Source organism: Pristis pectinata, chromosome 27 (assembly GCF_009764475.1).
Source record: "Pristis pectinata isolate sPriPec2 chromosome 27, sPriPec2.1.pri, whole genome shotgun sequence".
Lineage (NCBI taxonomy): Eukaryota > Metazoa > Chordata > Chondrichthyes > Rhinopristiformes > Pristidae > Pristis > Pristis pectinata.
In genome coordinates this window covers 13130808-13402566 of record NC_067431.1, presented here as the reverse complement: position 1 = coordinate 13402566, position 271759 = coordinate 13130808, and the positions used below count along the sequence as shown (strand labels likewise).

General features: G+C 40.6%; 1 long non-coding RNA gene across 1 annotated transcript; it reads left to right on the top strand.

The window, feature by feature from the left end:
- The first annotated feature begins 28608 nt into the window (after positions 1-28608).
- On the top strand, positions 28609-228439 carry LOC127583759 (uncharacterized). Its single transcript, XR_007958295.1, has 3 exons — positions 28609-28703; positions 121042-121215; positions 227918-228439. It is a non-coding gene; the product is annotated as an uncharacterized LOC127583759 (long non-coding RNA).
- Positions 228440-271759: the final 43320 nt, after the last annotated feature.

Below are 271759 nucleotides of genomic sequence, written 5' to 3'. Positions count from 1 at the left end.
AGATGAAAAATACTATGATGCTGGAGGAACTCAGCAGGCCAGGCAGCATCCGTGGAGTCTGTGGAACATTCTTAGTGTATATGGTCCAGCTGGAATCTCCCTACCTGTCAATATAAAGGATTGGTAATTGGTTTCATATAGAACATAGAATATAGTACAGTACAGTACAGTACAGCACAGTACAGGCCCTTTGGCCCACAATGTTGTGCTGACCTAGGTATATTAACTTTATCCACATTCAATCTATCCCCCTCTCTACTTCACCTCCCATAACCCTCTATTTTTCTTTCATCCATGTGCCTAATAGTCTCTTAAATGACTCTATCTAAAGATACATGCAGTCACATGCACTCCAGACAGATCATTCCAACATCAGTACATTGATGTAGTACAAAAGGAAAAGCAATCACAGAATGCAGAATATAGTGTTACAGTTACAGAGAAATTTCAGTGCAGGTAAACAAATCAGGTGCAAGAGCCATGACGAGGTAGACTGAGAGATCAAGAGTTTATCTTTATCATACAAGAGGTCCGTTCAAGAGTATTATAACAGCGGGATTGTAAAATTTTTAAAAATGTGTCACATTTTGGGATCTGGAACAGGTTATGAATGACAGATCCATTAAAATCCAATCCTTCAGTGATGTTCACAACATGCCAAAATCTGAGTACACTATGCTAATATTTGGCAATGCATTCTACTCATTTTTCTACATGGAGCTCAACCTCTGCTTGCAAAATCAAATACTTCTCATGTGTTGTGAAACATAATAAACAGTCTTGTCCATACAGCTCTCCTTCATTCTGTTCTAATCCTTGTACCATGGGCAACCAAGCAGAAGCTGTGCCATCTTATGGTGTTAGCACTTGACTAGGGAATTAAATCCACACCTACTGAGAAGCTTGATGTTGAGTCTGTTTACCTGGCAACTTGGTTTGAGAATATACATTTGTGTTAAGTTTCAAAGGATGGAAACTGAAACCAATGCTCCAGAATTTTGTAAATTTGGCATTTCTATCAATTTATTTTTTACACTGATTTCCTGTCAAATCTCTGGATTTGTTGACAGATTGATGGGCTCCTCGGAGTCAATTACAAATCAATGTTTGATTGGTGTCAAGGTGCTAAGTTCAGAAAGGTTGTCACCTTCCACAAACTGTGTCAGATCAGGCACCTCCAGAGTGCTCCAGAAAGGGCAAAGCTCTTTATTCTGCTCAAATAGAAGGAATGCTTAATTATGCAGAATTCAACAAATGGTGAGATTGGTGTCAGAGGTCATTTGAATGACGGTATAAATCATTTAGAAAATCTAAACTGCCATAGATTCAGCATAACAGTGAATCTTTAATGTTGCTTTATAAAATGGATAATTTCAACCAATGACTCACTTGATTGGGTAATGCTACAAATTTTGCATCATGCAGTCAAGGTTAAAAACACCATGGCCATGAAATATAGCTCCATAACACTAGTTGCTTGGTGTGTTGGCTGTGATATATTGCTAATTTGTTGTGTGGTGTGATTCATTCTGTGCGAGCATTCAATTGTTGTGCTGGAATAGTAGAAATAGTAACATTTACAGGACCAGTTTTAAAGTTTGCTTCTTGGTCTACCCTCTGTGGTCCATATTTCAGTTGGAATATTAAAGAAATTGATCCTGTTTTTCACTGGGGGAACTATAATATTTACTTTCAGGCTGGGATTTGACGACATGAAAGAGTTGCTCATTTTATATCTTGTCCTTGTTTTCCTGCTGAAGTAGATGTCAATTTGTTTCTCTGCATGGCCCCCGGTAACCAAAGTTATAATTACCCTTTCAGTGTTAGGGTTGGATCTGAGATTCTGTGAAGTTACAACAATGAGGTTCAAGATCCTTTATTTTCTGCCGTATTCGGGAAGAGGTGACAATCCTTCACAAAGTGGCTTGTTATTTTTAGGATCAGTATGACCAAATTGCACAGAACAAAAAGGGAGCTATAAGCACTCAGGGAGGACATGGAAAGATGCTTTCTAATCTTCAAAGCAGAGGAAACTATTTTGTAATTAATCACGGCTGAACTACCGGGTAGATGCTGCACAATCACATTGACAAGGTCCGACATGGGAGAATGATCCAAAAGGTGAGAGCAACAAGAGATCAAAGGTAAGTTGATAAATTGGTTTATTATTGTCACCTGAAGAGGTACGGTGAACAAGTTTGCATGTCATCCATACAGATCACTTCATCACATCAGTGCTTTGAGTAGTACAAGGGAAAACAATAACAGAATGCAGAATAACGTGTTATAGTTACAGAGAAAGTGCAGTGCAGGCAGATAATAAGGTGCAAGGCCATAACAAGATAGATTGTGAGGTCAAGATTCCATTCTCATTTTACTAGGGACCATTCAATAGCCTTATAACAGCAGGATAGAAGCTGTTCTTGAGTCTGGTGGTACGTGCTTTCAGGCTTTTGTATCTTCTGCCCAATGGGAGGAGGAAGAAGAGATGATGTCTGGAGCGGGTGGGTCTTTGGTTACGTTGGCTGCTTTACCAAGGCAGTGAGAAGTGTATTGGATCCAAAATTGGCTTGGTAGAAGGAGTCAGAGCATATTGGTCAAGGGATGTTTTTGTGATTGGAAGCCTGTGACCAGTAGTGTACAATGGAGATCAGTGCTGGGAGCCTTATTGTTTGTGTATGTATTAATGATCTTGGATATGGATGTAAGGGGTTTGATTAGTAAGTTCACATATGGCATTGATGATGTTGTTGATGATGTAATCTTAGCTACAGAATGATAGTAATGGGTTAGTAAGATGGACAGAGCAAAGGTAGATGGAAGCTAATTCTAATAAGTGTGATGTGGTGAATTTTGGGAGGATTAATGAGGCTATAATATATCATAAATTGTAGGGCTCTCGGGAGCATTGAGGAGCAGGGGGATCTTAGTGCACAAATCCAAAGATTCCTGAAGGTGGCATCACAGGTGGACAAGTTGGTGAAGGAGGCATATGGGGTACTTGGGTTCATTACCCAGGGCATAGAATATGAGCAGGGAGGTTATGGTACAACTATATTAAACATTAGCTAGGCCACATCTCAAGTTTAAGTCCAAGTTACTTTATTGTCATTCACCCATATGCTATACAAACACATAGAGGAACAAAATGTCATTTCCCCCAGACTCACACAACAGAGGTCATACATAAAACAGAAAACATACAATAAACGCAGACAAAAAAATTGTGCAAGTACAAATAGTGCAAAAAATGGTATATATCGGAATACAAATTTAGTGCAGAGTTAGTGCAAAACCGAGTTGGATGAAGAAAATACAGAACAGTGTGTTACACTAAATTGTATAAACATGTTCAGCAGCAGCCAAAGTTCTTATGCGCCGTTGTACAAACCAGGGCTTTTGACACGGCATTTCTCTGAAACTGTCTCCAGGGTATTCAGGAGACTGACAGCCTGGGGAAAAAACTGTTGTAAATGCAATTTTGGTTTCCATGCTACAGGAAGGATGTGACTGCACTGGAGAGGGTGCAGAGGAGATTCACCAGGATGTTGACTGAAATGAGACATCTCAGTTATGAAGAGGGACTGGATTTGTTTCCATGGAGCACACAGGACGCTAAGGAGTGGGGTTGTGGGGGGGGGTGGGGTGGGGGGTTGGACCTGATTGAGGCATATAACATTTGAGGGGTATAGATAAGGCAGATAACGTTAAACTTGTCCCTATAGCAGAGGTGTCTAAAACCAGAAGGCATAGGTTTAAATATAAAGGACAGGAGGTTTAGAGGGAATCTGAGGAAGATTTCTTTCCACACGGGGTGACTGGAATCTTGAATGTACTGCCAAGAAAGTAGTTGAGGCAGAGACTGTCACAACAGCTAAGTATCTGGATGAGAACTTGAATCCCCTTGGCATGGAAGGCGATGGGCCAAGTGTTGGAAAATAATGTTAGTCTAGATGGGTCCTTGGTGGTTAGCATGACCATGATGTGCTGAAGGCCCCATTTCTGTGCTGTATGATTCTGACTCTAATACAAATATACACACTCGTAAAGTCAGTTTTATCATTCATTAGCAGAGTTAGATGCCATGTTAAAAGACTCCAAATGATTAACTTGAACGAGCAGGATTCATTCCACTTGAGTAGTAAAAGCTCATTAAAAGTTTAATGGACTTTTTAAATTATGAAGGATTTGGAATGAATGGAATTCTCTGATTGAAAATTTAGTGATAATTCAAAATGGCTATTAAAAGAGTAAAAAGATTAAGAGATTTCATTGATCATTATTAAGTACAGGGTGGCAACTATTAAGGCAAGAATAGATGAGCATTTTGAACATGGGAGTGTCATTTCCTCAAGCCCATTCCATAATTCATGTGGATAATAACAGACATGCACACAAACTCCAGTCTCTCTGTCGCCTCATTGACTCTCTACCCCTTCTACCTCCCGCTCAGAGGTCAAGCTATCAAAATGTATGATAATGAGTGGATTATTCAATCCCTTACATCTCCCTGGTTTGGATGAAACAGCAATGGAAGAGGCCACAGGACAGTAGTGAGATCCTCTCTAGATACTTGAAGGATGCAATCCTCTCTCACGGATAGAGGGGCAACAGAGATACAAACCACATCTCCGGCAGAGGCAACATTAACTTGGCAAAACTTATGAACAATATTTCATTATGATTACAACATCCCCTTTAAATTGATCTACTGCATGACCTCACTGCACTTTGCAGGAGGTGAGGAGACGCCCACTGTTTCCCCTTCCCCAGAACACTAGGAAACAGAGCAGGAGCAGTATGAGAAGATGAAGCAGCGGGAGGGCAAGGTGGAAGGAAGTGAGGAAGATGGTGATCATTGTATTTGACATCCCTTTGGAGACAGATACCATAAAGGATGAGCAAGATTGGTCAGGAGGAAACGAGTCATGGGGATAGGTGACAGGCAGTCACAGATTGGTTTAGAGAATATCGCCAGAGGAAGGTCCAGGCATCTGTAGTCCCAGACTCAGGTGAGGGCTATGATTGGGTCAACCAGATGCACAACAAGATGGCTAGCATGACATAGGGCTTACCTCACTAAATGCAAGAGATTCCAAGATACTCTTTACAGCAGATTGTATGGAGCAGAGGACCATGAGCTCCTCTGGAGGTAATACACACTTCTTCCAGGGGCTTGGCAACAGTTGCACAATCACTACTGGTTCAGATGACAGTTGCCATAGAGGTACATGTGGAAGCCACACATGCAGTTCCACCCAATCCAGCTGGAGGTCTGGACCTGGTCACATGGGAGCTGCTTGAAACTATGAAGGAATGACGATATACCACTTGGAGGCAGCCTGGTGTCCTCACTGAGTAGGGAGATGTCGTTCATGAGCAGATTGCAGCTCTCACTAGATACTCGCGAGACTACCTGTGAGCAGGTTAAGGTTTGTCAGGAGCAATGGGATGTAGCATGTGGACAGACAGCTGTTCTCCCACACAGCTGTGAAGCCGGGCAGTTTGCTGTCCTACATAACCAAAGGTAAACCACACATGAGGAGATCGTGCCTGTAAAAGGGCAAACACATGGGATGCATGAATTCACCTCTCCACTCGTGTACCTCTTTATCGTGACTAGACTGACTGGAGAACTAAGTCAGAGAAGAAAAATGAAGAATGAAAGGACCATAAACTTATTAAATTGGGTCCACCATTTACCTCCAAGTCTGTGAGTTGAAACAATCTGAGCAGCAGCATGTCATTGGACTGTTGTCTACTCAGTCCCCTGAGCAGTTACCTGGTATGCAGGTTAATGAGAGTTGATGTACCTTCCCCTAAAACCCCTTCCCACCACAAACTCCCAGGTATGTGCTTGGTCCTGTCCCACAGCTCCTTCAATTGTTTCTCCCACCGCTACATTACCAGCACTGTTTCACTGTGTGGCTTGTCATGGTCAAATGGTGCAATGGCTTACAAATAATTTCAACTGGAATTCCATGAGGAATTTTTTATTGGTGAATGAGTGTGGATTTCATTGGCATAAAATGCTAGTCCCTCAATGCATAACCCTACCCATGGCATGCCAGCCTGTTTACTATGTAGTTTTGTGCATTACTCTGCACTGTATTCAAAACTCACTGACCACCATTGATGTTGAGGAGTTCAAGACCTCGACCAGGATTTTCTCCATGAGTCTTTTTCACACTTGAAATGCCTCCTTCCCTATTGTTCTATACCCTCTATGATTTGATGTAACTCTCATTGAGCACCTCAAGTCAACTTGTAAGGACTTCTGTTCAACTAGCTGCTTTTTGACACAATTTAATGAATATTGGGAACAAGAGAAAAGGTTTCAGCCAGGAGATCCAGGCTAAAGACTGATAGTCAAAGGGCCTATGAAGGACGGAAGTGCTAAGGTTCTGCAAGGGAACAGGAGCTGAGCAGAAAAGGGTGGCAGCTTGAGAAGAACGGGTCCCCGGCCTTGGAACAGAATATGGGGAAATCTGGACCATTAAGTGTTGGGTTTGGAAATATTTTAATGAAATATCTTAATGATGAAGATTGATTGTTGCTCTACACATTGTCTGGTAGGATTAAAATCAGTTTTGATTTGCTTATATATTATTTGTCTCAACATCCATGTAGAGTAATGACTATGGGTGATTATATGACCAGGCCTATTTATGATCTTTGTATTTTCTTTGTAGAATCCCAGCTTTCTCAGAGTCATTCAGTATAGAAGCAGTCACTTGCACACTCCACGTCCATACCAATGTAGCTGTGATGGGCCAAAGAATTTCTCTAGACATTGTAAGATGGTAGATATTGGAACGCAGTCCATAAGGTCGGAATAGGAGTAGAATACTCAGTTACTAGCTTCCGTGTGGTGTAAACCAGCCAAGGACTGAAGAGAAAGCAGTAAAAACTATGTTCAGGATATCAGTTTATATCGAATGCATAAAATTCAGCATTACAATCAAAATCCTAAATGATCTTAAAAATGATGATCCACTCCAACTTTACTAACTTTTATTCCAGCCATGGAATTGCAGAGGATTAATGAGCCACATCTGAAACAGATGGATAAAAGAGATCAGGAATTAGGAGAGATCTAGGATTAGACCAAGCTGGTTGGGTAACTGGAAACACTGAGCTCCTGAAAGCAGGGAAACCGAGGATTTGGCAAGAAATCTTTCAGAATGGGATCTGGAACCCAGGGAAGTGGCCAGCCAGGAAGAAATCTGACGAAAAGATGCCTTAACATGTGTAGAAAAATACCTTCTCCTTGCAGATTCCATCAGATCAATCAGATTATTAAAAATGAGAGGTGTGTGATATTGTAGACTGCGAATGGCTCATCCAATCTCAATGGAAGTGCATAGCAGAAGTAGATGCAGTGGCAACGGATTCACTATGAAAAAAACGAAATATGAAAATCCAATAGTGAAGTCCAAAAGCGAGAAGGAGAATTTTTACAAATTTACAGTGAATATATGTACATCGTTTTCAAATCATTGAAAAATAATAATATTTAGTCTTTGCCTAGTACGAACAATTCAATAATGGAGTGTGTGTATTAAATAACAATTCGATGCCAGAAATGTAATTTTTGATATGGAATACAGCATTGAAAAAGTGCCACATTATAGGAGGATTATTATCATTATGTATCGTTATTACAATTCAGTCATTCAAATGTATATGAACATAAAAAGGAATTCAAATATTTTACTCAGGCAACGAAAAGCTGAATGATTCTACTCGAACCTTCAGTGAATAAAAAAAACATTATAATTCCAAGTATGAACATATCCATGTGGAAAATCTAGCACTTTGGCAATATGAAAATGTCATTAATACTTTATACTTGATTCAATTCCATTGATATTGCTTTACAATAGTATATTTGCATAATTTAGTGCATAATCCCAAAGTGTTATATGCCATTCTAAGACGAGGCATCGATCCATGAACTTAATCTGAGAAATTTCTGATTGCAAATCAAATAAGGAATAACTGGTATTAGCTTTGAATCAGTGGTTGCACTTTTGCCAATGAGTTAGAAATTCACTGGTTCTGGATCTATTCTCAAGATATGAGCACTTCATTCAGGCAGACACTGTATTACACTTTCCAAGATGCCTTGTACAGATGTTAAACTCCCAAGTGTGTGTGTGTGTGTGTGTGTGTGTGTGTGTGTGTGTGTGTGTGTGTGTGTAGATAAACATATTACATTATATATTTTATATATAAACATGGCAGTACTTGAAGAACAACAGGGAAATTCTAGTAATCTGTCCAATTCATAGCTTTCAATAACACTGCTCATTGACTTTATTGATGTTTGTGAGACCTTGCTGTGCACAAATTAGCTGCCCTGTTTCCTACCTCAAAAATGTAAGTTGCTTCAAAATTAACTTCATTAGCTGGAAAGCTCTTTGGGACAGAAAATTGCAATATAAACTGTTTTTGGACAAATTCTCCAGATTCCTGGCCAAGAACTTCATCACTAGTCCTTATCTGTAGATTGATGCCCTAAGTCACTGTTTTATAAATCCACACCCTGCAATAATAGTGATGTTGCTGATCCAGGTTCCTGGTTTATGGATCCACACCACCAGATAACTTCTATATTACTCATCTGCACTTTCAGGTTCCTGGCATTAATCTCTATATCCCTGATCCAGATCTCACAATTACTGATCTGTCTCCAGCTTACAGATGCACACCACCAGATCACTGACCCAGGCCTTCCTATCTGGGGACCAAGTCACTTGATTACTGATCTACATCTCTTCTTTTAAGATCCAACCTCCTAGATCCTAATCTCTTCATCAGTAATTGTGGTCTCTGGTTTACTACTCTAAATCTTGAGTTTACTGGGCCAAGGCTTCTAGGTCACTCTTCAAGGTCTCTGGTGTGCAGAAGCCCACTTCTACATTACTGACCTACACTTCCACCACCGAACCAGATTTCCACTGATCTAGATCTTCTGGTTGCAGTTGGGCATACCTCTATATTTCATTGATCCAGTTCTCTAGATTACTGAACAAGCCTCTTGTCTTACAGATCAACACTTTCAGATCACTGGCCTAGACACCCCTATCAGTGATCCAGGCTTCTCAATTACGACCAAGTCTCTGTTAAACCAAATTCACCTCTCCAGATTACTGATCCAGATCCTTAGAGAAGTGACTGGATTACTCATCCTACTCTCAAGTACTTCTCCAGGACTCTTGGTTACAAATCTAGGTATCTGACTAAAATGTTCACTTGAGTTATTGGCCCAGACTTCTACCACTGAGTGAGGATGTACTGAGCCATAACATAATGAACAATAACATTCAGACCTATAACAAACTAAATGATAAAGTACTAGCCATGCTAATCTTAGCAATAGTGTACTGAGTGATAACATACTGAGCTGAAACACATTCAGCTGTGAAGTATTGGGCAATAACATTCTAAGTGACAAAGTACTGACCAATAATGTACTGAAAGATAAAGTACTGAACTGCAATGTATTGAGATATAACACACTGAGCTATGACATGAGTTTATCTGGATTTATAATACAAACAGCATTGGGGAGTGGTGCTGAGTTTTGTGACTCTGGTGCCACATTCTCAATGATTGTTAACCAAAAGAGCCACATGATTACTGTATATACTGTACACCATCCCAGAAAATGCACAACCATACTAAATGTAACTATAGGTGAAGCCAAATCCTCTTCCTTAAAAAAAAGTTCCACCAAATAAATTTTCAGTGCAATAAAAACTAAACTTAGTTAAGATATTTATTGCATGTATTTAATTACTTGGCTGACAGTTTGATGGATGGCTCTCCCTCTGCAACACAAGCTTGGTGAAGTTGGATTCTATGCTTGAGACCAACAATTTAAAGGGATCTGCGCATTGAAGAGTAAATTGATTTTGCCTGTTGCCCTTATCTCTGATTTCTCTTTGAAATGGGCAATGAAATTGTCACATATTAGCAGTGCCTTACCTCTACTACTTGGCACAGAGGAGAAATCATACTCTAGCCTCTCTTCAAGGACTTGTATTTGTCTTTGTCCCTTTCATTCTTTTGAGGTTTGGTTTTCATGGCAGAAGGGAGAACTAACATCCACAAGAGGAATGAATGTGATTCTTCACAGAATTCTAACTGGTTTTTAACTAAAGTCTTAGTGTTAGCAGTGTATAGTGGGAAACCTATTACACTGATGTTTTGTATTGGTACCAACATTTCATATTATAATACAGAAATTAGAGGTCCCGTAGAGTCACAAACTGCATGGTAAGGGCCACTTGCAATTCAAGGGTTATAGTCTGAGTATTACTGACTGAAGGGATACTTGAATGGCATAAACTGGGGCACCTGGGGTATCGGCAGATACTGTCGATCCCCGACATACAGCAATTATGAAAGAGCTCTTTGAAAGTTCTTGCAAATTGAAATAATTATGTTGCTATAGGAAAGAAAATGAAATGTTGCCCCATCTCAAATTGCCTAAGTCAAATACTTGATTTGACACTGAACTGACTGCAGGATTTATCTTTATAGCCCAAAGAAGATCAAAGTGAAAGTTGAGTGATTGTCATATGCACTAGTACATGTGTGCACAGGTGTAATCAAAAACTTACTTGCAGCAGCATCACAGATGCATAGCATCATATAAGCAGCATTCATGAGAAAAAAACTAAATTAAACATAAGTCATACAGAACTTTTTCAAGAAAGACCACAATTACAACAAAAAAACACGAAGTCCATTTAGTGCAAAGTGATCAAAGTGGTTATAACGTTGCTAAACTGTAGTGATTAGGGTTGTGTAGGTTGGTTTAAGAACAGAATGGTTGAAGGGAAGTAGCTGTTCTTGAACCTGGTGGTGTGGGACTTCAGGCTTCTGTACCTTCTGCCCAATGGTAGCTGTGAGAAGATGGCATTGGCCTGGATGGTGGGGATCTATGATGATGGATGTTGCCTTCTTGAGGCAGTGCCTTGTGTAGATACGACATGGTGGGAAGGGATGTGTCTGTGATGGGAGCATTAAAACTGAGAGTAGTGAGCACCTTCACTGCCGACATCAGTTCTCTTCCCTGTGATGAAGTTACTGAACTATAACTTCTTTCCCATTAGTAAAAGCCTTCAGTGATAATAGTGCAGAAATTTTGTCCTTATCCACTTGAAACTAATATGCATAGTAACAGCTGTGTGATATAATCCACTGTTGAAACTTGGGTCTGTGGAAATTAATGGAGCCAAACTTCAGTTCCAATTTGATGTCCTTTCATCAGAAGAACATGGATATTTAAATTTTGTGAGAAAATGCAGATAAAGGAAGATGGGGGAGGGTGGGGATGGGGAGAGGGAGAGGAGGAAAGGATGAAAGGAAAGACCATAATCATTGGAAGGCAGGGCCTTGCTTTAGATCAAGTTTCATCTTAATGGAGGCTTATGTCCTCTGCTGATGTTGAACTCTGAGAATGCCTTCCCTTTCTAAAAATGCCTTCCCTTCTATACAACAATTCACTTTTCTGATGATTCCATGGACTTCCTGCAGTAAGGCTGATCTCGCAACCTTCTCTATCAGTGATGGAAGTATCATTGACTAAAAAGGATAAATTATCTGCCTTACAACATCTTCCATTTATATACCACCTTTTTGATGTAGTGCAAACATTCCAAGGCATTCAGCAGAAGTGAAAACTGACACTGAATCACATGATCTATTAGATATGTCAAAAGGTTGATGCTAGATGGGCTTTGACGGAGAAAGGAAGTGAAAGAAGTAGAGACAGACGAGGAGGAGGCTCCAGAGCCTGGTACTTAGCAGTCAAAGACTATGTGACACCCAACTAGAGAGGGAGGGACCAGACTGAGTGTGGTTTAAAAGCTCAAGAAACACAGGAATAGACAATGACTTTAAGTTATCCCATCCAGTATAAGCCACTCACTACTTGATGGTGAAACGCCCTCCTTAAAAATTGTGATTTATTTCTATTTACATTTTGAATTATCTTTACTTAGAGTGGAACATTAATACATAGTCACACAGTGGTAAACACACATCATTTGTTCTCTCAGACCTCTGCTGCAGTCTTTGTTGCTCTTAGCTGATGTGTTTTAATGTGATCACATTTACCAGACTCCCTGTGGAGCCCTGGGCACATCTGTTTGGTGGACTGAGCACACTGCAATGATCTGCAACAAAGGGAGTTCCAGCTCCTGTTTCTGATCACAAAATACATTGGACTTGATTTATTGCAAATACATATTCCTTAGATTCTGGATGATATGGAGTGCACTATGTTGGGGTGACTGAGAAAGGTGATAAGTGAGAGCATCAATAATTCAATAAGTGAAAAACTATCTAAAATGGAGAAACAAATCAGTGGACAATGCAAGGAAGTAATGTTTAATATCGTAGGATAGCTAGGGCTTAGTCTTTTTTCCTTGTATTGTAGATCTCATTCTGTTATTAAAACATTTTAAAACCCTAGTTCCACTGGTTTTACCTCTTAGTGTTTGCTGGCTTTACTCACAATTCATTTTTTGTTATTTCTCCTCACTAGGATAGTTTTCCCTAACTAAGAACTCACTGGTTTGTGCAGATGACAATTTTTTTTGGGGGGGGGGGCGGCAGTGGCATTGCATATTGATTTGCCAAAGTAAAGATCAGAGAAATAAATACGGCATCTCCCTCTTGATTACAACTCTCCAAGTACATCACCTCCTGCTTTTAATTTCTTTGCCAAGAGGGAGAACTAATGATGGGTGTTCAGGTAGAAAGGGTGTTATTTGGAACTCCATTTTACAGATTTAAAAAAAGGAACTTGATCATGAACATTGATATTTCAAAGCCTGTTCCACTGCTTAATGTGGCCATGTCAAAATTATTAGAGAAATTTTCCCAGCCACTACATGGTTGAAAATTACAGAAGCCACAAGTGGTGAGTCATATTAAAAAAAAAAGTTGTAGATGCTGGAAATCCTGAAATAAAACAAAACACTGGAAAAACTCAGCAAGTTGAGCAGTAGCTGTGGAAAGAGAAACAGAATTAATATTTCAAATGGAAAACCCTCCATTTGAATGGAAAACCCTCCATTTGAATGGGGAAGAAATAAACAAATTAGTTTTTAACTATGGGGAGGGTGGGGCAAATTGGAATCATATTATGCTGCTTTGTCTGTGTTATGAGTATCTACTGGACATGCCCAGCAGACCTGGCTATTCTAATAGAGAATCATATTGAGTCAGGATAACTGTATCTGATTTCACTGCAGTTTAGTTATTCAATCAATGAATTATGTTGTACTGTTGGTTATCAATATATTCCATTCACCACAATAAACCTCTCTATTTCCCTTTATCGCTGCACTCCATTTCCTACAATGACATTCTCTATCACCTAAACAGACTGACTTTTCCATCAACCTTACCTGCAATTTCATTGATTCTTGTTCTCTAACGACAGATGTGTTCTCTGCCAACAGGCTTTTCCTACGCAGCATCCTGAGCATTAATTGCCATTAGATCTACCTGCACAACTTTCTCACTGAACCCCTCTCTCACTATCACACTCACAGCATCTGTCTAATAACATGACTGCATACGTTTATCAAACGAGCCATAAGATATGTAAACCGTGCTCAAATTTATTTTTAAAATAAATGCTTAGATAATATAGCTGGAAAATCATTATTGCATTTAAAGATCCTTTCTTCCAAATGTTAGTTTGTAAATGTTAATAATAAAAGCAATTTTACATATTATTTTAACTGACATTTTTTGTGGTTTAGAATGAAGGGTGCATCTTGCAGCTTTTATCAATTTCCATCTGTGTATCATTTAAATATGTTGGAAAAATAAGTTGCACTTCCATGCATTCAAAGTTCACCTTACACAGTGTGCTGCTCTATCTCCATTACTGCATTTTGAAAGTAATTAATTGCATGAAGCACACAGGCACAGTTTGATGTGGTAATCTGACAAAAATACAAGAGTAGTCATAAATTGAGAGTATTTTCACTGATGCTGAAATAATTTGTTTTCCATTGCATTGTTATTTGATGTTGGCAACACAAATCATGGAGAAGTAATTTGAATTTGAATTTTGAAGTACTTTGTTTGATCCACCTTGTAGTGTGAGCTCTATTCCTTTACATACCAAAGCCAGAGTAGAGAGTGTCTTATGACAGGAGCAAATGTCATAGTTAAACATTAAGAAATATAGTTTTGTTGGATTCTGCAAGAAACTGCAAATTGAAGGAAGTGAAATAAGTTTGCACAAGTTCCTATGAATCCTGGGCGTGAAAAAGAATATAATTCTGGGTCATTCACCAGAAGCACTACAACAGTTCAAGGTGACAGTTCACCATTGGCTTCTCACAGGCAGTTGGGGCTGGTAATAAATGTTAGCCTTGCCAGTGGTGTCCATTTCCTGAAAAATGAACATGGAGGAAAAAGAAGGCCATGAAATGCTTTGGATATCACATTATTAAGTTCATGAACACATGTGCAATAAATGACTACCTGAACTGTGCAGAGCTGTTTATTTTCTTGGAGCACTGTTCTCCAGCTAGACCTCTCTTAAACAAACATGACAAAACAGAGCTTAAATGGTAATGAGCACCTCCCAGTCACATCATTGCTGTGGTTCTACAAGTGTTTCGTACCCACTAGTGCTGATTCAATCACAGAGCTGTTTTGGGGGCTGGGCAGGTGAGGGTTGAAGGACATTTTTTTTTATTGTCCACAATGCTTTTTCAACACCAGTTATTGCAAGTCATATGTGCAGTAGCAGATATTCCCACCTTAATGTAGCTTGAAATGAATGATAACCAGAAGCCATGCACATTAGGATGAGCTGCCGGGAGAGGAAGGATGGCAATCTAGAGAATGTCACAATGATTAGGGAAGCATTTCTTTATCCCAGCCAGGGACAATCTGAGATATCCATGCTTCACTGCTGTGACCCCCCCTGCTGCCTGCTGCAACTACAACTATGCCTCAGTGGGTCAAGGACTGCATTGCCGAAGGCTGTAGTAGTGACCGGGGAAATGAAATGGAACTGAAAGTATTGGCAATGTTCTGCAATTTACCATTCACCGTTGCTTAAGCAAGTTTGTCAAAGCTCTCCACTCAAATTTAATGACCTTTCATTCTCTTTTATTGGACTGCCAGATAGACAGAGCAGTTTTGCAATGTTTGTACTCCATAATGCAGGTGTATATGGACTATATAGACATTTCTCTTTATAGATTGCAGGTCGACATTGTCCTAACCCAGAATGAAGAGGAATTGCATTCCACCAGTGCCTAGCTGGCATTTAAGCATTGACAGGTCAGTGCTCAGTATTCTGTTACCGGTAATGTTGTCTTTGTTATATGGAAGTCTTTTGTGCCAGCTTCCCTGAGCAAACATGGCAAAACAAAGTGTGGTTAATGAGGGACAAGGGCTACCCACTTGTGACTTACCTCATGATTCCAATTTGCAACCTCTTGTACACTTGGATGAGCATATGGAGAACCATACTTCCACTCTGCTGATGACAGAGATGGCCTTTGGCATGCTGAATACTGTTTCCAGTACTTGGCCTATTGCTTGAGGAACATTGGATTCTTCAGTGGAGAATAAGAGAAGATTCACGGTACTCTTCCTCATGCTGCACAAACTTGCCATCATGAAGAGAATTGGAATTGGTTTACTATTGTCACTTGTATGGAGGTACAGTGAAAAACTTTTCTTGCATACCATTCATATAGATCAATTCATTACACAGTGCGTTGAAGTAGTGCAAGGTAAAACAATACAGAATGTGGAATAAAGTGCCACAGCTACGAAGAATGTGCAATGCAGGTAGACAATAAGATGCAAGGTCATAACAAGGGAGATTGTGAGGTCAAGTGTCCATCTTATTGTACTAGGGAACTGTTCAGTAGCCTTATAACAGCGGGATAGAAGCTGTCCTTGAGCCTGGTGGTATGTGCTTTCAGGCTTTTGTATCTTCTGCCTGATAGGAGAGGGGAGATGAGAGAATGTCGGGTGGGTGGGGTCTTTGATTATGCTGGCTGCTTTACCGAGGCAGCAAGAAATATAGACAGAGTCCATGAACACTGGCCAAGAAAGCTCACCAGTGCCTCTACTTCCTCAGGAGGTTAAAGAAATTTGGCATGTCCGCTTTGATATTCACCAACTTTTATCATTGCACCATAGAAAGCATCCTATCTGGATGCATCACAGCTTGGTATAACAACTGCTCTGCCCGGGACCGTAAGAAACTGCAGAGAGTTGTGGACATAGCTGAGCATATCATGGAAACCAACCTCCCTTGACACCAGCTACCAGCTGTATGCTGAAGAGTAGGAGCAGAATGAGGTAGAGGGAGGGGATCTAGAGAGAAAAGGAGTGAGCTGAGTTAAAGTAGTAACCACAATTGCAAATCCCTGTTTGACTATGCCCCTGCAATCTTCAACAATCTCGCCTGTCCTCTGTCACTGAATACTTGGCCACACTGCAGAAATAATGTCATTGCAAGGTAAACAATCAAATTTATGAACAAAATACCATATTCAGTATAAAAGTCCTTGTACAGTTCATCGATGCCTGACTTCCACGTGACTTTGCTGGTTCTTTTGCTCCTGTGCAATTGACTGAAGCAGGGTGGTGGAGGGTTGTTGACTTTCATTGGAGACATCATAGATGGCCTTTGAGGGTGATCTCAGGCAGCATTGATCCAAGGAATCCAACTGGCTCCTGTGATATCGAGGTATGGGAAGCAGCTATGTGGACCAGGTGGTTGAGAGGCAATGAAAACTGAAGGCCATAAACATGAGTAGGCCATTTGGCCCCTTGTGCCTACTCTGCTATTCAATTTTTATCTTGGTGCCATTTTCCTGCATTAATCTGCTTGATGTGCAAAAATCTATCAATCCTTTGTTTTGAATTTAAAAGGGCAGGGGCAATGATGGAGAGGCAGAGGTGGGAGGATGAGTAATCTTGGGAGACGACAGCAAGGTTGTGCCTCATGAAGTCATTCCACTCCCCCAGATAGTTCTGCAACAAGGCTGCTTTGTACAATGTAATCAACAGTCTTAACTTGCACTGATACACTTGAGGTTTGACTTTGACATTGGTGGCTATTGCTTGTGCAGTGGAAATTGTGGCATTGGTCTTGGATATCACGGGGATTGTATCTGCAGGTGGGTTAGAAAGCAAGTGGGCGGAGAGAGTAGGCTCGTACTTTCATGATGGTGCCAGACTACTCCACGCTCCTGGGCATGGAACATGGGCCTTTTGGCAGGCTTCCCAATGCACCAAGCATTTCTTCATCATATCCATTGAATTTCTGCTGTACCACTTCACTGAGCACCTTCATTCTATCTGCCGTGGCCATCTGGATCTCCTGGTTGCCAGACATTTTAATTCTCCTTCCTGCTCCCACACCCACATGTCTGTCCTTGGCCTCCTCCACTGCCAAGTGGAGGCTAAATGCAAATTAGAGCTACAGCACCTCATATTCCACCTGGATAGTCTGTAACCCCGTGGCATGAACAATGAATTCTCCAACTTCTGGTATGTGGTCCCCCTCTTTTCCCTCTCCTCCTGATCCTAATGGTTCCCATCACGTTATCTCTTCCCCTTCCCTCACCCTCTCGATCTGCCCATCACCCACACACTCCTCCCACTTGTTCCCCTCCCCATCTGCCTCCCTTCATTCCATGCTCGACCTTCCTCTCCTATCAGATTCGATTATCCTCTGTGCTTTGCCTCCTCCACCTATCACCTCCAAGCTTCTGACATCAGTCCCACTCTACCCCCTCCCTTATCTGTCTGTCACCCCCCCCCCCCCCTGAATCCACTTATCACCTGCCACCCCTTCCCTCCACCTTTTTATACTGGCTACCTTCCCTCTATCTTTCAGTCCAGATGAAGGGTCTCGACCCAAAAGGTCAACTATCCATTTCCCTCCATAGATGCTGCCTGACCTGCTGAGTTCCTCCAGCTTTTTGTGTGTTGCTCCAGATTCCAGCACCTGTGGGCTCTTGTGTCTTGGATTTCAATTGTAGTCTGCCCAATCAGAGACCTTGGTTCTCACAATACAGCCTGTGTGTAACAAGCAGGCAGAGTTAGCTTTTCTCTCTGTCCTTACCGTAAGCCACTTATCCCTATTGACTCACCACATCTAGACCCCTGCTTTATTCTTCCTCTGATCTACATGCAATGTTGGGGTCTTAATGGGCAGCTGTGAGTGATGAACCTTTTCTGCCTGGCCAGGTTTCAGCTCTTCAATATGTCACATGAAAGAGGCATATGGGTAGGGAATGGGAGAGAGACAAAGTAAAAGGTAGTTGTGTACTCCTTCTGCAGCAAGTAAATCAGAAGGGGGAATAAACCAAGGTTGTGAGAGGGATCATTGATGGGTTCATCTATGGACAGAAACAGTCTTAGAGGCTTCCCAGTGATGGCTATGACCTGAACATCTGGAGGGTTTAGGACATGCAGGTATGATTGTTCCTCATTGCTTAGTTGTTGCTACATCTGGCTCTTCACCATGGAGAGAGGTGTGTCAGTGCTGTGCAATCTATTTGGTTGATACTCCAATGCTTTCAGTACATGCTGTGCTGAATACATAAGGAAATCAGTGAGCTTATGATATCAGGTCAGAGTCCTGGTTGGTGGAAATGGTTGGTAGGTGAATGATGTGGATGTGAACTAACCAGTGCTTGAGGTCTTGATTTTGAAGTCATTAACCTTCCTAAGCCACTCCATCAAATTCTTTATTGACTATTGGAGCTCCTTGCTCCCACTTATGTTTGGTGGACCTTGTGTAGGATATCACTCCCTCTTTCCTCCATTAAAGCCCAAGCTTCCAGAACTATGTTTGAATAGTTTGGAACTTGCACTCACCCTGATGTGTCATCAGAATTTTGTGGAAAAGATTTGGTTGTGAAATGCCTACCAGCAACTTCTCCAGATCCCTTACACCATTCTGTTTAAGAGTACAGACTAGCTTTAACCAATGCAGGCTTGTTTTATGTGGTGCCAGCCACTCACAACATCTTTATTTAAACTTTAAACTTTATTTATGCAACACAGTAACAGGCCCTTCCGACCCAACGAGCCCGCACTGCCCAATTACACCCATGTTAACCTACCAACCTGTACGTCTTTGGAATGTGGGAGGAAACCGGAGCACCCGGAGGAAACCCACGCAGCCACGGGCAGGATGTACAAACACCTTAATTGAACCCCGATCGCTGGTGCTGTAATAGCGTTACGCTAACCGTTATGCTGCTGTGTTCACCTAATGAACAGATTGTTACTGAGGCATTTTTAGGTGCTCCCAAAACAACTTGAGTTAAAACTATAACACCAGGCTGGAGACCTACAAGATCAATAAATAATAGATCTACATCCTTGGGCTTTTCTTGGCCCTCAGTACAACACACCTTCAGAACTCCTCAGTATCTAGTTGTTGACCTGACCCCACCCACTGAGGTCTCTATCCACAAACCTATGGCTCCCTCCAACTTTGTCAGTCCTGAAGCGACTTCCAACAACCCAACAAACTCTGTCCCTGCCTGTTCTCCACCTATTTAACCACAACATTCTCCTGACTCGGATCCTGATCCCAAGCCTACAACAACATTCCAGTGTCTCCTCCAAGCCCTTACCCCACCACCTACAAATGCTGGGCTCTGATGTTATCCCCTCTGTCATCATCTGCCACAGGAACTGGAGAACATTGTAGTACAGCCTCAGAGGACTCCTGAGGGAGTGAGAAGAAACATTTTCACCTGTGAATCATTGAACCTCAGTTGCATACAATGTTTATTCTGGTGGGATAATGACCATAACAGACATTGGCCCACAACGGCTGCAAATACGGTTGAGGTTGAAATGTACAAGATCATGGGTGGCTTACAAAGGGTTAAATAGATCAAATTTTCTTCAATTAGTGAATGGTTCAAGCACTGGGCCACAGATTAAAAATTTGGGCAAAAGATACCAGAGGGATGTGAGGAAGTTTTCCTTGAGTAGAGAGAAGTGTCAATAAGGATAGTGAAAATGGAATTAGTTAGTGCCTTCAAAAGGAATTGGTTAGGCATTTGAGGGCTATGGGGGAATGGAACTGACAGGATTGCTTTACTAGGAGCTGACATGTACGCAATGGGCCGAATGGCTGCTTCTTGTGCCATAAGAATCCAATGTTTTAATCAATTAATGCAGCACACACGAATGGATAGACATGATTTTCTAGGCAATAATGCCTAAATAGCATTTCTGCATGATGTGTTCATTTATTTCTGGCTAATCCAAAGTATGGCAAGTATGAAACTGAACATCTTACAATCTTTGTCAAAGTTGGTGTCAGTGGGCAAGGTGTTTATCGGATTACTGAAAATCTTCATTATTAATCCTCAATGTTTTACTTTAGCACTGGATGCAAGCTCTAGTACCATCCTGTTGCAAATTGTACAAATCACTGCTGCACTGTTACTTATTCCTGATTATCCAAAGTCAGTGTATTTCGTAATTGCATGATAAGGGAAAATCATGTCACGATTACAAGGAGAAAAGATAGAACTTAATGCATCAGCTGATTTTAGGCTAATGTAAAAAAACATCAGATAGATTTAAAATAAAATAAGAATATGTTAACAGGATTCATTAAGCCAGATGACACTTGTGAAATTGGCTACAGTGAAATCTCATTTATTGTGAAAACCAGTACAGTTCATTTAAAACACAACCTAATGGAATGGCAGTTACTATAGTCAATGAACTTGTGGTCCATTTCTTATGAAGTCTGCAGTTTGCTAAGTAATTAGATTAGCTCCAGCAATCAGAGTCTTTATGTGTGAACTTTACAGGGACTCGACAATCTATCCAAACATGTTGCAGGCCCAGAAAAATAATTCCAGGGCAACAATTTGTAAATTCTGATGAGACTTCTGTTCCACTTATCTCATTGGGCTTGATCCAATTTCTCAGCCATTCCAAACACCACTTATTTAAAAGAAAAGATGAGTTTGCACCTGTTTCGATTACCAGAAAACCACTGTGCTATGTAAATGGAACAAGTTGCAGCTGGTAAATAAAGACTGAGCTGAATTGGTGAAAGCAAGACTACAGGTGGATGCAAATCAGGGTACCATAGGCCGTGAATAATTTCTATGCAATTTGATTCATTTATTGTACTTTAGTAACAATTCAATTAGCGGAGGGTTTCTACTCATCAGGCAAGTACTTGCAAACTCCACAACTCATTGACTACATTTACTTCTCAGCTCCATTTTAATCCTTCTCCGAGTTATCCTAAATCTTAAATTAAATTTTTAAATATTTTATTTACAGCGTGATAACAGGCCCTTCCAGCTCAACGAGTCCGGCCGCCCATTTTAAACCCAATTAACCTACCCATACCTGTCTCGTTGGATTTCACCACGAAATGATAAAGATCCTTCCTATTCACCCTGCCTAGTTTTTCGTTTTGTTCAGAAAAATTCTCTCCTGAGAATCAGCCTAGTGTTTGTATCCGTTGTTGTATCATTTCCACCATCTACTTTCATCTGCTCATCCAGCTCACCTTAATTACTCCCACAGGTGTGTATTTGAAGATCTATAACTGGCTCGATCAAAGCATCATGCTGGTTCCTGGAATGAGCCAGAGAGTCATACTGCACAAAAGCAGGTCCTTCAAAGTGCAGAGCTGCTGATGTAGCAGGTCTTTATTCAGCACAGTCACACAGAGGAGACCTCGTAGAAGAATCTTTCTGTAATCAAAAAGCATCAAGTTTTTATGCCCTTGAAATACAAAGAAAACAGTAGGTGATTAAATACAATTTCAACATTTAAAATTGCATAGTTCACTTCAATACGTTGGGTGTGAACAAGTTAAACATTTACAATTGGAGCACATTTGAACTAACAAGACCATCTCTGAACATTTAAAGAACCTTGTTGGGACAAGGTAGTTCATACAGAGTTCTCCCTGCTTCCTTCACAGACAACAGTATGTGTTTATGCATTTGTCCTTGTAATTTCAAAATGAATACAGGTCATAAGTTACATTTGAAGAAAGTTTGAAGACTGGTTCTTGTTTGTTTTAATGGCTACCATGACTGCTATTTCCTAACACTGGGGAAGAGAGAAAACAAGTTGCAGTTTTAAATTACAGAGGGGGTGGGGAAGGGCAGGACAGAACAAAGAGAATATGTCTGGTAAATTGAGGCCAGTGTTGCCATGGGGATGAGATCTTGTAATTCAGTTGGAAATACTGAAATCCCCCATGGAAATGGTCCCAGGGTTGTCTGTAAAGATACAGTTTGATTCTTCATTCTGGCAGATCAACCTACTGTGCAGGGAAAATAAAATCATATTTGCCATTGCTGGTCTTTATAACTTTCTTGCAACAGCAACGAATGAGCCGGCTAGGCTGATGAAGCCAAGACTGTTTGCATTTGCTGCTGAATTTGCAGACCAACTAACTAACTTTCCTCAGCATCACCTGAAGTATAAACTGGGCAGTTCAACAACAAAATGATAATGCCCAAAGACTGTGCAACATACTTGTTACTAAAATACTACCAGCACGTCTCCTATCCCAAGGGCCCAAACACCCTTGATCATTGCTATACCAACATCAAAGATGCCTTCCAAGCCACCCCTCTCCCTCACTTTGGGAAATTAGACCACCAGGCTGTGTTCCTTCTCCCTGCATACAAACAGAAGCTGAAACAGGAGGATCCAGTACAGAAAGTCACACAGTGCTGGTCTGAGGAAGTAGATGAGCTTCTACATGACTGCTTTGAGTCAGTGGACTGGTCCATGTTCAAAGACTAGGCTGCCAACCTAGAGGAGCATGTCACCACCATCATGGACTTTATCAGCAAGTTTGTTGAGGACTGTGTACCAAAGAGGGCAATCCGGGTGTTCCCAAACCGGAAACCATGGATGAACTGGGAGATCCACTCCCTAATGAAGTCTAGGACTGCAGCATACAAATCAGGTGATCCTGACCTTTACAAGAAATCGAGATACGACCTTCAGAAAGCTATCAGAGATGCAAAGAGACAATACCAGTTCAAAATCAAGTCCCAGACTGGCGTCAGTTGTGGCAGGGTTTACATGTTATAATGGGCTACTAAAGGAAGTCGGGCAGCATCACTGACAACAGCACATCCCTTCCTGATGAGCTTAACGCATTCTATGCACGTTTTGAACAGAAGGGGATTGGTTTGTCACCACCCACCCTGACAGCCTCCAATGCACCTGAACCCATGGTCACCATTGAGGACGTAAGATCAGTCTTCTGGAGTGTGAACCCATGGAAAGATAAGATATCTTTATTAGTCACGTGTATGTTGAAACATAGAGTGAAATATATCTTTTGTGTAGAGTGTTCTGGGGGCAGCCTGCAAGTGTCGTCACACTTCTGGCACCAACATAGCATGCCCACAACTTCCTAACCTGAATGTCTTTGGAATGTAGGAGGAAACCAGAGCACCCGGAGGAGACCCACGCAGACACGAGGAGAACGTACAAACTCCCTACAGATAGTGGCCAGAATTGAACCCTGGTCATTGGTGCTGTAAAGCGTACGCTAACCGCTACGCTACCATGCCTGCCAAAGCATCTAACACAGATGGTGTCCCTGGCCATGTCCTTAGATTCTGAGCAGATCAGCTGGCGGGGGTATTTGCAGACATATTTAACCTCTCCCTGCTTCAGTCTGAGGCTCCCACTTGTTTTAAGAAGATCACTATCATCCCGGTATCTAAGATAAAAATGGTAGCGTGCCTTAATGACTACCGCCCGGTGGCTCTGACATCTACCATCATGAAGTGCTTTGAGAGGCTGGTCAGGGCACGCATCAACTTCAGCCTCCCAGATAACTTTGACCCACTGCAGTTCATCTACTGCTGAAACAGGTCTACAGTGTACACCATCTCACTGGCCCTACACTCATCTCTGGAGCATCTGGACAGCAAAGGCACCTATTTTAGACTATTGTTTATTGACTACAGCTCCATCTTCAATACGATAATTCCAAGCAAACTCATCATCAAACTCCAAGACCTGGGACTCAACACCTCCCTCTGTAACTGGATCCCTGACTTTCTGACTAACAGACCGCAATCAGTGAGGATAGGCAGCAACACCTCCAGCACGACTATTCTCAACACTGGTGCCCCACAGGGCTGTGTCTTCACCCCTCTACTCTACTTTCTATACACTCATGACTTGTTGACCAGATTCTGCTCTAACTCCATCTACAAGTTTGCAGATCATACCACTGTAGTGGGCCGTATCTCAAATAACAATGAGCTGGAGTACAGGAAGGAGATAGAGAGCTTAGTGACATGGTGTCTTGACGACAACCTTTCCCTCAATGTCAGCCAAAGAAAAGAGCTGATCATTGACTTCAGGAAAGGGGCTGGTGCACATACTCCTGTTAACATCAACAGTGCTGAGGTTGAGAAGATTGAGAATTTCAAGTTCCTGGGAATGAACATCACCAATATCCTGTCCTGGTCCAACAATGTAGATGCCATGGCCAGGAAAATTCACCAGTGCCTCTACTTCCTCAGTAGGCCAAAGAGATTTGGCATGTCCCCTTTGACACTCACCAACTTTTCTCGATGCACCACAGAAAGCATCCTATCTGGATGCATCACAGCTTTGTATGGCAACTGCTCTGCCTGTGACCACAACAAACTGCAGAGTGTTGTGGACACAGCTCAGCACATCACAGAAATCAGCATCCCCTCCATGGAATCTGTCTATACTTCTGCTGTCTCGGTAAAGCAGCCAGCATAATCAAAGACCCTTCCACCTCGGACATTCTCTCCTTTCTCCTCTCCCATTGGGCAGAAGATACAAAAGCCTGAAAGCACATACCACCAAGGCTCAAGGACAGCTTCTATCCCCACTGTTATGAGGCTATTCAACAGTTCCCTAGTACATTAAGATGGACTCTTGACCTCACGATCTACCTTGTTGTGACCTTGCATCATAATGTCTACCTGCACTGCACTTTCTCTGTAGCTGTGACACTTTACTCTGAATTCTGTATTGTTTTATCTTGTACTACCTTAATGAACTGTGTAATCAATTGATCTGTATGAACAGTATGCATGACAAGCTTTTCAATGTACCTTGGTACAAGTGACAATAATAAACCAATTCCAATTGAGGTCTTATTTATGTTCAGTCCAGGTCCACATGTTAAGACACATTATATATTAAACATTTGTTTGCATTATCATGAAGAATTGCAATGTTATCAAGTGCAATCACCTCACATATACCCACATTGTACAGCAGCACCAGCCAAGACCCACTGACTCCAGAATCCTATTTCATATCCAAATTAAGGTGAGCTGGATGGACAGATAAAGGCAGAAAGTGGGAATGATGCAAGAATGGATACAAACACCAGCTTGAAATAACATTGATCAGCAAGGTCCGTAAATGTTGCAGCTGATGGCAGGAGTTGTTAGAAAGCAATGCATGCTTAGGCAGGTGATGCGAAAAGAAGTGGCAACTGTAGTTCACATTGTCTGTTCATCTGTGAAATTACAGGAGGGATCAGCTATATTGCATTGGCCTTCATATTCGTAATGCAATCATTAAGACTAATTCTTTTCTAAGGAAGACCATTACCCATGGCTACACAGGACCTCCACAATAATCACATTCTGCTGCACAAATTATACGGCAGCAGCAAACAGAATTTGACCAACTTAAAGTACTACAAACTCACTTGCCATCCCATTAATTATATATATCCTTATTGCGCACTTTCTGGTTTGGCAGCCACAAAAAAAAACACCAAGTCCTACATGAAAACTCAATGGATTGAATTGTGCAATTATAATGATGACAAGACTAAACTGGGGTAGTAACAGATATTGCTGTGGACCCATAGTTAATATGGCAAAGTTGAAGTTTCTGCTTCAGTCTTCCACCACAGGGTGCGCTGTCTGGGAGCCTTCACCACCTTAATCAAGGGACATCAGTTGAATTAATAGAAGTTTTGGTTATTTACGAACCAGTCACAAAAAAAATACCCTAAAAATTATGAAAATCAACAAAACCGCAGATATTGAAACCCCTAAATAAAAGAAGGAAACTGGAAATACTCAGCAGGTCAGGCAACATCTGTGGCTGACAGATGGAGCCAATGTTTCAGGTTGTTGACCATACAACAGGTTTAATATTCAAATGAATGAGGCTTAAATGGAATTGTCGGTAACAAACTAAGCTAAATATTACTCAACAATTCTTTGGACCTAAGATACAAATTATATATTAGTGGATTATGATTCCTCTACATGAATGTTTCAAAATGTTTGATTTTTTAAATGTTTAATTATGATATTTCAACTTCAATTTTATTTGTATGTCCCAATATATATTTAGTGCTCTATAGAATGTTTAAAGTGCTTTTTCCTTCCTGGTTCATTCTCTGAGAATTCTTTAATGTGTTTGGCTGCTCAGAAAGCTTGATGACCTGACCATTGGTAGGTGCCAGGGATCCTTTGTCAGTCTAATTGAATTCAATGTCAGGGAAGGAGAAATTCATGCCATAGGAGTACATGGGTAACTTTTTTTTGAGGTCAGCGGTGAACACTATTACCACAGCTGACAGCTAATGCTTGCAACTGGTATTTAAAAAATCTGACCTACATAAAGGTAAAGAAGGTAAGGTAAATGACAAGTGACCAAGGTAGGTGAATGCATCCCTTGAGGTATGTTCTTCCATGATAACAAGTGATAGAACAGATCTCTGCTGGCATGAGATTACCAACCTCCTGCCTATGGACTATAACATTTCATTCCTTGGCAATAAGGTTACAGTTTTAACATTCAATGACCAGTGCTGTTGGAGGTGTCCCTGCCAAAACTTTGGCTCAGAGGGAAAACTCTCCCTGATACTTAAAGATCCCTTGAAGCAGTTGAGTAAATGCCTTGGGTTTGCAGTCCAGTGGAGTGCCAAGGCAAATAGAGATTTGTTGTCTGTTAAGTGTGCTAACAAGTGACAGAGTGACACACACAAAATGCTGGAGGAACTCAGCAGGTCAGGCAGCATCTGTGGAGGGAAATAAACAAACAACTTTTCGGGTTGTCACCCTTCATTAGGACTCAGAAAATTAAATATGAGGACATGAGTTCAGTGGGGCAGGAGCAGGCAGAAACAATGGGCCTACCAGGGCAGTTAGGTTTGTGGATCTTGAGTAGGAGGTAGAAACGGGCAGTGTGAGGTGGGGGAACCATGGGTTGGAGGCTGTAGAGGGGAGATCTCCAGAGGTGATGAGGTCAGTGATAGTGCAGGAGACAATGGCCTGATCCTCCTTGGTGGGGTCCTGGTTGAAGGATAAGTAAGAGGAGGTGTCTGAGAGTTGATGTCTGGCCTCAGCAAGGTAAAGGTCAGTCCGCCAGACTACAACAGCACCATCCTTTTCTGCGGGTTTGATAGTAAGGTTAGGATTAGTACAGAGAGAGTGGAGGACAGGGGTGAGGTTGGAATAGGTAACAGGAGTGGTGAAGTTAATGTCCTGTCGGGAGTTAGAGATAAAGAGATCCAGAATGGGCAGAAGGCCAGGACAACGTGTCCAAGAGGAGGAAGGGGGCTTAAGGCGGGAGAAGGGGTCATCAGTAGGGGGTGGGGAATCCTTGCCAAAGAAGTAGGCCTGGAGACTGAGGTGACAAAGGAGAGCTTGGCGTCATGGCGGGCATGGAACTCATTGAGATGCGGGCACAGGGAGACAAAGGTAAGGCCCCTGCTAAGGACAGAACATTCCATCTCAGAGAGGATGTCGGAGGGGATAGTGAAGACACGGAAGGTGTTGGAGCTGGGGTCAGGGGAGGGTAGAGGGTTGGAGCTGGGGTCAGAGGAGAGTTAGACGGGTCAGGGGAAGTGTGGTGGGAGGAAGATGGAGGCTCAGAGGAGTGAAGGGGTGACGAGGGGTAGGGGAAGGTTTGAGAGACCAGGGGTGGTGGAAGCAGAGGAGCAGTAGGACCCAGCGCTGGTGTGAGAGGTCTCGGCCTGGAGGCAGACGGGACTGAGGTCAGAGCCGGAGGTGATGATGTAGTGAGGTATGTTTGTTGGATTTTGGTTTTGAAATTTTGTTCCATTGCAGGCCACAGAATTAAACTTTGGAATTGATGTGTGTACACTGTATTCCAGTGCAGGTAGAGGAAGATTGGTTCCCCTGCAGCATCTTCAATGTGAGTGACTTGCTTGCAAAATGACGTCGATAGTTGGTGAGGCCTCAGCTATAGCTATGACAGAAATTTAATGTCTGTGAATATCTTTGACTTCCACAAGCATTCAACAAAAACCCAGGAAAGTAATAAATAAAAACAAAAAAAATAAAATATATTCAAAGTTTTTTTAAAAAAACTAAAACAATACATGAACTTAAAGAAGAAAACAATTCAGCTAACTGAATTGCCATTCCTCTGGCAGCTGATTCTTCCCATTGATTTCAGTGCAGATACCATACATATGCCAGGTTTAACCTGGCACAGGTCCAACTTCCAGCCTGAGATCAAGGAAGTCTGGATGTCAGTGTCGTCCCATTGGACTGGATGAAGAGCCCACGAGTGCAGTGCAGAACAGCCAGCTGAACAGGTGGCAGAGTTGAAGATGTGCTCAGCAGCTTAAGCAAGTCACACACTGGAATGCAAGGCTACTGCAGGTAAATCTGACAGAAGCTCTGGTGCTGAGGGTGATAGGTCAACCCTAATAACCCTCTTTGACTAGTAGTGCATTTTAACACTATCAATGCAATATTATGATGTTATGTCCTATTAAAATCACCTGGTGTGTAAAATCCAATTTTCACTTTGATCTGTGGAGTTGAACCCAGGTTCTGACAACATCATTTTGAATGACATGCATAGTGAAGTTCTGGAGCGATGAGCACAAGGTAATTTACACATCTTTAAACATTTGTTAACATTTTGAATGTTGGCGTTATCCACAAACTACTGCACTTGGAGAATGATGATGATAAATGTAAAGCTACAATGCAACCTAGACTTCAGATATAATCAAAGATTTCAGCCAAGTTAGTCTTTGCCTCAGCGAATTCTAACTGATCTATTTGCTCTTTCAGCACTGTTTTTATTTTAGGAAGTCATTTCGGGTCATTGATTTTTTTTTAACCTGACAATTTTATGTTGTTTGCTGAAATGTAGCCACTTGCCTAACAATTTACGATATCATTTTCAAGCTGTTACTTTCTTTCTGATGTTGGTGCTGATGTAAGAAAGCATCTTGATGAATGGCAAAATGACTCCCGAGAATAACTTGCTGTGAGAGTAACAGCTGTTGCTGGACTGTGGTCTCTGCCTTAACTGACAGCATCACATTCGGGCTGTGGCTAGAGTGTATTTGTTTGTGATCTTAACTGATCGCACCACAGTTATTTATGCTGATTAAAGTGGAATAGGAAACATATTGGGCAGAGGTAATTCTGAATATCTCTTGTCAGTTTTTAATTGGATAGCTTGACTTACTAATAATGGCAAATTAAAGATACAATTTTGTTGGAATTGTTAGTTTTATGTTTGAACAGCAATTATAACTGGTTATTGATAGCTCTGTACATAAAGAGTATTTGGACCTGATTTTTGGTGGAAATCACTTCTTGGGCAGTACCGTGGGATTGAGGATGACTCATTTCCATTCCTGTTTTAAGACCATAAGATACAGGAGCAGAATTAGGCCATTTGGCCCATCAGATCTGCTCCGCCATTCAATCATGGCTGATTTATTTTTCAACCCCATTCTCCCACCTTTTTCTCGTAACCCTTAACACCTTTACCAATCAAGAGCCTATCAATCTCTGCCTAATACACCCAATGATTTGGCCTCCACAGCCCTCTGTGGCAACGAGTTTGCACAGATTTCACCACCCTCTGGCTGCAGAAATTCCTCCTCATCTCAGTTCTAAAGGGACGTTTCCCTTTATTCTGAGGCTGTGCCCCCAGATCCTTGGCTCTCCTACAAATAGAAACATCTGACCTGAAGTGATGGATGAGGCTCACATGGGAATAGTGAACTCTTCCGCAGATGGGGCAGGAGGTGCCTGATGGAGAAGGTGGATAGGTTTCAGGTGGTACATTCCCTTCACTGTTTATGCTGGGTTTCTATTTGCTCTTGATGCACAGACAAGTTCTCAATACCATCCCAAATGCATCTTTGCATCTTAGTGGTCATGGGCCAGTCAGTGGGGATGTTGTATTTGGTAATCTGTCTGGTAATCTCTTCCCATTGGCAGAGCTCAAAACTGTATCTGTCTTGGGAGTCTGGTGTTGGGACATACCCCATCTAACAGAGTCAACTGTGTGTAGCAGGCCCTCCATGGTTGGCCTTGGAAAGGACTCGAACAGAAAGATTACCATTTGAATCATGTTCCTCCATCATTCAACTTGTTTACTGTGAATTAATTTAAGTTGTATCTGTTTTCCTGTCAACATTTTCACAGGCATGGTTATGTGCACCTATGTCTCCTCAACCACACAATGCACAACTGAAATTAGGAAACAGGAAATGCACTATAAAGGAAGCGGGAGGTCTCATACTGCTGTCAGGATGAATCTGTTAATCAAGGGTCTTTACTGTCAAATTTCAGCAGGTGGGCTTTTCTTCAACCATCATGTACACAACTTTTCTTATGGCTGGTGTTTATGCACAGCATGTCGCTGTACCTTCCAAGATATCAAACATGGAAACTGCTTCCACTTTCTCAGCATGTCATGGCAAACATAAAATAAGTTTTCCTATTGGATGGGAAATATCTCAAATATTTTGTTTCACCTGAATAACTCAGTTGAATAAGAAGGATTATCCAACCAAGACAGCCTACAAAAACCAACACAGCTGTTTAATAACAGGTTCTCAGAACGCTGCTCTAATTAACTCCTGTCTCCAACAGTGTTGGAGCAAACACCTGCTTTTTTCAGAATAGAGCCTTTAACCTTCAGCACAATCATGTACTGGAAATAAATTCCTAGAAAACAAATGTGCAGTAAGATAGTTCTAATGCATCTCTACTGCTTTGTTTATATCAGTTACAGGCTACACTATAATCTAGTGCTTTATAAAGCTAGTTGTTTTGCCCACACTGGTTAATTGCAATCACTTAACTCACATTGTATTTTCTCACTCTCGTTTCCTGTAAGTAATCAGAAAGCCAAAACAGTTACTGAATGATCATACAAAGTCTGTCACATCGAGAGTATCACACCTACTTTGTAATGTGAGCTGTTATGCAGACACAATAATACAAAGAGCACATTACCCAATTTATTATGCCAAATGTTATACAAACGTCGAGAGCAACACATGCAGCTTATTGGGTAAGGATAACTCAAGGTCATCTGGGTAGCAGTGATCCCTGCCTTCCCATATTTTCCTGAGATCTGGGCTACCTACAGCAGGCAGCTAAACACATGAGAAAGATGCAAAGTCCCAAAAACATCTTCTGTCCAAGTTCTGCCACAGGAAGAGATTGCCAGGTAGTTAACAGAAAACATTCAAGGATGGGACTGAAAACCTGAAATCCATGCACTGGGGGTGGGGGTGGTGGTGTATGAAAAAGGTTCTTTTGGGATCTTAAAGATGGAGGACTCTGGACACAGACTTTGGATCTTAAAAATAGTTTCATCGCAAAGGTAAACACGGGAACAGAATGAATGGGAACGAATGTACACTTGCACACACACAGACAGGAGATCGTGAAAGTAAGGGAAATTGCAACGATGGTCACACACACACACACACACACACACACACACACACACACACACACACACACACACACAAACACACACTAAACAAGTTATAACTTATCAAGGGATAACACTTCAATGCCTGAACACCTGACCTAGACAAGCATTGGCTCTAACACTTCCTGGAATCTGATTAAGACACTCCCAACCTTGTGGTCGTGCACACTCTTACCAGTGGTCTCTGCAGCATTGTTTCACTATTCCTGGGGCAGTCGAGAGAGAGAGAGAGCCAGGAATGTGTAGCACTCTTTATAGTGCTGGAAAGTTGGGTCGAGCCAGACCAGGTAATTTAGACAGGCCAATGGTTTGGGGGTCAAGGACAAAGATGTTTACCAAGGCCAATGGTCAGACAGGCCCAGGAACAAAGGTGCTCTCCAAGGCCAATCCTATGCTTACACCTGATAGGTGGGGTGGAGCCAAACCTTGATTGACAGTGGTGTCACTTCCGATCCAGTAAGCAATGCTGTCCTTCGACCAGGGGGTCAGTGTTGTTACTGTCATGTGACAGCCATGTGGCTTTTCTACTACAGGTGGGTTGGGGGGGGAGTTGGTACACAGAGGCCTGACATAAAGGAACACACAAATTTGCAATCCACCCACCTCTCCACCCTGCTAACCATCTCCTGGCCCACCCGTGGAAGGGTCTGTGGGTCCACACTGGCCTCGTTAGCCACCTCAGAACTCACAGAACTGGAATGGAAGCAAGTCATCCTCAATCCCAAGGGATGGCCTTGGAAGATTGTTCAGTTTATTTGTGTGTTAAAAGACATGACAATTGTCAAACATCCTTGAATGTGTAGAAAGTAAAATTTTTGAGGAGATTATGAACAAAGCCATATAAACAGGAGCCTTTTTGAAATTCTACCATGGGGTAATGAATAGGTGATGTGTGAGGTGGCTGGAGAAATCCTCTGTTCTTTCAGTAATGCTGTGTGAGCTCCCTGTTTTTCTCCCAGGGCATCGCTCAACTTCACATCTCTTCTGAAAGTCTGCATCTCCAACAGGGCATCAGATCATTAAAACTGTCCTGAAGTATCAGTCTGTCTAGGAAGCTGTGAGACTTGTACTTGCAATCCTCTGATAGAGAGGCAAAAGTATTAACTGTTGGAATTTATTAGACTTCCAAATAATCCAAGGGAGACAGAAGACCACCCTTGTCGATATATTCCGTACACTTGGGAAATAATTCAATTATCTCAGTGTTAACCATGATACAGTAACTGTATAGGTTTAAAGGGTATTGCATTCAAGATAACATTTTTAGCCAATATGTACCAAGTCTAGTAAGAGTGGGGGCAATTGCAGGTAGAGTTAAAAGGAATAAAACTGGACAGCAGGAAGGACCATAATTGTGAGAGCAGTTTTTTTGTCGGTGTGATCATAATTACAGTCTCAAGATAAGGGGCCAGGCAGTCAGGACAAATGAGGAGGAATTTCTTGATCCTGAGAGTAATGAATGTTTGGAATTGTCTACCATCACGGGCTCTGGATGCCCATTTGCTGACTGTATTCAAGACAGAGACTTCAATGTTAAGGACATCAAAGGATAAGGGGGTGAGTGCAGGGAAGTGGCACTGAAGTAAAAGATCAACTGCGATATTATTAAACGGTGGAGAAAGCATGAGAGGCCAAATGGCCTACTCCTGACTTTGTTTCTTGCATTTTTATTTTCTTTTTACAGGCCCTCCCCAGATTATGGCAGGGGTCCGTTCCTATGACATGTCCGTAACCCGGACAGTTTGCAAGTGGGAAATGCGGCCATGAACTGAGTTGTCACCCAGCAGAAGATAAGATTTCTTTATTAGTCACATGTACATCGAAACACACAGTGAAATACATCTTTTACATAGAGTGTTCTGGGGGAAGCCCGCAAGTGTTGCCATGCTTCTGGTGCCAAAATAGCATGCCCCCAACTTCCTAACCTGTATGTCTTTGGAATGTGGGAGGAAACCGGAGCACCCGGAGGAAACCCACATAGACGCAGGGAAAACGTACAAACTCCTTACAGACAGCGGCCGGAATTGAACCCGGGTCACTGGCGCTGTAATAGCGTTATGCTAACCACTACACTACCATGCCTGCAGCCCCGCAGCAGCCAGCAGATCCACCCCGCCGGTCTCCCAAATGCCTGATCGTACATACGGGCTGGACATAAGTTGGGTGTTCGTAACCTGGGCAGAACCTGTAATAGCTTTACTCAAGATTTTTTTTTAACTTGAAGTCATTACATCTTAAAAGATTGCAGCAACAGAGTCATTTTAACAACCTTTTAGATTACATTCATAAGAATGCAACCTCAGGAAAATATATATCATCAAATATCCCCATCATCTAGGCTATGCCATCTTCTCGCAGCTACCATTGGGCAGGAGGTACAGAAACCTGAACTTTCAAATCATCAGGTTCAAGAACAGCTACTTCTCTTCAATCATTCGGTTCTTGAACCAGCCTGCACAACCCTAATCACTACCTCAGTATAGCAACACGATGACCATTTGCATTGGACTTTTTTCATTTTAATTGTGTTCCTTCTTGGCATAATTTTTTGTATAGTTATATATGACAATAAACTCGACTTTGATTTTGAAGACCTAATTTTAATTTGTTGACTAAAGTAACATGATTCAGATGTACACTATAGCTCATTTAATGGCTCTGCTCATCTTTTCAATAAGTAGACATCATATGCAGAACTGGAAATCCTTGAATTTGATCCCATTGTGTGGCAAGTTAACTAACCACATTAAACCAACAGTGGGAGTATCTTATCTAAATTTAGTGCCAGTAACTTGAATAAGCTAGTGAAGTTAGAGAAAACATCCCTGTGCAGTTGATTTGAAAACCCCTCAAACAATAGTCTCACAGTTATAAATTTTAAATATTGCAAAAGCATGAAATTTTGAAGTTTAACAATGATTAAAGTTGGATACAGAATATGATTTTTGTTCTAGTTTTATTTTACAATGCAAATTTACTGGTCACGAGAGCTGGTAAAAAATTTTATTGTAAAAATGCCATAAATCTGCACCAGTGTCATTTTTGTTAATATTTGCATTGTCTAAGTAGTTTATTGGAATGACAGACCTTTATTGTTATAAGTTTTCACTTGACAAATGCCATGGGATATTTTATTAAATCAAGCCTAAAGCTGTAGTCTGTCACTCCTCATTAAATACTGTCTTATTGAGGAGTTGATCTAACGATACTGATATGAGTTCAAGTGATGTTAAAGATAAATTCTGAAATTAGATTTCATCCTCAAAATCCTTGGCATCTCACATTATTTCAGACCACACAAAAAATGTTTAATTTCATCTGGAGGTCCTACTTGTATTGAGTAAATTCTTCTGCCAAATGCAATTATCAATATAACTGCAGACTGTTGTTGTAAAATATGTGACGTTAACAAAAGAACCACAATTCAGGATCAATGTCTGTAATGTGGTCATTCGAAAATAACCTGCAGTTGACTGATTCAGCTCTAATATATAAAACTCGATATGCATCAAAATCTCAGTTTCTTAAATATTTTCCTTTTAGAATGAAATTCTCATTTTCCCTTCTATCAGCTCGCTTGCTGTCCAATTGCATTCCAGTGGTTATATGGAAAGCTTGATTCACAGCACGTCAGCTTCTCAGTGAACAGTATTTATGTGATAAACAACGTGAGGGAACGTTGAGCATCTGTCACTGGTAGATTCCACCCATCTGTGGTCTGTCCGCCTATGTGTGTACGTACCTGTTGAGAAGTGCCTAGGGGGTTGGCGTGTGTGATGCGCAAGCCTGATCTCCAGTTGCCTTGGATCCCCTTGATACTAAATCAAGTCCTTACTCTGCCAAGTCCACGTGATAGCTATCCCACATTGAAAGAAGTTGTACGCAGGCAACTTCCACTCCACTGTATAAAGTTCATGACCTGGAATTTCAGGAACTTTATAGACAGTCCAACAGTGACGGGTCTGAATGTTGCTCCAATACTGTAGCCTTGGAACTTGGATGCTTTGATGTTGACATTGTTGCCCTGAGAGAAGATGGGCAGGGAATGGCAAGCTCAAAGAACAAAGCCATGGGTACATCTCCTGGAAACAAAAAATGCGTGAGTTTTGCCATCAAGAATGGGCTGGTTTAGCAGCTCAGCAACTCTGCCATGAGATAAGTGAATGGCTCCTGACTCGCCGACACACTAACATAGAACCAATCATCCACACATAACCCCAACCACCTGAAGCTGTGGATTGGCCCAGGAGGACTTCTAATCTGATCTTGGAAAAACCTGGGCCTATATCCCAAAAAACATCAGTGTTTATAGCTGATCATCTTACCTTGCTGAGTCTGTAAAGCATGAAAGTTACACCATTTGTAGTTATGGCTTTGAAGGGCGGCTCTATTATGGCAACTGAGCCTCTATTACTGTTAAGTATATTACTTTAGACAGTTGAAGCATTTTGTAAGAGTATGGATAGAGTCAGAGAGATGATGCTCAGAAAGAGTCAAGCAAAGGTTGGGGAAGATGAGATTATTAGATGGTCAATCAAAACCCGTTGCTGCTGGCTGGTGGTTTTACATTTCCACTTTTGTTGCATGGACGATACCAGAGGGATCTTCCTCAGCGGACGGCAGAAGTTCCTGCCATGGACAGGGTCACGTTGGTGTCCCTCTGGCACTGGTACATTGTGCAGAATACCACAGATGTCCCTAATTCAGGGTACATCCTGTGAGTTGTATTGCAAAAGAATCTATGATTAGCCCTGCATTTGAAACATTGCTCACATATTCCAAAGGTCTGTCCATTGTTGACTGTAGTGGTCCCTTTGCTCAGGTTGCACATACCATCAGCTGGCAATTTATGGATCTTGGAGGAGACTTGTAAACTAACAAGATATTCTTGTTCCTAAAGCAACCAACCTCTGAACAATTGAACTGGATCAACAAATGAGGAGATGGAGGACAGGCAGAATATGTAGACATCTAGTCAGCTATGAAAATAAGACAGTCTTGCTCAGCAGATGGAGCAACCTCTATTGCTTTTAGGGTGAAAGTGAGACCAAGTGTAGAACAGGCAACCTCCTTGCCAAGAACCTGCACTCTGTATGCTGTCGACATCTTGAGTTCCAGTTGCACGTCATTTCAACTGCCCTTCCTACTCCCACAGCGACCGGTCTGTCCTTGGCCTTCTCCACTGCCAGGGTGAGGCCAAATGCAAACTAGAAGAGTAGCACCTCGTATTCCACCTGGGTAGCCTACAAACCAATGGTATGAACAGTAAATGTTCAATTTCAGGTAGCTCATACCCCTGTGTTTCTCTCTCTCTCTCTCTTCTGATTCACATCCCTCCCTCCTCCCCATTACCCAGTCTCTTTCCCCTCCCCCACCTGGTTCCATCTGTCCACCATCCCTCCTTATCTGGTTCCACTTATCACTTTTCTTACTCATCAGGTTCCAGAATCTTTGTTATCTCCACTTCATACCTTCCAGCCTCTGTCTCTAACTCCACCATCCCCTCCCCTCACCAGGCTCCTTCTGTCCATCACCCCCCCCCACCACCACCTCCTCACCAGGTTCCACCCTTTCCCTGCCAGCTCCTGCCTCACCCCTCCCCCTCACCTCTTCACACAAGGCTATCTCCCCCTCAAACTCTCAGTCCTGATGCAGGATCTTGACCCGAAATGTCGACCATCCTTCTGCCTCCACAGATACTGCCTGACCAGCTGAGTTCCTCCAGCTGTTTGTTTTTTGTTTAAGCTGAAACATTAACTCTGTTTCTCTGTCCATGGATGCTGTCTGACCTGCCGAAAATTTCCAGCATTTTATTTCTAAAACTGATTGTGCATGTTTAATTTTTGTTTGAAGGAAGGAAAGAAACAAATTGCATTTTACTATGTGCTGGATGTCTGACAGATCAGTAAAAAAATTAAGTCCATGATAATAGTAACGTTTCACCTGGGAAGTCTCAGTTCTGGAGGCATTAATGATCTATCATTTGCTGTCACATTTCTTCCATCTAGATTGCAATGTGGCATTTACAGGCACTTTTGCAAGCAAGTTAAATAGACAGTACTAATGCAACCAAATAACTATAGTACTGACAAATTTTACTTGGCATCCGGCCCTGTCCAAATACTGGTACCACAGGGCCCAAGGTCATTGTGTCATGACCAAATGTGGCTGGTATCAAGATTTAAAAATTAATACTGATTTTGTTTTTAGCTGGCAGTATAGATATCAGCACATCTGGCAGCATGATGGATAAGTTGCCTTTGTTATTACCTTCTTCCACCTGAGAATCCATCATTGAAAATACACAACACTGTCTAAATGCTAATCTTTCTTGCTTATGCACATACCAGATGTTCAACTTGCGGGTTGGTTTAGAAAGGCTGTTTGTTTGCTTTAATGATTAACTAATCACCAAAATATATAGACACAAAAATAATATACACACAAGTGAGTATTAACATTACATAATTTACAAAATGGTGTTGTCCTTGGAACGAAGATGCAGTGAAGGGCACTTTCTGGGTTTTATTATTTCCCCAGAGATGAGTATTTTTGCTTCTAAGCACTAAAACAGATCAGCAGTCTTCAAATGCGGTAACAATATCCAAGCACTTGTTTATTCAGTTTATTCCTTGCCCATCATCTGCTTTGAGGAACAGTGACAATTATTTTCCCTTTTTATTTGTTTACTGGGTTTGGACGTCTCTGGCAAGGCCAGAGTCTGTTGACCATCCCTAATTTTCATCCACATTGAGGTCATTTCAGAAAGCTGTTATATATATGATAGGCAGGACTGAGTATAGAAGGCAATTTTCCCTCCAAGGACTTTTCTCTGGTCTACTATGGACTTGTCTCTGATTGTGTTTTTTTTTTGTCTTGTTTTGCAGTTTTTTTTTCTCTTTACTGTTTTGTATACTTTCTGTATAATTTATGTTTTGTGTGCTGAACCTGCAAGCTTTTCATTGTACCTGTACCTCACTGTACTTGTGCACATGACAATAAACTCAACTTGAATGGATAAAGGACAATAGTGAACCAGAAGGGATTTTAATAAAAATCCTCGATTTCATCATTATAGCCTCTTTATTTGCAGATTCATTTAATTACTTTATACATGAGCTGCCATTCTGGGATTTAAAGTTGCGTCTCTGAGATGAGGAATCTTGATTATGGTCCAATTACAACCAATATTCTGCCATTTTCTTATAATAGGATACAATGGGTAGACTATGACTTGTATTGAATGGGTGGCAGGGAATTGGCAGTCATGTATTTAACTATCCTCCTTTCTATTGAAGTGTGAAGAGGGACGAATGAAGGCAAGTTGCTGATTCACCCCTGCTCATTGCACTAATTCAAATTCTACCCAGATACAACATAACTGTAATTACATCTATAAAGGGAAATTCATCCGCTATTGTGTACACTAAACATGTGATGTGATGATGTCAGAATTTGGTTCAATGCACAAAAGCTACTACAGTACACATTTACTGCAAATAACAAGACCATTTTCAATGCATTTTATCATTCCGTTTATTGCGTTTCTTCTGCTGGCACTCAATCATTTAAAGATGGAAATCTTGGTGCTTTTTTTTAAGGCATGAAAGATTGTTTTATTCCATTCATGATATAATTTCCATGCATTTCTCTTCAAATGTTATGAAGAGAGCCTCATATCATGTTCTGATGATCTAACGAATTGAATTAACTTCCTTTTGAAAATCTGAAATTAATTTTCAAAGCATTATCATCATAAACCTGCATTTTACAATGGACTAATCAGCATGCACACTGCTTTCAAATGTACTGAAACTAATTTCCAGAATTTAAAATCAAGCTGCAGTTGATTATGGTAGGAGGGAGTGTCTGTGCTCTGATATCGAGAAGGCAGATGTTAACCCTCAGGAAGAAACTGCTTTCCATTTCAGCCATCTGCACAGTACTGTTCATTCAGACTGAAACTCCCTGTATTCTCCCCGACAGCAAGTCATCCCTCCAGCAGTAGGGTCAGGGCCTGAAGCCGATCTCCATCATTCACCTTCACTGCAAATTCAACCCCTTATGAGCTAATCCTGGGCATTTGGATCCAATAGTGATCAAGTTCTATTCAAAGTATATGCACAGAATAACCATCGCTGCAGCTTGGTATGTGTTACTCAGAGGCCTTCAAGCACACATGAGTTATGTCTAATGTTCATCAATGCATCTTGAATGACCTGATCTGGAACACACCCTTTATTTGAAGATCCAGCTATTCAAAGTGTGAACTTTACTTTGCAGCCACAATATTAAACTCAACAACAGATATACATTAGAGCAATTATTTCATATTCCATCCTGAAAATAAGTGGTGGCACCTCATCACCCAAGATGAATTTGGGAAATTTATCCTTTGTTTCAGAACCAGGTCAGCAAGAGTTAAGGAAAGGCACCCTAAAACGACCTGATCCGCAATGACCAGCCACATCCAGTTAGAAGCAGTGTCTCCTAGCAAAGTATAACTCCATTTTGGGAATAGTGAATTAGATGATAAGGACAACTTTAGTTTGTGAGTGAATGCACTATCCCAGAAACAAAAGGTACTGGTTACTCAAATATTGTTTTCCATATTGAGGAGAAGGTACTAGCATATTACAATTCTTACAGACCATGGAAGTCCCTGTGGAACGTTAGGGTCCTGGTTAGTGAGTAGAACCTTAACCATAGTTTTCTGTCAGAAGTGAGATAGTTAGCCACTGAGCAATATCTGACATTTCCTCCAGTCCTAAAATCCTTTAAGATATCCGTGTTCCTTAAATTGGATCTCTTGATTATTCTCATGCTTTAACATTCCCCTAGTGGTGAACATAATAAACAACACAAAAAAAAAGCAGGAGTAGGCAAATTAGCCCCTTCTACCTGCTTCATCAGTTAATGAGATCGTGGCTGATTTGCATCACAGAATCACCTTCCTGCATGAGTTATGTCTAATGTACCATGCCTCCCAAAGTCCCACACTGTACCTTTAAGCCACACCAGGCAGTCATTGCCTTCACCATTCCAGTCCAACTTTCTGGATTCTCTTCCCTTTTCATCCATTTTGCTCAACGTCCTTTGACTTCGCATCTGTTTCTGTCTGTGTAATTCTTTGATATATAGTTATAACTAATGGCACAATAGTTTTGTGGTTACAGGCAGTTTCAGTAGATTTTTATAAATGCCTTTCAAACATAATTACTGTTGAAATTATCATCTGCCAGAGGTTGAAATTCAAAACGATTTAATTTCAAAATTATCTTTTACTTTGGAGATATGAGAATTTTATGAAACCTAGTTATAAAACAATTAGAATAAATTATGTGCTAAAACCTACCATGATCTACTTTCTAAAAGCTCTGGTTTTATCAGTACAACACTTTGTTCAGCCTACGTCAAAGTTTGATGTTCTTTTTGGAAAATATATAACAAAGAAAAATAAAAACTTGACATGTGGCGCTTCTTTTCATTGGAATTCAAAGAACAGCTACATGTACACAACTACAACGTAAAAGCCTTGGGTGAATGATTGTCTAAGGCTAAGATATCATTTTCTGATGCCAGTCAATGAGCAGCCTACAAAATTCGAATAATTTGGAACAGGTTGATGTTCACGGTCATTGATTAATTTTACTCTCTGCAGGTTATAATAGAACAACTATTGATGTATGGGAGACTTTAGATACAAATTGCTCTTTTCTCTAGCTGAAGTGTGGTATATCTGAACTTTGATCAGTCAATACATGCAATCCAACAAATATAGTTACATGTAAGTGTAAAGTGCAGTCCACTTAAGGTACCTCACTAACTTCTTTCTTGGATCCTGCAGATTTTAGTTGTTATATTTGTGCTTGATTATACAGATTCACTGAGCATAATGTTTGCCATAACCCATGCTACTGGGCATTATCTATACACTATCCCCAAAGGAAATACCCACAATTGCTGAGAAATTGGATTGTACCTTGTTTTTGGTATGTTACCTAACGCCAAATTGAGTCCTCCACACAAATTGCACAATTGGCCAAAATGTGAAAAAACGTTAGGGTGGCTTACACCCAAACCCCCTCCCACCACCCCAACCCCACTAAATGAGACTGTGCCATTCCCCAGTGAGACCACACTCAATTCATATACAGCTGCTGATACTTTGCTGCACAGCAATTAGAGAAGGGAGTCGGTCGTTAAAGCCACATTCTCCATGGCATCAGACAGCAGCGACACATACCACAACTGCCCATGGAGGTGATCGAGGTAGCAGGCAGAGGGATAGAGGTCCTAAAATCATTGAAAGGACAATTGCCAACAGTTGTCTTCTTCAGAGTGATAATTCGATGCAATAGAACACTGATATGATACAACACAACAACAACAAAATTCAACCAAAAATTAGGTCTTTCCAAGATATATCATGATGATCTTCACACCACTGTTTACACTGGCAGAGTGAAGATCCTCACAGATAAATGTATTTTATGTAGAGGTCTGAGTTCTTTGACTAAGGTTTAATTCATCAGGAAACACAGATGTTGCAGCAAGCCCTCTCAGCAGTCTGATCAAAGATTCATTCATTTGTGGTAGTTAACAATTGGAGTGTGGAGAGAATCACTAGCTTGCATTGAAAACAATGATTTTGTTGGCTCCATAGGAGCCCTCACCTGGGTAGTGAGGCTGTGGAGGCTGAGCAGAGACACCCCTGGTTGCCTTGCTCCTTCTCCTCTTGCTTTTACTGCTGTTCAGGCTCTTAGACTCCTTGTTCTGACACCCAGCTGCTGATCTAGATTGATCACATTGGGCAGTGTACAGCACATGATGCTTCAGTCATCCACTTCTTCAGTATGTACTGCAAAGTGCCCTGGACTGATGCAGGAGACAACATCTCATCTTCAGGCAGATCCATATCACTTTCCATCTCTATCCTTTTATTGTCCCAATAGTTCTAATTGTACCCGCAGCCATCTGCTGTATTAGAGAGTGCATCGGTGTAAGCATAGAACGTAGAAAACCTACTAGCACAATACAGGCCCTTTCGGCCCACAAAGTTGTGCCGAACATGTCCCTACCTTAGAAATTACTAGGCTTACCCACAGCCCTCTATTTTTCTAAGCTCCATGTACCGATCTAAAAGTCTCTTAAAAGACCCTATCATATCCACCTCCACCATCGTTGCCGGCAGCCCATTCCACGCACTCACCACTCTGAGTAAAAAACTTACCCCTGACATCTCCTCTGTACCTACTCCCCAGCACAACTTAAAACTTGTGTCCTCTTGTGGCAACCATTTCAGCCCTGGGAAAAAGCCTCTGACTACCCACACAATCAATGCCTCTTATCATCTTATACACCTCTATCAGGTCACATCTCATCCTCCGTCACTCCAAGGAGAAAAGGCTGAGTTCACTCAACCTGTTTTCGTAAGGCATGCTCCCCAATCCAGGCAACATCCTTGTAAATCTCTTCTGCACCCTTTCTATGGCTTCCACATCCTTCCTGTAGTTAGGTGACCAGAACTGAATACAGCATTCCGAGTGGAGTCTGACCAGGGTCCTATATAGCTGCAACATTACCTCTCAGCTCCTAAATTCAATTCCACGATTGAAGAAGGATAATACACCATATGCCTTCTTCACCACAGAGTCAACCTGTCCAGCTGCTTTGAGTGGCCTATGGACTCAGACCCCAAGATCCCTCTCATCCTCCACACTGCCAAGAGTCTTACCATTAATATTATATTCTGCCATCATATTTGACCTACCAAAATGAACCACTTCACACTTATCTGGGTTGAACTCCATCTGCCACTTCTCAGCCCAGTTTTGCATCTATCTATGTCCCCCTGTAACCTCTGGCAGCCCTCCACACCTATCCACAACACCTCCAACCTTTGTGTCATCAGCAAAACTTACTAATCCATCCTCCACTTCCTCATCCAGGTCATTTATAAAAGTCACAAAGAGCAAAAGTCCCAGAACAGATCCCTGAGGCACACCATTGGTCACTGACCTCCATGCAGAATATGACCCGTCAACAACCACTCTTTGCCTTCTGTGGGCAAGCCAGTCTGGATCCACAAAGCAATGTCCCCCTTGGATCCCATGCCTCCTTACTTTCTCAATAAACCCTTGCATGGGGTACCTTATCAAATGCTTTGCTGAAATCCATATACACTACATCTACTGCTCTCCCTTCATCGATGTGTTTAGTCACACCCTCAAAAAATTCAATCAGGTTTGTAAGGCCGGACCTGCCCTTGACAAAGCCATGCTGACTATTTCTAATCATATTATACCCTCTCCAAAATGTTCATAAATCCTGCCTCTCAGGATCTTCTCCATCAACTTACCAAACCACTGAAGTAAAGACTCACTGGTCTATAATTTCCTGGGCTACCTCTAGTCCCTTTCTTGAATAAAGGAACAACATCCGCAACCCTCCAATCCTCCGGAACCTCTCCTGTCCCCATTGATGAATGTAAAGATCATCACCAGAGGCTCAGCAATCTCCTCCCTCGCCTCCCACAGTAGCTGGGATACATCTTATCCGGTTGCAGCGACTTATCCAACTTGATGCTTTCTAAAAGCTCCAGCACATCCTCTTTCTTAATATCTACATGCTCAAGCTTTTCAGTCTGCTGCAAATCACCAAGATCCTTTTCCATAGTGAATACTGAAGTAAAGTATTCATTACGTACTTCTGCTATTTCCTCCGGATCCATACACACTTTCCCCACTGTTTGCACTTGATAGATCCTATCTTTCATGTCTTATCCTCTTACTCTTCACATACTTGTAGAACCTTGGATTTCCTTAATCCTGCCGCACAAGGCCTTCTCATGTCCCCTTCTGGCTCTCCTAATTTCCCTTCTTAAGTTCCTTCCTATTAGCCTTATAATCTTCCAGATCCCTAAGCATTACCTAGCTCTCTGAAACCTTCTGTAAGCTTTTCTTTTCTTCTTGACTAGATTTATTACAGCCTTTTTACACCACGGTTCCTGTACCCTATCATAACTTCCCTGTTTCATTGGAACGTAACCTATGCAGAACTCCACACAAATATCCCCTGAACATTTGCCACATTTCTTTCGTACTTTTCCCTGAGAACATCTGTTCCCAATTTAAGCTTCCAAATTTCCTGCCTGAGAGCCTCATAATTCCCCTTACTCCAATTAAACACTTCCTAACTTGCCTGTTCCTATCGCTCTCCAATCCTATTGTAAGGGAGATAGAATTATTTTAAATTTTAAATTTAAATTTTATTTACAGTGTGGTAACAGGCCCTTCCGGCCCAACGAGGTCCACGCCCGCCCATTTTAAACCCAATTAACCAACCTGTACATCTTTGCAATGTGGGAGGAAACGGAGAGCACCCGGAGGAAACCCACACAGACACGGGAGAACGTACAAACTCCTTACAGATAGCGACGGGAATCGAACCCCAATTGCTGGGCACTGTAATAGTGTCACGCTGACTACTACGCTAATCAGTGCCGCTATCTCTAAAAATGTTATCCCACTGAGAGATCTGACACCTGACCATGTTCATTCCCAATACCAAATCAAGCACAGTACTCTCCTCTTGTAGGCTTATCTACATATTGTGTCAAGAAACCTTCCTGAACACACCTAACAAACTCCACCCCATCTAAACCCTTTGCTCTAGGGAGGATGCAAACAATATTTGGAAATTAAACAGCAGTCAGAGAAGTAGAGGTTATTCGGAATCCATCCTTCAGAGCAAAGTCAGCTCCTAAAAATATCCACCAGTGTGAATTTCTTCAGAATAAAAGAGTCAAGTGTGCCTTCTAGAAACATAGCATTCATGATCAGAAGATACGGCTTGTGATTCACAAGCAACAGAATACTGAAGGAGTGGAAACCTTCTCTGTTTGTGTAATGTCCGGGTTATTAATTGGAATCCTTTTGTGTATAGAAGGGCAGTCAATGACTGCTGTACTTGTGAGAATATGGCAATTCCAGTGCCGTGATACATCTACTCTTCACTGAAATCACACGGTAGCGTAGTGGTTAGCGTGACGCTATTACAGTGCCAGCGATCGGGTTCAATTCCATCGCTGTCTGTAAGGAGTTTGTATGTTCTCCTGTGTCTGCATGGGTTTCCAAAGACGTATGGGTAGGTTAATTTGGTTTAAAAACATGGGCGGCGCGGATTCGTTGGGCGGAAGGGCCTGTTACCATGCTGTAAATAAAATTTAAATTTAAATAATTTCTTCATGAATACAGTGAATGTATTGATGCAGCAACTGGTAGCAAATGGAAATGTGGCAGAGATCTCCTATGGTTGCTTGAATGACCTTGTGACAAGAAAATTCAGAGTCGACATGGACTTAACCTTCTGATAGAGAGCCACTCAGGCACAAATGTTTGAGCAAGATCTTCCTACAGACTGCTAAATATCACAGTGATGACAGCGTTGGAAAACTTGAATCTGCAAATGTCTTGTTCATTAGAGAGATATGGTGGGATATGTTGTCTCTGAGGATTCGGAGTTGGATATGTGCAAATGCATACATCATTGTCTTCTGCCAATGGGTATCCAGTTCACCCTGAGTGACCAGCCATTGGCTATAACACCTCCAGTAATGGAGTTCTACCAGTGGTGGTCACTACTGAGGTATCATTGAAGGTGTAGCGCCTCAGCGAAACTGCTGTAGAAACCAGTCCACATTAGTTCTAGCATTTGTTATAGTCTTTAGGAGGTGTTTGAGCAGACTGCAGTTAGTTCAGAAGCTTTCCAGTAAAGCGTTCCTTTAAATCCACAAGAAAGCAACAAAATAACATTATATTCTCCCTGTTGTGCTGAGACTGTTCCATAATGGTCATAGTATAGAGCTCCGAGCACTAATTAATGTTGGTTCAGGCAGAAGTTGGCGCTGCATGAATAATGACTCAATTTGGTGCATATCTAATGCTAGAGAAATGTTGGATATGGATGTGAGCAGAAGTACTCAGTCTAATTTTGGTAATTGGTGTAAGCTTATGTAGAAAAAGATAGCAAGTGAGATTTACTGCGGTAATTTGAAATTGGTCCATGTAATACTGATTTTTTTTTCCATGCTGGTGGTCCAGTTGTAGGTGAATGTTCTTAAAGGGAAATCCAAAACACAACATAGTATTAGAACAATACTAAAATGGCTATTGTTTTTTTTATTGCTATAGAAAATACAACATATATTACTCTAACCAACTCAACAGTCTACATTGGAGCTACCATTGCAGTGCATTACATTTGTGTTAGGACATTTATTGGACTTGTTATCACTCCAATAAAGATGTTTATTCCCTTATCTACTGATTTACCTCAACAGTAATGCTTTAGATATCCCCATGTCAATTTCATATACTTGTAAACCTGGTTTCATCCTGCCCTTCTTTCTCTCTCCTTATCTGTCTGCCACCCATCACTCACCAGCTGCTGTCTCCCAACTCCATTCCTCTCCCTTCCACCTGCCTCCATCTGCCCATCGTCTGCCTCCGTCACCTGGTTCCATCTATTGCTCACCAGCCACTGCCTTGCCCTCCCTCTCACCTCTACATGTTGGCTATCTCCCTCTACACTCTCAGTCCTGATGCAGGGTCTTGACCAAAAGGTTGATTGTTATTTTGCCTCCACAGATGCTCCCTGACCCGTTGAGTTCCTCCAGCAGTTTAACTATTCCTTTATATATTCATGTAGCAATATTGATCAAATTAATTGTTTGATTCAAATGAGAAAAACAGTAACATAAACAGCCATCAAAAATCTACCAAACGTTCGTCAACCATTTTGAAAACATTTGGACTTCCATTTTCTTTCACCATCAGACTAAGAACTCAATCCTGGAATAATGCAGCCACTTTATCTGGTTGTCATCCCAGGGACTGACACATTTTCCAGGAAAATGATCTGGTAAAAAGGATGGAATTCCATTTCACTGGAGAACCAGCACTGGGAACTTTAAGCATTACCTAGGAATGGTGGAGGGGCCTATGTAGGATATGATATGGGAGGAGCTGCTCCCAGCTGAACACCAGTGACTGAAGATAACATGGTAACTGCTAATAGTAACTGCCTCAGTAGGTGCAATATTCTGACAACATAGGAAAACAACCCCAGTTTTCCAGCTTAATGGCATCCAGATGTGGCATTGAATTCTGTATGGCAATAATGAATGCTATCCAGAGTGGAATTAAAGTGGTGCTAAATGGGTTTCTCCCTTGTACATCAAAGTCAGCTGCAATGCAACACTGCCACCTCCAAGTCAGAGGTTTCTCAGTTCAAGTCCCACTCCAAAACAATAAAGCAAGGATGCTGTTTGCTCGCTGATCTTTGTCCTTTAAATGAGATATTAAACTGAGACCATGCTTAATCTCTCAAGTGGCTGGAAAATATCCCATGGGGCTATTTTGACATATGGGCGTCATCCCTGTTTCTCTTCAATTTATGATTCTCTGCATATGATCGCATTCCTGTGTTGTGGGATTTGTCAGCAAATTTACTGCTGCATTTCCTTCATTACAACAGTGACTGCATAGCAAAGATCTTATTAGCTGTCAAGTGGTTTGGGGCGATCCCAAAAGTGCTGTATAACACTCTTTCTTTTCCCTTTTTCTTGTAACTGAAATCTGCAACCTCTCTCATCTCACCAAATCCTCCTCTCACCAGAACATTGTCATAGAATCCTACAGCATGGAAACAGGCCATGGTAGCTCACCACATCCACTTTGACCAGTCAGCGACCCATCTGTACTCATCCCATCTTCCAGCACTTGGCCCATAGCCTTCGATGCCCAGGCAATCCAAGTGCTCACCTGGACACTTGGCAGCAACTCTGCTTCCACCAGTCTCTTCTGCAGTGCATTCCAGGCACTTGCCGCTCTCTGAGTGAAAAAGCTCCCGCCTCAGGTCCCCTCTAAAGAGGATGCAGAAAAATACTCAGATTGTTTCCTGGACTGGGGGGCTTGAGTTATAAGGAAAGATTGGATGGTCTGGAACTGTTTTCTCTGCAGTGAAGGAGGCTGAGGGGTGACCTGATAAAATTGTGAGGCATAGACAGGGTAGACAGAGTCTTCTTCCGATGGCAGGGAAGTCTAACGTTAAAGGCCATATGTTTAAGGTGAGAGGGGAAAGACTTAAAGGAGATTTTGAGGGGTAATTTTTTCACACAGAGGCTGGTGGAGACGTGGAATGAGCTGTCAGAGGAGGTAGTAAAGGTGGGTACAATTACAACATTTAGAAGGCATGTGCACAGGTACATAATATGAAAGGTTTAGAGTAATATGGGCCAAATGCAGGCAAAGGGGATGAGTGCAGATAGCATCTTGGTAGGCATGGACGAGCTGGTACAGAGGGCATGTTTCTGTGCTGTATAACTCTATGAATCTATAAATCTATGTCATCTATGCCGTCAAAATTTTGGAGTTGTTATCAATGTGGAGGGAAGTCTTAGGCTACAAGGTGATATTGAAGTGTTGGGTAAATGGGCTGAGAAATAGCAAATGCAGTTTAACTTACATAAATGTGAGCTGATGCATTTTGGGAGTACTAATGAGGCAAGGATGTACACCATGCATGGTAAGGTCTGAGGGAGTACTGAGGAACAGAGGGACCTTGCCATGCAAGCCCAAAGATCCTTGAAGGTGGCAATGTATATCAATAACAACAGCTTCATTTTATTCAAATCTGATAAGGGAAAATGTTCGCAGTTTACGCTCTCTTTACTCATAATTATATATACCAAAAACATGTCCCCTCTTAATGTCCTCCACTCTGGGGAGAACAGACCCAACCTCTCCAGTCTCTCCTCATAACTAAAACACTCCATCCCAGGCAACATTCTGGTGAATCTTCTCTGCACCCTCTCCAGCTCTATCACACCTTTCCTTTATTGTGTGAACTGGAACTGCACTCAGTACTCCAGCTGAGGGCTGACCAATGTTTTAGAAAGTTGGAGCATAATCTCCCTGCTCTTGTATTCAACACCCCAACTAATGAAGGCCAGAAACCCATGCACTGTCTTAACCATGTTATTGATATACATTGCCACCTTCAAGGATCTTTGGACTTGCATGGCAAGTTCCCTCTGTTCCTCAATACACCCTAGGGCCTTACCATTCATGGTGTACATCCTTGCCTCATTAGTACTCCCAAAATGCATCAGTTCACATTTATGTAGGTTAAACTGCATTTGCTATTTCTCAGCCCATTTACCCAACACATCAATATCGCCTTGTAGCCTAAGACTTCTGTTAACAACTCCAAAATTTTGATGCAGGGTTTCAAGCCAAAACAACATCAACAATACCTTTCCTCTCACAGATGCTGCTCAACCCGCTGAGTTCCTCCAGCAGATTGTTTGTTGCTCCAAAATCTTTGTGTTATCTGTAAACTTACCTTTAAACTTCAAAATCTTTTAAAAACTTTTAAAATCTGTAAACTTACCACATCCACATCCAAATCATTCATGTATATTACAAACAGCAAGGGTCCAAACACGGATACCTGTGGAACACCACTAGTTCCAATCCCAAATAAGCCTCCTACCATCACCATTGTGTGGAGTTTGATGAGAGCTGAATTAAGATGAAGCGTTGATTATACTATTATTGGGAAGAGTAACACACAGAGGCAAGATTTAAAAAGTTAAAATTTTCCACCCCAAATATTTTTTATATGAAGATCTAACGCCAAGAGAAACATTGATGCAATGCTAATAAAAATAAAACTGATTAAAAACTGTTGTAACTTGAAAAGTTCTTGTGAAGGTCACTTTTGCTTGTCATTCCTCTGTCTTTGAGATCAGTAGTTACTCAATTACTGACCCAGCTGAGTCAATTGAACAAACTACCTCTGCTTGCCAATCAACACATTTCTTTATCTCCTCTTTGGCACATTGCATGCAAATAGCAGTTGTTGTCTTGACTGAGAGCTTCTGAATATGAATAGGCAGAGTTTTTTTATATTAAGTGATAGCTTGTGAAACTCATTAATCACAACTGTCAGTCGGTTTTGTCAGAAAGCATCGTAGCAAGATAAGGTAGTGTTTAATTAGGGAGCCCTTGATGAGAATTGTGGCTTTTTCATTAACATTATGGTATCAGTTTGCAAGGAACTGTGGCTTAGTTTGTCTTGACAGGCATTGCAAATTGGGGTCATGTTAATTTCATCATTAAGTAAAGGTTTTGCTGCAGTCTAATGGAAGTTAATGTATAGCTTAATTTTTAGGGAAAGCAAGTTCTTCTGAACGGGTGCTGAAGTTTAATTAAATTTAAGTTTATTGTCATGGGCATACATACACAGGGTATAAATGCCATGAAAGTTAGCTTTTGTAGCAGCAGCACAGTACATTACAAACATGATGAACGTATGTTAACATAGACTTAAACTACCATAAATTATACATAACTTACACAATAAGATAAACTAAAATAAACATAATGACATTAGCGAAAGTTGAGAGAAAAAAAGAAATGTAGTCTGAGGTAGTGTCAGGTCAGTTCAAGAACCTGATGGCAGTAGGGAAGAAGCTGTTGTTGAACCTTGAGAGGTGGGTCTTCAGGCTCCTGTACCTCCTGCCTGATAGCAGCATTGAGAAGAGGCCTATTATAGTCAGTGGAACAAAATGTTGGGAGTAGAGTGAAATGAAAGCTCAGGTACTTATTTAGCTTTAGCCTCCCAATAATGGACTTTTAATAAAAATGAAAAATGCTGGAAACATTCAGTGGGTCAGGCAGCATCTGTGAAAGAGAAACAGAGTTAAATTTTCAGGTCTGGGATTCTTCGGGTCCAAGAATATTTTTATTGCAAAATACATATTAAAAGTTTTATTAGGATAGAAACTCTTACGAAATTCAAATTCAGCAGGAGTATAGTCACAAGAAAAAATCAAGTGGGATTTAAAATGGGTGCTTGATCCACTAACCACATTTCTGTGCCTCTTTTATAATCAATTTAATAGTTTTGTTTTATCAGCAGATTGTTGTGATTATTTATATTAGGCCTTGAAAAGCTTTTCCTTGGTAGTTCCCTGGAACTTTCCTCACTTTTTCTTCTGCAATAAAATATTTTGTTTGCAGGGTAAAAGTTAAAAGTAAGAGAAAGTTATGATAAACCATCTGCCATTTCCATACCCTTTAAACATAATAAACAATTTCTTATTTTCTATCATCTGCCAAATTGTAATTAATACTGTTCATCCCCCAATTATTTTGCATAATGGACTCTGTAACATTATAAAAGAAATTGCAAGAATCCATGCATGAAGTCTCATGAAGAGTGAGGATGCGTCAGAGGTGACCAGAGCCATGATTTTGTACTCAGTGCTCACCCCTGTGCTGGGAATGAGGTCCGTACCACAGTTTTGTTTACATGGATGAATCACAATAATCAGTGTTTGACACTTGTCAAAGCTCACAGAGGTTTGAAGACTCCTGGTAATCAATTAGCTATTTGCTTGGTAATTATTAGTTGTTGATCCACGATTATTAAGTACTTGGAGGGCCAGAGTTAATCATTTATTCACAGCCAAACTCACTCATTTTTGAGTCATGCAGTTGTAGGATTGAACCTTGTATCAAGAATTTGAAGTTCTGGCCTGGCACTGAGAGTGTTGTCGGAGATGTCATACCTTCAAAGAACATGTTTAAAAATAAAATATGAAAATTTCTGTTAAAGGAATATGCGAGAAGGAATTGTGTTATTTAAAATGAGTGACCACCAATCATTCTTTAGGCTGAAGCAGCAGAAACAGATATATTGATCTTTCATGGAATCATGCTGCTTTTCCATGTGGACTGCCATGTTAGCCTAAGTAATGGTCTTGTATCTTATTACACGATGAATCCAGCACAATACATGTGCAAACATGTCTTTGTTATTCCAGGTGACCCCTGCGTAATGTGAAGGTTGCATTCCTAGAAATCGGTCTGTATTGCAATTTTCCACAATGAGAAGCCGCATCATGTGTGCATTCGTCAAGAGACGCGAGTGGAAGAAACTGTTTTTTTTTATTTTTCACACAGATTCCATGAGAGCAAATTTTATTCTGCATCTCAAATTTTTGGGTAATGAATTGTGAATTCTGTAAGGGCAAACCTCAGTTGCCTGAACGGCCATAATGTGGGGATCGCCTGTATTTCGTGCTGTAATTATTTCATGGTTTAATTCATACATGGGTTTCTACTACTACATCACAATATTGTGGGCAGCAGTGAAACATAACCATCTGTAAGTCTTTACTGTCAAATTTAAAGTGATAACATTCCTGTGAAGCATGCTGAGAAATTTTACTATGTTAAAGGTGATATATTAATTTGAATTGTTAAGTAATCTGAACAGATTCATTTGGATGTAATTGTTCTGCCTTAGTTCTGTCAGTGAGGTATTCCCAAGGTAATGCCCTTCCACTTAGAACGTAATTTAGATACCAGTTAGTAATCTGAGCTAAAAATGCACATATGAGAATTGGATGGTTTCATATATATCATTATAACAACGTATGGCAGATATAACTAAGAATTAATATAAACACAAAAGTAGTTGATATTACTGCCCCTCAAGTGAAAATTGTTACAAATATAGTTCTAATCTAAAGATCCAAATTCATTTGCTTGAAAATAATGCTGTGTTTTTGTTTTGAGCTGTTACATATTGGGCCGGATCATGCTTGTTCCAACTTTCTGCTTGTACTTCGGCTCCAAGCATTCACTCTCCTGCCCCTCATAACTGCTGAGGCATCCATGGGATGGGACATGCTGGAGGCCACAAATCCACAGCCCATCCAGAAGGGAGAAGTGCCAACCTGGCCTCAGGTGATGGAGCCAAAGGCCCAGCCCCCAGCACCACACTGCTGGCCTTTGAAAGTTTAAAATTGTTTTAGATGGCTCTGACAATCAAGGTATTTTGAAAGAGCTGAAATAATTAGAGGAATAAAATTGTTCAAAATCAATCAAAAATAAAAAGTTAAAACACATTACACTATCAAAATCAATTTTAAAAAATAACATTTAAGTATTTAAAGTATAAAAAAGTAACTCAATAAAGAAGAATAAACAAAAACTTAGCTGAACTTAACTTTGTATGAAAGTCCATAAACGAGCCTTCTCCTTTCCCCAGCCGAGGCAGGTGTAAAGCCTGGACACCAAATGTGAAGAGTAGCCGGCTCCTCGCCTCAGTATGTTCTGGGACTCCGAGTCCAGCAGAGGAGCGGGAGGTCAGATATGCCAGTGACAGATCTCCAGTACTATCTATGGTTGTGCACGCTGTCCTGCGAAGATGTGCTCAACATCAGGAGATGGACAGGCGATGGTTCCCCTTGGAAGTATCAGTTCACAATGAAGCACAGTCATCCCAATAACAGAGCTGTTTAAAGTTCAAACCACAGCCTACAATTACACAGTAGGATGTTCACTGCAGAACGTGTTAAAAGTCCTCTTGTCTGAGTAGTGAATTCTCAACTCATTTATTTTAATTGGGTACAACCCATAGTTAAGGAAGAATTTCAAACAATTGCAATGTGTCTGTCAGAGCTCTAAAGTGCAATTTCATAGACCCCAGTGTTATTTTAATGCAATTCCTACCGAGCACAGTACTCATTAATCATCCCACCATTACAAGCCTTCCCTTATATTACCTATTGCAAGAAAAATTGAAACGTCTCTAAAATATATTCATGCTGTTACTTCATACAATTCAAAATATCAGGAAAGCATTTTGTAAGATTAAAACCAACAACGTCTTGGAGTTACTCCTAATTTTCGGGAGAAAATTGAGGTATTTATTGTAACACACATCTGGGGCTATGGTTTTCAATTATAAGCTTCTTGTGGTTAAGCTTAAGCAAATGTTTTGGCCATTCCTCTTATATTTGGTGTAGGTGCAATATTGGGCCAGATTGCTCTGGACTTATCCACTGGCCTGACTTCCTCCTTGTGCTCATCAGCACCCCAGTTTCTCTAGATGCAAAGTCCAGATAGAGTCGTACAGCACAGAAACAGTCCCTTTGGCCCAACTGGTCCATGCTGACCAAGATTACCATCTGAGCTATTCCCATTTGCTCGCGTTTGGCCCATGTCCCCCTAAACTTTTCCTACAATATACCTGTCCAAGTACCTTTTAAATGTTGTTAATATACCTGCCTCAACTATTTCCTTTGGCAGCTCATTCCATATACTGACCACCCTCTGAGTGACAAAGTTGCCCCTCAGGTTCCTACTAAATCTCTCCCCTCTCACCTGAAACCTATGCCCTCTGGTTTTTGGTTCCCCACCCTTGGGGAAAAAGACCATGTGCATTCATCCCATCTTTGCCCCTCATAGTTTTATACACCTGATCTTGGCACATGACAGGCGTCTGGTAAACTGGAGCAGGTAACTTCCAGTGGTGAGCATATCACTGAAGCTTTTACTTATTTTCTGATTGTACTTGGAGACATTTAAAAAATAATTAAAATTAATCTGCATGAATAAAAAGAACTACAAACAAGTAAATTAAAAACCTTGATAGTTTAAATGATGATAGATACCTTTCTCCAAAGGTTGGTGAACTCTTCAAAGTGAATGGGACTGCTGTTCCATCACCAGTCCTCGCTAGAGTAGAGATATGGGCTCCATGTGAAGTGCATCCAGATCCTCTCTCTCCAGTGTCTCACTGCTCCACCTCTGACATCACTGTTGAGTCCAGCACTAAAAAGGATGGTCGGGTGTATCAGCATGTGAACACCAGAAAATGACTTTTCTATCCCTCTTCTGAAACACCATCAAGACTTCCTGAGATGCAAGCAACTGATAGCTGGCTGATCCCTTTAGAACCAAAGGTTAGCCTGTGTGATTAGTTTTAGGAGTTGGTTCAGCAAACTAAGAAATAAATTTCTAATATTTTTGTTAAACTGACAAATGTTTACATCATGGGCTCAGATCCTCTAAACCATTTTTGTTTCCTACATAGCTCAAATGGCCCTTTTTTCAGTTGAACAAGTGAATTAAAACAGTTGTTCCCTTTAAATTTTTAATTACACGTCAACCTGTTACTGATGATGTACGTTGCTAATACATAATGGTGCTACATTACAACAAACAATTAGTCATTATCATCACCATTATCATTATTTCCTAACATAATGGTACAGGGAGATCATTAAACCTAGGATGACATTCGTGTCTTTGCCAAATCATGCCATATCAAATGATTGTTTATGTATTTAAGCAGGAACTATCTGGAAAGTAAAGGATCTTTAAATGATTTACAATCTAATTAAAGGAATTGGACCATTTAGAACTGCTCTTAACATATACTGTACTATGTTTTGTTAATACTTATTTTTCCAATCTAGCTCATGGGCTCAGTATTAACCAGTTGCTATAGTATATCAAGATAAAGGGAATGTCAGGAATACAGATTAATGGTGCAGGCCTGAATGTATGTTATACCTTTAATGTCATTGTTATTTTGAATTACATAAAATACAAGTAGCTTACTAACCTCATTAATCTAATGTGTTAGCTTTGATGGGACAGTTCCAATTCATTTCAGTCTTGATCAAAATTCATGAGTACTCTGGTGGTCCAAATTTCAGCTGAATGCTTAACTCGTACAACACAAATTGCATGTTTGACCCTCAAAGCTATACTCTACCTCCCCTTGAAAGTTAAGTTTGATCAATTGTTAATCACCGGGTGGCAAGATGATGGAAGAGGAGGAGGTGTGAATAGAGGATTTTAAATTAAATTCCAATGGTTGGAAAAAAAATGATTGGTTGTGGTTTTTTACAAGAGATGCCAGTTAACAGAGAGAACAAGAGAAGTAATAAGTTAAGAGAAACAATGAGTCAATAGAACTAACAAACAAGGATTTTAACCCATTCCACCATGCTGGAACCAGGTGAAGAAGGGTTAAAACTGAGCAAATGTCTTTTCTATCCCTCTTCTACCTTTATGCAACTTTTAGGCAACTGTACCTTTGGCTTTCCAAAGGCAGCCAAGAACCTCACAAAGCAAGCTAGTGTCCAAGGATATGATGAGGACCTCACGAGGCTTTCAGGAGTAAAAGGAAGTTCAACCCATTGCCCCACCCATGAGGTTACACCTTGTCACATCAGATCGTCTTCAGAGAACTGTGGGCTCCATATGAAGTGCATCCAGATCCTCCCTTCAGTGTCTCACTGCTCCGCCCCTGGCATCAATGTTGAGTCCAGCAATAAAAAAGATGGTCTGGTGTATCAGCAGCTGAACACCATGATATCTGAGACCAAGATTTCCTGAGATGCAAGCAACTGATAGCTGGCTGATCCCTTTAGAATTAAAGGTTATCAGTCAGAATGGCTTAGCCTGTGTGATTAGTTTTGGGAATGGATGGTCAAGTGTATCAGCTTCTGATTTAAAAGGGATGGGATTTAAAAGTCTCAGGCATGTAGCACAGTGACGTCAGTGAGTATCTGAAGTCCTGCGGTGATGCGGCTTAAAAATTGCACTGTGTGATCCTTTTGGTGAGTGGCTTTCAATAAATGGTGAAGGTCTGATGGGTTTTTTAAAAAGTACTGGAAATACAAAACAGATCAGGTAGCATCTGTGGAAAGAGAGAATTAACCTTTCAGACTGGTAACCTTTCATCAGAAGAGGTTTTTGGAAACTCTGAGCACTTTTGGAAATTCCAGTAAGTGCTGCTGTACTGTAAGGTGATGGAGGAGGAGGAAGAGGATCAACACCAAAGTCTTGAATGGACAGGAGGAACTAAAGTTGATCCTTGCAGGTGACACCTGATCACCAAAGCCCATAACCAGGTCTACATTCATGAGGAATGGGTTGTTTCTAGCCTCTGATCTCCTGACTGGAGATCTGCTCCCAACAGTGCCAGGGGACCATGTCTGCTGGTGGCTGTAAATGTAAACGCCCTGAATATATTTGCCTTGTGATTGTTCCTGGATGCCTCTGGAAGCATCCCATGCATCTTTGGATTCATTAAGGAGGCAGCCAATTCTATTTTTGGCAGGGTGATCAAGTACGTATAGTCTGCTATTACTGGCACAAGCCAAAATGAGTGCAGCTTTAAAACTGCAGTAATGATTAGCTTCCCCTGAGCACAGGGCATTGTTAACTCTGATCAAAGTCCATCTTGTGCCTGAGGGACAGCAGAAAGCTTTCTCAACCACAATGGACTTCACTCTATTGATTTCAAGCTGTGAATGATCATAACAAATGGATCCTGTAAACTCTGTGCCAATTCCTAGTCACCCTACATGAGTCGATATTTTTTTCAGATGTAAATATTTCTCAACATTTCCCTTCCTTCATGGTTGAAAGGTCACTTTGCTGCATCTGTTTCATTCATTGTACTTCTGCTCTCACCCTCTCACCTCCTGCCCAGAGCAAGGACAAGGTTCCCCTTGTCTTCACCTTCCACCCATCAGCTTCCACGTTCAAAGTACGATCTCCCTAATTTCTGCCACCTTCAACATGATGTCATGTCTTCCCTTCTCCTGTTGTAACACCATTTCTGAAGGAACTATTCCCTCCCAACTCAGTGATTTACTCTTCCATCTCCACTCCCCTTCTTGGGTCACCTTCCAATGCAACCACAGGACATGCAACAATTGTCCTTTTACCTGCTGCCCATAATCCAGGCACACCATGTTACAACTGTACAAGACATTGGTGAGACCACACTTGGAGTACTATGTGCAGTTCTGGTCGCCTAGCTATAGGAAGGATACCATTAAGCTGGAAAGGGTGAAAAAAAGATTCACAAGGATGTTGCTGGGACTGGAAGGCTTGAGTTGTAAGGAGAGATTGGATAGGCTGGAGCTGTTTTCCCCGGACTGTACCTTATAGAGATATAAAAAATCATGAGGGTTATTTTGTCCAGGGTGGAGGGGTTTAAAACGGCATTGGTTTTAGGTGAAAGGGGAAAGGTTTAAAGGGGACCCGAGAAGCAGGTTTTTCACACAGAGGGCATGGGTATAAGGAATGAGCTGCCAGAGGAAGAGTTAGAAGTGGGTACAATTGCAATGTCTTTCAGCCAGGTACATGGATAGGAAATGTTTAAAGGGATAATGGCCTAATGCAGGCAAATGGGACTAGCTCAGGTAGACACTTTGGTCAGCATGGATGAGTTGGGCTGAAGAGCAGCTTTCCATGCTGTGTAAATCTACCACTATGACTAATATTACTGTGTAAGTCATATTGCTTCTTTGTAGCTTTGTGACCACTAAATTTAAATGGAATTATTAGTAGTTTTATCTCTCAAGAAGTAAACAACATGCATTAATGACTTATTGCCAATGGAAGGACACTGTTAATTATGTTAAAAGTTGCTTACACTCACAGTAATGTAGTGTGTAGTGTTCAAAAATGGTAATTTAGTTTTAGATGATGCCAAAATATACACAAGAAATGCTAAAATATTCATCTATTCAGTTAATTGTAAATTTTATAGTTCATACCAAGCCCTCTTGGGTTCATCAGCATAAGCCAATTAGTGCATGTGAGTGCTCAGCACCTGGTTTCATTTTGCAGATGAGTATAATAGATGTTTGCAGTTGTCATGATATATATTACACCAAGAAGCAGATTCTCCAGCTTTGCCATATTGAATCTTCCTTCGACACTATTCATCATTGTTATGGTTGTCATGGCAATATTTGCCATATTTACATGACCCAATTTTTTAAAAAAGTTGAATATATATAAGGTCTGTGAAATTGCTCTAAGAACTCGTAAAATTCAGATTCAAACTACTTTTTTCTGTAGTAATGTGAAAGTTGTGTTGATCAGAATTGGAAGTACAAAATGTTGGCTTATGGATCAGACAGGGTGTCATAATCTGACTTCTTGTTGATTGACCTGTTATGTAAAGTAAGAATTATCAAAGGAAATATTTATTTTATTTTCTCTGGAAGTGCAAAGGTCATTAGAAACTCAGCACAACTTGTATTTATCTACCACAGTAAACATGCTAAACCACTTTGAAGAAGTATCATCAAACAAAGTTTAATACCAGGCCACATAAGGACATCATTAGGGAAGATGGGTAATTTTAGGCCAATAGGAAGTAAAAGATATGGGGAGGTGGACAGCTCAAGACTTGACCATCAAAATGGGGGAAGGGGTTTCTCAAGTCTAGATGTAGAGAGACACAGCTTGCTTAGAGATCTATATGGCTGGAAGTGGTAACAGAGAAAGACAGCAGGGAAGTCATGCAGGACTGCAGACCAAGTAGGAGAGGAGGAGGGGTGGAGTTGGGAGACGATAGATGGAGGCAGGTTACAAAAAAGGAAGAAAATGGAGCCAGGAGTGGATGGGAGGGTAAAGGAGCAGACAGCTGCTGCACGGTGATAAGTGGGAACACAATGGCTACCAGTGCTGGATTCTGATTCGTAAGGAAGGTGATAATGTATAGGGGATTCTTTATGCAAGGAGATATGAAGGGGTGGCAGTGACATCCCAGAAGAGACAGCATGATGCGTTGAAATTGTAATAAAAATGACCGAGGTTGAGAGAGGAGAGCAGAATAAAATGATGGCAGCAGAAAATGAGTACTTAAAATGGGAGATGAGAGTGTTGGATCAGGATGAGATGAATAAAGGAGGAAGAAATGTCAGTAGATTAGGGGACACACCAAGATGTGACTGGTGGATGAGCTATATCTTCATCATGATGGTTGTGGATAAGGACAGGGGGAAAGTATAGTCAGTGCGCAAGCTTCATTTATGGGAGAGTGGCAGAGAGGACTGGCGATATCTGATCAACTGGGAGCCTTCATGGTGTTAACTCTGGGTGGGGCAGATTGGATAAAGTTAGATCCAGTGCATGGGAAAATCAGAACAAAAAAAAAGACACGTACGTGATAAAGTTTCCAAATGTTTGTGTTGGGAATTAGCCCTGCCCACAACAATGACCATGTCTTCAGATTGCATTAATCTCCATCTCAGTTAATGCAAATTGCATTGCTCACAAATCTCCAAAGAGGCTCTAACAATTAAAACCTTTTGTTTAGAGCAAAGCCTCTTAGTTTTTAAAAGAATGTGCAGACAGACTAGTGTACAACAATGAAATCAATAAAAGGTACAATACTGAAAAACAAAACACAATGTTGGGAGTAGTCAGCAGGTTTGGAATGAGAAACAGAGTCAACGTTTTAGGTCTTTCATCAGAACTGGGAGAAATTTTGAATTATATGTTATAAATTACAGAGAAAGGCGAGAGGTGAAGAGGGCAACGCTTGCAATAGCCTAGTTTCTGTTCCATCATAGGCTCTGAACTGTATTTGTTCCATTTTCCTCACTTTTGCTCTACCCTCTATCCTCCCACTCAGAGCAAGGATGGGGTTTCGCCTATCTTCATCTTCCATCCAGACAACCCATCAACAGATTATCCTCTGCAATCTCACCCACCTTCAATATGATGTCACTGTTAGATACATCTGCCAATTTTCCTCCCCTTTCAGCATTTTGATGGGAGCGTTCCCTTTGCAACCTTTATTTAGTTATCTATCTCCATCAACCTCCATTCCCCTTCACTCGGCACGCTTTCATGTGACTACAGAAGGGGCAACACTTGCCCTTTTACCTCTTCCCTTCCCACCATCCAGGGACCAGACACTCATTCCAGGTGAAGTAGTGAATGACTTGTATAATATTCTCTATTACATGCTCTTAATGTGACCTTCTCCACATTGGAGAAATCAAATGAAGATTGGGTGATGGCTTCATTTTTTATCCCACTCCTACTGTGGCCACTCTGTTGAGTTAATCTCTAACCTGCTGAGTTTTTCTAGCAATTTTGCATTTGTATCGTATTTCCAAAAACTGCAGTTTTTGTTTTGCTTTTGAAATGCCACTGTTTAATCAGAGATAATCTTTTTCATTTATGTAACATCTATTCACGGTAAATCTGACACCCTTTATTCAAAATATGTATTTATTTTTGAATGAACCCATCTTCAGCATCAACAATCACTAGGTTACCAATCTTAAATAAAACCAACAAATACCGGACTTTAAGAAAAGCATATTTAAAAGGCTGTCTGATCTCTCACGTTCAGAAAAGATTTAGTTTCAGGGTGCTGCAAATAAGTTTGAGTAAAGATAAAATTCTGAAAACCGGTGCAAATTTGAGAGCAAATTTGAATCACCAATTGCAGCCAGAGTGGAATTGTTACCCTGCCACCTGCGCACGATCCAATTGATTAAAGTTGGGATTTGAACTACACCTTTTATTGTCCGTTGACACCCTGAACAGTTCATGGAAGCATCATCCTTGCTTTATTAGGCTGGATTGTCCTGGATCCCACCCAATGCTTGGACTTCCTGTCACTCCACACTGACCAATTCTGGACATAGAGGGCCAGTGGAACTGACCCCAGTGCTTAACAGCAATGTCGTGAGGCCACACAGTGTCTAAGTGGCAAGTAGGCATTGTTCCTTGAAGCCCTACACATGAATGTGAACTAGGGGACATAACCTCAAGGTTCGGGGGAATAGATTTAGGACAGAGATGAGGAGAAACTGTTTTTGTCAGAGATTAGTGAATCTGTGGAATTCTCTGCCCAGAGAAGCAGTGGCGGCTACCTCATTAAATATACTTAAGACACAGTTAGATAGATTTTTGCATAGTAGGGGAATTAAGGGTTATGGGGAAAAGGCAGGTTGGTGGATCTGAGTCCACGGCCAGATCAGCCATGATCTTATTGAATGGCAGAGCAGGCTCAACAGGCCAGATGTCCTACTCCTGCTCCTATTTCTTATGTTCTTATGAATAGCTTTGATAGTTTCCAAAACCTTTGACACTGATGACCTATTTTTTAAATGCCTCTGACCAAGCTACTTAGAAACTGAAGTAGGTAGAGAGATAAAAATAAGTAAGAAAGGTTAAATTTAATTAAGGATATCTTAAAATAGTTGCAAGTAATTAAACATTAATATCAAATAAAATTAATAAACCACTTGCCATCTCTTTACTTTTATACAAAAAGCCAGTGACACCATTTAATTTTTTAAAATCATTTTCCAGATCTAGGCTTTGTTGGCAAAGCCAGCATTTATTGCCAATCACTAATTGACCTGGAAAATGTGGTGGTGAACTGAATCAAACCACTACTGTCCTTTTGGTGAAGGTGCTCCCATGATGCTGTTAGGAAGGGGGTTCTAGGGTTAAGACCAAAGGAAGATGAATGGCATCATGCGCTCTTAAGCTAGGCTGTCTTAAGGATGGACATGAAATGCATCAGACCCCTGAAGGAGGGCATCACTTCTCGGCCATGAGTTCAGCAGCAGAGCAGGAGGTCCAATGTGCTGGTTTCTGGGTTCCACCTTGCCTTGGGCTTCTGCATTTGTTCATGCATGCATGAGAAGTCCGAGAAAAGGTGAGGCATGGACAGTGGATGGCCAGTGGTTCTGTGCGGACCTGCTCACTACAACTTGGCTTGATCTGGCCCACAGAACTTTTAAATTCCTTTTATGACAATAAATTTGAAGTATAATATCAGCATTGAAACTCATTAAATTTCTTCCTGTACAGTCTTCAGTTCATTCCATGCAAATAATTAGTGCATTAGAATTATATCAAATTGAAAATATTAAATAATATTCATTATTTTCAGAGCTGCTGTGCTATGTTTCATATTTAATTTTCTTAATCAAGCTCTTTGCCAGGGGCATTATCATAATCCAAATAATTTGAAACACACAGTGATTTAAAATATAATAGATAACCTGATGAAATAAATTGATTTATAGTGTTTGTAACTAACCTTTCCGGTTCTCTGCTGAGGAAGTGAATGTTACACTTTGTTAGAGCTATAACATTTCTCTTCTGGGATTTGAGAGTTTATCAGAGAAAAACTGATATCATTTATCGGGTAAAATATTTATTTTCCAATTAAATTCAGTTTCCAGGCTGCTGAGTAATTAGGAAATGCCAGATTCACAATTTGCAGGAAATACAAGCCTGTGCATTAATGTTGCAACTTACATAAAAATAGAAAAAAACTTCAGATGCTGGAATCCTGAAACAAAAACAAAAAAAGCTGGAAACACTCAGCATCTGTGGAGAGAAAATTAGGTTGAAGATCTTCGACAGAGTTTTATTGTTGGTTTCTATAACGTTTATCAATCATGACTACTTTTGCAGATCTGGAAACTGTGCTCAATACATTCTGTGACTCTGGTCCACTTGTAGCTATAAACAGTGCCAAACCTTACTGAACTTTGTAATATTTGCATGCATTGTTATTTTCAATAATTTACAGGCACAGGGGGCTTAGTTCCAGAGCTGCGATATGTTGTATTGATGGCAGGAAAGTTGAAGAGCAATCACAACATAAACTTGCAACCATATGGCATATCAAACATTGCAAAACATGTTGAGACCTCCCCACAGGAGTCTTATGAGACAGGACATAAAGCTATGCTCCATCAATGAGTTATGGGTCTAGAAATAAAATCATGTATGATTTTAGTAAATCACAATATGCAATTGAGATTTTCTGGCAGCATAATGAATGACGTGCTTTGAAGTGCATGACACACCTACTCATGAAGGACACTGGGCTTGCAGCAGCAATGTCCATCAGCACTCTGGACTCATTTTGTCATCAGTGCTGCAGCACCAGAGTGCAATATAATAGTAGGAGGCAGTGTGGGGTTTGACCAGGAAAGAAGTCCCTGATGGTTGGAAGGGCTCCTTAAACTGATGGACCTTACTTGTACTGTGCTGGGGAGACTGCTGCAGGACCCAGCAATGGACTCAGCCCTGATGCAGAGGGGGTTCATATTCCTCAACATTTTGCAGGTGAGGCCTTCTCTTTTGCAGGTGGTGGGGGGTTGGGGAGTGGTAGAAATAAGGGGGTATCCATGTCAGTGCCAACTGTGCAGTACAATGGCATGTAAATTAATGCCACTGCCTCATATTCCAGGAAACCAGGTTCAATCCTGACCTCCAATGCTGTCTAGGTGGAGTTTGCAACTTTTCTCTGTGACTGCAGGTTTCCCTCAGGTGTTCTAGTTTTCTTCCATATTCCAAAGGCATGGAAAATGATAGGTTAATTGGCTACTGTAAATGACCTCTTGCTGTTGGATTAATGGCAAAAGGAATCAAAGGTGAGTTGACTGGTGTGTGTGAAAGAGAATAAATTGCAGGGGTTACAGGGAAACAGGGGGTGGGTCTAATGTGATTGCTCTCCAGGAGCCAGTGTGGAACCAATGAGCTGAATGGCCTCTTTCTCTCATTATAAGATAAGATATTCACTCTTAACTTCTCACCAAACGCCAATGTCATCCCTGTGTGAAGTTTAATCCAACTTCCAAAAGGCAGGGTGCTTGCTCCTGTGTCCATCCTCACACTATGTCAGGTCACCAAAGCTAGCTCTACTTTCAGCAGTGAGTTTAGAGTCTCCATATTAAGGCTTCTAGCGTGTAGGACATCACTGGGTAAGTTGTTCCACACACACCACTCCTGAAATTGCACAGGGTCAATATGTGCACTTGGATTAAAGACCTGTGGATCACATCCCCTGTGATGTCCTGTGTATTGTGTGCCCACGAATCCTATTCCACTCCTCCAACCACACACCACCATTGAATCACACACTTTCTCATAAGATAGAATTTCTAGCCCATGTCAGGGCCCAAGAGCTTGGACAACGGGAGAGGTTTTAAGGCATATGACCTGGAAAACGTGGATCATTTTCCATACCTTGGGAGACACCACCCAGCAAAGCCAAATCCACCAGCAGCACCAGTCCCTTTGGCCAACTGATAAAAATAATGGTCAAACCTGGCACCTAGTTTGTGGTCTAAAAAACCAATGGCTATGTCTTCAGAGACATGGAGAATGTACACTAGGCACCTCAAGACATTGGAAAAATACCATGGGAACCCTTGGCCTGTGACTGCTTAAAGTGGAGGAGGAGTATCTAGGAAGGATGTGAGTGTTTTGAGTCACTACAGTGGGAATACATGGAGTTAATTGTGAAGAGAGACAGCAGTACATGACATTGCAGCCTACGCACCCAACTGTCCCATTAAGTTGCTCGACTTGTTACAGAGTCTGTAGGTCCCTTATGGGACTTTACGGTCACCTTCTACTCTGAGGCACTGAGGAGGAGGAGGAGGTGAAGGGGAATATGTAGAAATTTTAAAAAATCCAGACCCACTGACCCATCTGGATTTTATTAAATGTATTCAGATTTAAACATTGTTATTTGAGTATTTTCCTGATGGTTTATTTATCTACTTGATCGTGAACTAATGTTGCATCATGTAGCTTGTGTTTAATCTGATATTCTGAGATGATTAAAGCAGTGTAGTGCAGTGTTAATCCAGTAAACAGATAACAATAAACCTTTGGGTCATTTAACTCTGAAAGCACAAATTAATGGAAATAGAACAGCTTGTGAACTCTGAGAGAGAAAATCTGCTGGCGGAACTGCTTCCAAATCAATGAGAAATCGGCCTGCAGTACTAAAAATTGTAGCCGCTGAAATAACATCAATTTCAGCTGCTAATTTCAAATGGAAATACAATGGAGAAGATCATTCTGGACCCAGATCATCCCCCTCAGTCCCCAATAGTCCACACTTGTTAACATGCCGTTGGTTGAAAAACTAACTCATCCCTTGAGGTGCAGTCATGAGTGGACGTCGGACACTTTGTACTCAGGAGTTGCACCTGGAACATATTGACAGCTTTTAGAACATAGAACAGTACAGCACAGGAACAGAACCTTCCACCCATGATGTTGTGCTGAACTAATTAAACTAATGACAACTAATTACACTAATCCCTTCTGCCTGCACATGGTCCATATCCCTCCATTCTCTGCATATTCATGTGCCAATCTAAGAGCCTCTGTTGACAGTTTGCAGGTTTTCAAAGGCATTTTAGCAACATTTAAATGTCCCTGATAATCAGAGACTTTAAACTGAACATTCAAATTGATTTAAGCAATGTTAAAATGAAAACTATTTTAAAAAATAAGCGCACAGTAAAATACCAAGAAATAATTAAAATCAGTAAAATAAGTAAAGGACTATCTTTGTCAATAACAACATTGTGAATGGGGTCACCATTCATGTGCTAGCCCTTTCGGATATGAAGCTGAGGGCTAGATATGAAATGATCTGTCCGTCTCCAGTGAACACTGTATTGTTACTGGGACTCAGTAGGGACTCCATTGGTGGGGTGGACAGTCAGCTGATCTTTAGTATATCTTTGCCTTCCACAATAAGATAAAAAAAACATGCAGATGCTGGAAATCTGAGATGAAAAAGAAGTGGAAAGACACAGGCAGGTCAGGCAGCATCTGTCGAAATCGATACAATTAACTTTTCAGCCCTTTGTCAGACCTGGCAAAGAGAGAGAATGGGAGGGGATGTGGGAAGGGATGTGTAGAACAAAGGGAGTGTCTGTGATAGGATGAGTTGAAATAGCTTAATGGGGAGTGTTATCAGCTCATTTAGCCGCTAGACCTGTGCAATGAATTCAAATAAAAAATGCAGAAAATGCTGGAAATGCTCAGCAGGTCAGGAGCTGCATTGTGGGAAAAGAAACAGAGCTAGCGTTCCAAGTTAAAGGTAGGTTCTGATGAAGGGTCTTAGACCTGAAACATGAGCTCTGTTTCTCTCCCCACAGAGGCACCCAGATGTGCTGAGTATTTCCAACATTTTCAGTTTTTATTTCACGTTCCCAGCATCTGCAGTTCTTTTGACTTTCAGACCCTGTGTAACGATATGTTAGTGGTATAGTGCTGGGATTTGCCCTGCAGGTTAAACTTATGCGTGTAGGATAAGAAAAAACATAAATGGAAAACGCTAGAAAAACTAAGCAGGTTGGGCAGCATCTATGGAAAGAGAAACAGATTACGTTTCAGATGAGGAACTCTTCATCAGACCTGAGAAAGAGAGAAATAAGTTAGCCTGGGTTGCAGAGAAATGTGGGTGAAACAAAAGGACTTTCTCTGATAAAAGGAACACATGGGAGATGAGATAAGATACTACAGTTGTGTAATTTGTTGCTGATGTGGTTCTGGCGTGCTGGGATATGATCAGCAGGCCTGACTGAATACGGAGAGGAAAAGAAGAAAAAGGGATGGCCGGTGGAAGTGATTCTGATATAGCCAGGACGAAAGAGTGCGTCATATAAAGAATTTGACGTTAAGTCTGGAAGGCTGCAATGTACCCAAACAGATGATTGAGGCATTGTCCCTTGTGCTTACTTTGGATCTCATTGTAACAATACAGGAGGCCATAGTCCAAAAACAGAAATAAAAAGAGAAATGCTGGATGAACTCAGCTGGTCAAGCAGCATCTGTAGAGAGAGACACCAGTCCATAAGACCATAAGATGTAGGAGCAGAATTCGGCCATATGGCCCATTGAGTCTGCTCCACCATTCAATCATGGCTGATTTTTTTTTTGGTCAGTAGATGTTTTGGTCAGTGACTCTTTCTCAGAACTGAGAAAGGGAGAAAGTAAGTTACTCCAAGTAACAGAGAGGGTGGGGAGGGCAGTGGGTGGAACAAAGGGAACGTCAGTGATAGGATACAATGTTGGACAGTTCCTTTGTCTGTGTAATTTGTTGCTAACATTATGAAGTCTCGGTGATGTTGTACTGCCTAGTTTACTGGGATGTGCTGTACAGGCTGGAATATACAAATGGAAAAAATAGGGTGGGGGGATGAGGAACAGCAAGCACAAATGTCTAATCCTGATACAAACAGAAAGAAACAGCCAGTCATCTGAAGATGGAGAGGATCAGCTTCTTCGACCTGAAACATTGACTGGTTTCTCTTTCCACAGATACTGCTTGACTGGCTGAGTTCTGTTTTTGTTTCAGATTCCAGAATCTGCAGTTTTATTTGTTTTCCATTAATGAGGCATTATGCTGAAACTCAGCATTTCCCTTCAGAATTATCAGCAATCAGTAAACATGATTCAGCTCAATGTTAATTAGTGTACAAATTTATAGGGCGACAGTTAGGTAAAGTCTATCAGTATGAATACCGTGAAATGACTCACTGCCATCTTCTCCAGAGGAATTAGCAATCCTTGGCAATGCTGCCCACATTCCATTAATGAATAAGCGGAACTAAGCAGGGGAATACTGTGAAGTTTTTTGATGATCTTTCCATTCATTTGCTCCAACTTTCTCGGAAGCAGTTAAGCCTGCAGTTGAAACCCTGCATACACTTGCACTACTGAGAGTTGTGGGTACTCCTCATAATAATAATGAGATCTGTTTGGGAAACTATCTCATGAAGTGACCAGGTAATTTAAGAATACAACTCACATTCCTTTATCTGTTGGAACAGGGTGACCTGTCTTGTCACATTCAATGATAATCTTTACAGTCCAAAGCAATATTTTACTAAATTCCTTCAATCATCCGTGAGTTCTGATAAAGGAATCTAAGCTGTTGCAGTGGCCTTGGTTGAATTACCATCTCCATTATAAATAGCAAAGGACATGTATGATGTGAAACAATTTCACATTTGTGCAATACATTTTCATAGGATTAACTTCCATGCTCATTAATTCACCAACTCTGTGGAGCTCTTTCTTGACTTTCCACTTATATTGATGAAAATAAATATTTGCAACTTGACAAGTGGATAGTAATAAAACCTAGCTCAAGTGAGATCAAGGACATTTAAAAAAATATAGTTAAGAAAATTTACTGAATAATTGTGCAATCTGTGTGAACATAATCACTCTCGGAGAGAGCTAATATGCAGGAATATGATAATATGAAAAGTGTAGCGGTTGCTAACGCGGAATAAAACAAGACTCTACTCGGAGGATTGCCAAACAGAACTGGTTTATTTTCCCGCCTTGCGCGGGCCCTTTAAGGGAGAATGTTCCCACCCAAAACAACCGGCAATGACGTAAGTCCTACGTCATCAGGACTTCCCCGCGCGCGGGTTCTCCCCGTCGCTCGGAAAGACGAGGCCCGCCGCCATCTTGGGCCTCGTCGCTCCGACGCCGCGCGACCCGACTGCCGAGCCGGTTCGCCCGACTAGACGGTGAGTCGCCACAAAAGCATCATTTGAGGACTGGGAGCAAACTGATGATTGTACAGAAGAGTAATGCGTTATAATCCCCAGTTTTCAACATTAAATGATTTACTTCGCATCCACAATGCCCCTGACATTTTTATTTTGTGTTACAATTAAATTCCATAAACGTTATTTACAGGAATGCATAATGTTAGCACCAAATTCTTCTGAATGAATACAGGAGAATTGTTTACATTTCTTGACTCCATATCATTTACCCTAAGTGCAAACCATTTGACTGGATGAAATCAGCATAAAGTTTGTATGGTTAAGAGTTCAAATACTATCAGCATGAGTTAAGCAGAAAAATATAACTGAGACTGGATATGGAGCTGTGCAAAATAAAAAATCACAGGGCAAGGCGATATATGGTATTCGTATTGGTTTATTATTGTCACTTGTACCGAGGTACAGTGAAAAACTTGTCTTGCATACTGATCGTACAGATCAATTCACTACACAGTACAGTTACATTGGGTTAGTACAGAGTGCATTGAGGTAGTACAGAGTGCATTGAGGTAGTACAGGTAAAAACAATAACAGTACAAAGTGTCACAGCTACAGAGAAAGTGCAGTGCAATAAGGTGCAAGGTCACAACAAGGTAGATCGTGAGGTCAGAGTCCATCTCATCATATAAGGGAACCATTCAATAGTCTTATCACAGTGGGGTACAAGATGTCCTTAAGTCTGGTGGTACGTACCTTCAGGCTCCTGTATCTTCTACCCGATGGAAGAGGAGTGAAGAGAGAATGACTCAGGTGGGTGGGGTCTTTGATTATGCTGGCTGCTTCACCAAGACAGCAAGAAGTAAAAACAGAGTCCAAGGAGGGGAGGCTGGTGCCCGTGATGTGCTGGTCTGTGTCCACAACTCACTGCAGTTTCCTGTGGTCCTGGGCAGAGCAGTTGCCGTACCAAGTCGTGATATATCCAGATAGGATGCTTTCTATGGTGCCTCGATAAAAGTTGGTGAGAGTCAATGGCTTTCCCACTGCCATCAGGTTCTTGAACCAACCTGAAAAACCCTAATTCCACCTTGAATTATATGTCCCTCAACTTGCACTAATATTGTTATGTTGATTTTTGTGCATTTTGTTGTGTAAGTTATGTATAATTTATGTGAATTTGTTTATGGAATTTATGTTTGTCATGTACTGCACTGTGGTGCTGCTGCAAGATGTTAATTTTCATGGCAGTTATACCCTGGCTATATGTGCCCATGATAATAAACTTGAACTTGAATTTGAATGTATGGATTTATGATGTAATTAAGCTCATAAATATAGAACTGCAGGATTACAGGTTATAGATATGGAAATTGGTGTGCATTAAGTAGACAGTTAAAGAACAACTTGTCCGTCAAGCTTTCGCCACATTCTAAAGGCTGGAATCATTTCATCCATCCACCTACCATGTCTCTCCCTCTGTTCCACTTATTTCCCCTCACTCTCACAGCCACATAATGTCCTGCAAGAGGCAAAAGTAAATAGGACTTCTGAGGAAAAAGGTGATAGAAAAATTGCCTCTCTGTGTCCCTTGGGTGATCCAAAGTAGTCCAGGAGCTTTGAGCCAGGCGCTAACTTTACCTTCCCGATATTGGATTTCCTGTTCCTGTGAAGAATTGCCCTAGTTCCTTGTCTCATCAAGTCTTCCCAATTTTGGATCTGTTATTTACTAAATGAGTAGATGATCTGGACAGGAAGAATATTGAAGTTTGGCATTGATATCAAACTGGGGCTTTGAATAGTTGACGAAACTGCCTTGCAGCACAGACCTGTTTGGTGGGTAATTGCAGTATGTTTAAAAAGATGGAACAAAACACAGGAAAACATCCATATTCACTGGACACTGGGCATTGGAAGAATTATGTGAATTAATAACACTTAACCTGGATTTTTGAGAATGAAAATCATAGTAAATATGACCAGACGAGTGAAATGATTGCACCTTTACAAAATATTATGTAAAATTGTTTAATACCTTTGGTACACTCATTTAAACAAGCAATAGATCTATAGTTAGTTTTGTAACTATCATTGTTAAATGCAGTCTGTCCACTGCAATTGAACGATTTAAGTGTGCAGAGTTAGTGATTAGGAAATTAACTACATCTGATGCCAAAGGATATTTCTTGTGAAATCTATCAGACTTGGGTTGTATAGTCAGGTATGTGCACGTGATGTCATTCTGTGTAGCCTGCATTGCAACAAAAGTAGTGCTTATTGAAAATAAAACCATCTTTGATAAATCCTTTTGTGTGCCACACTATTGCATAGATCATAAATTTAGCAAAATGTGATTGAGTTTTACATGCATTGCACCCCATAGTTTGTCATTCAGTCATTAGAAATATATTGAGAGGTCATGTAAACCTGGTGGGTTTAGTAATTTTGTTTTGGTGGTAGTTTAATATTTAGAAGTATAAAACTGGATGGATTGCTTTCTGATTGCAAGGCTGAGTTATAATGTTCATGCTTGAGTAATAACAACATGTGAGATGTAAAATCATACAAGCAGCTACACTCTATTTTCAATTGTAGCACTAACACTGTTTTACCTAGTGACTTTATAAAGGAAGAAAGTCTAATAAACAAATATTAAGCTTTGTGGAAGATACTTTGGTTAATATTAACGCTTTGACAAACTAAATGCTCTACTTGAGACTGATCGAACAGCTTTTTGAACATTGAATTAAACGTCAAGGATTGTCACCAGCAGATGTGAATTTTTGATTGCTTCAGATAATCTTCACACATCATATCACAAAAAGAAAAGAGATCTGTTAGATAATCGTGTTTACTGCAATAACCTTCAGTCAGTTTTATTTATTGATTTTCTAGAAATTCTTGCAAAGATTTTTTTTCAGATGTCTGCTGATTGAGAAACACTTTTTCGCCTGCTGATGATTTTGTTATTTAAAGATATTTTAGGTTTTGAGTTTTTGATTTATATAAGCAAAAGGTAGCTCTAAAAATATATATACTGTGCTAAGGCAAGGTGATTTTGTACACATTTCTGGGTTCATCTTATTTTATGCTGGGATTTCATTTTCCTGATGTCTTTTATTCCATAGTAAGATACTGCCAAATGATATCAACAGTTGCCTAACATACAACATTCACCTGCAGTGAAGTTTTCAAACCCACTGATCTAAAAAACAATTCTTATTTACTTGTAAAACAGTAAGTTTCTACTAACCCAGTTTCCCTTGAAATTTTGCTCTTTAAGGACAAATACTCAAATTGCATCCTTTGTCCACAGTGAGGTCTATGATCCTCAATGACTTCAAATACAATTTCATGTGTGCTTGAATTTCTTAGAGGTCAGGTTTACAGTCAGTCTTAGCTTCTTAATCTAAGGAAATTAAGGATCATTCCAATCTATTACTGCGATCTCTGCCATCTCACACAGATTGGACAATGATAATGCTATTCTGTGGAGACCACTATTGAGGTTCTTTTTCTTTTCTACAACTTTTACAAACAGTATTAGTGTGACTCACATTGCTGTTTAAACACCAAAAGAATGGCGTGGAATAATTTCTTGACAGGGAATTACTGAACTTCTCTATGGACTGAGAAGGAAACTGATCTTTTTCATCTTCAAGTAATTGTTTTTTTTTGGTTAAATAATAAAAGAAACCTAGAAATTATCTATTGCAGTTATTGCTATAATGTCGACATGAAGTGCTGCCTCAGGAAGGCAACATTATTCATCAAAGATCCCCACCATATGGGCTATGCCATCTTCTCAGAGCTACAGAAGCCTGAAGTCCAACAACACAGGTTCAAGAACAGCTACTTCCCTTCAACCATTCGGTTCTTGAACCAACCTGCAGAACCCTAATCACTACCCCAGTAGAGCAACAGTATGACACTTTGATCACTTTGCACTACAATGGACTTCATCTTATTTTGTTCTAATTATGTCCTTTCTTGTAAAAATTGTGTATAATTTATGTTTAGTTTATGTTTTTCTTGTGAATGATGCTTATCTGATACTATGTGCCTGTGAGGTTGCTGCAAGGAAGTTTTTCATCGCATTTGTGCATACATGTACTTGTGCTTATGACAGTAAACTCGACTTTGACTTTGAAAGCTAAAGTAGCGACTCAATGTTTTTTTTAATGCTTATATTTTGCATGTGATAGGCTACAAATAATGGTTCCTACTAGAACCATACAAAATCCAAAAACTTCACTGTAGCTTTGGGAATGAGCATTATCCTTAAATTCACAGCCATAGAAATTGCTCCAACCAGAAGTTCTGCACTTTGGAGAATCCTACAATGAAGGAAAATACCCCTGCCCACTGCCGGTTCCTGTGGGCTGAAGGAAATGTCAATGAAGTCTTCTCTCCACAAGAATAGAGTTTGGGTGGCCTCTCTGCTGCACCAGTAAGCAGCAGCCTGTGAGCTGTGGCAGAGATCCATAGCAGCAGCCTGAAATGATCCTGGAGCTAGGAAGCTGAGACTGAGCTGAGCTACATTGTCAAAGCAATGGGTGTGCTTGAGGTCAGAGGAGATCAGAGATCAGAGATCACGGTAGGGGTAAAGAATGCAGTTTAAGTGTTGGCCATTTAAAAAGGGAAACATGCAGATACATGAATGGTAAAACCTGGTTGGTTGTTCTGTTTGTAAATAAGAACCAAATCAGTGAAGTTGAAATACTATTGATGTCTTTGAAAAATGTTATGGTATAGGAAAAGTGGTAGGGAGAATGAAAATCTTTGCAAAAGATGAAGAAGAGTTTCCTGATGAGTTCTAAACCATGCAAAAATATCTGCAAAGATGTTCTACTCTGGTTGAGGCCAGTTTTCAACAGCACAATTTGGTTTTTTTTTAACAGAGTTGTGAAAATAGGTTTCTAGCCCATGATGTAAGAACATATACATTGTCTCCCAAAATTAGTTTTACTTGTTTCAAAGGAAAAAATTTTGGAACTGTAGATCATGCATGTAGCTTGCTACACACTGCACATTTAATACTCGCAATTGTGGATGAGCAAAGTTCTGGAATACATCACACTTCTACATCTTAGCTTGCTTCTCATGTGAATAAAATAGAAATTCAACAACATTTATGTAGCAGCTTTTAATCATACCAAAAGCTTCACAGGAGTATTTTCAAACAAGACTGATACTAAGCCATGTAAGGAGATGTTAGGGCAGCTGGGTAAAAGTCTTGGATAGAGAGGGGGATTTTTGAGGAGTGTTTTAAAGGAGGAAAGGGAGGCATGAAAGTTGACGGAAGCTCAGGCCTTCCCAGCTGATGTTGTGGCCATCTGTGGTGAAGAATTGCTGGAACTACAGGACTACAGAGAGCTGGAGGCCTCAAGCAAAGTCCTCAGATAGAAATAAAAATTGCCTGACCTGCTGAGTGTTTTCAGCACTTTTTGTTTTTAGTTCAGATTTCCTTCCTTCACTTACAGCTTCTTTGATTTTTATTTCCATAAGCAATCCAGTTGAGATTCAGGCAAAGGTTAGTTCTGAAGACTAGTTAATAGAGTTTGTGTTGGATTTGCAAAATTAACTATCTCTGCTATGTCTACAAGGCTAATTGTTCTGTGAGGTGGAACTATTTTTGTGTGCGTCTGTGATCTGTTGCTGTTTGAGTCCAATTTTGCTTTGTTATATCATCTAACATATAAAAGGAACATACTTATCCATTCAAGGAGCAGCAGCCAGCATAAAATCAGAACATAGTTTGAATGTCAACTGAAAAGTTTATAAACTTGAATAAAAATGACCTGGTTTGGTACTTGTATTCAGATTCCAGAGTGTTGCTGAAAAGTTAATAAGCAACTAGTTCTATGTCAGTACAGATGATTTAGCACTGCAGCAGTGATATCAAAGGCTGATTCTTAATTATGTTCCTCAAAGGCAATTCATGCTAAAAATGATAAGTTAAATAAGTCAAAGAGAAAATTGGTGAAATTATGGATGATGCATAATCAGGGAGCAATGAAAAAGTACAAAGAAACAGTCTCTGAAACAACCGGTGAAACACAGCAGGAAATGCAGCATGTGCAGAAAGAGAACCAGAGTTAACATTTCAGTCTGAAGACCCTTCATTCTGACCAATTCAGTGCTTCCAGCATTTTATGTCAGATTTCCAGCATCTGCAGTGAAAAATGATAGAAGTACATTTACACAAGGCTGGATTGTGCTCGATATGGCCTGCTGACCACATGCACACCCACATCTCTCACACCTATGTTGTTCCCATTGCACATTTAGCACATGCTTCTCTCCCTGACACTACAAACATTCCACAAGGGGGAGTAAACCATGTGCAGCAACTAGGACTCAGGTATCAGATCCTGAAGGCCATCCTCACTCACACCAGAATGCTCTTCAAAAGCCCTTATATCGTCTTTAAATGTCGCTGATAAGCACTTCAAAGTGATTTAAATATTTAAGGAATTTCAATTAAAAATGATGGTTAATTTATTTACGTAAAGAAACATAAACACTAGAAATGAATTACAAGTGTGCGTAAAGTAAAAAGAAAAACACACAGACAACTTAGCTGCACTTTGCTTTTTTTCATGGTTGGTGACTTATTTAAAGGAGTAGGTTGTGTTTCTTACAACATCTCTGGAATGAAAATGAGGGCTCCCCTCTTCAGTATGTCTGTACTCTTCTGTTGGGTTCAGTGATGCATTCAGTGGCGTATCTGGAGATCAGATGGACTGACACCTGGTCTCCTACATACCTCTGACTTCCATGTTGCGAAGTGCAGGCACAGAAATGGGAGAAGAGCTAGCTCACAAGGAGGACATTCTCAACAAAAGTGCCAGCCAGAAATAGATGTTTTGGCACATTCTTTACATGAAATTTTATGCTGCACGTTCTCAGGATATCCGATCATCTGACATCCAACAAATCCCTTCTGAGGTACAGTGACTTATTTATACAAAGTTGCAATTCATACACCAAATATTCCTCAAGCAATTCATCTGTTCTTTGTGATTGCTTTGCATAAAAGAAGAATGTCGGGCAAAATACCTGGGCAGTTCATGCTATTTTTTCAAATGTGACATTGGATTTTTATATAAGCAGAAAGATAGCAACCCTCTGCACTCAATGCTGCACTGAAAGGTCAGCCTGGATGTGGTCAGGCCCAGATTATGACTTGAAGACAAAGCCTTCGTTTTTCACTTGCCATTTTATCTCCATAGCCTTCTACAACTATTCAGCTTCTGTGAACTCCACAAATCTCTAATTCTATCCTCTTGCATATACCTGATTTTCTTTTCCCCTCTAATGATGGCTGGGTCTTCAGCTGCCTTGATCCTAAATTGTGGAATTCTCCCTTTAAATCAAAACTGACCTGCAAGCACTCTTGGATTGCCCCACTGAAAAAAAAACTACAAATTCAACTGTGCAAGAACCCCAGGACATCATTTACAGTAGAATGGGCTCTATTCTATGATCTCCCACCATTATGAGGAAGTTGGAGGATTGCACGAGGAGGTGGATTTGAATAAATAATGGGGAGCTGGCTGAGTTAATGAAGGCACCTATCAGGTGGAAGATGGCCTCTCAGAGAGTCCTTTAATGTCCATTTAATCCTCACTTTAGTTTGCTAAGTCGACTTTATGCATAGGCTGCATATTCATTGTAGAATTTTGCATGTGATGCCAACTGTAAGTAATGCCTCACAGTTCCTACCTAGTCCAACAGAGTTCTGAACCTATTGCCTCTTGGTGGAATTGGATCAACTGCATGATAACGCGACTACTTAGTTAACTCAAATCCAAGTTACAAGTTTTTTTTGGAGTGGGACATTTGAAAAGAGGTGATTCTCTGTGCCTGAGCTGGTGAGTTTCACCTTGCAAGAGTCTAAGCGAGGCACATTTGCAAATTGTTACCTGCTGATTGGCTTATCAACAGCAGCAAATAAAGGTAAGGCAAGTATAAGTGGAGTGGCTATTGTGTGAGTAGCCAGTGTTGGAGTGGGGAGCTGAGGCTTTGGTTCAAGAGGCTTTGGGGTGAAGGTAAGTCTCTGGCAAGTTTCTTTCTTTGGTTTGGTGTTCCCTGCAGTGTGGCATAGTGAGAATGGCTCTAGGGTCAGTGGTGTGTTTAGCTTGTGAGATGTGGGAGTTCTGGGAGACATCCAGTCTCCCTGATAACTACATCTGCAATGAGGTGCATCCAGCTGCAGCTCCTTACAGACTGTGTTAGGGAACTGGAGCTGCAGCTGGATGACCTTCAGCTCCTATGGGATACTGAGGAGTACATAGATGAGCTACAGGGAGGCAGTCACTTTGAAGCTGCAGGAGGCAGGTAGCTGGGTGACTGTCAAGAGAAGGAAGGAGAATAGGCAGATAGTGCAGAGTACCCCTGTGACTGTTCCCCTCAATAACAGGTACACTGCTTTGGATCCTGTTGGGGGGGGGTGGCCTACCAGAGGAAAGTCACAGTGACCAGGTCTCTGGCACTGAGCCTGGTCATGTGGTGCAGAAGGGAAGGGGGGAGAGGAGGACAGTGGTAGTGATAGGGGATTCTATAAGGGGCCAGACAGGAGATTCTGTGGATGTGAAAGAGACTCCAGGATGGTATGTTGCCTGCCTGGTGTCAGGATGTCTCAGATTGGGCCCACAGTATTCTGAAGGGGGATGGTGAACAGCCAGAGGTTATGGTACATATTGGTACCAATGACACAAGTAGCAAAAGAGATGAGGCCCTGAAGAGGGAATATAGGGAGCTAAGTAGGAAGTTAAAAAGCAGGACCTCAAAGGTAGTAATCTCTGGATTGCTGCCTGTGCCAGTGAGGGTAAGAATAGGATGATTTGGCAGATGAATGCATGGCTGAGAAAATGAGGCAGGGTTTCAGATTTGTTGATCATTGGGATCTCTTCTGGGGAAGGTATGACCTGTACAAAAGGGATGGGGTGCACCTGAACTGGAGGGGGACCAATGTTCTTGAGGGCAGGTTTGTTAGAACTGTTGTGGAGGGTTTAAACTAGTTTCCCAGGGGTATGGGAATCAGAATGATAGGTCAGAGGCCGGTGCATTTAGTGTACAAGTAGATGCAGAGTGTAGAAAGACTGAGGAAGGATAGGCAGTTGAAAGAGCAAAGTTGCAGTCAGTTGTATGGGCTGAAGTGTGTCTACTTTAATGTGAGAAGTATCAGGAACAAAGCTGATGAACCTAGACCATGGCTAAATATATGGAACTATGATGTTGTGGCCATTACGGACTTGGCTGTCACAAAGACAGGAATGGCTGCTGGATATTCTGGGGTTTAGATGTAAAAGAGGTGGGGGAGTGGCTTTGCTGATCAGGGACTGTCACAGCTGTAGAAGGGGAGGATGTCCTGGAGGAATTGTTCACTGAGTCAGTGTGGGTGGAAGTCAAACAGAAAGGGAGCAATCATTCTATTGGGAGTATTCTACAGACAGCACCACCCCCCACCCCTGCGCGCCCCCCCCCCCAAAAATAACAACAGATGCTGAGGGGCAGATTTTGGAGAGGTGCAAAAATAACAGGGTTGTTGTCATGGGTGATTTCAACTTCCCTAATATTGATTGGCACCTCCCTAGTGTAAAGGGGATAAATGGGGTGGAGTTTGTTAGGTGTGTCCAGCAAGGTTTCCTGACACAGTATGTGGCCAGGCCAACTAGAGGAGGCCATACTGGACCTGGTACTAGGCAATGAGCCTGATCAGGTTTCAGATCTCTTGGTGGGAGATCATTTGAGGTAGTGACCATAACTCCTTGACCTTTACCATAGCCTTGGAGAGGGATAGGAACAGATGATGTGGGAACATATTTAATTGGGAGAGAGGGAATTATGATGCTATTAGGCAAGAACTTGGGAGCATAAATTAAGAAAGATGTTCTTGGGGAAGGGCACAGCAGAAATGTGGAGGTTGTTTAAGGAATACTTGCATTGGGCTCTCAATAGGTTTGTCCCACTGAGGCAGGGTAAGGATGGTAGAGTGAAGGAACTGTGGTTGACATGAGATGTAGAATATCTCTTCAGGAGGAAGAAAGAAGCTTATCTAAGGTTTAGAAAGCATGGGTCAGACAGAGCTCAGTTCCAAGGTAGCCAGGAGGGAGCTTAAGAATGGACTTGGGAGCTAGAAGTGGGCATGAGAAGGCCTTGGTGAATAGGATCAAGGAAAATCTCAAGGTGTTCTACCTGTATGTGAAGAATAGGAAGATGACTAGAGTGAGGGTAGGACCAATCAGAGATAAAAGAAGAAACGTGCCTGAAGTCGGAAGAGGTAGGGGAGGTCCTTAATGAATACTTCGGTATTCACCAGAGAGACCTTAATGTTTGTGAGGATGGTGTATGACAGAATGATATGCTAGGACATGTTGATGTGCTGGAACTATTGAAAATATTAGGATAGATAAGTTACTAGGGCAGATGGATATATCCAAGGTTATTATGGGAAGCTAGGAAAGAGATTGCCGTGCCTTTGGTGACTATCTTTGTGTCCTCACTGGCCACGAGTAGTGACAGATGATTGGAGGGTAGCAAATGTTCTGTTCCTTAAAGAAAGTAGGGCTAACCCTGAGAATTACAGACCATTGAGTCTTACTTCGGTGGTGGGCAAATTACTGGAGAAGATTCTTAGAGACAGGATTTATGGGCATTTAGAGAAGCATAGGCTGATTAGGGACAGTCAGCATGGCTTTGAGGGGGAGGTCATGCCTCGCAAGCATGATTGAATTCTTTGAGGATGTGATAAAGCACATTGAAGGCAGAGCAGTGGATATGGTGTACATGGATTTTCGTAAGGCATTTGATAAGGTTCCTCATGGAAGGCTTATTCAGAAAGTCAGGAGGCATGGGATCCAGGGAAACTTGGCTGTGTGGATTTGGAATTAGCTCACCCATAGGAGACGGGGTGGTGGTAAATGGAGCATAATCTGCCTGAAAGTCAGTGACCAGTGTTGTTCCGCAGGGATCTGTTCTGGGACCCCTGCTCTTTGATTTTTGTAAACAACTTGGACAAGGATGTGGAAGGGTGGGTTAGTAAGTCTGCTGATAATACAAAGGCTGGTGGTGTTGTGGATGGTGTAGAAGGTTGCTGTCGATTACAACAGGATATTGATAGAATGCAGAGCTGGGTTGAGAAGTGGTAGATATAGTTCAACCCAGAGAAGTGTGAAGTAATAGACTTTGGGAGATTGAATTTGAAGACCAAATACAAGGTTAATGGCAGGACTCTTAGCAATGTGGAGGAACAGGGATCTTGGGGTCCATGTCCATAGATCCCTCAAGGCTGCCATGCAGGTTGATAGGGTTAAGAAGTTGTATGGAGTGTTGGCCTTCATTAGTCAGGGTATTGAGCTAAAAAGCTGAGAGGTGATGTTGCAGCTCTATAGAACTCTGGTCAGACCACACTTGGAGTATTGTGTTCAGTTCTGGTTGCCTCTTTATAGAATGGATGTGGAAGCTTTAGAGAGGGTGCAGAGGAGATTTACCAGGTTGTTGCCTGGATTGGAGACCATGTCTTATGAGGATAGGTTGAGTGAGCTAGGGCTTTTCTCTTTGGAGGGGAGGAGGATGAGAGTTGACTTGATAGAGATGTACAAGATAAGAGGCATAGATCGAGTGGACAGTCAGACTTCTCCTGGGATGACGATGGCTAACATGAGGGGACATAATTTTAAGGTGATTGGAGGAAGACGTAAGGGGGACATTAGGGGTAAGCTTTTTTACAGTGGTGGGTGTGTGGAATGCACTGCCAGTGGAGGTTGTGGGGGCAGATACATTAGGGACATTTAAGGGACTCTTGGATAGCCCCACTATTTATCTATCATTCATGCCTCTGGGAGGGAATGGTTAGATAGATCTTGAAGCAGGATCAAATATTGGCACAACATTGTGGACCGAAGGGCTTGTGGTGTTCTATATTCTTTGTACTATAGTAAGTTACAAACCTTGACAAACTTAAACTTGACTTATAAGATTGATTCTTGGGGTGGAGGGATTCAGAAAAGTTTAAGCAATCTAGCCCTACACTAAAGTTTAGTGAAATGAGAGGTGATCTCATTGAAATGTGCAGAACTCTTAGAGTTTGACAGGGCACATACAGGATTGATGTTTCCTCTGGTTAGGGTATTTAAATCTGGGGATCTCGGCCATTCTGGACTGAGATGTGAAGAAATCTCTTCACTAGGATGTAGTGAATTTTTGAAGTTCTCTGCTTGAGGTTGTGGATGCTCAGTGGTAGTTTTTTCAAAAATTGATGTATTTTGAATGTTAAAGGAATCAATAATATGGATTTAGTCCAGGAAAGTGTGGCTTGGGTCAATAATCTGAGCAATGATCTTATTGAATGGCATTGCAGGAATGAGAGGATAAATGGTCTGCTCCTGCTCCTCATTCTCATTCTTAGTTATAGATTTGTGGGGTGATAGATAGAGAGACAGCATGGAAATGGGCCCTTCAGCCCATTGAGTTTACCCCAATCATGGATCACACATTTACCCCAATCCTACATAGATCCCATTTGATTCTCCACACATTCTCTCCCAGATTACACCCCTTACTGTAGGTGTACACTAGGGGCAATATAGTACCCAATTAACCTACTAATCTGCATGTCTTTGGGATGTGGGAGGAAACTGGTGCACCTGGGGAATCCCAGGTGGACACAGGGAAAATGTGCAAACTCCACAAGACGGCAGGAGAGGACAGGATTGAACCCAGGTGTACTAGCTGTGCCAAGCCACTTGATTCCTAAAATACTATAGTTGTCAAATCTTGTGTCATTATGCAAGTATAAATTGACTTTATTCCCTCTTCCAGAGTGTAATGGCTGTGTAAATTTACTTTGTCCTTCACTACTTCATGCAAGAATTTCTTATCCTATCTGTTGGAAAACAGCATTAACGAAACAGTAAATGTCTTCAGGAATTCTTTAGCATTCACTTTGTTGTGTGGTTTATCCTAGTATTCTTAGAATTTGATCAACTTAGACAATTTTTACATACATCATAGAATCATACAACATGGAAACAGGCCCTTCAACTCATCAAATCTATGCTGACCAAGTACATATCCAGAATCCTTGTGTTTCAGTGGACTCCAAATCTCAAACTTGTGGCTTCCATTTTCATTAGTTACTTACCAAAGTATAATCTAATTCTTGAGTTCCTGGTTATGCAGCTGAGTATTGGTGTTCATTTGACAACTTGTAGAAAGCTTTTGGGAACAAGTGTATCTTGTGTATGGAAGTGCCAGCAACAAGTTCAGCATCTCATATTCCCTGAGCCCAAAGTCTTGGACCCCCAATTTTCCACTATAATTGCCTTGAAAGGTTTGATGAGAATAACTGATACTGCAAAAATAACCTTTGACTTTAAGTGACTTGTCACACATTTCATGTATGTTCTGCATCTACACTCAGTTTTTGTTTTAGTTAGCTATATAAAACTTATTTTTCTGCACTTTTTTGATTTATTTGTTTTAAAAGCAAGCACATGAGCTTTAAGCAAAATTTAGAATTTCTTTTCATAATGGCAATCTTGCTTTTGCAGATCACAGTATATCAACAGTGTTTAGTCTTCCCCTTTTTTTTGAAATGTAAATTGAAGTTTTTAAATGGTGATAAACTAAGGAGTCTGGTGCATTGGGAGAGAATACGCAAATCATTGAAAGTTGGCATTCAGGCACACAGACAATTTAAAAGTTCACTATCTTTATCTCAAAGGTTCTGGATTGCCAAGAGGATGAACTTATTGTTCAATTGCATTACAATGGTGACGCATGGGTTAGGTTATGGAGTAGTAATCTAGAGGTATTGACCAATATTTCAGTGATTCAAGTTTAATTCCCACATCGCAGCTATGGAACTTAAATTCAGTTATTAATCTGGAATTTAAAACTAACCATTTGTGAAGATGATAACAAAAAAGCTGTTAGGTTGTGAAGTTTTAAAAAAAAATCATCTGGTTCACTGTCCTTTACAGCAAGAACATTATCCTTGCTGAAATCTATAAGTGACTCCAAACCCACAAAATGCAGTTGACTCTGAAGTGGCCCAACAAGACACTCAGTTCAAGAACCATTACAGCATGGGCATATTGGTACTGTCAGTGATGCATTGATTGCAGGATGAGCAATATAGTGTATGTTGGCCTTGTCAGTGACATCAATCCTATAAATAAAATTATTTTGGGGCTTGGTCAGATCCCATCAAAAGTACTATTCTGTTTTTGGCCTTGGAGACACCACTGAACTTGCAGTACATACTTATCAGAATGATACTGGGCCTTGAAAGATTAAACAATGACAGTAGGATCCTTATACCTGAGTATTTTCCTGAATTTGAAGACTAAAGTGTGATCCAAATGTTTAAGATAATAAATTGATTTTATGGAATAAAATGGAGAGAAACTATTTCTTGTAGGAAAAGAGAACAAGAAACAATCTTATAAATAAATCCAGGGTATGAGGAACAAAATGAAAACAACACTTCATTGAAAATTTAGAACACTTTCTCCAAAAAGTTGATAGCTAGATTTTATAGATAAGAGCATCCAGGGATTTCAAGCCAAAGCAGGAAGTGTAATTTGAGTGTAATTTAGCCAAGATCTATTGGAGTTGGCTCAAGGGGATAAATGTTCTACTCAATGACCTATTCCCGGTCCTAAATTTTTAGCATAGGAGAAAAAAGTGAAACTGACACAGTGGCCTTTGTGGAGCTTGACTTGCTCTGCTGCACCAGTTGTTTTGAACCCTGATTAGTTTTTAAGAGAACTTGTAGCTTTGAGCAGTTTTACATTTATGTCCTGTGGACAAATTAGAGTTCTCACACAATATTCACGAGGAACCATTGCTTCAATGTCACTGAAATATTGACCAAAATTTAGATTGTTTGTGATTAATTGACTATAATTACATCCCCAATAGACAGTGAATGAAATATCCTCTATTTTTGAAAATTGAGTACTTTGCACACTTGAATTGGGAAGCAAGTTCAATACTTAATATTTTTTTCTATTATTCAATTATTGATTTGTTCTTTAAATAGCTCACTATGAAGTAAAATTAGACCATCTGAGATTCTCATCCCTACTGTGTATATCATTAGCTTTCACTTACTGATACTGTTGAAGGTTAAAACAAGTTTGGATTTCTTTCCAGTTTGCAATTAACCAGGGAAAACTATCACAAGAATGTAAATTAAGGATGATTCAGCAGTCTTGTCCTCCAATGGAGAGCTTGACTCTCCAGGGTCATTGATCAGAGTTGAAGTTACATGCCATTTTAGACTAAACCAGTCTAAATCAGTGTCATGCAGCACATAGTCTGAACCTTCCTGAGTAAAGATACACAGCAATAAACAGAACCTGGTAACATCATAAACAGTTTATGGGTGTTCAATGAGGTACTTTGGTGTCTGTGTGCCAGCTTGGCTTAAACTTTAATGGTTTGTGATTAGAGGCTGGAAAAGCAACCAGTCAGCAAGTCTGCCACCAGACTCTGCTGAGACCTGTGTTAATTACTGTCATGATTGTACCTTTCCCAGCTCTGGTGTTGAAGAAGATTGATTATCTGAGTTAGCAGCTGCTTTAAAGAGCATGCATTTATAAATGCCTGGAAATTCAATTGTATCACCTTTCTGCTTTTCAGCATTGTGCAAGAGCAAATTGAATTTATTTCTTCCCTCTTCCAGTGTGAGATGTAATAATGAATATTTCTGGGTAATTTTGCATTGCTCTGAAAATCCAGATAGGTGCTATCTGCCATGTCATGCTCCCACCATAATGGTGCACAAGGTGGTGTCATTTCATGCAGGGAACATAGACTATACTTTCACAGCACTGTATGGCATTGGGTGCTCCTATAGATTTTTCCATGGCTTTGGATGACAAGATCTGCATAGTAGCAACATCCTTCTCCACCAGTACCCAATCTCCAGCCAGTCCCCTGATCTGCCATACCCTATGACCTTGCAATCCACCCCCTGAGAATACCAGCCCCTCAATATCCCCTCAAATACTAATGCAGTCTCCTGATGCTTTTTCCCCTCAGCTACCCAACCATCTGCCATTTTTATCACCCAATTGCCTCTTTCTCTTTCCCTCTGATCTTCTTTCCTGCCAACACCCCCTTTCCCCAGCCACACTTCTATCAACCCTCTCTCCATTACAGATGTCATCCAACATCACTGTTCAGTTCCAGCTTGCATATTATTAGTTCTGTAAACATGCACAGCTAGATTACATACCCCAATCACCTTCACTATGTCCATTGAGTAACTTATTTTGGTTACACAAGAATATCCAGCAATGCAACCTCCACATCCTCAGTATTGCCACTGATCCCACTCTGTCTGCCTAATCTTCTCTAAGACCATTGAATCCATCTTGCTTTGCTTTTGCCATCAAACCTACTCCACTATACCAGCAATCAACAAATTACTAAATGGAAACAAATAGCCAACAAACACCTTCCACCCCCCCCCCCCCACAATAACTGCTCTCATTCAACAAATACATTAAGAATTTTTTTGACTCTGCTTTGACAATAATTTATGACTGATGATTCCACACCCCAAGGTGTCTAACTTGTAGCAGCCTTCCCTTTAACTTCAGAAATGCTTAGTCTTTGGTTTTTCAGTGCTGTGTTTCCTCTTGAGCAGCAATTTTGCACAAGAAATGGGCATAATTCCTCAAAGGTTACACTTGGTTAATCTAGAATTCTGAGGTAATGTCACATGTTCTGCTCTCCTGGTTTGTCAGGGTTGCATCTTGTAGGACAGTAGCAGTTAAATCCTAAAGGTTACCAAAATAACCAGATTTCCCAATTGGTGGGAATGCAGATGTTGGCATGAAGTAGATTCCCATTGTGTCCCACACTGATGATGGCTTCACGGAGCTCAGGGCCAAGAAGATGGAATCTCAGCATAACCTGGCATTTGTGCTTTAATGGTCCTTCAGTGAATAGTCAGAAGTTTAGCACAATACTAAAAATAAAGCAGGTTGGGAATGGGGTGTAGGCTAGAGAATTATCATTTTCAACCAGCTTTTCTAGCCACTTGTGTTTTATTCCTGCGCAAGTTGTAGAGGTATTTTGAAGAGCAAATGTAACAGTTGTAGAAATAAACCAACATTAAGTGGATAACTGTTTGAAATTGATATTTGTTATCTTCTCAACACTGTTTTGGATCAATTGTTACAATCTAATCTTATTTATTCTCCTTAAATCCTCTACTTTAACATTAAAACTGTTGGCTTGCGGTTGCCTCTTATAAACTGCCTTGTTCTGGGCAATGTGAGCCCTGTAGACAGAAGTTTAAAATAATAAAATAGGATGTAGTTTAAGTGAAAGAAAGATGACAGATTTAAACAAAACAGATGAAACTCAGAAGCAAAGGTCCAGTATGAGTGATAATAAGCAGAGTTTGATAGAAATAGCACATCAGTAAATAAAGTAGACTAACAAAACAATGATGAAATAATCACTTTGTATCTAAAACACAAGAAGCCCTTGTAAGAAAATATGCTAATTGACAGTGCAGAAAAAGTTAGTTTGGCTTATTAGCAATTACACAAAGGGTTGCAAGGTTGGAAATTCAATATTGTAGGGTATTTGATATTTAGGAAGAACAGGAAAAATGGAAGCATGGTGGTGTGGCAGTGTTGATGATAGAAAATGATGCAAAACCAATAATAAGGAATGATCTTGGCCCAGGAAAATGGTGTCCTGGTAATTATCTGCTCTAAAAATTGAAATTTTGGGAACAATAACTAACTGTATAAACAATAACTGAATATGAGATAATATGGGACAGAAACATTGGATGATTAAGTGGTTAACAGAAGCAACACACCAGGAGAAAGAAGTACCTGAAATAAGAAAAGCTTCTGACAAAATAACATAATTATCAGGCTGCTTTATAGGCTCAAATCTAATTGTTAAAAATAGTTTGAAGAACAAATTCATATAATGTATTTAGAGTGGCTTGCTGGTACAATGTCTTGGAACTAACAAATTACCAAAAAATTGGCAAAGACAGGGAGAATACAAGTCATGAAATTAGCATGAAATGTGCAAAAGACTGCAAGAAGATGTACAATTCTGTAAAAAGATTATAAAATAATCATGGGACTGAGAGACAATGACAGGAGAGATTATAATGGGGAAAGGAAGGCATCATAGACTGGTTTGTCTAACATCTGTTTTTGCCAAAATGCTGGAAACTATCATTAAGGACATAATAGTCATAACATGATTAGGCAGATCCAAAAAGATTCAATGCATCTGACAAATCCAAGAGTTTTTTGAGGATATAATAGAGTAGATGAAAAGGAACCAGTGGATAAAATAACTACTGATTTTCAATAATTCTTATCTTAGGAAAGACTATCAAGAATGGATATAATGTATTAGCAAGGACAGAACAGAAGTAATAAGGTCATTTACAAATTGGCAGACTGACTGAATGGGTGGTATGATGATTGGTCCTTGGCCTTCAGCTAATCTTAATTTATGTTAATGACATTGGAAACAAGGAAATGTAACATACCAAATTTGCTGATGGTAGGAAGGTGGGTAGGAAAGTGAGCTGTGAGGAGAATAGTCTGTAAACACTTACAGGAATGCTGAACAAGTGAGAGGAAAAGATGACAATAGTGAGGAAAAAGATGAAGAACAGTAAAAATAGAATATTAAATAGTGACAAATTGTAACTTGTGCATAGAAGGATCTTGATACACTGATTTTTCAGCTTCAAGATAACCTGCTCTTTCAGCAAATAATTAGGAAGGCATCATGTATATTAGCCATTGTTGCAAGGAATACAAAGTTAATGAAATCTTGCTATTGTAGAAGGCTTTTGAGAGACCACCTCATCTGAGGTTCTGGGTGCAGTTTTCTTCTGAGCCAAAAATGGGTATACCTGCCTTCATGTCCATATAGTATGGATTTGCTAAATTGTTTCTGGAATGAGGGGGCTTTTCCTAGGAGAAAATACCAAATATTTAATTTCTCTTTGTAGAGCAAGCCCCTCATTTGACTACACTCATGGAAGTTTAGAAGAATTAGGAGCAGTCTCATTGATAGAAATAAGATTCTCGCAGGATGAGTTTTTTGGATGGAGAAACTTGGAGACATTCTCGCATCCAACAGCAATTCTTTCCTGATATGTGCAACTCCTTGTCACAATAGTGAGTCATGCATTAAGATTTTTTCAGTGCCACTCAAGTCAACAAAGTAGTTATCTTCCATTTTGGCAGCACTCTGACATGGAAATGCTTTATGCACTGTGGTATTGCCATGATATGGTATATGCATAGTCTTAGGATAAGGTGTTGACCGTTTAGAATTGATGAGGAGAAATGTCTTTAAGTCATGGGAATTTAATACCTCAGAAGCCTGTGGATACTCAGTCATTGAGTATTCAAACACACGTTCAATACATCTTCGAACCCCGGGTATCAGAAGATACTGGGATCAGGTTGTAAAGTGGATCAGGCACAGGGCTATTGAATGGTAGGGCAGGCTCAAGGATTGTCTATTCTTTTTATTTCTTGTACTTACCACGGTGCATGTGAGTTACACCTAGTACAGATTGAGAAACTTTACTTAATCATACAGTTAGATGTGACTTATGACTTTATCTAAAATGAGAGGAAAAATAATTGCATTGTCTGATTTGGAGCTATTGGGATAAATAATGGCTAGAGATAATCACAATAACTCCATATTTTATGGAGCTAATTTAAATTCCTAGCTGCATATTTTCAGCACTGTAAATAGTGACCTTAAATACTTTTAAGGCATGCAACATTGTTAATAAGTGTGCACTAAGTGTCAATGTTTTCCTAAGCAGATAATTAACAATTTACAGTATCAATGAATTAGATAAAATTTAGAAGTCATGTGATGAATTGTTAAATTGAATTATATTTATCACCAGACAGATTCCTTTGGTACCATAAGAAAATAACCTTGTGTTGCATTCCCAAATAAATATGACAGAAGCACAACAACATTCAAAGGTCCTCACACAAAATGAATGATAGTTGGAGTGGTGGGGAGGCAATGGAGAGAGGGGGTGGTGGAAGGAACATGCCATTCAGTGTATATGGCACAGTGGAATCACTGACCAGAACAATGATGTCATGGATTGGAGCTTTAATGAAAAAATATACAGTCAAGAAATTCATTGGCATCTCAGTCAACTTTGAAATGCTAATTAGCTGGCTAAACCTCCAATATCTTACAAAGAAGGTCACTGTTATTGTAGGCAATTAAGGCAATAAGTGTTCATATGCCATGTCTGAATCAGGTGTTGGATCCTTTGCATGGTTATCAAGGTCTATTTGAGGCCATCTCTACAATATTGGTTTTTTGAGATTGCAAGCACAGGTTGTGCTCAGGAGAAATAGGGCATCACCAAACAGTCATTAGTTGCAAGAAGCTATCTCAAAGCAGTGAAATGATTACACTTGTGTTCATACTGACCTGTACATTAACTTCTGGCCTATGCTTCCATTCAAGACCTGGGCAATCCACTTTTCCACCAGTTTGCAGCAGTGAAACTTCCTCATGGTTCAAGGGTAATGTTAAACCAAACTCCAACTAGAATGGATACTGGTCTTTTGCTGGAGCAGTTGAAAACTATCTTTGAAAATTGACAGTGGAACTTTTGGGCATTTGGAAGAATGCTCAGAATATTAATATTCTCAAATTAACAGAACTTGGCAGTACTGTATTGGGTGACTCCATCACTTTTCCTTCTAAATAATGCACTTTCTCACATTCTGTGGCTTTTAGTGAGTCTTATTATAAGATTATTTCTGAACTATTTGTAGAAGGTACACACTGCAGTTATTAAACCAGATGTTTTTTCAATCTGTCCATAATTGCTGCTTGTAGTGCAAGGTTCATGTGGTAAAAATATGTCCAAGTGAATGTGTATGCTGAAATGGAAATAACAGTCCATCTGCATCTTCCAAAAGGATGAAAAATCCAATGGCACACAGATGTGTTTACAGAAATAATTAATTAAATGTTTTGAAGCTGTTTCCATATGGTATTACTGAACAAACTGACTTTAGGAAACATTGCTCATGTAATGTCACTTGACTTCATCATACTGTGTCCATATTAAATGGAGGGTGAAAAAGTGTATGAAGCTGTCAAATGTATCAGTGAAATCAAAATCTTTGGGAGGTTTGTGATTGCCTCTAAGTCAAAAAGGAATTTCCATAAAACAAAATATTGCAAATGCTTGAAATCCAAAATAAAAACAGAACATTCTGGAAATACTCAGCAGGTCAGGTAGCACCAATGGAGAGAGAAACTAAGTTAAGATTTCAGGCTTTTCATCAGAATTTGGAAAAGTTAGAAATGAAACTAGTTTAAAGATTCTCTGAAGTGAGAAACAGGAGGTGATAGAAGGGTGAAGAGACTGTAACATCAGATTCAACAATCTGCAGCAACTCGCCAAGACTCCTTAGACAGCACCTTCCAACCCCACCACCTCCCAGTTAGAAGGACAAGGACTGCAGATACATGGGAACACCATCACAGTAGTTCCCTCCAAGTAACACACCATCCTGACTTGGAAATATATCACTATTCCTTCGCTGTTGCTGGGTCTAATGAAAGATCATCCACTGATATTACCCCTGTTTTTATCTCCACCATTGCTGTCTATCCTGAGTATTTCAAGCATTTCTGTTTGTATTTTAGTTTCCAAAATCTACAGTATTGATTTAAGTTCTTGTTTTGAAAATCTTGGGCATAAACTGGACTAAGGGCAAATGGCAAGGCATAATGGATGGCGAAGAGGAAAAGATGTCTGGGAGAAATGATAATATTAAAATGATCTTTAATTTCCTTACAATCCACCTGCACTAATGGTCTAGTTTCTGGTCAGTTGCTACTGATTCCTGCTGACTTCACAGAAATCAAAAGGGTTACAGCAAGGATAGAGGCCATTCAGCCAGTTGAATTTGTACAGCTCTTTGGAGGAACAACCCAGCCAGGTATATTTCGCTGCTTTTTTCCATAGCCCTGCAGATTCTTTCAAACAATTTTCCAGCTCTATTTTAATGTATAGTTAAGTCTTCCTTCATCACTACCCTTGGCAGTGAATTCCAGACCATAGCCACTCATAATGCAAAAATATTTTTCTATATTCCATTCTTTTGCCTTTCACCTTCACTCTGTCCTCTGGTTCTTGCCCTTCCACCAAAAGGAAAAAGCTGAGTGTAGACAATCTGATTTTAAATACCTCTATTAGATTGCCCTGAAATCTCCCCTGTTCCAGAAAGAGGAATCTCATTTATTTGCAAAATTCCCTCATCCCTGGAAACTTTCTAAAATCTCTTCCATGCTCTCTTAAAGGCCTGCATAGTTTTGATTCTGCACACATGAACTTGACTACTTCTAAAAGGCAGGGTTGTGTGGAATAATGCCCTTTTTAATCTTTCCTTGACTTGAGTTGGTGTTCTTTCTCTTGACATGGTAATTTTACTTAGTAGACCTCACTCCCTTGAGTGATTTCAAGATTAAAAACTTATCTTAGGTCTCAGATGTTGGTTATTGCAAAACTATTCTGGCTTCTGTGTGATCACTTGAATTCCACATGATTACCACACTTTCCAGCTCACTGTTATTCTTGGTAGAGCCACTTTTGTAAATGTGTCCTCTTGATGAATCAGACATCTTCAAGAGGTGGTGCCTCAAAGCAGTATCCTTCATGGAGGACCCTCACCATCTGGGACATGCCCTCTTGTTACTACTGTCAGGGAGGAGGTACAGAGCTTGAAGACCCAAACTCAATGATTCGGGGACAGCTGCTTCCCCTCTGTCACCAGATTTCTGAACATCCATAAACACTACCTCATTATTCCTGTTTTTTGCATTATTTTGTAATTTATAGTAATTTTCCTTGTACTGTACTGCTGCCACAAAACAACAAACTTTACATATGTCAGTGATAATAAATCTGATTCTGATGTGCACCTTCCATTTTGATTATCATCGATGAGTTTGTTATATGGGATTTATCCTGTGGTTTGTTCACCCTCCATGTGTAGGAGTAACTCTTCCTTGATTTCCAGTGGGCTAGTAGCAGGTGGGTGACATGAGTGCATTTTGTTCCAGTCTGACCAAGTGAAAGTGTCATCACTAATATTAGCTGGACCCTGACAACTTGCACTCATTTCTCAATTGCACTATTTACTCGTACACAAGGAGAACAGTCTGGCCCCTATCACCAAACTGTTCTAAAGTTTCAACAAAGTTGTCTTTTCTAAACAGATATTGACCAATTAAAATCTTTGGGCACCTTGGAATCCCTCATTTGCATACATAAAATACCAATTGTGTTCTGTTAATAAGTGTTAATGACCAACAAACTACATGTTAATAGCCAATAATACCTTAGTAAAGTAATTGTCCAATAGTGAGTGCCTTGCAATCCTTCGTTTGCATCCTTGTCTTGGTGTGCCTGGTGACCTCTGCTCCCATGCTGTAGAAAGAGGAGCTGTGCTCTCAAGGACCTTGCTCAGCATGGGTGATTGTAGACTGTTTGCAAACCATCTCTGCCTACGCAGTATCTTGACCCTTGCCTTGCCACAGCATCCACACTTCCCTCTTGTCCAGTAAAGGACACAAATCTTACTGAGTTTCAATAGCACATGGTTTCTGGAACTCTGTAACAACTTCATCAGAAGTAGTTGGCTGGATCATGATGGAGGCAACTGCACAGTGGGCCATTACCCCACAGAGTGATCTCAAGCATGAGATTAAAACAAATGCCACAACCAGCAGCAATAAGGCTCCCAGTATCCATTGTACAATGGAGATGCCCCAACCTGCACCCCCCCCCCAAACAGGGAATGGAGCCAGCTAAAGGCTCCCCAAGGTGATGAAGGGTTTCTGTGTAACTCCTGCCTAATCTTTCTGACCTTGTCAGCCTCCTTCTGGCTGTGTGCAGCCAAATCATTGTTTTCTGGATGAGTCAGGAATGTTAGTACAACACTGCTGGCCAATAATGGCACAAGTATCGCCTTCCTTGGCCAGCAGGAAGTTTAACACTAATCATTTCTGGAGGGCCACAGTACGGATTGCTGCCATCTTAGCAGTAATGCCCTCAGTGGCCTGGCTCATGTCCTGTAATGCTAGGGCCGTCTCATTGGCCAATCTTTCCAACACAGGCCACCATGCACAGATTTTGTCAAATGCCCACTGTCCTTGCTCCAGCCTTCTCTGTCTTGTTTTTCCAGCTGCTTCTGTTTTTGCTCATGTGGTTGGGGGGGATGTTTCATTCACAATTGGTCCTGTTCCTCAGTGAGCAGGTAATGTGCTTACTGGAATTGGCTGGTTTCTGACAGCTAGCTCCTTCTCTTATATTTTACAATGCTCTGCTATTATGTAATGTAGTCAGTAAAGTACTTGTTCTGAGAGAGTAATTGATTCAGAACGACAGTAGAGAATAGTCCCTGAGCCCTTTTAATGAGACTTCAACTCACTTGGTGAAGGTGCTGTGCCAATTAACTCCAGCTAACTCCTTCCACCTCAGCTAAGGTTGATAGTGCAGCTATTAAATTGATTTAGAACTAACTCTTTTAAGGAATCTCCTTAGAGAGAAATGCTTGTCTTTACATAATGAAGGGAACAAAGTTATAAGCATATTTTAATTATAGTCCATCTTAAAAAAAAGTCAAATCTTTGTGTTGGGCAGTAATGCTAAATGGACAGAATGCTTTTGGGCACTTGTTAAATGCCCCCAAGATATTCAAAGAAACTGAGGAGTAACACAGGCAGCTTATTTGACTCCACCCCTTTACTGCTGCTGCTCAGGTCAAAGATCTACCCTGTATATTTTAATGTATTCTGATCCAAATGCAAGTAAGAAATGGAACATTTTTTCAAATCTGCAATGTGAAATCTAAGTGAAATCAGAAATCATTTGAGTTGGTTAAATGTATTGGAATGAGCACAGTAATCTACAAAACTCATTCAAAATCTTTAGTAAACAATGTGCTGTACCTATATTTCAATGGCCTCCAGTTCTCCAAGTTAAGACTCTCCTTAAAGATTACATCAATGAAGTTTTAGGTCATCAGTTCTAAAGTCTTATGTCATTCTGTCCCAAATTTTGTTTGATAACACTCCTGCAAAATGTCTTGGGATATTTTGCTACATCATAGTTGTTCTATAAATGCGTCACTACTAATTCCCTGACGGGGATTATAACATTGTGTTGATGGAAAATAATGTGCCTTCTGTTAGTCACTATTGAATGGTAGAAACATTGCAATTTCATCAAGGGGAATGGTAAAATTTGAATTTTGCATGGTAATTTTGCTCTTCTTGGCTTGTTGGACATTTTGATCTAAAAATGAAAACCTTAAAAGTTTCAATCTTGGGACTTCTTTTGCTTAAGACTACAATCATAACATTAATTGCCTGGATTTAACTGTTAGTAGTAAAGTTATACTTTTTTTAAAAAAAACAAATGCCTAAAAGGGCTCCATGGTATAAATTTCTCATGGCTTGATTATTAGTTGTAATCTAGTAACATCCATGAGGGATCAGTGCCAGCAACAGTGATGTGATCAAGTTGATTGAACTGCTGGTCAATTGAAAGATTCTGACTAACAAGCTAGGAAGTTAAACCCTCCAAGAAACTTCTTAAACATTTAAGAAAATAAAGGAGTTGGACAAGCACATGGATAGAGTTGAAATATAGCAAACAATCAAATGAGTATTATTTTAAAATCCATGTAATTTTGAATGATCATTTTCAAGGTATGATCCAAACACAAGATTACTGTTTTTCAGGGCCTGCAAATGTGCTCAGTAATTATGATTTAATACACTGTTTAAAACTCAGTTGCAGCTAACTCAAAGTATTATTTGCAATGTTTTTTTTACTGTAGGTTTAGACTGTTTAAAAAGTTGGTTCTCATCAATTCATTGATTTTATGCTGATTACATATGTGAAAACTTCAGTAACTCACTTTGACAATTCAGCATATTCTTGATGGCTATTTCTGAACTTAACTGTGCACTTTTATTTACTCCAGTAGTTGCTATCCATCATGGCGTACACTGATAGCCTAAACATTATCGTCAACGTAAATTTTGGCCCGATGTACCTATAACATAATCACGTCTTTGATTTTAATTAGTGTGAATTGAAAGAAAGTGATGCTTACAATAATTAAAATCAAATAGATGATTAGATTAAGTTTTATAAAGGGAGTGTTAAATAACAAATGAATTTATAATCCCCTTCAGTGTTACTTTTATACAAAGCATCATCTTTAGCCAGTTGACAAAGCCTCAGTGATTCTGAGTTTGCTAAATTCCCATAGAAGGAATAACTTCCTGATGTTCCTGCCCTTTGGGAAGACTCCAATTCATACAGTTCGGATGACAAAATGAGACACTGGGATGTGTGTGTAAATGAAACCAGACAACTTATTTATTCCAATGCTTTTGTTTTTTTTTTATTTCATCTTAGATTTTTGAATAACATTTGAATTTGTGATGATGGTTCCTGTAGAATGACCAGACTAGGGGAGACAAAGGACTGCAGATGCTGGAATCTAGATGATAAAAAAAAAATGCTGGAGGAACTCAGCAGGCCAGGCAGCATCCATGGAGAAAATCCAGGCAGTCAACATCTCAAGTTAGGACCCTTCTTCAGGACTGAAGATAGGAAAAGGGGAAGCCCAATATATTGGGGGGAGGGAGGGAAGAGGAGAGAGAAAGACAGCAGTGATAAGTGGACAAAGGAGGGCAGGTGGGGTGGGCACAAGGTGGTGATAAGTAGATGTGGGTAAGGGATCGTGAAAGGCAGATGTGGGAGAGGAGGGGAGAGCAGATCCTCTGAGGGGATGAATCAAAGATTAGATTGCAGAATAACAGATTTAAATAAGATTCATAAAACAATTAACCTTGCAGGCAATTAGAAAGTGTTCATGTACACCATAGCTTTTAAAAACATTCATTATGTTCTTGGATTTCACTGGGGATTGTATACAAGGCAGGTAAGAAATGAAAGCTTTACATTTGGCCAATGCAATTGTAGGCAATGTCCTACAGCTATCATGGTTGCTATAATTTTGTCAGTTAATCATTTCAAACACATTGTTAGTTTGCACAATATTTGGGTAAAGAAGGAAATCCTTTAAAAAAAACTGTTTGTGGACTCCCACTCTTCATGTGAGATCTCAACTGAACCTTCAGTCTGTTATCATCCCACATACAGAATCACATGCACACATCCTCCTCTTGCAGTTGTCACTGAGTGATGGGCAGGAGTGTAATCCAATGTTTTTAACTCTTGCTAACTGAGAGCCTCCACAATCTAATGTAACATGACTTTGCCAAATAAAATCAACTTGCATGTCACAAACCAGATCAATACTGGGGCTAAAAGGGTTGCATTATGAGCATTGGTTCATTGCTATTGAGATGCTTAAGATGAATTAAGAACTAGATAGAGGGTTTACCTCCCATGAGAGTCTAATACAAAGACTTTAAATTTAGAACAATGGTATTGTTAACATGGGTGATATCAGAAAACACTTCTTTACAGATGGAAATCTGGAATTCTCCCTCCAAACTCCTCTTGAGGATGGGTCAATGGTAAATTTCAAAATTGGGTTGGTTAGATTTTAGTTAGGAGTATTAAGGGTTATAGAACTAAGGTAGATAGTAATTAGCCATTATCCAAATGAGAGGCAGGACAGGTTGGAGGGGCTAGGTGACCTGCTTTTTTTATATTCCATTTAATTCATCAGCCAGCTACATTGGATGGTAGATTTTTTTAGAATACCTAAATTCTAATTAAGGAACTGGGGGGGGGGGGGAGTGGGTCACTCCTGGACATGTGTGAACTACAGTGATAGACATAATGAGCAGTAAAAAGCCTCTATTATTGCAACTATTCCCAGAACCAACAAGAAAAATCATGTTTTGGAATCTCTGGGTCATGATCATATTTCATCTGCATCTCAGAGAAGTGTTTAGTTCTTGTATTCAGCTGACACTGAGGATCAATTTCAGTAATGGGATTACAGCTATACTTCTTTCAACCAATTGAAAAGTGGGTTTTAAATGTGGCAGTGATGCAAGTAGTCCATTACAGTAAAGTCTCTGGTAATAGATTTGATTCTATTAGGGCTTTGAAAGATGTTCCCAAAATTGTGGTAATTTATATCCTGGCTCTTTAACACCATAAGCTAAACCCATGCGTTATTGAAGCCTGTGTAGATTTGTTTATGCTTGGTATGCACTGGGTTGAGGAAGCTAGTTTTCTTTTACTTTAGGGGAATAAATTCTGCCAGTGCCTAAATGAGTTTGCAGTGCTCCTGAATGAAGGTTGACAGCTAAAGTGCACATTCTGTCTCCACCTTCTACATGATTGACATTGGCACAACAAATGGTAATTGTGAGTGGGGGGGGGGGGGGGGAAATAATCAGCTCCCAGAGTATAGATTTTAACCCACTTTATGGAAAAATTGAAAAACACACAGAATATTATCTTGAAGTCTGTGGCTGATGAAATGGTGTACTCTTGTTACACAATATTCAACAATGATAAAGAAAAATCAATCCAAGGAATTCCTGTCATTAGCTTAGTTGTATTACTTGTTATCTCAATTAATTTTATGTAGAGTATTGAGATAGAACCCAGTAATGTTGGGGTTATTTTCAGTAGATCAAATTTGTATACATCTGTCACCAGAATTCAGTTAAACACAGGCCTGTTTTGTCAAGCATTAAGTGGTGACTCCTGCCTCCAGTAAGGAAGGCAGGATGTGCCAGTAATTACTGCTTTGGTAAGGGCCAAAATAATTGGTTGAGTGTTCATTCCCAAAATGCTCATCCAACTTGATTTCTCTTTCCACCTGTGCTAATTGAGAGCTAAAGTCGTATTCATTTTGCATATATTAATGATTCATCTTAGCTGAAACTGATACATTGCAAAGAGACAAACGGAAGGTTCCATTCTTGATATTGACTGACAAGATAAATACACAATGTATATAAAACACTTCAGATGCTGGAAATCTGAAATATAAAGAGAAAATTCTGGAAACACTCAGCTGGTCAGGCAGCACCTGTGGGGGGAAAAAAACAGTAAATATTTCAAGTTGGACACCCTTTGTCAGAAATAGAGAAGAATAGATGATTTAAATTGCAAAGAAGGTGGTGGGTGAGATGGACAAACTGAACCTGTGATAAGCTATGGCCAGATTGATCTGAATTGCCTTTTGTGGATCTGCTAGTGTTGATTTGCTGGTGCCACCATGATCCTAAATGCTGAGGTCCTGCTTGCCAGCTGTACCTTTCCCAGATAAGTAATGTATGGTCATAGAACTAGAACACATCCTTCACATTATAACTGAAAAAAACTTAGCGTGTCAGATAAGCAATGCCCCTGGCTTGGCCAGCTGTCAAAAAATATTGAATATTTCTTTATAGGATCATTTAAGACCTATTAACTATATCCAAGCAATTAACAATTTTTAAAAAGTATTAATATTGAAAAACTTTTTTAATTAAAACAAACCGCATGATATTAATCTTCCTCAGTCATTTCTATACAATGAAATGTATAGGCTTGCTGCTTCCATGCCAGGTCTAATTATGGCCCAGGTTCAGTGGGCTAACGTCCCAGTGTGACTGTTGGGAATTGTTGCAGGTTTGCAGTCTGCAACTGGACTTCATGAGGAACATAATATCAGTGTAGTTTGGCAACTCCCTGTGAGGAGTTCAGGACACCTGTATCTGTGCAGACTCCCAAGATTGGTGGCATGTGGAGAAATGCCAACATAGCCAAGCAAGTAGTGGCTCATCACTTGTGAGAGCAGGAGAACACTAGTCCATCAGCCTCAGTCCTTGAGTTATGCAGCTAAAGAATGAAAATTCCTGGTCCAAACATTGCATGCATTCATCTGCTTCCTCATTCTTTCTCTAGTTCAGCTGGTGTTCATTGACTACCCAAGTGCTCAGGGTAGTTGTTCCTCTGCAGGCAAAGCAGCAGGTAAATTGGGTGAGAGGTTTGCTGCTTCTACAACACTAAAAATGGTAGCTGCTTTCTGGATGACAGCTATGCAAGCTAAGGAAAACCATGTTTCAAAAGGCTATCAGTATGACTGCCATTTGCACAACACTTGTGTGACATAGTATCAGTCCTACCACAATAGCAGAAGGCATTGTTCACTGGTAGACTCTAACTTATTTTTGCCTGTGCAATTTCAGTTGTTTTAATTTTTATTCATTTTCTTCCTGTTTCAGTCTCTGGCCAAGAGGTAGAAAATTACTCCCAGATCTGTACTGATTTCTTGATGAGTCAAGGGAGTGCATATGATATCCTGGATAGAAAAGGAAGATTTGTATTAATGTGGAATCCTCTAGACTTAGAGTGCATTTTACAGCCAATGAGATACTTAATACTCTGAAGACCAAAGATTAGAAATCCATGCTATTGTGAATTGTTAATATAAAACTTTGACTGACCTTCCACACCATCTCTCCACACTCCTCCTCCCCCCACAACCCCTCCCTTCTCCTCCCTCTCCCCCCCCCCCCCCCCCCAACCACCACCAATATAACTGAGTTACTCCACCATGCCTTTGATTTAGGGAGACCAGACACTGCAGATGCTGAGATCTGGAGCAAAAAAATAAACTGCTGGAGCAAATCAGTAGGTCGGGCAACATCTGTGGAGGGAATGGGATGGTCAACATTTCGGGTTGAGACTCTGCATCAGGACTGAGAATGTAAGGAGGAGATGGCCAGTATAAATAGATGGGTAGGGATGAGGCAGGAGCTGGCGAATGATGGGTGGATCCAGGTGAGGAGGGTTTGATGGACAGATGGAGCCAGGTTTTGAGGGGTGGAGACAGTGACAGGGGCTGGGAGGTGGAGATGACACAAGGCTGCAGATTATAGTATCTGATAAGAATGGAAGGTGGTGAGAGGAACCAGACAAGGGAGGGATTCTGGGCAAAAGAGGGGAAAGGATAGGGAACTGAGTGGATGGAGTGACAGGCAGACCAAGTGGGGAAGGTGAAGGAAGCTGGGAAGCCAAGGGCTTGGGAGTAGGGGCTGTGGAAAGAAGGGGATGTGAGAGGAGCTGGGTGGATCAGGAGAGGGAAAGGAAAAGAGGGGGGTGAAAATGACCTGAAATTGGGGAATTCAATGTTCTTGCTATTGAGTTGTAGACTACCCAGATGGAGTATGAGGTGCTCTGCATTTGGCCTCACCCTGGCAGTGGAAGAGGCTGAAGACAGGCAGGCCAGTGTAGGAGTGAGGAGGGGAGTTCAAATGGCTTGAAATGGGAGCTCCAGATGGCCATTGCAGACAGCACAGGTGCTTGGCAAAGTAGCCCAGTACGCACTTGGTCTCACTGATGTAGAGGAGGCCACATCGCAAGCACTGAATGCAAAGAGATGAGGTTGGAGGAGGTGTACATGAATCTCTGCCTTACCTGGAAGGGCTGTTTTGGTCCCTGAATGGTGGTGAGGGAGGTGGTGTAGGGACAGGTGATACATCTCCTCTGGTTGAAAGGGAAAGTGCAGGGGACTGAGAGGAATGAATAAACCAGAGAGTGAAAGTAGAAAAGAATGGGGAGGGGAAGAAGTGACTGGTGGTGGGATCATGTTGCAGCTGGAGGAAATGACAGAATGATGTGCTGGATGTGGAGGCCGGTAGGGTGAAAGTTAAGGACCAAAGGAACTCTACCTCTGTTCCATCTTGGGGGCAGGTTCCATCAACCAGATCAGAGAGAAAGCCATGTTTCCTGAAGGACGACATTTCAGATGTCCTGGAACAGGAAGTCTTGTGTTGGGAACTGATGTAGTGGAGATGGAGAAACCTAGAGAAGGGATGGTGTCCTTACAAGAGACAGGGTCGGAGGAGGTATAGTCCAGGTAGCTGTGGGAGTCAGTGGGTTTATTAAACATCAGTCAATAGTTTGTCTCCTGAGATAGAGTTCCAGAAAGGGGAGCGAAGTGTCAGAAATAGTCCAAATAAATTTGAGGGTGGGGTGGAAGTTAGTAGCAAAGTTGATAAAAATTGAGTTCAACGCAAGTGCAGGAAGCAGCACCAATGCAGTCATTGATGTAGTGGAGAAAGAGTTGGGGAGCGGTGCCAGAGTAGGTTTGGAACAAGGATTGCTTCATGTAACCAAAGAAAGGCAGGTATAGCTGGGATCCATGCAAATGCCCATGGCTACACCTTTGATCTGTAGAAAATGGAAGGAATTAAAAGATGTCATTCAGGGTGAAATTTTCTCCAGGCAAAGAAGAGTTGGTTAAGGGGAACTGGTTGGAGCTATGTTCTAGAAGAAACTGAGGGCCCTAAGGCTGTCCTGATGGGGAGTGGAGGTGCATAGGGACTGGATGTCCATGGTGAAGATGAGGTGGTGGGATTTGGGAAATTGGAAGCTGTTAAAATGGTGGAGAGCAAGCCAGTGTCCTGAATGTAGGTGAGAAGGGACTGGACAAGATAGTCCAGGTATGAGGAGATAAGTGGGGCAGGAGCAGGCAGAAACAATGGGCCTACCAAGGCAGTCTTGTCTGTGGATCTTGGAGGAGATAGGAGTGGGCATTATGGGGTTGTGGCACCATCAGGTTGGAGGCTGTGGAAGGGAAATCTCCTGGTGCAATGAGATCTGTGAGGAAACGGGAGACGGTGACCTGGTGTTCGTTGGTGGGAACAAGTGGAGTGGAGCAAATGGAGAGCAGTGAGGTTGGAGTAGGTGAGGGGAGTGGCAAGATCAAGGCATTTGATGTCACATTGGCAACTGGAAATGAAAAGGTTGAGAGAGGGTGAAAGGCCAGTGGGCTTGTTGAAGAGTGTTGGAGATGGGTAAAAGGGTTATCAGTGGGGTAAGGACTCCTTGCCAAAGAAGTAGCATGGAGGAGGAGGTGACAGAAGAGAACATCATGCCGGGCTCAGAATTCATTGAGGTGTGGGCCTAGGGGCACAAAGGTGAGGACTCTGCTGAGGACAGACCACTCAGCATCAGAGTTGAGGAGATTGGGGGGAATGGTAAAGGCATGGCAGGGGTTGGAGCTGTGGCCAGGTGTGGCATCAGAAGAGGGGGCACTATAATGTGTTGGGTGAAAGGGGCTCAGGAGAGAAGGGGGGGAATAGGTTGAAGGGGGTGGGGTATGAGATTGGAGGGGGGGTGTGGTTGATGTGTGTGGTGGGATTGGCAATGGGGAAGAGCAGGAAGGCCTTGTGCAGTGTTGGGGGCCAGGAGGTGGGTAGGGGAGGGGGATGATTCCATTATCTGTGGCCCTTTGTTGCCTCCATTATCACCTCCCAGCCTCTGTTGCTATCTCCACCCAACCCTCCTCCACCTGGATCTATCTGCCCATCAAACCCTCTTCACCTGAATCCATCTATCTTTCACTGGCTCCTGCCTAATCCCTCCCCCTTGTGTCTATATACATGCTATTTCCTGTTCAAGTTAATTGTCATGGGCATACATACCTGGGGTATAAATGCAATGAAAATTAGCTTTTTGCAGCAGCACAGTACATTATAGACATGGCAAACATAAGTTCCATACGCTCCTAGTCTTGATGCAGGGTCTCAATCTGAAATGTCGACCATCCTTCTGCCTCCACAGTTGCTGCCTGACCTGCTGAGATCTTTCAGTAGTTCGTTCTATGGCTTTGTATTTTGGGACTAGAATGTGTGATCCATATTTGACATTTCAGTACGCTACAAGGCACACTGCATTGAGGGAGGTCTGTATTTTTAATAAAGAATTAAACTAAGGCCTAATGTATGTGCCGATGATCCTTTCTGATCACTTGCGAAGACCAGGGATTTCTCCCTAGATCTTAATCTATGTTGAAATATTCACCAACAGAAACAGATTAAGTGGTCAGTTAGCTGGTCAGTTATGTTTCTCAAGGATAAATATATTTTGGAGAGAAGTTTGAAGAAGATCAGTGAAAGATCTTATTAATTCTGAAGAGGTAGTGACAGCCCTTGATGGTCTAATAAAGTAAGACCCATATTGGGTGAGTTTTAAGACACTTTTCTTTTTCTCGTTAAAGAAATGCCTTCCTTTGGATGGCCTTCCTAATAGAAGTGAAACAAACTAAGAACAGAATTGGTAGATATCATTGTCAGCTGTTTCTAGGAATTGAGCCAATAGTCACAGCAGTATAAAGTAAGCAAAATATCTTCATACTCCTGTATTAAGTCACTTGTTTAATAGCTATCCCACTTAATTTCAACCCATTTTACATATGCTTATCTCTGAAGAATGTGCTTCTCAAGCAAATTGCAGGCTTGTCTACTAAGTTCAAGACATTAAAAGTTCTATTGCTGGTGAGTTATGTATTGGCCTCATTATGGCTCTGAGCTCTGCTTGTCTTTGGGGCATGTTCTGCCCTGACTTCCATTACTGAGTTCGTAGTCCAGTACAACATATTTGAAGCAACCTGAACAACATGTATAATAACTAAAGCTTTTCAGTGGGAGTTGCTCTGCCTTCATGTGCAGTGTGTTTTGCTTGATACAGATGAACAGTGATTGATAGTTTCCAATCTAAAGCATCATTGGAGGTTTTAAAACATCATATTCTCTTGGTATAGAAGAGTAGCTGTAGAAATGGAGACAATGAGAAGGAGACTGCTCATTTCTAAGATGCAGATAGTATTCAGAGAAAATCTAATTTTACCTTTATGAATTTCTTATCAAATTTCTCCATGTTAGTTTCCAAAATGTTTATTCTGCAAAGCTACATTTCCAAATGTTCACTGGACTGACAATAAGTAAAATAATCCAGATCATGCATAATACATGAATTTGCATCTCATCTTGTTGATTGGAATGTTTCATAGTGCTTCACTTTCTGATTTACTTTCAGGCACAGAGGCTTATTTATGGTAAAATGCAAATACAACTTCTCAGAACAACAGAAATGAGTGAACAGTTATTCTGTTCCTTCTGGCTGCTTTGGCTGCGAATGAAATATTAGGAAATTAATTTTGATGTGGATGAGCACAGTAATAGATTTTGGTTGGGGGAATAAGGAAGCACATACCTAATGGAAAAAAGAATCTAAATAGGATAATTATCAAATCATAGAAATTTGTGTCAGAAATGGAAACCATTCTGTGTCCATGCCAGCCAAATAAGAGCTATTTTAGCTCTTATTACATCCCAACTTTTGATTCATAAACATGAAAGTTATACATTTAAGGTGATCATCTAGGTCATTCCAGGTATTTGACAGAACAGACAGATTATAGCTACATGAACCATCAAAAAAAATAATGTGGGTTAATACCATTTAAAATAAAGAAACATTGGGATTCACCTCTAAAGAATCATAAAATAGAGGATATTTCAAATGAGTGAACATTGATTACAGTACTGAGCATCATTCCAAACATTTGTCTATAAAATGCAAGGAAGAAGACATGTAGAAAAGAAACTAAAATGAGACAGGAACTGAAATGTAATTTGGACGAAGCAATACTAAACAACTGCAGTAATGGCAGATGTATCCTTTGGATGAGAAGTTAACCCCAGGACTGACAAGATTGGGACCACTTTTCTGCATAAGTGTAAGAGGGAGGGGCGATTTGATAAATAGCATTATGATTCTGAAAAGGTTTGATAGAGCCAACTTTGAAGATGCCTCCACTTATGTATCCAGAATATATGATGGTCACTGGTAATTCATTGAAAAAAATTAAAATTAACATCTTTACTTGAAAACTGGTTAAAATGTGGAACACAGTTTTACAAAGCATTTCATGCATTTGAGGAAAAGAGGTAAACAAAGGAAAGAATAGAAAACTATGATGCTTGGGTTGGATGAAGAGGGGAGCAGAGATGTCATTGGGCTGACTGGCCTGTTCTTATTTTGTGTATTCTATGTAATTCTCTTTAGTACTGGCAAGACCACATGAACTTTTAATTGTGTTACAGATTTTCCAACTTTTGCCCCCACTACTGGTGTGGTCAAGTCAATCCTCAGATTAATTTCTCATCCAAAAGATATCAGATCTGATGAAGATGCAGTCCCTTAAATTTGCATGCTACCAATTTACATGATGACTACTTTTGAATCCAACTATATTACTCATTGATTGTTCCATGCCACTGACTGATAAAATGCCCATATACATGAACATAAGAACAAAAAAGCACTCCTCAGCCATGAGGAAAATGTATTTGACACCAACTATTCAAGCAAAGTTAAATAATTGACTTGTAGCATTATAGGACAGAAAATTGGCTCTTTAACATAAATTATTAGCTGTTTTGGTAAATTTTGGTAAATTATAGGTAATTAGTGTGGCCAATTTAGTTTTGGCATGCTAAAATCATTTTGGACAAAAATTTATATACAGAAATCACTGCTTTGAGTTAATATCCTCGCATGACTTGGCTCTTGAATTTCCAATCTTTCATTCTCCTGGGTTTCCCTAATCTTCCAACAGTTATGTCGGGAGAATGAAGATTCCCTATGGAAATTCCATTCTGGATGTTTGGGTAAAATGACTACTTTTTACAGTAGAAAGTAGAAAATATCAATCAAAATAAAGGAACAGTGGGTTGAACAATCTTGAATCAAGAAACCAGACAGTTTAATAATTGGCATCATTGTTTACCATGCTAAGTTTCCATTGAAATAATTTTGAAAGGGAAAGCTATAATTGACAATTCTAATTGGTAAGTTATGAAAATCAACATTTCTCACACATGGTAGACTTTATGCAGTATTTGGTATTGTCATTTCCTATATTTTTCTGCTTTTTCCAATATTGCATGGAAACAGTATTCTTGATCATTTTTTTAAAAAAAATATGAAAATAACATTGTTCCCCATTTGTTCTTTTCTCCAGCACAGTCACAACAACCTACCACTCTGATTCTTCATGTACAAAATCCCCACCCCCCCCCAGCTCAACTTCATAAACACAATCCTTCTGAATAGATCTATGAAATGTCTGACATGTAAATACACTGTAAAGCTTCAATACTCCACTATCTGATTCTTCAGAAATCCCAATTGTTCAGCATCTGGCTAACGGGGAACTGATTCCTATGCTCTGGGCCTTGGTTCTCACTCTCCCTTTAACTAACTGTGGCCCTGTTTCTATGAGCTTAGCTCCCATGCTTTCATGTAGCACACTAGAGCCCCACTTCCCTTTATGCATCTGTAATGGTTCCTGCATTCTCATTATCACATTGGGGCCAAAGTTTCTGTGCTCCCTTTGACACACCAGAGCCCTGGTTCCCACACTTCCATTAATCCAATCCAGTGCTATCTTTAACACACCACAGCTGCGGTTTCTGCACTCCCTTTAAACTCATTAAGATTCCAGTTCCTGTACTCTTTAATATTACTGGGTTCACTGGAAAATTTGTTATAGTACTGTTAACATCTTAAACAAAAAGTGAATTAAAAATATGTTGAAATATTAATTGGAATAATATCCAACAGTCCCAAAATCCACCAGTCCAGTACCACCAAAGTCCTGAACCTGCCCAATCAAGAGTTTTACTGTAATATTCTTCATGTTTCCTCTGGTTGAGGAAACTGTCCTTAAAAAAAAAACTTTACTGGTTGCAAAAATATTTTGGTTCCACTGAGACTTTGGCCTTGAACATAAGGTATAAAAGCAACAATCTAATATATTGAGATTTCTTCCTCAAATGTTGGATTGTTTCCTTACTTCCCATGTTGAAAATAAATCATTCATTGAGCAGGACCCTTTACTTATTCTACATAAGCACAGTTGGAGAAATGGCAGCTGAAGCTTTGTCATTACCAAGGATCCTGAATCAAGCTTCACAATCAGACATCTGTAAAAAAGGTGGCTTAAGGCAATAGATTTAGGCAGGAACCTTTTTGGTGCTTATCCCAAATATTCATGATGTTAGCCATCTATTCATGAGAAGCATTCCAAGGTAAAATACGGTGATTGTATTCTGACTGAATTCATCATCCCTTTATAATTTTAATTCAGTGACTTGTATTTAATTAAGAGGTGCACAGAGAAGAAAGCTAACGCATATGCCTGGAGTATTTTTAAAGCAAATGATCTGATATTTGCATGTTTATGTACAGCATAAGCAATCTGATAATTCTGACACAGTTGTAACTTGATCAAAGGCATACTTTAGGCTAGTTAGCCCATCAATTTCTGCAGATACTGGAGCTATTTAACTGATTTGATTAACATTTTATTTAATTTTTGCCAACAATACTGTGCTCAATCAACTTTAACTTGAAATAACTTCAGTGCAATCATTAGATAACTTTTACATTAACTTCACAAAGCTGAAGAGAGTACTAGCTCTTTGAAAATGGATGGAGGTTTGTCTGAGCTACATTAATTCAGGATATAGCAGGACCTCCACAGTCTATAGATGTCATCTATATATTATTGGTTAAACTATTGTAGATGAGAATGCAGATGCTGGAATCTGGAGCAAAAATAAACTGAAGAAACTTGGTAGGTCAGGCAGCATCTGTCTGAGGGATAGTAGACATTTCAGGTCGAGACCCTTCATCAATACTATATCTTTGCTTCTACACGTGCTGCCTGACCCACTGAGTTCCTCCAGCAGTTTGCTATTAGTAGATTGTAAATGTATCATTATGCTGTAACAATTCCAAATAAAACATTGGCTAGAAACTTAGTGCAATGGTACTCAAAAGATGAAAATGTACTTTTTCTTCAACTTGTCTATCTTCATTCTTGGGGTATGTTAGTGTCAAACATTCACAAAGTCAAAATAAAAACAAGATGCTGGAAATATTCAGGTCAGGGAGTATCTGTGGAGAGAGAATCAGTCTTAAGATTGGTCTTTGACCTGAAGTGTTAACTCTGTCTTCACAGATGCTCCCTGACCATCTGAACTGTTTCCTGCATATCCTATTTTAGATTGTCTTTATATTTTCGTTCAGTGTAGCCATTGGCTCCCAGAGCTAGCTTGTTGAAGGACTCCATTCCCTTCTATTAGTTTTTCTGTCTCCATTGCTGCTGATCTGCTTTCCCTTTTTACTCAACTGAGTGTTCCACCACCACCTCCCCACCCCCAAATTATAAGTGCCTTGGATGAACACTTGAGCATTATGGTTACCTTGGCTAACTGCCTCATGCTGATTCCTCTGAACTTACCTGGTCCTATTTACAACTCCTCTGCATTCAACACTTGTTTCTTGTAACATACTTTTTCACCATCCACTATCATCCCCATTGTCCATTAATTTCCCTGTCCTCCACCTTATTGCCCTGCCCCATGTTCTTACATGCTCTCCTCACAATTTCTGCATTTAAAACTTAATTTATCTCTAAATTTTTCCAGTTTTGATGATGGATCCTGGGCCTGGTATATGAATCCAAGTTCATTGTACAGATATAGCTTGACCTGTTGCATTTTTCCATTTTGTTTTGGTTTTATTTCAGATTTCCAGCATTTGTACCATTGAACCAAGACTTCCCTGGCTAACAATGGAATGATGTGTGAAATCTGTGGATCTAAGAGCTGAGATTGCACTCTCCTGTTTAGAATTCTGATTTGGACTAAGAAAATTTGTTGTCTTCTCCTATAAAATTGTAATCCAAATCTATCCATCCAATCTTGTGTAGCAAAACAAATAAAAGGAATGGACTGAACACCATAATAATCATTCTGCAACTACATAGCATTTATTCCCAGTTTCTACTTTATATCAGTGGTACAAACTGATTTTCTCTTTGAAGCCTCAGCCACAGCAAGCATAAAGTGTTGGCCTTTAAGGGACTATTATAACCTGAGGACACATTAGATGATGCTACAGTGCAAGTGAGGAGAGATTGCAAGTGAGGTTTGTTGAGCAGGGATGGGAGGATTAAAAGGCAATTGAAACACAAGTGTCTTGGTCAGATTTTTAAGTTTAAACTCTGCTAAAATGAATAAATCCCTGAGGCTTCAGGACTTTATTACAAACTGACACACAAACATAATTGGAGCATGGTGCTTGAAGGATCAGTGTTATTAATTTCTTTGCCAAATAGAATTCATTTCAAGTGTGGATAGTAATTTTGAGGAGGCCAGTTTTTATCCCTCTGCTAATAATGTCATATGCCAACGTACACTGTGAACTTGCTGTGTTGCTCAAGCATCAAATAATCTTTTGTCTCCTGTCACTTCTTTCTTTACTCAGTGAAAGCATTAGCAGTAGGGCTTCCAAGAAGTTGGAAGAGAGGCAATAAATTTATAAGGTTTGAGAAATGTACAAGTTTGGGTTCCCAGCAAAACATCATATGGATCAGTCAGAAAGGAGAACTAATGAATCCTTTGAGTATTGTCTTTCATTTGATCAGAAACAGCATAGTCTGGCAAGTAGATGTGGAGATCATAATGTGCAATTGAGTCATGGCTGTTTGCAATAACAGCAGTAGATAGGCTTTGTGTTGTCCATTCATTATGATGATTGCTGCTTTCAGCCAGTGTTAACTGTGTAGTTCATTGGCTGCACACATCCTCAGTGTCTCCATAATGTAAGGCACTAATTAAAACAAGTGTGCACCGTATAAGAGAGCTGCTCAGGCTGAGGTTCCTCTCCTCAGAGTTGAGGATGACTTGTTTCTCAAGTTCTGAGGATTCTATGTTGCATTTATCCTCCAGTAAATCTGCAGATTCTGCGTCAGATGGAACAGATTGAGCTTCCTTGTGCAAGTGGATGAGTTTTTTGTTTTGCTGAGCACTCCTTTGGAACTTGTGCTTGGCCTTCAAAGACACAAAGCACTTGGTGCTTTCCTGATGCTTCACCAGTTAGATCACTGTTGATCCAAGGATTCCCAAGCATTCTATGAAGGAAAGGGCACTGAGTGTCCTTTCTCTTAGCTATTGGCAGTGGGAATCCACAGCAATTATAGTAGGAGGTAGGATAGATATCCCTTAGCCAAAGGGAGTCAAGATGGCTCTAATGCATTCAAAAACATGCATGAGAGCAGAGTCAACACCAGGATTCCAGGGCAGAGGAGCTGGAAGAAGCCTTCAAAAAGAGTTAAAAGACCTCAGATGAGTGGTCATGGATATTTCTGAAAATACCATTTGCTACTGATCACAATGCAGATCTCAACCACTGCTAAATTCACCACATTCCTATCACTCGCCTTCAGCAGCTGTTTAAGACTCACACCTGACCACTTGTACTGCAGCTCATGCTCAAACAATGAGAACTGCAGCACACAGATCTCACAGCTTGGAGGTACTGCCAACTAATCAACTGTGACAGCTGTATCATCCAAACAGATTAATCAACTCTTTCTTGTAACAGTGCCCTGCAACTTGCCCAAGGCAGTATCTGAAGCCTAACTATCTTCAGCAGTTTCATTAATGAGTTTCTCTCCATTACAAAGTCAGAAGTAGGTGTGTTCACTTATTATTTCTCAATGTTATGAGTCCTATCAGTGTTTAAACACTCAACTTGATCAATGATGCTCATTTCAGGTTTAGCCATGACCATGCATCTCCAAGCCTCATTACCACCTCAGTCCAAGCATGGACCAAGGAACTGAATGGTGAGGAGAGTGTGATTGACCTTGATGTCGAGGCATCAGGACCCCTGATAAAACTGGAGCCAAAGGGGAAAAGCTCCAATGGTTAGAATCATACCTTATCAAAGGAAGATGGTTCTGATGGGAGCCAATTGACACAGCCCCAGGACAACATCACATGGTGCATCTGACTGCTTGCTCTGCCCTTAGACTCGCTGGAGGAGCGTGGGGGGTGGTTTCATAATGTCATGAGCTGAGAATGTGAATGCATGTTCTAAGCAGCCCCGTAGCTTTATTCTGGCCCTGGCAATATCTAGCACACTTCCATTCATGTGAATAAGGTTGCTGACCTTTGCCAAAAAGGTGAGTGAAAATCGCATGCAGATGTACAGGCAGAAGAGATTTAGTTCAGTTTGGCATCACGTTCAGCATAGACATCGTGGGCCGAAGGGTCTGTTCCTGTGCTGTACTGTTCTATGTTCTAAATGAATCAATCCCCTTCATTTGATTAATTATCAGGCAACACCTAGTCACAAACGAGCAATCACTTCTTAAATCTCCTCATTGATATCTTTCATTTTTAAAAGTAAAGATTCGTACAGTCAGCCCACAAAGTAAATACAAAGTAGAAAAAAGTATTTTAGTTAGTAATTTGTATTTAAATTGCATAGGTTTCATGTGATTTTAAGTGATTTCTTCTATTTTTGATTTTCCAATTTTTTTTATTTTGGTATTGGTTTATTATTGTCACTTGTACTGAGGTACAGTGAAAAACTTGTCTTGCATACCATTTGCATGGATCAATTCATTATACAGTGCATTGAGGTAGCACAGGGTAAAAACAATAACAGAATACAGAGTAAAGTGTAATACTTAGCAGCATAGAATTTAAATTTAAAAGGGTAGAACAATTATAGTAAAAGTAATGAGTCGATCTGCAGAGAGTAGCTTACAACGAGTCGCCACACTCCGGCACCATCTTGCAGAGGCTATATTTATGCTTTTTAATTATTATTTTTAAATATGTTTTTGCATTTTCTAAGTGTTCTTGATCATCAGAGACATTGAAGGCCAGTGGAAAAGGCCTTTGATGGTATTTCTGTCAGACGGCTATTAGTGTGGTCACTGGACAGGGCCTCAGGATCTGCCCCTGTGATCCTTTGGTTACTTGCACTCCACTCGGCCTCATGGAATGGCTGGGAGGATGGTAAGGGTCACAAGGTGGCCAGCACAATCCTATCCACAGCATTACTCTGTGCCTTTGCCATTGATGTCCCAAGGATTCACCAGCGAACAGAAGATCAACTAAACCTGTTGTGTAAATACTGTGTCCACAAGTGAACGACTTACCTCTGGCCTCATCAAAGCCTTTCTACCATCAACAAGGCACAAGTCAGGAGCACGGTGGAATGTCCTCCACTTGCTTGGATGAGTGTGGCTCCAACAACACAGAAGAAGCTTGACACCATCTCAGACAAAGCTGCCAGTTTGCTTGGTACCCCATCCACCACCCTGAACAGTTATTCCCTCCATTACTGGTGCACCATGGCTATTGTCTGCCACCAACAAAATGCACTGCAGTACTCCAACAGTAAACCAACAGCATCTAGCAGCCAAAAGAATAATGCAGCAGGACTATGAGAACACCAACAGCGCTACTTCAAGTCGTGCAGCATCTGGATAGAAATGTATCGCCTTTCCCTCATCGTCAGCTCAAAATCTTGGAATTCTATCCAGGTACATCAAAGGAGTTTGTTATCACATGAAGAGAAAGACTTGCATGATGTGGTATCTTTCATGGTACTTTAAAAGCACTTTATAACCAATGAAGGTTTTTGGAGTGGAACCATTATTGTAATGTCAGACAAATTGTGGACACCAAACTCCAGCAACCTGATGATTATTAGATAATCTGTTTTAGTAATGGTGATAGAGGAATGCATGTCATCTCAGGGTATGATTGAGAAGACCATATAGGAAGATACAAGATAGATATTTATTTGTTAGTCACATCTACATCAAAACACAGTGAAGTGCACCTTTTTGCGTTACTGAGAATGTTCTGGGGCAGCCCGCAAGTATCGCCATGCTTCCGGCACCAACATAGCATGCCCACAGTTCCTAACATGTATGTCTTTGGAATGTGGGAGGAAACCAGAGGACACTGAGGAAACCCACGCAGACATGGAGAGAACGTACAAATTCCTTATAGCAGTCGGAATTGAGCCCGGGTCGCTGGCACCGTAAAGCATTACGCTAACCACTACACTACCATGTTTTCACTTTGTTGGCTGATTGTCCTGAGTTTTTACTTTTTAAAAAATGAAGGAGATCAAATGGGAGATTTAAGAAGTGATTGCTCACTTCTGCCTCGATGTTACCTGGTAATTAATCAGATGAAGGGAATTGTTGCATCTGCTTTTCTACTGAAGTCCTCACTGTGAATTCTTGTGCTAACTCTAACTAAGCCAGAGATGGAATATTCTTGCTTTAACCACTGACCAAAAAAATAAGGAGTGCACCATTCTTTTCAGACCTTGCTTGGTTTCACCAGTTAATAATTTACTTAATATTAGCACCATTTTCTGAAGCCGGTTGGCAGCTTAAGAAAGGTTTTGTAAAATTTAAATCATCTGGCAATTGACATCCTCTGATATGATTAAGTGCCAGTAGTAAATTGTGTGTTCTTTTGCCAAATAGAATTTAGCCTGGATGATTGACAGGTTTGACCTTCAGTCATGCTTTTCAGTCCCAAAGCTCTAGGTTTTTGGAGGAATGTACACATGCATCTATTATTGTTTGATTAATTATACATGGAGGAAGGAAACAATAGTAATTTGTGATGAAGCAAAGGTTAAACTCTGCATCAAACTCATCAGATGTTCTGTGCAACAGCAGAAAGTGGTTTCATTTCCTAAACCAAGCTTCCTATGAATCAGTATTAATGCAACACTCCCAGTGTACAGGTACTGCCATCAGCATTCAGCCTCAGTGTTTGAATTTCAAAGGACAGTAAATTGGCATATAAAATTCTTTGTGGTATGGAATTAGTTGAATTTATCATGAACAACACTCTTAAATGCAAATGGCATGAAACATTCATCTTTCTTTCTCCTGGGAAAGAAAATGATTGTCCTTTTTCTATATTACTGAAAACTCAAGACAACCTGGAACCATTGAACTGACTGTAGCTATTGTGGCGACCAGCTCTGAAATCATGCTCTGATCATTGTATGATGACAGCAGATGAGAGAAACAGAACAAAAAGTGCAAGTTGCATTGTGTTGCTCGTGTCTCAGTAGATGGTGTTGTCGTTCAGATCAAGTGTTTCAGGTAGGCACACCACTACTTGCTTTCTCCTCTCTAAGTCACATGTGTCTGAAGTACATTGCTGAATCAAAATCCTGGACATCTGTATCCAACAATATTGTGGGAGTACTTTCATAGAATGCACTGTAACACTTTGAGAAAATGTGACTGCCACTTTCTCAAGACCAACTAGAGTTGGGCAATAGAGTCATGGAGAGAGACAGCATGGAACCAGGCCCTTCAGCCCACTGAGTCCACACTGACCATCAACCACCTATTTGCACCACTGTATGTTAATCCCATTTTTTATTCTCCCTACATTCTTATCAACTCACCTACACAACTGGGGAAATTTACACTGGTCAATTAACCTACCAACCCACACATCTTTGGACATGCAAGGAAACTGGACTACCAAGAGGAAACCCACATGGTCACAGGGAGAACATGCAAACTCCACACAGATAGAATGATGCTCATATCCCACAAATGAATGGGAGAAAATAATGTTCCCCCCACCCCCCATTCATATGGATCTAATTGGCTCTAGTTTGGAGGAGGCACCCTGACTAATGTTTATTTCATGACTGGCAGTACTAAAACTGATTACCTATGGATTATCACTTTGTTGTTTGTGGGACCTGGTTGCATGCCGTGTTTTCTATCTTACAACTTTTGACTTTCAAAGCACTAGTGATTGTAAAATGTTATGTGATGTCCTCATGACATCATATTATGTGTTACATTAATGCAAGTTTTCTTTCTTCATTCTTACAACAACTTGTCTGTTGTTGTCATCCAAACAATCGCTGCTCCAACTCTCAAACATGAAAATGATTTCTTTGCTATCCTTGCAGATTATTTACTCTACCCAAACCTTTTCCCCTAATTTATTTTATATACTTCTGAAACTGAAACAAAAACCCCACTAACTGATGTTTTCCTCCAGCTGTGATCTGCAGCTGGATACATATAATAACACAATTTTTAGTTGTAGTAGGTGTCACATTTTCAATTAACGGTGCAATCTATCAGTGCAAACTTGTAAATTTATATTTCTGCAAATATTGCAAGTTAGTCACATGAATAGATATGATCCCAAATAGCACAGACCACTTTGTACTCTGTGTTAATGGGAAAGAAATAAAGCTGGGCCTTTTTGAGGACTCCCTCTTTAATCTGCTTGGCCTTCTGGCAGCAAGAACCAGTGAAAGTTCAGGCAAACAGAAACAGGCCTCACATGCTATCTCTGAAAACATTTTTTTTCCAAAATTAAACTTCATTCATAATAAAAGAAATATATACAAAAGGAGGACACAGTGGAAAAACTCCTTACATTCTTAGTGTCACTTGGTCTGTGCATTCAGAGTTGCTGGTTCTATACATAGTAATATTAGCACAGTTTTTTATACATGACACCATTGCTACTTGTTGGCCCCCTGGAGTGATACACCCTTCTGTTGTTTGAGGGGCTTCTACACTGGACTCAGCCCCTCTATCCAATAGCAGAAGGACTTTAGACTGTGGTCCTTCCCCACAGAACCTTTGCATTGGCTGCACCAAGCTTCATTGCATCCCTCAGCATGTACTCCTGCAGTCTGAAATGTGTTGGTTGGCAGCATTCCCTTATGAACATCATGCTGTGCTGGAAGACCAACAAACTTTGGGCAGACCAAAGGGCATCTTTCACTGAATTCATGATCTTCCAACAGCACTTGATGTCCATGTGTGTGTCCCTGGGAACTGCCTGTAAATCAGAGTCCTCAGCTACTTAGGATGCACCATGACAAGGCACCTTTTATCCTTCACCAGACACCTTTAGTAAATCCACAGGCTGAAAAGAGGGATGACCATCCTGAAGGTAGTGAGCATTGAGAGTGATATACTGACCATACAGGAATGACCTGCCAGGGAGGGCTCCCCTCACTGCTAGCCAAGTGTGTTCTTGGTGCTATTGTTGAATGTTGGTGCTGTGTATTCTGCCAGATGATTTGGACAATCTGTTCAGGGAACTACGTCACAGTAGCCTTCGTTTCCTTATCCTGCAGCCTTTGTCCCAGTGTCTGCAGAACATTCCATGCTGACAACTTCCTGATGGACTTGTGGTCAAAAGTCTTTGTCTGGAAGAAGTTTTCCCATAAAGAACAGGTAGTGCAGCAAAGTCCAGCTAACTATCAGAAGCAAGACATTTCTCTAAGGAAATTAACATTTTGCTACCCACCATGGTGTGAATAGTATGTACACTGCTGGAAACTTCCATTTTGAACAATGCCATTCAAACTTGACGAAGGTTGTCATGTCCAACTCTAGGCAGTAAAGGCTTGCAGGAAGGTCAGTCAGTTGTGGCCAAATAACAAACAGTTTTATATTGCAAGAACATTTGAACATTTTCAATATAACAAGGAACATGAAGTCTGATTGGACATAAAAAGTATGAGGTATTCAGCCTTCAGGTTTTAGTTGTGGTGTGGAAAAGTTGAAGGCTTTAAGCCACAAGTAGTCAAAATCATTTGATATGTTTCTGGAGAGACAAAACAAATATCTATTATCAAATCAGCAGTGGTTGGTACAACAATGTATCCAAAGGTATAAATCATGATGCATGTTGTTGTTAAAGGTACATACATGATACCCAATCATCTAACATTTTACTTATAATGGCAGGAACTCTAGGTCTGTGCTGCTGTATCAAACATGTTTGTACACTGTCTGGTTAGCACCAACACTCCCTCACATCAGTGTTACTTACATTCAGGACTGTTCCATTGGTTTCCAACCCGGTCTCCCTCCATAACCTCTCGTTTGTCAAATCGCTTCACCAAGGGCCACCTTACCCACTGATTCTTTCCCAGTTGACAGAAAATCTTTTCCATCCTCAAATCCTTAGCCGAGGCTCTATTGGTAGTCAGAAAGTTGTGGGGACAAGGCCCACTGAGAGACTTGAACGCATAAGAGGAGCACTGCACTGTAGAAATTGTGCCACTAAAACAATATACTCAAGTGCATATAAAGGTCTCCTTGGAACTATTCACAGAAGAACAGAGGTCTACCATGTGATCTAGCTGATGCTTACCTTTAGCTAACATCTCTAAAACAGATTATCTGATTACTATCATATTCCTGTGTTGATTAATTCTATTATTTTTCCATGATACAACACTGACCATATTTCAAAAGTACTTTATTGGCTGTAAAGCACTTGGGAACATTACAAGGCCATGCAAGCATTTCTTTCCCAAATTTAAAATCTTCATCATTGTCTTCAAGTCTCCTCATTCCCTACCACCCTTGCCCCTTTTACCTCTATCCTCATTACACCCCCTAGATCAATTGGACTCCTGTATCTTGTGTATCCATCATTCCTTCATCAACTATCGTTCCTTAGCCCACTCTCTGGAACTCACTACTTCTTTTCTCTCGGTATCTCCCTTCTCTCAAACGTAATCAACAAAATCTCCATCATTGACCAAGCTTTTGGTCAAATGTCCCAATTTCTCTTTTGCCACCTCAGCAAAACATTTTTCATAAGCCATCCATGAAGAACAAAAGGTGCTCTGTTCCCATTTCATGATCATGTTTAAATATGGCTGGTGTGTATGTTTTCTCTTCTTGCCTATTCCCTCTGTTTATGAAGTTGCCAACTTGTGGTGACATCGGCTGCCTTCTGGTGTCACTGAAATGATCATCTTCACATGCTGGCTCAGTAATGAGTGGCCACTTTTTTATGTTAGGCAATGTTAATGAGCCTGATCCAGCTTTCAGTTGATGATGTGCATGTCTACCATGTGGATCTACTTTCTCACTGGTAAAATGGGAAACTTCCTTCTTTTTCAGGTTCTCCAGAAATCCTATTTCTTGGAACAAACTTTTGGCCATCAATCCCAATGTCAGATGGAGAGTTTTTTTTTAAAACTATGTCAAGAATATTAGATAAATGAAGAGTTATGAGATTAGATGGTGACAGAAGGGAGCTATGGATCAAAAATGCTGACACAGATTAGTTTGCTGAGTGGGATGTTTTACAGACACGAATACTTTTAACAACACTGAACTGTTTAGTTTCCTTTTTCACATTATACAATCATTTTTTTTTTCGGGTGATTGCACAGTGCTCTATTGTTTTTCTAAAAGCCCTTTAGATTAAAGTAACAAAGGTATTTTCTTGAATAAAGAAAGGATTGACTGGATAACTTTGCTACTCATGCTTAGTAACATAGATGCACTCCCAGCTCACATCCAAATAACTAAAACTGTACAAATAAAATGACAACAGACAGTAGGTCCATCTGTCAGTGCTTGTCTGATTATCACATGACTTCATTATAGTTCTGATTATCAAATGAAGCAATCATATTCCTGTAACCAAATACATTATAGGGAGAAATATCTAAAAATAATCTTCCTTTTTATAATTTGAATTTATTAAATTGGTATTCATTGTTATAGATAGGAACATGCAATATTTTGTCCACTTAATGGTCTGGATAAGTCTTAACTGAAGTAAATTATTATTTTGCATTAAATGTTTTAGTCTTAATCACAGGACATTTGTGATAATAACTAACAAAAAAAAATAAGAGCAATAAACTACCTAGGCAGGGATTAACTAGGAGGTAGAAGGCAGGGATCATTCATAAATATAGCAATATTTAAATATTGCCATGTTTATGAATAAATTAAACAAAAGAATCAAGTTGTACATCCAAGTTGCCTCTGACACTACGGCAAAGAATGCCGACAAGAATAAAAAAAGTTGGAAAGGTACAGTAAACGAGTGGCAAAAACTGTGTGAAATGGGTTTTAATGCAGGGAAGTGGCTCTAAGAAAGAGAACAGAGTATCTTCTAAAGGGTGAGAAGCTCAGAGGAATGATAGAGATAAGCCTGGGATAATAAACAGTAAGACACTTCTGAGTTATCTTTAAGCAATTGGAATTTCTCAAACTTCCACTGGTCTTCATATCACTCCTTTAAATTTTAATATTAAGGATGTTTCTTTAGCAGTGTTAAAATACAATTGTATATTTAGTGGAAAGTCTATTATTTAAATCCATGAATGATAAAATCAATGGTCCCAGAAGAATTCTTTTGCAGCCATTCTGTTCATTCCAGGAACTGGTTTTGACCCAGAGAGCCAGCTAATTTACCTCTTCTTCCTCCTGAAAAGACTGCAATAGGTTTAACTATCTCCTGAAATCTCAGCTTAACAGATGCAGTAAGTCATTTAAATAGCCATTTATTGGTTGCTGTGATTTGTTAGCATTTTTAGTTTGATTCAATATTTATTGATTGTCACATGTTTAACTGGACGAATAGTTTTCAAAATGTTGCTGCTTTTAAGGCCCCCCGTCTTTTAAAGAAAAAGAGCAGTTTGAATTGCTCTCATCGCATTAGTGATGCATTTAAATGGGAGATGTATTGTTCATTTGGAGCTAGTAAATAAATACTACAATCCATAAATTAAATAATGTCATCTAGTTCTGTGGATGTGTACGAGATGCTGTATTCAATTCTGGTTTTGACCAGAAATCAATTTTAAAACTTTCATTCATGACATGGTGATGTGAGTACTCAGGACAGCTAGAAAAAAATTCAGGTACAAAGTGACTACCAGATGGACAGACAAAAAGATTCAAGGATGTTCTCAAAGATGCCTGAAAAATGCAACGGTCTCCCTCATTCCTGAGAATTTCTGGCCCACGACCACTCAAAGTGTAGGAGCACTTGAGGTGGTATTGAGAGCCTCAAGGTAATGTATCAGAAGCACAGAGGGTCTGTGTAAGGGGTGGAAGGAGTACACCACCTCAAACTACCCACCTGCCCACTCTGTCAGTTAGCCCCTGCACCACCTGCAGAAGAGTGTATGGTTCTCACACTAGCTTCAATCATTTCTAAATCTACAAAACCAGAGTGGAATCAACATATCCTTGATTCTGGGGGAACTGCCTTAGATAAAGACTAAAACATAACTTTTGTGCAAACATTTGATCAAATAACCCAATTACTCTATGGTCAATGGTAAGTCAAATGTGGTTTTCCAGCTTTTTGTTACCCATCCACTTTCCATACAATTCCTATGGAGATTTTTCACTAGAAACTTACTCAACCATCCAGAGTTGGTAGTACTCCTGATGGGCAAGTAATTGGGTACTTCAATACCCTATCAAGTTAAAGTATTGTTAATGAGCAACACAGACCCTGATCCATGGAACTAGAATATTGAAGTATTTGTTATGTGGGTAAAGGATCAAAAGAAAAATTTTAAAAAGTATTAAATTTAAAATCTCCAAAGATATTTAAGATATAAACACGGTCTCATTGTTTAAAAAAATAATTTTCAGATTTGTTTTGTTGCGTTTAGTTAAAACTTACCTGCTCTTTAATAGGGTACTTACAGAGCAACGGAGAATTTGCAGCCTTTTCTGATGTGATTCGTTCCTATCTGTGAGGACAGCACAGTGATCTCAAACATTGGATGGTGTGTTCCTTAGTTTCCGATGGAGAAGGACATCGGAGACACCATCTTCCAGATCACTGCATTTTACTGATCAAATCCCAATGTAAGTAATGGTGACTACTCTAACTTCACCATTTTTGGGCTGTTTTAGCAGCAGAAATAAGCTTGCAACATGAATAGTAACTTCAGTCATCTGCAATAAAAAGGAACTTTGCATTTTAAATGTGCTAGAAATGGGAATAGATCATTCAAAAGATAAATGAGCAGAATATGGTGTTATTTGCATTTTCTCTTGTGATGGATAATTTTGATTTACTTTTCTCCCTCATGGGGATGGCTAAGGTAGGTACGAGTGATTCTGCTTTACCTTGTATTAAATGAAGCAAACATTTTTGTTTAGTAATACATTAAAATATAACCTATGCATCAAAAAAATATTTATTATAAAAAGATGCCAATGGTACACTTTACATAAAGTCAAGGTAGTCTGGACTAATGGGTTTCACTCCAGAGGAGATTAAGCTATGTTTATCCCCTTTCTAGGGTGCCACTGAAGTATGGCAACCTAACATAACGTACAGAAAATTGCTTTCAGCCAATGAGTGATGAATGGGCAAACCAGAAGCTTAGTCAATGCCACCCTCTTTGTGGCCAGGAGTAATTATATTTTTTCTAACTAATAAAGCAGTATTGAGAGAAATTCCCAAGGATTAATTGAGAATATAGATCTGTTAGAGTGCTGAAGATTCAGTTCTATAGCTTGCATCTACTCAAACATCCATCATCCAGTAAAATAAATCCTTCAATGTAATTTACCTGCAACATTTTGCACACCTTGAGTTAAACAGAATATATTACCATCACTAACAGCTTTTTTTGTGTCAAGTTACAATCCTGATTTGTACTGCAATGCTACAAAACATTCTGTTTCTGTTTCCTTTATAGTACATCTTTTGAGTCAAAGTACTAATGGTATTATTTCAAGGAAGAAGGTGAGAGAAACACCTTTTGATATTCTGGGGAGCAATATTTGATCCTCAGTCACTAAAATAGCTTCTCTGCACATTTTCTTGTTGCTGTTTATGGGAGATAATTTGTCTGCCACGTTCCCAACATTACAACAAGACCCTTGAAAAGTACTATATTTTTTGTAATGGACTTAGAATATCCAGAATTCACAATAGGTGCTATAAATGTGCAAGTGTGTCTTCTTCCTTTCAAATGATAGCAAAATTAAGTACATTAACACACAATGGACATCCTCCACTTTCACTGTCTCAATGTCACAAAATACTGTGAATATATTTAAATGTGGAACAGAATTGCAAAGATTGGTAATCATGATTACGGATTATGAATTAAATAGAGGTCCAGATTTCAATGTAAATTCCAAGAATATAGGTGTGATAGGATTATGCATGAATGAATGCACACAAGTGAATCTATATTACATTACAAATAGGAACTTGCGCTTAGAAGTATTTTCAAGGCTGGAGGAAACTCTTGGGGTTTGGTTCAAACTCAAGTTCTTTGAGTTAACCTTGAATGTGCTCCACATCATCAATTATTCTCTGTGGCACATCAGGAGGTTCAGAAATAAGCATAAAGCATTTGAGAAAAACTGAAATAAACCTATTAACAACACTTGCTGAACCTTTCCTACTACCTCTGCCTCAGGATAACAACATACCATGTTATGCATTTTCATTTGTATGAAGATAAGTTCTTTTAAGAGTCTTGTGTGTAAAACAGTCTGGTGGCCACCCAGTGAATTATGAATTCCAGCTTTGCTCATGTGTGATCCCTTGTAAGTATTATTAAAATATTGCAGGAAAAAAGGTGTCAAAATCACAAGACTATTTAAAGCATATAAAGGGTAGAAAAGATTGCAGTTTGTTGCTATGGTATATCATTGTAAGGCAATTATTAATTACACATTGTACTATGGAGCTAGGCAAGTATTGGTTAGATTATTTAGGGGCTGGATAACAATATTTAATCTTTGCCACTATCCCATTCTTCCTGCAATGGTTCAACAGTTGTAGCAATGCAGCACATTTATCCAAATAATATACCAGAATATCAACTCTGTGGGGGGGGGGGGGGGGTGGATATTGCTGTCTGGACTTGAAGACAGCTGTCTGGTCAGCTGCATTGAGCACTTCCTGGACACCATGCTAACCAGCATCAACTGCTTTGCACAGGAAAGAGGACATTGAGCTGCTTTGTATCCTGCTATCTGCTAGCCTTGAGAGACTTCTGAAGGTACTCCTGTGAGTGACTTAGAGCCAAATCAATTATTGAAGCCACTTTTTTGTTGACACATGAATCTGCTAACTGGCTTTGAATTTGTTAACGTGCATTGAAATCGCTGCTCTAGGTCCTATTCTACTGCCTGCATGTTAATAATGCATGCAGATATTTAGTTGGAAGCTTCTGTATAAATTAAAAGGCAAGCTTCATATTTCAGGTCTGGGATCCTTCATCAGAACTGAAAGAGAAAAACAAGTTAGTTTAGCAGCAGAGAATGTGGGGACAGGCAATGGGTGGAACAAAGGGAGAGAAGTAACAGGGAGAGGATTGAAATAATCATTTCATTCAGAGAGACTTTGTTCTACCTATTGCCCTCCCTCACTTTCTCTGCCTCCTAAACTAACTTTTCTCTTTTTCTCAGTCCTAGTGAAGGATCCCAAACCCCTTCCATGGATGCTGCCTGACCTGAGATTTTCCAGCATTTTCTGCTTTTATTTTAGATTTCCAGCACTTTATTTTTAATGTACAAATTAAAATCTGGTTAAAATCCATGAAAGAAAATGGTTCTGAAGGGAGTAAAGCTGGCCTTGTCAGAGACACTCAATGCAAGGCTTTTTAAATAGATGACTTTTAAAAAAAACAATTAATGATGATGTATCTGCAGTACTGACAGGAAGTTGTGCTCCCTGCCATGCACAAGGTATAGTGGCTGTGAAAGCAACTGCAACCCAAAATATTTTGCCTATTTTGCCTCTGAATTCTTCCAGAGTACTCCTGCAGACTCTTCTAGTCTTGTCCATATGTGCAAAAGGCAGTTTGCTGAATGCTTGCTCACCAGGGCTAACAACTAAAGATCTCCCTGCAGTGAGAATCACCTGAATGAGCAGACACAGTCACCTCTCTGGCCATATTTCCAAAGATACAGGGTACTCTCTTGCAAACCATGTGATGCACCGAAACCAATATACATATAAAGCACTGGGGGGCATTCATCCGTCAATGAGCAATTGGGATGCAATCACAAAAAGACCATCATGCAGGTTTGTGCCAGATTCATTGAGTTAAGTTATTAGTAAAGCATATGGGATCCTGGGATTCATAAATAGATACATAAGAGTACAAATTCAGGGAAGCTACTAAATCTTTAAAACATAACTGAGTAGGCCACAAATGGAGTATTGCATCTAATTCTACTCATGTAATTTTAGGAAGTATGTGAAGCTCCTGGAGAAGGAGAAGAAAACATTTCTGGCATGGAATGAGGGAATCAGATATTTCAAGCTTTGAGATTGCATGAGAAAAAACTATGATTGTTCTTGAAACAGTGAATTGAGAGAGGATGTGACAGTGTTCAGCATTGTGATGGATCCTGAGGCAAATAGAAGGAAGCTGTTTCCATTAGCTGATGATTCCATTACAATGGGACACAGGGTTAGGATTTGGGGCAAAAGATGCAAGGAGGATTTGAGAAAGTGCGTGCAGAGGGTTGCTGTGTCTGAACTCTCTGCCTCTAAGGATGGTGGAAGCATAATGAAACAAGTTTTTCAAGAGGGAATTAGAGAGGCACTTGATGAAATTCATTTGCAGGGCAATGAAGAAAAAACAGGAGTATGAGCCTGATGGAATTGTTTTGCTAGGGGCCCACATTGTCTTGATGGGTTGAATAATCTTCTGAGATGCAACAATTCTATGAGTGTATGAATACAGTTTCAAAATGGTCACATAAATTGTGAAGATCCCACCCACTGGGAGATGGAGGCACTTTTAAGAAGTTTAAGCATTCTAAATGGTGGGAGTCAGCAGAACTGTTGTAGTAGAGGGACCTTGCAGTCCTAATGCATGATTCACAAAAGGCCAGTGTGCAGGTAGTGCAAGTAGAAAAGCTAACAGAATGTTATTGTTTATTGCCAGGAGAATTGAATACAAAAGTAGGGAGGTTTATGCTTCAGTTATATAGGGTATAGGTAAGATTGCATTCAGAGTTTTGTGTACCTTATCCAAGAAAGGATGTTAATGCCTTGGAAGCAGTTTGTAGCAGGTTCACTAGGTTAGCTTGGAAAAGGTGTAGTCTCAGGGATGGGAAGCAAAGGAAAGTGATTCACTAAATATTGAAGTCAGAGACATTTTTGAAGATAGAAATAGAAGCTGAGAGATTTAAGGAGGGTATTCCAAATAGCGGGTCAAATCTTGAGAAGAAAGGTGAGGGTAAAGACATTGAGGCTGAAGTTGGAAAAAACAAAACATGAGGCTGTAGATGTTGTAGAAAAAGGGAGAAGGGAAGAATGGAAGGATTTGGAACAAGAATATAAGGATATGAGAAATGGAAGCAGGAGTAGGGCCTTCAGCCCCTTGTATTTATTTTGTCATTCAGTAAGATCATGGCTGATCTTTGATAGGCTAGGGTTGTTTCCACAGGAATTTAGAAGAGTGGGAAGGGACTTGATTGAATATATAACTTCCTGAAAGGCCTTGACAGAATGGATGTAGAGAGGATGTTTCCTCTTGTCTGACTCATTTAAGACAGACGAAGAGAAACTTTCTTGCTTCTAATTTGCAAGTAATTTGAATGAAAGCCAGCAAACTTTAGTGCTATGACTTAGATGCCTGAAAGCCCTAAGGGTTCCCTTCAGTAGGTGACAGCCAGAATTTCTGGAAAAGTAGTACTTAAGCAAATTGGCACAGATGCTGGAAATGCTGAAAATATCAGAGCATTATTATGCTTGAGGCATTTTGAAAGACACTTAAATAGGCAAGGTTCAGAAGGATATGGTTCTAGTGTGGGCAAATGGAATTAGTGTAGGTGGGATTGGATGTGGTGGGTTGAAGGGGTTCTTTCTGTGGAGGGAAGAAAAAAATAACATTTCAGGTCAATGATCAGGACAAGGAAAAGTTTGAGAAGTTTTAAGATACAGCAAAGGGGAGGGAGAAAGGTCAGTAATGGAAAGCAGGAGTGTTTGAGATCTTCAGTAGAGGGGATGGCAGGTGAGATGGATGAGGACTTACTCACTCTTTCAGTTTTCCAGGCACTAATGTGTTTCCTGAAAGCTTGTTGGCTTTCATTCAAATTGTTTACAAATTGGAAGGAGGAGGAAGAGGTAAAGGGGTCATGGGTATGCATCACCAGACCAAACATAAAACAAATTAGATCCTTTGTTGGACTCCCAGTACCAGAACCACTGTACCACCCACCCATTCCTTTGCACTAAATAGTCCCATAATTACTCACTCACACTTTGCTAATCCACTCAGTAAGGCACATGATGTAATTAACAGTCATCATTAAATAGGCAAAACACAAGTTGATAATCAAAGAGCAGCAATAAGCAAGATGTGGAGCTGTTGTTCACTCAATTTTATATGCCATTATTAAACAAAAAGCACCAAATTTCACCAAGTACTACATACATCTCTCTGGGGGTTTCTTGACCATTTCCTTCTCAATGCAGTATTTTCATGAGGTTTTAGCAAAGACCAGTGACTGAATATTAAGACTTAGTGAGGTGACTAATGATTGTGAGCCATGATTAAATAACATTCATTACATGAGGTTTCCAGGGTCTTCACAAATATACCAGTTGTCTGGAATAGTAGTATTAAAGTGAAATGTAACAGATGCTGGAAATGTTTAGTTTGCTCTGACTTGGGGAGACTTTTTGGTCTGTGCTCTTTGAATCTTGGCAGTCTCATGGACCCCACCAATGACCTGCACAGAAGCAGACAGTCATCTGGAACAAGGATGAGGCAGGAGAGCAGAGGGTGAGAAGTGGGGGCACCTTGAAGGGAGATCTCACTTCCATGACCACTTTACACATCATCTCCTCTGTTATTAACCAACTTGGTAGAGCTCAGTAAAACACAAAGGACAAGGAATTGTCAACGTGTTTAAAGTGGCTTTGAAGGATACAAGACACGAGTGATTGATGAGATAAACAATGAGAGTCCATCTCTATCTGCTGGTTGTCTCAGTTCTGTGCCAATCAAATTGGACTCTCAGCTATTCTAGAAAATGTGCCTGTCTCAATACGTGGCTAGGTTCTTAATGATCTTCTGGCATTCTCCTTCTCAACCAAGCTTCAACACTTGTGTGCAGCTGAGCAGAGTTGGTGTGGATAGTGCTGTCACTCACCACACCTGTCCCTCCCACTGGTGTCAGTTTGTACTGTTCTGTAAGATGTGAAAATTCTACTGTCCTCCTAGACCTAGTGTATCAGAAACATCTGCATCTACAAGTGGCTGCACAGGCAGTAACAGTTCACTGTCAGGAGTAGTGACCTGGGAAATTGTCGTCTTGGCTGTCAGTGGACAGCCTATGTGTGAAGAGCCTGCAGATTAAAAGGGATGTAATTTAGTTGTGGCAAGGTCACAATGACATCAGTCGACTAACTCTTCTCATTGTGCAAGACTATTTCAATGTGGAGGTTTAGTGAGGCATATAGTCTGCAGTTTTGGCTACCATAACTAAGGAAAGATAAACTTGCATTGGGATCAATGTGTAGATTCACTCAATTGATCAAGGAAAGATTGAGCTGCAGTCGTACCAGATATTGGTAAGGCTGCACTCGGAATATTGTGTTCAGTTTTGGTCACCCTCTTATAGGAAAGAAGCCATTAAACTGGAAAGGGTGCAGAGGAGATTTACAAGGATGTTACTGGGACTCAAGGGACTGAGATATGGAGAGGGGTTGAGCAGGTTAGGTAGCTTTTCACTGAAGTGTAGGTGATCCTATAGAGGTGTATATAAAATCATGAGGGACACAGGGTGAGTGTGCACAGTCTTTTCCCCAGGGTTAGAGAATCAAGAACTAGAGGATTTAGGTTTAAGATGAGAGGGGAGAAATTTAATAGGAACCTGAGGGGCAACTTTTTCACCAAGAGGGTGGTCAGTATATAGAATGAGCTGCCTAAGGAAGTGCTTGAGGCAGGTACTTTAACAACATTTAAAAGGTAATTGGACAGGTATATGGACAGGAAAGGTTTAGAGGAATGTGGATCAAACGCAGGCAAATGGGACTAGCTTAGATGGAACTCTTGGTTGGCATGGGCCAAAGGGCCTATTTCCATGCTGTATGACTCAATGACTATTGGTTAACATCATGAGGATTTAGAAGATGAGAATCTACCTCATTGGGGCATAACATTCTGTGAAGGATCAGCAGGGTGGATGACAAGTGTGTGTCTGTTTCCCAAGTCCATTACGAATGGGTGAAGTCTCAGGATAAAGGGCCATCTGCTTAGGAGTCAGAAGAGGCATGCAAAAGATGGAGCTCATGTCAACAAGCAAAATGCCCCCAAATGCAGAGTAATGCAGGAAGCACTACCATGACCTTAAGGCATGTGAAACCTCTACACCCTACACTTGCAGCCTTAGCCTAGCCACTTACCAATCAGGCTCAAGATCACACTTCCTCACATCGAAGGAGAGCTAGACAATAACACCCCTTCCCCTACACTTACTTTATTGACAGCTCATCAGTAATGACCTTCCCCACATTCATTGAGAACCAGTCTGTAACCCCTTCCCTCCCTCAGATGGAATCTCCCCTCCCTCCTTCCATGTCCTATTTATGTGTTAAATGTAAATAAGTCATCTGGCCACAGGATACAGTGACACCAGTACGTGGATGTATGTGGTGTAAGTGCCACGTGGAGAGTTCCTTGTTGAGAGACCAGAATAGTAATCACCTTTATTTGAAGCTCCTGTGTTTTGTAAGCAGAATTTCCCCAGCACAAGCAGTACGAGGTTGATGAGGCTGGGATTGGGATCAGCAGAAAATGTTGAAAAATATCAAAATGTTCCTTCAAAACAAGTGTGGTGATGTCATGGACTCTGGTTAGAAGCAGAAAATGGGCTCCTGACTTCAGGCTCAGTCAGTCCATTTTGAGGAGATCCCACAGGTCTGATCAAAGGGAGGCAGGGGGAACCAATGTTGTGAAACAACAGTATCTGTTCTTATAGCTTATGTCCTTACATATGTACAGTAGCATCTCGAGCTGATAATGTTAGTGAACACACCAGAGGTTTGAGAACTGTGTCACTGACTTGGCAGAAAACAAGATGATGGCTCAAGCAGGTTTCATGGGCAGCCTGGGGTGTACGACTGGTGAATTGTTGTGCACCCCCGATTGTGAGTGCTGGAGCAGCTGCAGAGGAGATCTACCAGGATGTTGCCTGGATTGGAGCATTTCACCTATAATGAGAGACTAGATAATTTGGGTTTGTTTTCCCTGGAGCAGAGGCAGCTGAGGGGTGACCTGATAGAGGTATTCAAAAGTCATGAAGGGGATAGATAGGGCACTTAGTAAGAATTTTAGTCTCATGTTGTGGGTGTCTAAAATGAGGACACCATTTTAAGGTGCAAGGTGAGAGGTGTAGAGGAGGACTAAAGGGGAGTTTTAGCGCAGAGTGATTAGAATCTGGAACATGCTGCCCGAGTAGGTGATGGTGGCAGGTACTCTCAACATTTTAGAAGCACCTCGACAAGTACTTGAAGGCATGGAAGTCTATGGACCAAATGCAGTAAATGGGAATAGAATAGATACGAACAATGGTTGGCATGGACACAGTGAGCTGAAGGGCCTGTTTCAGTGCTGTACCACTATGGCTTTATCTGTAACAAGGCTTGTGATTCATTCATAGCTTATATTGAAGAGGATGAAAATGCTTTGTTACCTTCATGAGCTGAAAGTGTGCTGACATTGAATTCTCTGGCAAAGGAAGGTTAGAAAACAATATAACTTATGGAAATTAACTCCAAAGTACATTGCACAATCACTGACTAATTCCCACTGCAGAAAGCCAAAGATATTTCATTTAAAGACCTAGTTCTCATGTAGGAAAAATATTTCAATCCATCTGAGAGTGAAGAGTAATAAATTCAGCATGTGCATTTGAAAGTTGGGAGAAACTGTGGCACTCAAAGGTCTGTCAAAGTACTCAAACTTTGGAGAGTTTTTGCATTGTATATTCATTGACAGATTTATTTCTGTCTGAGAGATGATGGGATCCAGACAAAACTGTCAGGATTATCACACTGCAACTTCCATGGAGATGCCAGCTAGAAATACCAGGGAATTCTGTCCTGTGGCAGTCACAAATGTAACAGGATCAGCTGTATTCAGAACTACTCCAAAAGATGCTCCAGAAACAGGACAACAAGTGGTATGTAGCACTGTTCAAGATGAGCTGCCAGTCATTCCCCATGAGTACATGTACCACTTGTGTCAGAAGAAAGCCTTTGGTAATAACTGACAAGGTGAGGCACAGGGTAGTGTATACAGAAACACGACAACATTGAAGTTTAGAACAAGTGGAAGCCATTCAGCCCTTTGAGATTGTGCCACCATTCCATACAATCATGGTTGATCAATCAAATTCAATAGCCTGCTCCTGCTTTCTCCATGCATTCCTTGATCTCTTTAGCCATAAGAATTAAATTTATCTCCTTCTTAAATATAGTTAATGATCTGGCCTCACCTGGCTTCTGTGGTAGAGAGTTCCACGGGTTCACCACTGAGTGAAGAAATCTGAATGCTGAATCTATTCCTGACATCGATACAGAGTCAATTACTGTTCAGGAGACACAAAACAGTGAGGCGAGTCAAGAGGTTGCAAGTTCCCCAGTACCAGGAACGAGAACAACGTCAGAAACAAGAACACAGTCGAGAAGGTCAAACTGACTCAGGAAGCCATTCAAGCTGAATCTGTAATGATGGTGCATGCCCGTGAAAATTGCTTACATACTAAAGAGGGGAAGCAGTGTGGAATATTTATGAACTACATGTAAATGAATCATGCAGTCAGAAGGCATAGTGGAGTCATTATGTGTGTGTATATGATGTAAGCACTACCTGTAGGGAATTCCTTGCTGTTAGTCTTGAATAAAGTGAACACCCTTGTTGAAGCTGCAGTGCCACTCCAGATCAGGCTATGGGACTGACTGGTCTGGAGGAGAGGCTTTCTGCTGGGCATTGGAACACCCAATCTTGTGCCTCAGGGCTAACAGAGCAAACTCAGAATTGCTATAATCTGCAAATATTTTCTGCTACTTCCACATTGCCAGCTGCTTTATTGCCTCTGTCTGAAATATGTGCTTGGACTCTCTCCAAAAAGATGCCAAGTTCAGAGAATGTTATTACTAGAGCCTCATTAATGCTACCTCATGGAGTGTTGAAGACTGCGGTGAGAAGCAGCATCTTCACTGGAAGGTAGTGACTCTTTCGCATTCTCTTTCCGGGAAGCTGTGGAAACAGGCAGTTAGCATAACACTATTACAGCGCCAGAGACCTGGGTTCAATTCTGGCTGCTGTCTGTAAGGAGTTTGTACGTTCTCCCCGTGTCTGCGTGGGTTTCCTCCAGTTTCCTCCCACATTCCAAAGCCATGTGGGTTAGGAAGTTTTGGGCATGCTATGTTGGCACCAGAAACATGGCAATGCTTGTGGGCTGCCCCCAGAACACTATGCAAAAAGATGCATTTCAGTGTGTTTCTCGATGTACTTGTGACTAAAGAAATCTTATCTGAATATATTCAACATAGATTGATAGATTTTTGGACATTTAAGAGAATAAAGGCAAGGGGATTAGGGTAGGAAGGCAGCAGTATTAGTCCTCCACAATCTTCCAGTGGTGCGCCAAGTGCCCTACTCCAGCTGTTCTTATTAGGAAATGACCTTTAATCAGCTTTAATGAGCACAAAGATCTTGTCATTTTCCTTGCCTGCCTTTCGTTCTCATTACTTCCAGTCGCTCCTCAGGTTCAAACATGCATATTGTGAAAATGAAGATCAGAGTTTCTGTAAACTTTAGGATCTTACCTCTAACTGTAAATGGTCCCAACTAGTTATTGAAATTACATTCTCAACTATCAAAAGGATCAGTATTTGCCTATCAGTCTAGCAGGGAACTGAATGTGCAATTACTAAAGATTTATTGGCTGCCATTATATTTGTGAATTTGACCTTGGTCGTACATCAATTGACCTCATTGACTGCAAAACTTGCAGTTGATCTCAATCTGCAAGACTTGTTAATGGAGGGAGCTGTTTATCATGAAGATTGATCATGCATGGAGAGTGGTACTGCAAACAGTAGATGCAATACACCCAGATGATATGAATGTAGCTTGACATTTAAAGCAGCAATCAGAGGCAAAACCATATTGAATTGATATCATGTGGGGCAAATGACACTCAGTGCATTGTTCTAATGTTTGAGTCTATCACTGTGTGACTGGGCACAGTTTCAGGCTCACTGGGAGAGTCTTCACACACCATGAAATATAAACATTGTTTTGGGTAACGAGCATTTCTACAATTATAAGAATGTCTTTCAATAGCTTCTGCTGATGTAGTCTACTGGTGGAGAATAGAAGAATGCTGTACATTCTTAGAAATGGGGTCAAAGTTGTTGCAAATAAAATGTTGCAAATATGTGCAATAGTCTAAAGGTTGGTTGGAAACCATTGTACTTTATGTATCAGGAACATCTAGAACATAGAACACAGAGCATTACAGCACAGTACAGGCCCTTTGGCCTACGATGTTGTGCTGATATTTTATCCTGCTCTAAGATCTAACCCTTCCCTCCCACATTGCCTTGCATTTTTCTATCATTGATGTGTCTATCCAAGAGTTTCTTAAGTGTCCCCAATGTATCTGCCTTCACCACTTCTGTCAGCAGTGTGTTCCACACACCTACCACTAAAAAAACTTCTGACATCCCCCTTATACCTTCCTCCAATCACCTTAAAATTATGCCCCCTCGTGTTAACCATTTTTGCCCTGGGAAAAAGTCTGACTGTCCATTTGATCTATGCCTCTTATCTTGTACACCTCTATCAAGTCACCTCTCATCCTCCTTTGCTCCAAAGAAAAGCCCTAGCTCGCTCAACCTATCCTCATAAGACATGCTCTCCAATCCAGGCAACATCCTGGTAAATCTCCTCTGCACCCTCTAAAGCTTCCACATCCCTCAGAGGCAACCAGAACTGAACACAATACTCCAAGTGAGGTCTAACCAGAGTTTAATAGAGCTGCAACATTATTTCACGGCTCTTGAACTCAATACCCCAACTAATGAAGGCCTTCTTAACAACCCTATCAACCTGCATGGCAACCTTGAGAGATCTATGGACATGGACCCCAAGATCCCTCTGTTCCTCCACACTGCTAAGAGTCCTGCCATTAACCTATTCTGCCTTCAAATTCCACCTTTCAAAGTGTATCATTTCACACTTTTCCAGGTTGAACTCCATCTGCCACTTCTCAGCCCAGCTCTGCATTCTATCAATGTCCTGTTGTAATCTACTGCAACCTTCTACACTATCCACACCACAAACCTTTGTCATCTGCGTACTTACTAACCCACCCTTCCACTTCCTCATCCAAGTCATTTATAAAAATCAAAGAGCAGGGGTCCCAGAACAGATCCCTGCACAACACCACTGGTCACTGAACTCCAGGCAGAATATGCTCCATCTACAACCACCCTCTATCTTCCATGGGCAAGCCAATATTGAATCCACACAGCTAAGTTTCCCTGGATCCCAGGCCACCTGAATTTCTGAATAAGCCTTCATGAGGAACCTTATTAAATGCCTTACTAAAATCCATGTACACCACATCCACTGCTCTACCTTCACTAATGTGCTTTGTCACATCCTCAAAGAGTTCAAATCAGGCTCGTGAGGCACGACCTGCCCCTCACAAAGCTATGCTGACTGTCCCTAATCAGCCTATGCTTCTCCAAATGCCCATAAATCCTGTCTATAAGAATCTTCTCCAGTAACATGCCCACCACTGAAGTAAGACTCACTGGCCTATAAGTCCCAGGGTTATTCTTACTCCATTTCTTGAACAAAGGAACAACATTTGCCTCCCTCCAATCATCCAGCACTACTCCTGTGCCAAGTGAGGATGCAAAGATTATCGCCAAGGGTGCAGCAATCTCTTCTCTTCCCGTAATAACCTTGGATATATCTCGTCTGGCCCCAGTGACTTGTCTATCCTAATTTTTTCAGAAGTTCCAGCACATCCTTTCCCCACGTCAACATGCCCTAGCATATCAGCCCATCATATGCCATCCTCACAAACATCAAGGCCTCATCTCACTGGTGAATACTGAAGCAAAGTATTCATTAAGGACCTCTCCTACCTCTTCCAACTCCAGGCATGTTTCCTCTTTTAGCCCTGATCGGTCCTACCCTCACTCTAGTCATCCTCCTATTCTTCACATGTGTAGAACTCCTTGGGATTTTCCTTGATCCTACTTGCCAAGGCCTTCTCATGCCCCCCTTCTAGCTCTAAGTCCATTCTTAAGCTCCCTCCTGGCTACCTTGTAACTCTCCAGAGCCCTGTCTGATCTGTGCTTTCTAAACCTTAAGCAAGCTTCTTTCTTCCTCTTGACAAGATATTCTATGTCTCTTGTCAACCATGGTTCCTTCATTCTACCATTCTTACCCTGCCTCAATGGGACAATCCTATCCAGAACCCCATGCAAATACTCCCTGAATAACCTCCACATCTGTTCTTAATTTACACTCCCAAGTTCCTGCCTAATAGCATCATAATTCCCCCTCCCCCAATTAAATATGTTCCCATATTGTTTGCTCCTATCCCCCTTCAAGGCTATGGTAAAGGTCAAGGAGTTATGATCACTGTCTCCAAAATGCACTCACCCCGAGAGATCCAAAACCTGATCAGGCTCATTTCCTAGTACAAAGTCCAGTATGGCCTCTCCTCAAGTCAGCCTGTCCACATACTGTGTCAGGAATCCTTCCTGGACACACCTAACAAACTCCACCCCATCTATCCCCTTTACACTAAGGAGGTGCCAATCAACATTAGGGAAGTTGAAATCACCCATTACAGCAACTGCCTCCTGATCTGCTCCTCAGCATCTCTGCTGCTATTGGGGGGGGGTCTTTAGAATACTCCCAATAGAATGATTGCTCCCTTCCTGTTTCTGATTTCCACCAACACTAACTCGGTAGACGATTCCTTCAGGACATCTTCCCCTTCTACAGCTGTGATACTCCCTGATCAGCAATGCCACTCCCTCACCTCTTACCTCCACCCCCATCCCTTTTGAAGCATCTAAACCCCAGAATATCCAGCAGCCATTCCTGCCCTTGTGACAGCCAAGTCTCTGTCAGGGTCACAACGTCATAGTTCCATGTATTTACCCATGCTCTAAGTTCATCAGCCTTGTTCCTGATACTTTGCATTAAAGTAGACACACTTCAGCTCATACAACTGACTGCAACTTTGCCCTTGCAACTTCCTATCCTTCCTCAATCTTTCTACGCTCTGCATCTACTTGTACACTAAATGCACCAACCTCTGACCTATCATTCTGGTTCCCATACCCCTGGGAAACTAGTTTAAACCCTCCACAACAGTGCTAGCAAACCTGCCTGCAAGAATATTGGTCCCCCTCCTGTTCAGGTGTAACCCATCCCTTTTGTACAAGTTGTACCTTCCCCAGAAGAGATCCCAATGATCAAATCTGAAACCCTGCCCACTGCACCAACTCCTCAGCCATGCATTTATCTGCCAAATCAACCTGTTCTTACCCTCACTGGTAGGTGGCACAGGCAGCAATCCAGAAGTTACTACCCTTGAGGTCCTGCTTGTCAGCTTCCTACCTAGCTCCCTATAGTCCCTCTTCAGGACCTCATCTCTTTTCCTACCTACGTCATTGGTACCAACATGTACCACAACCTCTGGATGTTCACCGTCCCCCTTCAGAATGTTGTGGGCCTGATCTGAGACATCCCTGACCCTGGCACCCAGGAGGCAACATACAATCCAGGAGTCTCTTTCATGCCCACAGAATCTGTGTGCCCCCCTTACTACTGAATCCCCTATCACTACTGCTCTCCTCTTCTCCCCCTTTCCCTTCTGTGCCACACAACCAGGCTCAGTGCCAGAGACCTGGTGACTGCTGCTTTCCCCAGTATCTAAGGTGGTATACCTGTTACTCAGGGGAACAACCACAAGGGTACTCTGCACTATTCTTCTTCCTTCTTTCTGACAGTCACCCAGCTACCTGCCTCCTGCAGCTTAGGAGTGACTACCTCCCTCCCTCCAGTTCCCTAGCATGGTCTGTAAGGAGCTGCAGCTGGATGCATTTCATGCAGATTTAGCCATCAGGGAAACAGGAGGTCTCCCAGAACTCCCACATCTCACAAGATGAACACACCACTGACCCTGGAGCCATTCTAACTACTCTATCCTGGCACTACAGGAAAAATCAGAGAAAGAAAGAGACTTGCCTCCGCCTCCTGAACCAAAGACTCAAATGATCTACTCCAACACTGGCCACTCCGCTTAGACCTACCTTCCTTTTATTCGGTGCTGTTAATTAGCCAATCAACCAGCAACAATTTGCAAATGTGCCTCTTTCTGTGGTCAATTAGATGATCTCTAACAGTATGGAGACACAAGAGACTGCAGATGCTGGAATTTGGAGTAACAAACAAACATCAGTCCTGATGCAGGGTTTCAACCTGAAGCGTCGACAATTCCTTTCCTTCCACAAATGCTGCTCAAACCGCTGAGTTCCTCCAGAAGATTGTTTGTATCTATAACAGTATGTTCAGACTGGGCCTTCCTTCAGTGCCACCCATCATTTGCTTCTGCTATTGCACCTGTTTTGGGTGTTGGTGGTGGTGACCCAACTCTTCATCCTTCTTCTATTACTCATTGTCTTCCTTCAGATGTGACTAATAATGATGTCTTGTCTTATCTTATCTTATCTTATCTTATCTTATCTTATCTTTTCTCTGCCTTTTTTGCTTCTCCTCCTCTTGGACATCCTCAGGTAAGGCTCCATATGTCTGCTTCATAAATTGGCTCGTAAACAGGAGTAGGAGACCCTATCTGTTGCATACTGGATGGTTTCAGGAGGCTAATAGCACTCTCCACTGAACTCACTCTGCTGCTGTAATTATAGCAATGCTTGGATGCAATGGCTGGATGACACAGGAGTGAGAAACTTGGAAAAGAGGAGCAGCTATTATCTCCCAGTTCCCATCTGTTGGGGCAGTATGCCTCTGAAAGATGTTAGACAGCTGTGACTGCCTTAGAATGAAGAAGACATATGGGGTCCTGGGATACCTTGCATCAGGTATGAGAGTCAACAATTTTTTTAGGGTATATAGTCTTGTGATTCATAAAAAAACTGGACCTATATAACATGGGTGGCACATGTAATATTACTCTGTATACTCTAAAAATTGTAGCATGCAATCAACTGCTCTTCATGTTGTTGACAGAAATGTCTTTGTGTAGAACACCTTGTTTTTGTCAGGACACCTTTACCTATCTAGAAGTAGGTGGTAGAATGGATGCTAACCCTCACCGTAAGCTTATCGGTTGTTTATTACAACACTCTCGTTGTAAACTTGAATCACTAACTATTTTCAAGTACCTCGGGGAGAACTGTTGAGCTGAACTAAATGTTAGGAGTGCGGTCTGTGACCATCTGAACTTAGGAGATGCCAGCAAAGCCAGCAATTAGAAGTTATGTGAGAAGCTGAGGGAATAGCCCAGTGATTGAGCGCAAGGATCAAAAACATAAAAACAGAAAATGCTAGAAACACTCAGCAGGTCAGGTAGCATCTGTGCAAAGACGAATAAAATTGATATTTTAGGTCGATGACCTTTTGCCAGAAGTGGGAAAGAGAGAAAACAAGTTAGTTTTAAGTTATAGAGAGGGGAGAAGAAGGATAAGGCCAAGTGAATATTTCTGATTGGCTGAGACCAGGGTTGCCATGGTGTCAAGTTTTGGATGAAACAATCTGGTTGATAGGTTAATGAGAACTGCTGGAAAGAGAACGCAAATGAAGGAACTTGTAAAAACCGTGAACTGCAGAGTTGTAAGGAAGCCCAGAATGTCAGGCCAGGTTAGTGGAGAAAGAATAACTCACTGACTTATCCTGATTGAATATTCCTTCCATCTCTTCTTTGCAACTTTTGTATGCTGCTTACATTTACACAATGAGCTATGTCTGTTCAATGCATGATGTAAAAGTTGAATGTGGTACACAGAATTTCCTACCTACTATAGGTCAAATGATTTATTTCCACACTAACTTTCAATGGTGTTTTATCTCCTCCTGCTATGAAGCTACTTTTCAAGAGTAGCCTTGTAGTTTGTAGCTAGCATCTGTACTTTCTGGACAGGAGCTATGTGCAATTCACAAACCTCATCAAAGCAAAAGGGTTGATTTCAAGATTGAAATAACCAGAGTTAGATGACATTTCTATCAAAGTATTCATAAGGAATCTGTTGTACCTATCTGCTATAAATGAACGCAAATTTAGTTTGATAATTAACTGGCTTGACAAGAAGCATTAAGTAGCGGTTGGGATTTGTATAAACAGCTTGTAAGAATATCAATTCACAAATCTTTGCAACAGAACTGATCTGACCTTAATTCAGGAGTTCAAACTAAAGAGTGGCAGAAAAAGCAATTTAAAAGTAACTCAGTATTATACTATTCTGCCAGTGAAATAGGTCAATGTAACAATAGTGACCTACTCATTCATTGTAAGAGAAAATCAGGTGCTGTGTAAAATAATGTTGGACAATGTGCTGATTAGGAGTTGGAGAATGTGTTGGTTTGGTATTGGAGGAAGTACCAATCAGGTACAGCGTAGATTTACGAGGTTAATTCTGGGGATGTCGGGACTGTCTTATGCTGAGAGGTTGGAGAGACTGGGATTGTACATACTGGAATTGAGAAGATTGAGAGGGGATCTGATTGAAACATACAGGATTATTAAGGGATTGGACAAGATAGAGACAGGAAATATGTTCCAGATGTTGGGGAAGTCCAGGACCAGGGGGCATGATTTAAGAATAAGGGCTTGGCCATTTAGGACAGAAGTGAGGAAAAACTTCTTCTCCCAGAGGGTTGTGAATTTGTGGAATGCACTGCCTCAGAGGGCAGTGGAGGTCAATTCTCTGGGCACTTTCAAGAAGGAGCTAGATAGGTTTCTTATAGATAGGGGAATCAAGGGATATGGAGACAAGGCAGGAACAGGATATTGATTGTTGAGGATCAGCCATGATCTCAAAATGGCGGTGCAGACTCGAAGGGCTGAATGGTCTACTTCTGCTCCTATTGTCTATTGTCTATCTATTGTCTATTGTATGGAAGATCACGTTGGTTTGGTGTTGGAGATGTCACCGGTTTGGTGTTGGAGAAAGGACAGATTGGATATCAGAGATCATACTGGTTAGATATTGGGAGATGCACTGGTTTGATGGTAAGGAATGCACAGATTGGATATTGGAGATCACACTGTTCTGCTGTTGGAGGATGCACTGGTTTGATGGTAGGAAATGCATAGATTGGATATTGGAGATCACACTGTTCTGCTGTTGGAGGATGCATTGGTTTGATGGTAGGAAATGCACAGATTGGATATTGGAGATCACACTGGGTTTTGTGTGGATATTGCATTGGTTTGACATTGGAGATCACACTATCGGGGAATGTACTTGCTTCAATAGAAACAACATGGAACATGTAATTTGATTTCATCTTTGAAATTATAAATGCATATTTTCTATAGATTCTTCTAGGTATATGTCCTTTGTTACTGTTTGTTGGAGTTTATTGTGTTTGAATGCTATCCTATGATCAAAATATTCTTCAATGAATTACCCACCATATTTTGGATATATGGTTAACAGCTCCCAGGTTTGACCTGATTTCTCCAGAAATTAAAAACTACTCCCTGAAAACTGCATCAAGCAACTTTAATCAAGAAAAACATCATTCAAAAAAACAAATAAACAATTTTCTATATGTTATAAAAATATAGTCACAAGGATTAAGGCTTTTTGTTTGGATGCAGCGGGGTACTTGGAGTTGGGAGTCATTTGTTGGAATTTGTGATAATTTCCAGCCAGGGATTGCAAACAAACATTGACTTGCTTTAGATTCTGTGGGGTTAATAAAAATAGGAGTCAAATAATCTCGAAGTTGGACTCCTCACAATAATCTTATCTTGATACAGAACACAAAGCTATTGAGCATACATCACTTGGTGAATGGCAAGAACAGCTTTCAACATTGGCACTAATCAGTTGAATGTATCTCAACTGCTGCCTCTTTCTGCTGATGAATCTGTAAAAGATAAGCTGTGCTATGCAGAATGATAAACCAAGGAAAGCTTTATAACCTGTATATTAAAAATGCGTATTCTAGAATGTAATTTTCAAGAAGTCTAATGGATTTGATGGTGTTTCCTGTTTATTGTAGACACTTAATTGATAAGTTAGAGATGGCACTGTCTGATTTTAATTCTGTTTGATTTCATGCTATGGAATAACTGAGTGCAGGAGATATTGTAACATTGTTGAGCTTTTCATGAGTTAATCTAGGGCACCTGTCGACTAATAGCATACAGCCTGTCGGGATGACCTGTTATTAAGAGGACTGAGTGACTTGGTGCTGGGTCATCTTGAACAGAATGCTCTCAGTTTGGATCCCAGTCTGCATCAAATAAACTAGATTTCTAGGCCAGCATTAGGTGAGCCGCACTCAACATTTAGTTTGGTCACAACTTTCCTCAGGAAACACATTAAGACAACTGTAACTGGAAGAGAATTGACTTTGTAAATTAAGGCCCTGTATGCAGTCTCAACCTGAAAGCTGTTAACATTCCAGGTGAGGGGGGGTGTACTTGTTGCCATCTGACACAATGTGTGGTCCAAGATGCACAGTGCTGCAGAACGCACTGAACTGAGGGAAGGTCTACACAGAGGACCTTCCCTCAGGATAGCACGTAAGATGTCCCACTAAACCTTAACCCCTCCCCTTCTTCACCCCCAGGTTCTCATGTGTACAACACATTAATGGACGTAACTTGGATCTTTTATTGTCAAAGTTCAGGAAATGTATTGATTTGAAACTATTTTGCCTTTTCAGTTTTATTGGTGTGTGTATAAATGTATACATAAAATAAATCATTGGGTACCACTTATATTACATAAAAGAGGAATATCACCCAGGTTCCACTCACTATCCTATATTTACCATATTCCGTTCTGATGTAGGAAGCTATTTTGGCCCATCAAGTTCATGCCAGCTCACAAAGCAAATCCATTCCCCACTAATTTTCCCTGTAATATTCCCATCAACTCCCTCCAGAACCTATCATTTAATTCCACACCAGTGGCAATTTACCAGTAGCCAATCAATGTCTTTAGGATGTGGGTCAGAACTGGAGTATCCAGGGGTAATCCATACAGTTGCAGAGAGAACATGCAAACTCCACACAGACAGCACTAGAGGTCAGGATTGAACCTGAGTTGCTGGAGCTGTGAGGCAGCAGCTCTACTACTTGCACCACTCTGCTACCGATGAATCCAGCTGGAAAAGTAATTACTTTTGTATGCTTCACTGCACATGGGCTGATCTAAGATTATTTGTGATGCCTTATACAGCTTGTCGGCACTCACAATTTGCTGCCTTGTTGAAGAAGACCATCAGCTGAGGTACTGTAACATGAACAGAACCATTAAACTGTGCCACAGTTCAAGTCAGTCCTTTTTGGAGAGAAGAGAAAATTGAATGAAAATGGAAGTATGCAGGCCTGTCAATTGCTGGTTGCAAAAATCTACTGCGTGACACTGACAACTCACTTCTAGCTACCATAGCAACTGTATCCCAGAGGCCTATGAATATATTCCTTCCTCTCTTAGTTCAGAGAAGCATTAATTCTCTGTAGTATGTTGGTTACCTGAAAATAAAATCCAAGCATGAAAACAAACAGCACTTTTTCAGAAATAGTATAACTGAAATATTAAAAATTCATGAATGTTCTAAATTATCAGCCTCTTTAGCAAAAACAAATAGCGATATTGAACAGTAAAGAGTAATACACTCGAGTTAAAGAAAATGATTAATTATATCATAAGTCAACTGATTGGAAAAGTGAGTGAATTCCTTGAAATTCAATCATTCAGGAAACGATGTATTGGAATTGTAATTCACAAGGAACTGGAGCCAGAATGGAGGTCACACCTGAGATTTGTGCACACACCTTAACAACATAATTGCAGCCTCCAGTCAGTCCCAATCAAGCTGCTTAGTGCACTAACTTATACTCAGAGGGTACAATTTGGCAGTTGTTGAACCTAGATGATGCTATCTGTGAGGTGCCCATTGTTGACCAACACCACTGCTGGAAGTCACTGCACAGTTTTGGAACACTCAATGCACTCTTTGGGGAGTGAGCACCACAATTCATTGAGAGTAAAGCATTTGAGGAGAGAGATCCTTATCAGAGCTGCAGGAAACCCCATGAATAAGGGAGTGTGGCCAAGGAGTTCAATGCCAGGAGCAAGGTGCAAAACTGGTGAAGTCCTGTGAAAAGTTTAATGATATTTAGTGAAGTTAAGGCCAGTGAACACATAAACAAGTCCCAGTAACATCACATCTAAACATTCCATATTCTTTGAGGAACAAAAAAGGGCAGTGTGCCACATCCTTCAACACACATGCACACAGATCTTCAGCCTAGTTGAGCTTCCCCCTACAAAGCTACAAGTAATTTGGGATCATTTTACATAGCACCAGTGAGTGGTGGGAGATCTCCCTGTGGTCAAACCTGATTATCCGCATGAACCAGTACACATTTGTGGCCCAATCTGACATGCCATGGGTCAAATTATTGTTACCGAAGGATTGTCACTAAATACGTACTCTTCATTCTAAAAGTGTCTAAGTGCTAGACACTTTCTTTAGAAAAGTGGTACCTTGACAGTGAACAAGGCTTTGGTTTAATGACCTCACTGAAAGATGATGTTTGTGACAAAGCGGCATTCCTACATTGCCACAAATGAAATAATTTAACAAAAGAAAATCAACAATCTGAAAGAATATTTGTAAGAGAGACAAATTAATTGGAGACACTCTTATCTGAAGAAGTCATTTTGGCATTTCTGGACTACCATAAAAAATAAAAGCTAAAAATTAGCATGTGTGTGATCATATATTGGACAAAAACTGAGCACCAGGCAAAACAATTTATCACTAATCTGTGCAGCAGTTGTCTGATTACAGAAGTTATGGGGCTCACTTTTATTCACTGCTCAAGAGCTTGCTTAATAAAGGAGCTAAATCTTATTCCTGTGGGGTGTAGCAGACACGAGGCTACATTGCCCAAGATTCTTCAGCGATCTTTGTGGACCCTGGCTACAGCTGCATTTTGTTTTTTAAAAACTCTTCCCATGGACTAGGAAGAAGAGGAGCATTCCCCCTGAAATTTGCTGACTGCCACCCCATCCTCTTCTTTCACCAGTGCGCTAAGCTAACAGATCTGCCCATGAGGTAGGCTGGATAAATAGAAGAAAAAACAGACACTGGAAATCTGAAAACAGAAAATGCTGGAAATAGTCATCAGACCAGGCAGCATCTGTGCAGAAAGAAACAGAGTCGATGTTTCAGGCTGATGACTGAAAACAGGTGAATAATCATTTTCTATATTTTGATTAATTCTCAGACCTCTTGGCTTGGTCTGCAGACGGGCATGGTTTCATTACCATGGACGCAAGTTGAATCTTCCTGTGCACAAGCAGCGTGACACATACTCTATATCCATGTAAGAATGACTGCCTGTAAAATGGTCATTGATCTGAATACGTACTGAGCTCTCTTCTCAGGTGCTGCCTGACTTGTTGAGTATCCTGAGCATTTTTTGTTTTTATCTTCCAAAGTAATTGATTAGTTGTGGAGTGTTTTGGGGTATTGTAAGGCGACATGGCAAGAATGCAAGTTGGTACATTCCTGCACTCTCTTGTATTTCTTTCACATTGTTTGGGTTAGGAACTTGTGCTTTCTGAGCTTTGCGCATTCTAAACTTTTGGGTGCCAAGTTTTGTGCTTTCAGTCAGCCTCATGTTCGACATGTGGACTTTTCAATGATTCTCAATGGTGCATCTTATGGCAATCTGCGTTGATATTAAGTGAAGACACAAGAGACTGCAGATGCTGGAAACTTGAGCAGAAAACGATCTGCTGGAGGAACTCAGGGTCAGGCAGCATCTATAGAGGGAAATGGACAGTCAACGTTTTGGGTTGTGACCCTTCGTATCGACTGACTGAAGAGTCTCGACCTGAAGTATTGATTGTCCATTACCCTCTGCAGATGTTGCCTGACTTGCTGAGTTTCTCTAACTGCTTGTTTTTTTATATATTGAGTGAAATTTGCTAGCTTAACACTGAAATATGAAGCAATTCGATTTAGAAGATTGTGAAGAGCTTATGTTTTGATAGGAAGCCCTCCCAACTATTCTTTTCTGGTTTTGCTGAGCCAAATGAACATAGTAATTTTAATCATTTTGGTTTATTGTTAGCACATCACAATGATAGGAAACATAACAAAGGAGTACATGTGCATTCCTCGGGGCACTGCCAGGTGTAGCAGAATTATTATTCAAGTGTTATAAAACTCTGTGCCAGGAGAATAATGGCATGGTTTGGCAAAGTCCAAAATAACATTGTGTCAAAATGAATCAAAACCGCAGTTCTAAAATAGAGTTTTCATATCTCATTATCTCAAAAGTCTGGCAGCTTTATGCTGGAGGCAAAAAGAGTTGGAGGTAAAAAGGATATCAGAATCTAGGTCAGAACCCAGACTCAGTGTAAGTAACAGAACTGGAAGCAGGGATGAAGCTTTGAGCTGGTATTCGAAGGAATATCATTGCAAGAATTAGACCTGACAAAGGAAGTTTCATGAGAAATAGATGAGGTGTGCGATTGGTTGATGCAGTGCAAAATAGATCTAAAAACGCTTGACTGAAAATTAAAGCAAATGTGTTGATCCTGCCAGTTGACAGGTAAAATTGTAAGGCATTGTTTTTTCTCATGCTCTGTTCACCTGTTAATTTATCTTCTTGTGCATAGTGCGGATTGCACTGTGACATCTGCAGAAAGATGTGGCACTGCGAAGAATGTTTATGGAGTTAAGGAAACATTAGCAGTGCTCTGCTGAAGATCATTCAGCTGGTACAGTACCTATACTGCAATAAGTTCAAGGCTCACTATTCAAACATAAAGAAGTGGGAGCAGGAGACAGCCAATTTGGCTCTTTAAACCTGCTCCACTATTCATCAAGATCAGGTCATCGGCAATTCAGATCAGTGCAGTAAAATACGTTGCTCCTGATCGTCACATGATCAAGAGTGAAGTAGAACATACACTGTCTACTTTTGTTGATTAATTTTATTTTTCACTTTTTAGTTTAGGTTTCACAGTGATGTGCTTTTCTGAGGTACAGTATGCAGGAAATGAAGTTTGTTTATTCCAGGGTGTTTTTTTTTAATTCACGCAAAGGAACGGCAGTGTAGCAGTTAGAATAACGCTATTACAGGGCCAGTGATCTGGGTTCAATTCCGGCTGCTGCCTGTAAGGAGTTTGTACATTCTCCCTGTGTCTGCGTGGGTTTCCTCCGGGTGCTCCGGTTTCCTCCCACATTCCAAAAGACGTACGGGTTAGGAAGTTGTGGGCATGCTATGTTGGCACCGGAAGCGTGGCGACACTTGTGGGCTGCCCCCAGAATACTCTATGCAAAGATGCATTTCATTGTGTGTTTCGATGTACATGTGACTAATAAACAAATCTATCTAGGATGTGGACAACACCGGCAATGTTATTGTCCACCTCTTATTGCCCTTGAAATGAGGAGCCACTTAAAAAGTCATTCATACCAGTAAGTCTGGAGGCACATAAAGGTCAAGTAAGGATGGTAGACTTCATTCCTGAATGGGGATTAGTTTTTAAACAATAATTCAGTAGTTTAATGGTAACCATTACCAAAACTACATTTAATTTGATGTTAATTTTGTTTACTTGAATTGAAATTGCCATTCAGTTGCCATGGAGAGACTCAAGCTCTTGTCATTGGATTGAATACCAACTCAGTAACTTAACCACTGTACCATCATATCCCACAGATAGGTAATCTACCACAACCCAATGGAAACAGTTTTTCTGCTAACTGTGAAAGGCCTAAGCATAACTGATTGTGCAGCTGTTGCAGGGGGCAAATCCTTAGAATGAAATTTAAATATAGTTCCGAGTTCAGAGAGTGAGTGGATGATGCGGGAGATGGTGACATCACACAGATCCCACAAATGGTACTGTACTCTGGCTGAAACAAGCTCAAGGTTCACTTTTCTAAACATAAGAAATAGAAGCAGGATTAGGCCACTTGGCCCTTCAGGTCTGTTCTGTCATTCGTCAAGGTCATGGCTGATGTTTTATGACAATGCACAGCTGTTCTGGAGCATCAGCCTGGATACTTTTGCTGAAAATCTGGAGTAAGACCACACAACCATCTGACCCAGAGTCCTACCCACCAAGCTGTGACTAACATACAAGAAGTATGACAAATAGAGCAAGACGACAGCAATCAGTAGCAACCAGAAGAACCTAACAGGCCATATTGAGCTGGAAACAACACATGCCTAGCAGTCTCTCCCCACATCCCCCTGCACAGCCCATCCCCACACTAGTCCCACAGTCACATGGTTCCCATCACACTGTTGTAGCTGTACTATGAGCTAGAGCAGTCTACAATCAGAGACTAGGTTGAAGGCAACAGACAGTGGTCTGATGGCCTTTTGACAACTCATGCCATCAGCAGACCGTTTCACTACTTTCACGTGTCTCTGATGGTCAAAGACATCTAGAACCATTTGAAAAATAATGTAAATAATTAAATAAAACACATTCATTTAAAAATTAATTCAACAAGTAAATTAATTAAAAATCAATAATGTTAATTAAAATAAAGTAGAAGAGCAAATCATTTATCTCTACACACAAAACACAAGAAAATAGGAGTTGGCCACTGGCTCCTCAAGCCTGCCCTGTCATTCAAAATGGTCATGGCTGATCTACCGCAGGCCTCAATCCCTCCTCTATGCCAGATCCCTTAATTCTCTGATCTTTGAAAAAATTATCTACCTCCACTTTAAATACTTCTTATGGTCTAGCCCCCACTACTTGCTGGGTAGAGAATTCTAGAGAGTCACTACCTGGCATTCTCTAACCTCTGCAAGCAGAATCTTCTATAGTCCTCAGTTTAGTCCCTTTATCTTGAAACTATGTCCTCTTGTTCAAGACTTTGCCACTAGTGAAAGCATCTCGGCACCTACCCTATCATTCCCCCTTAGGATCTTATATGTTTCAAGAAGATCACCCAACATTCTTCTAAACGCTAAAGAATACAGACACAACTTGTTCCTGGGATGAGAGGATTGTTCTATTAATTGAACTGTCCTCTCATCACAGGAGTCAGCCTGATGAGCCTCTTTCAGACTGCCTCCAAATCTACTGTCTCTTCTGAGGTCAGGGGATCAAAGCTGTGTGCAATATGCCAGGTGTGGCCTCCCCAACATCCTGTTGAATTGCAACAAAACTTCCCTATTTCTAAATTCTAACCCCTTTTCATTAAATGCTAATATGTCATTTGCTTTCTTAATTACTTGCTGCACTTAAAACAGAACAGTACAACACAGGGACAGGTTCTGTGGCCCACAATGTCTGCACCGAACATGATGCTGAAATAAACTACATCCCTTCTGCCTGTACATGATCCATATCCCTCCATTACCTGCATATTCATGCGTTTATCTAACAGCCTACTAAATACTACCATTGCATCCGCTTTCTTGCTCACTTTTTGTGATTCATGCACAGGAACACCTAGATCCCTCTATAGTTCACTCATTTTCATTCTCTTTCCATTTGGATAATAATCTGCCTTTTGATTCCTCTTACCAAAGTACATAACATGACACTTTCCCACATTAAACTCCATTTGCAAGGTTTACCCCCACTCACTCCATCTACCTACATCTCCTTATATCTATCTGTACTTGTATCCCATTGCAGAGTCACAATATCCTCGTCACAACTTGCCCTTCCACCTGTTACATTTTTAATAAAGCAATGGATGGTGTAGAGGATGGGGTCAGATGTACTTGGCCCTTTGGTTCAGGAAGTTACCATATTCTCTGGACCCAGTGATAAACCCAGGGGTGGAGTAAGAAGTCAAATGAGCTTGCATCTGACTTGTTAAATGGAGGAAAGCCATTGTCATGTAGGGAAGCATAGCAGCTAATTTGAACTCAACAAGTTCCCATAAACAGCAACAAGTTAAATGTCTCTTTCTCACCTGAGATTGTATCAGCTTAATGTCTCACAAAGTGACGTTGTAACAGACAAACCGCTGCATGGTATATCTGGACTTCAAAAAGCTGGAACAACATTGGATGATCTGTATTTTAATGAAGGCTGAATATGGTAATATTTCTGTTCCAAGACAGATTAAAGACTGTGAAATTCCACTGTCAATTAAATCTGGTGATTACATTTTGGAGATTGAAGATCTCAGCTACATGTGAGATTGAATTAAAGCACATAATTTGCATGGAATTATCCTCCATTTACTGCACTTTTCTTGCTTTTATTGGGGGACATTGCTCTAGTTCTTGTTAAAAGGTTTATATCATACACACTTTAAATGTGCTATGTTTACTGAATAAATTGACTTTGTTGCATCATCAACTGCTGAGAGCGCAGATAAACACCCCATCCCATCTCCAGCAGTGTTGTCAATAGAGACTGCTTGAAGAATGTATTCACTTAAAGCTTTAAAAAGGGAAATTAAAATCAAAAGGGATTAGTTATTGACAGCATAGCATCAGCCAGTGAACTGGAAGAGAGAAGGATATGTGTCTGTGTTCACAGGAAACAGTTAATTACAGTAAACAAATTAAATTTACTTCAAAAATAATGTTTGTTTTAAGAAAATATAGCAACTTCACAATTTAAAAAAATTCTCCAGAATAAAATGGAGTGAATGAAGTATAGTTATGTTTGAACTATGTGAATAAAAAAAATCTCAGTCACTTATAACAGATGAATAGGCAATCATCTGCACTCTGCCTAGCTATATAGCATTATCACTCTATGTAGCTATAAAATAGCACATAACTCTGCAGATGCAACAAGCAGAAATGAGAGTAGAAATTTCAGGTTTGTTTCTACTTAGAAAGTATGAGACACATTTGGGTTATAATTTAATCTATTGTTTTTGATAATACTAAAAATCTTCTAACAATGAACTTAAGTCTACTAGAGGTGTTAGCAAATTTATATAAAACAATTGAAGGAGATGAGCTATTGAAAAATATGTGTCTTTAGTTATCAGAATCAGATTTATTATCATTGACTTACATGATGTGAAATTTGTTGTTTTGTCGCAGCAGTACAGTGTAAAGACATAAAATTAATATAAATTATAAAAATAAATAGCATGACAAAGAAGGAATAATGAGGTAGTGTTCATGAGGTCATGGACCGTTCAGAAATCTGATGGCAGAGGGGAAGAAGCTGTTCCTGAATCAAGTGTGGGTCTTCAGGCTCCTGTACCGCCTTCCCAATGGTAGTAACAAGCAGAGGGCATGTCCCAGATGGTGAGGGTGCTTCATGATAGACACCACCTTCTTGAGGCACTGCCTCTTGAAGATGTTCTCAATTGTGGGGAGGGTTGTGCCGGTGATGGAGCTGGAGTCAACAAGGTAGAAAGTAATAGGACAATGCTGTAAAAATATGGAAGCATGTAAAGAGTAGAAAATTCATTATTACAGCATAATTTTTTTAAAAATTTAAAAAATTTATTTTTAATTTAACATTTTATTTACAGCGTGGTAACAGGCCCTTCCAGCCCAACGAATCCGCGCCGCCCATTTTAAACCCAATTAACCTACCCTTACATCTTTGCAATGTGGGAGGAAACCGGAGCACCCAGAGGAAACCCACCTGCATATAAGTGACAATCTTGTTCGTTATTTACAACTCCACCAACTTTAACATCATCTGCAGGCTTCCTGATCATACCTGCTACATTTTCATCATGCTGTGGTACTTCCTACCCCAGAACCTGACCTAATGCCCCAAGAATCTGAAGACCTTTCTCCTTCTCTGTGCTTCAGGCCATGCATTAACCTCTCTTATCTACTATTTCTATAATTTATTTATTATTTATTTGCTTATCTATGTATTATTTATCTATCTATTTATCTATGTATTTATTTATCTATCTTTATCTTTTGTCTATTTATTTATTACATATTTCTAGTCTCACCACTGCACAGATCTGGGACTAATTCAGATTACTGCCTTGCAGCTAAAAGTCTGACCAGGAGAATTCAATGTCCATCTGTACTGTTACCTCTGGCTCACTCCCGTGCTCCTGCACCGTCTCTCTGATGACCTTTACCCTGGCACCATTGCAGAATACATGATGGTGACACAAATATCTGTCAGCCCCCAGCTACAGAATTTCTTAATGTTGAATGTCTACTCTTTGCTCTTCCCTCCACTGCAGTCCTTTGCCAACTGCTGTCACGTACCATCTTCCCCAGCAGTCTCTAGTGAGGTGTAGTGGTTTGAGAGAGCAAGTACACATGAACACACACAAAAAAATAGGAGCAGGAGTTGGCCAGCAGGCCCTTCAAGCTTGAACATTATTCAATATGATCATGGCTGGTCTATGCTAGCCTCAACTCCTCTTCTGTGCCATTTCTCCATACCCCTCTATTTCTCGATCTATCAAATATTTATCCACCTCCACTTTAAATACTTCTTATGATCCAGCTTCCACCAGTCACCAGAGAATTCCAGAGTTTCACCTCCCTCTGCAAGGAGAAATTTCTATGTACCTCAGTTTTAAACGACTGGCCCCTTATCTTGTAGTTATGTTCTCCTGTTTGAGACTCTCCCACTAGTAAAAACAACACAACATCTACTCTGTCAAGCTTCCTTAGGATTTTATATGTTTGAATAAGGTCACCTCTCATTCTAACCTCCAAGGAATACCAACCCAAAGACTTGTTGATGCGGCACCTCAAAGATTGCTGCTTCTTTCCACCTTTCTGAATGGCCGTCCATCTACTAACCTGATCTCTCTCTGCCTGTGGGGTGGCCACCTCCTGGACATTTTGATCCACAAATCTTTTTTGCCTTCCTGATGCTCCACAGTGACTCCAGCTCTCTACGAGCTCAGTAACCCTGAGCTCAACCTTAAGTAGCTGGGAAGAATCCCTACAGGTGGCCCCCTTGCACACATTATCTTGAAGTTCTCATGTGCACAGGAATTGCAAACTACAAATCTCACCTGACTGTCCTTGATCGAACAAGTCTCTACTTCTTTTAGAATCTAGTTTCTATCTTGTTTAAACTATTTATTTTACTTAATTCCTGACCTCAGCTCTCAGATCTAGCTATCTCCAGCTCCCTCTTGATCCATTTCTGGTTTTATTAAGTACCAGAGCAGAACCACTTTCCTCTCTGCATCAAATTCCTTCACTTACTAAATTCCATGTTTAGTATTGTTGAAATAATACTTTGTGGAACTGGACTCTGCAGCCTGCTCCAGTTTCTGTTGTCTCTTTTAACTTATTTTGCATGGGAAAGAGAATCAGATTTATTTCTTAGTTTTTTTAAATCTTTCCTTTGCATTTTTTTAAAGCTTTAGATCATTTGCGTGCCCAACTGCTTAATATGAAAAAAGTTGTATTTTCTACATTGTTGACCTATTATCATTAAATCTGTGAATAATGAGTTATAAACAGCAGCTTCAGGCACATTTCGGTTGACTTTTTTCTCCCATCCTGATGATTTGTGAACTAAAATGCTTTTAACGTCCTTGCTGTTTAAAAAAAATTGAATCATTTTGTTTCACTAAAATTGCCCACTTTCACAGTAGGATATCTAAGTTGTTCCAATTGCAGCCAGACATATAATGGAATTGATTGTAAATGCTTAGAGTTTTGAATTTGGCTTCTATTCCTAACGAGGTCAGATTTTTCCAGATTTCTACTGCTGCTGCAATTTGTCCACCAGAATATTGAACATTTATTCCATTTAATCTGTTTGTTTTTCACACACATCACCCTTCAAGAAGCTTAGTTATTCATGCAACCATGTGGTTTACTACAAGAATATCACATTCTGTTATATTCAAATCAGATTCTGTTCATTACTGTATATGTTACTTAAAGAGTCTATGTTTCCAAAAGCATGTGATCACACAATCTATATATAAACACACCCTTTGCTATTTTAATGAAGCTGTTGGTCCTTGGATCATACTTCTCACGTACTCAATGCATCCTGACCAGCAAACTACTTTAGAAGTTTTGCCAACAGCCAATTTATGTTCAGCCTGTGCTACAAACAGAAATGGGCACATGGCATGGTGGTGCTGGTTGTTAGGTGTTAATGATCTCAGAAGAAACTCCCCCGTTCTTCATTATGCTAGAACATGGGAGTCTTTCTGTTTGATCTGAGCTGGCAGATGGAGCTTCTGTTTGTAACGTCTCATCCAAAGTAGAGGCCACCTCCAACAAAGCAAGTCTTCCTTCAGGCCAGGATATGCATTCATTAACACTTGAGGCAATATTGTGTCCACTACACCAAGCCAGTGTTTAAGGCAATACATTAATATTGCTTTTAAAATACAGGATAACCATATGACTGTTGAAAATTTCGGAGCACAGTTAATGTACTGTGTTGAACTGCACATGAATCATACTGACGTGAATGATCAGCAATAACTGGTGACACCTGGTGTAACCTTAAGGGAGAAGTGCTTACATTTTAATACTAAATTCAGTGAGCCCATTGTTGCAAAAGTGAACTGCAATAAAGGGTTGTGACAGTGACTAAGCCACTAGAGACTGAAGCTGGTGGATGTAAAAGGTCTTTATTCCCAGCAAGCATTCTCTTGGAGGTGCTCTCGCTAGAATCTCTCCAAACTCAAATTTAAGACCAAGAGTAACAGCAGGTGATTCAATACAATTTCAAGAGCTGTAATGACATTGTTTACTTCAATATTTTGAGTCTGACAAATGGTTCCATGAATCACATTTAACAAACGGAAGCGTAAGATAAGATATCTTAATTAGTCACATGTACATCAAAACACACAGTGAAATGCATCTTTTGTGTAGAGTGTTCTGGGGGCAGCCCGCAACTGTCGCCACGCTACCAGCGCCAACATAGCATGCCCACAACTTCCTAACCTGTATGTCTTTGGAATGTGGGAGGAAACCGGAGCACCCGGAGGAAACCCACGCAGACAGGGGGAGAACGTACAAAATCCTTACAGACAGTGGCCAGATTTGAACCCAGGTTGCTGGTGCTGTTAAGCGTTACGCTAACTGCTACACTACCATGCACTGACAAAGCACCTGTAATTGTTCAAATATCTTTGCTGGGTCAAAATAATTCACATGGATGGTCGAAAAACTTCTGAAGACAGTGGCCCCAGACACCAAAAATTGGTAATGCGAGGGCTGACTCTCTGAGTACACGAATATTCCAATTATTGATAGACAGAGCCAATATGCCTATGACCGTATCTGATGTGCTAAGTGACAAAATAAATCTGGTCAGGAACCTTCCTTGATCTCTGTCTCTAGCTGAAGGTGTCTGATGCCTGGTTTGATGTTGGCCATTTAACATACTTCCATTGTCATACATTTAGCTGATGCATATGAGAACATATCATGGTCATGTCAGTTTACAAATCTTATCTCTTGAGCAGCCTCCTGCTGTGAGCCAGTAGCCTGTGGTCTGAAGACAGTATGGTTTGTTTACAAAGCTGTCCTTTTAATTTCATAACTGATTACAGCTTGTAGCTTACATTTGATCAGGTTTTTTGAAGACTGCTTCTTGTTTGTATTAACGCGGGCTATCCACATAATTCCCAAAGGATACATCTAACAATCCCCAACAAAAGTGTTTATCGGAGAATCTGAAGTGTACCATTACAGGGCTGTCTCCCTCAAACAAGGCATCCTGTGGGAGCTCAGACTCACACAGTTTAACCACCCCAACATATTTCTTTGCAGTTCTCTTCTACTTTGCTCACATTGCATCAAACTTTCCTTCAGTGGAACGCTGTCCTCTGGTTTTTTTTTTGAAGGTGGTGACCTTGGTGAATTATACATCAATTTAGTGTCAGTGGGTGAAACCAACAAAGTGAGCCGCATTCTTGCAAAGTCTACATGAACGCTTCTGGTCTGGTGGAATAGCTGTTAGTAGTCTTGTCTACAAATTGCACCCATTCTCAGAAATAAAATCACTTAAAACCTTTACTGTTTGATTCTCAGGGCTTTCCTGAACAATGTGTCAAAATATCTGTTATTGTAATTGCATAAATCTGATCTAAAATTTCCCTCATTAGGATAAGATCTTTATTAGTCACATGTACACGTACACAGTTAAATGCATCTTTTGTGTAGAATGTTCTGGGGGCAGCCCGCAAGTGTCGCCGCGCTACCAGTGCCAACGTAGCATGACCACAACTTCCTAACCCGTACGTCTCTGGAATGTGGGAGGAAACCGGAGCACCCGGAGGAAACCTACGCAGACACAGGGAGAATGTACAAACTCCTTACATACAGCGGCTGGAATTGAACCTGGGTCGCTGGCGCTGTAATAGTGTTACGCTAACCGCTACACTACCGTGCCTGCCTGAATGGTTATTTTGAAATTAATCTCCAATGACTTAGCTATGAAGTGAATGTAGTTTTAGCACCACAATAACTTCATCCTTGGGGAAATATGGACATTTAAAGGAATTTTGTTCTACGTTATGGCATGCATTTCATCCATCCGCAATTTAGAAGGAACAAACATTCTGCTGGAGGGACTCAGTGGATCGAGCAGCATCTGTGGGGGGAAAGGAATTGTCGATATTTCAATTTGAAACCCTGCATCAGGACCTGATGTATGGTTTCGACCTGAAACATTGAGAATTGCTTTTCCCCGACAGATGCTGTTCGACCCACTGAGTTCCTCCAGCAGAATGTTTGTTGCTCCAGATTCCAGCATCTGCAGGTTCTTGTGTCTCTATAAGTCAGAAGGTCTTTACACATTAATATTGCAAGAGAAGCCGCATCAGTAGCTTCTGCCTCCTCAGCAATATGATGTAATTAGGCTGCCTCCTTTAGAATAATACTGTGTAACAAATTGTGGATCAGCACATGGAATTATGAGATTATTGCAATCACAGAAGCATGGTTGGGTGAAGGGCAGGACTGGCAGCTTAATATTCTAGAGTATAGAAGTTTCAGGCGTGACAGAGGGGGATGCAAAAGAGGAGGGGGTGTCACACTTATGATTCGAGAGAACATCACAGCAGTATGAAGAGCGGATATCCTGGAAGAATGTGGGTAGAATTTAGGAAAAAAGGAGGGGCGATCATAGTGCTGGGGTTTATACTATAGGCCTCCCAATAGTAAGCAGCAATTAAAGGAACAGATATATAAGCAAATCACAGAAAGGTGTAAAAGCAGTATGGTTATAGTACTGGGGGATTTTAACGTTCTCAATATTGCCTTAGTACAAGGGGCTTAGATAGGGTTCAATTTGTTAAGTGCATTCAAGATAGTTTATTGAGATGATATGTAGATATTCCTGCCAGAGAAGGGCTATTCTTGACCTTACCTGAGGAAATGAAACCGGACAGGTGGTGGAAGTGTTGGTTGGGGAACACTTTGAAACAGTAGCCATAATTCTGTAAGCTTTGAGGTAGTTACGGAAAGGGATATGATCAGTCTCCAAGCTAAGGTCCTAAATTGTGGGAAGGCCAATTTCGCTAGTGCAGAAGAGGACCTGGTGAAATTGAGAGCAGGCGCTTGTGGCTAAAACAACATCTGACAAGTGGGAATCTTTTAAAAGAGAGTTAACAAGAGTTTAGTGACGGCGTGTTCTGTTAAAGGTAAAGGCAACTTTGGCAGTATTAGGGAACCATGGATGACAAAGGTTATTGAAGGATTGATCAGGAAAAAAAGGGTAGCACTGAACAAGTATAGACAATGACAATCAAGCAAGTCCCTTGATGAATGTAGAGAGTGTAGGAGAATACTTAAGAAAGAAATTAGGTGAGCAAAAAGTGGCCATGAAATATCCTTGGCAGGTAAGATACAGGAGAATCCCAAATCATTCCATAAGTATATTAGGAGAAAGAGGGTAGCTAATGAAAGAATGGGTCCCCTCGGCGACCAACGTGGTAATATATACGTGGAGCCATGGACGTTGCTGAGGTCTGAAGTAGAAAGGACCACCACACAAAGCCATGCTCACTATCCACAGACCCTGCCTTTCCAAATATATATAAATCCTGTCTCTTAGAATTTTCTCCATTAATTTCCCTCCCACTGAGGTAAGGCTGATGCAAGGCCTGCAGTGACCTGGTTTATCTCTGCTGCCCTTCTTAAATAAAGGAACTAAATTAGCTGTCTTCTAGTCTTCGGGTACCTCACCTGTGGCTAATAAAGATGCAAAGTCTCCATCAGGGCCCCAGTTATCTCCTCCCTTGTTTCCCGTAGCATCCCATGGCATTCGGCCCCGGGGATTTATCAACCCTTTTGCATTCTAAGACATCTAACATCTCCACCTACTTAATAGTAGCATTCTCCAAACCGTCAACATATCCCTCCCTGAACTCATTATCCTCCACGTCCTTCTCCTTGGTGGATACAGATGAGAAGTATCAGATGAATTGCGTATCCAGGGGTGGAAGTGGAAGCAGATACAATAGAGGCGTTCAAGAGGCTTTTAGATAGGCATGTGAATATTGCAGGAGATGGAGAGACATGGATCAAATGCAGGCAGAGGGATTAGTTTAATTTGGCATCATGCTCAGCACAGACATTGTGGGCCGAAGGGCTTATCCCTGTGCCGTACTGCACTGTATTCTTTCTCCCTGATTTGACTGAGTTTATTGAGAAGATAACAAAGGAGATTGACGTCGTCTACCAGGACATTAGTAAGGCATTTGTAGGTTGGTCTAGAAGGTTGAGGCACATGGGATTCAACATGAGCTGGCTAATTAGATTCAGAATTGGCTTGCTGAAAGGAGGCAGAGGGTGGTGGTGGAACGTTTTTCTGGTTGGAAGTCTGTGGCTGGCGGTGTACAGCAGGGAAAGCATCTTATCTGGATGCATTACAGCTTGGTAGAGCAACTGCTCCACGCAAGACCACAAGAAATTGCAGAGTTGTGAACATAGCTCAGTCTATCATGAAAACCGGCCTCCCCTCCAGTGACTCTGTCTACACTTCCTGCTGCTTGGGAAAGTAGCCAACATAATCAAAGACCCCTCCCACCCCAGTCATTCTCTCTTCTCCCCCCTTCTTCCATCAGGAGGAAGATACAAAAACAGGAAACATACCACCAGGCTTAAAGATAACTTCTGTCCTGCTGTTATAAAGACCCTTGAACAGACCTCTTGTACAATAAAGATGAACTCTTGATCGCTCAATCTACCTCGTCATAGCCTTTCCACCTTATTTGTTAACCTGCACGGCACTTTCTCGGTAACTGTAACACTACACTCTGCATTCTGTTATTGTATTTCCTTTTGTACTACCTCACAATACAAATATTTAGAATGATCTGTCTGAATGGTATGCCAAACAAAGCTTTTCACTGTATCTCAGTACATGTGACAATAATAAGCCAATTACCTTTGATGTTTGTGATATATATTAATGACTTGAATGTGAATGTGGGAGGTATGATTAGTAAGTTTGCAGATGACACAATAATTGGTGGTGTTGTGCATAGCAAGGAAAGTTGTCCGAGGCCACAGCAGGATCTAGTTCAGATGGAAAGTTGGGCAGAGCATTGCCAGATGGAATTTAATCTAGACATATCTGAGGAAACGTATTTTGGGAAGCCAGACAAGGATAGGACATATACAGTAAATGGTAGGGCACTGAGGAATGTTGATTGGACCCAGGGGCCTAAGTCCATAGCTCACTGAAAGTGACAACACTGGTCAATTAGATGGTTTAGAAGGAAATAATGGCATGCTTGCCTTCATAGTTAGGGGCAGAGAATATAAGAATAGGGGGTTATGTTACAACTTCACATATCACTGGTTAGACCACACTTGGAGTATTGTGTCAAGTTCTGGTCATGACACTAGAGGAAGGACGTGATTGCACCAAGAGGATTCACCAGGATGCTGCCTGGATTGGAGGACTTTAGCTATGGGGAGAGATTGGATAGACTATTCTTGTTTTCCCTGGAGTGAAGGAGGCTGAGAGGATACCTGATAGAAATATATAAGATTATGAGAGGCATAGGTAGGGTAGATTGTCAGAATCATTATTGCATGGTAGGGATATCAAAAATAAGTGAGTTTAGGTTTTAGATGAGAGGAAGGAATTTTAAAAGAGATCTGAGTTTTTTACACAGAGGGTGACTGATATCTGGAATTCACTCCTAGAAGAGCTGGTGGAATCAGATACAATTACTATGTCTAAGAGGTGGTGAAGCATAGGCAAGGCATAGAAGGATACAGTCTTAATGTGGGAATAGTGTAGATGGGCAAAAATGTTGCCATGAATGTGGTGGGCAAAAGGGCCCATTTCTGTGTTGTTTTCCTCCGACTCCATGACTCTAAAGAGACAATGAGCCAGATTTTGCCTCAAATGGGAAGATGAAGTCTGCTATTAATTGATTGTCCTCAGACATATTCCTTCAATCTTCTTCCTTACCTGGTAATTACGGGAAGTGGAAGGTGAATGCAAAGCAGCAAAACAAACTGGCTATCTGGGGCCTGAGTAAACATGATACATCCATAATCAGTCACACTGAAGAAGTGAAATTAATAATTCATGGATTAAGAAGCAAGTAGAAACTAATGCGTGAATTCAATGTCAAATTATACACAGAAAGAAAAAATAGAATGTAGTAAAGATCAGCTTAAGTGAGAGCCCTGATGTCTTGATATCCTTCAACAGTGTGGTGTCCAAAACTGCAGAAGCATCAAAACGTAGGAAAAGCATTCTCAATGGCCTTCCATGACTCCACCGGTTAAATGTTGTGCATTGTTTCATTTCCTATTGAGCATACTCGTACTGCTCATTTACCATGGATCATCTGCTATCCCTAGGCCTTTTTCCTGGTTGGTTTTATTTAACAGAAACCTTGGCATAATATAGATATCTCTGGAGATACCCAAAGCATGCAAGTGTTTCTACATTTGTGTACATTAACATTAAGAAAGGGTCGCATAAAAGAACATTGAGAAGATGTTTCCATTTGTGGAAGAGTTCAATACTGAGGGCCATAAGGAGAAGATTATCACCAATATAAAATTTAGGGAACACTTCAGAGAGGAATGGAAAGAGCTTCTATGTGGAATAGTTGAGGTGAATAGCATAGATACATCTAAATTGAGGCTCTAATCAAATGCAAAGGAGAAAGGTTATACTTATAGCTTGTGATGAAGTATGGTGGGAGAAGACTGTGAGGCAAAAACACTTACTGGGCTGAATGGCCTATTTTGTCAAATACTTTTGACAAGTTTTTGACATGATTTGTCAAATATTTCCACAACTCTGTTTTTATTTGTGTTTGGCCAAAAAGAAGCCTCTTTAACTGGAAGGTTCAAACTGTAACATCACATTCCTCACACTGCCCCTCACAATGAAATCAGACGTCATCACAGCATTGTAAACTGGAAAAAAAATTGAGTCAAACCAAAATATAAAGGAAAGAAATGGATGTGTGCTGAGTGTCCCTGGCTGATCTCCCCAGGAATGAGGAGCGACGTTGGTGGAGGAGAAGATCTGAACTGATTTACATTGTGATTGGAATATGGACAATGGCAGAGCATCATCAACTGGTGGTAAGACAATAAGTTTTGAACAGTGGAAGTTTTGCCTCAAAATGGGTTGATAAAGTTGTTTTACAATTTGCCAGAGAGTCATGTTGAGTGATTTGAGCAGTTTAGTAGGCACAGTTAATACCTGTCAGGTGGAATAGTTGACCTTTGTGTCACAAATACATTTGACAGGAATCGACTATGCATAGTCAAGAGTCTGAAGCCTGGTCATTGTAGACTTAATGAGCTCACTTAAAATAAGCAGTGTGGTCCAAAAAAAGTCCCTTTGGACGTTACCTTTATCTCAAAAGTTTAGATTTAATGTGGCTGGAAGATAAGTTGTGTTACTGTCATGCTGGGAAGATTCTATGGTAAATTCTGACTGTAAGCCCTTGTTATATCTAATTATATGGATTTACTGCTGAGCACCAAGTAAATAATGACTGTTTTCTTCTCTGCCACACCTGAGATTCAAGATATGCTCAGAACATTACATTGTTTTAATGAGGGAATATATAAATTGCTGATATAATATTTTAGTATTCAAAGTGTTACGTTCTATTCTAAACTCTACATCCCAGCATGGCCTCTAGGGTGGTCTAATTGAGGAAGGTTATTATTGACTTGATCATGTAGGTAAACAGAAAATATTTCCTCCAGTGTGGTTGTCAAAGGGCTTGCATTAAAGATGAAAGCTGGACAATTTAGGACTGATGCCTGAGGATAGACCAACTGAAAATATCAGAGCTGAGATTGTCCATAAAAAGACATGGAATCAAGATGGATGATCTGAGATGATCATTGATGATGTATCTAAGTAGATAAACAGGTTCGAAGACCTAAGCTAAACATACTAGTGGCAAGAGAAAATTAAAATATTAAGCTGAATCTCAATTGCGGAAAAGAGACGTTTCATGAGGGAGTACCAGCATTGTGATACTGACTATGAATGGTACCTTATATATGCCTGAGAAGCACGTTCAAAATAGAGTTACCATCTAAATCTCCACCAGGCATCTCCAATCAGGTTGGCATTCATAGAAGTAACCATTTATTCAAGCTTCCATTCCCATACAGTACCTTCTTCTTCCTTCTTGTCCTCAGTACCACTTGCTTAATTGTGTGCCTAAGCAAAGATTTTTGCTTCCATGACTGCTCCCTCTTCTTCAGGTAAAGCAGCATCATCCATTTAACTGCTTGTCTCTTTGGCATCATGACAGCGGGGAAGTTTGGAATGTTGTTTTTCTTGCCTGGGCTGTTTTAGGTTGTGTTAGATATTAGAACATTATAGGAGCTGGGGATGGATGAGGAAAAATGTGGATATGTCCTGCAAAAATAAAAGTACATTGAAGGTTCCTGCCTCAAGAAAATTTCACCAGGCAAATTATGTCAATTTATCCAGATGATTAGCTGAGCAGTCCATCCTTTGTGGTCCATCAATGTTACAGAGATAATTTATCCGATCATTTCTCACTCAGTAAGCTTCCTATCAATGACATAAAAGAATAGAATAATCTTCCAGTGAATTAAAGGAAAGAGATTGAGTTCCAACAAAGTAAAGGAAGGGGGTTAAGCTCGCACTACATTAAATAATACCACAGTTGGAATTTTTAAAAAATGGGACAGGTTACTGTTCAGTTTTGGGATGGTTCTTGTTCATACTGCAACAACATTAAATGTTTCCCCCACAGATCCCGCTCGACTCGCTGAGTTCCTCCAGCAGTTTGTTTCTTGTTCCAGGTTCTAACATCTACAGTCTCCTGTGTCTGCATTGGGATTCCATTAAAATTGTCTTCAAGTCATCACATAGAGCCATAATTGTCACCACAAACAATTACATTGCAAAGTCTGAATCCATTTATTGAATTTCTTTGTGCTGTGTACCTGTACAGACATTAAATTATTTCAGTTTGAAGCCTTTTCATTTTCTGTCACTTCCTTTCTTGCTCCCCTATAAAACTGAACCATAATCTCTTGCCAATCTTACTTTTAGGATGAATGGCTCATATTTTGTCTTATGGAGGAGAAAGGACTGACTTAAGGGATCAGTCTGCGTAGAATTGGGAAAAGGAATAAATGCACAGAATGGTTACTATCCTGGAAAGCAGCACATTCCCCTATAGCCGTGGAATGTATTAAATCTAAGTTGTTAGCTACCAGCATGAAGAAAAATTTATTTGTGAGAGAACAGATCAATGCAGAGTTCATGACTGTTACTCAGACTCACAGCTCCACTCCCATGAATTTTTGGATGGCTTTATAGTGACAGCAATAACCAGCCTGAAATTCAGATGATAGGCTTCATCTTAGGAAAAGAATAGGTCCCGAGTCAGCCCCAGGGACTTCACACTGCACTGGAGCCTGCTTCGCATTCAGTTTGATAAAAGTGGATCAGAACTGCAACTTAATTTACCTACCAGTTCTCTACATACCTTGATAACTGTACCAAACATGAATCTATCAAGAACGAATTTTAAGATTTCAATTGACCCAGATTTCCACAGTCATTTGGGAGACAGAATTTCATATTTCCATCACTCTTTGCTTTAAAAGAAAGACTTCCTGATCTTACATTAAACCAAACAGTTACTTTAAGATGAATGTGCGAAGTTGCTCTTGATTTCCGCAACCCTGAAAACTTTATTTCTTATCAAATTGTTTGATCATGTTAAACATCTTGAATAAATGGCCCTGCAACTTTCTAAACTGAAATGAATACAAACCATGTTAATACAACCTGGCCTCAGAATTTAACCCCAAGCACTCAAGGCCTGGTATCATTCAGGCAAATCTAGTTGTACCCGTTCCTAGACAAAGTTTTATTCCTGGAATGTGGTGTCCTCAACTAAACAGCACAAAAACTCTGAATAACTGAAGGGTAATCTCCCCCTCTTTGTATTCCAGCTCTCTTGAGGTAAAAAATACACACTCTTCTCTCTACACATTCTCTCTTCTCTCCCCTCTCATCAGGCAGAAGATACAAATGCCTGAAAGCACATACCACCAGGCTCAAGGATAGCTTCTATCCCACTGATATAAGACTATTGAATGGTCCCCCAGTACAATAAGATGGACTCTTGACCTCACAATCTATCTCGTTATGGCCTTGCACCTTATTGTTTACCTGCACTGCACTTTCTCTGTAGCTGTTACACTTTATTCTGCATTCTGTTATTTTATTCCCTTGTACTACCTCAATGCACTGTTGCAATGAATTGATCTGTATGGATGGCAAGCAAAACAAAATTTTTCACTGTACTTTGGTACATGTGACAATAATAAATCAATTTAACAATTTAATTTACCAATAATATTTTGTTAGGCCTTGCGATTGATTTTGTACCTGTGCTTTGGTTGTTAATGATTAGTGTACATGGAACCCAAAACCCTTTGATCTTCAATAAGTGTTATTAATAATTCCTCCTCTGATCTCTGCACTTTTCTTTGTTGAAATTAATTTCCCATAGTTTCATCCAATCATTTTGAAGGTCCCTTTGTGAGCTTCTACTCCCATTCCATGCAACTATATATTCCTCCAGGTAAGCTAAGGCTCCAATCAAGATCCCTGGAAATATCCTTGGCATACCTTGTCTCTCAGAATATTCCCTTTATCATGACTCACACACCTCCCAGCCAGTTAAAGATGTTGAACATCTTTGATCTATCCACCATACCAGCTGAGATCTCCAGGTAGCCAGCTATTTTAATTCCACTTCCAATTCCCATACCGACATGTCTGTCCATGGCATCCTCTACTGCCGAGTTGAGGCTAGATGCAGATTAGAGGAACAGCACCTCATACTCCACCTTGGTAGTCTCCATCCTGATGGCATGAACATCAATTTCTCTAACTTCCGGTAACCCTTCACCCCCCCCCTCCTTTTTTCCCTTATCTCACCGACCCCATTACCACATCTCTTTCCCCTCCCCCGCCCTCTCAATCTGCCCATCACCCACATACTCCTCCCACTGGTTCCCTTCCTCACCTCCTTCCATTTATTCCATGGTCCACTGTCCTCTCCAATCAGATTCGATCTTCTTTTGCCCTTTGTCAATCCCACCTATCACCTCCCAGCTTCTTACTTCATTCCCACTCGCCCCCTCCCTCACCTGGAGCCACCTATCACCTGCCAGCTCTTGCTCCACCCCTTCACCTCACCTTTTTACACTGGCTACCTCCCCTCTTTCTTTCTAGTCCTGATGAAATGTCTTGACCCGAAACGTTGACTGTCCATTTCTCTCCATAGATGCCGCCTGACCTGCTGAGTTCCTCCAGTGTTTTGTGCATTGCAATTAAAAACCCATGTCAGATAGTTAGCTCCAGTACCATTTGTTCTCATTTTAACGCTTTATTTAATTTTATTCCATTCTGAAAGTTCAGGAGATCACTGGTTTCCAGAATGTAATAAGATTCAGTAATTACGTTGGAGTCCAACATTCCTTTGCAAATCCACACTGATGCTCACAGATCAGCTCATGCCTGTTCAGGTGCTCAGTCACTCTGTCCCTTATTGATTCCAGTAGCTTGCTCACAACTGGTATTAAACTACTAAATCTGTAGTTGCATGGTTTTTACTCCCTCGGTTCTTGAAACATTGAGCAACATTTGCAATTTTCCAGTTCATGGGCAAAATTGTTGAATCTGAAGAGCTGTAGAAAGTGATGCTTGATGTGTTGCAATGTTTCCCCTTGTGGGAAGTGTGATTCAGATTCTGGAGATGCATCTATCCTTTGATTCCACCACTTTGCACACTTAATCAAGGAGACACAGAGAGGGAAGAAGTTAAGTCAATCCCTACTACAAGAAAAAAAGTACTAAACAAAATAATAGCATTAAAGGTTGACATGTCCCTTGGAAATGATGGTCTGCATCCTGGGTTCCTAAAGGAAGTGGCTGCAGAGATAGTAGATCTATTGATTGTAATCTACCAAAATTCCCTGGTTTCTGGGGAAATCCCAGAGGATTGGAAAACTGCAAATGTAAGGGAGGGGGGAGGCAAAGCAGGAAACTACAGACCATTTAGGTTAACATCTGTGATTGGGGAAAATACCAATATTCATTATTAAGGTGTTAAGAAAATCATAAGACAATCAAACACAGGCAATATGGTTTGATGGAAAGGGAGTGGTGTTCGACTAATTTACTAACGTTCTTTGAGGAAGTAACAAACAGGATGGATAAAGGGGAACCAGCAGATGTGATGTATTTGGATCTCCAGATAGGTTACTGCATAAGTTAAAAGCACATGGGTTTAGGGATATATTGGCATGGATGGGGGAGCGGCTAACTGAAAGAAAATAGCGACTCAGGGTAAATGCGTCATTTTCGGGTTGGCAATCAGTACTACTTGGGGTGGCATAGGGATCAATACTTGGGCCATAGGCATTTAGAATCTATCTTGTTGACTTGTATCATCAGCCAAATTTGCTGATAACACAAATACGGGTGGGTTAGCAAGGTGTGAAAAAGACACAAAGAGCATGTCAACGGATACGTAGATAGATTAAGTGAGTGAGTAAGAAGTTGAGTGGTGGAATACAATGTGGGGAAGTGTAACATTGTTCTTTTTGGAAGGAAGAATGAAAAAACAAGTTGTTATTTAAGTGGAGAAACACTTCAAAATGTTAGCACGCAAGTAATTAGGAAGCCCTTTATCGTAAGGGCTACGGAGTACAAAAATAGGCAAGTTTTGATGCAACTTTACAAGGTGAGTGCACACCTAGAACACTGTGCAGTGTTTCGGTCTCCTTAAAGATCCAGCTATCACCCTCTGACATTTAATGACATTACTATCACTGATCCCCCACTATCAATCACCAGGGGGTTACCGTTGACCAGAAACTGAACTGGAGTAGCCATATACACAGTGCGACTACAAAATGCAAGTCAGAGGTTAGGAATCCTGCAGTGAATAACTTGCCTCCTAACTCCCCGAGGTCTGTCCACTGTCAAAAGTCTCAAGTCATGAGTGTGTTGGAATACTTTCCACTTGGCTGGATGAGTGCACTTTCAATAATTCTGAAGAAGCTTGACACCATATAGGACATTGCAACCCTTTTGATAGGCACCCCATCCACAACCATACTCACTTGACCACAGTTTGTACCATCTACACAGTGCAACATAACATCAAATTCAACAATCTGCAGCAACTCACCAAGACTTCTCAGACAGCACCTTCCAAACCCACAATCTCTACCAGCTAGAAGGACAAACGCAGCAAAAGCATGGAGAACACTACCATCCAGAAGTTGCCCTCCAAGCCACACTTGGAAATATTGACTTGGAAATATGTCACCATACTTACATCAAAGCTTGGTGAAAATCCTGGAACTCCCTCCCTAACAACATTGTGGATGTACCCACACTCAAGGACTGCAGCAGTTCAAGAAGGCAGCTCACCAGCACCTTCTCAAAGGCAATTCAGAATGGGGAATTAAATTCTGGCTCAGCCTGTGAAGCCCACAACACTTGACAGAATAAAAAAAAGTGCTTGGCGGAGAAGGTTCACTACGTTGATATCTGAGTTGAAGAGATTCATGTATGAAGAATAGTAGAATCTGCACTCATTGTAGTATAGAAGAATGATAGGTAATCTAATTAACATGTTTTACTGAAGGGGAAACGACAGGGTGTATGCTGAGAAGATTTATTCTGGTGGGAGTGTCTAGAAGGAGGGGTTATAATTTAAGAATAAGGGGTCACCTATTTCAGATGGCGGTGAGGAGGAATTGCTTCCCTCAGACAGGTGTGAACCTTTGGAATTCCCTTCCCCAGAGAGCTGTAGAGGTGGATATTCAAGTTGGAATATATTCAAGGTGGAGACTGACAAACATTTAAAATACAAGGGAGTCCAGGGCATAGGGAGAGAGGGGGAAAGTGACACTGAGCCCAAAATTGGATCAGGCATGAAATTAGTGAATGGTAGAGAAGGCTTTTAGGGGCTAATTGGTCCACTCCTCTTCCTGTTTCTTATGTTCTTAAGTTTCAAATTTAGGTTCTGTTGTTTCTTGTTTCTCCACTAATACAAAGTATTTAGTTAACAAGCTTACTCCTTCCTTACAGCCCAGTATGCATCCTTTAATGAGCCCACTTTTCCATTTGCAGTTCATTAACTAATGTATGTTTTTTTAAATAAATATATTACTTAGATTTCTATTGACCTATCAGAACTACAAAATATTAGAGATTAATAATATGATAGCTAAGATTTTATACTTAAAATCCTCACAGATCTATTGGTCTCTGCTTAAGTAAAAAGCCTTTTGGAATGACTGGGCATACAGGAAAGAGAATACCTTGAACTGATTGTGAAGGAGGAGAAACTGAATTCCTTAGAGAGAAGGGAGAATCATTACCTGCAAACTGAAATAGCTTTGGTGCAATGGGCCCTGGACAATCCACCTTTAATCATTTTGTTGGGAGATAATGCAGGAGTTGAATCCCTCTGGGTAACTGCCACAAAGGAGTGTTCAAGCAGGATTGATGTCATGGCAAACATCTTACAGAGCTCTCCCCAGTGACTCAAATAATGGTGAAGTGAAGCTTCATTGCACTTCATGTAATGGTTTTTGAATGTTGAATTTCTGTGTTCTAATCCTCATTTTGTGAAAAATGTGGAAATGATAATGAGCTGCGAGAATGACAAAAGTATGCAAAATGAAGATAAAATTACTGAAGTTCGCACACATAGAATTTAAGTAAATAATCAATGTTTTCATGTCTTCCTGAAAAACTGTGCAGGATGGTTTAAAAGACAAATAAATTGAACATTTTTAATACCTTGCTGTGCATATGCATTTATGGTTGTACAACCCTCATAATTCCTTCCTTCAAATTCGTTTCTCATTCATTTATTTTTTCTTCCCTTCCTGCCATCTCTATTGATTTCTCTCCATCATCCTGTCATTTTTTGTTTCTCTCTCTTCTTTTTCCTTCAGTTTGGTACCACACCAGTCTTTTAATAAACTTTTTCCCTCCTCCTACTACTGTGTTTTGATTGGTGTTTCTCATGTGGGCTATAATTGGCTGTATCCCTAAGACACTTACAGGAAGCAAGCACTAATTCATTACCTCAAATGTATTTCCATATTCACTAGGTTCCTGTTCTACATAATGCATCCTCCTTGCATCCTATACATTGGAAGCCAGGTCAAGCAGATAAACAAAACATTACAAATGTTTAAAAGGTGTATTTTTCTTATGTAGTTAACTCACTGCAATGAACTAGGAATAAATTACCACTATGGTATTGAAATAACTCTATTCATTCATAGACTAACATCGCAGTAGAGATTCCATCACAACTCACTGTGAAGTGGTAAATTATGAATACAAATACTTCCTGACATATGAACACCCACACTTACGAATGGCTGGAGTACTGTATAATGTATCTCTTTATGCTTCAGCCATTTGTAACTGCAGGTGTTTGCACTGAAGTAACAACACATAGTGAATTTAAAAATGTGAACAAGCAGACACCTGGTGAAATCTTCGAACTAAACAACTGTTGGCACTGAGTGTGGGTCAGCGGTTCGGCACACTGAGGGCAGATCAATGATTGCAGACACTGAGGACAGGTTGGTGATCCCTGGGGTCTAAAGGCATGTCAGTGTTCCCAGCTATTGAGGGCGCATCAGAAATAGCTTAGTAACCTCGGACAATGAGGGGGATGGTCAGTAACCTTGGACACTGAGGATTGGTCATAGACACCAGCCACTAACATTAAGAACATGTTCCAACTTGCATGCAATTGAATTTCAGGAATGCCACCTGTTCATATGTCAGTGAGTTCCTAATGGAAAAAATATTGTTGTCTTAGGTCAGATGTTCATAATTTGGACTCTGTACTCAATTATTCATCGCACAATTAACCTCAAGATTTCTTATTTTGGCAACATAAGTGGTCTCCTAATATATAAAACTTGTATTAAAATCTTATAATGCTCAAAATATGCGCTTGAGTAATAAGTTAGTCAATTCAAATATTTTCATTCATTAACTGGTAATCACTCAGCATGGCTTTCCAGGTGATTATCAGAGTTATTCAGGCCACCTCACTCAATTTTCACCCTGAGATCGTTTTAATTCTTTCTTAAAATATAGATGAGGAAATTAAAGTAATCTATTTTAAAGACTTCATACAGTGGCAATGCTATTCCCAGCCAGAATGGATTTGATAGGATGACTCTCCTGTCAATCAAGCTTGGCGACCATAAGTGGCAAAGATTGATTTCATGCCCATAATTTACAGGCGACATATAGTGACAATGCTATTTCCAGCCAGACTGGAAACGATTGGGTAATTCAATGTGCCTGTGACAGATGTGATCTATTTGAGAAATTACCCGAGGGTAAGCAAGTCTAATGTAATTTTAATCTGTGACAAAAGTGGCACTTTTGGAAATGAGAAACTGTGGTATATGATGTTAACTTCCCTCCTGTGATTTCTTTACAGGTTAAAGTTTTGAGAGTTGTCTGTGTTAAAACAGCATTCAATCAGTTTATTTTAAAGTGGAAAACTTTAGCAAGTTTTCACATTACAAGTGTAACATTGTAAAACTGAAAAACAAGCATCACTCACATAGTAATCACGTATCTCTAAGGCCACCACCATTTCTTGGATCTTCACTAAATCTTCGAGTGAAAATCAAACCTGAACTCCCTGCGATCACACCCACGCCCTTGGATAATGAACCTAGCTTGAAGTTCTTCAGGCCATCACTGTAGTCAATAAGATTATGTCTATGGATTGTTGCTTATTTAGATATCCAAAAAACACACTACAAATTTTTACATATGAGATTGTTGGCAAGCTTAAGAGCATATGCTAAATCTTTACAGGGTCAGCGCTATGGACTGTAGTGAGATTTCAGGAGGTAGGAATACTGATGTACGATAAGTATTTGTTTTTCACGCAATAGAGGTATGTATTTTTTCAAAGGCGACAGACATATAAGGGATGGAAGATATGGCACAGTTGAATAAACTCTGCTTAGCCTGCATCTGGTCTATGCTTTAGGACATTGCACTTCTGGAAGAATATATTGACCTTGTGAACATTACATGCTGATTCAGGAGAATGACCACAGGGTTAAAATCATTAAACCATGAGGATAGGTAGAATTAGATTTTCCTGGTTGCCTTCCTTCTATTTTGACCTTCCACTTTTCTTTCTTGGGCTGTCATCACTTTACTGTTTTGTCAGTCATTCTTTGACCAGTTCACAGAAGCTGTCACCCCTTACTGCTGGTTTTCCATTAACTTTTTCTGCCGTTGCCCATAAGTGATTCCCTCACTGAGGCCCAAAGTTTTTCTTCAACTCCCTTCAACAAAGCTTTTGATATTCACAAGCTCAATGAATGGTTTCACCACAAACTCTGTTCAAACTCCACATTTGCCTCTCTAAAGACAGCCTCATTCCAGCTTCAGAACTTTGTCTCTGCCACACCCTCACTCTGGCTGAAATATTTCTTCACATTTCTCCAGCTCCTTCAATTACTCTGTTGTTCTCATTGCTGGGATCCCAAGCACTCTTCAGCAGTTATCCCAAATACCACTATGTGGATCCTATCCTAAAAAATGTTCCCTTTCTCTGTTGCTTTTTTACTTGCCACCAGTGTGAAAATTTGCACATGTCAAAATTTTACATTCATGGCCTTTCTCCTGCATATCACTGCAAGATTTTACAGCCTTCTATACCTGCATATCTTTTGATGTTCCAACCCTGCCCTCCTCAGCACTCCCTTCCCCTCATCCCACTGCAGATTCTTTAGTCATTGCAATCCCACACTCTAAAGCCTACTGGTTGTGTTATCTCTCCCGTCTTTTAAAACTCTCTGCAAAACGCCAAAATAATTCTTTCAATCGTCATCGAATGATCCTCCCTCTAATTTTCAGCTCTGTAGTTTTGCTGTTGTACCATACTGAAGACAGCTTCTCACTCTAAGATGTTTTTATTCTACGCGCGTGTGTGTGTGTGTGTGTGTGTGTGTGTGTGTGTGTGTGTGTGTGTGTGTGTGTGTGTGAGTGAGTGAGATTTTACTGCAGCAAAAAGCACTGTAGCATGGTCAATCACATTTTCAGTTATTGTCTTTTCAGGTCAATAACATTTTTGTGATTATGTACACTATAGAAAATAAGTGGTTATCTGTTTCCATGGCAATGCTTCAGAATGCAGTCAAGTCTAATCTGCTTGCCTCATAAATCATGCATGATAGAGCCGCTGTTTCTATTCAGACATTCTAAATTGAACTGATATTGCACGTGAAGAAAAGGCATTATCTGTGGTTAGTTTATGTTGTAATACAGACTGCCATCTGATGTTCAGAAAGCACCAGGTTCTGAGCTTGCACATAACCATTATCTTTAAATGACCTTGGGCATGACAGCAAGGTCCCTGAGCAAACGTGCACCACCGTGAATCTGTGTAGGTATAAAGAAATTACCATCCCTCTAACAAACATACAAGCATCACTGAGAATTGCTTTCTTCATGGTGGATCTTGTATATAATTAATAATTATAAGTAAAGTGATGCTCAATGTTGTATTATCCTAATCCCAGTTTTGATTGACTAAGACATACAATTGTTCAAAGTAATGAAGTTTATTGATACTGCCTGAATAAGAATTTCTGTTTCCTATACTCACACAGAGAATTGGAAGTGCCTCCTCCAAAGTTGCGACCTGTTTATTAGGATTTTGGCCATTTGGTCAAAGAGCTTAGTGCCTTTTTCATTAAAATAATATTTTGCAAAACCTAGTGTACAAGGGATAGCGACCACTGATTGGGGTCAGTAACAGTGCACAGAGATGGCATTTGTCAATTTGTGGACGGTTGCTTTTATATTGTATCTCAGCTTGGGACAATAAATTTAATTAAGTCATCCCAAAAAGGGAACGGATAATTTTGCTGATATGAACCAAACAGAACCATTAATTTTCTTACGGTCCAATAGATTAGGCATAGCTGGAAGCCATTACTTAGGCAATCCAAACAGGAAAGAAAGAGTTAGTTGAATGACAAATTCATTGACAAGTCCCAAGAAAGTGAGACTATCACAGACTTTCCGGTGCTGATGAAAGAAAAGGAAAACGGTTGGACTTCATTGGTCCTCAAAGGTATGCTGAATGAAACAAGTAGTGGTGAGAGGATCCTTCCAATAGATTTAACTTAGTTTTAGAAAACTTTGCTCAGAAAGAAGTAAATTTGGCTGGCTTATAGAGACTGAGTGGCAAGCTTATGTATTATTTTCTGTTTTGATGAGTTCTCCTGCAGTATAAGATTTTCCCTTGGATGTTCCTCTGCTGGTTTGTTTAAAAATTGCCAAACAAACTAGTTTGGTTGATTTATATCAATGACCCCACACTGCAGTGTTATTCAGTCTGAGTTATTGAAGATTGGAGAAGTGCATGTTCAATATTCCAACATTAAACTGTATAAAGCCCATGATCACACTATCCTTTAGTAAGGTATTAAGCAGTAAAGGGAACACATCCTTACCTTCAAAGCTGCCCTCTCTCACAGTGACAAGATACCAATGATACTATTTGTATCTCCCAACATTATGAGACTGACTGCCACTATCTACTTGAATTGCTTTCATGAGTTTGAAACAGAGTGTTTCAAACCAATTATTTCTAGCAGGTTTATTGACAGTAGGAAATAGATGAAAAATAGAGTTATTGAAGTCCAAACTGATTGTGCCTTTTTTTTGCCAGTCGTATTATTTAATTTCTAGGTTGCAGTGGGACAGGGATGCCAGCTGTTCAGAGCAACTTTCCAGTTTAAATGATAATAGCTGTAAAAGGGTTTTTGTTTTAGTTTGCAAACTTCAGTTCTATTTTATTGTTTTATACATAACACATTCTGAACCTTTAGACTGTGGGAGCATGGTTTTGTTCTAACTGAGGACCATTGTGCTTCAAATGTTATGACTGCATTAAAATAAAGCACAAGTACTGTTCAACAGTTATAAAGTTTGAGGGTAAATCTACACAGAGATAATTTAACATTTGGTCATCCCAAATGAAAATATTATTGAATTGGGCTTTACAAGTTATTTTTGTTGTCACTGAACAGTGCCAATTATAAAAGGCAAACCTTTTCTATTCCACATGATGACAGTGTTTGTATTTTAGAATGTGTCATCTTATTTCTTGGATATAATATAATTTTGACTGAAATGATATTTCACTGTGCTGTTTTTAATTCTTCCATTAATAAAGCTTATTGTAGTGTATATAACGAAGCTAAATCTTGCCACTGTATCTCCCTTCATTATCCTCTCAGTCATAGATGTTGCCTCATCTTCAATATTTACTTGGAATGACAGCATACATTGGGTTTAGGAGGTCAGGGATGAGTGAGTCCCTTGATGACTATAAGATTAAGGAGGACAAAGAGAGGGTATGAGATGGATCTGGCTGGTAAGGTTAAGGAAAATCCCAAGAGTTCTATAACTATATAAAAGGTAAAAGATTGGCTCGGGAGATAGTAGGTCCCCTTAGAGATCAGCAGGGCTGACAATGTCTTGAACCACAGGAGATGGGTGGGATTTCTAACAAATATTTCTCCTTGGTGTTTATTGAGGAGAAAATCATGGTTGCTCAAAAGAAGGGAAACTAGTGGAGATATTTTAGAGGAAATTCATATTACCAGGGAGGATGTATTTGCAGTCTAACAGTGCATTAAGATGGATAGATCCCCTGGGCCTGAACAAGTGTATCCTCGGACTTTGTGGGAAACTAGAGAAGAAATTATGGAGGCCCTTGCGGAGATAATTGCTTCATAGTTAGCCACAGGCGAAGTTCCCGAAGACTGGTAGGTGACTAATGTTGTTCCATTGTTTAAGGGGGGTAGCGAGGACAAACCAGGGAACTACAGGAGCGTCAGCCTGACATCAGTGGTGGGGAAGTTACTGGAGGGAACTCTGAGGGATAGGATCTACCAGCATTTGGATTGACAGAGTCTGATTAGGAGGAGTCAGCATGGCTTTGGACATGGAAAGTTGTGCTTGACGAACCTTTTTGAGTTTTTTGAAGAAGTAACCAAAAAGATAGATAAGCGTAGGGCAGTGGATGTTGTCTATTTGGACTTTAGCAAGGCTTTCAACAAGGTCCCGCATGGTAGGCTGGTCTGGAAGGTTAGGTCCCATGGAATGCAGGGAGAACTAGATGGGTGGATTCAAAATTGGCTCAGAGGTAGGAAGCAGAGGGTGGTGGTTGAAGGTTGTTTCTCAGAATGGAGGCTGGTGACCAGTGGTGTGCCGCTGGGACCAGTACAGGGACCCTTGTTATTCATTATTTATATAAATGTTTTGAATGTGAATGCATAAGGCTTGATCAGTAAGTTTGCAGATGACACAAAATTAGGAGGTGCTGTTGATAGTGAAGAAGGTTATTGTAGATGACAGGGGGATCTTGATCAGTTAGGGAAGTGGGCTGAGAAGTGGCAAATGGATTTCGATATAGATGAGTGTGAGGTGGTGTATGTTGGAAAGTCAAACCAGCATAGGGCTTATACTATGAATGGTAGGGCATTAGGGAGGTAATGGAACAGAGGGACCAAGGAGTATAAGTGTATAGTTTGTTGAAAGTGGCATCACAGGTAGACAGGGTGGTGAAAAAGGCATTTAGCACACTGGCCTTTATCAGTCAGGACATTGAATATAGGAGCTGGGACATTATGTTGCAGTTGTAGAGTTGCTGGTGAGGCTACACTTGGAGCATGGTGTAGGGTTTTGATCACCATGTTATAGGAAAGACGTGGTTAAACTGGAAAGAGTCCAGAAAAGATTTACAAGGATGTTGCCAGGACTAGAGGTCCTGAGTTACAGGGAGAGGTTGGCCAGGCTAGGTCTTCATTCCTTGGAACGTAGGATAATGAGGGGCGACCTTATAGAAATGTTTAAAATTATGAGAGGCACAGATAAGGTGGACGGTAACAGTCTCTTCCCAGGGTAGGGGATTCTTTTGGAGTAGGGGGCATAGGTTTAGGGTGAGAGGGGAAAGATTTAAAAGGGACCTGAGGGGCAATTTTTTCACGCAGAGGGTGGTGAGAATATGGAACGAGCTGCCAGAGGAAGTGGTTGAGGCAGGTACAACAGTATCATTTAAGAAGCACTTGGATAGGTACATGGAGAGGTGGGGCTTGGGGATATGGGCCAAACACAGGAAGTTAGTACTAGATGGGTGGGCACCATTGTCGGCATGGACTCGTTGGACCAAAACTGTATCCATGCTGTATTACTCTATGGCTCTATGACAGAGAGATTCAGTGTAAAAATTCCAGCTAATGAACTCCCCATCATTTTTTTATTTTGCACATGCTTGCAGGTTCCAGGGATAAGTTTAAATTTATGTTTATACTTTGACACCTTGTAAGCTTCATTTTTTAAGTGTGAAACTTCAAAGTTTATAAGCTTGAGGAAAGGTTTTGAAAAGATCAGAGCCTTGGGAATCAAGCTCACAACAGTGTTTGCAAACTTACTTCAGTTGGGTTACGATAGCACTGGTGGCTTCAGCCTTCAATCTGACTAACCAGAGACTCGAGGTTGGAGATGAGAGCAGACAGAAAAAGAAATGTAAGTCCAGGTCATGGTAGTATTATTTTTATACACATTTCACTGGCAAGGCAAATGCTTATTTTACATCTTTAATTTTTCTCCTCAGTGGAGTACAGTTAAGAGTCAACCACATTGATGGATCTGGACTCCCATCGAGACTAGACTGGGTAAAACAGCAGATTTCCTTCAGACAGGAAGTTTACTGAACCAGTTTTTTTAAACTACAATCTGATGATCTCATTGTCACTGTTATCTATACCAGCATTTTCCCAAATATATTTATTTATTTGAATTGAATTCCCCTACTCCCATGAAGACTTCTGTAATAACCTTCCTATTTCAATAATCCAGACTTCAAAGCAATCCAGTATCTTAATTTCTATGCTGACATATCCCACTGACCACAGCTACAAACCTTCAAAGTGTTGCTCCAGCACTGTATGAAACAGAAACAGCCAAACAAACAGACCTAATTTACAACTCATTAAAATGAAGTAACCAAAATGAGACTGAGTGGAGAGCAGAGTAAAATTCTCATCAGATGAGTTTACCAGAAGTTTACCAGAAGTATCATAAATTTCTGAGTTAAAAAATGTTATAATAAGAACTTGGTTAGAATAATTGCTAAATAGATCCTGTAAAACATTCTTGACAATAGTTGTTTTAATCTATTAATTCATTAAACAAAATGGAGTCAGTCTGAGAAGATAGATCCTATTTGTTTGTGATAACCACGTGATAGTTGAACTATGACACAACCTGACCTAGTGGGAGTCTGAATTGGTTTACTAGTTCCATCTTTGAATTCTTCCTTGGCTGGGCTCCACTCTCAGCTTTCTGGGCAGACAATGTCATTGCATGATTTCACCTTGCACAACATTTAGAGAGAGGGAGAGAGAGACAGGGACTGCAGTGGAGAAGGGTGTACTAGTCGGTCACCAGAAATCATGCCCCATTGGGCTGTCAGTGGATTGGCATATGTGTGTGCAGGGTTCAGCCTGAAGCATAGAGGTAGAGAAAAAGGGAAAGGCATAATGGGGGTTAGCTGTTACTGCATTCTCCCAGACTCATTTCACCCTATTTCACCACAGAATAAGGAATTCTCTTTTTTCATTCACTAAAATTCTGCAGGCAGGAATTTGCATAACCAGAGGTAACTGAACTACTCTTCTTCTTGGACGGTACGTTTTGTGTGTTCTGACTAGTTGATGAAGCCAATGTGGGAACTGTAGACTCTTCCACAGATGGGGTGGGGGGGGGGGGGGGCGGGGGGATGGGTAGGAATGGGTTGGGCAGATGGCTGGTCTGTGAGGGAGTGCATTCCTTCCTCTGCTGACACAGGGTTTCTGTGTGCTCCCTATGCCTGGTCTCTTCCTGTGTTGGTATCAGAACAGAGTGGCTGGTTTGGAAGTTTGGTATCAGACATGCTCATCGTAGCCAAATGGGTGTAACTTGGGTCTCAGTGCTTGGGATGTTGGTCTGGGAGAGGACATCGGCATTGGTTTGCTTATCCTTCCAGTCAACATGAAGAATTTTGCAGAGACATCAATGGCAGCTACTCTCCAGTGCCTTGCAGTTCCTTCTGAGGGTAGCCCAGGTCTCAGAAGCTGCTGGGAATACAGGGATTAATGTTGCCAGGTTTTTTGCTTGTTTTGAGATCTTAATCTTCAAATTCTCTTCTCTTCAATGAACCAAAGACTGTGTTGGTGCACTGAAGGTGGAGATGAATTTCACCATCGATGTCTGCTTTCGCTGAGAGGTGGCTCCCGAGACATTGGAAGTGGTTCACATTTTCCAGGGTTTTGCCATGAACCTTTGTTGTTGGAGGGGGGTGTGTGGTGAAGCAGGGACAGGTTGATGTTTTGTCGAGTGTAAGATGCATCACCTCACATGGTTCAGAAAATGAATTGATGATAACTTGGAACTCACCCTCTTGACTGCATACAACTGTAAGCACTGTCTTCATAGCACAGCTTGATGACTGAGATTTGGGTGATCTTTGTTCTGGGTGATAGTCCCTGTAAGTTGAAAAGTTTCCCAAATTCAACTACCAGCCCATTGTAAGGATGGTAGTTGCAAAGAGTGTGGAGGCTTGGGGGGACCACCTACTGTATCTTATACTCCTGCTGCCTCTGGTCATCTTTTGAGAAGGAACTAGCGTGCGGAGGCAGATTGGGGTGTTGGAGAAAGGGGGGACTGATAGGATGTGATGGGTGTGAGTGTTCTATAAAAGGTACGAGATAGGATCCATGTTAACATCAACAAGTAAACCCACAACAAACATTCACATGTGCAATGCTTTGTCTTTCTGCTGTAGTGAACAACACCTCCAGGGAGCTTCAAGCTGCCAAGAGCTGCTGGCGTTTAAACAATCCAAGTCCAGACTCAACCCAGCAATTGTAGGGTCTATGGGAAGAACAACCAGGTGCTCCTTATTTTCAATTCAGTTTTAATCCATTTACATTTTAACTGCAGACAATTACATTAATATCCAATGTTGTTTAATCTTGTGAGTGCGTTAACAAAGAGCAGTGAGAATGCAGACACTGATGACCCACAAAGTGTGTGTGTGTGTGTGTGTGTGTGTGTGTGTGTGTGTGTGTGTGTGTGTGTGTGTGTGTGTGTATGGTGAAAGAATAAAAGAATCACAACAGAATTTTCCTCTTGATAAAACATAAGTTTGATAATTGGAGTTGGAACGGTGAAGTGGATTTGCTTGCAGGATCTGGGTCACAAAACAGATCAGGCAAATTGAATGGAAATCTCTTCTTTTTGATTGCTTGATAAGGATCTTGAGTGCAATTAGTTTTGATATTCTCAATGCAGTTCCCATTGGGCCCATGTCCACAGCACTAATTGAGCAATCTGGTTCATGAAAACCACAAAAGGAAAGCTGTTACAGGTGACTGAAAATTTCATGCATTTGGAAGTGCAAGATGCTTTTCACTGGTTGAGGTGAAGGCACATGGGGAAAAAACATCAACTTAGTATGAATGCAGTGCAAACTATTTTGCATTTTAATGCATCCTGTTCCCTTGCACATGTCTTACATTAAGTACATTTTTCTGCCCAGCCAATTCCCAGAACAAAACAATGTTTAAATCAAGGTTTTTTGAGTGGCCCTCCTTTCCCATTGACCCTACAATTGCTCGGTTGAGTCTGGACTTGGATTGTTTAAACGCCAGCAGCTCTTGACAGCAGCAGGAGATGGCAGCCATAACATGAGCAAGTGAATGGATCGTATTCTATAACATGCCTGACATTCACCTTGGGGACCCTGTCACCTTTTAGGTAAGGGCTTTGAAAATATTTGCAGTTGATCCTGCACACACCTTTGCTCAGAACTTCCTGGAGGGGGAAAAGACAAAGATTCCATGGGCCAGTTGCATTTTACTTTGTCCTACGGTCATCAACATGAACTATAGATGAACATCTCTGTCAGTAGAATTTCAAATATCCTCTGGACTAAGTACTAAGTATTAATAATAGAGACTACTCTGCATGCTGTGGAAATTGTGCTGATCTTGTGAGGATTATAAGATAACTCCTGAAGTAAAGTTAGTTTGCTTTCTGTTCCAGTACATGTTCCTGATCCTAGTTCCTTAAATTCTTTATGGAGGAGTTGGCAATTGTAGTTGTAGAAATTGAACCATGAGCCAGTGTTTCAATCATGAATGTCAGTAGGCATTAAATATCCTCTGAGATCTGAATTTACTTACATACTGTAACAAAGCATTTAAACTTTAGCTGGCCTGGATAATTGAAAGACTATTGTTTTCTTGAACTCCTAGATTTGTGCACACTTATGTTCCACTGTAAATATATTTTTCTTCTTCCTACACTGTCCATTCCAACATTTTGGAAGTGCCAGTAACTTTCAAATGCAAATGCTTTCTCGATTATTTAAGATCCAGCTCTATAAACTCTTTAATTAATCCAACACTTCGACAAATTCCAAACTGGACCAATGATTATTTATGTGGCTGCTATCAAAAATGAAACTAGTCAGTCTCTAAGGTACTGCAGTAGACCAAACTAGGTAAAAGGCCTTCATGTAGCTCAAGGTTTGTCATCGTATTGAACATTAATTTTTTTTAATGTTGTTGTTAATCTGGTAAAAAAGTAAATTGTGTTTATACATATTCCATAAGCAGTGCGCGATGGAGAATTAAACCTCAAAGGGTTTTAAATCTACAATAAAACCTCAAGGTGGAATATAAACAGGCTAAGAGAATGAGTATGAGCATGGCAGATGATATATGATGTGATAAAATTGTGAGGTCATCCACTTTGGTAGCAGAAATAGAAAAGCAGAATATTTCTTAAATTGTGAGAAATAGTGTTCTGAGGGACATTGGTGTCCATGTAAAAGAATAATTAAAAGTTAACATGGCAAGTAGAAAGGCAAAAAGTATGTTACCATTATTGGAAGATGATTGAAGTACAGTGGTAAAGACACCTTAGTGAAATTATATTGAGCTCTGGGGGAGAGAACACCTGGAATACCTCTACATCTCCTGACCTAATGAAAAACGTACTTGTTTTGGAAATACTCATAGAGTCTTTGGCCCACAATGTTGTGCCGAACTTTAAACCTCACCTAAGGCTATCTAACCCCTTCCTCCCACATATCCCTCTATTTTAAATTCCTCCATATGCTTATCTAGCAATCTCTTGAATTTGACCAATGTACCTGCCTCCAGCACCGCAACAGGCAGCGCATTCCATGCCCCAACCACTTGCTAAAAAACCTCCCTCTGATATCTCCCTTGAACTTCCCACCCATTACTTTAAAGCCATGCCCTCTTGTATTGAGCATTGGTACCCTGGGAAAGAGGCGCTGGCTGTCCACTCTATCTATTCCTCTTAATATTTTGTACACCTCTATCATGTCTCTCATCCTCCTTCTCTCCAAAGAATAAAGCCCTAGCTCCCTTAGTCTCTCCTCATAATGCATACTCTCTAAACCAGGCAGTATCCTGGTAAATCTCCCTTTCCAACACTTCCACATCCTTCCTATAATGAGGTGACCAGAACTGGACACAGTACTCTAAGTGTGGTCTAACCAGGGTTTTGTAGAGCTGCAAAGCTCAACAAAGCTTTGCCAGATTGATACCTAGGATAGCGAGTTCATCTTATGCGGAGAGATTACTGGACTAATTCTCTCTTGAGTTGAGAAGAATAAAAAGTGACCTCATTGAAATATATAAATTTTTACAGGTCTTGCAGGGTCAATGCAGGAATGATGTTCCCCTTAGCTGGGTGTAGAGAACCAAGCCACACACTCTTAAAATAAAATATCAGGCTTTCAGGACAGGGAGAAGAACTTTTTCTTCATCCAAAGGATGACGCTTTATGGGGCACTAGTGAGGCCTCATTTGGAATACTGTGCACAGTTTTAGGCCCCATATCTTAGCAAAGATGTGCCGATTTTGGAGAGGGTTCAGAGGAGATTTACGAGGATGATTCCCGGAATGAAAGGGCTTACGTATGATGAGCGTTTGTTGGCTCTTGGACTGTACTCACTGGAGTACAGAAGAATGAGAGGGGACCTCATAGAGACATTTAAAATGTTGAAAGGACTGGACAGAGTAGATGTGGCTAGGCTGTTTCCCTTGGTGGGTGAGTCCAGGACCAGAGGGCACAATCTTAGAATTAGAGGGTACAGGTTTAAAACAGAGATGAGGAGAAATTTCTTTAGCCAGAGGGTGGTGAATTTGTGGAATTCCTTGCCAGGTACAGCAGTGGAGGCCAGATCATTGGAGGCGTTTAAGGAAGAGATAGATAGATATCTAAATAGTCAGGGTATCAAGGGATATGGGAATAAGGCCGGAAATTGGGGTTAGAATAGTTTTTTTTTTCACCTGCCCCCCCCCCCCCCCAATTTCTCATTTCTTTTTCTTTTTTTCCTTTTCCTTGGAGCAGACTCGACGGGTCGAATGGCCTACTTCTGCTCCCTGTCTTGTGATCTTGTGATCTTAGGAATTCTCTGAGAGGGCTACAGAGACCTCGGTCACTGAGTATTCTCACAGCAGATTTTTGGATATTAAGGGAAAAAAGGTACATGGGATTAGTGCAGGAAAGTGGTGTTGAGCTAAACAATTAGCCATGACTTTATTGAATGCCAAAGCAAGCACAAGGGACAAAAATGCCAAATCATGCTTCTGTTTCTTATATCCTAAATGGAAACATATTTGGAGACTTTAAAGCATGTGTTTTCAATATTGAGAAAGACAGCATTGATCCTAAGTCATCCTACGCCGTGAGATATTTTTGTCAATCTGCTGAACATGTGGGTTCTTCTGTGGTAACACACAAAGGAGCTGAAGGAACTCAGCAGGTCAGGCAGATTCTGCGGAGGGAAATGGACAGTCAACATTTTGTGTCAAGACCCTCAATCAGGACTGGAAAGAAAGAGGGAGGTAGCCAGTATAAAAAGGTGGGGAGAAGGGGTGGAGTCAGAGCTGGCAGATGACAGGTGGATCCAGGTGAGGGGGTGATTGGCAGATGTGGGAAGGTAGAGTGGGAAAGATATAAGAAACTGGGACGTGATAGGAGGAAGTGACAAAGGGCTGAAGAAGATGAAATCTGATAAGAGCAGACAGTGGAACATGGAATAGAGGGAGGGAGGTGGGGAGGGAAACCAGTGAGGGGAATGTGTGGGTGATGGGCAGATAGAGAGGGTAGGGGAGGGGAGGGAAGAGAGATAGGGTGATGGGGACCAGTAGGATCAGGAGAGAAAAATGGGGGGGGGAACAGAGGGGAACAGTTACCAAAAGTTAGAGAATTTGATGTCTGTGTTCTCTGGTTTCATCCCATTTTACAAAGATGTGTGGGCTGTAAATTGACTCTGGTGTGTAAGTGAGTTATGGAATCTGGGGAGTTGATCATAATGTGTAGATAAGAAGAAAATGATATAAATGTTGGATTAGTACAAATGGTCGTCTAATGGTTGGCATGGACTGATGGTCTAAAGGCCTGTTATGTGCTGTATGACTTTATGACGCCAAATACTCTATTCAACTGGTGTACAACTGCAATGTAAAAGGTTGAGCAAGTTCAGCTGCTTTTTGTAAGAAAGGTTCCCCGCGAAAAAAAAATGTAATATTGACTACATTGGAAAACTGAGTAAAATCCAAAGGTATAGAAATCCCTTTGGGTGACACAATGCTTCTGTGCACAATGTGATAGAGTTTTCTTAGAAAGTTGATTGGTACTATGTGCTCAAGTGGGAGACTTCTGGAATTTCCATCAGCTCCTGTGTGCATGTGCATGGAGAGTTCTGGCACAGTGAAGTTAAGTGATATACAATGCATGTTTGGCATCCCTGTATGGGATCCCACTATTCATAAAGCCTATAATGATGCAAACTGTAACCAATAACAATTCAGCTCATTCTTGACATGAAAATGCCTGACCCAACCTGAATTATTGTCATTATTATTGTTTCATTAACAATAAATTAACATTTGTTAAGCCCTGCCCCTCCCCTCCCTGCTGCACTCCTCAAGCCTCAACCACGCCCCTTGACAATCTCATCTACCCCTGTGCCCTGATACTCTTCCCACTCTCCACCTCTTCACATTGATCCATTCCCCTTCTCTCCATAGACCTTCCTCACCCAATACCTGCAGCAACCTCCCCACCCAATCTGCATCCCTACAGTGCCAGTGACCCAGGTTCAAAGCCGAAACTGTCTGTCAGGAGTTTATACGTTCTCCCCGTGTCTGTGTGGGTTTCCTCCGGGTGCTCCGGTTTCCTCCCACATTCCAAAGATGTTCGGGTTAGGAAGTTGTGAGCATGCTACGTTGGCACTGTAAGCATGGCAACACTTGCGGGCTGTCCCCAGAACACTCTACGCAAAGACGCATTTCACTGTGTGTTTAGATGTACAGATGATTAATAAAGAAATCTTATAAATCTTATCTTATCATAATTGCATCAGAAAAAAAATACAAAACTGTGGGAAAGTGCAGAGTCTGGAATGAATTGGATATGTCTTTCATAGAGTCAATGTTGACTCGTTGGGGCACATGCCCTCCTTTTCCATTATAGTACTCTAAAATGTTAATGCCCCTTATGTAAGAGAGCCCTTCTGTGTCAAATGGATTGGGTAAATATATCAATCTGTCCAAGTTGCAAATCAACTCAGTACTACTGTAGACCATTTGCTTCCTCTGAAAAGATTAAAAGAACTCAGTGTAGCTTCCATTTTTGGGATTAGATGCTTTCTTTTTCAGGCAGTCTTGATCTGAAGCACTCTGAAGTCAAGATTAGCAAAGCCAGCTACAGATTTAAACTCTACCCATTCTTTCCTGCCAATGTACCTTGGCATTTATTTCAGAAGAGCCAAGTTTGATCCTTTCTTAGACTGGTAACCTCTATGAGTGACCTTGCCAATTGAATGCCAATTATTGCTAGTTCTGTCCTGAGGGTCCATGACAGATGCACACTGGACTGCAATTGCCCCCAAATCTCTCCAGTGCAAATAACTTCCAAAGTCTTTTATCCAGTTATTCTTGGCTCACTTCAAAACAAAGTCAAGAGATGATCCACTTTCATCACTCAGTTCCCTCACGCTAGATGGTAAATGATGGCCATGTGCAAGGCTCAGATTTCTGAATGCAAGTCCCTGGCAGAGAGGCTGGAGCACTTCGTGAAACCATTCCTGCAATTTCTTTCCTCCATGCCTTGGGACTGAACGTGAGACTGATCTACTCACTGGATAAATGCACTAAACCACTAAGGAAGCTTATTGTTTGTATTTTCTACAAGCAATTTTCATCTCTCCTATACTGGAGGCACCAATATCTTGGGATATCCTTGGAAAGGACTCAAACACCTGCTGGAATGGACGCTGGAATTAGCATTATTCATTTGATCCATCTGTTGTATATTCAAACAAGTGTTTCCTGCTTGTCCATAGGTGACGTCACCTAAAATCTTGGGATATTTCTTATCTGTCCGGATCAGATACTTGTCAGAACTTCACCATGAACTCAATTTTATTTCATCACTTTTAACACATTAGTGAATAACTGCTAAAATAAAGAGTGTCATGCCAACAACAGGGCTGCTCAAACAACTTAGTGAAAAAACAATGCAGAGCAAATGAAGAGTATATGAAAGATAACTTTAATAAGACCATGAAAATTTAAACAGAGATTATTCTTAAACCTGCTTTATGTGCATTGCTCAAGTTATTGACTATGCAAACAGTTCTCATTATTCTTGGATCACATGGGGAGTTTTAATCAGCATCTTCAGCATTTTAATGATGCTTAGCATTGCAAAAGGTGTAGATCATTGCCAATACTATGAAGAATTCTACATCATAGCATAACCTTGATTTAAAGTGCAATCTGTATTGAAAGTACACCTGTGAAATATCAGGATTAATTGCCCTGCTGTTTTATGATACCATAGCAGTGACTTTCGAATAAAAAAAGTAAAAAGCAGAAAGTTCTGGAAATACTCAGCAGGTCAGGAGGCATCTGCGGAGAGGGAAACAGAGTTAATGTTTCAGGTCAATGACTCTTCATTAGAGCCTGACCCAAAACATTAACTGTTTCTCTCTTCACAGTTGCCACCTAGCCTGTTGATTTCTGGATTTGTTCCAATCTGCAGATATAGAGGAAGGTCTGGCAGATGCTGGAAGGTTTTTTTAAGAGCAGGAATAGACCTTCGGACCCTTTGAACCTTTGCTCCAGCATTCATCAATGTGATATGGCAATTTCTTGTTGGGATTACCAGGGAATCTTCATGTACAGGGAACGTGAACAGAGGCTTCACAGAGCAGGATAAAGACATTTAGATAAGTACATGGATAGGAAAGGTTTAGAGGTGTATGGGCCAAACGTGGGTAAATAGGACTAGCTTAGATGGGCACCTTGGTTGGCATGGATGAGTTGAGCCAAGGGCCTGTTTCTGTGCTGTATTATGTTCTATGACTCTACAACTCTATGATAAGCTGGAGGGAGGGGGAGGAGGAGGATAAGAATGGGGGGAAGGAAGGCCACACATAACCAGGTTGTTCACAGAGAAGTTTTCTCACTGAACCACAATGAGAAACAGTGTGAGATAATATGGCTTCAGTAAGGACATCCTCGCCGAAATCTGTGATCTGTCTCATTGCCACCTTAGAGCAAGGTGCAATTCAGAGAGCAACAGGTGAAGAAAGCAACAAACAAAACACTGGAGGAACTCAGTGGGTCAGGCAGCATCTGTGGAGGGAAATGGATAGTCAACATTTCGGGTCAAGACCCTTCATCTGGACTGAAAGATAGAGGGGAGATAGACAATATAAAGATGAGGTAAAGGGGTGGAGCAAGAGCTGGCAAGTGATAGGTGGATCCAGGTGAGGAGGGGTGGTAGGCAGATGAAGGGAAGAATGGAAACAGCGACAGAGGCTGGGAGGTGATAGGTGGCGGTGACAAAGCGCTGCCGATGATGGAATCTGACAGGAAAGGAAGGTGGAGCATGGAGCCTAATAAGGCAGATAGTAACTGCTGCAGTCCTCAAGATGTGGATATGCCCACAATGCTGTTAGGGAGAGATTTCCAGGATTTTGACCAAGTGACAGTGAAGGAATGGTGATGCGTTTCTAAGTCAGGATGGTGTGTGGCTCAGAGGGCAACTTCCAGGTGGTGGTGTTCCCAATATTCCAGGTGTAGACTCACCAATACACTATATATAATATGCGATTGTGCTGGAGAAGGGATCCACCAGGAGATTCACTTGGTATAGGAGGCTATCGTTATAAGGAGAGATTGAATAAGCTGTGTTTGTTTTCTAAGGGTGACCTGATGGAGGTATATGACATTTTGAGAGGCATAGAAAGGGTAGATGGATTTTTTTTCTATGGTGGGGCTGTCAAAAACAGGAGGACATAGGTTTAAGCTGAGAGGGAGGGAGTTTACAAGGGATCTGAGGGGCGTCTTTCAAAGTGTGGGTGGTGCGTATGTTGAAAAAATTGCCAGAGGAAGTAGTAAAGGTAGGTACAATTACAATGTTTAAGAGACATTTGAAGAGGCACATGGATAGGAAATATTAAGAAGGATATGGGCCAAATGCAGGCACATGGGATTAACATAGAAAGTCACCTTATTCAGTATGGACCGGTTGGGCCGAGGGGCCTGTTTCTGTGCTATTTAACTCTATGAATCTAGGAATAAACTTTATGATTCTATAACTCAATGACTCCATAATTGTAGTATGATGTTGTGATTCTTATACTCAAATCCTCTTGCAAGAGAAGCCATTTGCCTTCCTAATTGTTTGCTATACATACAAGTTAATTTTGATTGATTCGTGTATGAAGACACCCAGGTCCCTCTGAATGCAAAGTATGTTCAGTCTCTCACCATTCAATGAATGCTTACAGCACAAAAGGAGGCTGTTTGGCCCATCATCTCCATGTTGGCTTTCTCCCAAAGCGGGTCACTAGTTCTGAAACAAAAACAGAATTCAGCATCTGGTTTCTCTTTCTACAGATGCTACTTGACTGGCTGAGATCTTCCAGTGTTTCTGATTTTGTTTCATATTCCAGCATCTGTAGTTTTATTTGTTTTCCTTAGGTCATGAGGTCTACCTCAGCCTCTTCTCTCGAGCCTTGCAACATTTTTCCTCACCATGTATTTCTTCAAGGCCACAATGGACCCTACCACCATCACATCTGCAGACAGGGCACTCTCACCACACAAGGAGTAAAAATAGATTTTCCACACGACATGAACATGCTCTACTTTTCTGTTTCATCTCCAAAGCAAATCTCAAAAAAGGAGTAGTTTTAGCACAGACCACTAGGGGATACAATTACCTAGCTGTGTCCTGTCTGCAAAACAATCATATTTGCCACTGCTGTCTGCTCTCTGCCTTTAAGCCAATTTCACAACCATGGCACAGTTTACCCTTTAATCCAATATGCCTCTGTTTTGCTTACTGGCCTTTTGCAAGAGACTTTATCAAGTTCCTGACATGAATAATTCTGAATTCAACCTTCACTCCTGTTTCATCAAAGATTGTAATCTGGATGAGATTTTTGGAGGAGTTTAGACATGGCAACACCACCATTTTCTATGTTTTTCACCCCAAGGCCTCCATGAAGTGCACCCCAATAATGGCCCACACTGTCTGCTCCATAGGGATTAGGGTAGCCATGCCTATTCAACCCTCACTAGTTAGTTGCTGCTGTGCCCAGTTGGTACACTGCCTTGTGCAAGAGATGGTGAGGTGTGTCAGTGCAGTTGTACAGTGCTTTGGCTGTTATTATTGGCTTTGCATGGAAGGTGTGAGATGTGGGTCTGGGTCTTTCAGCCATGCCAGATGGGTGAGGATGTGATGTGCTATATGATTATTAGGTATGAATACTGACTGATGGAGATTATTGGCAGGTGAGAGTTGGGTCCAATTGAATTGACGGTGTTTCAGGCAAGGCTGTAGTGAACATTTGAAAATACATTTGCTGAATTTGACTATTGAGTTGAGGTTGTTGAACTTCTTGTGGTGGTACATGCAAATCCTTGGGTTCGACCCCTTGCACTGAATTTCGAGACTAACAGCTCCCATTGCCCTTTGAGCATATGTTGGAAAGGCCTACTATTTCCCTGTGGACACAGGTCACTTTTTCTACTGCCTATTTTCCCTAACAAGGCCCCAAGCCAGAACTCATGAAGTGTGCAGAATCCCATGTCTGGCCCTGTGTTCTTAGTTTCCCAGGCCAGCTTCTGTCAGAACCTGCTCCACCAACAATGCACTTGCCACATCAGGGATACAGGCTTCCTCTAAGCAGTGCAGGCTAGCTTAATTTGTGCAAGTGACTTGCAGCATCATCTCCCTGCTGATGCATCAAGACAGTGGACAGTGTTGGCTGGATGCAACAAACATTTTTAATTAGCAGACAGCTTGACATTTCTACACTGCCTGCATTCCACTCGATTGGCATGAGTTAATTGTTCATCATGATTCCCTTTCTGTTTTCATGGATTACCGGCTTTAACTCTGGCCACCTGAGAACATGCTGAATTTAGTCATATTCTGTTAGTGCAGAATTCCTTGCACTGCACATCAGCACATTACTGAGAAAATAGGGCCAGACATTCTTTAAACCAGCAGGTTTTGGAGATAACCATTAGTGTGTTTCATCTAAATGCCTCCTTTGGCACACTGTGATTATCTTAAATCCTTTATGCTCTGTGAGTTACAGACATGGTGTGTTGATGCAACTGTGTTTCCATTATGTAATGTATGATATCAAAAGGAATTTTACTGAATACAATTTTTCAGACATTATTTGAAAATTTGCTGGCTTGATAAACCAATGAAAAATCAGTTTTACTATAAAGAAACATTCCATCCTATATTAATCTATACACTAAGATGAAAGACTGCATGACTTTCCTCACAGTGCTGCAGGAACTGCAGAGCAAGAAGTTGACACTTTATTTTGTTAATTAGAAGTAAATAACACATTTTGTGATTTTATCAGACACAAACGAGAAGTAATGCAATTATTAATATAGGAACCTCTCAGTCATATGATAGCCCAGGCATGGTGAATCACATAAACTAAAATATATTCAGGACATTAGCTTGCGACTAACAGGCAGGGACCTGGGTGGATCTTATTGTTTTGATGCAAGTATTGTAGTCTGTAAATATGTAAATTATGCTTGAAGGGGAAGGAATGTCTGGAGGGTACATTGTATTTTAAAGACTTCTCAAGTATGCACGGAGATTAGGCTTGTTATATAAAATTTGCCCCTGATATTTTATTCATAATTCAATCGTGTTCTCCCTATGGAGATGTGATTTTCATCACACCACTAAGTAATGGCTGGCACGTGGGAGGGATGTGTTTTTACTTCCATGTTCCTTCTGGCTTTTGTCTTTAAATTCATTGTTTATTTAATGAAAGCATGCATGCATGTATTTTTAATTCTAAAGCGTTAACCTTAATTTTATACTGGTTTCTCCATAAAATCTAATACCTCACTGAGAAAGAATGCCCTATTAGTTAAACTAAATGTTCAATTCTTTAAATCCTGGTGTCATTACTATTGTGCAATGATTCCATGCAAAATCAATGGAGACTGCAACATTCCCCCATATGGGAGCTAGTTTGAAACTGGCTGATCCTAAAATCTCTTGGGATGTTCAAATGATATTGTATAGTTGAAGATGTCTGGTCTTGGGATTAGGAAATATTCAAAGATTGAATATATTTGGATTACAGATACAAAATTTTAACTGTGATGTTAAAAACTGCTGGGGAACTAACCCTCCTCAGTTGGATCTACCTATTACTTGCCAGCTCGTTTCTCATCCTTACCCCTCACCTCTTTATACTGCCTCTCCCCTCTTTACTCTCTCAGTCCTGATGCAGGGTCTCAACCCGAAATATTGACAATTCCTTTCCCTCCACAGATCCCTGACCCGCTGATTTCCTCCAGCAGTTTGTTTTTTTGCTCCAGATTCCAGCATCTGTAGCCTCTTGTGTCTCCATTTAACTGTGATGTTTCTTGCATAACTGGTGTAATTTTTAATTATTTGTATTAAAACTGTCTTTTGATATACATTAGCTATACAAAACATTGTAGTGTAGTGGTTGGTGTAACGCTTTACAGCGCCAGTGACCCGGGTTCAATTGTGGACACTGTCTGTAAGGAGTTTGTACATTCTCCCCATGACTGCATGGGTTTCCTCCGGGTGCTCCGGTTACCTCCCACATTCCAAAAACATACAGGTTAGGAAGTTGTGGGCATGCTATGCTGGTGCTGGAAGTGTGGTGACATTTGTGGGCTGCCCCCAAAACAGTCTACGCAAAAGATGCATTTCACTGTGTGTTTCGATGTACATGTGACTAATAAGTATATCTTATCTTATGTCCCTAGCACATTGGATAGTGTATTGCACAGGAACTCAGGATCCACTTAAGTGGGAATTTTGAATCCATGAGCATTCAAATTTTAAATATTTTTTTGCTTGGAATATTTGGTGTAGAGGTGATCTTCTCTCTGTTGCAATGTACATCATTGAATTTTACCTGTGGAATACCAGTCATAAATTGTATACTCCTTCATAGAGATAAATTTCTGAGCAGATGGATTTTGAATACAAGTGGAGACCCCAGAAGTGAAAAAGCACTTGGTTGGTAATATTCTAAGATAATCTATTGAGAATTGCATAATGCATCTTTCACCTCTGCACCGATATCATAATGTAAGTTAAGTAAGAAAGCATGTATTCTACATCAAAGATGGAATACAGAGATTCTCATGCATATCTGCACTGAAGCATATTAGAATGTGCTGCAGTATCTAACGAAGGATTCAACCCTTTCCAGCGACCAGAGAGCGGAGAGTGCCGGAAATTAACGAGGAGCGATTTTTTTTTCTTTCTAGCGTTCGGGATAGCGGCGAGTGATTGCGCAGGCACGTGACGTCACTCGGCAGCGCGCGGGCGATTTAAATAGCAGACCAACATATCTAGCGGGCAGCGTCGGAGCGGGCAGCGGAGTGAGAGGGAGCAGAGTGGGTTAGGCTTTGGCTCAACGGGCTTCGGCGAGAGCGGGAAAGAGGCGAGACTAATAGAGAGGGGGTAAGTTATTAGTTTATTTGTTGAACTCAGTGGTATTCAGCAAGATGCATCTAGGGTTGGTTCTTGTGTTTGGAGTGTCAGATGTGGGGACCCTGGGAGACTACAGACTCCCCGATAACTACATCTGCGCAAAGTGCACCGAGATGCGGCTCCTCAAGGAACGGATTGAGAGTCTGGAGCTGCAGCTCGATGACCCTTCGGTTGGTTAGGGGAGAGCAAGCAGGAAATAGATAGGAGTTATAAAGAGTTTGTAGACAGCACCTCTGTGGCGGTCCCCCTCAAAAACCGATATCTCATTTTAGAATCGGTTGGAGAGGATGACCTGATAGAGGAAGACCTCAGCAACCGGGACCTTGGCACCGTGCCTGGTACTGTGGTCCAGCGGAGGAAGCGAAATGCAGTGGTTATTGGGGATTGTATAGTAAGGGGTACAGATAGCAGATTCTGCGACAGCGACAATGAGTCTCGGATGGTGTGTTGCCTCCCTGGTGCCAGGGTACGGGATATCACGGACCGGGTCCAGAATATTCTGAGGGGAGAGGGTGAGCAGCCAGAAGTCTTGGTACATGTAGGTACCAATGACATAGGTAGAAAAAGAGAAGAGGTCCTGAAGGAGGAATACAAGGCATTGGGGAGAAGGTTGAGAAGTAGGACCTCAAGGGTAGTAATCTCAGGATTACTACCTGTGCCACGTGTCAATGATAGGAAGAATAGAAAGCTCTGGCAGATGAATGCGTGGCTGAGTGGACTGGTGCAGGGGGCAGGGCTCAGATTTTTGGATAATTGGGACCTTTTTTGGGGGAGGCATGACCTATTCGCTAAGGATGGGTTGCACCTAAACTCCAGAGGTTCCAATACCTTGGCGGGAATGTTTGATTTAGTTGTAGGGGAGGGTTTAAACTGATCTGGCAGGGGGATGGAAACCAGGATGTTAGGTTACAAGATGCTAAGGTAAAGGAGGGAGTTTATAGAAACAAGTCCAATGAGGATGGCAAGAAGGACAGGCAGGTGAGAAGTCAGGATAATTTGCTGAATAATAGAAGTACAACAAGTCAGGATGTTAGGATACAGAATGTTAGGATAGGGGATGAGGTATATAGGAACATGTCTAAGGTAGTATGTAGTGAAGATGGTAAGAAGGATAGACAGGTGGAAAGCCAGGATAATCTGCTGAACAATAGAAGTACAACAAAATTAATAGCAGATACCGGACTAAACGTACTGTATTTAAATGCACGTAGCATTAGGAATAAAGTAGATGACCTAGTGGCACAACTACAGGTTAATAAATACGACATTGTGGCAATCACCGAGTCATGGCTTCATGATGGATGTGATTGGGAACTGAATGTCCAGGGGTACACAGTGTATAGGAAGGATAGGCGGGTAGGCAGAGGGGGAGGTATGGCCATGATGGTTAGTAGTGATATAAAATCGATAGAAAGGAAGGATATTGGGTCAGAGGAGGTGGAATCCTTGTGGGTGGAGCTAAGGAATAGCAAGGGTAAAAGGACAATAGTAGCAGTCATATATAGGCCCCCTAATAGCAGTCAGCAAGTGGACCATAAGTTGCAGTTTGAGATAGAAAAAGCATGCCAGAGTGACAATGTGAAGATAATTATGGGGGATTTTAACATGAAGGTGGACTGGGAAATCCAGAATGGCGGTAGTACTCAGGAGAGGGAGTTTGTGGAATGTCTAAGGGACGTTTTTCTGGAGCAACTTGTTGAAGAGCCCACCAGGGGATCGGCTGTTTTGGATTGGGTGCTGTGTAATGAACCGGAGGTGATTAGGGAACTAAAGGTAAAGGAACCACTGGGAACTAGTGATCACAATATGATTGAGTTCAGTTTCAAGTTTGAGAAGGAGAAACTGATAACTGGTGTATCGATATTTCAGTGGAACAAAGGAAATTACAATGGTATGAGAGAGGTGTTGGCCCTAATTGATTGGAAGAGTAAGCTAGCTGGAGGGACGACAGAGGAGAAATGGAAGGAATTTCTACAGGAAATAAGGAAATTGCAGGATAGATATATTCCAAGAAAAAAGGTTTTGAATGGAAAAAAGGCACAAATGTGGATAACGAGAGAGGTGAAGGCTAAAATAAAAGCAAAAGGGGCGGCGTACAAAGAAGCAAAAATTAGTGGGAAAACAAGACTGGGAAACTTTTAAAAACCTGCAAAGAGAAACTAAGAAGGTCATTAGGAAAGAAAAGATGAATTATGAAAGGAAGTTGGCGGATAACATTCGAAAGGATACTAAGAGTTTTTTTAAATACATTAGGTGCAAAAGAGAGACACAGGTTGATATAGGACCAATTGATAACGGTGCAGGAGCTATTATAATGGACGATAGAGAGATGGCAGAGGAATTGAATGAATATTTTGCATCGGTCTTCACCGTGGAGGACATCAGCAATGTGCCGGTTAGTCAGGAGTCGCACGAAATGGAATTGAGTTCAGTTAAGATTACTAGGGAGAAGGTGCTAGGAAAACTAAATGGACTAAAGACTGATAAGTCTCCGGACCCGATGAGGTGCATCCCTGGGTTCTGAAGGAGGTGGCTTTAGAGATAGCGGAGGCATTGGCGATAATTTTCCAGAAATCGATAGATTCCGGCGTGGTTCCGGAGGACTGGAGGGTTGCAAATGTAGTTCCGTTGTATAAGAAAGGTGGGAGGCAGCATAAAGGAAATTACAGACCTATTAGTCTGACGTCAGTGGTGGGAAAGTTATTGGAATCTGTCCTCAAAGACGGGGTTACGGAATACCTAGAGGCGCAGGGCAGGATAGGTCCTAGCCAACATGGTTTTGTGAAGGGAAGATCCTGCCTGACCAACCTATTGGAGTTTTTTGAAGAAATCACAGGTAAGGTGGATAAGGGAGAGGCGGTACATGTTGTGTATTTAGACTTTCAAAAGGCCTTTGATAAGGTGCCTCACAAGAGACTGATTAATAAGATGAGAGGTCATGGAATTACAGGTAGGATAACAGAATGGGTGGAGCATTGGCTGGTTGACAGGAAGCAAAGAGTGGAAATAAAAGGATCTCGTTCTGGTTGGTTACCGGTTACTAGTGGTGTGCCGCAGGGGTCGGTGTTGGGACTGCTCCTTTTTATCTTGTACATTAACGATTTGGATGATGGAATAAATGGTTTTGTGGCTAAGTTTGCAGATGACACCAAGATAGGGGGAGGAGTAGGGAGTATTGAAGAGATAGGAAGGTTGCAGAGGGACCTAGACAGTTTAGGAGAATGGGCAAGGAAATGGCAGATGAGATTCAATGTAGGGAAATGTGCAGTTGTATACTTTGGAAGCAGAAATAAGTGGGCAGATTATTATCTAGGAGGAGAGAAAATCCAAAGCACGGAAGTACAAAGGGACTTGGGGGTACTCGTGCAGGATACCTTAAAGGTTAACCACCAGGTCGGATTGGTGGTAAAGAAAGCAAATGCTATGTTGGCATTCATTTCGAGAGGTATAGTGTATAAAAGTAAGGAAGTGTTGATGAGAATCTATGGGGCACTAGTGAGGCCTCATTTGGAATACTGTGCGCAGTTTTGGGCCCCACATCTTAGGAAGGATGTGTTGACGTTGGAGAGGGTTCAGAGGAGATTTACGAGGATGATTCCAGGAATGGAAGGGCTTACGTATGAGGAGCGTTTGTCGGCTCTTGGACTGTACTCACTGGAGTACAGAAGAATGAGAGGGGACCTCATAGCGACATTTAAAATATTGATAGGAAAGGACAGAGTAGATGTGGCTAGGCTGTTTTCCTTGGTGGGTGAGTCCAGGACCAGAGGGCACAATCTTAGAATTAGAGGGTACAGTTTCAAAACAGAGATGAGGAAAAATTTCTTTAGCCAGAGGGTGGTGAATTTGTGGAACTCCTTGCCACGTACAGCTGAGGAGGCCAGATCAGTGGGGGCGTTCAAGGAGGAGATAGATAGATATCTAAATAGTCAGGATATCATGGGATATGGGGATAAGGCCGGTAATTGGGATTAGAATAGTGTTGTTTTTTTTCCTTCTTCTTCCCCCATTCCCCATTTCTCATTTCTATTTCCCTTTCCTTGGAGCAGACTCGATGGGCCGAATGGCCTGCTTCTGCTCCCTTGTCTTGTGATCTTGTGAACCCTTTCTCTTTTCAACACCCCACATTTTGCTGTCCACAGCTCATTTTTTTTAATATAAGTTCATGTTCAAACTGCTTGCTGAGATATCATAAAATCCTGGTTCATGGAGGCAAGTATAATAAAGGAAGGTACCAAACTCATTGACAAGTAGCAGCGTTGCTCTTCTTAAATTCTCCAAGGCTACTGAATTACAGAGCACAGCACTATTATGTGTAATGCTAAATGGGACCGCATTTAAAGTAGAAATTAACTAGTGCACTGTCAGATTTTTCACTTGGATGCTTAGTGGTCACAATATTGTGTAATTGCTCTTCTAACTTTACCCAGCTGATTCCATGAATGTTGCAGATATTATAATGGGAATCCTGGTCTCCTACTTACAAACTTTTAGCTGCATTTCTGGGGTGTTAACACTTTTTGAATAGGAAAGCTTTGATCAATTGCTGCAAGACATTTATTTTCTGCAGCTAAGCCAGATGAAAAGCATTGGCTAGCATGAGAATGAAGCCTGCAAAATTAAAAGGAAGTTCCAAAGTGACAACTTCCAACCTGGCACAAGAGTGAAGGGATGGTAAGAGGCAAATGGAGATTCTATTTTATAAATGGAGGCGATATTTTGGCTGCTTTGTAAATCAGAGCTGAGAAGAAGTTTTCAGTTTCTTTCTCTTTCCAGTTGGTGTAAAGATTGCTAAGACAGTAATCTCCATTCTATCTTCAGCAGCACAGCTTTATTATTTCTAGTGTTTTTTCTGAGCTCCTAAAACTGCAGATGTGCTGACAGCAAAAGAACTGGTAAAATGTGTATGTGTGAATTGAAGTGAGCCAGCAAAGTGACTGGCAACTAGCCAGAGCTCTGCTACTGAATAATTTATTAAAGAGGCTTTTGTGAGCCACCGGTGATGGATCTTTCTTTGTTAGACCAATCTCATCATTTTTTCAGGCAGATATCCCACATTAAAGCAGATCACCAAGGAAAACATGGCACATTTGAAGATGCCTTCCTCTGTTGTACACTCATCTCCACATTTCACTTTCCATTGGAATCAATCAGGCTTTTCTCTTAATTTCACAGGAAGACAGAAACTATTCTTTGAAAAAGAAACAATATCTTAGGATGGGTATCAATGTGCTACCAGAACACATGACATTGATAAATTCTGCTCTTCAGCTGATGTGTTTCTTTATAGACTCAGATTAGTATCTCCGCAATGTTTCAGAACACATTTGCTATATCAGAAACCTATGACTAATGGTGATATATGTGCATGTATTAAGAAAACGAGCTTGCATTTAGATATTACCTTAATACAAGAAGGTGTCACCTTCTCAGCGAGAATTGGGGATGGGCAATATACATTATCCTTGGCAGCAAGGTGCACAATCTATGAATGAACACATGTTATCTTGGCTACGTGTTACACTTACCGTGAACCAGTTTGAATTATGGTGACTGTACTTTGTAGGCAGCAGACAATCTATTTTATATCCAGTAAAATGTCACAAACATGAGATACTAGACAGATAGGTAATTTTAATAAAAAAGGAGGAATGGGCTCTCCAATGTCCACTGAAGAGGCAGGCGGGATGTCTACTTAATTTCTCATCTTTGACAATGTATCACTCAACATTATGCAGTAACAAGTTTATGTGCTCAATCCTGGAGCAAGTTATTGTGCAAAGCTGATGCAGGGTAAAATATTATTTGGCAATAAAGGTGCTGAATTGTATATTTTATCAAAATAAGGTGCTTTATTGCAATTTAATTTTCTTGCCTACAGCGTCATGGTAAATTACATACTGGTTCTGCTCCAGGTTTTGTCTGCACTGTTCATCTTGGTGGATGGGCTCTTCTTTGTTCTGCTCTACCCAGAAAATTGACAGGAGTGGCCTCACTTCTTTCTTACATAATGTTGCATTATGAGAGCCCCTCCCTTCTCCATATATCATTGCTTGAATGAAAATAAAAAAGCTACAGATGCTGGAAATCTGAAAAAAATAATGCTAGAAACACTCAGCAGGTTCATGGAAAGGGAAACAGAGTTAAGGTTTCAAGTCAAAGACTCTTTATCAGGACTGGGAAAGAGAAAGAGCAAGTTGGTTTTAAATTCCAAAGAATACTGGGGTGGGGTGGATCAGACAAAGAAAATATCTGTGATATGGCAAGACTAGGGTTGCTGTAGGGATAGGTTAGAGTCATAGATGCAGCATGAAAACAGCCCCTTTGGCCCACTAAATCCATAATGACCATTTACACTAATCCTATATTAATACCATTAATTATTCCCTCCATGTTCTCCTCAACCACACACCATCCTGGCTCCAGATTCACCTGCAACTAGGAGCAATTTACAGTGGCCAATTAATCTAGCAATCTACACATCTTTAGGCTGTGGGAGGAAAACAGAGCAAACCCACGCTCTCACAGAGAAAATGGACAAGCTCTTCACAGACAGCACCCAAGGTCAGGATTGAACCTGGGTCTCTGGCACTGTGAGGCAGCAGCTCTAATACCTGTGCCACTGTACTGCCCATAAACAGATTATCCGATTGATGGCTTAATGGACGTGCGAGTAGAGAGAGAGAAAAAGGAGGACAAAAATTGAACCAATATCACTGATGAAGGATTACAGCAAAAAAAAGACAAGTTCTTATAGGGACAGAAAGCAAAAGAGACAGATACTCTTGGTCCCCTCCTCTGCCTTTCCAATAAGCTGCCACTTGGTGGAATTATTCATAATGCACAAATTGAACTTTGTCACCCCTCCATTGTCATTGTGCAGTTGAACTAGCTGTCTGACATCCATTCTTGGATAAATCACACTTCCCTTAAACATTAGGAAAAATGAAGCTATTTTCTTTGGACTTGGCACAGAACCAGTAAAATTCCACCACTCCATCTCCTCCCCAGATGGATTTACCCAGACTTGTCATAACCACAGTATCCCAGTCAGCCTTGAATTTCCAAGTCTATCTTCTCTGTCACAAAGGTTGTCCATATCACCAGTCCATAGCCCCATATACTCCAGAAACTCTCACCCATGTGTCTGTAACCAATAGAACGTCCAAGATAAATTTCCAATGCCTTTTTTTGTAAACTTTCAGTGACGTAAAACTCTCAATGCGTGTCTGCAACTTAAAAAAATTGGAGTGGTTAGGAGAGTTGGAAGATTGAAGGGATAGATGGTTAACTCATAGACTAATGAGAGGGTGATTCCCGCATTTAGGAGTCATGGAAGTGCTGGATTGCATGTGTGAAAGCACTAGAGGGAATAGGATTTAGGATGTGGAAACATTGGGATTGTTTCACCAGAGTGTCGGAATTTTGGGAAGGGGAGAGGGGGATCTTTGCATATGAAATTATTGAGAAGAATGATTAGATGGGATAAAATTAAAGACTGCAGGATGTTGTTTAAAAAATCTGTAATCATAACAATGGATGTGACATGAGCAGTGGCTAAATGTTCTTTAAAGCAATTTTTCCATTTAATTAAAACAGAATGCAAGTATTTTAATTGAGCATTATTTCCATTTTCTGGGACAAGATTGGGGAATTGCAGTTTTACAGGGACAAGTGAACACTATGGAGTTGGGGAAAGACATGGTAACTGGGATGGGATTGGTGAGATGTGGCAAGGAAGCAAGGCTGGGAGTGACAAGAGGCAGCACGAGCAAGCAAAGTGGCAAGAACAAAAAGAAGGACATAAAGGATAAGACACATCAGCAGGATGGCAGCAAAGATACAAGCATTTTGGGTGGGACCTGGAAGTTTTAATTAACACCAATCAGCAGAAGGCTTTCAAAATAAAGGCTTTTCCAGTATCAGAAAGGAAAATTATATGGCTACATATAATATTGAAGAAAAATAGCATTTTAAGCTTTTAGTAATTTAACCTTCACATTAAGAAGAGTCATCTTCATAATCATTGCCCAGGATAGGGGTCAGCAGCCGATTTATATCACAGTAAATTTAGAGAATGAGGTCCTGTGGAACCTTATTACAGGGTATAGAGTATGGCTATACATAAATAAATAAGCAGTGCCTCCACTTGTATCAATTTTATCACATTGTAAACGTAATTTTTAACTTAATTGTTCAATATTGTTTTACCTTTCATGTAAGTGCACACAGGGAGTTTACAATAATCATTTCTAATGTAGTGTTCCTCTTCCGCCAATTCACTTCTTAATTTTCAGGGACAGAACTTGTCCTTTATTTTGTTCATTTTGGCTGTGAGGGAAGTTCGAAAGCTAGAAGACACCTGACATTTCAGTCTGTCTCTCTTGGATCCAGCTCAGCAGCAGATGGAATTATATGTACAGGAGTGTGGTATGTAAGCTGCCAGAGATGTGAGACAAGGGCACTGCACGGCTATTCAAGCAGAAATGCAGGGCTCAGGTGGAGAACAGATCACTTTCCTCAGCAGATGGGTTTCCATATCAACTGGCTACAGTTCCTGGCAGACCTGAGGGTGCTGACCTAGTTTTTGAATCATGTTTGACTATTGATGGACATGTCATCATATATCAAACCTAAAGTGGCTATGCAGGCATTTCATGCTGAGTCCCTTAATTCTTGGTGATGGTAGTGGAGTATTTGAATGCACCTTTCATCTCTAAAAGTATTATTGATCTCTATTCATGCTTCTATTGATGTCCTTGCCTTTTTTCCCTTTTATGATTCTTTTGTTTTTCCCACTTACTTTGGGCTTTGCTTTATCATGGGCAATACTCAAATCTTTTTTAGAGGAGGATGCTAGGAGTTCTAATGCATTGGCAAAGATGCTGCTATAATGTAGGAAGTTAAACAATCAATTTATGAACAGCATGATCACATAATTAGCAAAGTAGTAGCCAGGATCAGTTTTGTTGACGTTGGTATGAGGTATAAAATGTTGGCCAACACACTTGGGGCAAGAGCTGTGGGATCATTTATGTATGAGAGAGAAGACAGGTCCTCATCTCTTTCAAAAGATGGCACACCTGATGGTAACATATCCCCTCAGAATTATGCTGGGAAATCAGCATAGTATTTTTATTCATTTTTGGAATATGGACATCAATTATTCGCCATCCCTAATTGCCCCGAGAAGGTGGTTGTGAACCACCATCTTGAAACATTAGAATCCTTCTGGTGAAAGTATTCCCACACTGTTGTTGGGAAGGGAGTTCCAGTATTTAGACTCACTGATGACAGACTAGCGATATATTTCCAAGTCAGGACGGCGTGAGGTTTGGAGAGGAGCCTGGAGGTGGTGGTGTTCCCATGCACCTCTTGTTGTTGTCCTTCTTGGGTGTAGAGGTCATGAAATTGGGAAGTGCTGTTGGAGTAAGCTGGGTGAGTAACTGTATTACATTAGTTACTAGGGTATACAATGAAGTCACTGTGTGGTGGTGGGGGAGAGACCAAATGTGTCGGGTGGTGGATAGGATGCTAATCAAGCTGACAGCTTTGTCCTGGATTGTGAGAAGCTTATGGAGAATTGGAGCTGCAACCATCCAGTGAAAGGGAGGGTCTTCCATCACACAGCTGTTGGGCTTCATATATGGTGGAAACACCTTGAGGTGTCTGGAGGTGAGTCACTCACCACAGGAGACCCAGCCTCTAACTTCTCTTGTAGCCGTAGTATTTATGCGACTGGTTATGATTCAATGTTGACTTCCAGGATTTGAGGGTAATGCCACTGAAGGTTAAGGGTATATTGGATTCTCTCTTGGTGGAGATGGTCATTGCCTGGTCATTTGACAAGATATTTTTATTAGTTACATGTACATCGAACCACACAGTGAAATGCGGCTTTGCGTAGAGTGTTCTGGTGGCAGCCCGCAAGTGTCGCCATGCTTCCGGCGCCAACGTAGCATGCCCACAACTTCCTAACCCCGTACGTCTTTGGAACGTGGGGGGAAACCGGAGCACTCAGAGGAAACCCACGCAGATACGGGGAGAACATAGAAACTCCTTACAGACAGCGGAGGGAATTGAACCAGGGGCACTAGCGCTGTAATAGCATTACGCTAACCGCTAAATGTTGCTTGCCATTTATCAGCCCATGCCTGAATGTTGTCTACATCTTGCTATATGCAGGTCTTAGCTGTTTTGTTTGTTGTGGAACCATTTGTACTCAAGTCAGTTGAATCCACAACTTTCTGATGTGGACACATGAGTATCACCAAATGAAACACATCTGATGCTGATGTTTTGTTGGGTATTGTCTATTGAGAAACTTCAACACCATCTGCATCCTGACATATAACTGCCCACCCAGCACATATTGCCCCTGTTTAACTCCCTTTGATGTGTTGATAGATTCTTTGGTTGCAACACACAGGAGTTAGTGCTAATTACTCTCAGCTATCAATACAAGCTGCGGATACACTCTGGTACCACAATAGGCTCATTTCTACGAAGCTGCACAATGTATGTTTTTCTCTGCTATTCCATCGTCAAAATGTGACACAGCCTCATTAGTTTCTTTAATTTGACTGTTGCCATTTTATTGGTATATGGATGCATCTAATCAATCATTCAAAGCACTTGGCACAAACCAGTGATTTAAGGCAAAAGGTTTAATTCAAATATTGTGTCATTGAAAGGTTGTAAATCCAGGGCAGCTGAGAATAATCCAGTGTTAAAGCCCCTTGTTCCAATATATCTTTGGTGAATTTGAACAGTATATTGGAGGTTGATCTCTGCCAGTCAACTGTCAATTTACAGCCTGTTAATAGAGAAGGAATCAGAGGCACTGTGTACTGTTGTTTTTAACCACATTGCAAAGTGAGCATATGTGTTTCAAAGATCAATTTGCTGCTGAAGATTAGAACTGCAGAAATATCTTGTCACTTTTAGCATATTGAGAGAAATAGTTAAGTGTGAAATCATTGTAAATACACTGAAATAAAATACTGCAGTTGCTGGAAGCCTGAAATAAAAATGAGTACTCCATCATGCTGTTGTCAGGTTGCAGTAATGAAGATGTTACATGTGGTAAATAAGCATCACTTCTGCCAGCTGCTTAACACATCGCTGCATTACAGATTGATTGATGCTGAAGCTGCTCCCTGTGCCGATTTAGAGTGAACCCATAGCCTCGGAGCTGAACAGCAACTGCAACGCTGTGCCTATTTGAGTTTGATTCCAATATAAGGCACAATTCGTCAGAACTCTCGTGATAAATCTGAACCTAGGCATTCACTATTTCTTGGAGAAGTCCTTCTTTCACTAGACATGTGTTTTCAAAGAGGAAGGCTGTCGAGTATACAATCCAGCTGCTCATCTCCTTTATTTATTCCTCACAAAATCTGGTCTGTCATCCCAGTACATACCAAGGCGGCACCTTAAACTAAGCCCCTGCCTGTTCTCTCAAAAAGATTGTATTATACAATTTTGAAGTAATCCTGGTTGACTGGCCAATATTTATCCCTCATCACTTCAAGAACAACTGTGTCTTCATTGTCACGTTGTTGTTTGTGGGTGCTTTCTGAGTGCACATTGGCTGCTGTGCTTCCAACCTCACAACAGCGACCATCTCTCTTGCTGGGTGTGATCATTGCTTGGCACTTCTGTGGTATGAATATTACTTGCCTTTTATCAACCCATGCCTGAATGTCCTCTATGTCTTTCTGTGTGCAGGGAAAGACTACTTTAATTGCTGAGGGTGAGTGAACATCTCGACTTTTGACCTGACGATGGAAGGAAGCCCATTGATGAAGCAGATAAATTAGCACAATCCCCATAAATCTGTTGGAATCGTAGCTAATGGGAAATGGCTACCCCACAATCTACTCACCAGTATTTCTCCAGAATGTGAGATCTAGGGTATCAGCATCATAGAATCATAGAAGACTTATGGCATGGAAGGGGGTTATTTGCACACTCATGTCCATCCCAGTCAAAGAATAACTCTCCAGCCTTATCCCATCTGACGGCATTTGATTTAGAGTCTTGCAAATCATGGATCTTCAATGATAAATTCCACAAAATAGAATAGAAATTCGAACTGTATTACTTTTGTGCATCCCTTTATAGTAATGCAGCTTCCAATTATATCACTTTTTTAAAATCATTTTTATTATTATTATTGTACTATGATATTCTTCTTGAAATGCTAAAAGTAAGGTTGTTTCTATAGCTCTGATCTTCAATCGAACATTGATCTTTTAAAAAACATAACCTTTAAGATGCTCAGATATAAGTTAATTGACCCAAACTTTCTGCTCCCAATTATTCACTAGGGTATACCCAGTTAAAAGATCATAACTACGATCCTCAATGTACTTGGTATTGGTATTGGTTTATTATTGTCACTTGTACCGAGGTACAGTGAAAAGCTTGTCTTGCATACTGTTCGTACAGATCAATTCATTACACTGTGCATTGAAGTAGTAAAGGTTAAAACAATAACAGAATACAGAGTAAAGTGTCACATCTACAGGGAAGTGCTTTGCAGGTAGACAATAAGGTGCAAGGTCAAACAAGGTAGATTGTGCGGTCAAGAGTCCATTTCATCGGATAAGGGAACCATTCAATAGTCTTATCACCGTGGGATAGAAGCTGTCCCATGGATCAACTACACTATTGACATCTGACTATATGCAGTTCTTATTTTATTTCTGGCTGAATTTTTTTTCTTTCTTTGTCACTTCACTATCAAATTTTATCCATACATTCTCTCCGAACTCATTGAGTATTTGTTGATTAAATCCAATTCTCCAGAAAAACAAGAAGATGGGGCATTGATCAATAGACGTAATGCATATCTGAGAAACTTGAGCCATGCCTCTGTAATTCCGACATGTCAATAGTGAGCAGCCTATTTTGAAATTGACAATAAAAAAGGTATAAGGCAGCCACATGATCGTCCTGGTCATCAATTCTCCACTCCAAGGCAGCAGAAAATAACTGAGGCATTTTAAGACCATTCTTTGTGAATAGATCATGATCTAAGATAATAATAGGGGCTGCAAAATTCTCCAGTGAACAATAATTTAAAGTGCCATGTTCAATACAAATTACAGTGTGGCATTATAAAGTCTCTTTAGAAGTTAATCCATTACTAGTCAATCTCCTGGGGCTCTGCACACAGAGCACCGAGACCAAGGCCAAGATGTTCCACTTTGCGTGCAGTCAGTAAATTGTCTTGGTTAATTCAAGTTTCTGATTTGAAGTAAAGTAATTTCAATTGGACAGTGTGACTGAACGTTATCATTTCCTTTCTATTTCGTTGAAGAAAATTATAATGTACTTGAGTGGCAACTGTGTGTAACATAATTGGTACAGAGGAATTTGCTTCAGCTAAAAAACTAAATGGGCTATAAATTCTTCAATAGGTGTGTTCACAGGTTGTAACAGCACTGCATGGGAACCAGATTCTCTCAGACACAATACACACAATACTCAAACTGTTCCCTGGCCCTGCCCTTTGTGATCTTGTATCAAGGTAGCAGGGTGATCATCAGGGTTGGGGAGGGTGTGGTAAGTGCTGGGGAGAAACCTGCTGGGTGTGGGAGTGGGGAATAGGTGGTTCAGGAGGGCTGGGAGAAGGTCAGCAGGATGGTGATGAGATATGCAAGGTGGATGATCAGAGTGGAAAATTGTTAGAGGGATTGTTGAAGGGATGGATAGAGGATTGGAATGGATTGAGGAAATGTTCAGGGAGCCTGAAGAGAAGTTTAGGAAGGAGGATGTGAAAATCAGGAATAGGAAACAGAAAAATGCTTTATGTGAGATCAACACATTCTTGTGGATTCTTCATTGCCAACTTCCACAGCAGTGGCTAAGGAAGATGATTATGAATGAATGCAGAGGCAAGCCATAAGTGGCCTGCAGAAGGACATAGCATCATAAAGTTATACAACATGGAAACAGGCCCTTTGGCCCAAACTGACCAAGGGGCTCTCCTGTGCTAGTCCCATTTGCCTGTATTTTGTCCATATCCCTCTAAACCTTTCCTATCCATGAACCTGTCCAAATGTCTTTTAACCATTGTAATTGTACCTGCTTCTACCATTTCCTATGGCAGCTTGTTCCATATACTCACTGCCCTCTGTGTGAAAAACTTGTCGTTTGGGTCCCCTTTGAACCTTTACCCTCTCACCCTAAACCTATGCCCTTTTAGATTCCCCTACCCTGGGAAAAAGACTGTGACTATCCACCTTGTTTAAACCCCCCATGATTTTATAAACCTCTATAAGTTCACTTCTCAGCCTCCTTCATTCCAGGGATAACAGTCCCAGCCTATCTAGTCTCTCTGCATAAGTCAAGACCTCCATTCCCAGCAACAGCCTTGTGAATCTTTTCTGCAGCCTTTCTAGCTTAATTACATCCTCCCTATAGTACAGTAACCAGAACTGCACACAATATGCCTGGTATGTCTCACCAACATCCTATACAGATGTAACATGACACCCCAATATGACACTTACACAGTTGCAACCTGAAGTTGAAGACTGTGCCACTCATTAATTGTGTATACACTTTATATTCATGAGGTTACACTCATTGACATTATTGCTTACGGCTGGCAACCTTCACGTGAATGGACTTCACGCACACAGAGCACCGCAATGAAATTTCAGATGCACATTATACATGCACCAAGTATGAGATTTAGATAAAATTCTATTGCCTTGTGCAATGTTTCTACTTAACCAATAAGTTTTTAAAGCTGTCTTTTCAGAATATGTTGATTAAAGCTACATTCATAGCATGGAAGAGGTTTACCCTCACGCAGCAAAGTTAGGTAGAGAAGCAGAGTATATGGGGATCATATCAACCAAGAATGCAATGGTGCCTGATAGCCTTTCTCTGTGATTACAAGTAAGCTCTTTAAATTAGTTTCAGAATCCAAAATTAATGTGACCCGTTCTCATAATAATGATTATTCTGACATTACTTTCTTATTGATTGTTTGAAAAGTGAAAGATTGTCTAGACCATGCTATTGCACTAAGATTAAAATATGGGTTACTCTACAGATATATAAATGAGGATCATGAATAGATCACTCTGTCCCTCAAATCTGCTCCTTCATTCCATAAGATCATAGCAAATTTGATTGTAACCTCAATTTGGCATTCCTGTCTACCTGGTTAAGTTTTCACCCTCTTGCTTCGCAAAAATATATCCACTTCTGCCTTAAAGATATTTAAAGACTCTGCTTCCATTGCCGTTTGAGGAAGAGAATTCCAAAGATTCACAAGCCTCTGAGAGAAAAAAATCACCACAACTCTGTCTTAGATGGATGACCACTTATTTTTAAAGTATGTTGCCTAGTTCTATCTTTTCACACAAGAGGAAACATCCTGTCTACATGCACCCTGTTAGGAACCCACCAGATCTTATATCTATGTTTCACTCAAGTTGCTTGTCACTCTTCTAAATGTTGTCAGATATATGCTCGGTTTGCCCAGACTATCCTCATGAAACTACCCACCTATTCCAGGTAAATCCAGAAAATCTCTTCTGAACCGTTTGCAACACAGTTTAAATAAGAACACAGATACTGCAAAGTACTCCAGATGTCACCAAAGCCTTATGTAACTGAAGTATAATCTCCCCACTTCTGTATTCAATTCCCTTTGCAATAAACACTAACGTTTTGTTAGCTTTCCTTTTATTTACTGTACCTGCATACTTCCCTTTTGTGAATCATGAACCAGGACACCCAGATCCCCCGACATCTCAGAACTCTGCAATCTCTCACCATTTACCTAATATGCTCTTTCAGCCAATTTCACATTTTCCCATATTGTACTTTATTTGCTAGATCTTTACCTACTCACTTAACCTTTCTATACACATACCACAATGCTTGGATTTAATCCTGTTAGGGTAATGAACAATGAACACCTACCTGTAATTACTGTTCCAGCGTGAATACATGATTTATCAGGCTTCTGCTCTTCAAATTAGTCCTGCTGGTAAATTTAGCTCTTCAATAGAGCTATGCATTTAATTGTGTAATTTCAACAGCTTAGCAGGAAATGACCCACCTGAACTTTTATAATGAGTCAGACTTTATTCCTGCTGTCTGTTGCAGAAAAATAAAACAGTCATGTAAGTCTGGATAGTCTGACACAGAAGCTTGTAATTGGGGCAGTAACAGTGGGCACTCACTGGCACCTTGTATCCTGATTTACCCAGGTGTAGATGTGGCTAGTCGCTCACTGTGGCCTTGAGCTCTTGATGTTCCAATGCAATCTCCTCGCCCTTTCACCAGCATACATATCCCACCACTAGCTTTCTGGCAATGCCGCTGTGGGTCAGCAAAACCAAAATAATTAATGCAGTCTCCCACAGAGGATTTTTTTTCAAATTGTTTGCAGGATGTCAACCTCACTGGTAACAGTGACAGTTATTTTCCATTGTGAATTGTCTCTGTGCTGAGGAGGCAGTAAAGATTCCATTGCATTGGCCAGACTGGGTAAGGATGGCAGATTTCTTTCCCTGAAGACATCAGTGAACCAAAATCTGAAGTCTAAATTCTTTATTGCATGAGATTATGGGCTAAGAATTTAATGATGGGTCAGAGAGAAGACTGAGTTGTGTAGTCGGTGAACAACGAAGCCAGACTGAAGCTCTCTGTCTCAGTGTGGAAGTCTTTTCCTCAAGGCATTTTATTCTCCTTTCACTCCTGAATACTTATACTAAAGGTTTGATGAAAACCTGCCCTGTCCAGGCTACTGCTGATCAGGACAGAGAGACCAGGTATGCCATATCTGAATTGTAGCTTGTTCTTCAATCACAGGGCAACACAGTGGTGTGATTGGTAGCTGTTGCCACACAGTTCCAGTGACCCAAGTTCAATACTGACCTCAGGTGTTATTGTGTGGCGTTTTCATGTTCTCCCTGTGACTGCATGGGGTTTCCCTGAATGTTCTGGTTTCCTCCCATATCCCAACAATGTGCTGGTAGATTCATTGACCTAAGTACATAGTTGAATGGTAGAACCTGGGAGAAGTCAATGCGATTGAGGGGAGAATAAAGTAGGATTAATGTAGTATTTTTGTAGATGGGTGCTTGAGGGGCAGTGTGGACTCAGTGGGCTGAAGGGCCTCTTCTGCACTGTATGACTCCATGATCACAAGGCACCTTGAGAGATGAACAGCACTGTTTGGCTTATTTCTCCTACCCTAGCCCATAGATATCAAACTAAAGTAAAATGTCTGCATTCCTGTACCAACTTGGACCAATTTCTGCAGGATAATTTTATTTTACTCTGCTTAAAGACATAATTCAATATTGAGTACAGCATTGTTGTTGTGTGACAATGTTCCCATACAGTATAGTTCTACTTGGGTATAAGTCTATTTTGATATTATATTAAAGGGATATGGTTCTATTGGTTTACAGTTCTATTAAGATATGATACTGTTAGATTATGTTTCTTTTGATGTAGCATCTGTTGAGGTGTCTTTCCACAAAGGGTTCCAGCAGTTGGTTTGTAGGACTATGGGAATGCAGCTTTACTGGACAATGGCTCTGTTATACTGTTGGATTCTCGCTATAGTGCCAATGAGGTTCTGGTTCTTCGGGGGTCTGGTTCTACTGAAACATTTTCTGTGGGGTCCTTGTTAAGTCTATAGATGACACAGTGTTCCTTTTGCCCTGAGTTAGATTCTTATCAGGGCACATTTCCAGAAAATATCTGATTAGTGGAGACACAAGTGACTGCAGATACTAGAAACTGAAGCAAAAAGTAAACTGCCAGAAGAACCCAGTGGGTCAGCAACATCTGTGGAAGCAGAGGGCGGTCAACGTTTCAGGTCGAGACCCTGCATCAGGACTGAGAGTGTAGAGGGAAGGTAGCCAGTATATAGAAGTGAGAGGGAGGGTTGAGACAGAGGCTGATAGGTGATTGGTGGAGCCAGAAGAGGGAGGGTTGATGGGCAGATGGAATCAGGAGGAGGAGCGTGTTGAGTCTCGGTAACAGGGTGGGGGGGGGGGGCGGAAGGGGGATGGAAAAGATAAACAAAGGGAGAGAGAACCTAGATAGACTGGTGGTAATGGGAGAGGAACACAAGGGGAGTGAGTAAAAAAAAGACATATATATGGGAATTGGTACCTGAACTATGAGGAGAGATGATGTGTACTATGGAAGAAAAGCAGCTTAAAAGTGATTTTACTGAGATGTTTAAATCATTACGGGAACATATAAAGTGGATCACCAGCTGAAATCACCACAAGGTACTGGGTGAGGATTTATACCTGGAGTAGGAAAGGTGAATATATATGTTCAAGTTATAACTTCTTTATGTTGAAAGTGAGAAACATGGAACAGTCTACCCAGACCAAATTTGATACAGCACACCTGCTACCTGCAATATTAAACGCTTTTTAATCTGATTTCTTTTAAAGCAGAAGTTTCCTTTGAGAAAAAAAGGTACATTATGCAACTTATACAAAGGAATATTAGAAATGATATGTATTGATATTTGACAACAACTTTATATTTGCAGTGAAAAGTAATTGAAAGATATATGAGTAAGATCTGTGAATTTGGTGGCTGGGACTGGTCTTATTCATGCCTGTTCTATATTTCTAAGATATTTAATATATGTGAGATGGGCAGTGTGTTCATTGTTTCTGCTAATACATTATGGGTAGCATTCCAAAAAGGTCTGCTGCATTGTCTCAAGAGGTGAGGATTTCTTAACATTGGCTGCAGGTATTTTGTCTTGCATCACATCCCCCATAAGACAGCATTGGTAGTTTGCTGGAAATTCTGGTGATTTGAGGTTGAGTCAATTCAGTGGATATAAATATTTTAGGACGGCACAGCGGCACAGCTGGAGAGCCGCTGCATCATAGCGCAAGTGACCCGAGTTCAGTCCTCCAGTGCTGTCTGGGTAGAGTTTGTATGTTCTCCCTGTGAGTTTCCTCTGGGTGCTCCAGTTTTCTCCCAATACCCAAAAACGTGCTGGTTGGTAGGTTAGTTGGCCACTGTAAATTGCCGCTAATATTTAAGTGAGTGGGACAACCTGAGGGAGTTGATGGGAATGAGGAGAGAACAAAATGGGTCTGGCTGGGATTAGCATTAAAAAGTGGGTGTTTGAAGGTCAGCATGGACTTGGTGGGGTGAAGGGTCTGTTTCTGTGCTGCATGACTCTCTGTCTCTGGAACTCCATGATGATGAGAAATAATAGATGGGATGGTCTTTCCCCCCCCCCCCCCCCCCCCCTTTACTATGTTGTGTGGAAGTTATAATCTGTGGACAATGAATAAATCAGAAATGGTTCCTATAATTCGAGCATTGTCACTGTTAACAAAATCATAGCCTAAACCAAAAAAAATGGTAAATCTGTCACTTGGCATTTAAGCCCTCTTCTCAAATGGGCCTTAATTGCACACATGTTTGGCATTTATAAAGAGCTGTAATGTTGTTAGCAACCTAGCCACCTCTAATTATTGATAATTATTGGTTTACTATTTAGTTATATAATTTGCAAAATTAAATTGGATCTTAAAATGTGAATCAGCAGAGATAAAATCAAAGCGCATTTTCCAGCCAAAAAAGCAGTCTGTTTCTAGTGTGATATATAAACAGCAACAAAATAAATAAAGGAGTCAGCAATCAGAGAAACTTCAAACTGGGAAATAACATGTGTAGGTAAATACATACAGCTCATCACCATCTTAGGATTGTTTTGTCATGCTTCATTCATAAGCTGAGGTTGTGCTGTCTATAGAGGCAAGTGTAGATTTCCCTTCATTCTGCAGCTGATGGTGGCACAAACCAGGTTCCTGGCATTGGGAAATCGGCCAAAGATCTGTAGTCATATGCGTTCCACTTCCCTGCAGTCACTTCCAATGGCTAGTCAAAAATGGCCAGGGACCTACAAACAAAGCATTACTTAGATGATAGTGATATACTCTCCATTTTCCATCTTCCTATTCAACTGCAAATGGTGTCCTATTTTGTGGATATCCCAGACTGCAAATGTAGAAAATGATTTAAAGAGAATTGAAGATTACTATCTTTTATTCCATCTTTTTTTCATGATGTTGCCAAATAAATTTTCTCCTGAGAGGACAGCATTCCCAGTCCCATCACCTTTGAGAAGGTACTAATGACATTTCCATTGGCAATCTCCCTTCACAAGAACACAAGAAAATAGGAGCAGACCCCTCAAACCTGCCTTGCCATTCAAAATTATCCTGACTGATCTACACTGGGCTCATCTCCACTTCTGTGCCAGTTCCCCAAAACCCTTAATTCCTTGATCTTTCAAATATTTATCTATTTCCACCTTAAAGAGATTCACTGCCCTCTGGGGGAAGAAATTTCTCCGCACCTCAGTTTTAAATGACCGGCACTTTATTTTATAAATTTGTCCCCTGGTTGAAGACACTCCCACTAGTGAAAAAATCTTAACATTTGCCCTATTAATCCCACTTTGGAAATATATGTGTGAATAAGGTCACCATCTTTCTTCTAAACTTCAAGGAATACAAACCCAAACTGTCCAGCCTTTCTTCATAGGGTAGTCCTCTCATCTCCAGAATTTGCCTGGAGAATCTCCTTTGGATGACCACCAAAGCCACAACATCCATTTTTAAGTAAGGGGACTAAAACAGTGTGTAGTGTTCCAGGTGCAGCCTCACTAACACCCTGTACAACTGTATCTGAAACTTCCCTATTCTTAAACACAACCCCTTTGCAATAAAGGCCAATATGCTGTTTGCCTTTTTAACTACTTGTTGGACCTAACTGTTAACCTTTTGTGATTCATGTTCTAGAACACCTGGACCCATCTGAACTTCACACGTTTGCTTTCTTTTTCCAATTAGATAATAATCCACCATTTGATTCCTCTGACTGCAGTGCATGACCTTACACTTCCCCACAATAAACTCCATTTGTCAGGTTTTTGCTCAATCACTCTATCTATATCCCATTGTAGAATCACAATGTCCACATCACAACATGCACTTCCACCTACTTTTTCTTGTTGTAGGGAGAGGCAATGGAACAATGACATGCTGATGAAGATGTATTGACCAGGACCTTGGCTGTGAACCTCCTACTGGCAGGAGTAGTGCCTGATGATGATTTGCTTTCAAAGAAATGAGTTATTGTGATGGCACATGCAAACAGCCCATAACTATCAAGTGTGTCCTCTGTCAGTCACTATAGCTATAACCTCCATGTCTTGGGATCATTCCAAGCTACTGTAGGTAAAAATAAACAAAAGCTAAATCACAGTGCACTATGGAAACTATGTTAAATTTGCTTCAGAACTACCAACTTCCAGATGGACAACAGACATAACAGAAAATGCAATGTCATGGAAGGACAAGATTCCCCAAGGAATGACTCTACTTCTATGAAATGGTTTATCAAAGCATTTAATAAACACTTTGCAATGCAACTAGACACCCACCTAATGAGAATTAATTTTAAAAACTTTGTGAGCTAGACATGCTGTAGAGTTCTTGTACTCATATGTAAGAAACTTGACCCAACAGCGTTTTTTGGCCACATATGGAGATCTTGAGTATGATTGGCAAGAAGACTCACAACATGAGAGTGGGAGCATCATCATGGCTACCCATTTCTGCCAGCCCACTACTATCAGAAATTCCCTTCACTTGTCTGTTAAGGAATTTGAACCTTGTGGTATGATGGGATCAGCAAAGCTTATGTAATATTTGTAATTTAACTCCAACATTTTGAGGCCAGGTGTTTATGGGAACCAGTGAGAATGTGAGGAATAAGCAGTCTATCAATCGGACTCATGACGTGGAAGGTTTATATATCAACAGCAGGTAAATGTGTCTTCCACTCAATCCCTCTACCTCCGGCATCTCTCTCATAGACGATATGACTTATATTCACAACCAAGCTGCAAGATATCCTAATCAGCAACACGCTCCTTCTTAAATTCCTGTACACTTGCGACCTGTCACTCATTCTTTAATGGTCCCAGGTAGATGCTGCTCCACCACTGTTAATTTTGAGAGAAGACTGAACAATGGTGTTCGCTCTGGACTGTCGGCAGAGCTGAATTCTTTGGGAACTGGTTTTGCTTCTTCTAGCAGATCTGGAGAAAGAGAGCAAGCTTGAAATAGGTCAATGAGGAGCAGCATTCACATTAATTCCAGGAGGGAGAGAAATATGAGGCTGGTAAACACTTTGTAGTTTCATAGGGAAATGATGCAGAAACTTCACTACACACCCGTGGTTGTCACTGCCCTCTCTTTCCCTTAATCTGACACCCTGTCTCTTCTTTCTTATTTCTTCTGATGGGTGCTAAGGTGGAGATTTGAAGCTTGTTTCAGCAATAATCAAACCTGATTTCTGTGTAGCTGAAGCAGTGATCCATTAGCTTAATTAGATTGACTCTAGAAACCACTGATGAGACCACTTTACTTTGAAGGACATAAATCACCCTCCAGTTCTGAGTAAATTACTGAGGACCACCTCATTCACTCAGTTAAAATTCCACGGCGGACATCCAAAAAAAATAATACCCTTTTTAAAACAAAAATTAATTGGCAACAATTGGCATGTTTTGCCTCAAGGTATATTTGCTATACTTCTACCAGTTCCTTCTTCTCCTATTTACTGGGTATCCTATAAAGATGTAAAACTTCTGAATACCACTGACTCCCAGGTTAAATATTTTTCTAGATTTTTTTATTGCAGAGTACTGGTGGTACCAGCTGTAATTATATCCTCTTGAATCTAATCCCACCATATGTTCACAGGATGCTTTTCCTTGCAATATTATTAACAGAGTGCACAAGCCTAAAAGTATATTCTTTAGAATCTGTGGAGTTTTACATTTATCTTCTTTAAAGGATTTGGCCTTTGAATTTTTGCTGAGAATTTCAAATACCTTGGAATAAGAGAAGATAAATCAAGTTTACCCATTTTTGCATTGCTTAATTTGGAGTTCAGACAGCACCTTGTCTTTCAAAATACTGTTTTTGTAATGTCTGTTTACTTTCTAATAGTCCTTCAGGATTATATTATTTCAGTCTTTTATACCCCACTTAAATGTTTTTGTTGAATATTTATTCTTCTATGTAATCTGTATTCCTTTTTGTGTTTTTATGCTTCCTCCAATAGAAAGACTGGTCATAGGGTGCAGTAGGTTCTCATGACCTTGGAAATGAACTGCTGCTTGGTCCAGGATCTGGCTCGGGGTCTCTTGCATTGAAGTTTTTGGCTTCTAGTCTGAAACTCCTCTGCCACCTCTCACAACCACTGAGAGCACTGAGATAAGAACTTTAGTCACTGGACAAATTATAGGAAATGGAAACTGATGTCTGATACATTCTTGCCTATATCAGTGTCACAAACTCTCCAATATGCCAATATGCCAGTCCGTCACACAAATCCTACTTCCTAAGGAAATTCAGCATGACCCCAATGATCCTTATCAATTTTTACAGATGCACCATAGAAAGCATCCTATCAGATGCATCACAGCTTGGTCTGACAACTGCTCTGCCAAAGACCACAAGAAATTGCAGAGAATTGTGAATGTCGTCCATTCCATCATGAAAACCAGCCTCCCCTCCGTTGACACCAGCCACACTTTCCACTGCATCGGGAAAGCACCCAACATAATTAAGGACCTCTCCCACCCTGGTCATTCTCTCTTATCCCCTGTCCCGTTAGGCAGAAGATACAAAAGCTTGAGAGCATGTACCACTAGGATGCTCGACAGCTTCTAGCACTTACTCTGTAACACTATATTCTACATTCTGTTTTCCTTTTTTACTGCCTCAATGCACATATGTATGGAATGGCACAGAATCAAATATTTTTCACTGTATCTTGGTACATGTGACAATAATAAACCAATTCCAATACCAATACAAATATTGTGCATTAGCACTACAATAACAAAGACGAGCATAATAGAACTCTGGATGGTGCACTGGTTTACACAATGGTCCTTCACCAAGATACCTCCCCTCATATGAAAGAGAGCCATGATGGGCATGTTCTGGCTGGCTGCATCCCATTTGACATGAGCTTGGTGTGCCTCAGCCCATTTCATTGTGAGTATGGGTTATCAGCACAAATCTAATTGAAATAGAATGCTAGGAGGATTGGGAATATATTTTGCAGAAAATTGAAACATAAACAGTATTTGAGCAAAAGCAACCAGTGTTCTGGGCTTGTTCAATCTTTGTAATAAAATAGAAACAGTTATTTTGCAGATTAATAAAACAAAAGTGAAAGAGACGCTCAACTGTCAGAGACAAACTTGTATAATCTTGCTATGACTTTCTTTCTAAATTTTCCTTCATGTTACTTCTGTTTAATAAACTAACTCATTGGTATTTAAAACCTCCATCCATTGTGGAAGAGCAGCAGTATTAATGCAAATGCTCAGCTGTTAATTTATATTTTGCAAGTTATTTTTATTTTGAAATTGTCATTTTTAAATTTTTTTGGTATTAATTTTCTTTCATTTGAGAATGAGGCTAACTGGGAAAACTTTTATACTCACCTATGGTCCTTGCATTATCTTTTTTTAAGATTTGCATTGATATAGCACTTTTCATGACCTCAGATGTCCTAAAATGCTTTACAACTAAAGAAGTGCTTTTTAAAATGGGGTCACAATTATAATGAAGGAAATGTAGCAGCTAATTTATACATTGAAAGATCCTACCTATAGTAATGAGGTAATGACCAAAGAATCTGTTTAAGGAGTCACAAGAGACTGCAGATGCTGAAATCTGGAGCAAGTAACAAACTGCTGGAGGAAATCAAGACCAAAATGCCGACTGTCCATTTCCCTCCACAGATGCTGTCTGTCCTGTTGAGATCCCCCAGCAGTTAATTTTATGCTCTATTTAAGGAGTGTTGGTTAAAGGATAAATATTGGTGAAGCCGCCAAGGATGGGCTCCAAGTTTCAAAATAGGAGGCTGATATCCATTACATTCCCCAGAGAGAGCAGATAGGGCTGCAATTTAACATCTCACCTGGTAACTAATATTTTCACACTGCATTAAAGCGTCAGCTTGGATTGAGATGCTCCAGTTTCTGCAGTGGGACTTGAACTCTCAACCTTCTGATGCAGAAGTGAAGGTGTTGCTCACTGAACCGGAGTTGATTCTTTAAGTATTCTGTTGTGTGATTAGCCAGAACAAAGCTGTGGGAGTTGACTACCAGATGCATAGAACCTAGGGCAGAGTAACATTTGATAACACAGCTGTTTACTCCAGAAGTTTGGATCAACGAGTACACAGATAAATGTGAAACCTTTCTATTCAAAAACCCTAAGTGATTTATAAGATAATGATCTTATTTTATGGTGTCTGAGAGTCCTGAGAACATTCTTTTCTTTCTTTTTTTTTGAGGACAAGTAAGGTTAGCATTTATTGCCCATCCCTAATTGCTCTCGAGAAGGTAGTGTTGAACCATCTTGAACCTGTGTAGTCCTTCTAGTGATCATCTGTTCACAGTGCTGTTAGATAGGGAGTCCGAGGATTTAAACTCAATGATGATGATGAAGGAATGGTGATATATTTCCAGCTAAGAGTCACATGTCACTTAGAGGTAGAGATTTCAGGTTTGGGAATAGCCTCCGTAGACAACTATGGTGCACACTACAGTCACTATGCACTACCAACAGAGGAAGTAAATTTTTAAGGTAAAGCTTGACTTATTCAAGCAAATGGCAAGCATCCCATCACACTTCTAATTTGTGCCTTGCAGATGATAGACATGCTTTGGGGTGTCAGGAAGTGAGTCACTTGCTGCAGATTACAATGCCTCTGACCTGCTCTTGTAGCCACAATTTTCATGTGACAGGTCCAGTTGAGCTGCTGGTCAGTGGTGAGCCCCAGAGTATTGAGGAGTGGATATGGCAATGGTAACTCATTGAATATATGGGTCAATGATTAGACTCATTCTTGTTGGAGATGCTCATTCCACGGCTCTTTTGCAATGCAGTTATTACCTTCACACTCATCAGTCTGTGCCTGAATGTTGTCTAGGTCTTGCTGCATGCAGGGGCTGCTTCGTTTACTGAAGAATTGCAAATGGAATTGAGAATGGTGCCGTGATCAGTGAAAATCCTCTCTTCTGACCTCATGAGGGAAGAAGGTCACTGGTGAAGCAGCTGAAGGTGGTAGAGCCCAGCCACACTGCCATGAGGAACTCCTGCAATGGTCTCCCAGGGTTGGGATTATTAACCTCCAAGAATCACAATGGTCTTCCTTTGTACAACGTATCACTCCTACAAGTGTTTATTACCTTGATGCACACTGACTTTATTTTTACTTCAACTTGTTAATGACACTTTCAGTCAAATGTAGTGTTGATGTCAAGGACAGTCCCTCTCACCTCTTCTCTGGAATTCAGCACCTTGATCCATGTTTGGATCTGATCTGCTGGTCATGAGACCACTTAGCTCTGTCCATTGCATGCTGTTTTCACAGTTTAGCCATCATGTAGTCCTGTGTTGCAGCTTCATCAAGGTGGCATCTTGTTTTTAGCTGTGCCTGGTGTTGCTTTTGGCGTGCCCCTCTGTGCTCCTCATTGACTCAGTTTTGATCCCCTGGCTTAAGTGTTAATGGTTGAGTGAGGGACGTGCCAGGCCATGATGTTACAGGTTGTGATGGTGTCCATTTCCACTGTAGCTGATGGTCTGCAGTGCCTCAAGGATACCCAGTTTAAGGAGCCACATCTGTACTGAATTTATCCCATCTAACACAACAAAACAAGAGGAATTGTTCATACCACACAACATAACAGATGGTATCCTTGGTGTAAAGACTTGGTGAATATTAATCTTGTTCACACGTAGATATATAATTTTTTTTTAATGTCAGTTTAACAGATTGAGCTTTGTTATTCACCTAAATATGTACAATAGATTGAGAGAAAGGGGGAATAAGGGAGAGCAATAGAAAGTAACTCAAAATGCACTGAAAGCAAAAAATGCTGGAAGCATTAACTCAGTTTCTCTTTCCACAGATACTGCTCAAACTGCTTGGTATTACCAGAACTATCTGTTTTCATTTCAGTTTTCCAGTATCTGCAGTTTTTTTTATTTTTAATTAATTTCAAACAATATCTTCCATAACATCAAAAGTTTGGACCATGTTTTACAACCACAAAGTATTTTACTGAAATGTGATCACTGTTTTAAAATAGGAAATGTATTGGACAGTTAGCAAAACAACACTAGGATGAAGTGTGTGATATCGATTGTGGATTAAATGTTGGCCAAGACATTTTGGGGAAAAAACTGCTCTTCAAAGCAGAAAACTGACAAAATAGACTTTTAGTAATGAAATGGCTTCACAAACTGCAGTTGAGGTAGGGTAGTTATAGACCAGCTGCAATCGCCAAATAGAGTTTATGCAGAATATATTCTCTGAAATTCATTTGTTCAGTTTTCTTTGTGATTTCAGGAAACATAGTTTCAGTAAAATAAATTACAGTGACTTTTTTTTTTATTAAAGTTGCCCTGAGCTAATAACTTTGTAACATCATGTAACAGTTGCTGTGCCTTGATGTAATTGGAGCAAATATTGGCAGAATAGGAAATATGCTGCTCTTGACCAACCATCTCGGGGGAAGCAAAGCATTTTGTTGAAAACAAAACACATTTCCCCTCAACAATATTTGGATTGCAGACTAGTTGTCATGAATTTATGCAATGAAATAAGGATGTGAACATCTTACGGTGAATATAATCTAGCTATTTAAGGAATGAATTACACAACTTCTTTTCAAGAGCGAGGAAAGGTTTGCATTACTATTGGGGAAAAAATAGAAAAGCTTCTCCTGATCTATAATAATGCCATTGCAGATCTGCATGTGGCAAAGAATTGCATGGTGTGACAGATGTCAGAAGGAGAAACAATGCAGCTACAAGCTGCTTGATGAATATGTCATACCCTTTCTATAAATTCTCTGTCATGTCAAAAAGTTTATTATTTAATAAGCTTTAATTATGAACTATTATTCAAGACTGGGAAGCTTAACCTGACAATAATTAAAGTCTGCAAGTTACAAAAATAATCCAATAGATCTGAATTTGCAATGCATATTTGCATTGCTGCAATTGGTCCACAAATGCATGTTGAAATATCACTTCACTCCTGTCACTCAAGGAATGTTACAAGAACAAAAGTCGTACAGTACAATGCAAATTTTTGTGCATTGTCTTTCAACAGAAATGTAAGCTGTCATTCACAATAGATTAAACAAAAGTCTTAGCACAGTAAACAAGCAAAGGACTGTGCCTGCAATACTTTAAGTAGTACCACTTATTGTTTGCATATTGTATAATTTCATAAGGGCAAAATGATAAGATGACACACACAGCCAATATCCTTGGAAAGATGTTAAGCAAGATGGTGCTCATCCCAGTCCTTGCCTTGTTTCACCCCCAGCACGGTCCCCGTAGTTTCACTGCCTTGTGGAGTGAGCTGGAGACCTTGATACCACAGCCAAAGTGGAGCAGTCAGCAAACTGCAATCAGACTCAGCTGGCACAGAGGCTCAGACACTGGATCTGTCCTGACAGCCTTTTGAAAGCTCATGTTCTGAAAGTTGTTTCAAATGTGTCTAAATGTCTCTGATAATCAGACATTTAAAAACAGATGAAATATCATTTAAATGATTAAGAAAATGAAAAAAATATTTAAAACAATCAAAAAGCATATTACAAACACACTTAACCGTATATAATCCCCTATACATATTCATGGTCACATCTTCAGGATATGTTGCCTGTTAATTCCAATGATCTTAATCACAGACAAGGAAGTCTCTGATCCTTTCTCAATGTACATTATCACTCATAGCCAACTACCCTTTTTGAATTCTTCTCCCTCCTGTTTGTGCTCTGGTTATCCAGCTCCCCAGCTCACTTTTCAATTATAATTTCAAGCTCAGTCATAGCATCATAGAGTCATACAACCATGGAAACAGGCCCTTTGGCCCATCAAGTCTGCACCGACCAGCAAGCACCTTTTTACATTGACTGTACACCAATTCAATTTTATACTCATGTTCCCATCAACTGCCCCCAGATTCAACCACTTACCTACACAAGAGGAGCAATTCTCAATGACAATTAATTGACCAACCTGCACAACTAAGCTGCCACTTTGGTACTGTAGTTTTTAATCTGCTAAAGTAATATCTCTCTCCTCTATCCAGGATGCCCTTGACTTCCATAAAACCTTTATTTTCTCCTATCTTGCACCATCATATTTTAAATTCTCTGAAACAAAATTACTTCTCCGTATTTATTCTATTCAAATTCTTTTATCATTTTAAGATTGTCATTTAATTTGCCCTTAGCCATGTAAACGCAGGTCAATGCAAACCGTCGGAGTTATTTAACCATTGTATCCCCAATATTGTTCTGGCAGGACTATCCTCCATCTCTTTATCAATATATCTTTCCTGCGGTTTGGTACCTTGAGCAGAACATAATCAGTGTTCCACTTTGACTGATATTTCTGTTGTTCTTTTCAAATGTACTTCCTTAACAATATTTATTCTTGTTAGTACACAACTGTGAAGTATACCATTTATATCCATTAAATGCTCTAGATTAACGTAAATTGTTGCCAGGAACACTTCTTTTTCCCAGATACACATACCTAGTTGTTGGACTGATCCTTTGAAGCAACTAAATTCAAACCTCAAATGTAATTTTTGATTGCACTAACCTTGGCTGAGATGTTTGTGCATGATGAAAATATGTTCTAGCTTGATTTTGTTGTGCTGTTCTGTCAGATATAATACAGTATTGAGTGATTTTTATGTTTTTAATATTTTATTTTCAATTATCTCCATTTTTGCTTGTTATGCCACATGCACTATAGAGCAATACAAAATAATGCAACATTTTGAAATGCAAAATTTAATCAAAATTTGAACATTGATTTTGCTGAGTACCTGGAAAGTTTAAAGTTAATGCAACATTGAAAATTATGAAATAATTATTTTAATTGCTTGTGAAAATTGGCAATCGACTTCCTTTAAATTCAATTCATCTAAAAATAAAGTCTTATATGTATAGTGATGTGCAGTTTTAACCTAATTTAATGGCATTTTCTACGATAAAACATTGTGATGTGTGACATTAAGATCTTGTTGGAAACATTTAATGAAAACAACATAAAAAATTGAAATGTTCCATGAAGAGTTAGTGAGGAGTGTTTGTCAGGATCGTAGCTTTACGATGGGCTTTACCTAACCCCAAGTTTGAGATAATTTCTCACAATCAATAGTTAATGAAGCAGCACTTAGGTGCAACAATCAGGTGATAATTAAATATTTAACAACTTTATATGCAGTAGGAGATTCAAATCAATGAGCAACAAATCTGCACTGAATAAACCCAAAGGGATCACAGAGCTTCAAATACAATTTCAAGATTATACAGTATGGCAGTGATTTTCTTCAGCTCAGATGTATTCCACACAAGCTTTCCCAATCCACTGTATCTAATTCTACCAACAAACACTTGAATTCCTTTCTTCCTCAAGAACTTATCTAACTTCTCTGCTAATGCATCTATGCTATTCTCATCAACCACTCCATTATGTGTCAACTTCCTCTACGTTGCATAGAATCATAGATCATATATCACACAGAAGCTGGTCTTTGGCCTTTAAGCTCCTTTCAAGCATCCTTCTACAGTCTCTAATGAGGTCCTAAGAAGCAGAAACAGAAATTGGCCAGTTGACCCCTTGAGACTTCTCTGCCATCCAATGAGATCATGTCTGAACCAACCTTGGCCTCAGCTCCACTTTCCCGCTCTCTCCACATTTCCCTTAACTCTCTTGTACTTTAAATGCCCGTCAGTCTTTGCCTGGAACATATTTAATGACTCTGCCTCCACAGCTTTCTGGGGGAAAGAGTTCCAAAGGCTTTTAGCCCTCTGAGAAAAGAAATTCCTCCTCATCTCTGTGTGTCCATTCCGAAACTTTGCCCTTAGTTCTAGATAACTCACGAAGGTAAATGTCCTCTCGGCATCTATCCTGTCAATCCCCCTCAAAATTTTACGTTTCAATAACATCAGCTCTCATTCCACTGAGTATAGAGCCAACCTGCTCAGCCTTTCTTCATAAATCATCTTCATCCCAGGAATCTCTTTATTGCCTCCAACTGAAGCACATCCCTCCTTAACTATAGACACCAAGCCCCTACACAGTACTTCAGGTGCAGTCTCACTGTCATGGCTTGGTACGGCAACTACTCTGCCCAGGACCACGAGAAACTGCAGAGAGTTGTGGACACAGCCCAGCGCGTCACGGAAACTAGCCTCCCCTTCTGTCTTTACCTCTCGCTGCCTTGGTGAAGCAGCCAGCATAATCAAAGACCCCACCCACCCAGGTCATTCTCTTCTCTCCTCTTCCATCAGGTAGGAGCCTGAGGGCACATGTCATCAGGCTTAAGGACAGCTTCTATCCCACTGTGATAAGACTATTGAATGGTTCCCTTATACGATGAGATGGACTCTGACCTCACGATCTACCTTGTGACCTTGCACCTTATTGTCTACCTGCACTGCACTTTCTCTATAGCTGTGACACTTTACTCTGTACTGTTATTGTTTTTACCTGTACTACCGCAATGAACTCTGTACTAACTCAATGTAACTGCACTGTGTAATGAATTGACCTGTATAATCGCTATGCAAGACAAGTTCTTCACTGTACCTCGGTATAAGTGACAATAATAAACCAATACCAATACCCTGTAAGGTTGCATCAGAACTCCATAGGCCTTGTATTACTTGCCAGCAATCCACTAGCCTTCCCAATTACATGCTGTACCTGAATGCTTGTGCTTCAAGTACTTGGGAAGACATATCCCATTTTACCATCTCTGTCTGTTTAAATAATAATTTGTTTTCTCATTCTGCCTTCCAAAGTGGATAAGATGACATTTTCCCACATTCTAGTCATCTGCCAGCCTCTTACCCACTCGCTTAACCTATCTACATCCATCTGCAGGCTCTTTGTGTCCTCCTCACAACTAGATAACCCATCTACTTTTATATCATCAGCATATTTGACAACAGCACACTAAGTCCCTTCATCCAAGTAATCAGGATAAATTCTAACTTGTTGAAGACCCAGCACAGATCAAACTAGTTAACGATTGCCAAACTCAAAGTGGCCTCTTTATCCCAGCTCCTTTTCCATCTAGCACAATCACCGTAACTTCTATTCCTTTCCTATCCATCTAGATATAATGGGTATTAACTTATCTAGTTGCTTTGAAATGCTCCTCACTCCCAGCACTGTCTGAGTAAAGAAGTTTCTTCTGCATACTATATTTCTTGTCTTGTTGATTACATTGCGCATCCTGTTGAGGCAAGACCCCTAGTATTGTAAGACCTTCTTGCCAATCAGTTGATGGACAGTGACCTTTCCTGCCACTGAATTCTTGCCTAAATTTGGGTCGAGTTCCCAGGTCACTGGGGTCAGGGTATTAACAGAGGTTATATCTGAGAACTGTGGGGAATTAGCTCTGTTCACCATTCAAGTGAGAGAGGGTCACACCACATTATTATATTCATAGTTTTTAGTTTCACACAGGAGGAATGAGTTTCTTTCCCAGGGAAGTGACCAACTTCCACTATACCTGACTGGTTCAGCAGATCTAATCTCATTTGGAGGGAGCAGGCTGAATCATTGACATAACATGGGTTCACTCCAATCCACGATGCTAACGTGATGTGATTTCACTTGAACAGTATGCTATATGGTCTAACTTAATACTGATAACCTGCTGACAGGATTTATTGATGCCAGCTCCTGTGCCTGACAACAGATTCAGAGCTGTAGGTCCCAAAGCAAGAGGTTTGCTTTTTATTAGGATCACAGTCCTGGAGATAACACCATGCATTGTCAGTGCGGCTTCATTTTAATGTTTTCTGGACCTGCCTCAAGTTATTTGGGTTCCATCTATGTTCTCAAAGGCAGTGCCTTGGAAGTATTTCATTTTGTGTCAGAAATGGCTGAATTCTTAAATGTTTGGTTCAGGATAGAACAGCTTAAGGATCATGGAGGTCAGATGGGATAGTGCAGGAAAACAGGTATTGGATTGTGATGCAGATTAACCTGTGCCAGTCTAACTCAATGCAGAGCATGCAGACTTTGTGATGTGAATTGTTTAACAGGATTTCAGCAAGCAGGCAGCACCAGCCACTCTGTTAGTTACCTTGGTGTAAAGCTATGGGTTCCAATATCACAGAGTACAGCACGGAAAGAGGCCCTTTGACCCAACTGGTGCACGCCAACCAAGACACACACCTTAGCTAGTCCCATTTGCCCATGTTTGGCCCATACCCCTCTAAACCTTTCCTATCCAAGTGTCTTTTAAATATTGTTAATGTTTCTGCCTCAACTACTTCCTCTCGCAGCTCGTTCCATATACCGACCACGTTCTAGGTGAAAAATTTGCCCCTCAGCTTCCTATTATATCTTTCCCCTCTCGCTTTAAACCTATGCCCTCTAGTTCTTGAGTCCTCAATGCTGGGGAAAAAAAAATCTGTGTACATTCACCTCATCTATACCCCCCACCATTTTGTACACATCTGTAAGATCCCCCTTCATTCTCCTATGCTCCAATGAATAAAGTCCCTGCCTGCTCAACCTCTGTCTATAACTCAGTCCCTCGAGTCCTGGCAATGTCCTCATAAATCTCTTCTGCACTCTTTCCAGTTTAATGGCATCTTTCCTCTAGCTGGGTGATCAAAACAGAACACAATATTCCAAATGCGGCCTCACCAACATCTTGTACAAATACAACATAACGTCCTAACTTCTATACTCAGTGCCCTGACTGATGAAGGCCAGCGTGCCAAAAGCTGCCTTCACCACCCTGTTTATCTGTGATGCCACTTTCAGGGAATCATGTACTCGTACTCCTAGGTCCCTCTGTTCTGCCACACTCTTGAGGCATTAGTTCGAGAAGATTAAAGGCAACCAGCACCTCTTAAAGGGGAAGTGCTTGTGGCTGTGACAACAGGTGGAAGTCACTTTAAAGATGTTATGTCTTGTTGGAAGCTGTGACCAAACACTGGCAAGAGAAGCAGACAGGTTTTCCAAAAACTGTGGAGACTCCTGAGAGGAGGAGCAGAACTCTACACACAGGGGTACATGTGCATTGCAAAGCAATGGTGAGATGGGTTAGTAACTGAAGTGAATGTGAGGAATCATGATCCAAGGACATGGAAGCAGTTCTCGATAGATTTAATGGCATCACATGCTTGGTCAAGGTCAGTGAGGATATCATCCAATCCCAGCTCCCGACAACTGTACTATTCAGCTCACCCAGAACTCACAATAATATCTCGTAACCAGGGCTGTGGTCTAACCTTCTAATGCCCAATCACACAATTGCCACACTGCAAGCCTCACGCTACATCGCTCAGACTGCACACACTGCCAACTATTTATCCAAGAGAGGCACAACATCTATTCTCTCTGCAGAATGGTCGCCGGGAAAAATTCCTTTCACTTTCAGGGCAAAGTGGCAACACAGTGGTTGAACAGCAAATGCAGATATTTATCTCTTCCTCCCCAACCCCACAAGTCCCACTTCCCCTGAGGAGAGAACCCTGATCATTATGGGATGTGTTGTCACTTATGGGATATGTCACAACTCTTCTCACTGATGCACATGAACCTCTGTGTGTAGAGTTACAGAGATACTCAGTGTTGATGATAGATTCACCTAATCCCCCCTGTCACATCCACATCATCCCACAACCCCTTTGGATTTACAAATTGCAGATTTTGTTAGCAGGGGTCTTTCACTTGCTCCCTTCATCACAGCCCCCTTCTTGTGTCTGTCCTTTCTTTGATGGCCAAGACCTCCTTTTGGTAGCAGAAAGAGGCTGAAGGAGTTGGCTTCCTTTCCCTCAGTTTGAAGCTCACTGATATTTGATATAGTGGAGAAAGTTGCTTGGAGGTAGGATCCACAGTGAGTCATTGAGCATAAGTTGCTTGTACTCAAATGAGGGGAAGAAGATATGGCAGGTGCCTCCTCCTTAGAGGGGAAAAGTTGCATATGAGTCTGTTGCAGACAAAACAGCTTCAAGCAAGCCTGCAGAAGAAAGGTGATGGGAATACAATGTGATGCAGATTCCCGTTGGGATATAAATTTAGTCTGCTGGTTCGATTTGATATCGCAGGAAGTAGCCAATAATGTAGTCAGAACTATAGAGTTGTACAGCATGGAAACAGGCCCTTTGGCCCACTGCCTTTATGCCAACCATCATGCCTATCTAAACTAATCCCACTTGCTTGCATTAACGCCATATCCCTCTATCCTTTCCTCATTCAAATCACTACCCAGATGCTTTTAAATGTACTACTGTTCCTGCCTCCACCACCTCCTCTGGCAGATCATTTCAGATGCCAACTATTCTTTACTCCTCATATCACATTTAAACTTCCTCCCTCTCACCTTAAACTGATTCCCTCTGGTTCTAGACACCCCAATCATAGGAAACAGACACTGGCTATCTACCCTGTCTGTGCCTCTCATAATTTTATCTGCATCGATCATGTCACCTCTCAGCCTCCCTGCTCCAGGTAAAACAGACCCGCCCTATCCAATTTCTCCTTGTAACTCAAGCCCACCAATCAGCCAACATCCTTGTGTTTCTTTTCTGCACCCTCTCTAGCTTAATCACGTCTTTCCTGTAGCGTAGTGATCAGAAATCCACACAATATTCCAAGTCCAGCCTAACCAATGTTTTGTACAACTTAACATGATCTCCCAGCTCTTGTTGCCAAATGCATGCCATATCACTTCGTCACCACCTTGTCTACCTGTGTTACCATGATGTACTTGGGTCTCTCTCAGTTCAACAACACTCACTTTGTATGTCCTGCCCTGGTTTAACTTACCAAAATGCATCACTTCACACTTGTCTGAGTTAAATTCCTTCTGCCATTCCTTTGCCCACTTTCCTAGTTGATCAATATTCTGTTGTCATCTTAGGCAACCTTCTTCACTGTCCACAATACCACCAATTTCAATGTCATCAGCAAACTTACTAACCATGCTATCTACATTCTCATCCAAGTCACTAATATATATGACACAGCACTGGTCACCGCCCTCCAATCTAAAAAACAACCCTCCACTACCACCCACTGCCTGCTACTACTGAGCTAATTTTGCATCCAGTTGGCTAGCTCACCCTGGATCCTATGTGTTCTAACCTTCTGGATCAGCCTACCATGTGGGAACGTGTCAAAGGCCTTGTTAAAGTCCATGTAGATAATGTCTACCATCATGCCCCCGTCAATCCTCTTGATCACCTCTTCAAAACTGTCATTCAAGTTCACGGCACATGATTTCCCATACACAAAGCCACACTGACTATCCCTAATCAGTCCTTGCCTTTCCAAATGCAAATACATTCTCTCTCTCAGAACCCTTTCCAATAACTTTCCCATCACTGATGTAAGGCTCGCTGGCCTGTAGTTCCCTGGTTTATCAATGTTACCCTTCTTAAATAAAGGTACAACATTAGATATTGTTGATTTGATATTGTCTCTTATTTTGTTCTAGGCAAGTTGATGCTGAGATGATCAACATCAGATGGGTCCTCCACCTGAACCAACATTTCAACTATATTCATACAGTCAACCATGTCAAAAAACATACACATCAACAAATCACCTCTGTGTACACTTCTTAGCCCATGGCAAATCCTGCAAAGATTAAACACCACTTCTTTGCAACCAGGTTTTCAAATCGGTCAACATCAAACATGCAGTAATTGATATTCCCCTTAAATAGCTTCATTGTGGGGGCCTTTCTGTTGCTAAATGCTGGGTTATTTGAATTAATTGTGTGACATTGGCAGAATTGTTGGAGTTTATTTCTGCATCATCACCATCTGTCTGCTGTGTGAACCCTTGGACTGTGGCAACATCACAGGGCTACTGACCATTTGTCTGAGAAACAATGTCACAAATGTAGAATCTAAAGAAAGAAACCATTCAGTCAGTCCTGAAAAGTTTGAATGTCATCTCTCAAACCATGTCCTTACAGGTGATTTGATTTTGTTTTGTAGCCCGTTGTTCAGAAATAAACAACTTATTCCCACAGAAATGTCTTTATTTATTAAGAGTGATCATAAAACATTTGTACTATCTGCTCTGTGTCCTCTGTTAAATACAAATGGGGGCTTGTTACCTTCATTGGCGATATTTATTGATGTGGTTATTACCTCAAGGAGGTGTAAATAACAAAATAGTAATATGCAGCATTCGCTCTGCATGAATTTCAGTGAGAATAGAATCACTCTATTAACATTTGGGAGATTTATATTCCCTGTCTTTTAAAGGTGCTGGAAGTGAGAGTTCAGTAATTACTTGAATGATTTTTACCAAACCTATTTCTTCACTGCATGTATTTTCTTTAATAGGCATTTGAAATTAGTCTCAGAAATGGAACAGTTGCCTGACCAGCACTTTATCTTACCTTGTGCTTCAAGTATCAAATGATGGGAATTGTAATCGTCTCCCTAACTACATCTCTTTCTGATCTTTCACATGCAATGATAAAATTGGAGCCATTAATGCTGCTTGGTCCGTTAGATCTTTTGCCACGAGAAACACACAGGGTAGAAATTTGCTTGGCAAATAATCTTGTCGTATTTTCTGTGTTCCCAAATGACCACCAATGGCTTCTTGACTCCCACGACTCGTAACTGGATGTGAGGCAAGAATTCATGTTCTCCCAAATTGTACTCAACTCCTGAGCATTGAGGTTATTTTAGTTTTTGCTGTAATTATTTTTCGGCCACATTAGATCTTCAAAGTCCCTTTCAAATACTGGACATCATTTTTGTACAACTGATTCCAGACCTCGTTTTCCCTTTCTTTCAATCACATTCCAGTAATGTTTGAGATCAGTGAGACTTTGGAAAAGCATCATTCCAAGGTGGTACTACTGAAAACAATGGCTGGTTGTGCTGCCTCCTTGCATGGTAATGGGGGTAATGCACCATGGTTAGCCACCTCTCCCTCCACAAACTGCCACAGGATAAAACCAGGCAGGCCACATCTGGCTACCTCCTTGGCTCTATCAAAATTCCTTTCTGTTCCAGTTCACACAAGAAATTTCCTTGCTTAACGATCTCTAATTAACAAGCTGGTCTAAAATACTTCTGTGCATTGGTATTGGTAAATTTCCATTCCTCTGCTGATGTTGGAACACAAACAGAGAATACAGCTATCAATAGATTTTTCTTTAAATGTATTTGGTCATAGATTCTGGACATCATTACCCAAACCAGAATTTATTGTCTATCCTTAAGTGCCCCTCTATTCTAAATGGCTTGCTAGGCCTTATCTGAGGGCAGTTCAGAATCAACTTAATTGGTGAAACTGAGGTCATGTAAGGGCAGATTGGGTCAAGATGGCAAATTCCTTTCTCTGGAAGACACTAGTAGGCTAGATGTGTTGCACAGAAAGCTTTAGGTGGTCAGCTAGGTGTTGTAATACTTCTGACAAATGTCAAAATATGGTAATAGTGCAATCTGAGGAGAAGGCACTATTGCCATGTTCATCGGTTTTTATTGGTTTCAAAACCAGATGAAGTAATTGTTTTCCTGAGGCAAAGTTTGCAGCCAGTTGCATAAATATTGTGTGACAAGGTAAAGTTAGAGTGTTGAAAGGTGAGTTCCAATTATCATTCTGACCAAGCCAATTGTGCAAACTAGCAGATAGTGGATTGGAATTTCGGTTTATATGGTGTCTGCTTTTGTTTTTCATTGACTTTGACACCAATTTGTTATGAGTCTCTTTTCTATGCTGTTGCATAACTCAATTTCACTCAGTATATTTGAGTGATTCCTCCAAATATGACAGTATTGCAAAGCTCTTTAGTATAATTAGTATCAGCTATGCCTAAATCAATCCACAACATCATTTTCTCCTTTAATATATTCCTTAAAACATGTCTCTTTGACCAAGTTACTCATTCCAATGCTCCCTTTTTAATGGTGCTATTTAATTGAATTCTTGAGAGACTTCTTTCTATGATAAATTAAAAATAAGCTGTTCTATTTTTGTCATTGTTGCCTCAAGAGTGCAAACAGGTAACTTAGTCCCCCTGGCTTTGTTATTTATTAATTTCCTTTATCATGAGTAGAATCTCATCTAAAGGCAAAACATCATACACGTTATAATTAGTTTAGGGTAGAATTTTGGCTCTGGGCTTGGTGCAAAGCAGGTAGTACAGAAATGGACTGCTGCTACACTGAGAACCGAATTCTGTTACAGTGGAATTAAATATCAGGCACAAAGTGTGACGTATGGCCAATCCAGCACTGCCAATTATATACAAATGCCCAAGGCAAGCTGTGAACTGAACATTTACTATCAAACCTCTAATCGCCAACCTGAAGGAAATGCCACTAGCGATAAAGGACACAGGAGCTGGGTGTGAGTGACAGGTGCTGGCAGTTCATTGGCAAACTGTTGGGACCTACGCCAATAAATGCAGGCAACTTCAGTAAACTGGCTCCCTCTCAATCAGATTTCATTACTCACCTACACAGCTGTGGTAATCTTCAGTGGCCAATTGTCCTACTAACTTTCACATGCTTAGGATGTGGAAGGAAACCAGAACACTCGGAGGAAACCCATGTGGTCACAGGGAGAACATACAAACTCCACACAGACAACATCCAAGGTCAGGAATGAACCTGGGTCGCTGGTGCTGTGAGGTAGTGGCTCTACTGGCTGTGCCTTCAACTACTTCTCAACACCAAAGTATGGTTATTATAATAACAGGAAATGCAGGAAATACACAGCAGGCTGTTTAAAACTCTGGTTTTAGATCACATTTTTACCTTAATTGCCTGTTACCATAACCTGAACTTCAGCATTAGGTGCCAAGTGTTAAGTAAATTTCATTTCAGAGGACTGAAGTTGTGAGGTGAGCTGGCTGAGACTAGCGACACATTGCAGTAAACTTCAGATGAGGGAGATTCTGCTGGGGCAGTTCCAGACAAGAAGGGATGAGACATGCCCCATTTCCCATAGAGAGGGAAGGAGTCACTACCTTCTGCTTGCAGGTCAGTGTTCTTGGTTCTAGCCTCATTTCACTCAGACTAAGTGAGAGCCCCTTATAAAATCTAAATGACCAACCACTTCCTTTTTCTTTGGGTGACATCCTCAAAGTAACTGCTCAGTCACTGAGTCCAACTGTGTCAAGCTGAGGGGCTGGATCGACCTTGTGTCTGTGCCTTTGACTTTATGCTGGCTGTGGGGACAATCGAATGGGGTTGTCGACCAGTATTGAAATGGTGATTATAGTTAAGTGTAGGTAAATATTATGTTTTTTCTTTTATTTTGCTCAATGTCTTAATTGATTTCAATAACGCATATTTATTTTTAAGTAAATTTATTTTCTAATGTTTTACATCATTTGTTTTATTTATATCTCTTTTAACTGTTTTTTTGTTTTAACATGGTGAAGAGCCTGATAATTTCTGGTTAAATGTTGCTTGTGCATTGGTGATATTTTGGTAAACTATCTCAGCAGAGACCCTCCACACCTCCAACAACACTGTACGTAAATCCTGAGCATCCCTTTGAGCAGTATTTCATGTCCACATCAGCAACAATGTTTACTCACACTAGTTACTGTTGGAAATAATCTTAGAGAAAGCACAACTCCTCAAGGAGTGCTGGTAGCCATTTGAAATGGTAATAACTCCTTAACAGTACTCTGGGTGCTTGTCCTGACTGCAGGCTTCAATCCTGCAACAAGATTTTGCCTTGCACTAAATGTAATTACATTGATCTCTATACCTTGGAGCTCTGCATCATGTAAATATTCAACAAACATACCCTCTAAATCAGTCCAAGTTCCCACATGTATTTTCACATTCTGATCATAACTTTCATCTTGACCCACATGGCTACCTACTTGCCTTAACGTTGTCTTTTGTTCCTGGATGTGGCTATCTTAAGGTCTTTGGAGGATGCTTTGATATTAAAGTACCTGTTCAATCTCTCTATCCATCCATTAATGTGGGGAACATGGATTGCCATTACATGAAAGTGCCATTGCAATCCTCAGCCACTTCTGTGAACTATTTTGTACTAGTGACCAGGAACCTGCTACACTGAAATAGAGTTCGATCCCCTTTCAGTTGGTAACAGTAGTGAGAATGTGGGCTAGGAGTTTACATCACCATACGTGAGCTGCAAGTGATAAGGAAAACTTCAACACTGAAAACAAGCAAGCTTAAGATTCTGTCTGCCCTTGAACAGGCAAAGAATACATTGGGCCAGATTTTTCAGTCAGTAGCAAACCAATGGCAGCAACTGTTTGTGATATTTGCATTTGCCCACAGAGTTTGTATACCATACATACATGGACATGTGGCTCTGGATCAAAGTTATAGAGGCATAGAGCAGCACAGCACAGATTCAGGCCTTTCAGCCCAACCAGTCCAATGCTGACCACGGTGCCCACACAGCTAGTCTCAATTTCCTGCACTGGGCCTGTATCCCTCGAAGCCCCGCCCCTCCGTGTACCTATCCAAGTGCTCCTTAAATGATACTTGTATGATTATCTGATTCTTATATGATCAGAATATGTTGGAATTTATACTGATTTAGGATAAATTTCTCAAATATTTAGATGCTACAGACCTCAAAAGAACCTGAGATTAGGTATCATGTTGAAATCAATGAGTAAGGCAAAATCTTGTTCCAGGAATTACAGTCTACAATAATTGGTCACCTGGTTAGTTGCTCCTACACTAACCACAGAAGCTCCATCGAGGATCTGAAGCTTGAGTGAACAGGAAAAGCAACTGTGTATCTCATCAACCAATCAACTTCAGGATCTTTTGTAAGGCATGCAAATGCTGAAATAAAAACAGAAAATGCTGGAAACACTTCATAAGTCAGGCAGTGTCTGTGGAAAGTGAAACCTATAACATTTCATGCCTGACGATCTTCTGAAACCTTAACTCTGTTTCTCTCTCTACAGTTGCTGCTGGACTTGCTGTGTGTTTCCAGCAAATTTTCCTTTCAGTTCAAATATCCAGCATCTTCAGTTTCTTTTTTTATTCTTTGTGCAAATGGTTCTCTTTCCACGGTTGCTGCTTGGCCTATTGAATATTTCCAACATGTTCTGTTTTTATTCTACTCCTCCCACCTGATATCTCCATTAGTGGGAAGTTTGAAGTTCAGAATTGAGATTTTTAAAAAATTAACATTGTGTCCCACTCCAACATGGGAATATGCAATGAGGGTCTGAATCACCATAGACATGCTGTGGTAAAGAGACCCGCACAACATAAAAAATGTACAATTTTTTATTATGGTTCAAATTACACCTCCCTGTATCCAAACCTAGAAGTGAAACTGAAACATCTGTTATATGAATGCTACTACCATTCACCATTGAGCTATCACCAGAAGATCATTTGCTACAATAGCATCTCACCAATACTGAGTCTCTCGGTGAGATATTATTACAGCAGAACTGCTGAGGGAGAAGGGCGACTGAGGCAGCAACATCCTGATCGCCTCGTTTGTGTGGGGTCAACAGAAGTTGCTGTTCAATTTATGCTATAGAAGTGGTGGAGGCTGCGATTCTCACAGTTATTTTCCCCACAAAGTCTGGGAGGATATGGATTGTTCAATCAATGCATAATTAAAGCATTGGTCACAAAATCTGCTGTTTGCACCCTGCAGTTGCTTGAAAAGATCCAACAAGATTCAAGGATTTGAGTACATGGATAGCCATTAGCAAAGGGTTCTCTCAGCAGGAAAATATGTCTGTTGAGCTGAGTTGCAGCTTCACTTTATTTCCATGAAATACAAACAATTAATGAAGCATCCTGAGCTATGCACAGATGTGTGAATTAAGCTGCAAAAATATACATTGGAGAACGGTGTTACAGGATTTATTTCCCCACTTTTTAGTTTACAAAAGGTATTGAACTCAAGTAGATTTCTAAGTAATTGTTTTATTGACATTATGACATGAGAGTTTCATGTAACTGCTTATAACTTTTTCCTGGTTTACAAGTAAGGATGATCAATGCTGCCTTTGGGAGGTTAATTCTTCAATGACATCTTCTTTGAACTTCAACTTCCATCTCCTGAGAATCATTTTAAATTGTTGATTTATTCCTTTCTCTCTTCTGGTCAAGCAGGTTGCCAATTATTTTCACTTCTATCTTTTACTCACAGTTTGAAATGTTGATACTCTTATTAAATTGTCCTTCAAAGGTACATCAAGTTGTGAGCATAGCTCTAGTCTGATAACTTATTAAGACTCAGAAATAGGACCAGATATTCCTATCAGTTGTGAAGTTCCAAAGTCTGTCCCTGATCTTAAAGAATGCTTCCCACAAAGATTAGCCCAATGACATCACTTTCCCTTTTCTGATATGTTGGAATAAAGCAGTCACTTATGAGGAGCTTTGACATCCAGCAACAGCCAATTGCTTTGTAGAATTCCAACAGACCACAAAACAGTAAGTAAAATGCACTAAAATTAATTACATAAAAAATTGCAGAGAGCAAAATAAGGATTTGTATGTACAAGTGATTCTGATAAAAGCTGAAAGACAATCAATAAAACTTTGTTGAATAAGTATTTTTTATTTAAAAGCCATCAATAATTAAAAATTCATCCTTGGTCAATAGCATTAAGCACTAAAAGTCAGCACATTGTATAATGTTTTCAATGGAACAAATTTCAGAGGCAGAGCACAATGTGTGCTTCTACTAGGTAAAACAATTAGTACCAGTAGCAGAGGACACTTAAATACTTTTCTGAGGGAAAGACAATTTATAATGTAAAATATGATCTTTTCACGGCTGGCGAGGTTATTCAGCAGAGACACAAAAGACTGCATATGTTGGAATCTGGATCAACAAACAATCTGCTGGAGAAAAGGAATTATCAACGTTGAAAACCTGCAATAGGACAGATTATTCAGCAGAGTTTACACAGCATACACAGCACACGTCATGTTTCTGCTGCTGCTTTTCTATTGCAATGTTCAGCTTCAGTCATCTTCCCCAACCTTGCACATTTCTCTCAGTCAGCTCCATCTCAATATTCCCATTTTTTATTTTAATAGTGAAATTAAATAAGATAATTTTGCCCCTGTAAATTGATGGTTTCTCTTTCTTATTTTTTTTAAATTGTTTCTCTTTCCTGTGAAATGGAGTTCTTTGGCAGGATGTGACCATTTATAGACCTGGAGCCTTCTACTTTCTAAACAACTGCTAAATGAAGTCATATGGTTTTAGAAATATAAGTGTTTATTTCCACCTTGTATGTGGAAAAGCCATTGGATTATTCCTTGTGAATAGACTATCACAATGCTAAATTGCAATATTTAGATCCATAGCAGCTTCCAAAATATAGATTAATCACAATCTGTTCATCATTTTAATCACTGCATGACTTCATAAGATAACATACACATAACCTTCCTTGACAGAAACACCTTTCACAGAAGTTGTGTGATATAGACAAGCTGTGCTGGTAGAATAACTACTAAAACAGACTGTCTGGTCATTATCGCTTTGCTTTTTGTGGAAGCTTGCTGTGTGCAAATTGGCTACTGCAGTTCCTGCACCAGAGTGATGAGAACACTTGAAAACAAATAATTCATTGTCTGTAGAGTCCTTCCCAGTATCTGATCTGCTTCTGAATAAATTGTCAGTTTAGTATAAAGGGCTTCAAAGAATGCTGAGAAATACCTGAATTTGATAATCTCATTATGTAAAACCCAAGGGTGTAGCATAAGGACTAGATAAAGAAAACCTTGGCCATTCTACAAAAAGATTCCCAAATCATTTGTTTCCACTGAAACCAATACATGGCTTGTGCATAGTGCAAGTTATGACCATTTGTATTTCAAAATTTGTTGGACCTACAGTTGTGTTGTCAATTCTTCAACTAGCTCCAGTGAAACACTTTAATGGCCCATTTCTTACTTATTTAATATGACACAGAAGGAGGCCATTTGGCCCATCAGGTCCATGCTGCTTTCCCATCTACAGAGTTGCATGCAAATTGGTCCCAGAGCATTCATGTGGCACCTGAGGGGCTTTCAGCTTGGATTTACAACAGGCGGCCAACTGCATTTCAGGGAAGAAATAGGCATGTTTAAAAAGAGTCTCAGTTGAGTAAAACATGCGGGATCACCATACATTGGTGGGAATAAATGTCATATTTTGTAATTAAAGAAAATTCCCTATGTTAGTTCTAATTGCACGAGCAACGTACTGTAAGCCAACAAAATCCAGGCTGTATCCCCACTCGCTTTCCCAGATAGAAAGCTGATAGTTATTTTCGTTTCTCATTATGTGTCAAAAGCACACTGTGTTGTTCAGTTGGTAACACTCTCACCTCTGAATCAATTCTATGTAAAGAAAATGGGAGGTCCTGTAGTTGTCTCTTACTCTGACCTTCTGGATCAGACTGATCTACTCTGGGTGGGACTGAACTACTCTGAGTGGATAAAATTAATCATGGTTCATAGAGCAGCACAACCCCATAAGTCTTTTAAGTTTATTAGAACTGAGCGAATGTCATGAATCAAATAAAATAAGTATAAGCACAACAAATAAAATGACACAATATGTCATTTGAAACAAGCATATACTGTTAATTACTATTCCACACTAATTTGACTGCTGTAATCTGTACCTTACACAGCTTTAACCCTTAAAGGTAATTATTGTTTCCACTTATACGTGCTTCTCTTTAGTTCCAACTCTGAACACAACTCACTCCAATGATTACACAGAACTTGTCCCCTTGAGCACAGGTGATCACTCCTGCCCACAGTTCTCTAGCAACCAGCCCTTTAACTTTATAAATGACTTTATCTTCAACCTTAGGTGATCCTGAACGTAACTCACCCCAATGATCACTCAGAGAAATGTGTTTTCATGTGAACCTTTCTACGTCTAACAATCTACAAGTTGCCAAAGTTGCCCTGAATTCAAAAACCACACCCCTGACAATTTGATTGAGGCAACTTGCTCTTTGATTGTACCATGCCCTGCTTAAAGACCAAGAACTGTTTGATATAGAAATATTTGATGTTTGACTATTAATACAACTAAAATCCTTTGATGGGAAACAGTCTGAGATCAGCATTCTAAAAAGCTGGTGAATGATTTTACTCCAGTGACAATTCAGATGTTTGACACTCTCAATGGCTATTGTGGACAATTATTACACTTGAGTGGCATTTAGACGGACATTTAAACAGCCAAGACCTAGGAGGATTTGGTCCTAATGCTGGCAAATGGGATTAGTGTGGATGGGCAAAAATGCCAGCATGGATGTGACAGGCCAAAGGGCCTGTTTCTGTGCTGTACGACTCTATGAACCTGCTTTATCATCAGCATCTTTGTTACACTTCTTCAATGAAGATTTGAACACTGGTAATCTTCTCCCACCACAGAGCTCAGAATAGAGTTTCTATTTTAGGGACACGGTGTTAAACATGCAAATGACATGATCTGCCCAATGTACATAACTGAGAGTAACCTGGCTTCAGTATTAGGAATGTTGACCTGGCAGAAGGCACAGATATTAGTTCACTTATCCTTCCAGTTAACTTGGAGGATTTTGCAGAGACGGCATTAGTGGTGTCTTTCCAGTGTGTTGAGATGCCTGCTGTATGTAATCCATTTAGGAAGACAGGGATCACTGTTGTTTGGTAGACCATGAATTTTGTTCCAGGTCTGAATTCTTGATCTTCAAATATCTTGTTCCTCATTTGATTAAAGATTGTGCTGGTGCATTGAAAGCAGCAGTGGATTTCATTATCAATATCTACCTTTGCCAAGAGATGGCTCCTGAGATATTGGAAATACTCCATGTTTTCCAGAATCTCACTGTGAACCTTCATTGTTGGTGGGCAGTGTGGTGCAGCACAAGAGGACCTTAGTCTTACAGATGTTGAGTGTAATGTCCATCCTCTCCTGGGCTTCATTGAATGAGTTGATGATGGAGTTCGGTCTCTGAGTGTGCACAATGCAAGCATCAGCCGCGTACTGCAGCTCGATTACTGAGACACAGGTAACCTTGGTTAACGAGTGCAGTAGCTGTAGGTAGAGCAATTTTCCATTAGCTCTGAGGATTGGCTCCCACAGGAACTTTGCAGGAGGTGAGGCACAACATTGTGCTGTAAAAGATTGAGAATCGTGTTGACACTGGTGTTCTCTGAGATTGATTTTGTTGCAGATCCGTTGTTAAGTATCACAGCTTGCATGCCATCATGTAACAATTTAAGATGGAGGCAAAATGCTGTGGGCAGCCATATTTGGGGAGGGTGTTCTACTGTCTCTCCCAACTGATGGAGTCAAAGGCTGCAGTAAGGTCGAAGAAGGTCAAGTATAGTGACTGCTCTTTGCATTTTTCTTGGAGTTGTCTTATGATGAAGATCATGTCCATTGTTTCTCTTGATGAACGGAATCTACGCTGTGATTCCATAAGTAGCTCATCATACCCGGGAGAAGGCAATAGAGAAGGACCCTGGTAATGACTTTCCCTGGGAGACCCCTGTGTAGACACCATAGTTAGTTGAAGATGGTCACAATTACAGCATTTGTGAGGTCCCCTGCAATATCCTCCTCTTTCCAGATGAGACAGTGGATTTGTGATTGAAGCTTTTCACTGCTGAGTTTTAGGAATACTGTCTACTCAAGAGGTCTTGTTAGTTTTGAGTTGAGATTTTTTTTGATTCGATAAAGCGTGATACGTCTTTTTCAACTTCTTGTTGTTCGGAAGTGACAGCTAGGCTGGCTCATATAGGTTGGTGCGAGATGGAGTTTGGGGCCTCACATCAAGGACGGGGTCACAGTTGAGGATGTTGAAATGTTCCTTCCAATGGGTGTCACCTGCTTCTCTGTCCACAGTTAGCTCACCCCCACTCTTCGCTCTCAGAAGGGCGGGGCCTTCAGTGTTTTGTCTGTAGGTGGTTTTACAATGCTGAAGAACCCTCACATTTGGGTGACTTGCTAAACTGCCTGCTCTCTCACCAAGCAGATGACATAACTCTATGGAAAACAGGCAAAAAAGGATTATTCTTTGATGTCCTAAAAGCATTTACCTTTCGACCAACATTGCTAACACAGAATATTTGGCCATTATTACTTTGTTATTTGGAGATGCTTGTGGTGTGCAAATGGGCTGCCACATTTCCCATATTACAAATGTGACTGCACTTTCAAAAAATGATTTCATTGGCTGTAAAGTCTTTTGAGATTTCATGAAAACTATTCTATAAATGCAAGTTTCGAAGTTCGTCATTTGTTCTACTGTGATATAAGTCCGTCAATGGAGAAGTCAATGCTAATGGAATATCCTTGATCCACATACAAGGCATATATTATTTTCGTGAATGAATGTTACATTTTCTTGGCTGAGGAAGATGTGATTGCATCTGAAATAGCGCAAGGCATTATAGTCTCTGGGATGACTCTGAAGAGATAAAGATGGTAATGAGACAGAGCAAATGGGGGTTTATGTTATGTACATTACGAATTCATAGTTTATTTTAAGGCAGGATTAAATAATGAACATAAATTTCATTTGTAAATAGTGAAGTAGGCAACAGAAAATGACATAATATAACACCACTAAGCATCAGCACTCACCACCTAGTGTTTGCTGATGTTTGTCATAATGTTATCGCCAAGATCAAAGAATAATATCATTCTCATAATGACAAAAGCGCAGCATAAAATACAAAAAACCACAACTCCTGATCTGCCATTTTAATGGATTAAATCCTATTAAAATTGAAAAACAACACGAGGCCAAATCAAACTGATAGCTGACAGCCTTAGGGAATTGTATGGTATTGTTGTATGTACATCAGCTCTTCTTAGATTTCTGTGCACACACAGAACTTGTGTGCAACCACAGAAGTCTAAGACATGCTTAAGGTCAGATGCTGGCCTATCTGACTGTTCACTCTGCTTCAGAATGACTTTTGCCCAAATATAGAGCAGTCACTTGCAGGTAAAAAGATCCAGATACACTTCCCATGCATTTGAATGGAGTCATCATACTGTGGGGGAAGGTAATCACTTCACTTAATTTATTTTATATTAGTGTCTTTAATAATTAGTTTCCACTTAATTAGTACTTTTAATTCCTTTTTAAAAATTACTCAAGTCACTTTGAACAGTCAGATATTTAAAAACTGTTAATAAGTCTTTGACAATTAGTGAGCTTTGAAACAAAATGTTGGAAACACTCAGCAGGTCAGGCAGTATCTGTGCAAAGAGAAATGGAGTTAACTTTTCAGGTTAAACACCCTTTGAGTGTTTCCAGCATTTTCTGTTTTAATTTCAGAATTCCAGTCTCTGCCGTTTTTTTATTTTTATCAGCAAGCTGTCAAAGAGCATCAGAGCATTTCGGAAGCGGGGTTCGGATCATGCTTATTGAGGTACCCTCTCCACTCCGAGCCTGCTCTGTCACTGGGAATCCTGTGAGGCGTGGGGTCATCAACTCACCTGGTCTTTTATATCCAGAAAAAGTGAGTATGGGTGGGCCAGTATTGTGGGTGGCAAATAACTAGTGCGGTGTATTTGTTCATATCCATCACTTGTAACAACTTTTGGCCATCGCCTGGTGATACATGTGCACAAAAAAGCTGCTAAACTGAATCATAATAAACGTTTAACATAAAATAAGTGGATGCTCAAAATTTGATTGCTTCAGTTTTCACAAACAAAGCGCTGTTCTGAACTTGAAGACTTTAAAGATGTTTGAGCACTATTGATTTTGACATTAGCTAGTTGGTCTGATCAGTGATTTGTGAATCAAAGTTAATGAAATGGACTGAAACCAATGGCAAAGTAATATTGTTATGTATTACACTTCCTTTTTTAGCTTTAGTCAATATGATTTGGAAGCATTTGCTGATCTACTTTCTTCTAGGATAATATGTCTTTGATTACTGACTGAACAAACTTTAAGACTATTGACTTTGTACTCTAGATTATTTTTTATTCAAGTATCTCCCTTTTGTTAAGGAAACTGTTCCACATATCTCTTTTATCATTGAGATATTCAGATTGTCATATCTCATTCTGTTTAGCACGTGTACAAAGTTTGTGCGATTGTGGTAATCCTAGTGGTAATCCATGGATTGATCCACCTTTGGTTTACATGGTTTTAATTAATCCAACAGTTGACCAATACTGACGAAGAGTTGCTTGACCCTTAAATGCAGAGCTTAAACCAGAGCCTATTCAAGTAAACGTTATAAATCCCAGATCATTATTTGTAAGGAGCTCGTCCAAAGATGCATGCATCTAATGTAGATAATCTGGCCATCAACATCACTATTGTTTGAGGAATTCTGTGTCAAACGCCTGCTCTGTATACCTATAGAGCAATTAATTTCAAACCAATTAAATAAATGCATGGTGCTTTGGAGCGTTATATAAATGTTTATTTTTGAAAATTAGGGCTAGATTACAAAGTAACTTGCCCTCATTACACTATTCCTGTGTTGGGAGATGAGGTACTTTTATTATACATCTGGTTGAGTATTTTGTTAAAAAATTATAATATGCATAGTCTACCAGGCTGCAGTGATTCCTGCTGTCCTATATGCTCCGATTACCTACAGTAGACATCCAAAAGCATTGGAAGGATACCATTGTCGCTGTCTCCATGAAATCCTCCAAATTCACTGAAAGGATCGGCGTACCAATGTCAGTGTCCTCTTCCAGGCCAATATCCTGAGCACTGAGGCCCTCGTAACACTCAGTCAACAATGTCACGCAGCCCATGGCATTTACATGTTCAACACCAGATTCCCAAAACAGATGTTCTATTCTAAGCTACACACAAAGGCACAGGAGGAACAATGGGTCAGGCAGCATCTATGGAGGGAAATGGATAGTCGATATTTCGGGTTGAGACTCTTCATCTGGACTCGCTACTTTTGTGTGTTGCTTCAGATTTCTAGCATCGACAGTGTCTCGGGTCTTTACTCTGAGCTCTGTCACGGGGAGAGATTAGCAGGTAGATAGAGGTGAAAAAATTTTGCAGGGATGTATTCAAAACCTCCTTGAAGAAATGCAACATCCACACTGATTCCTGGGAACCTCTGGCCCATGACCGGCAAAGTGAAGAAGGATCATTTGACGTGGTATTGAGAACTTCAAGGCTACGCATCTGGAGCACACATAAGACCTACCTAACTAGCTGACAGAGTGGACCACCTCACACACTAAACACCCACCTGCCCAAATAGCCATCATCTGCTCCACCTGTGGATGAGTTTGTGGTTCTCATACTGACCTCATTAGCATACTCAGAATTCTCAAACTAAAGTTGGAGGTTCGTCATTCTCAATTTCAAGGGACTGCCTAAGAGGAAAAAGTTCATCACACTTATTCTTATTGAAATGTATTGTCCTGAAAGTTTTTATGGTTCCACAGGTTTTTTATGGAAAAGTATGATGCTGGGATGGGGGCTGACAACACCAGTGAAGCAGTAACATGGAAACATTCAGTGAGACATTTGGTGAATCTCCCTACTTCCATTGGCCAGACCCCCTATTCCTTCCTCCTGTATTTCAATACATTTAAACATTCCAAACCAGTAGATTACCAGATGAAACAGAACATTTATTCTTCATAAATAATCTTAAAAATCTAACATTTTTAAAACCTGCTCAGAAAAGTCTTGTATTGACCCAGAGAAGGTTTGTAGAATTCACAGAGTCATCCAGCATGGAAATGGGCCCTTCAGCCCCTTGAGACCATGCTCAACATCAAACATCCCTCTCACTAAACCTACACTAATTTCACTTTAACCTCCTCGCATTCCCAGTGACTCACCCAGATTCTACCACTCACCTTCACACAAGGTGTGAATTTACAGGGCGAATTAATCTGCCAATCTATACATCTTTGGGATATGGGAGGAAACTGGAATACCCAGGGGGAACTCCATGCTATCACAGGGAGAACATGCAAACTCCACACAGACAGAAGTAGAGGTCGGGATTGAACCCATGTCACTGGAGATGTGAGGCACAAATTTGCTGCACAAACCATGTAAATTCTGAACATAACACTCACAGGAGAGTACATGCACCAGTGAATTCAGCATATTTAAACAGAATACATCAAGTTTCAGGACTCAATTGATGCTTTGGTGACTTTGTTTGGCAGCAGTTAATAGAGTTTTACAGGCAAACCCCACCCTTTTCTCCATTGCTGGGTTGGAAGTGGGCCCCACCTGGGAGCAGCTAAACACAAAACTTATCCTTTGCTCGGCCAAACAATGGCAACCAGAGAGCACCTGCAGGCCAGCTTCATGGAGTGTCTTTACCAACTTATTTGCAAAACAACATACCTATTGCCACTGAGAATCTGACCCCTCCCACTGCCACACTCCCTTACCAGAGAAATTTGGCAAATCAGTGAAACCTCACTGTTATGTTTGTTCTTCATCAAGAGACAAACTTTGTGTGGGTTTAACACCTGAACATTTTATTAACCAACACCAGACTGGCTTGCTTTCCCTCTCGCTCCACTAGCATCTAAATATATGTTGAATCACTGTTTGAAGTGTTTCCAATTATTGGTTAGATTGCCATTAAACTGCAAAGGTGTGGGAGGACCTAGCTTATCCATAACGGGAACTCTTGGCCTCTCACCTGTATCTCTTTTGGCAAACCGGTGACTGCTGAACTTCAGGAACAATGTGCTCCCTCATCACGCCGGCCAGCTTTTTCTCCATATTATTACAGCTTTTCTTTCATACTCACTGAGTCTCTGTCTCAATTGCACACAGTATTCATCTACTTTCCCTGTTCAGACCTCACTTCAACTTCTGACACCACATTATGTTTGTTCTTCATCAAGAGACAAACTTCGCGTGGGTTTAACATCTGAACATTTTATTAACCAACAACAGACAGTTTGCTTTTCCTCTTTTTTTTACAGCCACCTCCTGTTCCCCCATGTGACCCCTTGCATTGCCTACTGGGAACTGTAGTTCTTTATTATAACTACATAATAACACATAATAACACACTCAGCCCAGAAATCATGCGGTGAAGTTGTCAATCCAGTGAAATAGGCCTTTCTCCCATGTCTATTCACCTTGCCCCTGGTGGTAGAGTGATCCAGGGGGAAAAGATCTTGCAAATCAATCCGATTATATCTGAAAATGAATGAACAATAAAACAAGAGAAAATACTGCCAAATCCAGAAAACCGATCAATGTCACTGCAACCTCTGTTGTGTACTGTAGCAAATATAAAACTATGTGCTTTGATCTTGATTTCTGAAGTTTGGAATTTGGTTCGCAGCTGGTCAAGCATCTGAAGTGGAGATCACTGTGAATATTTTGCACATTTAGTGCATTCAACAGAGAATTCAACAGAGAATACCTTTGCTTTGCCCCTGATTTAATGTGAAAATTTACATCAATAACATAATGTACTTTTTGGTCAAGATATAAGCAGGATTTCAAAGAACTTGCTATGTAAATCTTCTTTAAGATAAACAGCATTAGCAGGGACTGCACTCACACAAGTACCAGGCAGGCACGGTAGTGTAGCAGTTAGCGTAATGTTATTACAGCGCTAGCGACCAGGGTTCAATTCCGGCTGCTGTCTGTAAGGCGGTTGTACGTTCTCCCTGTGTCTGAGTGGGTTTCCTCCAGGTGCTCCGGTTTCCTCCCACATTTCAAATACGTATGGGTTAGGAAGTTGTGGGCATGCTATGTTGGCGCTGGAAGCGTGGTGACACTTGCAGGCTGTCCCCCCAGAACACTCTACACAAAAGATGCATTTCAGTGTGTGTTTTGATGTACATGTAACTAATAAAGATGTCTTATCTTATCTTATAGCTACCATGACTGAACAGTGGGCATAAACACAAAATGCTTTTGTGTTGCATGTTGAAGGGTTTTGTGAAACAGTACATCACATAGATTCTAGGCTTTCAGTGTAAATCCAGTGGTGTCGGCTGGGACTGGCACAGAGAAAGACTTCATAAAAGTGGTAATCAAACATTGTGGATTAGAATGAAGAAGATGTAAATGGACTGGAGACCCAACTTTTCTTTAGCCACTGGAGTAAGATGTGACAATTGCTCATTGTTCTAAAATATGGTTTAATTCAAATCAATAAACTCAAGGTTCTTAATCACTTAAGGCACTTATCTAACAAGAATCCATCTAACATCTGCATCTTCTTTTGATTTTCAAGAATCCATCTCGACTTTGAAATCGTGCCTTCTTTATTTTGCCCAGACTTCCCCTGAGTGAGGGATAGGCAAACAATGAAAGGGACTTGTAAAAAGGTTCAGGTCTGACAATCCCTTCTTCCCCCTTCTTCCAGGAAAGCTCTGTGTGTGGTACTGAAGAGAGCTCTGCAGACTGAAATCATAAGACCTTTGAATCTTCTGGATTTAATGCCTGCTTTTAATGATAGCAGTTCCCTCAGTCTATCTTTCCCAACCATTTCTTAATTAAATAATCAGTACTCACAATTCACATGAGAAATTTTGAAAAGATCAAGAAGTTTGCATAACCAGAGCCTAAGGAGATTAAAGATGACCATGAATATTTCTGAACTGCTTAAATTATAACACTTTACAGTTCGTGCAAGTCCTTTAAGAACACTAATGAATGAACATTTTTGAAGGAAGAATGAAGATAGACGATATAAACTAATTGATGTAATTTTAAAGGAGAGACAGCAGATGCTAGAACCTGTCTGGAGCAAAAAACAAACTGCTGGAGGAACTCAGGGGGTCGAGCAGCATCTATGAGGCGGGGAAGGGATCGTTGATGTTTTGGGTTGAAATCCAGCATCAGTCCTGCTGAGTTCCTCCAGCAGTTTTTTTTTTGATAATATTTTAAAGGTGCTCTGGGAGTATAGAGACCTAAGCTTTCACAGTTCAGATCTTTGCAGCTGGCAGGATAAATTGAAAATGTTGTTTAAAAAAAGGATATGTGATTATTAACATTAAAAATAAGAACTTATGCTGAACCTTTGTAAATTGATGGTTAAACATCAAGAATATTATGGATTTTGCCAAATATATAATGTAGCTGTACTATTCAAGAGGAAAGTTAGTAAAATGCTGCCTGGAATGAGGGACCTTAGTAATGCAGAGAAACTGGAGAAAACTACAAGAAACATTCACAGGGTTGTGCTGAATTAGCAGTGGTTTCAATAGTGTAGATGGGGATATCAGTTTCTGCAGCTAGAAACCTTGATGACCTCTTATCAGAAGTGCCAGAGGCATCATGAGGAGAATCTTCTCTGCAGCAAGTTATACTGATCTGGAATCCACTGCCTAACATACAGAAGGAGTAGATTTAACATCAGCTTTTAAAATGGAACCAGATGGGTATTTGAACTGCAAAGAAAAGGAAGATTGATGGGAGAAGCTGCTCATTTTCTCAAGGAGATCACACAAGCTACCTTCTGTTTTTAAATTTTGTAAAAGCTTCTTGGATCAGAAGAAGGTCAATGATCTGGAATTTAAGTAGAAACTTAAAAGATGAATGGGAAAGAGGTCTGCACAGATGGAAGGAAATATATCTCCCTCGGTCTGAGGAATAAGGAGGACACGTCAGATAAAAATACTGCAGGTTTTGGAAATGTCTATCTGCTAATGCTTGTATAGTAACAAATAGAAAAATGGATCAATTATGCATCAAAATTAATGCAATGGACGCAGGTTGACTTTAGTAGTTAAATGATATTATAAAGACATGAAGTGCTTTAGACTTTACATCACTGAAGCTACAACAAAGTTGACCGGTACAATTTTAAACTCTAATAGATATTTAATTAGATTCCAAACAATGGAAATATTTGACTTCACATTGCTTCACCTGTAATTCATCTTTAAACATTTGACAAGAAGATAATTGATACACTCCTCTGCAGATAGATATATCAATTGTCAGACCTGCAGCCATTTGCAGCAAACTACACATTCTCGCAAAATAAAAGAGAACTGACAGGAAAGAAATTATTTGGTCCTTTGCTGACCCAGCAGTCAATTAAGTGTCTTTGTATCCTGCACTCCATTGCATGTTATTAATCAATTTCAAAATCACTGCCTCAATCATTAACATATAGTAAATGCAACTTTCAGAAATTTACATCAGAACCATAAATGAAATTACTCTGCTGTTGACATTGGAGGTCAGTTGAGAGAAGTTGTTTCAATGACATTTCCATGAATTCACTAAACTTTGGAAGTATTTGCTATTTGTAGCCATAAACTGTATTTATTCTTTCTCAGAACACAAGTAGAAATAGATGGGCAATGTATTATGAATTAATTAATGTGGAATTTGACCTTGTGAATTGTTAGACTAGGTTCGGTTATAATAACTATTGCTACCACACCCCGTTAAGTTTCAGTGAGCCTTTTGATTCTTCATGTCTCGGATTTGTTCATCACAGCTGAGAGCTTGAGAAGGTATTTGACAAACAAGAGCAAAAATTCACCATTTAGCAGTGTCTGAGATGCTGCTGAGGTTTAAAACAACAAAACATAATTTCCATCTTTGTGACAATTTAAAAAGATTGTGGTTAATAGTGACAACGAAAGTATTCTGATGGGTGTTTTAGTGAGTTAATGCATAACACCATTTATGATATTCTCAGTTGACAACTGCCAAGCTATTACCAGGCTATTCATGTTCTTTTGTAGACTGTGTCTCAGTGCTGAGTGCTGCTTTCTCTTGTGTATTCTTACAGTTCTGTTTATTTGACAGTTTTCAGCATGGTATCTGGTATTTTTATTCTGCTTGTGGATTTTATTCAGACTAATTTGTTGATATAAACATGCATTTTGTGAGACTCTGTTTTGGGTGTTGTTCCTTGCTTGAAGGACCACAGATTAGAAAGCATGAGATGGAGATACGTTTGTAAAATTCTCCAATCATATTAACTATCTGAAACCTGGAATATTGAACATTATGAATGCTAAACACTCCATCTATTTTTCAGGATCCACAATCCCTTCAAGTATTGACATTACACCGGGGGACGCATGCTTGCAAAATTTACTTTTGTACGGCAAAAACAAAGATGAAGTATATGGAACTGGATTTTGATGGCAGCATATATCACTCTCCTCAATGCCACGAAGCATGCAACTGGGGGGTGAATTTCTCATTCTAACTTTTAATTGTCCAACACATCCCAGTTAATTTTTAAATACAAAAGAAAGAACAGGAAGGATTGATTACCACTTCATTGCAGAGTGAATGTGAATTAAATTGCCTTTTATGTTCCAGTATTCTTTTAAACCATTTAATACATTAACAGTGATGGCAACCAAGGACATCTTCTGAGCCTCCTTTTGATAATGATATCCCATTTGTTGCATGCTTGTGACCCATGCTATTTTTACAACAACTTATGTTAAGAATTGTTTTCATTTACTACATATCCATACATATCGTTACCTCCACTTAAGCCTCAGCTGGATCATTGCTCTTCCATCCTTGGCATTGCAGTATTGGATGGGTCTCAAGATCTTGGAGAGGAAGCAGATACATTTTTGAATTACACCAGACTTGGAGAAGTTTTTTTTAGATTTCTTTATTAGTCACATGTACGTCAAAACACACAGTGAAATGCATCTTTGCATTGAGTGTTCTGGGGGCAGCCTGCAAGTGTCGCCACACTTCCAGCACCAACATAGCATTCCTAACCTGTACATCTTTGAAATGTGGGAGGAAACCGGAGCACCCGGAGGAAGCCCACACTATCACGGGGAGAATGTACAAACTCCTTACAGACAGTGGCCGGAATTGAACCCAGGTTGCTGGTGCTGTAATAGTGTTACACTAACCGCTAATTATGAAATATCAGGACCTAGCAAAAGCCTGACATAGGACTGAAATTTAAATCATCAGGCGCATCAAACAGGTGATGGCATACCTACTGCCTATTGTACACCCTCTACTGAAAAGGGAAAAATCAGCCAGGCTCTATGGCATATGACTGATTTGCTATTGTCATTTTAAGGTCTTTGTGAAATTATATCCCTGTTGTAACTGAGAACTTCTCCATTTGCATTCCTTGGTTAAAAATCTTTTAGAGCAAATATTGCCATGGACAGTTTTTGAGATGTCAATTACCATAAGCATTTTTAAATAGAGAGATGCATGAGCAAGGGTTTCAATCTGACAGATCTTCCTATCATTTCTGTATGGAATGTTCCAGTTTTTATGTCTTCTCCTCCTGCAGTCTAATCCCCCATGGCCTTTTCTGTTCAATTTTTCATTGTTGTGTCAGTCTTTGTTTCCAGGTTCACATTCAACAGTCTCCAAGTCATCCAACATTTCAATCTCCAGGGACATAATGGTACTCTCTCTAGGTGTCTGAGTACTAATTACACAAAGCATACTGGTTTTAGTGCATCATTCTTGTGTCTTAGGTGAGTAAAGCTGCTCACAATATTCTAAGTTTACATTTTGAAACATCAGCATAATCTTGGTAGTCAATGTTCTATATTACTGCTTAAAGTCTTGCTTAACAACAGTATCAGTGATGTCACTCAGGAGCTGCGCCTGTCTATCTTCCTTTCTATTCATTGTTTGCATGTGATCCTGCTTATTTTTACAGTAGTTCCTATTTTCCAATGCTTTAATTCACTGTGCAAGCAGGTTACTATTTCCAGTAAGGCCTCATCCAGTCTTCTGTTCTTGGCACCAAAGTATAGGAAGGATCACAAGGCCTGGTAGGATCTACAGCAATGAACAGGAATGACACCAGGGATGAATTATATGGAGAGAGTGGAAAAGATGAGGTTGTTCTCCCAACAGCAAAGAAGGTTAGCTGAAGATTTTCCAAAATTTTGAGAACAAGTTGGTAACTAGAAGATAATTATGAGAAAAACAACTATATGTCTATTTTCTCAAAAACTCAACCTCAGTGATTGGGACCAAGATTCTCATCATCTGCCCTAATGCAGAAACAAGAGATTCTGCAGATGCTGGGATCTGAAGCAACACACACAAAATGCTGGAGGAACTCAGCAGGTCAGGCAGCATCTGTGGAGGGAAATAAACAGTCGACGTTTCAGGTTGAGGCCCTTCATTGGGGCAGGCACGGTAGTGTAGCAGTTAGTGTAATGCTTTACAACGCCAGCAACCCAGGTTCAATTCCTGCCGCCGTCTGTAAGGAGTTTATACGTTCTCCCCGTGTCTGCATGGGTTTCCTCCGGGTGCTCTGGTTTCCTCCCACATTCCAAAGACGTACAGGTTAGGAAGTTGTGGGCATGCTATTTTGGCGCCAAAAGCATGGCGACACTTGTGGGCTGCCCCCCCCCCCCAAATCACTACACAAAAAGATGTATTTCACTGTGTGTTTTGATGCACATGGGACTAATAAAGATCTTATCTTTTTATTAGAACTGAAGAGTCTTGACCCGAAACCTTGACTGTTTCTTTCTCTGCATAGATGCTTCCTGACCTGTTGAGTTCCTCCAGCATTTTGTGTGATCTGCCCTAATGCTACGGCTTGGTGCCAATCATTGTGTGCTGGACTTCCTGTGAAGCACCTTCTGGTTTTGTAACTACAGTTATAAAAATCTTGCTGTTATTCCATCAAAAATAATTCTATTCACAAAGCAGCTTGGACAAGCAGCAAATATTACAACACAAACCAAGCAAGTCACTGATTTCTTTGAAGTCATAAACCTTTCAGTAGCACAGTACTGGTTTTGCTGTAAAAAGGGTTTCTTGATAAATTGGTATGATATCAGCTCACTTGCTGACACTAACTCAGATGTCTATAGGCTGAAGATCCACCCCAAAGACTTGTATAACAATACTTGTTGTTGACTCTCCAGCGATGGTACTGATGAAGCACTCCAGCAATGGAGAGACTGAATATTAGACAACATGTTAAATGTCTACTCCCTGAAGGAAATCTAACAAATCCCATGGCAGTAGTTTCTACAAGAACAAGTGAATTATTCCAATATATATCCCTCTGACAATAAAAGGGACATTGGTCATTTTAACATTGTGGTTTCTGGGAGTTTGCTATATATATATATATATATATATATATATATGTACTGTCATGTTTCCAACCCGAAAACAGTGATAAACTTCAGAAGTACTCTGAATGTGCTCTTTGGATGTCTTGTTGTATAAACACAAGGCTTTAGTTAAGAATGTCTGTCTGGTGCAGTTTGATTACCTCAGCTGAAAATGGATTGAGAACCAGATGATGACTATATTTAATATATAGTGTCTGATCTATGACCCTTGAGTAACCCAATTCAAAATAAAACTGTAAATGATATTGAAAAGCTATACAGCACCATTTGCTAATTACATTAGGACACTGCAGTTATTTACTTAATTAAAAAATATATACATTCAAAAGCTTTTACTCACTGTTCATAGCCTTTTGCTGAAAAAACTGCCATAATTCTAAAAGCTTCTTGAAGCTTCCAGAAATGAATGTAATTAGCAGAAACTCATTATGATGATTAATATGATCTGGAAGTGCGGCCAGCAATGTAGGCAGGGCCAACTCTAATTCCATGTTGTTTTTAACTTCATGCAAAAGATTATAGAAACTTGATTGGCACTGGATATTGCACTTAAATTTGGTGATCTTTTGTGCTGGTTTTGCTGAATTGAAGTGCATTGCATGGGAAGTGCACATGTAAAACTCACAGCTGGAATATCATGATGCATGGTGAATGGTGTGTCTTGTGTGGATAGTGAAAGGAGTTTTCAAAGCAACTTTTAAATTCCTCAGAAACAAAGCCAATGTCAATCATTTGCAAGTGAATGATGCTGAAATCTCTGTTTGAAGAATTAAATTCCACTAGATACCATCATGAAAATCTATTTATCATTTTTACACAGTTTTACACAGGAAATTGTAATGGCTGGTTTTGTTTGGCAAGGGTACTTCATGATATGGAAAGAAAACTGGGTAAATGGACTTAAACTGCAGCACACATAATCTACAAAGAAACATATGTAAGGGAAAATCACCTAATCGTGCTCTGTGGATAACTTCCCAAAGAAAGGTGGCTTTTTGTTAACTTTTCTTTAACTAGAATTTTGTTCCCAGAAAGGAAATTGCATTTAATTTGTTCAACACTGTGTGAGATTTCCTGGTCAATGACACAGAATAAGGAACGCTGATGATTATAGCACACAGCTATAGATGAAGATGCTCTAATAGTTCTTCACTGAGATAAATGGAATAGGCTAAATAGCGCCTTAGGGCAAGGCAACACGTGGTTTGGAAATAAAATTCAGTCCTTAATGTGCCGCTATAAACAAGCTGGTTGAACTCGAACAGGAATCCAGGGAATTAATACCTAAAAACCCTTGATTGAAGTTTGCTTCAAAGATGCACTTTGATCTTAAGCTGTGTAAAGCAATGACATTTTGTGGCAGAGAGATGGTTTTAATTGCAATAAAAAGTGAATTAAATTGAATGAAAAGCATTTGTTCAGCTTTAAAGACACTTCTTTGCCATGTTTCCTCTTGTTTGTTCTTTATCAAGCTGACTTATATGGGCTAGAAACTTGATCGCATTAAAAAAAGGGTAACCATGGAATAATTTAGGCTGCTGGGTGGGGGTCTTTTCATGAGAAAGCAACAGGTACCTTACTGAAGGACATACACCTTACATTACTGTTTAACCAGGAAAACATGGGAAAGAGAAATAAAGGACTGCAGATGCTGGAATCTAGCTGAAAAAAACAACAAAATGCTGGAGGAAGTCAGCAGGCCAGGCAGCATCTGTGGAGAAAAGCAGGCAGTCAACGTTTCAGATCAGGACCCTTCTTCAGGACTGAAGCTAGGAAAAGGGGAAGCTCTATATATATAGGAGGGAAAAGCAGAGCAGTGATAGATGGACAAAGGAGGGGAGGCAGGGTGGGCACAGGGTGGTGATAGGTAGATGCAGGTAAGAGAGAGTGATAGACCGGTGCGGGGGAGGAGGGGAGAGCAGATCCACTGGGGGATGTCAAAGGTAAGAAGAGAGAGAGAAAAAAAGACTGGGAAGGGGAAGAAGAGAAGAAGCAGGGTGGGGGGGGGGTGGTTTGTGGGGAAGGGGAGTGGGGATTACCTGAAGTGGGAGAATTTAATATTCATGCCATTAGGCTGTAAGGTTCCAAGATGGAAAATGAGATGTTGGGGTGTTGTTCCTCCAGTTTGCGCTTGGAATTCTCCTGGCAGTGGAGGACGCCGAGGACTGACATATCAGTGATAGTGTGGGAGGGGGAGTTGGTGACTGGCAATGGGAAGATGCGGATTGCGGTTACGGACGGAGCGCAGGTGTTCTGTGAAACAGTCACCTAGTCTGCGTTTGGTCTCGCCAATGTAGAGGAGGCCACACTTGGAGCACCGAATGCAGTAGATGATATTAAGGGAGGTGCAGGTGAATCTCTGTTTCACCTGAAAGGACTGTTTGGGTCCCTGGATGGAGGTGATGGAGGTGGTGTAGGGGCAGGTGTTGCACCTATGACGGAGGCAGTGTAAAGTTCCCAGGGTGGGAGCAGGATGGGTGGGGGGTGGGGTAGGAGTGAATGAAGGAGTCGTGGAGAGACTGTTCCCTGCGAAAGGCAGAAAGGGGTGGGGAGGGGAAGATATGATTGGTGGTGGGGTCCCCCTGGAGATGGCAGAAGTGGCAGAGGATGATGTATTGGATACGTAGGCTGGTGGGATGAAATGTGAGGACAAGGGGGACCCTATCCCTGTTGGGTCTGGGTGGGGTGGGAGTGAGAGCGGAGGTGCGGGAAATGGCAGAGATATGGGGGCGAGCTCTCTCGACCACAGTTGTGGGGGGTAGCCCTGGTTAGAGAAGAATTTGGATATCTCAGATGTCCTGGAGTGGGAAGCCTCATCACGGGAGCAGATGCAGTGGAGGCGGAGAAATTGAGAAAAAGGGACAGCATCCTTGCAAGAGACAGGGTGAGAGGAGCTGTAATCGAGGTAGCTGTGGGCATCAATGGGTTTGTCGAAGATGTCAGTGGATAAGGAATCTCCTGAGATGGAGACAGAAAGATCAAGGAAGGAGATAGAGGTGTCAGAGGTAGTCCAAGTGAATTGGAGAGCTGGGTGAAAATTAGTGGTGAAATTTATGAAACTGTCGAGTTCTACACGGGTACAAAGATGTGGCACCAATGCAGTTGTCAATGTAGCAGAGAATGTGTTGAGGAATGGGGCCGGAGTAGGCTTAGAACAGAAACTGTTCAACGTAGCCAACGAAGAGGCAGGCATATCTGGGACCCATGTGAGTGTCCATAACTATGCCCCTGGTCTGTAGAAAGTGAGAGAAATCGAAAGAGAAGTTGTTTAGGGTGAGGACAAGTTCAGCCAGGTGGAGGAGAGTATTAGTGGAAGGGGACTGGTTCTGTCTCTGGTCGAGAAAGAAGCGGAGGGTGGTGAGGCCGTCACGATGGGGAATAGAGGTATATAGGGACTGGAAGTCCGTGGCGAAGATGAGGTTGTGCGTGCTGGAGAACTTAAAGCTATGGAAGAGTTGGAGACCATGTGATGTGTCATGGACGTAGGTGGGAAAGGATTGCACCGGGGGACAGGATAGTGTCCAGGTAGGAGGATGCGAGCTCCGTGGCGTAAGAGCATGTGAAGACAACAGGTCTGCCGCGACAGTCCTTCTTGTGGATTTTGGGGAGGAGATAGAAACGGGCAGTCATAGGTTGCGGGACTATCATGTTGGTAGCTGTGGGGGGGAGAGTTGGGAAAGTTGATTGCCCTTTACACAGCACACATCCCTCCTCTTCCCAGATGTTTTTGCTGAATTCTGTCTTCCTTCTTGCTCTCCGTCTTCCTCCACCTCTCAAAGGAAGACCTAACAAAACAGCCTTGAGTGCTTCAATATTTCCAAGCCAGGTGAGCAGTCCAACATCTACACAAACATTCTTCCTGAAATTGCGACACATGACTGTAGATGCTGGAATCTGGAGCAACAATCTACTGAAGGAACTCAGTGAGTCGAGAAGCATCTGTGATGGGAAAGGAGATTTGTCTACCTTCATACATTTTAAGGATAGTCCAGCACCTCTCTACTGGGAGGTGCTGGACTATCCCCAAGACATCCCCATTAACTTTCCCTAGTTCCAAAGTTTTCATGTCTTTCTTCACAGTAAAAACAGCAGAGAAATATTCATTAAGGACTTCATCCATCTCCTATGGCTCCAAACAAATATATCCACTTTGGTCTTTGAGGAGCCCTATTCTCTCTCTAGTTACTCTTTTTACCCTAATATAAAATCTCTTTGGATTTTGCTGTATCTTCTCTGCCAAAGCTACCTCATGCCCCCTTTTTACCATCCAGATTTCCTTCTTGAGTACACTCCTGCATTCCCTATATTCCTCCAGGATTCACTTAATCCTAACTGCCTGTACCTGGCCTGTGTATCCTTTTTTTTCCTTGCCAGGGTCTCAATATCCCTCTTCATCCAGGGTTCCCTAATTCTACCAGCCTTGCCCTTCACTCTAACAGGAACATGAAGACTTTGAGCTCTCACTCTCTCACTTTTAAAAGCCTCTCACTTGCTGGAGGTCCTTTTGCCTACAAACAGCCTACTCCAATCAACCTTTGCAACCTTAATATTGGCACAAGATCCTTACAGAAATTACATTCAGATCCATGTTTAAAGTTACAATTCTTAAACACTTAAGGAATCACATTATTAGTGCAAGTATATGGTGAACAATGAACTGAGCCAAAGTAAGGCCCACTGATCACCCACGTTTTAAGATATTTGGGTTGCTCACCTCAAGGATGTTAAGTCATCTTCTGTTCCCAATGTTTCATCGGTGCTGTCATTATCCAACACCGTTAAACATTTTGCAAATAATGTATCATTGAACCCTTGACAATCAAATCACTCAGGCAAGTTCTCAGTCATAGTTTCTGATTTAAGATCAGGCATTTCCAATACATCTAGTGTAATTGCACGTATATTTAGTAATGTAGGTCTTTTATTTTGTCTGTGTCACACTTTATTGTTTGAGGAATTGAAATTGATAACTTACCCTGATTCACATTAAACTGATTGCAGATTTTCTTTCCCACCTTTGCAATGTGATCATTGATTTCTGTTATGCTCTTGTGGGAATGTCATCTAGTTCTGAGATGTAGTACATTTATTTCTTGCAGTTCATCTTATCTATTGCTGGTCAGAATAGAGATGGCCATACTACCCATGTAGCAAGTAATGTAAGAGTATTTATTGTGGTATCCAGTTCAGATGAATCTGTTCATTTTTTTTCTTTCATTTTGTCTTGTGCACAATCTTCTCCACTTTTTTTTTGCGGACCATTGTATTCCCAACTCTTTTAAAAATCTGTACTTTAGCCTGTTTGCTTTTATTGTGTGAAATTGTGATCATCCACTTGAGGTTGGTGCTTTGCGAGTTTTGAGTATTCCAATTCATTTTGTGTTGCAACCTTTCCATTTTCTATTTTGAAGTGGTATTTTATTAAATGGATATTCCTCTTCAATTTTCAGATGTCACTACATCCTGTTGCCATTCACTCCTTTTCTGTTTGCTCTGAGAACTGATGTACACCGTTAACTGTGCTGCAACTTTCTATTCAATTCTATTAAGCACCACTTGTTACACAGCACAGGCGATGTGCCTTATTTGACATTACTGCACAAATAGTACCAGCCACAGTACTGTAGTCATAGTTTAGATCTGAAACATGGCCTACATAAGACATCCAGTCAATGTTTTAAAAGATGGCATTGATATGCATTGTGTAATTAATGGGCTTAATAAAACCAAAGGAAAGGTCAAGAGATACTGACAGTTCTGCTGATTAAAAACCTATCAGCACAGCACTTGTGTCCTTTCCTGAGCCTGTAAGAGCACCTCAAAGGAACCTCTCAGCCTTGGTAAATCTTATTGCATTAAGGAAAATGGGAAATGTAGTGCTCTGAGGGATGTTCATATTAACAAGCTAATTGAAACCTGGATTGCTTTGAACTAATGCAAACACTTGCTTTCTTGAACAATTCTACATAAGTTTACTCTAGAGGTTCATTTAGTGGTCGACAGTTTAGTGATGGTGCTCTGGTCAGGTACAAAACAACAGTCTCCATGCAAAAATAGACCAAACTTTCAAAAGTTGGGCTTTGTTAATATTAAGACGTACTTTCTCCAATCAATTATTTGCAACAAACATTATTTCCGATGAAGGATGATTAGAATTAGTAAAATCAAACCAATTACTATTTTACGTTCCTTTTCAAGAATTAAATATGTGCATAACTAACTTTAACTGAAACATTTTAATTCCACCCCATTTTTGCCACAGATATCACTTCTCCTCTGTATAAGAATAGTGAATATTACAAAATCCCTGAAACACCTTGATGACCTTTTTGACATTTTTCTGCTATCAAAGATCTTTGAACAGTTTTTAACTGTCATAGAATGATAGAGTCATAGGGTTGTACAGCATAGAAACAGGCCCTTCGGCCCACCACATTCATGCCGACCTTTTTGCACATCTATACCAATCCTATTTGCCTTCATTAGGTCAACATCCTTCTTTTCCTGACCTACTCCAGTGCCTGCTTAAGTGTGTCTTCAACATACTGCGTGAATCTGAATCCACCACCTCCTCTGGAAGCGAGTTCCAGATATCAGCCACTCTCTGTGTAAAAAAACTTGCCCTTCAAATCCTCTTTAAGACTCCTTCCTCTCTCCTTAAACCTATGCCCTCTTGTTTTGATAACCCTACAATGGAAAAAAAGCGTTCTGATTGTCTACCCTTTCCACACCTCTTATGACTTTATATACTTCTATCAGGTGACACCTTTGCTCTAAGGAAAACAAGCCCAGCCTATCCAATCTCGCCCCATAACTGAAGTCCTCCAATCCAGGCAACATCCTGGTGAATTTCCTCTGCACTCTCTCCAGCACAAACACATCCTTCCTATAGTGCGGTGACCAGAACTGCGCACAATACTCCAAGTGCAGACTAACCAGAGTTTTGTAAAGTTGCAACATAACATCCAAACTTTTATATTCCATGCCCTGCCCTATGAAGGCAAGCAAGTCATAGTTCTCCTTCACCACTCTATCTGCCTGTGATGCCACTTGGAAGAAACTAGGGATTTGGAAGCCAACTTAATGAAGTAGAAAATAATTAAAAACATTATGATAAAACAAAAAAAAAGTGCACTTGCACTTCACTTTTTATTCAAGATCAACAATCCCTTGCCCAATTCACAGGTGTTAGCTGGAATGGAGCAAGCCAATTCGGAGATGATGAAATCCGGTAGTCCTGAGGATCGAGCACTATTATTGTTGGCATAAATTGCACTTTTAAAACAAGGGAATAAATGTAGTAGAGTTGGTAAGAGGGACCAGGGTCACTAAGTACAATGGTCAGCATGGACATGGTGGGCCAAAGGGCCTGTTTCTGTGCTGTATGATTCATGATTCTATGAGAGTGGAAATTGCATGAATGAACAAGCAAATTTCAGAAGCCACATGCACAGCCAATAGAGCATATTTCTCTGCTTTACACATTTTTCTGGCAGCTGTCAGGATAATAAAAGCAGAGAATGTTGCATTATGTAAAAGACCAGGTTTATGCCTCACTGAAAAGTGGTTTCCCTTTAAATAACATCCACGACATATAGGCAAGTGGGTATTCCCCAGTGTGTCTGCAAGACTGCACTTCCATTAAATATGAATCTTGCCCTTGAATAATGGGAGGGAAAGAAGACTGGATGATGGAAACAACAAAACAGTTATGAGCTTTGCAGCTGGAATCAGAGAGAAGGTCAAAAAATAGATATGAAAGGACATTCAGAATAGAATAAAGAAGAACCTGAAAGGGGAGTTAATGAATAAAGAGGGAAAACAAAGACCTAGATAGAAATAACAGAACACAGACATTGACTTTGATCCGCAGACAGATGCAGGCACATACACGTACACACGGACAGAGACACCCCCAGAGACAGAGACTCATATACCTCATACATACACAAACACACACACTCAAACTCTCACTTACTTTGGACAGATACTGTAACACATTATTTCTACCCATTCATCAAAACAGTAAAGACAAAGATGAAAACACTTTAGAAGTAGTTGTATAGTGTACAACGTGAAGAATCAGTACAAGAAACGGAACCGAGAAGAATATTATAAAATAAATAAACTATGAAGGATAGAGTTAAAGTTTGCTGAAAGTGGACAAGGTGGTGAAGGAGGCTTTTGGCCCGTTGGCTCTCATCAGTCAGGGCATTGAGTATAAAAGTTGGGAGGTCATGGTGCAGTTGCACAAGATGCTGGTGAGGCTACACTTGGAGTATTATGTTCAAGTCTGCTCACCCTGCTATAGGAAAGATGTTATTAAACTGGAAAGAGTGCAGAGAAGATTTACAAGGATGTTGCCAGGACTTGAGGGACTGAGTTGGACAGGCTAGGACTTTATTCCTTGGAGCATAGGAGACTGAGAGGTGATCTTATAGAGGTTTATAAAATCATGAGTAGCATACCATAGGGTAAATGCACTCAATTTTTTTCCCAGGGTTGTGGAATCAAGAACTAGAGGGCATTGGTTTAAGATGAGAGGGGAAAGATGTAATAGAAACCTGAGGGGCAATCTTTTTACACAAAGGATGGTATGTATGTGAAATGAGCTGCCAGAGAAAGTGGTTGAGGTAGGTACAATAAAAACTTTTAAAATACAGTTGGACAAGTACATGGATAGGAAAAGCTCACAAGGTTAAGGGCCAAATGCTGGCAAGTGGGACTAGCTTGGATGGGCATCTTGGTCAGCATGGAACATTTGAGCCAAAGGGCTTGTTTCCATGCTCTATGACAATGACTCTAAGTTTATGAATCTAATATCTTATCCTATGGCTGACTGCAAGCTTGGCTTTTGCCACATATTTATTACTGTAACACTCTCCATGCTGCGAATCACACCCATGTCTTTCTTTGTTATTTATCCAACTTTAATGGTTTTATCAGCAAATTTAGATCCCTTTCTGAAGGCTAAGTTTCAGTCTCACAAGTTTACAGAACCTGAAAGAAGTTTTATCTATAATCATTATCAGTTCACAAAAATAGAAACCTCTTTGGACAGGTAGATAACATGTCACTGTAAAACATTGATGTAAAAGACACTTAGATCAATTCATTTCCTCTTAATATAAATTGCATAAAACTCTGCTATTCATATAAATGAGCCAGACCAAATGTTGAATGAATTTTAAATAATTTTCAAAGCAGGACCTAGACATTCCATCACCTTGAAAGGACTGAGGATTCTGGCATGCAGCAAATGATGTTAAGCAAGTTCAAATAACAAAATGATCAAAAGATTTATCAAGCAATGATCCACCGTCAATAGTTTGCTTCTGGAGGAGATAAATGTACTTGCTGCATGTGCACACATCCCTTTCTCTGCCCTTAGTATTTTTTCCAATCAGGTGATTGGTTATGTAGAAACATGAGGATAGAAAGTAGGCTGATTGAAATCAAACAGGAAGTCCCCTTGAGTAATCTCCTTTTGTTTAACTGCAGCACATTAGAACTAGTTCTAAAGGACTACAGTCTTTATCTTTCATTAAAATATCTTGGATTGGATCATGCACAACTGATCCACCTCATAAAAAGAGATTGTTATGTCAATTGCAAAGAGTGTATATCTACTGACCTTTTTAACCTCTAATCATGCCCCTGGCAAAACACACAGCTAGAAGCACATGAGGCATGAAGAACTCAAAGTAAGTATGTCTGGTTTTCTCAAAGGTTCTACACAGACTTCCTCTAGAACTTTCTACTCTCATTGTTGCAGCCAAGTCACATGACAATCTTAAAATGGGTGACACCTTTGAAACAACAATTATTGTTCTTGACCAACAGTCCATGTACCACACCAAAGTTCTAGCCTGAGAGTGTACATAGGCAGGCTCTCACAGTGGGTGACTAGTATATTAGTGACCAGTCAGAGCATGGAAAGGTGTGTTAATGACTAGAAATAACTTTAGCTTGGTGTGTCAGAGGTTCCAACAGCTTTAGGTCTTTGTGCAACAGACCACTCATAAGATGGAAAGAAATAGAGTCATGGAGTCACACAGCATGGAAGCATGCCCTTTGGCCCAACTTGTCCATGCTGACTGTGTCTCCCAGTGAGCTAGTCCCATCTGCCTGCATTTGGCTCATAGCTCTCTAAACCTCTCCTATCCATATACTTATCTAGATGGCTTTTAAATGCTGTTAATGTGCTTGCCTCAACCATTATTTCTGGCAGCTCATTCCAAATACCCACCACCCTTTGCATGAAGAAGCTGCCCTGATGTCTGTTTTAAATCTCTCACCTCTGAACTTAAATCTATGCCCTCTTATTTTTAACACTCTCTCCCTGGGAAAAAGACAATGTGCCTTCACCCTGTCTGTGCCCCTCATGATTTTATATACTGTACCTCTATCAGGTCACCTTCAGTCTCCTATGTTCCAGGGAATAAAGTCCTAGTCTACGTGACCTCTCCTTGTAACTCAGGTCCCCAAGTCCAGGCGACATCCTAGTAAATCTTTTCTGTATTCTTTCTAGTTTAATAACATCTTTCCTAAAACAGGATGACCAAAACTGTACACAATACTCCAAGTGCGACCTCATCAATGTTTTATATAACTGCAATATAACTTCCCACCTCCTATACTCAATGCCCTGACTGATAAAGGCCAGCATGTCAAATACCTTCTTCACCACCCTATCTACCTGTGATGCCACTTTCAGCGAAATATGCACTTGCACTCCTAGGTCCCTCTGTCCCATAACACTCCCCAGAGCTCTACCATTCACTGTATAAGTCCTACCCTAGGGCGGTACCATCTAAACAGGACAAATTTTATGTCTCTTCTGCTTGGAGAAGGTGGACATTGAGCAATACTCCAACACAAGACAGAAGGAGAAAATACTGAGAAAGGGAATATCAGGGTATTGGGGAACCTGGAACAATTTTATTCAGCTTTTAATTATCAGATACAAAACATCAAGTTGATAAGCCTCACTAACAGAGTCCCATCTTAAGTTTTTCACAGCAGGTGATTTATTTTTATCAAACCACTTTGTCTCTGTTTGGACAGGAGCTCAGTAACTGTGGAACATCTTCAGCCTGTTGTTTCCTCTCCAGCCGATTGTGGTGGTGGTAAAACCTGCAAGGTCATTGCCCTCTGCAGCTTTTGCTACAAGGTCAGCATTGCAGTTACATTGAACAGGCGGAGAAAGCAAAGTTTACGCAAAATTATTCATGGCCATTGGACCAGAAAAGTCTGGAGCATCAAAGAATCTGCTGGAGAAACTCAATGGGTCGAGCAGCATCTGTGGAGGGAAAGGAATTGTTACATTTTGTGTCAGAGCCCTGCATCATCAGGGTTTCGAACTGAAACATCGACAATTCCTTTCGCCCCCAAAGATGCTGCTCAACCCGCTGTGTTCCTCTAGCAGATCGCTTCTTGCTCCAGATTCCAGCATCTGCAGTCTCTTGTATCTCTGGTCCGATGGAACGAAGTTCTTTAAAATTTTACTTCTGCTTACTGAGATATGATTAGAATTTCAAAGTGCATAAGAGTTAAAAACAGACTGGAACACTAATCCTTTTAATCCATTATTATGAGCCAACAGGGATCAAATTATTAAGACACCACTGAGATCATATTAATTTGAAGTCAATTACATAAGCCTTTGATCCTCTAATGTATAATACTACAAGAATTGACATTATATGTGTTGCTTATGATTCTGCATTTGAGGAACCATACAAAACAAACTTCTCACTCCCAGAGCAATACAGAAAAGATATAACATGTACATGATGATTTTTCAGAAGCTATTGCTTCCTTACAGATTCTGCCATTTGTTTCATGAGGTAAAGATTTACTTTTAAAAGAAAATGTGACCAAAACAATCCGAATCAGAAACAGAATCAGAATCAGAATCAGGTTTATTCTCACTGACTTATATGTCGTGAAATTTGTTGTTTTGTGGGAGCAGTATCAGACAATAAGCAGGACTGTGAGCTTCATGCAAGCAAGAGATTTCATTGCACCCTGGTGTATATGACAATAAACTGATTCTGAATCTGAACCTGGGGACAATAAGCTAAAGTTCACAAAAAAGGACTAAAAGGAAGTCCAACATATGTGGATTTTGTTGATTTAAAACAGGCCAATGTACCAATATTAAGCTGAGCAATGCCTAATTTCATTTTAATTTATCAAGTTGATCACTGAATCACAAAAGGATATGTTAGTTTGGAACATGAGTTTTAATATCTTTTCCATCAGCAGCTCCCTCACTTTCACCACTGTGTTTAAGGTTGCTTTCTTGCCATGACTTATGTGGATACAATACAATGCTCCACATCCTAGAAAATGGCACGCTGTAACAGAAAATTAAGGAATCTGGCCTGCAATTTTCACACACTATCACCACATGGCAGGAAGCCATTCAACCCACACTGTCTCCAAGTCCACACTGTCTCCAAGCTGAGCAACCTCTCCAGTTTCCCCTTTATCATGTTCCCCTATACCCCTACAACTTTCACATACCCACCAGTTTCCCCTTTCTCATTCTTTTGCCATGTACCTATACTCAGGGATAACTTACAACAGCCAATTAATCTACCAGCACACCAACAGCGAGTAAACCAAGCAACCATAGAAATTCTTCAATTCGTTTTTTCTCTTGTAAAGATAAAGAAAAGGTTTTAAAAAGTCTTGGCTTCTGTTGCTCAATGAGATTCCCATATTGCCAAAAGCAATATCTAACTCAATATCTCACAGTGTGAACAGGAAATCTATGCTGGATGCTCTCCAAATAAGCTCACTCCCTGTTGCACTCTGACAACAAGTGCCTTATTAACAACCTACTACCATCTGGGTGGATGGAGAAACGGAAATTATTGGTTGTCAACATTAGTAGTCCAATCATTGGCTTCTGCTGAGGCAGTGTGAATGGTTCTGGTGCCACAGAAATGATCCCCCCAGGGCTAGAGTTCAGTATGTGGGTGATGGTCTAATTTGAGACGCCTCATACATAACTTGGGCTGTTCTTGTTTGTGGAGCAGGTGGTCATATCTTCCATCTCCTCTCCTCAAGCATGGGATATCCAGGTTTACTTGGAAAGAACTTCATTGTTTGCATCAGTTCCCAAATTGGTAATGTTTATAATCTGCCCAGACATTGAGAGGTGGGGCTGTCTTTAGTTTGTCAGGTTTGAGGGTGTTGTTGCATAATTGTGGGATTTCACATAGCTGTGTGGAGGTTTCTTGAATAATTTTGTCAGTGGGTATGCCCTGCTAATGGCAACATGATGGCAGCAAGATGATATTGGCAGTATTACACCATAAGTCAAGTCGAGTTTATTGTCATCTGCACAAGTACATGTGTGCACAGGTGCAATGAAAAACTTACTTGTAGCAGCATCACTGGCACATAGCATCATAACAGCAGCATTCACAAGAAAAACATCAATTAAACATAAATACACAATTTTACAAGAAAGAACACATTTAGAACAAAAAAAAAACAAAGTCCATTTTAGTGCAAAGTGATCAAAGTGGTCATAGTGTTGTTAAACTGTAGTGATTAGGGTTTTGCCGGTTGGTTTAAGAACCGAATGATTGAAGGGAAGTAGCTGTTAATGAACCTGGTGGTGTGGAACTTCAGGCTTCTGTACCTCCTACCTCATGATTGCTGCGAGAAGATGGCATGGCCCGGATGGTGGGGATCTTTGATGATGGATGTTGCCTTCTTGAGGCAGCTTCTGCTGTAGATACTCCCGATGGTGGGGAGGGATGTGCCCATGATGTATCGGGCAGAGTCCACTACTCTCTGCAGCTTCTTACCTTCCTGTGCATTTGACTTGCTGTACCAGACCATGATGCAACTAGTCAGGATACTTTCAACAGTACATCTGTCAAAGTTTGTTAGAGTGTTCGGTGAAAAGCCGAACCTCCTTAACCTTCTCAGAAAGCTTTCCTTATAATTGCATCTATGTGCACTGGGCCCAGGACAGGTCATCCGAGATGTTAATGCCCAGGAATTTAAAGCTGCTGACTCTCTCCACCTCCAATCCCCCAATGTAGACTGGATCATGTTCACCCTCCTTCCCCTTCCTGAAGTCAACAACCAGCTCTTTAGTTTTGTTGACGTTGAGCGAGAGGTTGTTGTTGTGTACCACTCAACCAGGTGACCTATCTCGCTCCGGTAAGCTGCCATCACCATGTGTGTTTCATCCAACAACAGTAGTGTTGTCGGCCAATTTGAAGATGGCATTGGAGCTGTACTTAGGCACACTGTCATGTGTGTTTCGAGAGTAGAGCAGGGGGCTAAGCATGGAGCCTTGAGGTGCACCTGTATTGATGATCAGCGAGGAGGAGATGTTGTTGCCAATCCTCACTGACTGAGGTCTGCCGATGAGGACATCGAATATCCAGTTGCAGAGGGAGGTACAAAGGCCCAGATCTTGAAACTTGATGCTGAGTTTGGATGGGATGATCATGTTGAATGCCGAGCTGTAGTTGATGGACAGCAGCCTGATGTATGAGGTACTGTTGTCCAGATGGTCCAGAGCAGAGTGGAGCCACAGAAATTGCATCTGCTGTTGACCTGTTGTGGTGGTAGGCAAATTGGAACGGATCCAGGTCATCTCTGAGACGGGAGTTAGTTCATGCCATAACCAACCTCTCAAAGCACTTCATTACGGCTGATGTAAGCGCTACCAGACTGTAGACATTGAGGCAGGTCACCATGCTCTTCTTGGGCATCGGAACAATGGATACCTTTTTGAAGCAGGCGGGAACCTCAGACTGTGGAAGCAAGAGGTTGAATATGTCCGTAAATACTCCAGCCAGTTGGTCTGCACAGATATTTAGTACACAGTCAGGTACACCATCTGGACCAGACGTCTTTTGTGGATTCACCCTCTTGAAGGATGCCTGAAGGTCAGTCTCAGGGACTGAGGTTACAGAGTCATCCGGAGATGTGGGGGTTTGTGTTCGTGTCTCATAGCTTTCCTTATCAAAGCTTGCATAAAAGACATTAAGCTGATCCAGGAGTGATGGGTCATTGCCACTTGTGCCACTCAATCTCGCCTTGTAGGAAGTTATATTGTGCAAGCCCTGTCACAGCTATCGAGCGTCCATCTGTGACCATAAGATACAGGAGCAGAATTAGACCATTTAGCCTATTGATTCTGCTCCGCCATTCAATCATGACTGATTTTATTTTCAACCCATCCTCCTGCCTTCACCCCATAACCCTTAACCCCCTGGCCAATCAAGAACCTATCTGCCTTAAATACACCCAATGACTTGGCCTCCACAACCCTCTGTGGCAACGAATTCCATAGATTCACCAAAGTCTAGATGAAGAAATTCCTCCTCTTCTCAGTTCTAAAGGGACACCCTTTATTCTGAGGCTGTGCCCTCGGATTCTCGACTCTCCTACTAATGGAAACATCCTCTCCACGTCCTCTCTATCCTGGCCTTTCAATATTCATTAGATTTCAATGTGATTCTCCCCTCATCCTTCTGAACTCCATCATGTACAGGCCCAGAGCCATCAAACGCTCCTCATACGTTAATTCTTTCATTCCCAGGATCATTCTTGTGAACTTTCTCTGAAACCTCTCCAGGGCTAGCTTTTCTTAGATGCAGGGCCCAAAATTGTTCACAAAATTCCAAATACAGTCTGACCAACAGCCTTATAAAGCCTTAGCAGTACATCAGTATTGGCAGTGTGTTTTGTGAAAAGCATAGAGAGGTTAGTTTCTCATTAGTGTTACCTAACTTCATGCACACAAAAAAAAACTGTTGATCTCTCTATATAAATGAACTGACATTTTGATGAGCTAATGCCAAAGTTCATGACAACATATAAGAAAAATAAAGCATGTAATTATATGGTGACAATTTACAGTTAGAGGAATTGGTTAAAAAGTTATTTCTAACATCACAGAATGACATCTGAAATGTGTTGGTAATTAAAGTCCTCCAGTTGTTATTCCCAGCAAAATTGTGTCTTCCCTCTGAATGGATTCACCATTGATGAGAAATACTCGTCAGTAAACAAAGTCATGAAGAAATCTACAGTGTTGCTGCCTTGATTGCTGTTCAATAAAGTCCAATGAAAACTGTCAGGCAGTTTTTGAAGACAGGAGTGAATATGTTTGTAACATTTCCTATAGTCAGTATGATCGCTAATTTTCTCTCTGTGAGGTCACCCACATCAAAACTAATCTTGAGCAAATATCATGAGGCTGCTCGTGCTGATAGATTCTCAACAATGGGGTTTGGCTTCTTGGTGGCCTTCTATGAGCCAAGAATGTGCGGAATTGAGCTTTATTCCAGATCATCCTGACTATCAGTGTTCAGGCTAAGAAATTCTAAGTCGTAATCTGGTCTCATGTCTGTTGGGTTTGGGTGATACCGTTTATACATGCTTAGAACCATTTGCCATAGAGGATCAACAATCATAATAGCTGGTACAATGATAGGAGCAGGGTCCTGGGAGGAGGAACCATGTTGCAGACTTAATGTGCTTCAACATTCTCTACTGTTTCAATCTGTTCTCCAAGTACATGAAGATGCAAAAACAGCAAAGAGCAACCATTAGTCTAATCAATGCCACTTAAGTCTGACAGCAATCTAATAATAAATGCTTGGTTTATGTTTTAAAGATGGGTGAAAGTCAGTTTTGATAGCTTTAAAACCATTACCAATCCAAAAAGTCTTGCAGCTACAAATAAAGATGCAAATAAATGGTTGAGGATTTGGGCAAAATTTCTAATAAATTAACTAAATTAAAAGATCTAATGAGCACATGTTGGCATTTCCCCTGATCTCTGACCCCTGCAACTTCTATTGCCTGTTGTCATTTTTCCAATTGTGAGAGATACAGAACCATACAGCATTGAAGCCGGCTGGCACTGATCCCCTTTACCAGCGCTTGGATATTTTTGTTGTTTTGGGGGATAATGGCTGGGAATTACATTTTTCAGTCTGGAGAGAGAACACTGTTGTATAAGTAAATTGAATATTTTGCATCTAAGGAATCACAATTACAGGCATAATGTTAGTAACCAGTAAGCACTGGAAATGAATCACCATTGGAGAAACCACCTCTAATTCAGCTGCAATGTGTTTTATTAACATAAGGTGATTGAACATATGTTCCCCAGGAATGGAGCAGTGGCCTGATTAATTGGGTTTGTTTATATTTAAAATTACAAGATTAAGTAGTGGCACTATTAAATGGAACAACTGTTGTTCCAGTGTGATATATTTTTGGTGTTTTTTAAGCAACTTTTACAGTTACTTGAAACTTGGTTTCTTATTTTCATCAATGACAGCAGGTGATTTAGTTGTTAACTGGTATTCTATTGCTGCACTTAAAGTTACAAAGGAAGACAAACATTATTCCCAGTGGCTGAGAGCAGAATATTGGTCCATAATCCAAGACGATTCTTTGTAAACTGACTCACACAGTTCATGGAATTCAGGGAATCGCTGTTAGTTCCACCTTGGTTTTTCAGCTTTCTCTGTTGCTGTTTCAGATCTTTCTTAGCTGTCTGGTAACTCTGCTGAATTTTCTCTATGATTCAGTCTCTGTTCTATTCATTCATCTACCAGCCAATTAAACCCATTTAAACTTATCCTGGGTTCTTGCACAACATTACTATTGTCCTCATCTCCCATCCGTGTATAAATAGCCATAGGACTGTAATATATTGATTACCTCATGGTAATATACTGATTCCCAGTAAAAGGCAGGGCTCTGGTGGCCGACTCCAGTTACACAAAACAGACCCAGGTCCAATCCGCAATATATTTTACACCACTTGCAGTTTTCTTTCCTCAACTGTAGCTCAGTTAACAGCCCTTTCATCTGATTCAGACATTGTGGGTTCAAGCACCAGTCCAGAGAACTGAGCATGAGAACCTAGGCTGAAATTTCACTGCATTAGGCAGGGGTGGGGGGGGGGGGAAGGTTGTGGGGTGTGTTGGGGTGGGGGGAGGAATCTCTGTAGTCTCACAGATGCAATCTTTTAGACAATCCATTCAAAAGGAAGGCACATCTGCCCTCCAAGGTGCCTGGAAAATTGGTTTGAAGACCACAATTACTTTGTTTAAGAGGCATTTAGACAGGCACTTAAATAAGCAAGGCCTAGAAGGATACAGTCCTAATGTGGGTAGATGGGATTAGCACAGATGGGCATGAACGCATGAAGGGTCCATTTCAGTGCTCTACAATTCTGACACAATAACTCCATTTAATATTGCTGACTGTCTCTACAGGCAGTTATAAGAAATAGAAAATGGAGTAGGCCATTTGGCCCCTTGAACCTGCTCTGTCATTCAATAAGATCCAAGCTGAAACTGAGTAAGTCCACTTTATCACCTAAATCCCATTTCCTCCAATACCCTTATGTTTAAAAACCCTTTTATCTCGTCCTTGAGTACACAGAATGCCCGAGTAACCAGAGCCCTCTGGCGAGGAAATTACTGCCCTCTGAGGTTCACAACTCTCATCCCCAAATGGCTGACTTCTTAACTTGAGATAATGCTCCTTAGCTCTTGACTGAGGAAACAAACTCTCTAACCTGTGAATCCCTCTCAAAATTCTGTAGGCCTTTCACATTTGAAGAAAAAGAGATATCAACATATTGGGCGGTGAGCTTTGGAATATCCCACCCAATACTCCTCTAATGGTTGTGCGCAGGGAATCTAATGGGCCCAGAGTCAACAATAGAAAAATCTGCCCCAGTAAGGAAAAGAAAAGTTACAATTCATTGCAAATCTATCAAACTATTTCATCCGAAAATGGGATGTTGATGTTGGAATTCCTGTTGTAACATGCAGCCTGCGTAAGCAATAGCAGACAGCAATGCAGCTATTTTCTTTTAAATTAAGTGTTTTGAACTTTGTACTACTGGATAATACCCACTAACAGCAGTCGCTGCTGTTTCCTGCTAATATCAATTAGGTAGCTCTGGAGAACATTATTTTCTTATGCATCTCAACACTTTAATTTGAGAGAGTGTTTTAGTGACAGATTAAAGAGTTGCCATTAAGCATGGTGAAATGGAAGGGAATTCTTCACTCAATATTGCTCCTGTCTGCCAAAGGATTTTAAAAAATTCATCATGAGATGTTGGAAAGGCCAATACTTATTGTCCTTCACTAATGGTGGTGGCACTAAGGGACCTAAACCGTCATAGACATTGGTGTTTGATCCAGAGTTGCATGTTTCCCTTACAATATAGTTGGAGGCCATTCACAAGCAATCCCATTCCCTGTAATCTATTTCTTCCGATATTCCCATCATTTCAACCACCCACATTAGGGGCAATTTACAGTGGCCAGTCAACCCTTGTGATGTGGGTGGAAAATGGAGAACCTGGTGGAACCATGGCGTCACAGGGAGAAAATGCAAACTCCACACAGATAGCAGCAGAGGTCAGAATCGAACTCGCATTGCCCTGGTCTAGGCTGACACTGTGGTGCAGTGGTAGAGCCAGAAGCTCTACCACTGCACCACAGTGCCAGACTAGACTAGGGCAGGTAATAGCAGCAGACTTACTCTCCGAAAGACATTAGAGAACCAATTTCTAGTAACTGTCAGAATAGGGTAGCAAAGTTATTGGACTAATGGTCAAAGGCCTGAGCTATTGATTGTAAGGCATCAATTCACATCCCACAACTGCTTTACTGCATAAATCAGGTAACAATAATAGACCTACTGGATTGTTGTGAAATAAAGCCCAGTCTAGTCACTGATAGCTTTCAATGCAGGACATTGCCCATGACTCCAGAGCCATCTTGGTAGTGTAGTGGTTAGCGTAACGCTTTACAGCGCCAGCGGCCCGGGTTCAATTCTAGCTGCTGTCTGTAAGGCGTTTGTACGTTCTCCCTCCAGGTGCTCTGGTTTCCTCCCACATTCCAAAGACATACGGGTTAGGAAGTTGTAGGCATGCTATGTTGGCTCCAGAAGTGTGGAGACACCTGTGGGCTGCCCCCAGAACACTCTACACAAAAGATGCATTTGACTGTTGTGTTTCGATGCACATATGACTAATAAAGATATCTTATCTTATCTTATCTTAACTACTTCTGAAAGTCAATCATTCTGAGGGGCAGTTCAGAATGTGCAATAAATGCTGGCTTTGCCTGTGATACCCACAACACAGGAAGAGAAAAATAAATAATAACATTTGGGCTGTTAAAAAGATACAGCAGTTTCAGAATCACTGGTTAGTTTTCCCACACTTCAAAATTCAGTGAATAAATGGAATTTATATTTTCTACCTGCCTTGTTAAGA